Raw genomic sequence first — 288,358 nt, 5'->3', positions numbered from 1 at the left:
TGAATCAACACCTTACATGTAAAATAATAAGTCTCAGAAGGAAAAAATGGGGGGGAAAATTCCAGCATGTAAAGCTAGGTAAAGAATCCTCCAACTGGACATCAAACCATTGTCCATCACGGAAAAGTTGATTAATTGGACATGATCCAACAATCAGAATTGGAAGTCTGTACTGTCTGCAACACCTTGTTAAGGAGAACCAAAAGAAAAGCTACAAACTGGAAGAAAATATGTGTAAAACACATACGTGATGAAGGACTCCCGTCTGAAGTGTAGAAATTCAAAGGTTCACCCCCCAAATAAGCAAGCAATCCAGTCAGCAAAAGGAAAAAAAAAAAATGGGCGAAGGACCTCAAAACTTCACCAGAGTATACAGATGGAAATCACATAAAAAGCTGCCATTGGTGCAATTCAGATGTAAAGTCCACTGAGCTCTCCCTGCACACCTATCACAATGATTCAACCCAAACGCACCGGAGAGGGAGAGAGAGACCCCACTACCAGATGCAAGGCAGGATGTGCAATGACTGGATCACTCGTGCATCGCTCGTGACAATGGAAGAGGTTAGAGCTAACTCTTGAAAACAGTTAACAGTTCCTTTGCTTTGTCAAAGCCTTGATTTCAATTCCAGTTAACATGCAGCGTCCTATCAATTTCGGGTGCCCAATACAGGGACTCAACCCTTCCTTGCACACAGTTGCTCTGAAAACCAGACTGGCAGCCACCATAGGACCCAGTCATTGCACTCTTGGCATTGGTCGGAGAGAAATCAAAACTTACGTTGGCTCAAAAAGCTGTACATGAATGTATCTGTGTCCTGATGGAAGCAGTGGGGCTGCCAAGGGGGTAGAAGGCACTGGAGTGGTTGGATATGGACACTGGACAGGCTTGTAAGAGATGGTCTCATCTTGCTTCTTTGAGGGCCCCTTCCCACTCATGGTGGTCCTGGGGACAAGGAGAAAAGGAATGTCAACGATTTCAAGATGTTCAAACCTGCCAAGCATTAGAACACCATCTCTTCGACACTACTTCATCCTCTTCTGAATCCTCAGTCTCCCAAAGCAGACAGGAGGCATCTGGTCCAAGAGGGGTTCCAGGCAGCGTCCCTTCCACAGGCCATCTCCCCTCTAGCCCACAAGTCCAAAGACCAGGCCCCAGGCTTTCAACTCATCTAATGGCTGTGCCTTCTCTAGGGGCACCAAGGAACTTCTGGGCTCCTTCTCTGCCTTCTAGGAGGCTCTACGGGGCTGGGTCGCGTGCTCTCCGCCGACTTGTGCCACCCGGCCAGTTGTCTCCTCCTACATTTGCCACATATTGGCACGGGAGGACCAAGTGAGGGGACGTCCTCTCGGAGAGATACATGGCGAACAGAATCGAGGTCCTCTGTCTTACATTGTTTCCTCGAATCTCTCAGTACTTTCTAGCTCCGCTTGATTTCCGACCCCAGGAGAGGGGGGTGGGTCCGAAGCCGAACAGCTGGCTTCCCATTTCTGTCTTTCCTGAATGTTTTCCCCACACCAAAGGACCTAAAACAACATCGATAACCTGATACGGTGTCTGTGGGCCAGCCATCCATCCAGGTGCAAGTAGCCAGGTACCTGGGGCCCAGGATCTCTCCCAAGGCTGCTGTCAAGATGTCATCTGGGTCTTGGGTCATCTCCACGCTTCCTGGGCAGAAAAACCTGCTTTGGAGCTCATTCTGGTGGCTGTGAGCGGCCAGGGTCCTCCATGACCGTAAGTAGGAAATATTCATTCTTTGCCACATGGGCCTCTCCAGAATACAGCCCACAAGGAGCAGCCGGCTTCCCTGGGAACAGATGAGGGACGGAGGGAGGGAGGCCGGGCGGGCGGGCAAGCCCAAGGGGAGACCAGGTTCTTTGTAAACTAACCCCAGAAGTGACATCCTATCACTTTTGCCATATTCTGTCCTTTACAAGAGAGTCAGCAGTTCCTGACTCTAATCAAGAGGCAGAGTCGGTGACACAAAACGATGTGTACCAAAGATGGGAATCGTTGGAGACCCTTCAAGGCTGCCCTCCATACTTTGGTGGGACTTGACCTCAGCTAGCCACCGCTAGAATCTTGGCATCCCTACTAGGACGTGAACTAGGAGAACATTTGATCCAGCCTTTCTGGGATCCTTACGGCAGCTTGCCTACAAGTACCTCACACAAGGGTGCCTGTGTGGCTCTGTCAGTCCAGCGTCTGACTCTTGATTTCGGTTCAGGTCGTGATCACATGATCTGGGAAATCCTGCCCAACGTCCCGTTCTGCCCTCGAAGTGGAAGCCTGTCTAGGAATCTCTCTCTCTCTCTCTCTCTCTCTCTCTCTGCCCCTCCCCTGCATGCATGTGTGTGTCCCTTTTCCCTCTCTATCTCTCAAAAAGGAAGAAGAAGAAGGACTACTAGTAGTAGTAGTAGTAGTAGGAGTAGTACCAGGAGAAGTTATGTGCAGCCGTTGATAATTAGACAGCCCTGGTTACAATGGGAGCACTGACATTCGCTAGCTGTGTGATCTTGGGGCAAGTTGTTTCCCCTCTCTGAACCTCAGTAATTTAGGGCACACTGGGTTATCGGGACAATTAAGGGACCCACCAAATGCTCTTCAAACCCTTCATTGCTTGGCATAGAATCCCTTAATAAAACCAATTCTGAGGCGCAGTAGGATCAGCAATTTGAGATGTTTATTTCTTTCTTTTTTATTTGATGCTTCACGTTGAAAAATATTCTCTCACACTCCTATGGCTATAGGGAATGTGTAGCATCAGATAAATAATGGGCTGGGTCTCATAGAAAAGGAGCAATGGGTATGGCTTCAGGGGTAAGCACAGGAGCTTTTGTGCTCTGGCTGTGAGTGTTGGTGGCTGCTGGGAAGGGGAATCAGACCAGCAGGGGACCCGAGAACTTGGAGTCTGGCCAGTGCACCCTTGCTCCTTTCTTGGGCTTCTGGGGTTTCAGGGGAGCCTTGGGCCCTTGAGGGTATTTGGAGGCTGTGCCCGGAACAGCAGGAGCAGGAGCAGGAGCAGGAGCAGGAGCAGGAGCAGGAGCAGGAGCAGGAGCAGGAGGTCTCCCGGAGACAGGCTGGACCTTGGGCCCAGAGTGGGCCAGCTTCTGCCTGAGGCAATGGTTTTCTGCCTGGAGCCTTCGGAACTCCCTCTGTGCCCACAGGACAGCCTTCTGGCTCTCCTCACATGTGTTCTCCACCAGGAGGCGCTCCCGGTCATGCAAGGAGGAGATCTTCTGCCATTCCCCATGCAGGTCCTGGGCCATGTTCCTGTAGAGGCCTAAGTTCCACAGGGCAGCATCCGTCCTCCTGCGCACCTTGGCAAGGTCGTTCTTCAGTTGCAGGCAGCGTGCCTTCTCCTCCCTCATCTTCCTCTCCACGTGTTTGATGTGCTCCTCGCACAGCTTAGGCTCTGCCTCGAGCTTCAGGCACAACTTGTGAATCTCACTCTCCAGGAGGGTGTTTCGAAGGTGAAAAGATCCTTGCTCAGCATGGTGGATTGCTTTGTTCCCTGTGAGCTCTTCGTTCCGTGGACGTGCCTTCTTCAGTGCCCGGGAAGGCTTTCCTTTGCTCCCGGGGCTCCCGCCTGAGGGCCCATGGTCCGTGGAGGAGGAGCCAGGCCGCACCTGCCTGCTTGAGCCCCGACCTTCCAGATGATGTCTAAGAGGCTCTAGCAGATGCATCATCTTCAGGAGGATCTGGCTGAGGGTGTGGCCTTGGCTCTGGCCCTCAGCCCTGGCCTGCCGCCGCACTCCTCCCTCACCAAGTTCTGGCCTGCCTGCCTCCCCTGCCTCTTCCTGCGCTGTCTGTCCACAGCTGCCAATGTCCGGAACCAGCGGGTCTGCACTTCCCTGCAGATCAGGGCTGTCCTTGGTGCCTTCTGGTATTTTCCTCACAGGGCGTTCTCCATCTCCCTGGGCTGCTCCACAGATGGGACTTTCATTAGTCAGCTGCTCAGGGCTCTTCCACAGCCTTTCCCGAACCCCCTTCAGCAACTGCGTAGCGTTGTCCACGGAAAAATATGCGGCACCTTCATTCAGGGCAGCCAGAGCAAGAATCTGTAATGGGAGAGGACGGGCCGTCTGCTCAGAGGATGCCACGGCTCCACAGGCTTGTGCGTCCGCTTCGGTGTTCTCCATGCCTTTTCGAGAGACTGCCTTCTGGGCCCAAGGCCCCTTTCTTCTTTGGAAGCTGAGTCCACTCCTTACTAGGAACATCACCGCTGCAGTGCCCACCAGCATCTCCCAGCCAAATCCAGAGACTCGTGGCACATGTGGCAAACGTTCGTCTGTCACCAACCCAGCAGCCCACAGCTGCTCCAGGACAGCCCACAGCGGCTCCAGAACTGTGTGGGGAGACATTTGGATGGCCAACAGCTGGCTCCGAAGAGCCTTGTGGCTTTGTCTGCGATCACCAGTGTCCTCTGGACCGCTAGTAACTGCTTGGAACCCCTAGGAGGGTTCCATCTCCAACACAAACCAGGGCCTGGCAACAGGAGCTGAAGGGACTAGGGGTGGGGGAGGTGCACCTGAGTCTCCAATGCCAATCAGGGCCTGGCAACAAGCGCCCAAGGTACTTAGGGTAGGGGAGGTGAATCACTATATTGTAGACCCGAAACAAATACAGCCCTTGGAATTAAAAGGTGAAAAATTTAAAAAAATAAAAATAAAAACCATACTAGCCATCAAAGGCAGAAAGATAACAAATACCCAAACACTTAAAAAGGAACATTCAGGATTATCAAAGGGAAAAGATAAAATCTCAACGCATGGAACTGAAGGAAAATGAAAACACAGCATAGTAAAATTTGTGGGACACAGTTGAATCAATGGAGAGCAAAATGTATAACCCTCAGGGCATACATAAGAAAGCAGGAGGAGCATCTGGGTGGCTCAGTCACTTAGTCCCACTATTGAGTTTGACTCGGGTCATGATCGGCCACGGGGCTGTGAGACTGAACCTGCTTTGTACCAGTGCTGTGCATGGAGGCTGCTTAATAATCTCTCTCTCTCTCTCTCTCTCTCTCTCTCTCTCTCTCCTCTTTCCCTGTCTAAAAACAAAACGAGTCTCAAAACAATAAGCTCTCAGTTTTAGAACCTAGAAAAAGGAGCGAAGATGAAACTAAAGAATAAAACTGAAAGAATCCCTCTACCCCATTTCAACATCTAGAGCTACAGTATGCAACAGGGTGTGGTGTTGGTGAAGGGATAGACAACTGGAACAGAAGAAAGATAGGTTATTGAAATTGGATCAAGCACCCAGAATGAGACCTCCTGCCAATATGTCCAATGGGGTTTTGACAAAGGTAAAAAGCCGTTCAATGAAGGAGTGACAGCGTTTTGAATCAATGGTGCTAGAGCCAGTGGACTTCCATAGGCAAAGAAGAAGAAGGAGCAGAAGAAGAGGGAGGGGGAGAGGCAGGAGGACGTGGAGGATGAGGAGGACGAAGACCACAATCTAAGTCTCAAACCCTAGACCAAACGTAACTCAGGGCGCCTGGGTGACTCAGCCGGTGAGGCAGCCAGCTCTTCATTTTGGCTCTTGTCATGCTCTCCGCTTCCCGGGACAGAGTCAGCCTCCAAGCGCCCTGAGCAGTCTGCTTGAGGATGCTCATTTCCCTTCTTCCTCCACCCTACTCCCTGCTCATGCACAAGATCACGCTCTCAAAAAGAAAAAAAAAAAAAAAAACTTAAATATTTACTCAAAATGAATCAACACCTTACATGTAAAATAATAAGTCTCAGAAGGAAAAAATGGGGGGGAAAATTCCAGCATGTAAAGCTAGGTAAAGAATCCTCCAACTGGACATCAAACCATTGTCCATCACGGAAAAGTTGATTAATTGGACATGATCCAACAATCAGAATTGGAAGTCTGTACTGTCTGCAACACCTTGTTAAGGAGAACCAAAAGAAAAGCTACAAACTGGAAGAAAATATGTGTAAAACACATACGTGATGAAGGACTCCCGTCTGAAGTGTAGAAATTCAAAGGTTCACCCCCCAAATAAGCAAGCAATCCAGTCAGCAAAAGGAAAAAAAAAAAATGGGCGAAGGACCTCAAAACTTCACCAGAGTATACAGATGGAAATCACATAAAAAGCTGCCATTGGTGCAATTCAGATGTAAAGTCCACTGAGCTCTCCCTGCACACCTATCACAATGATTCAACCCAAACGCACCGGAGAGGGAGAGAGAGACCCCACTACCAGATGCAAGGCAGGATGTGCAATGACTGGATCACTCGTGCATCGCTCGTGACAATGGAAGAGGTTAGAGCTAACTCTTGAAAACAGTTAACAGTTCCTTTGCTTTGTCAAAGCCTTGATTTCAATTCCAGTTAACATGCAGCGTCCTATCAATTTCGGGTGCCCAATACAGGGACTCAACCCTTCCTTGCACACAGTTGCTCTGAAAACCAGACTGGCAGCCACCATAGGACCCAGTCATTGCACTCTTGGCATTGGTCGGAGAGAAATCAAAACTTACGTTGGCTCAAAAAGCTGTACATGAATGTATCTGTGTCCTGATGGAAGCAGTGGGGCTGCCAAGGGGGTAGAAGGCACTGGAGTGGTTGGATATGGACACTGGACAGGCTTGTAAGAGATGGTCTCATCTTGCTTCTTTGAGGGCCCCTTCCCACTCATGGTGGTCCTGGGGACAAGGAGAAAAGGAATGTCAACGATTTCAAGATGTTCAAACCTGCCAAGCATTAGAACACCATCTCTTCGACACTACTTCATCCTCTTCTGAATCCTCAGTCTCCCAAAGCAGACAGGAGGCATCTGGTCCAAGAGGGGTTCCAGGCAGCGTCCCTTCCACAGGCCATCTCCCCTCTAGCCCACAAGTCCAAAGACCAGGCCCCAGGCTTTCAACTCATCTAATGGCTGTGCCTTCTCTAGGGGCACCAAGGAACTTCTGGGCTCCTTCTCTGCCTTCTAGGAGGCTCTACGGGGCTGGGTCGCGTGCTCTCCGCCGACTTGTGCCACCCGGCCAGTTGTCTCCTCCTACATTTGCCACATATTGGCACGGGAGGACCAAGTGAGGGGACGTCCTCTCGGAGAGATACATGGCGAACAGAATCGAGGTCCTCTGTCTTACATTGTTTCCTCGAATCTCTCAGTACTTTCTAGCTCCGCTTGATTTCCGACCCCAGGAGAGGGGGGTGGGTCCGAAGCCGAACAGCTGGCTTCCCATTTCTGTCTTTCCTGAATGTTTTCCCCACACCAAAGGACCTAAAACAACATCGATAACCTGATACGGTGTCTGTGGGCCAGCCATCCATCCAGGTGCAAGTAGCCAGGTACCTGGGGCCCAGGATCTCTCCCAAGGCTGCTGTCAAGATGTCATCTGGGTCTTGGGTCATCTCCACGCTTCCTGGGCAGAAAAACCTGCTTTGGAGCTCATTCTGGTGGCTGTGAGCGGCCAGGGTCCTCCATGACCGTAAGTAGGAAATATTCATTCTTTGCCACATGGGCCTCTCCAGAATACAGCCCACAAGGAGCAGCCGGCTTCCCTGGGAACAGATGAGGGACGGAGGGAGGGAGGCCGGGCGGGCGGGCAAGCCCAAGGGGAGACCAGGTTCTTTGTAAACTAACCCCAGAAGTGACATCCTATCACTTTTGCCATATTCTGTCCTTTACAAGAGAGTCAGCAGTTCCTGACTCTAATCAAGAGGCAGAGTCGGTGACACAAAACGATGTGTACCAAAGATGGGAATCGTTGGAGACCCTTCAAGGCTGCCCTCCATACTTTGGTGGGACTTGACCTCAGCTAGCCACCGCTAGAATCTTGGCATCCCTACTAGGACGTGAACTAGGAGAACATTTGATCCAGCCTTTCTGGGATCCTTACGGCAGCTTGCCTACAAGTACCTCACACAAGGGTGCCTGTGTGGCTCTGTCAGTCCAGCGTCTGACTCTTGATTTCGGTTCAGGTCGTGATCACATGATCTGGGAAATCCTGCCCAACGTCCCGTTCTGCCCTCGAAGTGGAAGCCTGTCTAGGAATCTCTCTCTCTCTCTCTCTCTCTCTCTCTCTGCCCCTCCCCTGCATGCATGTGTGTGTCCCTTTTCCCTCTCTATCTCTCAAAAAGGAAGAAGAAGAAGGACTACTAGTAGTAGTAGTAGTAGTAGGAGTAGTACCAGGAGAAGTTATGTGCAGCCGTTGATAATTAGACAGCCCTGGTTACAATGGGAGCACTGACATTCGCTAGCTGTGTGATCTTGGGGCAAGTTGTTTCCCCTCTCTGAACCTCAGTAATTTAGGGCACACTGGGTTATCGGGACAATTAAGGGACCCACCAAATGCTCTTCAAACCCTTCATTGCTTGGCATAGAATCCCTTAATAAAACCAATTCTGAGGCGCAGTAGGATCAGCAATTTGAGATGTTTATTTCTTTCTTTTTTATTTGATGCTTCACGTTGAAAAATATTCTCTCACACTCCTATGGCTATAGGGAATGTGTAGCATCAGATAAATAATGGGCTGGGTCTCATAGAAAAGGAGCAATGGGTATGGCTTCAGGGGTAAGCACAGGAGCTTTTGTGCTCTGGCTGTGAGTGTTGGTGGCTGCTGGGAAGGGGAATCAGACCAGCAGGGGACCCGAGAACTTGGAGTCTGGCCAGTGCACCCTTGCTCCTTTCTTGGGCTTCTGGGGTTTCAGGGGAGCCTTGGGCCCTTGAGGGTATTTGGAGGCTGTGCCCGGAACAGCAGGAGCAGGAGCAGGAGCAGGAGCAGGAGCAGGAGCAGGAGCAGGAGCAGGAGCAGGAGGTCTCCCGGAGACAGGCTGGACCTTGGGCCCAGAGTGGGCCAGCTTCTGCCTGAGGCAATGGTTTTCTGCCTGGAGCCTTCGGAACTCCCTCTGTGCCCACAGGACAGCCTTCTGGCTCTCCTCACATGTGTTCTCCACCAGGAGGCGCTCCCGGTCATGCAAGGAGGAGATCTTCTGCCATTCCCCATGCAGGTCCTGGGCCATGTTCCTGTAGAGGCCTAAGTTCCACAGGGCAGCATCCGTCCTCCTGCGCACCTTGGCAAGGTCGTTCTTCAGTTGCAGGCAGCGTGCCTTCTCCTCCCTCATCTTCCTCTCCACGTGTTTGATGTGCTCCTCGCACAGCTTAGGCTCTGCCTCGAGCTTCAGGCACAACTTGTGAATCTCACTCTCCAGGAGGGTGTTTCGAAGGTGAAAAGATCCTTGCTCAGCATGGTGGATTGCTTTGTTCCCTGTGAGCTCTTCGTTCCGTGGACGTGCCTTCTTCAGTGCCCGGGAAGGCTTTCCTTTGCTCCCGGGGCTCCCGCCTGAGGGCCCATGGTCCGTGGAGGAGGAGCCAGGCCGCACCTGCCTGCTTGAGCCCCGACCTTCCAGATGATGTCTAAGAGGCTCTAGCAGATGCATCATCTTCAGGAGGATCTGGCTGAGGGTGTGGCCTTGGCTCTGGCCCTCAGCCCTGGCCTGCCGCCGCACTCCTCCCTCACCAAGTTCTGGCCTGCCTGCCTCCCCTGCCTCTTCCTGCGCTGTCTGTCCACAGCTGCCAATGTCCGGAACCAGCGGGTCTGCACTTCCCTGCAGATCAGGGCTGTCCTTGGTGCCTTCTGGTATTTTCCTCACAGGGCGTTCTCCATCTCCCTGGGCTGCTCCACAGATGGGACTTTCATTAGTCAGCTGCTCAGGGCTCTTCCACAGCCTTTCCCGAACCCCCTTCAGCAACTGCGTAGCGTTGTCCACGGAAAAATATGCGGCACCTTCATTCAGGGCAGCCAGAGCAAGAATCTGTAATGGGAGAGGACGGGCCGTCTGCTCAGAGGATGCCACGGCTCCACAGGCTTGTGCGTCCGCTTCGGTGTTCTCCATGCCTTTTCGAGAGACTGCCTTCTGGGCCCAAGGCCCCTTTCTTCTTTGGAAGCTGAGTCCACTCCTTACTAGGAACATCACCGCTGCAGTGCCCACCAGCATCTCCCAGCCAAATCCAGAGACTCGTGGCACATGTGGCAAACGTTCGTCTGTCACCAACCCAGCAGCCCACAGCTGCTCCAGGACAGCCCACAGCGGCTCCAGAACTGTGTGGGGAGACATTTGGATGGCCAACAGCTGGCTCCGAAGAGCCTTGTGGCTTTGTCTGCGATCACCAGTGTCCTCTGGACCGCTAGTAACTGCTTGGAACCCCTAGGAGGGTTCCATCTCCAACACAAACCAGGGCCTGGCAACAGGAGCTGAAGGGACTAGGGGTGGGGGAGGTGCACCTGAGTCTCCAATGCCAATCAGGGCCTGGCAACAAGCGCCCAAGGTACTTAGGGTAGGGGAGGTGAATCACTATATTGTAGACCCGAAACAAATACAGCCCTTGGAATTAAAAGGTGAAAAATTTAAAAAAATAAAAATAAAAACCATACTAGCCATCAAAGGCAGAAAGATAACAAATACCCAAACACTTAAAAAGGAACATTCAGGATTATCAAAGGGAAAAGATAAAATCTCAACGCATGGAACTGAAGGAAAATGAAAACACAGCATAGTAAAATTTGTGGGACACAGTTGAATCAATGGAGAGCAAAATGTATAACCCTCAGGGCATACATAAGAAAGCAGGAGGAGCATCTGGGTGGCTCAGTCACTTAGTCCCACTATTGAGTTTGACTCGGGTCATGATCGGCCACGGGGCTGTGAGACTGAACCTGCTTTGTACCAGTGCTGTGCATGGAGGCTGCTTAATAATCTCTCTCTCTCTCTCTCTCTCTCTCTCTCTCTCTCTCCTCTTTCCCTGTCTAAAAACAAAACGAGTCTCAAAACAATAAGCTCTCAGTTTTAGAACCTAGAAAAAGGAGCGAAGATGAAACTAAAGAATAAAACTGAAAGAATCCCTCTACCCCATTTCAACATCTAGAGCTACAGTATGCAACAGGGTGTGGTGTTGGTGAAGGGATAGACAACTGGAACAGAAGAAAGATAGGTTATTGAAATTGGATCAAGCACCCAGAATGAGACCTCCTGCCAATATGTCCAATGGGGTTTTGACAAAGGTAAAAAGCCGTTCAATGAAGGAGTGACAGCGTTTTGAATCAATGGTGCTAGAGCCAGTGGACTTCCATAGGCAAAGAAGAAGAAGGAGCAGAAGAAGAGGGAGGGGGAGAGGCAGGAGGACGTGGAGGATGAGGAGGACGAAGACCACAATCTAAGTCTCAAACCCTAGACCAAACGTAACTCAGGGCGCCTGGGTGACTCAGCCGGTGAGGCAGCCAGCTCTTCATTTTGGCTCTTGTCATGCTCTCCGCTTCCCGGGACAGAGTCAGCCTCCAAGCGCCCTGAGCAGTCTGCTTGAGGATGCTCATTTCCCTTCTTCCTCCACCCTACTCCCTGCTCATGCACAAGATCACGCTCTCAAAAAGAAAAAAAAAAAAAAAAACTTAAATATTTACTCAAAATGAATCAACACCTTACATGTAAAATAATAAGTCTCAGAAGGAAAAAATGGGGGGGAAAATTCCAGCATGTAAAGCTAGGTAAAGAATCCTCCAACTGGACATCAAACCATTGTCCATCACGGAAAAGTTGATTAATTGGACATGATCCAACAATCAGAATTGGAAGTCTGTACTGTCTGCAACACCTTGTTAAGGAGAACCAAAAGAAAAGCTACAAACTGGAAGAAAATATGTGTAAAACACATACGTGATGAAGGACTCCCGTCTGAAGTGTAGAAATTCAAAGGTTCACCCCCCAAATAAGCAAGCAATCCAGTCAGCAAAAGGAAAAAAAAAAAATGGGCGAAGGACCTCAAAACTTCACCAGAGTATACAGATGGAAATCACATAAAAAGCTGCCATTGGTGCAATTCAGATGTAAAGTCCACTGAGCTCTCCCTGCACACCTATCACAATGATTCAACCCAAACGCACCGGAGAGGGAGAGAGAGACCCCACTACCAGATGCAAGGCAGGATGTGCAATGACTGGATCACTCGTGCATCGCTCGTGACAATGGAAGAGGTTAGAGCTAACTCTTGAAAACAGTTAACAGTTCCTTTGCTTTGTCAAAGCCTTGATTTCAATTCCAGTTAACATGCAGCGTCCTATCAATTTCGGGTGCCCAATACAGGGACTCAACCCTTCCTTGCACACAGTTGCTCTGAAAACCAGACTGGCAGCCACCATAGGACCCAGTCATTGCACTCTTGGCATTGGTCGGAGAGAAATCAAAACTTACGTTGGCTCAAAAAGCTGTACATGAATGTATCTGTGTCCTGATGGAAGCAGTGGGGCTGCCAAGGGGGTAGAAGGCACTGGAGTGGTTGGATATGGACACTGGACAGGCTTGTAAGAGATGGTCTCATCTTGCTTCTTTGAGGGCCCCTTCCCACTCATGGTGGTCCTGGGGACAAGGAGAAAAGGAATGTCAACGATTTCAAGATGTTCAAACCTGCCAAGCATTAGAACACCATCTCTTCGACACTACTTCATCCTCTTCTGAATCCTCAGTCTCCCAAAGCAGACAGGAGGCATCTGGTCCAAGAGGGGTTCCAGGCAGCGTCCCTTCCACAGGCCATCTCCCCTCTAGCCCACAAGTCCAAAGACCAGGCCCCAGGCTTTCAACTCATCTAATGGCTGTGCCTTCTCTAGGGGCACCAAGGAACTTCTGGGCTCCTTCTCTGCCTTCTAGGAGGCTCTACGGGGCTGGGTCGCGTGCTCTCCGCCGACTTGTGCCACCCGGCCAGTTGTCTCCTCCTACATTTGCCACATATTGGCACGGGAGGACCAAGTGAGGGGACGTCCTCTCGGAGAGATACATGGCGAACAGAATCGAGGTCCTCTGTCTTACATTGTTTCCTCGAATCTCTCAGTACTTTCTAGCTCCGCTTGATTTCCGACCCCAGGAGAGGGGGGTGGGTCCGAAGCCGAACAGCTGGCTTCCCATTTCTGTCTTTCCTGAATGTTTTCCCCACACCAAAGGACCTAAAACAACATCGATAACCTGATACGGTGTCTGTGGGCCAGCCATCCATCCAGGTGCAAGTAGCCAGGTACCTGGGGCCCAGGATCTCTCCCAAGGCTGCTGTCAAGATGTCATCTGGGTCTTGGGTCATCTCCACGCTTCCTGGGCAGAAAAACCTGCTTTGGAGCTCATTCTGGTGGCTGTGAGCGGCCAGGGTCCTCCATGACCGTAAGTAGGAAATATTCATTCTTTGCCACATGGGCCTCTCCAGAATACAGCCCACAAGGAGCAGCCGGCTTCCCTGGGAACAGATGAGGGACGGAGGGAGGGAGGCCGGGCGGGCGGGCAAGCCCAAGGGGAGACCAGGTTCTTTGTAAACTAACCCCAGAAGTGACATCCTATCACTTTTGCCATATTCTGTCCTTTACAAGAGAGTCAGCAGTTCCTGACTCTAATCAAGAGGCAGAGTCGGTGACACAAAACGATGTGTACCAAAGATGGGAATCGTTGGAGACCCTTCAAGGCTGCCCTCCATACTTTGGTGGGACTTGACCTCAGCTAGCCACCGCTAGAATCTTGGCATCCCTACTAGGACGTGAACTAGGAGAACATTTGATCCAGCCTTTCTGGGATCCTTACGGCAGCTTGCCTACAAGTACCTCACACAAGGGTGCCTGTGTGGCTCTGTCAGTCCAGCGTCTGACTCTTGATTTCGGTTCAGGTCGTGATCACATGATCTGGGAAATCCTGCCCAACGTCCCGTTCTGCCCTCGAAGTGGAAGCCTGTCTAGGAATCTCTCTCTCTCTCTCTCTCTCTCTCTCTCTGCCCCTCCCCTGCATGCATGTGTGTGTCCCTTTTCCCTCTCTATCTCTCAAAAAGGAAGAAGAAGAAGGACTACTAGTAGTAGTAGTAGTAGTAGGAGTAGTACCAGGAGAAGTTATGTGCAGCCGTTGATAATTAGACAGCCCTGGTTACAATGGGAGCACTGACATTCGCTAGCTGTGTGATCTTGGGGCAAGTTGTTTCCCCTCTCTGAACCTCAGTAATTTAGGGCACACTGGGTTATCGGGACAATTAAGGGACCCACCAAATGCTCTTCAAACCCTTCATTGCTTGGCATAGAATCCCTTAATAAAACCAATTCTGAGGCGCAGTAGGATCAGCAATTTGAGATGTTTATTTCTTTCTTTTTTATTTGATGCTTCACGTTGAAAAATATTCTCTCACACTCCTATGGCTATAGGGAATGTGTAGCATCAGATAAATAATGGGCTGGGTCTCATAGAAAAGGAGCAATGGGTATGGCTTCAGGGGTAAGCACAGGAGCTTTTGTGCTCTGGCTGTGAGTGTTGGTGGCTGCTGGGAAGGGGAATCAGACCAGCAGGGGACCCGAGAACTTGGAGTCTGGCCAGTGCACCCTTGCTCCTTTCTTGGGCTTCTGGGGTTTCAGGGGAGCCTTGGGCCCTTGAGGGTATTTGGAGGCTGTGCCCGGAACAGCAGGAGCAGGAGCAGGAGCAGGAGCAGGAGCAGGAGCAGGAGCAGGAGCAGGAGCAGGAGGTCTCCCGGAGACAGGCTGGACCTTGGGCCCAGAGTGGGCCAGCTTCTGCCTGAGGCAATGGTTTTCTGCCTGGAGCCTTCGGAACTCCCTCTGTGCCCACAGGACAGCCTTCTGGCTCTCCTCACATGTGTTCTCCACCAGGAGGCGCTCCCGGTCATGCAAGGAGGAGATCTTCTGCCATTCCCCATGCAGGTCCTGGGCCATGTTCCTGTAGAGGCCTAAGTTCCACAGGGCAGCATCCGTCCTCCTGCGCACCTTGGCAAGGTCGTTCTTCAGTTGCAGGCAGCGTGCCTTCTCCTCCCTCATCTTCCTCTCCACGTGTTTGATGTGCTCCTCGCACAGCTTAGGCTCTGCCTCGAGCTTCAGGCACAACTTGTGAATCTCACTCTCCAGGAGGGTGTTTCGAAGGTGAAAAGATCCTTGCTCAGCATGGTGGATTGCTTTGTTCCCTGTGAGCTCTTCGTTCCGTGGACGTGCCTTCTTCAGTGCCCGGGAAGGCTTTCCTTTGCTCCCGGGGCTCCCGCCTGAGGGCCCATGGTCCGTGGAGGAGGAGCCAGGCCGCACCTGCCTGCTTGAGCCCCGACCTTCCAGATGATGTCTAAGAGGCTCTAGCAGATGCATCATCTTCAGGAGGATCTGGCTGAGGGTGTGGCCTTGGCTCTGGCCCTCAGCCCTGGCCTGCCGCCGCACTCCTCCCTCACCAAGTTCTGGCCTGCCTGCCTCCCCTGCCTCTTCCTGCGCTGTCTGTCCACAGCTGCCAATGTCCGGAACCAGCGGGTCTGCACTTCCCTGCAGATCAGGGCTGTCCTTGGTGCCTTCTGGTATTTTCCTCACAGGGCGTTCTCCATCTCCCTGGGCTGCTCCACAGATGGGACTTTCATTAGTCAGCTGCTCAGGGCTCTTCCACAGCCTTTCCCGAACCCCCTTCAGCAACTGCGTAGCGTTGTCCACGGAAAAATATGCGGCACCTTCATTCAGGGCAGCCAGAGCAAGAATCTGTAATGGGAGAGGACGGGCCGTCTGCTCAGAGGATGCCACGGCTCCACAGGCTTGTGCGTCCGCTTCGGTGTTCTCCATGCCTTTTCGAGAGACTGCCTTCTGGGCACAAGGCCCCTTTCTTCTTTGGAAGCTGAGTCCACTCCTTACTAGGAACATCACCGCTGCAGTGCCCACCAGCATCTCCCAGCCAAATCCAGAGACTCGTGGCACATGTGGCAAACGTTCGTCTGTCACCAACCCAGCAGCCCACAGCTGCTCCAGGACAGCCCACAGCGGCTCCAGAACTGTGTGGGGAGACATCTGGATGGCCAACAGCTGGCTCCGAAGAGCCTTGTGGCTTTGTCTGCGATCACCAGTGTCCTCTGGACCGCTAGTAACTGCTTGGAACCCCTAGGAGGGTTCCATCTCCAACACAAACCAGGGCCTGGCAACAGGAGCTGAAGGGACTAGGGGTGGGGGAGGTGCACCTGAGTCTCCAATGCCAATCAGGGCCTGGCAACAAGCGCCCAAGGTACTTAGGGTAGGGGAGGTGAATCACTATATTGTAGACCCGAAACAAATACAGCCCTTGGAATTAAAAGGTGAAAAATTTAAAAAAATAAAAATAAAAACCATACTAGCCATCAAAGGCAGAAAGATAACAAATACCCAAACACTTAAAAAGGAACATTCAGGATTATCAAAGGGAAAAGATAAAATCTCAACGCATGGAACTGAAGGAAAATGAAAACACAGCATAGTAAAATTTGTGGGACACAGTTGAATCAATGGAGAGCAAAATGTATAACCCTCAGGGCATACATAAGAAAGCAGGAGGAGCATCTGGGTGGCTCAGTCACTTAGTCCCACTATTGAGTTTGACTCGGGTCATGATCGGCCACGGGGCTGTGAGACTGAACCTGCTTTGTACCAGTGCTGTGCATGGAGGCTGCTTAATAATCTCTCTCTCTCTCTCTCTCTCTCTCTCTCTCTCTCTCCTCTTTCCCTGTCTAAAAACAAAACGAGTCTCAAAACAATAAGCTCTCAGTTTTAGAACCTAGAAAAAGGAGCGAAGATGAAACTAAAGAATAAAACTGAAAGAATCCCTCTACCCCATTTCAACATCTAGAGCTACAGTATGCAACAGGGTGTGGTGTTGGTGAAGGGATAGACAACTGGAACAGAAGAAAGATAGGTTATTGAAATTGGATCAAGCACCCAGAATGAGACCTCCTGCCAATATGTCCAATGGGGTTTTGACAAAGGTAAAAAGCCGTTCAATGAAGGAGTGACAGCGTTTTGAATCAATGGTGCTAGAGCCAGTGGACTTCCATAGGCAAAGAAGAAGAAGGAGCAGAAGAAGAGGGAGGGGGAGAGGCAGGAGGACGTGGAGGATGAGGAGGACGAAGACCACAATCTAAGTCTCAAACCCTAGACCAAACGTAACTCAGGGCGCCTGGGTGACTCAGCCGGTGAGGCAGCCAGCTCTTCATTTTGGCTCTTGTCATGCTCTCCGCTTCCCGGGACAGAGTCAGCCTCCAAGCGCCCTGAGCAGTCTGCTTGAGGATGCTCATTTCCCTTCTTCCTCCACCCTACTCCCTGCTCATGCACAAGATCACGCTCTCAAAAAGAAAAAAAAAAAAAAAACTTAAATATTTACTCAAAATGAATCAACACCTTACATGTAAAATAATAAGTCTCAGAAGGAAAAAATGGGGGGGAAAATTCCAGCATGTAAAGCTAGGTAAAGAATCCTCCAACTGGACATCAAACCATTGTCCATCACGGAAAAGTTGATTAATTGGACATGATCCAACAATCAGAATTGGAAGTCTGTACTGTCTGCAACACCTTGTTAAGGAGAACCAAAAGAAAAGCTACAAACTGGAAGAAAATATGTGTAAAACACATACGTGATGAAGGACTCCCGTCTGAAGTGTAGAAATTCAAAGGTTCACCCCCCAAATAAGCAAGCAATCCAGTCAGCAAAAGGAAAAAAAAAAAATGGGCGAAGGACCTCAAAACTTCACCAGAGTATACAGATGGAAATCACATAAAAAGCTGCCATTGGTGCAATTCAGATGTAAAGTCCACTGAGCTCTCCCTGCACACCTATCACAATGATTCAACCCAAACGCACCGGAGAGGGAGAGAGAGACCCCACTACCAGATGCAAGGCAGGATGTGCAATGACTGGATCACTCGTGCATCGCTCGTGACAATGGAAGAGGTTAGAGCTAACTCTTGAAAACAGTTAACAGTTCCTTTGCTTTGTCAAAGCCTTGAATTCAATTCCAGTTAACATGCAGCGTCCTATCAATTTCGGGTGCCCAATACAGGGACTCAACCCTTCCTTGCACACAGTTGCTCTGAAAACCAGACTGGCAGCCACCATAGGACCCAGTCATTGCACTCTTGGCATTGGTCGGAGAGAAATCAAAACTTACGTTGGCTCAAAAAGCTGTACATGAATGTATCTGTGTCCTGATGGAAGCAGTGGGGCTGCCAAGGGGGTAGAAGGCACTGGAGTGGTTGGATATGGACACTGGACAGGCTTGTAAGAGATGGTCTCATCTTGCTTCTTTGAGGGCCCCTTCCCACTCACGGTGGTCCTGGGGACAAGGAGAAAAGGAATGTCAACGATTTCAAGATGTTCAAACCTGCCAAGCATTAGAACACCATCTCTTCGACACTACTTCATCCTCTTCTGAATCCTCAGTCTCCCAAAGCAGACAGGAGGCATCTGGTCTAAGAGGGGTTCCAGGCAGCGTCCCTTCCACAGGCCATCTCCCCTCTAGCCCACAAGTCCAAAGACCAGGCCCCAGGCTTTCAACTCATCTAATGGCTGTGCCTTCTCTAGGGGCACCAAGGAACTTCTGGGCTCCTTCTCTGCCTTCTAGGAGGCTCTACGGGGCTGGGTCGCGTGCTCTCCGCCGACTTGTGCCACCCGGCCAGTTGTCTCCTCCTACATTTGCCACATATTGGCACGGGAGGACCAAGTGAGGGGACGTCCTCTCGGAGAGATACATGGCGAACAGAATCGAGGTCCTCTGTCTTACATTGTTTCCTCGAATCTCTCAGTACTTTCTAGCTCCGCTTGATTTCCGACCCCAGGAGAGGGGGGTGGGTCCGAAGCCGAACAGCTGGCTTCCCATTTCTGTCTTTCCTGAATGTTTTCCCCACACCAAAGGACCTAAAACAACATCGATAACCTGATACGGTGTCTGTGGGCCAGCCATCCATCCAGGTGCAAGTAGCCAGGTACCTGGGGCCCAGGATCTCTCCCAAGGCTGCTGTCAAGATGTCATCTGGGTCTTGGGTCATCTCCACGCTTCCTGGGCAGAAAAACCTGCTTTGGAGCTCATTCTGGTGGCTGTGAGCGGCCAGGGTCCTCCATGACCGTAAGTAGGAAATATTCATTCTTTGCCACATGGGCCTCTCCAGAATACAGCCCACAAGGAGCAGCCGGCTTCCCTGGGAACAGATGAGGGACGGAGGGAGGGAGGCCGGGCGGGCGGGCAAGCCCAAGGGGAGACCAGGTTCTTTGTAAACTAACCCCAGAAGTGACATCCTATCACTTTTGCCATATTCTGTCCTTTACAAGAGAGTCAGCAGTTCCTGACTCTAATCAAGAGGCAGAGTCGGTGACACAAAACGATGTGTACCAAAGATGGGAATCGTTGGAGACCCTTCAAGGCTGCCCTCCATACTTTGGTGGGACTTGACCTCAGCTAGCCACCGCTAGAATCTTGGCATCCCTACTAGGACGTGAACTAGGAGAACATTTGATCCAGCCTTTCTGGGATCCTTACGGCAGCTTGCCTACAAGTACCTCACACAAGGGTGCCTGTGTGGCTCTGTCAGTCCAGCGTCTGACTCTTGATTTCGGTTCAGGTCGTGATCACATGATCTGGGAAATCCTGCCCAACGTCCCGTTCTGCCCTCGAAGTGGAAGCCTGTCTAGGAATCTCTCTCTCTCTCTCTCTCTCTCTCTCTCTCTCTCTGCCCCTCCCCTGCATGCATGTGTGTGTCCCTTTTCCCTCTCTATCTCTCAAAAAGGAAGAAGAAGAAGGACTACTAGTAGTAGTAGTAGTAGTAGGAGTAGTACCAGGAGAAGTTATGTGCAGCCGTTGATAATTAGACAGCCCTGGTTACAATGGGAGCACTGACATTCGCTAGCTGTGTGATCTTGGGGCAAGTTGTTTCCCCTCTCTGAACCTCAGTAATTTAGGGCACACTGGGTTATCGGGACAATTAAGGGACCCACCAAATGCTCTTCAAACCCTTCATTGCTTGGCATAGAATCCCTTAATAAAACCAATTCTGAGGCGCAGTAGGATCAGCAATTTGAGATGTTTATTTCTTTCTTTTTTATTTGATGCTTCACGTTGAAAAATATTCTCTCACACTCCTATGGCTATAGGGAATGTGTAGCATCAGATAAATAATGGGCTGGGTCTCATAGAAAAGGAGCAATGGGTATGGCTTCAGGGGTAAGCACAGGAGCTTTTGTGCTCTGGCTGTGAGTGTTGGTGGCTGCTGGGAAGGGGAATCAGACCAGCAGGGGACCCGAGAACTTGGAGTCTGGCCAGTGCACCCTTGCTCCTTTCTTGGGCTTCTGGGGTTTCAGGGGAGCCTTGGGCCCTTGAGGGTATTTGGAGGCTGTGCCCGGAACAGCAGGAGCAGGAGCAGGAGCAGGAGCAGGAGCAGGAGCAGGAGCAGGAGCAGGAGCAGGAGCAGGAGGTCTCCCGGAGACAGGCTGGACCTTGGGCCCAGAGTGGGCCAGCTTCTGCCTGAGGCAATGGTTTTCTGCCTGGAGCCTTCGGAACTCCCTCTGTGCCCACAGGACAGCCTTCTGGCTCTCCTCACATGTGTTCTCCACCAGGAGGCGCTCCCGGTCATGCAAGGAGGAGATCTTCTGCCATTCCCCATGCAGGTCCTGGGCCATGTTCCTGTAGAGGCCTAAGTTCCACAGGGCAGCATCCGTCCTCCTGCGCACCTTGGCAAGGTCGTTCTTCAGTTGCAGGCAGCGTGCCTTCTCCTCCCTCATCTTCCTCTCCACGTGTTTGATGTGCTCCTCGCACAGCTTAGGCTCTGCCTCGAGCTTCAGGCACAACTTGTGAATCTCACTCTCCAGGAGGGTGTTTCGAAGGTGAAAAGATCCTTGCTCAGCATGGTGGATTGCTTTGTTCCCTGTGAGCTCTTCGTTCCGTGGACGTGCCTTCTTCAGTGCCCGGGAAGGCTTTCCTTTGCTCCCGGGGCTCCCGCCTGAGGGCCCATGGTCCGTGGAGGAGGAGCCAGGCCGCACCTGCCTGCTTGAGCCCCGACCTTCCAGATGATGTCTAAGAGGCTCTAGCAGATGCATCATCTTCAGGAGGATCTGGCTGAGGGTGTGGCCTTGGCTCTGGCCCTCAGCCCTGGCCTGCCGCCGCACTCCTCCCTCACCAAGTTCTGGCCTGCCTGCCTCCCCTGCCTCTTCCTGCGCTGTCTGTCCACAGCTGCCAATGTCCGGAACCAGCGGGTCTGCACTTCCCTGCAGATCAGGGCTGTCCTTGGTGCCTTCTGGTATTTTCCTCACAGGGCGTTCTCCATCTCCCTGGGCTGCTCCACAGATGGGACTTTCATTAGTCAGCTGCTCAGGGCTCTTCCACAGCCTTTCCCGAACCCCCTTCAGCAACTGCGTAGCGTTGTCCACGGAAAAATATGCGGCACCTTCATTCAGGGCAGCCAGAGCAAGAATCTGTAATGGGAGAGGACGGGCCGTCTGCTCAGAGGATGCCACGGCTCCACAGGCTTGTGCGTCCGCTTCGGTGTTCTCCATGCCTTTTCGAGAGACTGCCTTCTGGGCACAAGGCCCCTTTCTTCTTTGGAAGCTGAGTCCACTCCTTACTAGGAACATCACCGCTGCAGTGCCCACCAGCATCTCCCAGCCAAATCCAGAGACTCGTGGCACATGTGGCAAACGTTCGTCTGTCACCAACCCAGCAGCCCACAGCTGCTCCAGGACAGCCCACAGCGGCTCCAGAACTGTGTGGGGAGACATTTGGATGGCCAACAGCTGGCTCCGAAGAGCCTTGTGGCTTTGTCTGCGATCACCAGTGTCCTCTGGACCGCTAGTAACTGCTTGGAACCCCTAGGAGGGTTCCATCTCCAACACAAACCAGGGCCTGGCAACAGGAGCTGAAGGGACTAGGGGTGGGGGAGGTGCACCTGAGTCTCCAATGCCAATCAGGGCCTGGCAACAAGCGCCCAAGGTACTTAGGGTAGGGGAGGTGAATCACTATATTGTAGACCCGAAACAAATACAGCCCTTGGAATTAAAAGGTGAAAAATTTAAAAAAATAAAAATAAAAACCATACTAGCCATCAAAGGCAGAAAGATAACAAATACCCAAACACTTAAAAAGGAACATTCAGGATTATCAAAGGGAAAAGATAAAATCTCAACGCATGGAACTGAAGGAAAATGAAAACACAGCATAGTAAAATTTGTGGGACACAGTTGAATCAATGGAGAGCAAAATGTATAACCCTCAGGGCATACATAAGAAAGCAGGAGGAGCATCTGGGTGGCTCAGTCACTTAGTCCCACTATTGAGTTTGACTCGGGTCATGATCGGCCACGGGGCTGTGAGACTGAACCTGCTTTGTACCAGTGCTGTGCATGGAGGCTGCTTAATAATCTCTCTCTCTCTCTCTCTCTCTCTCTCTCTCCTCTTTCCCTGTCTAAAAACAAAACGAGTCTCAAAACAATAAGCTCTCAGTTTTAGAACCTAGAAAAAGGAGCGAAGATGAAACTAAAGAATAAAACTGAAAGAATCCCTCTACCCCATTTCAACATCTAGAGCTACAGTATGCAACAGGGTGTGGTGTTGGTGAAGGGATAGACAACTGGAACAGAAGAAAGATAGGTTATTGAAATTGGATCAAGCACCCAGAATGAGACCTCCTGCCAATATGTCCAATGGGGTTTTGACAAAGGTAAAAAGCCGTTCAATGAAGGAGTGACAGCGTTTTGAATCAATGGTGCTAGAGCCAGTGGACTTCCATAGGCAAAGAAGAAGAAGGAGCAGAAGAAGAGGGAGGGGGAGAGGCAGGAGGACGTGGAGGATGAGGAGGACGAAGACCACAATCTAAGTCTCAAACCCTAGACCAAACGTAACTCAGGGCGCCTGGGTGACTCAGCCGGTGAGGCAGCCAGCTCTTCATTTTGGCTCTTGTCATGCTCTCCGCTTCCCGGGACAGAGTCAGCCTCCAAGCGCCCTGAGCAGTCTGCTTGAGGATGCTCATTTCCCATCTTCCTCCACCCTACTCCCTGCTCATGCACAAGATCACGCTCTCAAAAAGAAAAAAAAAAAAAAAACTTAAATATTTACTCAAAATGAATCAACACCTTACATGTAAAATAATAAGTCTCAGAAGGAAAAAATGGGGGGGAAAATTCCAGCATGTAAAGCTAGGTAAAGAATCCTCCAACTGGACATCAAACCATTGTCCATCACGGAAAAGTTGATTAATTGGACATGATCCAACAATCAGAATTGGAAGTCTGTACTGTCTGCAACACCTTGTTAAGGAGAACCAAAAGAAAAGCTACAAACTGGAAGAAAATATGTGTAAAACACATACGTGATGAAGGACTCCCGTCTGAAGTGTAGAAATTCAAAGGTTCACCCCCCAAATAAGCAAGCAATCCAGTCAGCAAAAGGAAAAAAAAAAAATGGGCGAAGGACCTCAAAACTTCACCAGAGTATACAGATGGAAATCACATAAAAAGCTGCCATTGGTGCAATTCAGATGTAAAGTCCACTGAGCTCTCCCTGCACACCTATCACAATGATTCAACCCAAACGCACCGGAGAGGGAGAGAGAGACCCCACTACCAGATGCAAGGCAGGATGTGCAATGACTGGATCACTCGTGCATCGCTCGTGACAATGGAAGAGGTTAGAGCTAACTCTTGAAAACAGTTAACAGTTCCTTTGCTTTGTCAAAGCCTTGAATTCAATTCCAGTTAACATGCAGCGTCCTATCAATTTCGGGTGCCCAATACAGGGACTCAACCCTTCCTTGCACACAGTTGCTCTGAAAACCAGACTGGCAGCCACCATAGGACCCAGTCATTGCACTCTTGGCATTGGTCGGAGAGAAATCAAAACTTACGTTGGCTCAAAAAGCTGTACATGAATGTATCTGTGTCCTGATGGAAGCAGTGGGGCTGCCAAGGGGGTAGAAGGCACTGGAGTGGTTGGATATGGACACTGGACAGGCTTGTAAGAGATGGTCTCATCTTGCTTCTTTGAGGGCCCCTTCCCACTCACGGTGGTCCTGGGGACAAGGAGAAAAGGAATGTCAACGATTTCAAGATGTTCAAACCTGCCAAGCATTAGAACACCATCTCTTCGACACTACTTCATCCTCTTCTGAATCCTCAGTCTCCCAAAGCAGACAGGAGGCATCTGGTCCAAGAGGGGTTCCAGGCAGCGTCCCTTCCACAGGCCATCTCCCCTCTAGCCCACAAGTCCAAAGACCAGGCCCCAGGCTTTCAACTCATCTAATGGCTGTGCCTTCTCTAGGGGCACCAAGGAACTTCTGGGCTCCTTCTCTGCCTTCTAGGAGGCTCTACGGGGCTGGGTCGCGTGCTCTCCGCCGACTTGTGCCACCCGGCCAGTTGTCTCCTCCTACATTTGCCACATATTGGCACGGGAGGACCAAGTGAGGGGACGTCCTCTCGGAGAGATACATGGCGAACAGAATCGAGGTCCTCTGTCTTACATTGTTTCCTCGAATCTCTCAGTACTTTCTAGCTCCGCTTGATTTCCGACCCCAGGAGAGGGGGGTGGGTCCGAAGCCGAACAGCTGGCTTCCCATTTCTGTCTTTCCTGAATGTTTTCCCCACACCAAAGGACCTAAAACAACATCGATAACCTGATACGGTGTCTGTGGGCCAGCCATCCAGGTGCAAGTAGCCAGGTACCTGGGGCCCAGGATCTCTCCCAAGGCTGCTGTCAAGATGTCATCTGGGTCTTGGGTCATCTCCACGCTTCCTGGGCAGAAAAACCTGCTTTGGAGCTCATTCTGGTGGCTGTGAGCGGCCAGGGTCCTCCATGACCGTAAGTAGGAAATATTCATTCTTTGCCACATGGGCCTCTCCAGAATACAGCCCACAAGGAGCAGCCGGCTTCCCTGGGAACAGATGAGGGACGGAGGGAGGGAGGCCGGGCGGGCGGGCAAGCCCAAGGGGAGACCAGGTTCTTTGTAAACTAACCCCAGAAGTGACATCCTATCACTTTTGCCATATTCTGTCCTTTACAAGAGAGTCAGCAGTTCCTGACTCTAATCAAGAGGCAGAGTCGGTGACACAAAACGATGTGTACCAAAGATGGGAATCGTTGGAGACCCTTCAAGGCTGCCCTCCATACTTTGGTGGGACTTGACCTCAGCTAGCCACCGCTAGAATCTTGGCATCCCTACTAGGACGTGAACTAGGAGAACATTTGATCCAGCCTTTCTGGGATCCTTACGGCAGCTTGCCTACAAGTACCTCACACAAGGGTGCCTGTGTGGCTCTGTCAGTCCAGCGTCTGACTCTTGATTTCGGTTCAGGTCGTGATCACATGATCTGGGAAATCCTGCCCAACGTCCCGTTCTGCCCTCGAAGTGGAAGCCTGTCTAGGAATCTCTCTCTCTCTCTCTCTCTCTCTCTCTCTCTCTGCCCCTCCCCTGCATGCATGTGTGTGTCCCTTTTCCCTCTCTATCTCTCAAAAAGGAAGAAGAAGAAGGACTACTAGTAGTAGTAGTAGTAGTAGGAGTAGTACCAGGAGAAGTTATGTGCAGCCGTTGATAATTAGACAGCCCTGGTTACAATGGGAGCACTGACATTCGCTAGCTGTGTGATCTTGGGGCAAGTTGTTTCCCCTCTCTGAACCTCAGTAATTTAGGGCACACTGGGTTATCGGGACAATTAAGGGACCCACCAAATGCTCTTCAAACCCTTCATTGCTTGGCATAGAATCCCTTAATAAAACCAATTCTGAGGCGCAGTAGGATCAGCAATTTGAGATGTTTATTTCTTTCTTTTTTATTTGATGCTTCACGTTGAAAAATATTCTCTCACACTCCTATGGCTATAGGGAATGTGTAGCATCAGATAAATAATGGGCTGGGTCTCATAGAAAAGGAGCAATGGGTATGGCTTCAGGGGTAAGCACAGGAGCTTTTGTGCTCTGGCTGTGAGTGTTGGTGGCTGCTGGGAAGGGGAATCAGACCAGCAGGGGACCCGAGAACTTGGAGTCTGGCCAGTGCACCCTTGCTCCTTTCTTGGGCTTCTGGGGTTTCAGGGGAGCCTTGGGCCCTTGAGGGTATTTGGAGGCTGTGCCCGGAACAGCAGGAGCAGGAGCAGGAGCAGGAGCAGGAGCAGGAGCAGGAGCAGGAGCAGGAGCAGGAGGTCTCCCGGAGACAGGCTGGACCTTGGGCCCAGAGTGGGCCAGCTTCTGCCTGAGGCAATGGTTTTCTGCCTGGAGCCTTCGGAACTCCCTCTGTGCCCACAGGACAGCCTTCTGGCTCTCCTCACATGTGTTCTCCACCAGGAGGCGCTCCCGGTCATGCAAGGAGGAGATCTTCTGCCATTCCCCATGCAGGTCCTGGGCCATGTTCCTGTAGAGGCCTAAGTTCCACAGGGCAGCATCCGTCCTCCTGCGCACCTTGGCAAGGTCGTTCTTCAGTTGCAGGCAGCGTGCCTTCTCCTCCCTCATCTTCCTCTCCACGTGTTTGATGTGCTCCTCGCACAGCTTAGGCTCTGCCTCGAGCTTCAGGCACAACTTGTGAATCTCACTCTCCAGGAGGGTGTTTCGAAGGTGAAAAGATCCTTGCTCAGCATGGTGGATTGCTTTGTTCCCTGTGAGCTCTTCGTTCCGTGGACGTGCCTTCTTCAGTGCCCGGGAAGGCTTTCCTTTGCTCCCGGGGCTCCCGCCTGAGGGCCCATGGTCCGTGGAGGAGGAGCCAGGCCGCACCTGCCTGCTTGAGCCCCGACCTTCCAGATGATGTCTAAGAGGCTCTAGCAGATGCATCATCTTCAGGAGGATCTGGCTGAGGGTGTGGCCTTGGCTCTGGCCCTCAGCCCTGGCCTGCCGCCGCACTCCTCCCTCACCAAGTTCTGGCCTGCCTGCCTCCCCTGCCTCTTCCTGCGCTGTCTGTCCACAGCTGCCAATGTCCGGAACCAGCGGGTCTGCACTTCCCTGCAGATCAGGGCTGTCCTTGGTGCCTTCTGGTATTTTCCTCACAGGGCGTTCTCCATCTCCCTGGGCTGCTCCACAGATGGGACTTTCATTAGTCAGCTGCTCAGGGCTCTTCCACAGCCTTTCCCGAACCCCCTTCAGCAACTGCGTAGCGTTGTCCACGGAAAAATATGCGGCACCTTCATTCAGGGCAGCCAGAGCAAGAATCTGTAATGGGAGAGGACGGGCCGTCTGCTCAGAGGATGCCACGGCTCCACAGGCTTGTGCGTCCGCTTCGGTGTTCTCCATGCCTTTTCGAGAGACTGCCTTCTGGGCCCAAGGCCCCTTTCTTCTTTGGAAGCTGAGTCCACTCCTTACTAGGAACATCACCGCTGCAGTGCCCACCAGCATCTCCCAGCCAAATCCAGAGACTCGTGGCACATGTGGCAAACGTTCGTCTGTCACCAACCCAGCAGCCCACAGCTGCTCCAGGACAGCCCACAGCGGCTCCAGAACTGTGTGGGGAGACATTTGGATGGCCAACAGCTGGCTCCGAAGAGCCTTGTGGCTTTGTCTGCGATCACCAGTGTCCTCTGGACCGCTAGTAACTGCTTGGAACCCCTAGGAGGGTTCCATCTCCAACACAAACCAGGGCCTGGCAACAGGAGCTGAAGGGACTAGGGGTGGGGGAGGTGCACCTGAGTCTCCAATGCCAATCAGGGCCTGGCAACAAGCGCCCAAGGTACTTAGGGTAGGGGAGGTGAATCACTATATTGTAGACCCGAAACAAATACAGCCCTTGGAATTAAAAGGTGAAAAATTTAAAAAAATAAAAATAAAAACCATACTAGCCATCAAAGGCAGAAAGATAACAAATACCCAAACACTTAAAAAGGAACATTCAGGATTATCAAAGGGAAAAGATAAAATCTCAACGCATGGAACTGAAGGAAAATGAAAACACAGCATAGTAAAATTTGTGGGACACAGTTGAATCAATGGAGAGCAAAATGTATAACCCTCAGGGCATACATAAGAAAGCAGGAGGAGCATCTGGGTGGCTCAGTCACTTAGTCCCACTATTGAGTTTGACTCGGGTCATGATCGGCCACGGGGCTGTGAGACTGAACCTGCTTTGTACCAGTGCTGTGCATGGAGGCTGCTTAATAATCTCTCTCTCTCTCTCTCTCTCTCTCTCTCTCCTCTTTCCCTCTCTAAAAATAAAACGAGTCTCAAAACAATAAGCTCTCAGTTTTAGAACCTAGAAAAAGGAGCGAAGATGAAACTAAAGAATAAAACTGAAAGAATCCCTCTACCCCATTTCAACATCTAGAGCTACAGTATGCAACAGGGTGTGGTGTTGGTGAAGGGATAGACAACTGGAACAGAAGAAAGATAGGTTATTGAAATTGGATCAAGCACCCAGAATGAGACCTCCTGCCAATATGTCCAATGGGGTTTTGACAAAGGTAAAAAGCCGTTCAATGAAGGAGTGACAGCGTTTTGAATCAATGGTGCTAGAGCCAGTGGACTTCCATAGGCAAAGAAGAAGAAGGAGCAGAAGAAGAGGGAGGGGGAGAGGCAGGAGGACGTGGAGGATGAGGAGGACGAAGACCACAATCTAAGTCTCAAACCCTAGACCAAACGTAACTCAGGGCGCCTGGGTGACTCAGCCGGTGAGGCAGCCAGCTCTTCATTTTGGCTCTTGTCATGCTCTCCGCTTCCCGGGACAGAGTCAGCCTCCAAGCGCCCTGAGCAGTCTGCTTGAGGATGCTCATTTCCCATCTTCCTCCACCCTACTCCCTGCTCATGCACAAGATCACGCTCTCAAAAAGAAAAAAAAAAAAAAAAACTTAAATATTTACTCAAAATGAATCAACACCTTACATGTAAAATAATAAGTCTCAGAAGGAAAAAATGGGGGGGAAAATTCCAGCATGTAAAGCTAGGTAAAGAATCCTCCAACTGGACATCAAACCATTGTCCATCACGGAAAAGTTGATTAATTGGACATGATCCAACAATCAGAATTGGAAGTCTGTACTGTCTGCAACACCTTGTTAAGGAGAACCAAAAGAAAAGCTACAAACTGGAAGAAAATATGTGTAAAACACATACGTGATGAAGGACTCCCGTCTGAAGTGTAGAAATTCAAAGGTTCACCCCCCAAATAAGCAAGCAATCCAGTCAGCAAAAGGAAAAAAAAAAAAATGGGCGAAGGACCTCAAAACTTCACCAGAGTATACAGATGGAAATCACATAAAAAGCTGCCATTGGTGCAATTCAGATGTAAAGTCCACTGAGCTCTCCCTGCACACCTATCACAATGATTCAACCCAAACGCACCGGAGAGGGAGAGAGAGACCCCACTACCAGATGCAAGGCAGGATGTGCAATGACTGGATCACTCGTGCATCGCTCGTGACAATGGAAGAGGTTAGAGCTAACTCTTGAAAACAGTTAACAGTTCCTTTGCTTTGTCAAAGCCTTGAATTCAATTCCAGTTAACATGCAGCGTCCTATCAATTTCGGGTGCCCAATACAGGGACTCAACCCTTCCTTGCACACAGTTGCTCTGAAAACCAGACTGGCAGCCACCATAGGACCCAGTCATTGCACTCTTGGCATTGGTCGGAGAGAAATCAAAACTTACGTTGGCTCAAAAAGCTGTACATGAATGTATCTGTGTCCTGATGGAAGCAGTGGGGCTGCCAAGGGGGTAGAAGGCACTGGAGTGGTTGGATATGGACACTGGACAGGCTTGTAAGAGATGGTCTCATCTTGCTTCTTTGAGGGCCCCTTCCCACTCATGGTGGTCCTGGGGACAAGGAGAAAAGGAATGTCAACGATTTCAAGATGTTCAAACCTGCCAAGCATTAGAACACCATCTCTTCGACACTACTTCATCCTCTTCTGAATCCTCAGTCTCCCAAAGCAGACAGGAGGCATCTGGTCCAAGAGGGGTTCCAGGCAGCGTCCCTTCCACAGGCCATCTCCCCTCTAGCCCACAAGTCCAAAGACCAGGCCCCAGGCTTTCAACTCATCTAATGGCTGTGCCTTCTCTAGGGGCACCAAGGAACTTCTGGGCTCCTTCTCTGCCTTCTAGGAGGCTCTACGGGGCTGGGTCGCGTGCTCTCCGCCGACTTGTGCCACCCGGCCAGTTGTCTCCTCCTACATTTGCCACATATTGGCACGGGAGGACCAAGTGAGGGGACGTCCTCTCGGAGAGATACATGGCGAACAGAATCGAGGTCCTCTGTCTTACATTGTTTCCTCGAATCTCTCAGTACTTTCTAGCTCCGCTTGATTTCCGACCCCAGGAGAGGGGGGTGGGTCCGAAGCCGAACAGCTGGCTTCCCATTTCTGTCTTTCCTGAATGTTTTCCCCACACCAAAGGACCTAAAACAACATCGATAACCTGATACGGTGTCTGTGGGCCAGCCATCCAGGTGCAAGTAGCCAGGTACCTGGGGCCCAGGATCTCTCCCAAGGCTGCTGTCAAGATGTCATCTGGGTCTTGGGTCATCTCCACGCTTCCTGGGCAGAAAAACCTGCTTTGGAGCTCATTCTGGTGGCTGTGAGCGGCCAGGGTCCTCCATGACCGTAAGTAGGAAATATTCATTCTTTGCCACATGGGCCTCTCCAGAATACAGCCCACAAGGAGCAGCCGGCTTCCCTGGGAACAGATGAGGGACGGAGGGAGGGAGGCCGGGCGGGCGGGCAAGCCCAAGGGGAGACCAGGTTCTTTGTAAACTAACCCCAGAAGTGACATCCTATCACTTTTGCCATATTCTGTCCTTTACAAGAGAGTCAGCAGTTCCTGACTCTAATCAAGAGGCAGAGTCGGTGACACAAAACGATGTGTACCAAAGATGGGAATCGTTGGAGACCCTTCAAGGCTGCCCTCCATACTTTGGTGGGACTTGACCTCAGCTAGCCACCGCTAGAATCTTGGCATCCCTACTAGGACGTGAACTAGGAGAACATTTGATCCAGCCTTTCTGGGATCCTTACGGCAGCTTGCCTACAAGTACCTCACACAAGGGTGCCTGTGTGGCTCTGTCAGTCCAGCGTCTGACTCTTGATTTCGGTTCAGGTCGTGATCACATGATCTGGGAAATCCTGCCCAACGTCCCGTTCTGCCCTCGAAGTGGAAGCCTGTCTAGGAATCTCTCTCTCTCTCTCTCTCTCTCTCTCTCTCTGCCCCTCCCCTGCATGCATGTGTGTGTCCCTTTTCCCTCTCTATCTCTCAAAAAGGAAGAAGAAGAAGGACTACTAGTAGTAGTAGTAGTAGTAGGAGTAGTACCAGGAGAAGTTATGTGCAGCCGTTGATAATTAGACAGCCCTGGTTACAATGGGAGCACTGACATTCGCTAGCTGTGTGATCTTGGGGCAAGTTGTTTCCCCTCTCTGAACCTCAGTAATTTAGGGCACACTGGGTTATCGGGACAATTAAGGGACCCACCAAATGCTCTTCAAACCCTTCATTGCTTGGCATAGAATCCCTTAATAAAACCAATTCTGAGGCGCAGTAGGATCAGCAATTTGAGATGTTTATTTCTTTCTTTTTTATTTGATGCTTCACGTTGAAAAATATTCTCTCACACTCCTATGGCTATAGGGAATGTGTAGCATCAGATAAATAATGGGCTGGGTCTCATAGAAAAGGAGCAATGGGTATGGCTTCAGGGGTAAGCACAGGAGCTTTTGTGCTCTGGCTGAGAGTGTTGGTGGCTGCTGGGAAGGGGAATCAGACCAGCAGGGGACCCGAGAACTTGGAGTCTGGCCAGTGCACCCTTGCTCCTTTCTTGGGCTTCTGGGGTTTCAGGGGAGCCTTGGGCCCTTGAGGGTATTTGGAGGCTGTGCCCGGAACAGCAGGAGCAGGAGCAGGAGCAGGAGCAGGAGCAGGAGCAGGAGCAGGAGCAGGAGCAGGAGGTCTCCCGGAGACAGGCTGGACCTTGGGCCCAGAGTGGGCCAGCTTCTGCCTGAGGCAATGGTTTTCTGCCTGGAGCCTTCGGAACTCCCTCTGTGCCCACAGGACAGCCTTCTGGCTCTCCTCACATGTGTTCTCCACCAGGAGGCGCTCCCGGTCATGCAAGGAGGAGATCTTCTGCCATTCCCCATGCAGGTCCTGGGCCATGTTCCTGTAGAGGCCTAAGTTCCACAGGGCAGCATCCGTCCTCCTGCGCACCTTGGCAAGGTCGTTCTTCAGTTGCAGGCAGCGTGCCTTCTCCTCCCTCATCTTCCTCTCCACGTGTTTGATGTGCTCCTCGCACAGCTTAGGCTCTGCCTCGAGCTTCAGGCACAACTTGTGAATCTCACTCTCCAGGAGGGTGTTTCGAAGGTGAAAAGATCCTTGCTCAGCATGGTGGATTGCTTTGTTCCCTGTGAGCTCTTCGTTCCGTGGACGTGCCTTCTTCAGTGCCCGGGAAGGCTTTCCTTTGCTCCCGGGGCTCCCGCCTGAGGGCCCATGGTCCGTGGAGGAGGAGCCAGGCCGCACCTGCCTGCTTGAGCCCCGACCTTCCAGATGATGTCTAAGAGGCTCTAGCAGATGCATCATCTTCAGGAGGATCTGGCTGAGGGTGTGGCCTTGGCTCTGGCCCTCAGCCCTGGCCTGCCGCCGCACTCCTCCCTCACCAAGTTCTGGCCTGCCTGCCTCCCCTGCCTCTTCCTGCGCTGTCTGTCCACAGCTGCCAATGTCCGGAACCAGCGGGTCTGCACTTCCCTGCAGATCAGGGCTGTCCTTGGTGCCTTCTGGTATTTTCCTCACAGGGCGTTCTCCATCTCCCTGGGCTGCTCCACAGATGGGACTTTCATTAGTCAGCTGCTCAGGGCTCTTCCACAGCCTTTCCCGAACCCCCTTCAGCAACTGCGTAGCGTTGTCCACGGAAAAATATGCGGCACCTTCATTCAGGGCAGCCAGAGCAAGAATCTGTAATGGGAGAGGACGGGCCGTCTGCTCAGAGGATGCCACGGCTCCACAGGCTTGTGCGTCCGCTTCGGTGTTCTCCATGCCTTTTCGAGAGACTGCCTTCTGGGCACAAGGCCCCTTTCTTCTTTGGAAGCTGAGTCCACTCCTTACTAGGAACATCACCGCTGCAGTGCCCACCAGCATCTCCCAGCCAAATCCAGAGACTCGTGGCACATGTGGCAAACGTTCGTCTGTCACCAACCCAGCAGCCCACAGCTGCTCCAGGACAGCCCACAGCGGCTCCAGAACTGTGTGGGGAGACATTTGGATGGCCAACAGCTGGCTCCGAAGAGCCTTGTGGCTTTGTCTGCGATCACCAGTGTCCTCTGGACCGCTAGTAACTGCTTGGAACCCCTAGGAGGGTTCCATCTCCAACACAAACCAGGGCCTGGCAACAGGAGCTGAAGGGACTAGGGGTGGGGGAGGTGCACCTGAGTCTCCAATGCCAATCAGGGCCTGGCAACAAGCGCCCAAGGTACTTAGGGTAGGGGAGGTGAATCACTATATTGTAGACCCGAAACAAATACAGCCCTTGGAATTAAAAGGTGAAAAATTTAAAAAAATAAAAATAAAAACCATACTAGCCAAATACCCAAACACTTAAAAAGGAACATTCAGGATTATCAAAGGGAAAAGATAAAATCTCAACGCATGGAACTGAAGGAAAATGAAAACACAGCATAGTAAAATTTGTGGGACACAGTTGAATCAATGGAGAGCAAAATGTATAACCCTCAGGGCATACATAAGAAAGCAGGAGGAGCATCTGGGTGGCTCAGTCACTTAGTCCCACTATTGAGTTTGACTCGGGTCATGATCGGCCACGGGGCTGTGAGACTGAACCTGCTTTGTACCAGTGCTGTGCATGGAGGCTGCTTAATAATATCTCTCTCTCTCTCTCTCTCTCTCCTCTTTCCCTCTCTAAAAATAAAACGAGTCTCAAAACAATAAGCTCTCAGTTTTAGAACCTAGAAAAAGGAGCGAAGATGAAACTAAAGAATAAAACTGAAAGAATCCCTCTACCCCATTTCAACATCTAGAGCTACAGTATGCAACAGGGTGTGGTGTTGGTGAAGGGATAGACAACTGGAACAGAAGAAAGATAGGTTATTGAAATTGGATCAAGCACCCAGAATGAGACCTCCTGCCAATATGTCCAATGGGGTTTTGACAAAGGTAAAAAGCCGTTCAATGAAGGAGTGACAGCGTTTTGAATCAATGGTGCTAGAGCCAGTGGACTTCCATAGGCAAAGAAGAAGAAGGAGCAGAAGAAGAGGGAGGGGGAGAGGCAGGAGGACGTGGAGGATGAGGAGGACGAAGACCACAATCTAAGTCTCAAACCCTAGACCAAACGTAACTCAGGGCGCCTGGGTGACTCAGCCGGTGAGGCAGCCAGCTCTTCATTTTGGCTCTTGTCATGCTCTCCGCTTCCCGGGACAGAGTCAGCCTCCAAGCGCCCTGAGCAGTCTGCTTGAGGATGCTCATTTCCCTTCTTCCTCCACCCTACTCCCTGCTCATGCACAAGATCACGCTCTCAAAAAGAAAAAAAAAAAAAAAAACTTAAATATTTACTCAAAATGAATCAACACCTTACATGTAAAATAATAAGTCTCAGAAGGAAAAAATGGGGGGGAAAATTCCAGCATGTAAAGCTAGGTAAAGAATCCTCCAACTGGACATCAAACCATTGTCCATCACGGAAAAGTTGATTAATTGGACATGATCCAACAATCAGAATTGGAAGTCTGTACTGTCTGCAACACCTTGTTAAGGAGAACCAAAAGAAAAGCTACAAACTGGAAGAAAATATGTGTAAAACACATACGTGATGAAGGACTCCCGTCTGAAGTGTAGAAATTCAAAGGTTCACCCCCCAAATAAGCAAGCAATCCAGTCAGCAAAAGGAAAAAAAAAAAAATGGGCGAAGGACCTCAAAACTTCACCAGAGTATACAGATGGAAATCACATAAAAAGCTGCCATTGGTGCAATTCAGATGTAAAGTCCACTGAGCTCTCCCTGCACACCTATCACAATGATTCAACCCAAACGCACCGGAGAGGGAGAGAGAGACCCCACTACCAGATGCAAGGCAGGATGTGCAATGACTGGATCACTCGTGCATCGCTCGTGACAATGGAAGAGGTTAGAGCTAACTCTTGAAAACAGTTAACAGTTCCTTTGCTTTGTCAAAGCCTTGATTTCAATTCCAGTTAACATGCAGCGTCCTATCAATTTCGGGTGCCCAATACAGGGACTCAACCCTTCCTTGCACACAGTTGCTCTGAAAACCAGACTGGCAGCCACCATAGGACCCAGTCATTGCACTCTTGGCATTGGTCGGAGAGAAATCAAAACTTACGTTGGCTCAAAAAGCTGTACATGAATGTATCTGTGTCCTGATGGAAGCAGTGGGGCTGCCAAGGGGGTAGAAGGCACTGGAGTGGTTGGATATGGACACTGGACAGGCTTGTAAGAGATGGTCTCATCTTGCTTCTTTGAGGGCCCCTTCCCACTCACGGTGGTCCTGGGGACAAGGAGAAAAGGAATGTCAACGATTTCAAGATGTTCAAACCTGCCAAGCATTAGAACACCATCTCTTCGACACTACTTCATCCTCTTCTGAATCCTCAGTCTCCCAAAGCAGACAGGAGGCATCTGGTCCAAGAGGGGTTCCAGGCAGCGTCCCTTCCACAGGCCATCTCCCCTCTAGCCCACAAGTCCAAAGACCAGGCCCCAGGCTTTCAACTCATCTAATGGCTGTGCCTTCTCTAGGGGCACCAAGGAACTTCTGGGCTCCTTCTCTGCCTTCTAGGAGGCTCTACGGGGCTGGGTCGCGTGCTCTCCGCCGACTTGTGCCACCCGGCCAGTTGTCTCCTCCTACATTTGCCACATATTGGCACGGGAGGACCAAGTGAGGGGACGTCCTCTCGGAGAGATACATGGCGAACAGAATCGAGGTCCTCTGTCTTACATTGTTTCCTCGAATCTCTCAGTACTTTCTAGCTCCGCTTGATTTCCGACCCCAGGAGAGGGGGGTGGGTCCGAAGCCGAACAGCTGGCTTCCCATTTCTGTCTTTCCTGAATGTTTTCCCCACACCAAAGGACCTAAAACAACATCGATAACCTGATACGGTGTCTGTGGGCCAGCCATCCAGGTGCAAGTAGCCAGGTACCTGGGGCCCAGGATCTCTCCCAAGGCTGCTGTCAAGATGTCATCTGGGTCTTGGGTCATCTCCACGCTTCCTGGGCAGAAAAACCTGCTTTGGAGCTCATTCTGGTGGCTGTGAGCGGCCAGGGTCCTCCATGACCGTAAGTAGGAAATATTCATTCTTTGCCACATGGGCCTCTCCAGAATACAGCCCACAAGGAGCAGCCGGCTTCCCTGGGAACAGATGAGGGACGGAGGGAGGGAGGCCGGGCGGGCGGGCAAGCCCAAGGGGAGACCAGGTTCTTTGTAAACTAACCCCAGAAGTGACATCCTATCACTTTTGCCATATTCTGTCCTTTACAAGAGAGTCAGCAGTTCCTGACTCTAATCAAGAGGCAGAGTCGGTGACACAAAACGATGTGTACCAAAGATGGGAATCGTTGGAGACCCTTCAAGGCTGCCCTCCATACTTTGGTGGGACTTGACCTCAGCTAGCCACCGCTAGAATCTTGGCATCCCTACTAGGACGTGAACTAGGAGAACATTTGATCCAGCCTTTCTGGGATCCTTACGGCAGCTTGCCTACAAGTACCTCACACAAGGGTGCCTGTGTGGCTCTGTCAGTCCAGCGTCTGACTCTTGATTTCGGTTCAGGTCGTGATCACATGATCTGGGAAATCCTGCCCAACGTCCCGTTCTGCCCTCGAAGTGGAAGCCTGTCTAGGAATCTCTCTCTCTCTCTCTCTCTCTCTCTCTCTCTCTCTGCCCCTCCCCTGCATGCATGTGTGTGTCCCTTTTCCCTCTCTATCTCTCAAAAAGGAAGAAGAAGAAGGACTACTAGTAGTAGTAGTAGTAGTAGGAGTAGTACCAGGAGAAGTTATGTGCAGCCGTTGATAATTAGACAGCCCTGGTTACAATGGGAGCACTGACATTCGCTAGCTGTGTGATCTTGGGGCAAGTTGTTTCCCCTCTCTGAACCTCAGTAATTTAGGGCACACTGGGTTATCGGGACAATTAAGGGACCCACCAAATGCTCTTCAAACCCTTCATTGCTTGGCATAGAATCCCTTAATAAAACCAATTCTGAGGCGCAGTAGGATCAGCAATTTGAGATGTTTATTTCTTTCTTTTTTATTTGATGCTTCACGTTGAAAAATATTCTCTCACACTCCTATGGCTATAGGGAATGTGTAGCATCAGATAAATAATGGGCTGGGTCTCATAGAAAAGGAGCAATGGGTATGGCTTCAGGGGTAAGCACAGGAGCTTTTGTGCTCTGGCTGTGAGTGTTGGTGGCTGCTGGGAAGGGGAATCAGACCAGCAGGGGACCCGAGAACTTGGAGTCTGGCCAGTGCACCCTTGCTCCTTTCTTGGGCTTCTGGGGTTTCAGGGGAGCCTTGGGCCCTTGAGGGTATTTGGAGGCTGTGCCCGGAACAGCAGGAGCAGGAGCAGGAGCAGGAGCAGGAGCAGGAGCAGGAGCAGGAGCAGGAGCAGGAGGTCTCCCGGAGACAGGCTGGACCTTGGGCCCAGAGTGGGCCAGCTTCTGCCTGAGGCAATGGTTTTCTGCCTGGAGCCTTCGGAACTCCCTCTGTGCCCACAGGACAGCCTTCTGGCTCTCCTCACATGTGTTCTCCACCAGGAGGCGCTCCCGGTCATGCAAGGAGGAGATCTTCTGCCATTCCCCATGCAGGTCCTGGGCCATGTTCCTGTAGAGGCCTAAGTTCCACAGGGCAGCATCCGTCCTCCTGCGCACCTTGGCAAGGTCGTTCTTCAGTTGCAGGCAGCGTGCCTTCTCCTCCCTCATCTTCCTCTCCACGTGTTTGATGTGCTCCTCGCACAGCTTAGGCTCTGCCTCGAGCTTCAGGCACAACTTGTGAATCTCACTCTCCAGGAGGGTGTTTCGAAGGTGAAAAGATCCTTGCTCAGCATGGTGGATTGCTTTGTTCCCTGTGAGCTCTTCGTTCCGTGGACGTGCCTTCTTCAGTGCCCGGGAAGGCTTTCCTTTGCTCCCGGGGCTCCCGCCTGAGGGCCCATGGTCCGTGGAGGAGGAGCCAGGCCGCACCTGCCTGCTTGAGCCCCGACCTTCCAGATGATGTCTAAGAGGCTCTAGCAGATGCATCATCTTCAGGAGGATCTGGCTGAGGGTGTGGCCTTGGCTCTGGCCCTCAGCCCTGGCCTGCCGCCGCACTCCTCCCTCACCAAGTTCTGGCCTGCCTGCCTCCCCTGCCTCTTCCTGCGCTGTCTGTCCACAGCTGCCAATGTCCGGAACCAGCGGGTCTGCACTTCCCTGCAGATCAGGGCTGTCCTTGGTGCCTTCTGGTATTTTCCTCACAGGGCGTTCTCCATCTCCCTGGGCTGCTCCACAGATGGGACTTTCATTAGTCAGCTGCTCAGGGCTCTTCCACAGCCTTTCCCGAACCCCCTTCAGCAACTGCGTAGCGTTGTCCACGGAAAAATATGCGGCACCTTCATTCAGGGCAGCCAGAGCAAGAATCTGTAATGGGAGAGGACGGGCCGTCTGCTCAGAGGATGCCACGGCTCCACAGGCTTGTGCGTCCGCTTCGGTGTTCTCCATGCCTTTTCGAGAGACTGCCTTCTGGGCACAAGGCCCCTTTCTTCTTTGGAAGCTGAGTCCACTCCTTACTAGGAACATCACCGCTGCAGTGCCCACCAGCATCTCCCAGCCAAATCCAGAGACTCGTGGCACATGTGGCAAACGTTCGTCTGTCACCAACCCAGCAGCCCACAGCTGCTCCAGGACAGCCCACAGCGGCTCCAGAACTGTGTGGGGAGACATTTGGATGGCCAACAGCTGGCTCCGAAGAGCCTTGTGGCTTTGTCTGCGATCACCAGTGTCCTCTGGACCGCTAGTAACTGCTTGGAACCCCTAGGAGGGTTCCATCTCCAACACAAACCAGGGCCTGGCAACAGGAGCTGAAGGGACTAGGGGTGGGGGAGGTGCACCTGAGTCTCCAATGCCAATCAGGGCCTGGCAACAAGCGCCCAAGGTACTTAGGGTAGGGGAGGTGAATCACTATATTGTAGACCCGAAACAAATACAGCCCTTGGAATTAAAAGGTGAAAAATTTAAAAAAATAAAAATAAAAACCATACTAGCCATCAAAGGCAGAAAGATAACAAATACCCAAACACTTAAAAAGGAACATTCAGGATTATCAAAGGGAAAAGATAAAATCTCAACGCATGGAACTGAAGGAAAATGAAAACACAGCATAGTAAAATTTGTGGGACACAGTTGAATCAATGGAGAGCAAAATGTATAACCCTCAGGGCATACATAAGAAAGCAGGAGGAGCATCTGGGTGGCTCAGTCACTTAGTCCCACTATTGAGTTTGACTCGGGTCATGATCGGCCACGGGGCTGTGAGACTGAACCTGCTTTGTACCAGTGCTGTGCATGGAGGCTGCTTAATAATCTCTCTCTCTCTCTCCTCTTTCCCTCTCTAAAAACAAAACGAGTCTCAAAACAATAAGCTCTCAGTTTTAGAACCTAGAAAAAGGAGCGAAGATGAAACTAAAGAATAAAACTGAAAGAATCCTTCTACCCCATTTCAACATCTAGAGCTACAGTATGCAACAGGGTGTGGTGTTGGTGAAGGGATAGACAACTGGAACAGAAGAAAGATAGGTTATTGAAATTGGATCAAGCACCCAGAATGAGACCTCCTGCCAATATGTCCAATGGGGTTTTGACAAAGGTAAAAAGCCGTTCAATGAAGGAGTGACAGCGTTTTGAATCAATGGTGCTAGAGCCAGTGGACTTCCATAGGCAAAGAAGAAGAAGGAGCAGAAGAAGAGGGAGGGGGAGAGGCAGGAGGACGTGGAGGATGAGGAGGACGAAGACCACAATCTAAGTCTCAAACCCTAGACCAAACGTAACTCAGGGCGCCTGGGTGACTCAGCCGGTGAGGCAGCCAGCTCTTCATTTTGGCTCTTGTCATGCTCTCCGCTTCCCGGGACAGAGTCAGCCTCCAAGCGCCCTGAGCAGTCTGCTTGAGGATGCTCATTTCCCTTCTTCCTCCACCCTACTCCCTGCTCATGCACAAGATCACGCTCTCAAAAAGAAAAAAAAAAAAAAAACTTAAATATTTACTCAAAATGAATCAACACCTTACATGTAAAATAATAAGTCTCAGAAGGAAAAAATGGGGGGGAAAATTCCAGCATGTAAAGCTAGGTAAAGAATCCTCCAACTGGACATCAAACCACTGTCCATCACGGAAAAGTTGATTAATTGGACATGATCCAACAATCAGAATTGGAAGTCTGTACTGTCTGCAACACCTTGTTAAGGAGAACCAAAAGAAAAGCTACAAACTGGAAGAAAATATGTGTAAAACACATACGTGATGAAGGACTCCCGTCTGAAGTGTAGAAATTCAAAGGTTCACCCCCCAAATAAGCAAGCAATCCAGTCAGCAAAAGGAAAAAAAAAAAATGGGCGAAGGACCTCAAAACTTCACCAGAGTATACAGATGGAAATCACATAAAAAGCTGCCATTGGTGCAATTCAGATGTAAAGTCCACTGAGCTCTCCCTGCACACCTATCACAATGATTCAACCCAAACGCACCGGAGAGGGAGAGAGAGACCCCACTACCAGATGCAAGGCAGGATGTGCAATGACTGGATCACTCGTGCATCGCTCGTGACAATGGAAGAGGTTAGAGCTAACTCTTGAAAACAGTTAACAGTTCCTTTGCTTTGTCAAAGCCTTGATTTCAATTCCAGTTAACATGCAGCGTCCTATCAATTTCGGGTGCCCAATACAGGGACTCAACCCTTCCTTGCACACAGTTGCTCTGAAAACCAGACTGGCAACCACCATAGGACCCAGTCATTGCACTCTTGGCATTGGTCGGAGAGAAATCAAAACTTACGTTGGCTCAAAAAGCTGTACATGAATGTATCTGTGTCCTGATGGAAGCAGTGGGGCTGCCAAGGGGGTAGAAGGCACTGGAGTGGTTGGATATGGACACTGGACAGGCTTGTAAGAGATGGTCTCATCTTGCTTCTTTGAGGGCCCCTTCCCACTCACGGTGGTCCTGGGGACAAGGAGAAAAGGAATGTCAACGATTTCAAGATGTTCAAACCTGCCAAGCATTAGAACACCATCTCTTCGACACTACTTCATCCTCTTCTGAATCCTCAGTCTCCCAAAGCAGACAGGAGGCATCTGGTCCAAGAGGGGTTCCAGGCAGCGTCCCTTCCACAGGCCATCTCCCCTCTAGCCCACAAGTCCAAAGACCAGGCCCCAGGCTTTCAACTCATCTAATGGCTGTGCCTTCTCTAGGGGCACCAAGGAACTTCTGGGCTCCTTCTCTGCCTTCTAGGAGGCTCTACGGGGCTGGGTCGCGTGCTCTCCGCCGACTTGTGCCACCCGGCCAGTTGTCTCCTCCTACATTTGCCACATATTGGCACGGGAGGACCAAGTGAGGGGACGTCCTCTCGGAGAGATACATGGCGAACAGAATCGAGGTCCTCTGTCTTACATTGTTTCCTCGAATCTCTCAGTACTTTCTAGCTCCGCTTGATTTCCGACCCCAGGAGAGGGGGGTGGGTCCGAAGCCGAACAGCTGGCTTCCCATTTCTGTCTTTCCTGAATGTTTTCCCCACACCAAAGGACCTAAAACAACATCGATAACCTGATACGGTGTCTGTGGGCCAGCCATCCAGGTGCAAGTAGCCAGGTACCTGGGGCCCAGGATCTCTCCCAAGGCTGCTGTCAAGATGTCATCTGGGTCTTGGGTCATCTCCACGCTTCCTGGGCAGAAAAACCTGCTTTGGAGCTCATTCTGGTGGCTGTGAGCGGCCAGGGTCCTCCATGACCGTAAGTAGGAAATATTCATTCTTTGCCACATGGGCCTCTCCAGAATACAGCCCACAAGGAGCAGCCGGCTTCCCTGGGAACAGATGAGGGACGGAGGGAGGGAGGCCGGGCGGGCGGGCAAGCCCAAGGGGAGACCAGGTTCTTTGTAAACTAACCCCAGAAGTGACATCCTATCACTTTTGCCATATTCTGTCCTTTACAAGAGAGTCAGCAGTTCCTGACTCTAATCAAGAGGCAGAGTCGGTGACACAAAACGATGTGTACCAAAGATGGGAATCGTTGGAGACCCTTCAAGGCTGCCCTCCATACTTTGGTGGGACTTGACCTCAGCTAGCCACCGCTAGAATCTTGGCATCCCTACTAGGACGTGAACTAGGAGAACATTTGATCCAGCCTTTCTGGGATCCTTACGGCAGCTTGCCTACAAGTACCTCACACAAGGGTGCCTGTGTGGCTCTGTCAGTCCAGCGTCTGACTCTTGATTTCGGTTCAGGTCGTGATCACATGATCTGGGAAATCCTGCCCAACGTCCCGTTCTGCCCTCGAAGTGGAAGCCTGTCTAGGAATCGCTCTCTCTCTGCCCCTCCCCTGCATGCATGTGTGTGTCCCTTTTCCCTCTCTATCTCTCAAAAAGGAAGAAGAAGAAGGACTACTAGTAGTAGTAGTAGTAGTAGGAGTAGTACCAGGAGAAGTTATGTGCAGCCGTTGATAATTAGACAGCCCTGGTTACAATGGGAGCACTGACATTCGCTAGCTGTGTGATCTTGGGGCAAGTTGTTTCCCCTCTCTGAACCTCAGTAATTTAGGGCACACTGGGTTATCGGGACAATTAAGGGACCCACCAAATGCTCTTCAAACCCTTCATTGCTTGGCATAGAATCCCTTAATAAAACCAATTCTGAGGCGCAGTAGGATCAGCAATTTGAGATGTTTATTTCTTTCTTTTTTATTTGATGCTTCACGTTGAAAAATATTCTCTCACACTCCTATGGCTATAGGGAATGTGTAGCATCAGATAAATAATGGGCTGGGTCTCATAGAAAAGGAGCAATGGGTATGGCTTCAGGGGTAAGCACAGGAGCTTTTGTGCTCTGGCTGTGAGTGTTGGTGGCTGCTGGGAAGGGGAATCAGACCAGCAGGGGACCCGAGAACTTGGAGTCTGGCCAGTGCACCCTTGCTCCTTTCTTGGGCTTCTGGGGTTTCAGGGGAGCCTTGGGCCCTTGAGGGTATTTGGAGGCTGTGCCCGGAACAGCAGGAGCAGGAGCAGGAGCAGGAGCAGGAGCAGGAGCAGGAGGTCTCCCGGAGACAGGCTGGACCTTGGGCCCAGAGTGGGCCAGCTTCTGCCTGAGGCAATGGTTTTCTGCCTGGAGCCTTCGGAACTCCCTCTGTGCCCACAGGACAGCCTTCTGGCTCTCCTCACATGTGTTCTCCACCAGGAGGCGCTCCCGGTCATGCAAGGAGGAGATCTTCTGCCATTCCCCATGCAGGTCCTGGGCCATGTTCCTGTAGAGGCCTAAGTTCCACAGGGCAGCATCCGTCCTCCTGCGCACCTTGGCAAGGTCGTTCTTCAGTTGCAGGCAGCGTGCCTTCTCCTCCCTCATCTTCCTCTCCACGTGTTTGATGTGCTCCTCGCACAGCTTAGGCTCTGCCTCGAGCTTCAGGCACAACTTGTGAATCTCACTCTCCAGGAGGGTGTTTCGAAGGTGAAAAGATCCTTGCTCAGCATGGTGGATTGCTTTGTTCCCTGTGAGCTCTTCGTTCCGTGGACGTGCCTTCTTCAGTGCCCGGGAAGGCTTTCCTTTGCTCCCGGGGCTCCCGCCTGAGGGCCCATGGTCCGTGGAGGAGGAGCCAGGCCGCACCTGCCTGCTTGAGCCCCGACCTTCCAGATGATGTCTAAGAGGCTCTAGCAGATGCATCATCTTCAGGAGGATCTGGCTGAGGGTGTGGCCTTGGCTCTGGCCCTCAGCCCTGGCCTGCCGCCGCACTCCTCCCTCACCAAGTTCTGGCCTGCCTGCCTCCCCTGCCTCTTCCTGCGCTGTCTGTCCACAGCTGCCAATGTCCGGAACCAGCGGGTCTGCACTTCCCTGCAGATCAGGGCTGTCCTTGGTGCCTTCTGGTATTTTCCTCACAGGGCGTTCTCCATCTCCCTGGGCTGCTCCACAGATGGGACTTTCATTAGTCAGCTGCTCAGGGCTCTTCCACAGCCTTTCCCGAACCCCCTTCAGCAACTGCGTAGCGTTGTCCACGGAAAAATATGCGGCACCTTCATTCAGGGCAGCCAGAGCAAGAATCTGTAATGGGAGAGGACGGGCCGTCTGCTCAGAGGATGCCACGGCTCCACAGGCTTGTGCGTCCGCTTCGGTGTTCTCCATGCCTTTTCGAGAGACTGCCTTCTGGGCACAAGGCCCCTTTCTTCTTTGGAAGCTGAGTCCACTCCTTACTAGGAACATCACCGCTGCAGTGCCCACCAGCATCTCCCAGCCAAATCCAGAGACTCGTGGCACATGTGGCAAACGTTCGTCTGTCACCAACCCAGCAGCCCACAGCTGCTCCAGGACAGCCCACAGCGGCTCCAGAACTGTGTGGGGAGACATCTGGATGGCCAACAGCTGGCTCCGAAGAGCCTTGTGGCTTTGTCTGCGATCACCAGTGTCCTCTGGACCGCTAGTAACTGCTTGGAACCCCTAGGAGGGTTCCATCTCCAACACAAACCAGGGCCTGGCAACAGGAGCTGAAGGGACTAGGGGTGGGGGAGGTGCACCTGAGTCTCCAATGCCAATCAGGGCCTGGCAACAAGCGCCCAAGGTACTTAGGGTAGGGGAGGTGAATCACTATATTGTAGACCCGAAACAAATACAGCCCTTGGAATTAAAAGGTGAAAAATTTAAAAAAATAAAAATAAAAACCATACTAGCCATCAAAGGCAGAAAGATAACAAATACCCAAACACTTAAAAAGGAACATTCAGGATTATCAAAGGGAAAAGATAAAATCTCAACGCATGGAACTGAAGGAAAATGAAAACACAGCATAGTAAAATTTGTGGGACACAGTTGAATCAATGGAGAGCAAAATGTATAACCCTCAGGGCATACATAAGAAAGCAGGAGGAGCATCTGGGTGGCTCAGTCACTTAGTCCCACTATTGAGTTTGACTCGGGTCATGATCGGCCACGGGGCTGTGAGACTGAACCTGCTTTGTACCAGTGCTGTGCATGGAGGCTGCTTAATAATCTCTCTCTCTCTCTCTCTCTCCTCTTTCCCTGTCTAAAAACAAAACGAGTCTCAAAACAATAAGCTCTCAGTTTTAGAACCTAGAAAAAGGAGCGAAGATGAAACTAAAGAATAAAACTGAAAGAATCCTTCTACCCCATTTCAACATCTAGAGCTACAGTATGCAACAGGGTGTGGTGTTGGTGAAGGGATAGACAACTGGAACAGAAGAAAGATAGGTTATTGAAATTGGATCAAGCACCCAGAATGAGACCTCCTGCCAATATGTCCAATGGGGTTTTGACAAAGGTAAAAAGCCGTTCAATGAAGGAGTGACAGCGTTTTGAATCAATGGTGCTAGAGCCAGTGGACTTCCATAGGCAAAGAAGAAGAAGGAGCAGAAGAAGAGGGAGGGGGAGAGGCAGGAGGACGTGGAGGATGAGGAGGACGAAGACCACAATCTAAGTCTCAAACCCTAGACCAAACGTAACTCAGGGCGCCTGGGTGACTCAGCCGGTGAGGCAGCCAGCTCTTCATTTTGGCTCTTGTCATGCTCTCCGCTTCCCGGGACAGAGTCAGCCTCCAAGCGCCCTGAGCAGTCTGCTTGAGGATGCTCATTTCCCTTCTTCCTCCACCCTACTCCCTGCTCATGCACAAGATCACGCTCTCAAAAAGAAAAAAAAAAAAAAAACTTAAATATTTACTCAAAATGAATCAACACCTTACATGTAAAATAATAAGTCTCAGAAGGAAAAAATGGGGGGGAAAATTCCAGCATGTAAAGCTAGGTAAAGAATCCTCCAACTGGACATCAAACCATTGTCCATCACGGAAAAGTTGATTAATTGGACATGATCCAACAATCAGAATTGGAAGTCTGTACTGTCTGCAACACCTTGTTAAGGAGAACCAAAAGAAAAGCTACAAACTGGAAGAAAATATGTGTAAAACACATACGTGATGAAGGACTGCCGTCTGAAGTGTAGAAATTCAAAGGTTCACCCCCCAAATAAGCAAGCAATCCAGTCAGCAAAAGGAAAAAAAAAAAATGGGCGAAGGACCTCAAAACTTCACCAGAGTATACAGATGGAAATCACATAAAAAGCTGCCATTGGTGCAATTCAGATGTAAAGTCCACTGAGCTCTCCCTGCACACCTATCACAATGATTGAACCCAAACGCACCGGAGAGGGAGAGAGAGACCCCACTACCAGATGCAAGGCAGGATGTGCAATGACTGGATCACTCGTGCATCGCTCGTGACAATGGAAGAGGTTAGAGCTAACTCTTGAAAACAGTTAACAGTTCCTTTGCTTTGTCAAAGCCTTGATTTCAATTCCAGTTAACATGCAGCGTCCTATCAATTTCGGGTGCCCAATACAGGGACTCAACCCTTCCTTGCACACAGTTGCTCTGAAAACCAGACTGGCAGCCACCATAGGACCCAGTCATTGCACTCTTGGCATTGGTCGGAGAGAAATCAAAACTTACGTTGGCTCAAAAAGCTGTACATGAATGTATCTGTGTCCTGATGGAAGCAGTGGGGCTGCCAAGGGGGTAGAAGGCACTGGAGTGGTTGGATATGGACACTGGACAGGCTTGTAAGAGATGGTCTCATCTTGCTTCTTTGAGGGCCCCTTCCCACTCATGGTGGTCCTGGGGACAAGGAGAAAAGGAATGTCAACGATTTCAAGATGTTCAAACCTGCCAAGCATTAGAACACCATCTCTTCGACACTACTTCATCCTCTTCTGAATCCTCAGTCTCCCAAAGCAGACAGGAGGCATCTGGTCCAAGAGGGGTTCCAGGCAGCGTCCCTTCCACAGGCCATCTCCCCTCTAGCCCACAAGTCCAAAGACCAGGCCCCAGGCTTTCAACTCATCTAATGGCTGTGCCTTCTCTAGGGGCACCAAGGAACTTCTGGGCTCCTTCTCTGCCTTCTAGGAGGCTCTACGGGGCTGGGTCGCGTGCTCTCCGCCGACTTGTGCCACCCGGCCAGTTGTCTCCTCCTACATTTGCCACATATTGGCACGGGAGGACCAAGTGAGGGGACGTCCTCTCGGAGAGATACATGGCGAACAGAATCGAGGTCCTCTGTCTTACATTGTTTCCTCGAATCTCTCAGTACTTTCTAGCTCCGCTTGATTTCCGACCCCAGGAGAGGGGGGTGGGTCCGAAGCCGAACAGCTGGCTTCCCATTTCTGTCTTTCCTGAATGTTTTCCCCACACCAAAGGACCTAAAACAACATCGATAACCTGATACGGTGTCTGTGGGCCAGCCATCCAGGTGCAAGTAGCCAGGTACCTGGGGCCCAGGATCTCTCCCAAGGCTGCTGTCAAGATGTCATCTGGGTCTTGGGTCATCTCCACGCTTCCTGGGCAGAAAAACCTGCTTTGGAGCTCATTCTGGTGGCTGTGAGCGGCCAGGGTCCTCCATGACCGTAAGTAGGAAATATTCATTCTTTGCCACATGGGCCTCTCCAGAATACAGCCCACAAGGAGCAGCCGGCTTCCCTGGGAACAGATGAGGGACGGAGGGAGGGAGGCCGGGCGGGCGGGCAAGCCCAAGGGGAGACCAGGTTCTTTGTAAACTAACCCCAGAAGTGACATCCTATCACTTTTGCCATATTCTGTCCTTTACAAGAGAGTCAGCAGTTCCTGACTCTAATCAAGAGGCAGAGTCGGTGACACAAAACGATGTGTACCAAAGATGGGAATCGTTGGAGACCCTTCAAGGCTGCCCTCCATACTTTGGTGGGACTTGACCTCAGCTAGCCACCGCTAGAATCTTGGCATCCCTACTAGGACGTGAACTAGGAGAACATTTGATCCAGCCTTTCTGGGATCCTTACGGCAGCTTGCCTACAAGTACCTCACACAAGGGTGCCTGTGTGGCTCTGTCAGTCCAGCGTCTGACTCTTGATTTCGGTTCAGGTCGTGATCACATGATCTGGGAAATCCTGCCCAACGTCCCGTTCTGCCCTCGAAGTGGAAGCCTGTCTAGGAATCTCTCTCTCTCTCTCTCTCTCTCTCTCTCTCTCTGCCCCTCCCCTGCATGCATGTGTGTGTCCCTTTTCCCTCTCTATCTCTCAAAAAGGAAGAAGAAGAAGGACTACTAGTAGTAGTAGTAGTAGTAGGAGTAGTACCAGGAGAAGTTATGTGCAGCCGTTGATAATTAGACAGCCCTGGTTACAATGGGAGCACTGACATTCGCTAGCTGTGTGATCTTGGGGCAAGTTGTTTCCCCTCTCTGAACCTCAGTAATTTAGGGCACACTGGGTTATCGGGACAATTAAGGGACCCACCAAATGCTCTTCAAACCCTTCATTGCTTGGCATAGAATCCCTTAATAAAACCAATTCTGAGGCGCAGTAGGATCAGCAATTTGAGATGTTTATTTCTTTCTTTTTTATTTGATGCTTCACGTTGAAAAATATTCTCTCACACTCCTATGGCTATAGGGAATGTGTAGCATCAGATAAATAATGGGCTGGGTCTCATAGAAAAGGAGCAATGGGTATGGCTTCAGGGGTAAGCACAGGAGCTTTTGTGCTCTGGCTGTGAGTGTTGGTGGCTGCTGGGAAGGGGAATCAGACCAGCAGGGGACCCGAGAACTTGGAGTCTGGCCAGTGCACCCTTGCTCCTTTCTTGGGCTTCTGGGGTTTCAGGGGAGCCTTGGGCCCTTGAGGGTATTTGGAGGCTGTGCCCGGAACAGCAGGAGCAGGAGCAGGAGCAGGAGCAGGAGCAGGAGCAGGAGCAGGAGCAGGAGCAGGAGCAGGAGGTCTCCCGGAGACAGGCTGGACCTTGGGCCCAGAGTGGGCCAGCTTCTGCCTGAGGCAATGGTTTTCTGCCTGGAGCCTTCGGAACTCCCTCTGTGCCCACAGGACAGCCTTCTGGCTCTCCTCACATGTGTTCTCCACCAGGAGGCGCTCCCGGTCATGCAAGGAGGAGATCTTCTGCCATTCCCCATGCAGGTCCTGGGCCATGTTCCTGTAGAGGCCTAAGTTCCACAGGGCAGCATCCGTCCTCCTGCGCACCTTGGCAAGGTCGTTCTTCAGTTGCAGGCAGCGTGCCTTCTCCTCCCTCATCTTCCTCTCCACGTGTTTGATGTGCTCCTCGCACAGCTTAGGCTCTGCCTCGAGCTTCAGGCACAACTTGTGAATCTCACTCTCCAGGAGGGTGTTTCGAAGGTGAAAAGATCCTTGCTCAGCATGGTGGATTGCTTTGTTCCCTGTGAGCTCTTCGTTCCGTGGACGTGCCTTCTTCAGTGCCCGGGAAGGCTTTCCTTTGCTCCCGGGGCTCCCGCCTGAGGGCCCATGGTCCGTGGAGGAGGAGCCAGGCCGCACCTGCCTGCTTGAGCCCCGACCTTCCAGATGATGTCTAAGAGGCTCTAGCAGATGCATCATCTTCAGGAGGATCTGGCTGAGGGTGTGGCCTTGGCTCTGGCCCTCAGCCCTGGCCTGCCGCCGCACTCCTCCCTCACCAAGTTCTGGCCTGCCTGCCTCCCCTGCCTCTTCCTGCGCTGTCTGTCCACAGCTGCCAATGTCCGGAACCAGCGGGTCTGCACTTCCCTGCAGATCAGGGCTGTCCTTGGTGCCTTCTGGTATTTTCCTCACAGGGCGTTCTCCATCTCCCTGGGCTGCTCCACAGATGGGACTTTCATTAGTCAGCTGCTCAGGGCTCTTCCACAGCCTTTCCCGAACCCCCTTCAGCAACTGCGTAGCGTTGTCCACGGAAAAATATGCGGCACCTTCATTCAGGGCAGCCAGAGCAAGAATCTGTAATGGGAGAGGACGGGCCGTCTGCTCAGAGGATGCCACGGCTCCACAGGCTTGTGCGTCCGCTTCGGTGTTCTCCATGCCTTTTCGAGAGACTGCCTTCTGGGCACAAGGCCCCTTTCTTCTTTGGAAGCTGAGTCCACTCCTTACTAGGAACATCACCGCTGCAGTGCCCACCAGCATCTCCCAGCCAAATCCAGAGACTCGTGGCACATGTGGCAAACGTTCGTCTGTCACCAACCCAGCAGCCCACAGCTGCTCCAGGACAGCCCACAGCGGCTCCAGAACTGTGTGGGGAGACATTTGGATGGCCAACAGCTGGCTCCGAAGAGCCTTGTGGCTTTGTCTGCGATCACCAGTGTCCTCTGGACCGCTAGTAACTGCTTGGAACCCCTAGGAGGGTTCCATCTCCAACACAAACCAGGGCCTGGCAACAGGAGCTGAAGGGACTAGGGGTGGGGGAGGTGCACCTGAGTCTCCAATGCCAATCAGGGCCTGGCAACAAGCGCCCAAGGTACTTAGGGTAGGGGAGGTGAATCACTATATTGTAGACCCGAAACAAATACAGCCCTTGGAATTAAAAGGTGAAAAATTTAAAAAAATAAAAATAAAAACCATACTAGCCATCAAAGGCAGAAAGATAACAAATACCCAAACACTTAAAAAGGAACATTCAGGATTATCAAAGGGAAAAGATAAAATCTCAACGCATGGAACTGAAGGAAAATGAAAACACAGCATAGTAAAATTTGTGGGACACAGTTGAATCAATGGAGAGCAAAATGTATAACCCTCAGGGCATACATAAGAAAGCAGGAGGAGCATCTGGGTGGCTCAGTCACTTAGTCCCACTATTGAGTTTGACTCGGGTCATGATCGGCCACGGGGCTGTGAGACTGAACCTGCTTTGTACCAGTGCTGTGCATGGAGGCTGCTTAATAATCTCTCTCTCTCTCTCTCTCTCTCTCTCTCTCCTCTTTCCCTCTCTAAAAATAAAACGAGTCTCAAAACAATAAGCTCTCAGTTTTAGAACCTAGAAAAAGGAGCGAAGATGAAACTAAAGAATAAAACTGAAAGAATCCCTCTACCCCATTTCAACATCTAGAGCTACAGTATGCAACAGGGTGTGGTGTTGGTGAAGGGATAGACAACTGGAACAGAAGAAAGATAGGTTATTGAAATTGGATCAAGCACCCAGAATGAGACCTCCTGCCAATATGTCCAATGGGGTTTTGACAAAGGTAAAAAGCCGTTCAATGAAGGAGTGACAGCGTTTTGAATCAATGGTGCTAGAGCCAGTGGACTTCCATAGGCAAAGAAGAAGAAGGAGCAGAAGAAGAGGGAGGGGGAGAGGCAGGAGGACGTGGAGGATGAGGAGGACGAAGACCACAATCTAAGTCTCAAACCCTAGACCAAACGTAACTCAGGGCGCCTGGGTGACTCAGCCGGTGAGGCAGCCAGCTCTTCATTTTGGCTCTTGTCATGCTCTCCGCTTCCCGGGACAGAGTCAGCCTCCAAGCGCCCTGAGCAGTCTGCTTGAGGATGCTCATTTCCCTTCTTCCTCCACCCTACTCCCTGCTCATGCACAAGATCACGCTCTCAAAAAGAAAAAAAAAAAAAAAACTTAAATATTTACTCAAAATGAATCAACACCTTACATGTAAAATAATAAGTCTCAGAAGGAAAAAATGGGGGGGAAAATTCCAGCATGTAAAGCTAGGTAAAGAATCCTCCAACTGGACATCAAACCATTGTCCATCACGGAAAAGTTGATTAATTGGACATGATCCAACAATCAGAATTGGAAGTCTGTACTGTCTGCAACACCTTGTTAAGGAGAACCAAAAGAAAAGCTACAAACTGGAAGAAAATATGTGTAAAACACATACGTGATGAAGGACTCCCGTCTGAAGTGTAGAAATTCAAAGGTTCACCCCCCAAATAAGCAAGCAATCCAGTCAGCAAAAGGAAAAAAAAAAAAATGGGCGAAGGACCTCAAAACTTCACCAGAGTATACAGATGGAAATCACATAAAAAGCTGCCATTGGTGCAATTCAGATGTAAAGTCCACTGAGCTCTCCCTGCACACCTATCACAATGATTCAACCCAAACGCACCGGAGAGGGAGAGAGAGACCCCACTACCAGATGCAAGGCAGGATGTGCAATGACTGGATCACTCGTGCATCGCTCGTGACAATGGAAGAGGTTAGAGCTAACTCTTGAAAACAGTTAACAGTTCCTTTGCTTTGTCAAAGCCTTGATTTCAATTCCAGTTAACATGCAGCGTCCTATCAATTTCGGGTGCCCAATACAGGGACTCAACCCTTCCTTGCACACAGTTGCTCTGAAAACCAGACTGGCAGCCACCATAGGACCCAGTCATTGCACTCTTGGCATTGGTCGGAGAGAAATCAAAACTTACGTTGGCTCAAAAAGCTGTACATGAATGTATCTGTGTCCTGATGGAAGCAGTGGGGCTGCCAAGGGGGTAGAAGGCACTGGAGTGGTTGGATATGGACACTGGACAGGCTTGTAAGAGATGGTCTCATCTTGCTTCTTTGAGGGCCCCTTCCCACTCATGGTGGTCCTGGGGACAAGGAGAAAAGGAATGTCAACGATTTCAAGATGTTCAAACCTGCCAAGCATTAGAACACCATCTCTTCGACACTACTTCATCCTCTTCTGAATCCTCAGTCTCCCAAAGCAGACAGGAGGCATCTGGTCCAAGAGGGGTTCCAGGCAGCGTCCCTTCCACAGGCCATCTCCCCTCTAGCCCACAAGTCCAAAGACCAGGCCCCAGGCTTTCAACTCATCTAATGGCTGTGCCTTCTCTAGGGGCACCAAGGAACTTCTGGGCTCCTTCTCTGCCTTCTAGGAGGCTCTACGGGGCTGGGTCGCGTGCTCTCCGCCGACTTGTGCCACCCGGCCAGTTGTCTCCTCCTACATTTGCCACATATTGGCACGGGAGGACCAAGTGAGGGGACGTCCTCTCGGAGAGATACATGGCGAACAGAATCGAGGTCCTCTGTCTTACATTGTTTCCTCGAATCTCTCAGTACTTTCTAGCTCCGCTTGATTTCCGACCCCAGGAGAGGGGGGTGGGTCCGAAGCCGAACAGCTGGCTTCCCATTTCTGTCTTTCCTGAATGTTTTCCCCACACCAAAGGACCTAAAACAACATCGATAACCTGATACGGTGTCTGTGGGCCAGCCATCCAGGTGCAAGTAGCCAGGTACCTGGGGCCCAGGATCTCTCCCAAGGCTGCTGTCAAGATGTCATCTGGGTCTTGGGTCATCTCCACGCTTCCTGGGCAGAAAAACCTGCTTTGGAGCTCATTCTGGTGGCTGTGAGCGGCCAGGGTCCTCCATGACCGTAAGTAGGAAATATTCATTCTTTGCCACATGGGCCTCTCCAGAATACAGCCCACAAGGAGCAGCCGGCTTCCCTGGGAACAGATGAGGGACGGAGGGAGGGAGGCCGGGCGGGCGGGCAAGCCCAAGGGGAGACCAGGTTCTTTGTAAACTAACCCCAGAAGTGACATCCTATCACTTTTGCCATATTCTGTCCTTTACAAGAGAGTCAGCAGTTCCTGACTCTAATCAAGAGGCAGAGTCGGTGACACAAAACGATGTGTACCAAAGATGGGAATCGTTGGAGACCCTTCAAGGCTGCCCTCCATACTTTGGTGGGACTTGACCTCAGCTAGCCACCGCTAGAATCTTGGCATCCCTACTAGGACGTGAACTAGGAGAACATTTGATCCAGCCTTTCTGGGATCCTTACGGCAGCTTGCCTACAAGTACCTCACACAAGGGTGCCTGTGTGGCTCTGTCAGTCCAGCGTCTGACTCTTGATTTCGGTTCAGGTCGTGATCACATGATCTGGGAAATCCTGCCCAACGTCCCGTTCTGCCCTCGAAGTGGAAGCCTGTCTAGGAATCTCTCTCTCTCTCTCTCTCTCTCTCTCTCTCTCTCTGCCCCTCCCCTGCATGCATGTGTGTGTCCCTTTTCCCTCTCTATCTCTCAAAAAGGAAGAAGAAGAAGGACTACTAGTAGTAGTAGTAGTAGTAGGAGTAGTACCAGGAGAAGTTATGTGCAGCCGTTGATAATTAGACAGCCCTGGTTACAATGGGAGCACTGACATTCGCTAGCTGTGTGATCTTGGGGCAAGTTGTTTCCCCTCTCTGAACCTCAGTAATTTAGGGCACACTGGGTTATCGGGACAATTAAGGGACCCACCAAATGCTCTTCAAACCCTTCATTGCTTGGCATAGAATCCCTTAATAAAACCAATTCTGAGGCGCAGTAGGATCAGCAATTTGAGATGTTTATTTCTTTCTTTTTTATTTGATGCTTCACGTTGAAAAATATTCTCTCACACTCCTATGGCTATAGGGAATGTGTAGCATCAGATAAATAATGGGCTGGGTCTCATAGAAAAGGAGCAATGGGTATGGCTTCAGGGGTAAGCACAGGAGCTTTTGTGCTCTGGCTGTGAGTGTTGGTGGCTGCTGGGAAGGGGAATCAGACCAGCAGGGGACCCGAGAACTTGGAGTCTGGCCAGTGCACCCTTGCTCCTTTCTTGGGCTTCTGGGGTTTCAGGGGAGCCTTGGGCCCTTGAGGGTATTTGGAGGCTGTGCCCGGAACAGCAGGAGCAGGAGCAGGAGCAGGAGCAGGAGCAGGAGCAGGAGCAGGAGGTCTCCCGGAGACAGGCTGGACCTTGGGCCCAGAGTGGGCCAGCTTCTGCCTGAGGCAATGGTTTTCTGCCTGGAGCCTTCGGAACTCCCTCTGTGCCCACAGGACAGCCTTCTGGCTCTCCTCACATGTGTTCTCCACCAGGAGGCGCTCCCGGTCATGCAAGGAGGAGATCTTCTGCCATTCCCCATGCAGGTCCTGGGCCATGTTCCTGTAGAGGCCTAAGTTCCACAGGGCAGCATCCGTCCTCCTGCGCACCTTGGCAAGGTCGTTCTTCAGTTGCAGGCAGCGTGCCTTCTCCTCCCTCATCTTCCTCTCCACGTGTTTGATGTGCTCCTCGCACAGCTTAGGCTCTGCCTCGAGCTTCAGGCACAACTTGTGAATCTCACTCTCCAGGAGGGTGTTTCGAAGGTGAAAAGATCCTTGCTCAGCATGGTGGATTGCTTTGTTCCCTGTGAGCTCTTCGTTCCGTGGACGTGCCTTCTTCAGTGCCCGGGAAGGCTTTCCTTTGCTCCCGGGGCTCCCGCCTGAGGGCCCATGGTCCGTGGAGGAGGAGCCAGGCCGCACCTGCCTGCTTGAGCCCCGACCTTCCAGATGATGTCTAAGAGGCTCTAGCAGATGCATCATCTTCAGGAGGATCTGGCTGAGGGTGTGGCCTTGGCTCTGGCCCTCAGCCCTGGCCTGCCGCCGCACTCCTCCCTCACCAAGTTCTGGCCTGCCTGCCTCCCCTGCCTCTTCCTGCGCTGTCTGTCCACAGCTGCCAATGTCCGGAACCAGCGGGTCTGCACTTCCCTGCAGATCAGGGCTGTCCTTGGTGCCTTCTGGTATTTTCCTCACAGGGCGTTCTCCATCTCCCTGGGCTGCTCCACAGATGGGACTTTCATTAGTCAGCTGCTCAGGGCTCTTCCACAGCCTTTCCCGAACCCCCTTCAGCAACTGCGTAGCGTTGTCCACGGAAAAATATGCGGCACCTTCATTCAGGGCAGCCAGAGCAAGAATCTGTAATGGGAGAGGACGGGCCGTCTGCTCAGAGGATGCCACGGCTCCACAGGCTTGTGCGTCCGCTTCGGTGTTCTCCATGCCTTTTCGAGAGACTGCCTTCTGGGCACAAGGCCCCTTTCTTCTTTGGAAGCTGAGTCCACTCCTTACTAGGAACATCACCGCTGCAGTGCCCACCAGCATCTCCCAGCCAAATCCAGAGACTCGTGGCACATGTGGCAAACGTTCGTCTGTCACCAACCCAGCAGCCCACAGCTGCTCCAGGACAGCCCACAGCGGCTCCAGAACTGTGTGGGGAGACATTTGGATGGCCAACAGCTGGCTCCGAAGAGCCTTGTGGCTTTGTCTGCGATCACCAGTGTCCTCTGGACCGCTAGTAACTGCTTGGAACCCCTAGGAGGGTTCCATCTCCAACACAAACCAGGGCCTGGCAACAGGAGCTGAAGGGACTAGGGGTGGGGGAGGTGCACCTGAGTCTCCAATGCCAATCAGGGCCTGGCAACAAGCGCCCAAGGTACTTAGGGTAGGGGAGGTGAATCACTATATTGTAGACCCGAAACAAATACAGCCCTTGGAATTAAAAGGTGAAAAATTTAAAAAAATAAAAATAAAAACCATACTAGCCATCAAAGGCAGAAAGATAACAAATACCCAAACACTTAAAAAGGAACATTCAGGATTATCAAAGGGAAAAGATAAAATCTCAACGCATGGAACTGAAGGAAAATGAAAACACAGCATAGTAAAATTTGTGGGACACAGTTGAATCAATGGAGAGCAAAATGTATAACCCTCAGGGCATACATAAGAAAGCAGGAGGAGCATCTGGGTGGCTCAGTCACTTAGTCCCACTATTGAGTTTGACTCGGGTCATGATCGGCCACGGGGCTCTGAGACTGAACCTGCTTTGTACCAGTGCTGTGCATGGAGGCTGCTTAATAATCTCTCTCTCTCTCTCTCTCTCTCTCTCTCTCCTCTTTCCCTCTCTAAAAATAAAACGAGTCTCAAAACAATAAGCTCTCAGTTTTAGAACCTAGAAAAAGGAGCGAAGATGAAACTAAAGAATAAAACTGAAAGAATCCCTCTACCCCATTTCAACATCTAGAGCTACAGTATGCAACAGGGTGTGGTGTTGGTGAAGGGATAGACAACTGGAACAGAAGAAAGATAGGTTATTGAAATTGGATCAAGCACCCAGAATGAGACCTCCTGCCAATATGTCCAATGGGGTTTTGACAAAGGTAAAAAGCCGTTCAATGAAGGAGTGACAGCGTTTTGAATCAATGGTGCTAGAGCCAGTGGACTTCCATAGGCAAAGAAGAAGAAGGAGCAGAAAAAGAGGGAGGGGGAGAGGCAGGAGGACGTGGAGGATGAGGAGGACGAAGACCACAATCTAAGTCTCAAACCCTAGACCAAACGTAACTCAGGGCGCCTGGGTGACTCAGCCGGTGAGGCAGCCAGCTCTTCATTTTGGCTCTTGTCATGCTCTCCGCTTCCCGGGACAGAGTCAGCCTCCAAGCGCCCTGAGCAGTCTGCTTGAGGATGCTCATTTCCCTTCTTCCTCCACCCTACTCCCTGCTCATGCACAAGATCACGCTCTCAAAAAGAAAAAAAAAAAAAAACTTAAATATTTACTCAAAATGAATCAACACCTTACATGTAAAATAATAAGTCTCAGAAGGAAAAAATGGGGGGGAAAATTCCAGCATGTAAAGCTAGGTAAAGAATCCTCCAACTGGACATCAAACCATTGTCCATCACGGAAAAGTTGATTAATTGGACATGATCCAACAATCAGAATTGGAAGTCTGTACTGTCTGCAACACCTTGTTAAGGAGAACCAAAAGAAAAGCTACAAACTGGAAGAAAATATGTGTAAAACACATACGTGATGAAGGACTCCCGTCTGAAGTGTAGAAATTCAAAGGTTCACCCCCCAAATAAGCAAGCAATCCAGTCAGCAAAAGGAAAAAAAAAAAAATGGGCGAAGGACCTCAAAACTTCACCAGAGTATACAGATGGAAATCACATAAAAAGCTGCCATTGGTGCAATTCAGATGTAAAGTCCACTGAGCTCTCCCTGCACACCTATCACAATGATTCAACCCAAACGCACCGGAGAGGGAGAGAGAGACCCCACTACCAGATGCAAGGCAGGATGTGCAATGACTGGATCACTCGTGCATCGCTCGTGACAATGGAAGAGGTTAGAGCTAACTCTTGAAAACAGTTAACAGTTCCTTTGCTTTGTCAAAGCCTTGAATTCAATTCCAGTTAACATGCAGCGTCCTATCAATTTCGGGTGCCCAATACAGGGACTCAACCCTTCCTTGCACACAGTTGCTCTGAAAACCAGACTGGCAGCCACCATAGGACCCAGTCATTGCACTCTTGGCATTGGTCGGAGAGAAATCAAAACTTACGTTGGCTCAAAAAGCTGTACATGAATGTATCTGTGTCCTGATGGAAGCAGTGGGGCTGCCAAGGGGGTAGAAGGCACTGGAGTGGTTGGATATGGACACTGGACAGGCTTGTAAGAGATGGTCTCATCTTGCTTCTTTGAGGGCCCCTTCCCACTCACGGTGGTCCTGGGGACAAGGAGAAAAGGAATGTCAACGATTTCAAGATGTTCAAACCTGCCAAGCATTAGAACACCATCTCTTCGACACTACTTCATCCTCTTCTGAATCCTCAGTCTCCCAAAGCAGACAGGAGGCATCTGGTCCAAGAGGGGTTCCAGGCAGCGTCCCTTCCACAGGCCATCTCCCCTCTAGCCCACAAGTCCAAAGACCAGGCCCCAGGCTTTCAACTCATCTAATGGCTGTGCCTTCTCTAGGGGCACCAAGGAACTTCTGGGCTCCTTCTCTGCCTTCTAGGAGGCTCTACGGGGCTGGGTCGCGTGCTCTCCGCCGACTTGTGCCACCCGGCCAGTTGTCTCCTCCTACATTTGCCACATATTGGCACGGGAGGACCAAGTGAGGGGACGTCCTCTCGGAGAGATACATGGCGAACAGAATCGAGGTCCTCTGTCTTACATTGTTTCCTCGAATCTCTCAGTACTTTCTAGCTCCGCTTGATTTCCGACCCCAGGAGAGGGGGGTGGGTCCGAAGCCGAACAGCTGGCTTCCCATTTCTGTCTTTCCTGAATGTTTTCCCCACACCAAAGGACCTAAAACAACATCGATAACCTGATACGGTGTCTGTGGGCCAGCCATCCAGGTGCAAGTAGCCAGGTACCTGGGGCCCAGGATCTCTCCCAAGGCTGCTGTCAAGATGTCATCTGGGTCTTGGGTCATCTCCACGCTTCCTGGGCAGAAAAACCTGCTTTGGAGCTCATTCTGGTGGCTGTGAGCGGCCAGGGTCCTCCATGACCGTAAGTAGGAAATATTCATTCTTTGCCACATGGGCCTCTCCAGAATACAGCCCACAAGGAGCAGCCGGCTTCCCTGGGAACAGATGAGGGACGGAGGGAGGGAGGCCGGGCGGGCGGGCAAGCCCAAGGGGAGACCAGGTTCTTTGTAAACTAACCCCAGAAGTGACATCCTATCACTTTTGCCATATTCTGTCCTTTACAAGAGAGTCAGCAGTTCCTGACTCTAATCAAGAGGCAGAGTCGGTGACACAAAACGATGTGTACCAAAGATGGGAATCGTTGGAGACCCTTCAAGGCTGCCCTCCATACTTTGGTGGGACTTGACCTCAGCTAGCCACCGCTAGAATCTTGGCATCCCTACTAGGACGTGAACTAGGAGAACATTTGATCCAGCCTTTCTGGGATCCTTACGGCAGCTTGCCTACAAGTACCTCACACAAGGGTGCCTGTGTGGCTCTGTCAGTCCAGCGTCTGACTCTTGATTTCGGTTCAGGTCGTGATCACATGATCTGGGAAATCCTGCCCAACGTCCCGTTCTGCCCTCGAAGTGGAAGCCTGTCTAGGAATCTCTCTCTCTCTCTCTCTCTCTCTCTCTCTCTCTCTCTGCCCCTCCCCTGCATGCATGTGTGTGTCCCTTTTCCCTCTCTATCTCTCAAAAAGGAAGAAGAAGAAGGACTACTAGTAGTAGTAGTAGTAGTAGGAGTAGTACCAGGAGAAGTTATGTGCAGCCGTTGATAATTAGACAGCCCTGGTTACAATGGGAGCACTGACATTCGCTAGCTGTGTGATCTTGGGGCAAGTTGTTTCCCCTCTCTGAACCTCAGTAATTTAGGGCACACTGGGTTATCGGGACAATTAAGGGACCCACCAAATGCTCTTCAAACCCTTCATTGCTTGGCATAGAATCCCTTAATAAAACCAATTCTGAGGCGCAGTAGGATCAGCAATTTGAGATGTTTATTTCTTTCTTTTTTATTTGATGCTTCACGTTGAAAAATATTCTCTCACACTCCTATGGCTATAGGGAATGTGTAGCATCAGATAAATAATGGGCTGGGTCTCATAGAAAAGGAGCAATGGGTATGGCTTCAGGGGTAAGCACAGGAGCTTTTGTGCTCTGGCTGTGAGTGTTGGTGGCTGCTGGGAAGGGGAATCAGACCAGCAGGGGACCCGAGAACTTGGAGTCTGGCCAGTGCACCCTTGCTCCTTTCTTGGGCTTCTGGGGTTTCAGGGGAGCCTTGGGCCCTTGAGGGTATTTGGAGGCTGTGCCCGGAACAGCAGGAGCAGGAGCAGGAGCAGGAGCAGGAGCAGGAGCAGGAGCAGGAGCAGGAGCAGGAGCAGGAGGTCTCCCGGAGACAGGCTGGACCTTGGGCCCAGAGTGGGCCAGCTTCTGCCTGAGGCAATGGTTTTCTGCCTGGAGCCTTCGGAACTCCCTCTGTGCCCACAGGACAGCCTTCTGGCTCTCCTCACATGTGTTCTCCACCAGGAGGCGCTCCCGGTCATGCAAGGAGGAGATCTTCTGCCATTCCCCATGCAGGTCCTGGGCCATGTTCCTGTAGAGGCCTAAGTTCCACAGGGCAGCATCCGTCCTCCTGCGCACCTTGGCAAGGTCGTTCTTCAGTTGCAGGCAGCGTGCCTTCTCCTCCCTCATCTTCCTCTCCACGTGTTTGATGTGCTCCTCGCACAGCTTAGGCTCTGCCTCGAGCTTCAGGCACAACTTGTGAATCTCACTCTCCAGGAGGGTGTTTCGAAGGTGAAAAGATCCTTGCTCAGCATGGTGGATTGCTTTGTTCCCTGTGAGCTCTTCGTTCCGTGGACGTGCCTTCTTCAGTGCCCGGGAAGGCTTTCCTTTGCTCCCGGGGCTCCCGCCTGAGGGCCCATGGTCCGTGGAGGAGGAGCCAGGCCGCACCTGCCTGCTTGAGCCCCGACCTTCCAGATGATGTCTAAGAGGCTCTAGCAGATGCATCATCTTCAGGAGGATCTGGCTGAGGGTGTGGCCTTGGCTCTGGCCCTCAGCCCTGGCCTGCCGCCGCACTCCTCCCTCACCAAGTTCTGGCCTGCCTGCCTCCCCTGCCTCTTCCTGCGCTGTCTGTCCACAGCTGCCAATGTCCGGAACCAGCGGGTCTGCACTTCCCTGCAGATCAGGGCTGTCCTTGGTGCCTTCTGGTATTTTCCTCACAGGGCGTTCTCCATCTCCCTGGGCTGCTCCACAGATGGGACTTTCATTAGTCAGCTGCTCAGGGCTCTTCCACAGCCTTTCCCGAACCCCCTTCAGCAACTGCGTAGCGTTGTCCACGGAAAAATATGCGGCACCTTCATTCAGGGCAGCCAGAGCAAGAATCTGTAATGGGAGAGGACGGGCCGTCTGCTCAGAGGATGCCACGGCTCCACAGGCTTGTGCGTCCGCTTCGGTGTTCTCCATGCCTTTTCGAGAGACTGCCTTCTGGGCACAAGGCCCCTTTCTTCTTTGGAAGCTGAGTCCACTCCTTACTAGGAACATCACCGCTGCAGTGCCCACCAGCATCTCCCAGCCAAATCCAGAGACTCGTGGCACATGTGGCAAACGTTCGTCTGTCACCAACCCAGCAGCCCACAGCTGCTCCAGGACAGCCCACAGCGGCTCCAGAACTGTGTGGGGAGACATTTGGATGGCCAACAGCTGGCTCCGAAGAGCCTTGTGGCTTTGTCTGCGATCACCAGTGTCCTCTGGACCGCTAGTAACTGCTTGGAACCCCTAGGAGGGTTCCATCTCCAACACAAACCAGGGCCTGGCAACAGGAGCTGAAGGGACTAGGGGTGGGGGAGGTGCACCTGAGTCTCCAATGCCAATCAGGGCCTGGCAACAAGCGCCCAAGGTACTTAGGGTAGGGGAGGTGAATCACTATATTGTAGACCCGAAACAAATACAGCCCTTGGAATTAAAAGGTGAAAAATTTAAAAAAATAAAAATAAAAACCATACTAGCCATCAAAGGCAGAAAGATAACAAATACCCAAACACTTAAAAAGGAACATTCAGGATTATCAAAGGGAAAAGATAAAATCTCAACGCATGGAACTGAAGGAAAATGAAAACACAGCATAGTAAAATTTGTGGGACACAGTTGAATCAATGGAGAGCAAAATGTATAACCCTCAGGGCATACATAAGAAAGCAGGAGGAGCATCTGGGTGGCTCAGTCACTTAGTCCCACTATTGAGTTTGACTCGGGTCATGATCGGCCACGGGGCTGTGAGACTGAACCTGCTTTGTACCAGTGCTGTGCATGGAGGCTGCTTAATAATCTCTCTCTCTCTCTCTCTCTCTCTCTCTCTCCTCTTTCCCTGTCTAAAAACAAAACGAGTCTCAAAACAATAAGCTCTCAGTTTTAGAACCTAGAAAAAGGAGCGAAGATGAAACTAAAGAATAAAACTGAAAGAATCCTTCTACCCCATTTCAACATCTAGAGCTACAGTATGCAACAGGGTGTGGTGTTGGTGAAGGGATAGACAACTGGAACAGAAGAAAGATAGGTTATTGAAATTGGATCAAGCACCCAGAATGAGACCTCCTGCCAATATGTCCAATGGGGTTTTGACAAAGGTAAAAAGCCGTTCAATGAAGGAGTGACAGCGTTTTGAATCAATGGTGCTAGAGCCAGTGGACTTCCATAGGCAAAGAAGAAGAAGGAGCAGAAGAAGAGGGAGGGGGAGAGGCAGGAGGACGTGGAGGATGAGGAGGACGAAGACCACAATCTAAGTCTCAAACCCTAGACCAAACGTAACTCAGGGCGCCTGGGTGACTCAGCCGGTGAGGCAGCCAGCTCTTCATTTTGGCTCTTGTCATGCTCTCCGCTTCCCGGGACAGAGTCAGCCTCCAAGCGCCCTGAGCAGTCTGCTTGAGGATGCTCATTTCCCTTCTTCCTCCACCCTACTCCCTGCTCATGCACAAGATCACGCTCTCAAAAAGAAAAAAAAAAAAAAAACTTAAATATTTACTCAAAATGAATCAACACCTTACATGTAAAATAATAAGTCTCAGAAGGAAAAAATGGGGGGGAAAATTCCAGCATGTAAAGCTAGGTAAAGAATCCTCCAACTGGACATCAAACCATTGTCCATCACGGAAAAGTTGATTAATTGGACATGATCCAACAATCAGAATTGGAAGTCTGTACTGTCTGCAACACCTTGTTAAGGAGAACCAAAAGAAAAGCTACAAACTGGAAGAAAATATGTGTAAAACACATACGTGATGAAGGACTGCCGTCTGAAGTGTAGAAATTCAAAGGTTCACCCCCCAAATAAGCAAGCAATCCAGTCAGCAAAAGGAAAAAAAAAAAATGGGCGAAGGACCTCAAAACTTCACCAGAGTATACAGATGGAAATCACATAAAAAGCTGCCATTGGTGCAATTCAGATGTAAAGTCCACTGAGCTCTCCCTGCACACCTATCACAATGATTGAACCCAAACGCACCGGAGAGGGAGAGAGAGACCCCACTACCAGATGCAAGGCAGGATGTGCAATGACTGGATCACTCGTGCATCGCTCGTGACAATGGAAGAGGTTAGAGCTAACTCTTGAAAACAGTTAACAGTTCCTTTGCTTTGTCAAAGCCTTGATTTCAATTCCAGTTAACATGCAGCGTCCTATCAATTTCGGGTGCCCAATACAGGGACTCAACCCTTCCTTGCACACAGTTGCTCTGAAAACCAGACTGGCAACCACCATAGGACCCAGTCATTGCACTCTTGGCATTGGTCGGAGAGAAATCAAAACTTACGTTGGCTCAAAAAGCTGTACATGAATGTATCTGTGTCCTGATGGAAGCAGTGGGGCTGCCAAGGGGGTAGAAGGCACTGGAGTGGTTGGATATGGACACTGGACAGGCTTGTAAGAGATGGTCTCATCTTGCTTCTTTGAGGGCCCCTTCCCACTCACGGTGGTCCTGGGGACAAGGAGAAAAGGAATGTCAACGATTTCAAGATGTTCAAACCTGCCAAGCATTAGAACACCATCTCTTCGACACTACTTCATCCTCTTCTGAATCCTCAGTCTCCCAAAGCAGACAGGAGGCATCTGGTCCAAGAGGGGTTCCAGGCAGCGTCCCTTCCACAGGCCATCTCCCCTCTAGCCCACAAGTCCAAAGACCAGGCCCCAGGCTTTCAACTCATCTAATGGCTGTGCCTTCTCTAGGGGCACCAAGGAACTTCTGGGCTCCTTCTCTGCCTTCTAGGAGGCTCTACGGGGCTGGGTCGCGTGCTCTCCGCCGACTTGTGCCACCCGGCCAGTTGTCTCCTCCTACATTTGCCACATATTGGCACGGGAGGACCAAGTGAGGGGACGTCCTCTCGGAGAGATACATGGCGAACAGAATCGAGGTCCTCTGTCTTACATTGTTTCCTCGAATCTCTCAGTACTTTCTAGCTCCGCTTGATTTCCGACCCCAGGAGAGGGGGGTGGGTCCGAAGCCGAACAGCTGGCTTCCCATTTCTGTCTTTCCTGAATGTTTTCCCCACACCAAAGGACCTAAAACAACATCGATAACCTGATACGGTGTCTGTGGGCCAGCCATCCAGGTGCAAGTAGCCAGGTACCTGGGGCCCAGGATCTCTCCCAAGGCTGCTGTCAAGATGTCATCTGGGTCTTGGGTCATCTCCACGCTTCCTGGGCAGAAAAACCTGCTTTGGAGCTCATTCTGGTGGCTGTGAGCGGCCAGGGTCCTCCATGACCGTAAGTAGGAAATATTCATTCTTTGCCACATGGGCCTCTCCAGAATACAGCCCACAAGGAGCAGCCGGCTTCCCTGGGAACAGATGAGGGACGGAGGGAGGGAGGCCGGGCGGGCGGGCAAGCCCAAGGGGAGACCAGGTTCTTTGTAAACTAACCCCAGAAGTGACATCCTATCACTTTTGCCATATTCTGTCCTTTACAAGAGAGTCAGCAGTTCCTGACTCTAATCAAGAGGCAGAGTCGGTGACACAAAACGATGTGTACCAAAGATGGGAATCGTTGGAGACCCTTCAAGGCTGCCCTCCATACTTTGGTGGGACTTGACCTCAGCTAGCCACCGCTAGAATCTTGGCATCCCTACTAGGACGTGAACTAGGAGAACATTTGATCCAGCCTTTCTGGGATCCTTACGGCAGCTTGCCTACAAGTACCTCACACAAGGGTGCCTGTGTGGCTCTGTCAGTCCAGCGTCTGACTCTTGATTTCGGTTCAGGTCGTGATCACATGATCTGGGAAATCCTGCCCAACGTCCCGTTCTGCCCTCGAAGTGGAAGCCTGTCTAGGAATCTCTCTCTCTCTCTCTCTCTCTCTCTCTCTCTCTCTCTGCCCCTCCCCTGCATGCATGTGTGTGTCCCTTTTCCCTCTCTATCTCTCAAAAAGGAAGAAGAAGAAGGACTACTAGTAGTAGTAGTAGTAGTAGGAGTAGTACCAGGAGAAGTTATGTGCAGCCGTTGATAATTAGACAGCCCTGGTTACAATGGGAGCACTGACATTCGCTAGCTGTGTGATCTTGGGGCAAGTTGTTTCCCCTCTCTGAACCTCAGTAATTTAGGGCACACTGGGTTATCGGGACAATTAAGGGACCCACCAAATGCTCTTCAAACCCTTCATTGCTTGGCATAGAATCCCTTAATAAAACCAATTCTGAGGCGCAGTAGGATCAGCAATTTGAGATGTTTATTTCTTTCTTTTTTATTTGATGCTTCACGTTGAAAAATATTCTCTCACACTCCTATGGCTATAGGGAATGTGTAGCATCAGATAAATAATGGGCTGGGTCTCATAGAAAAGGAGCAATGGGTATGGCTTCAGGGGTAAGCACAGGAGCTTTTGTGCTCTGGCTGTGAGTGTTGGTGGCTGCTGGGAAGGGGAATCAGACCAGCAGGGGACCCGAGAACTTGGAGTCTGGCCAGTGCACCCTTGCTCCTTTCTTGGGCTTCTGGGGTTTCAGGGGAGCCTTGGGCCCTTGAGGGTATTTGGAGGCTGTGCCCGGAACAGCAGGAGCAGGAGCAGGAGCAGGAGCAGGAGCAGGAGCAGGAGCAGGAGCAGGAGCAGGAGCAGGAGGTCTCCCGGAGACAGGCTGGACCTTGGGCCCAGAGTGGGCCAGCTTCTGCCTGAGGCAATGGTTTTCTGCCTGGAGCCTTCGGAACTCCCTCTGTGCCCACAGGACAGCCTTCTGGCTCTCCTCACATGTGTTCTCCACCAGGAGGCGCTCCCGGTCATGCAAGGAGGAGATCTTCTGCCATTCCCCATGCAGGTCCTGGGCCATGTTCCTGTAGAGGCCTAAGTTCCACAGGGCAGCATCCGTCCTCCTGCGCACCTTGGCAAGGTCGTTCTTCAGTTGCAGGCAGCGTGCCTTCTCCTCCCTCATCTTCCTCTCCACGTGTTTGATGTGCTCCTCGCACAGCTTAGGCTCTGCCTCGAGCTTCAGGCACAACTTGTGAATCTCACTCTCCAGGAGGGTGTTTCGAAGGTGAAAAGATCCTTGCTCAGCATGGTGGATTGCTTTGTTCCCTGTGAGCTCTTCGTTCCGTGGACGTGCCTTCTTCAGTGCCCGGGAAGGCTTTCCTTTGCTCCCGGGGCTCCCGCCTGAGGGCCCATGGTCCGTGGAGGAGGAGCCAGGCCGCACCTGCCTGCTTGAGCCCCGACCTTCCAGATGATGTCTAAGAGGCTCTAGCAGATGCATCATCTTCAGGAGGATCTGGCTGAGGGTGTGGCCTTGGCTCTGGCCCTCAGCCCTGGCCTGCCGCCGCACTCCTCCCTCACCAAGTTCTGGCCTGCCTGCCTCCCCTGCCTCTTCCTGCGCTGTCTGTCCACAGCTGCCAATGTCCGGAACCAGCGGGTCTGCACTTCCCTGCAGATCAGGGCTGTCCTTGGTGCCTTCTGGTATTTTCCTCACAGGGCGTTCTCCATCTCCCTGGGCTGCTCCACAGATGGGACTTTCATTAGTCAGCTGCTCAGGGCTCTTCCACAGCCTTTCCCGAACCCCCTTCAGCAACTGCGTAGCGTTGTCCACGGAAAAATATGCGGCACCTTCATTCAGGGCAGCCAGAGCAAGAATCTGTAATGGGAGAGGACGGGCCGTCTGCTCAGAGGATGCCACGGCTCCACAGGCTTGTGCGTCCGCTTCGGTGTTCTCCATGCCTTTTCGAGAGACTGCCTTCTGGGCACAAGGCCCCTTTCTTCTTTGGAAGCTGAGTCCACTCCTTACTAGGAACATCACCGCTGCAGTGCCCACCAGCATCTCCCAGCCAAATCCAGAGACTCGTGGCACATGTGGCAAACGTTCGTCTGTCACCAACCCAGCAGCCCACAGCTGCTCCAGGACAGCCCACAGCGGCTCCAGAACTGTGTGGGGAGACATTTGGATGGCCAACAGCTGGCTCCGAAGAGCCTTGTGGCTTTGTCTGCGATCACCAGTGTCCTCTGGACCGCTAGTAACTGCTTGGAACCCCTAGGAGGGTTCCATCTCCAACACAAACCAGGGCCTGGCAACAGGAGCTGAAGGGACTAGGGGTGGGGGAGGTGCACCTGAGTCTCCAATGCCAATCAGGGCCTGGCAACAAGCGCCCAAGGTACTTAGGGTAGGGGAGGTGAATCACTATATTGTAGACCCGAAACAAATACAGCCCTTGGAATTAAAAGGTGAAAAATTTAAAAAAATAAAAATAAAAACCATACTAGCCATCAAAGGCAGAAAGATAACAAATACCCAAACACTTAAAAAGGAACATTCAGGATTATCAAAGGGAAAAGATAAAATCTCAACGCATGGAACTGAAGGAAAATGAAAACACAGCATAGTAAAATTTGTGGGACACAGTTGAATCAATGGAGAGCAAAATGTATAACCCTCAGGGCATACATAAGAAAGCAGGAGGAGCATCTGGGTGGCTCAGTCACTTAGTCCCACTATTGAGTTTGACTCGGGTCATGATCGGCCACGGGGCTGTGAGACTGAACCTGCTTTGTACCAGTGCTGTGCATGGAGGCTGCTTAATAATCTCTCTCTCTCTCTCTCTCTCTCTCTCTCTCCTCTTTCCCTCTCTAAAAATAAAACGAGTCTCAAAACAATAAGCTCTCAGTTTTAGAACCTAGAAAAAGGAGCGAAGATGAAACTAAAGAATAAAACTGAAAGAATCCCTCTACCCCATTTCAACATCTAGAGCTACAGTATGCAACAGGGTGTGGTGTTGGTGAAGGGATAGACAACTGGAACAGAAGAAAGATAGGTTATTGAAATTGGATCAAGCACCCAGAATGAGACCTCCTGCCAATATGTCCAATGGGGTTTTGACAAAGGTAAAAAGCCGTTCAATGAAGGAGTGACAGCGTTTTGAATCAATGGTGCTAGAGCCAGTGGACTTCCATAGGCAAAGAAGAAGAAGGAGCAGAAGAAGAGGGAGGGGGAGAGGCAGGAGGACGTGGAGGATGAGGAGGACGAAGACCACAATCTAAGTCTCAAACCCTAGACCAAACGTAACTCAGGGCGCCTGGGTGACTCAGCCGGTGAGGCAGCCAGCTCTTCATTTTGGCTCTTGTCATGCTCTCCGCTTCCCGGGACAGAGTCAGCCTCCAAGCGCCCTGAGCAGTCTGCTTGAGGATGCTCATTTCCCTTCTTCCTCCACCCTACTCCCTGCTCATGCACAAGATCACGCTCTCAAAAAGAAAAAAAAAAAAAAAACTTAAATATTTACTCAAAATGAATCAACACCTTACATGTAAAATAATAAGTCTCAGAAGGAAAAAATGGGGGGGAAAATTCCAGCATGTAAAGCTAGGTAAAGAATCCTCCAACTGGACATCAAACCATTGTCCATCACGGAAAAGTTGATTAATTGGACATGATCCAACAATCAGAATTGGAAGTCTGTACTGTCTGCAACACCTTGTTAAGGAGAACCAAAAGAAAAGCTACAAACTGGAAGAAAATATGTGTAAAACACATACGTGATGAAGGACTCCCGTCTGAAGTGTAGAAATTCAAAGGTTCACCCCCCAAATAAGCAAGCAATCCAGTCAGCAAAAGGAAAAAAAAAAAATGGGCGAAGGACCTCAAAACTTCACCAGAGTATACAGATGGAAATCACATAAAAAGCTGCCATTGGTGCAATTCAGATGTAAAGTCCACTGAGCTCTCCCTGCACACCTATCACAATGATTGAACCCAAACGCACCGGAGAGGGAGAGAGAGACCCCACTACCAGATGCAAGGCAGGATGTGCAATGACTGGATCACTCGTGCATCGCTCGTGACAATGGAAGAGGTTAGAGCTAACTCTTGAAAACAGTTAACAGTTCCTTTGCTTTGTCAAAGCCTTGATTTCAATTCCAGTTAACATGCAGCGTCCTATCAATTTCGGGTGCCCAATACAGGGACTCAACCCTTCCTTGCACACAGTTGCTCTGAAAACCAGACTGGCAGCCACCATAGGACCCAGTCATTGCACTCTTGGCATTGGTCGGAGAGAAATCAAAACTTACGTTGGCTCAAAAAGCTGTACATGAATGTATCTGTGTCCTGATGGAAGCAGTGGGGCTGCCAAGGGGGTAGAAGGCACTGGAGTGGTTGGATATGGACACTGGACAGGCTTGTAAGAGATGGTCTCATCTTGCTTCTTTGAGGGCCCCTTCCCACTCACGGTGGTCCTGGGGACAAGGAGAAAAGGAATGTCAACGATTTCAAGATGTTCAAACCTGCCAAGCATTAGAACACCATCTCTTCGACACTACTTCATCCTCTTCTGAATCCTCAGTCTCCCAAAGCAGACAGGAGGCATCTGGTCCAAGAGGGGTTCCAGGCAGCGTCCCTTCCACAGGCCATCTCCCCTCTAGCCCACAAGTCCAAAGACCAGGCCCCAGGCTTTCAACTCATCTAATGGCTGTGCCTTCTCTAGGGGCACCAAGGAACTTCTGGGCTCCTTCTCTGCCTTCTAGGAGGCTCTACGGGGCTGGGTCGCGTGCTCTCCGCCGACTTGTGCCACCCGGCCAGTTGTCTCCTCCTACATTTGCCACATATTGGCACGGGAGGACCAAGTGAGGGGACGTCCTCTCGGAGAGATACATGGCGAACAGAATCGAGGTCCTCTGTCTTACATTGTTTCCTCGAATCTCTCAGTACTTTCTAGCTCCGCTTGATTTCCGACCCCAGGAGAGGGGGGTGGGTCCGAAGCCGAACAGCTGGCTTCCCATTTCTGTCTTTCCTGAATGTTTTCCCCACACCAAAGGACCTAAAACAACATCGATAACCTGATACGGTGTCTGTGGGCCAGCCATCCAGGTGCAAGTAGCCAGGTACCTGGGGCCCAGGATCTCTCCCAAGGCTGCTGTCAAGATGTCATCTGGGTCTTGGGTCATCTCCACGCTTCCTGGGCAGAAAAACCTGCTTTGGAGCTCATTCTGGTGGCTGTGAGCGGCCAGGGTCCTCCATGACCGTAAGTAGGAAATATTCATTCTTTGCCACATGGGCCTCTCCAGAATACAGCCCACAAGGAGCAGCCGGCTTCCCTGGGAACAGATGAGGGACGGAGGGAGGGAGGCCGGGCGGGCGGGCAAGCCCAAGGGGAGACCAGGTTCTTTGTAAACTAACCCCAGAAGTGACATCCTATCACTTTTGCCATATTCTGTCCTTTACAAGAGAGTCAGCAGTTCCTGACTCTAATCAAGAGGCAGAGTCGGTGACACAAAACGATGTGTACCAAAGATGGGAATCGTTGGAGACCCTTCAAGGCTGCCCTCCATACTTTGGTGGGACTTGACCTCAGCTAGCCACCGCTAGAATCTTGGCATCCCTACTAGGACGTGAACTAGGAGAACATTTGATCCAGCCTTTCTGGGATCCTTACGGCAGCTTGCCTACAAGTACCTCACACAAGGGTGCCTGTGTGGCTCTGTCAGTCCAGCGTCTGACTCTTGATTTCGGTTCAGGTCGTGATCACATGATCTGGGAAATCCTGCCCAACGTCCCGTTCTGCCCTCGAAGTGGAAGCCTGTCTAGGAATCTCTCTCTCTCTCTCTCTCTCTCTCTCTCTCTCTCTGCCCCTCCCCTGCATGCATGTGTGTGTCCCTTTTCCCTCTCTATCTCTCAAAAAGGAAGAAGAAGAAGGACTACTAGTAGTAGTAGTAGTAGTAGGAGTAGTACCAGGAGAAGTTATGTGCAGCCGTTGATAATTAGACAGCCCTGGTTACAATGGGAGCACTGACATTCGCTAGCTGTGTGATCTTGGGGCAAGTTGTTTCCCCTCTCTGAACCTCAGTAATTTAGGGCACACTGGGTTATCGGGACAATTAAGGGACCCACCAAATGCTCTTCAAACCCTTCATTGCTTGGCATAGAATCCCTTAATAAAACCAATTCTGAGGCGCAGTAGGATCAGCAATTTGAGATGTTTATTTCTTTCTTTTTTATTTGATGCTTCACGTTGAAAAATATTCTCTCACACTCCTATGGCTATAGGGAATGTGTAGCATCAGATAAATAATGGGCTGGGTCTCATAGAAAAGGAGCAATGGGTATGGCTTCAGGGGTAAGCACAGGAGCTTTTGTGCTCTGGCTGTGAGTGTTGGTGGCTGCTGGGAAGGGGAATCAGACCAGCAGGGGACCCGAGAACTTGGAGTCTGGCCAGTGCACCCTTGCTCCTTTCTTGGGCTTCTGGGGTTTCAGGGGAGCCTTGGGCCCTTGAGGGTATTTGGAGGCTGTGCCCGGAACAGCAGGAGCAGGAGCAGGAGCAGGAGCAGGAGCAGGAGCAGGAGCAGGAGCAGGAGCAGGAGCAGGAGGTCTCCCGGAGACAGGCTGGACCTTGGGCCCAGAGTGGGCCAGCTTCTGCCTGAGGCAATGGTTTTCTGCCTGGAGCCTTCGGAACTCCCTCTGTGCCCACAGGACAGCCTTCTGGCTCTCCTCACATGTGTTCTCCACCAGGAGGCGCTCCCGGTCATGCAAGGAGGAGATCTTCTGCCATTCCCCATGCAGGTCCTGGGCCATGTTCCTGTAGAGGCCTAAGTTCCACAGGGCAGCATCCGTCCTCCTGCGCACCTTGGCAAGGTCGTTCTTCAGTTGCAGGCAGCGTGCCTTCTCCTCCCTCATCTTCCTCTCCACGTGTTTGATGTGCTCCTCGCACAGCTTAGGCTCTGCCTCGAGCTTCAGGCACAACTTGTGAATCTCACTCTCCAGGAGGGTGTTTCGAAGGTGAAAAGATCCTTGCTCAGCATGGTGGATTGCTTTGTTCCCTGTGAGCTCTTCGTTCCGTGGACGTGCCTTCTTCAGTGCCCGGGAAGGCTTTCCTTTGCTCCCGGGGCTCCCGCCTGAGGGCCCATGGTCCGTGGAGGAGGAGCCAGGCCGCACCTGCCTGCTTGAGCCCCGACCTTCCAGATGATGTCTAAGAGGCTCTAGCAGATGCATCATCTTCAGGAGGATCTGGCTGAGGGTGTGGCCTTGGCTCTGGCCCTCAGCCCTGGCCTGCCGCCGCACTCCTCCCTCACCAAGTTCTGGCCTGCCTGCCTCCCCTGCCTCTTCCTGCGCTGTCTGTCCACAGCTGCCAATGTCCGGAACCAGCGGGTCTGCACTTCCCTGCAGATCAGGGCTGTCCTTGGTGCCTTCTGGTATTTTCCTCACAGGGCGTTCTCCATCTCCCTGGGCTGCTCCACAGATGGGACTTTCATTAGTCAGCTGCTCAGGGCTCTTCCACAGCCTTTCCCGAACCCCCTTCAGCAACTGCGTAGCGTTGTCCACGGAAAAAATATGCGGCACCTTCATTCAGGGCAGCCAGAGCAAGAATCTGTAATGGGAGAGGACGGGCCGTCTGCTCAGAGGATGCCACGGCTCCACAGGCTTGTGCGTCCGCTTCGGTGTTCTCCATGCCTTTTCGAGAGACTGCCTTCTGGGCACAAGGCCCCTTTCTTCTTTGGAAGCTGAGTCCACTCCTTACTAGGAACATCACCGCTGCAGTGCCCACCAGCATCTCCCAGCCAAATCCAGAGACTCGTGGCACATGTGGCAAACGTTCGTCTGTCACCAACCCAGCAGCCCACAGCTGCTCCAGGACAGCCCACAGCGGCTCCAGAACTGTGTGGGGAGACATTTGGATGGCCAACAGCTGGCTCCGAAGAGCCTTGTGGCTTTGTCTGCGATCACCAGTGTCCTCTGGACCGCTAGTAACTGCTTGGAACCCCTAGGAGGGTTCCATCTCCAACACAAACCAGGGCCTGGCAACAGGAGCTGAAGGGACTAGGGGTGGGGGAGGTGCACCTGAGTCTCCAATGCCAATCAGGGCCTGGCAACAAGCGCCCAAGGTACTTAGGGTAGGGGAGGTGAATCACTATATTGTAGACCCGAAACAAATACAGCCCTTGGAATTAAAAGGTGAAAAATTTAAAAAAATAAAAATAAAAACCATACTAGCCATCAAAGGCAGAAAGATAACAAATACCCAAACACTTAAAAAGGAACATTCAGGATTATCAAAGGGAAAAGATAAAATCTCAACGCATGGAACTGAAGGAAAATGAAAACACAGCATAGTAAAATTTGTGGGACACAGTTGAATCAATGGAGAGCAAAATGTATAACCCTCAGGGCATACATAAGAAAGCAGGAGGAGCATCTGGGTGGCTCAGTCACTTAGTCCCACTATTGAGTTTGACTCGGGTCATGATCGGCCACGGGGCTGTGAGACTGAACCTGCTTTGTACCAGTGCTGTGCATGGAGGCTGCTTAATAATCTCTCTCTCTCTCTCTCTCTCTCTCTCTCTCTCCTCTTTCCCTCTCTAAAAATAAAACGAGTCTCAAAACAATAAGCTCTCAGTTTTAGAACCTAGAAAAAGGAGCGAAGATGAAACTAAAGAATAAAACTGAAAGAATCCCTCTACCCCATTTCAACATCTAGAGCTACAGTATGCAACAGGGTGTGGTGTTGGTGAAGGGATAGACAACTGGAACAGAAGAAAGATAGGTTATTGAAATTGGATCAAGCACCCAGAATGAGACCTCCTGCCAATATGTCCAATGGGGTTTTGACAAAGGTAAAAAGCCGTTCAATGAAGGAGTGACAGCGTTTTGAATCAATGGTGCTAGAGCCAGTGGACTTCCATAGGCAAAGAAGAAGAAGGAGCAGAAGAAGAGGGAGGGGGAGAGGCAGGAGGACGTGGAGGATGAGGAGGACGAAGACCACAATCTAAGTCTCAAACCCTAGACCAAACGTAACTCAGGGCGCCTGGGTGACTCAGCCGGTGAGGCAGCCAGCTCTTCATTTTGGCTCTTGTCATGCTCTCCGCTTCCCGGGACAGAGTCAGCCTCCAAGCGCCCTGAGCAGTCTGCTTGAGGATGCTCATTTCCCTTCTTCCTCCACCCTACTCCCTGCTCATGCACAAGATCACGCTCTCAAAAAGAAAAAAAAAAAAAAAACTTAAATATTTACTCAAAATGAATCAACACCTTACATGTAAAATAATAAGTCTCAGAAGGAAAAAATGGGGGGGAAAATTCCAGCATGTAAAGCTAGGTAAAGAATCCTCCAACTGGACATCAAACCATTGTCCATCACGGAAAAGTTGATTAATTGGACATGATCCAACAATCAGAATTGGAAGTCTGTACTGTCTGCAACACCTTGTTAAGGAGAACCAAAAGAAAAGCTACAAACTGGAAGAAAATATGTGTAAAACACATACGTGATGAAGGACTCCCGTCTGAAGTGTAGAAATTCAAAGGTTCACCCCCCAAATAAGCAAGCAATCCAGTCAGCAAAAGGAAAAAAAAAAAATGGGCGAAGGACCTCAAAACTTCACCAGAGTATACAGATGGAAATCACATAAAAAGCTGCCATTGGTGCAATTCAGATGTAAAGTCCACTGAGCTCTCCCTGCACACCTATCACAATGATTCAACCCAAACGCACCGGAGAGGGAGAGAGAGACCCCACTACCAGATGCAAGGCAGGATGTGCAATGACTGGATCACTCGTGCATCGCTCGTGACAATGGAAGAGGTTAGAGCTAACTCTTGAAAACAGTTAACAGTTCCTTTGCTTTGTCAAAGCCTTGATTTCAATTCCAGTTAACATGCAGCGTCCTATCAATTTCGGGTGCCCAATACAGGGACTCAACCCTTCCTTGCACACAGTTGCTCTGAAAACCAGACTGGCAGCCACCATAGGACCCAGTCATTGCACTCTTGGCATTGGTCGGAGAGAAATCAAAACTTACGTTGGCTCAAAAAGCTGTACATGAATGTATCTGTGTCCTGATGGAAGCAGTGGGGCTGCCAAGGGGGTAGAAGGCACTGGAGTGGTTGGATATGGACACTGGACAGGCTTGTAAGAGATGGTCTCATCTTGCTTCTTTGAGGGCCCCTTCCCACTCATGGTGGTCCTGGGGACAAGGAGAAAAGGAATGTCAACGATTTCAAGATGTTCAAACCTGCCAAGCATTAGAACACCATCTCTTCGACACTACTTCATCCTCTTCTGAATCCTCAGTCTCCCAAAGCAGACAGGAGGCATCTGGTCCAAGAGGGGTTCCAGGCAGCGTCCCTTCCACAGGCCATCTCCCCTCTAGCCCACAAGTCCAAAGACCAGGCCCCAGGCTTTCAACTCATCTAATGGCTGTGCCTTCTCTAGGGGCACCAAGGAACTTCTGGGCTCCTTCTCTGCCTTCTAGGAGGCTCTACGGGGCTGGGTCGCGTGCTCTCCGCCGACTTGTGCCACCCGGCCAGTTGTCTCCTCCTACATTTGCCACATATTGGCACGGGAGGACCAAGTGAGGGGACGTCCTCTCGGAGAGATACATGGCGAACAGAATCGAGGTCCTCTGTCTTACATTGTTTCCTCGAATCTCTCAGTACTTTCTAGCTCCGCTTGATTTCCGACCCCAGGAGAGGGGGGTGGGTCCGAAGCCGAACAGCTGGCTTCCCATTTCTGTCTTTCCTGAATGTTTTCCCCACACCAAAGGACCTAAAACAACATCGATAACCTGATACGGTGTCTGTGGGCCAGCCATCCAGGTGCAAGTAGCCAGGTACCTGGGGCCCAGGATCTCTCCCAAGGCTGCTGTCAAGATGTCATCTGGGTCTTGGGTCATCTCCACGCTTCCTGGGCAGAAAAACCTGCTTTGGAGCTCATTCTGGTGGCTGTGAGCGGCCAGGGTCCTCCATGACCGTAAGTAGGAAATATTCATTCTTTGCCACATGGGCCTCTCCAGAATACAGCCCACAAGGAGCAGCCGGCTTCCCTGGGAACAGATGAGGGACGGAGGGAGGGAGGCCGGGCGGGCGGGCAAGCCCAAGGGGAGACCAGGTTCTTTGTAAACTAACCCCAGAAGTGACATCCTATCACTTTTGCCATATTCTGTCCTTTACAAGAGAGTCAGCAGTTCCTGACTCTAATCAAGAGGCAGAGTCGGTGACACAAAACGATGTGTACCAAAGATGGGAATCGTTGGAGACCCTTCAAGGCTGCCCTCCATACTTTGGTGGGACTTGACCTCAGCTAGCCACCGCTAGAATCTTGGCATCCCTACTAGGACGTGAACTAGGAGAACATTTGATCCAGCCTTTCTGGGATCCTTACGGCAGCTTGCCTACAAGTACCTCACACAAGGGTGCCTGTGTGGCTCTGTCAGTCCAGCGTCTGACTCTTGATTTCGGTTCAGGTCGTGATCACATGATCTGGGAAATCCTGCCCAACGTCCCGTTCTGCCCTCGAAGTGGAAGCCTGTCTAGGAATCTCTCTCTCTCTCTCTCTCTCTCTCTCTCTCTGCCCCTCCCCTGCATGCATGTGTGTGTCCCTTTTCCCTCTCTATCTCTCAAAAAGGAAGAAGAAGAAGGACTACTAGTAGTAGTAGTAGTAGTAGGAGTAGTACCAGGAGAAGTTATGTGCAGCCGTTGATAATTAGACAGCCCTGGTTACAATGGGAGCACTGACATTCGCTAGCTGTGTGATCTTGGGGCAAGTTGTTTCCCCTCTCTGAACCTCAGTAATTTAGGGCACACTGGGTTATCGGGACAATTAAGGGACCCACCAAATGCTCTTCAAACCCTTCATTGCTTGGCATAGAATCCCTTAATAAAACCAATTCTGAGGCGCAGTAGGATCAGCAATTTGAGATGTTTATTTCTTTCTTTTTTATTTGATGCTTCACGTTGAAAAATATTCTCTCACACTCCTATGGCTATAGGGAATGTGTAGCATCAGATAAATAATGGGCTGGGTCTCATAGAAAAGGAGCAATGGGTATGGCTTCAGGGGTAAGCACAGGAGCTTTTGTGCTCTGGCTGTGAGTGTTGGTGGCTGCTGGGAAGGGGAATCAGACCAGCAGGGGACCCGAGAACTTGGAGTCTGGCCAGTGCACCCTTGCTCCTTTCTTGGGCTTCTGGGGTTTCAGGGGAGCCTTGGGCCCTTGAGGGTATTTGGAGGCTGTGCCCGGAACAGCAGGAGCAGGAGCAGGAGCAGGAGCAGGAGCAGGAGCAGGAGCAGGAGCAGGAGGTCTCCCGGAGACAGGCTGGACCTTGGGCCCAGAGTGGGCCAGCTTCTGCCTGAGGCAATGGTTTTCTGCCTGGAGCCTTCGGAACTCCCTCTGTGCCCACAGGACAGCCTTCTGGCTCTCCTCACATGTGTTCTCCACCAGGAGGCGCTCCCGGTCATGCAAGGAGGAGATCTTCTGCCATTCCCCATGCAGGTCCTGGGCCATGTTCCTGTAGAGGCCTAAGTTCCACAGGGCAGCATCCGTCCTCCTGCGCACCTTGGCAAGGTCGTTCTTCAGTTGCAGGCAGCGTGCCTTCTCCTCCCTCATCTTCCTCTCCACGTGTTTGATGTGCTCCTCGCACAGCTTAGGCTCTGCCTCGAGCTTCAGGCACAACTTGTGAATCTCACTCTCCAGGAGGGTGTTTCGAAGGTGAAAAGATCCTTGCTCAGCATGGTGGATTGCTTTGTTCCCTGTGAGCTCTTCGTTCCGTGGACGTGCCTTCTTCAGTGCCCGGGAAGGCTTTCCTTTGCTCCCGGGGCTCCCGCCTGAGGGCCCATGGTCCGTGGAGGAGGAGCCAGGCCGCACCTGCCTGCTTGAGCCCCGACCTTCCAGATGATGTCTAAGAGGCTCTAGCAGATGCATCATCTTCAGGAGGATCTGGCTGAGGGTGTGGCCTTGGCTCTGGCCCTCAGCCCTGGCCTGCCGCCGCACTCCTCCCTCACCAAGTTCTGGCCTGCCTGCCTCCCCTGCCTCTTCCTGCGCTGTCTGTCCACAGCTGCCAATGTCCGGAACCAGCGGGTCTGCACTTCCCTGCAGATCAGGGCTGTCCTTGGTGCCTTCTGGTATTTTCCTCACAGGGCGTTCTCCATCTCCCTGGGCTGCTCCACAGATGGGACTTTCATTAGTCAGCTGCTCAGGGCTCTTCCACAGCCTTTCCCGAACCCCCTTCAGCAACTGCGTAGCGTTGTCCACGGAAAAATATGCGGCACCTTCATTCAGGGCAGCCAGAGCAAGAATCTGTAATGGGAGAGGACGGGCCGTCTGCTCAGAGGATGCCACGGCTCCACAGGCTTGTGCGTCCGCTTCGGTGTTCTCCATGCCTTTTCGAGAGACTGCCTTCTGGGCACAAGGCCCCTTTCTTCTTTGGAAGCTGAGTCCACTCCTTACTAGGAACATCACCGCTGCAGTGCCCACCAGCATCTCCCAGCCAAATCCAGAGACTCGTGGCACATGTGGCAAACGTTCGTCTGTCACCAACCCAGCAGCCCACAGCTGCTCCAGGACAGCCCACAGCGGCTCCAGAACTGTGTGGGGAGACATTTGGATGGCCAACAGCTGGCTCCGAAGAGCCTTGTGGCTTTGTCTGCGATCACCAGTGTCCTCTGGACCGCTAGTAACTGCTTGGAACCCCTAGGAGGGTTCCATCTCCAACACAAACCAGGGCCTGGCAACAGGAGCTGAAGGGACTAGGGGTGGGGGAGGTGCACCTGAGTCTCCAATGCCAATCAGGGCCTGGCAACAAGCGCCCAAGGTACTTAGGGTAGGGGAGGTGAATCACTATATTGTAGACCCGAAACAAATACAGCCCTTGGAATTAAAAGGTGAAAAATTTAAAAAAATAAAAATAAAAACCATACTAGCCATCAAAGGCAGAAAGATAACAAATACCCAAACACTTAAAAAGGAACATTCAGGATTATCAAAGGGAAAAGATAAAATCTCAACGCATGGAACTGAAGGAAAATGAAAACACAGCATAGTAAAATTTGTGGGACACAGTTGAATCAATGGAGAGCAAAATGTATAACCCTCAGGGCATACATAAGAAAGCAGGAGGAGCATCTGGGTGGCTCAGTCACTTAGTCCCACTATTGAGTTTGACTCGGGTCATGATCGGCCACGGGGCTCTGAGACTGAACCTGCTTTGTACCAGTGCTGTGCATGGAGGCTGCTTAATAATCTCTCTCTCTCTCTCTCTCTCTCTCTCTCTCCTCTTTCCCTCTCTAAAAATAAAACGAGTCTCAAAACAATAAGCTCTCAGTTTTAGAACCTAGAAAAAGGAGCGAAGATGAAACTAAAGAATAAAACTGAAAGAATCCCTCTACCCCATTTCAACATCTAGAGCTACAGTATGCAACAGGGTGTGGTGTTGGTGAAGGGATAGACAACTGGAACAGAAGAAAGATAGGTTATTGAAATTGGATCAAGCACCCAGAATGAGACCTCCTGCCAATATGTCCAATGGGGTTTTGACAAAGGTAAAAAGCCGTTCAATGAAGGAGTGACAGCGTTTTGAATCAATGGTGCTAGAGCCAGTGGACTTCCATAGGCAAAGAAGAAGAAGGAGCAGAAAAAGAGGGAGGGGGAGAGGCAGGAGGACGTGGAGGATGAGGAGGACGAAGACCACAATCTAAGTCTCAAACCCTAGACCAAACGTAACTCAGGGCGCCTGGGTGACTCAGCCGGTGAGGCAGCCAGCTCTTCATTTTGGCTCTTGTCATGCTCTCCGCTTCCCGGGACAGAGTCAGCCTCCAAGCGCCCTGAGCAGTCTGCTTGAGGATGCTCATTTCCCTTCTTCCTCCACCCTACTCCCTGCTCATGCACAAGATCACGCTCTCAAAAAGAAAAAAAAAAAAAAAAAACTTAAATATTTACTCAAAATGAATCAACACCTTACATGTAAAATAATAAGTCTCAGAAGGAAAAAATGGGGGGGAAAATTCCAGCATGTAAAGCTAGGTAAAGAATCCTCCAACTGGACATCAAACCATTGTCCATCACGGAAAAGTTGATTAATTGGACATGATCCAACAATCAGAATTGGAAGTCTGTACTGTCTGCAACACCTTGTTAAGGAGAACCAAAAGAAAAGCTACAAACTGGAAGAAAATATGTGTAAAACACATACGTGATGAAGGACTCCCGTCTGAAGTGTAGAAATTCAAAGGTTCACCCCCCAAATAAGCAAGCAATCCAGTCAGCAAAAGGAAAAAAAAAAAAATGGGCGAAGGACCTCAAAACTTCACCAGAGTATACAGATGGAAATCACATAAAAAGCTGCCATTGGTGCAATTCAGATGTAAAGTCCACTGAGCTCTCCCTGCACACCTATCACAATGATTCAACCCAAACGCACCGGAGAGGGAGAGAGAGACCCCACTACCAGATGCAAGGCAGGATGTGCAATGACTGGATCACTCGTGCATCGCTCGTGACAATGGAAGAGGTTAGAGCTAACTCTTGAAAACAGTTAACAGTTCCTTTGCTTTGTCAAAGCCTTGATTTCAATTCCAGTTAACATGCAGCGTCCTATCAATTTCGGGTGCCCAATACAGGGACTCAACCCTTCCTTGCACACAGTTGCTCTGAAAACCAGACTGGCAGCCACCATAGGACCCAGTCATTGCACTCTTGGCATTGGTCGGAGAGAAATCAAAACTTACGTTGGCTCAAAAAGCTGTACATGAATGTATCTGTGTCCTGATGGAAGCAGTGGGGCTGCCAAGGGGGTAGAAGGCACTGGAGTGGTTGGATATGGACACTGGACAGGCTTGTAAGAGATGGTCTCATCTTGCTTCTTTGAGGGCCCCTTCCCACTCACGGTGGTCCTGGGGACAAGGAGAAAAGGAATGTCAACGATTTCAAGATGTTCAAACCTGCCAAGCATTAGAACACCATCTCTTCGACACTACTTCATCCTCTTCTGAATCCTCAGTCTCCCAAAGCAGACAGGAGGCATCTGGTCCAAGAGGGGTTCCAGGCAGCGTCCCTTCCACAGGCCATCTCCCCTCTAGCCCACAAGTCCAAAGACCAGGCCCCAGGCTTTCAACTCATCTAATGGCTGTGCCTTCTCTAGGGGCACCAAGGAACTTCTGGGCTCCTTCTCTGCCTTCTAGGAGGCTCTACGGGGCTGGGTCGCGTGCTCTCCGCCGACTTGTGCCACCCGGCCAGTTGTCTCCTCCTACATTTGCCACATATTGGCACGGGAGGACCAAGTGAGGGGACGTCCTCTCGGAGAGATACATGGCGAACAGAATCGAGGTCCTCTGTCTTACATTGTTTCCTCGAATCTCTCAGTACTTTCTAGCTCCGCTTGATTTCCGACCCCAGGAGAGGGGGGTGGGTCCGAAGCCGAACAGCTGGCTTCCCATTTCTGTCTTTCCTGAATGTTTTCCCCACACCAAAGGACCTAAAACAACATCGATAACCTGATACGGTGTCTGTGGGCCAGCCATCCAGGTGCAAGTAGCCAGGTACCTGGGGCCCAGGATCTCTCCCAAGGCTGCTGTCAAGATGTCATCTGGGTCTTGGGTCATCTCCACGCTTCCTGGGCAGAAAAACCTGCTTTGGAGCTCATTCTGGTGGCTGTGAGCGGCCAGGGTCCTCCATGACCGTAAGTAGGAAATATTCATTCTTTGCCACATGGGCCTCTCCAGAATACAGCCCACAAGGAGCAGCCGGCTTCCCTGGGAACAGATGAGGGACGGAGGGAGGGAGGCCGGGCGGGCGGGCAAGCCCAAGGGGAGACCAGGTTCTTTGTAAACTAACCCCAGAAGTGACATCCTATCACTTTTGCCATATTCTGTCCTTTACAAGAGAGTCAGCAGTTCCTGACTCTAATCAAGAGGCAGAGTCGGTGACACAAAACGATGTGTACCAAAGATGGGAATCGTTGGAGACCCTTCAAGGCTGCCCTCCATACTTTGGTGGGACTTGACCTCAGCTAGCCACCGCTAGAATCTTGGCATCCCTACTAGGACGTGAACTAGGAGAACATTTGATCCAGCCTTTCTGGGATCCTTACGGCAGCTTGCCTACAAGTACCTCACACAAGGGTGCCTGTGTGGCTCTGTCAGTCCAGCGTCTGACTCTTGATTTCGGTTCAGGTCGTGATCACATGATCTGGGAAATCCTGCCCAACGTCCCGTTCTGCCCTCGAAGTGGAAGCCTGTCTAGGAATCTCTCTCTCTCTCTCTCTCTCTCTCTCTCTCTCTGCCCCTCCCCTGCATGCATGTGTGTGTCCCTTTTCCCTCTCTATCTCTCAAAAAGGAAGAAGAAGAAGGACTACTAGTAGTAGTAGTAGTAGTAGGAGTAGTACCAGGAGAAGTTATGTGCAGCCGTTGATAATTAGACAGCCCTGGTTACAATGGGAGCACTGACATTCGCTAGCTGTGTGATCTTGGGGCAAGTTGTTTCCCCTCTCTGAACCTCAGTAATTTAGGGCACACTGGGTTATCGGGACAATTAAGGGACCCACCAAATGCTCTTCAAACCCTTCATTGCTTGGCATAGAATCCCTTAATAAAACCAATTCTGAGGCGCAGTAGGATCAGCAATTTGAGATGTTTATTTCTTTCTTTTTTATTTGATGCTTCACGTTGAAAAATATTCTCTCACACTCCTATGGCTATAGGGAATGTGTAGCATCAGATAAATAATGGGCTGGGTCTCATAGAAAAGGAGCAATGGGTATGGCTTCAGGGGTAAGCACAGGAGCTTTTGTGCTCTGGCTGTGAGTGTTGGTGGCTGCTGGGAAGGGGAATCAGACCAGCAGGGGACCCGAGAACTTGGAGTCTGGCCAGTGCACCCTTGCTCCTTTCTTGGGCTTCTGGGGTTTCAGGGGAGCCTTGGGCCCTTGAGGGTATTTGGAGGCTGTGCCCGGAACAGCAGGAGCAGGAGCAGGAGCAGGAGCAGGAGCAGGAGCAGGAGCAGGAGCAGGAGGTCTCCCGGAGACAGGCTGGACCTTGGGCCCAGAGTGGGCCAGCTTCTGCCTGAGGCAATGGTTTTCTGCCTGGAGCCTTCGGAACTCCCTCTGTGCCCACAGGACAGCCTTCTGGCTCTCCTCACATGTGTTCTCCACCAGGAGGCGCTCCCGGTCATGCAAGGAGGAGATCTTCTGCCATTCCCCATGCAGGTCCTGGGCCATGTTCCTGTAGAGGCCTAAGTTCCACAGGGCAGCATCCGTCCTCCTGCGCACCTTGGCAAGGTCGTTCTTCAGTTGCAGGCAGCGTGCCTTCTCCTCCCTCATCTTCCTCTCCACGTGTTTGATGTGCTCCTCGCACAGCTTAGGCTCTGCCTCGAGCTTCAGGCACAACTTGTGAATCTCACTCTCCAGGAGGGTGTTTCGAAGGTGAAAAGATCCTTGCTCAGCATGGTGGATTGCTTTGTTCCCTGTGAGCTCTTCGTTCCGTGGACGTGCCTTCTTCAGTGCCCGGGAAGGCTTTCCTTTGCTCCCGGGGCTCCCGCCTGAGGGCCCATGGTCCGTGGAGGAGGAGCCAGGCCGCACCTGCCTGCTTGAGCCCCGACCTTCCAGATGATGTCTAAGAGGCTCTAGCAGATGCATCATCTTCAGGAGGATCTGGCTGAGGGTGTGGCCTTGGCTCTGGCCCTCAGCCCTGGCCTGCCGCCGCACTCCTCCCTCACCAAGTTCTGGCCTGCCTGCCTCCCCTGCCTCTTCCTGCGCTGTCTGTCCACAGCTGCCAATGTCCGGAACCAGCGGGTCTGCACTTCCCTGCAGATCAGGGCTGTCCTTGGTGCCTTCTGGTATTTTCCTCACAGGGCGTTCTCCATCTCCCTGGGCTGCTCCACAGATGGGACTTTCATTAGTCAGCTGCTCAGGGCTCTTCCACAGCCTTTCCCGAACCCCCTTCAGCAACTGCGTAGCGTTGTCCACGGAAAAATATGCGGCACCTTCATTCAGGGCAGCCAGAGCAAGAATCTGTAATGGGAGAGGACGGGCCGTCTGCTCAGAGGATGCCACGGCTCCACAGGCTTGTGCGTCCGCTTCGGTGTTCTCCATGCCTTTTCGAGAGACTGCCTTCTGGGCACAAGGCCCCTTTCTTCTTTGGAAGCTGAGTCCACTCCTTACTAGGAACATCACCGCTGCAGTGCCCACCAGCATCTCCCAGCCAAATCCAGAGACTCGTGGCACATGTGGCAAACGTTCGTCTGTCACCAACCCAGCAGCCCACAGCTGCTCCAGGACAGCCCACAGCGGCTCCAGAACTGTGTGGGGAGACATTTGGATGGCCAACAGCTGGCTCCGAAGAGCCTTGTGGCTTTGTCTGCGATCACCAGTGTCCTCTGGACCGCTAGTAACTGCTTGGAACCCCTAGGAGGGTTCCATCTCCAACACAAACCAGGGCCTGGCAACAGGAGCTGAAGGGACTAGGGGTGGGGGAGGTGCACCTGAGTCTCCAATGCCAATCAGGGCCTGGCAACAAGCGCCCAAGGTACTTAGGGTAGGGGAGGTGAATCACTATATTGTAGACCCGAAACAAATACAGCCCTTGGAATTAAAAGGTGAAAAATTTAAAAAAATAAAAATAAAAACCATACTAGCCATCAAAGGCAGAAAGATAACAAATACCCAAACACTTAAAAAGGAACATTCAGGATTATCAAAGGGAAAAGATAAAATCTCAACGCATGGAACTGAAGGAAAATGAAAACACAGCATAGTAAAATTTGTGGGACACAGTTGAATCAATGGAGAGCAAAATGTATAACCCTCAGGGCATACATAAGAAAGCAGGAGGAGCATCTGGGTGGCTCAGTCACTTAGTCCCACTATTGAGTTTGACTCGGGTCATGATCGGCCACGGGGCTCTGAGACTGAACCTGCTTTGTACCAGTGCTGTGCATGGAGGCTGCTTAATAATCTCTCTCTCTCTCTCTCTCTCTCTCTCTCTCCTCTTTCCCTCTCTAAAAATAAAACGAGTCTCAAAACAATAAGCTCTCAGTTTTAGAACCTAGAAAAAGGAGCGAAGATGAAACTAAAGAATAAAACTGAAAGAATCCCTCTACCCCATTTCAACATCTAGAGCTACAGTATGCAACAGGGTGTGGTGTTGGTGAAGGGATAGACAACTGGAACAGAAGAAAGATAGGTTATTGAAATTGGATCAAGCACCCAGAATGAGACCTCCTGCCAATATGTCCAATGGGGTTTTGACAAAGGTAAAAAGCCGTTCAATGAAGGAGTGACAGCGTTTTGAATCAATGGTGCTAGAGCCAGTGGACTTCCATAGGCAAAGAAGAAGAAGGAGCAGAAAAAGAGGGAGGGGGAGAGGCAGGAGGACGTGGAGGATGAGGAGGACGAAGACCACAATCTAAGTCTCAAACCCTAGACCAAACGTAACTCAGGGCGCCTGGGTGACTCAGCCGGTGAGGCAGCCAGCTCTTCATTTTGGCTCTTGTCATGCTCTCCGCTTCCCGGGACAGAGTCAGCCTCCAAGCGCCCTGAGCAGTCTGCTTGAGGATGCTCATTTCCCTTCTTCCTCCACCCTACTCCCTGCTCATGCACAAGATCACGCTCTCAAAAAGAAAAAAAAAAAAAAAACTTAAATATTTACTCAAAATGAATCAACACCTTACATGTAAAATAATAAGTCTCAGAAGGAAAAAATGGGGGGGAAAATTCCAGCATGTAAAGCTAGGTAAAGAATCCTCCAACTGGACATCAAACCATTGTCCATCACGGAAAAGTTGATTAATTGGACATGATCCAACAATCAGAATTGGAAGTCTGTACTGTCTGCAACACCTTGTTAAGGAGAACCAAAAGAAAAGCTACAAACTGGAAGAAAATATGTGTAAAACACATACGTGATGAAGGACTCCCGTCTGAAGTGTAGAAATTCAAAGGTTCACCCCCCAAATAAGCAAGCAATCCAGTCAGCAAAAGGAAAAAAAAAAAAATGGGCGAAGGACCTCAAAACTTCACCAGAGTATACAGATGGAAATCACATAAAAAGCTGCCATTGGTGCAATTCAGATGTAAAGTCCACTGAGCTCTCCCTGCACACCTATCACAATGATTCAACCCAAACGCACCGGAGAGGGAGAGAGAGACCCCACTACCAGATGCAAGGCAGGATGTGCAATGACTGGATCACTCGTGCATCGCTCGTGACAATGGAAGAGGTTAGAGCTAACTCTTGAAAACAGTTAACAGTTCCTTTGCTTTGTCAAAGCCTTGATTTCAATTCCAGTTAACATGCAGCGTCCTATCAATTTCGGGTGCCCAATACAGGGACTCAACCCTTCCTTGCACACAGTTGCTCTGAAAACCAGACTGGCAGCCACCATAGGACCCAGTCATTGCACTCTTGGCATTGGTCGGAGAGAAATCAAAACTTACGTTGGCTCAAAAAGCTGTACATGAATGTATCTGTGTCCTGATGGAAGCAGTGGGGCTGCCAAGGGGGTAGAAGGCACTGGAGTGGTTGGATATGGACACTGGACAGGCTTGTAAGAGATGGTCTCATCTTGCTTCTTTGAGGGCCCCTTCCCACTCACGGTGGTCCTGGGGACAAGGAGAAAAGGAATGTCAACGATTTCAAGATGTTCAAACCTGCCAAGCATTAGAACACCATCTCTTCGACACTACTTCATCCTCTTCTGAATCCTCAGTCTCCCAAAGCAGACAGGAGGCATCTGGTCCAAGAGGGGTTCCAGGCAGCGTCCCTTCCACAGGCCATCTCCCCTCTAGCCCACAAGTCCAAAGACCAGGCCCCAGGCTTTCAACTCATCTAATGGCTGTGCCTTCTCTAGGGGCACCAAGGAACTTCTGGGCTCCTTCTCTGCCTTCTAGGAGGCTCTACGGGGCTGGGTCGCGTGCTCTCCGCCGACTTGTGCCACCCGGCCAGTTGTCTCCTCCTACATTTGCCACATATTGGCACGGGAGGACCAAGTGAGGGGACGTCCTCTCGGAGAGATACATGGCGAACAGAATCGAGGTCCTCTGTCTTACATTGTTTCCTCGAATCTCTCAGTACTTTCTAGCTCCGCTTGATTTCCGACCCCAGGAGAGGGGGGTGGGTCCGAAGCCGAACAGCTGGCTTCCCATTTCTGTCTTTCCTGAATGTTTTCCCCACACCAAAGGACCTAAAACAACATCGATAACCTGATACGGTGTCTGTGGGCCAGCCATCCAGGTGCAAGTAGCCAGGTACCTGGGGCCCAGGATCTCTCCCAAGGCTGCTGTCAAGATGTCATCTGGGTCTTGGGTCATCTCCACGCTTCCTGGGCAGAAAAACCTGCTTTGGAGCTCATTCTGGTGGCTGTGAGCGGCCAGGGTCCTCCATGACCGTAAGTAGGAAATATTCATTCTTTGCCACATGGGCCTCTCCAGAATACAGCCCACAAGGAGCAGCCGGCTTCCCTGGGAACAGATGAGGGACGGAGGGAGGGAGGCCGGGCGGGCGGGCAAGCCCAAGGGGAGACCAGGTTCTTTGTAAACTAACCCCAGAAGTGACATCCTATCACTTTTGCCATATTCTGTCCTTTACAAGAGAGTCAGCAGTTCCTGACTCTAATCAAGAGGCAGAGTCGGTGACACAAAACGATGTGTACCAAAGATGGGAATCGTTGGAGACCCTTCAAGGCTGCCCTCCATACTTTGGTGGGACTTGACCTCAGCTAGCCACCGCTAGAATCTTGGCATCCCTACTAGGACGTGAACTAGGAGAACATTTGATCCAGCCTTTCTGGGATCCTTACGGCAGCTTGCCTACAAGTACCTCACACAAGGGTGCCTGTGTGGCTCTGTCAGTCCAGCGTCTGACTCTTGATTTCGGTTCAGGTCGTGATCACATGATCTGGGAAATCCTGCCCAACGTCCCGTTCTGCCCTCGAAGTGGAAGCCTGTCTAGGAATCTCTCTCTCTCTCTCTCTCTCTCTCTCTGCCCCTCCCCTGCATGCATGTGTGTGTCCCTTTTCCCTCTCTATCTCTCAAAAAGGAAGAAGAAGAAGGACTACTAGTAGTAGTAGTAGTAGTAGGAGTAGTACCAGGAGAAGTTATGTGCAGCCGTTGATAATTAGACAGCCCTGGTTACAATGGGAGCACTGACATTCGCTAGCTGTGTGATCTTGGGGCAAGTTGTTTCCCCTCTCTGAACCTCAGTAATTTAGGGCACACTGGGTTATCGGGACAATTAAGGGACCCACCAAATGCTCTTCAAACCCTTCATTGCTTGGCATAGAATCCCTTAATAAAACCAATTCTGAGGCGCAGTAGGATCAGCAATTTGAGATGTTTATTTCTTTCTTTTTTATTTGATGCTTCACGTTGAAAAATATTCTCTCACACTCCTATGGCTATAGGGAATGTGTAGCATCAGATAAATAATGGGCTGGGTCTCATAGAAAAGGAGCAATGGGTATGGCTTCAGGGGTAAGCACAGGAGCTTTTGTGCTCTGGCTGTGAGTGTTGGTGGCTGCTGGGAAGGGGAATCAGACCAGCAGGGGACCCGAGAACTTGGAGTCTGGCCAGTGCACCCTTGCTCCTTTCTTGGGCTTCTGGGGTTTCAGGGGAGCCTTGGGCCCTTGAGGGTATTTGGAGGCTGTGCCCGGAACAGCAGGAGCAGGAGCAGGAGCAGGAGCAGGAGCAGGAGCAGGAGCAGGAGCAGGAGCAGGAGGTCTCCCGGAGACAGGCTGGACCTTGGGCCCAGAGTGGGCCAGCTTCTGCCTGAGGCAATGGTTTTCTGCCTGGAGCCTTCGGAACTCCCTCTGTGCCCACAGGACAGCCTTCTGGCTCTCCTCACATGTGTTCTCCACCAGGAGGCGCTCCCGGTCATGCAAGGAGGAGATCTTCTGCCATTCCCCATGCAGGTCCTGGGCCATGTTCCTGTAGAGGCCTAAGTTCCACAGGGCAGCATCCGTCCTCCTGCGCACCTTGGCAAGGTCGTTCTTCAGTTGCAGGCAGCGTGCCTTCTCCTCCCTCATCTTCCTCTCCACGTGTTTGATGTGCTCCTCGCACAGCTTAGGCTCTGCCTCGAGCTTCAGGCACAACTTGTGAATCTCACTCTCCAGGAGGGTGTTTCGAAGGTGAAAAGATCCTTGCTCAGCATGGTGGATTGCTTTGTTCCCTGTGAGCTCTTCGTTCCGTGGACGTGCCTTCTTCAGTGCCCGGGAAGGCTTTCCTTTGCTCCCGGGGCTCCCGCCTGAGGGCCCATGGTCCGTGGAGGAGGAGCCAGGCCGCACCTGCCTGCTTGAGCCCCGACCTTCCAGATGATGTCTAAGAGGCTCTAGCAGATGCATCATCTTCAGGAGGATCTGGCTGAGGGTGTGGCCTTGGCTCTGGCCCTCAGCCCTGGCCTGCCGCCGCACTCCTCCCTCACCAAGTTCTGGCCTGCCTGCCTCCCCTGCCTCTTCCTGCGCTGTCTGTCCACAGCTGCCAATGTCCGGAACCAGCGGGTCTGCACTTCCCTGCAGATCAGGGCTGTCCTTGGTGCCTTCTGGTATTTTCCTCACAGGGCGTTCTCCATCTCCCTGGGCTGCTCCACAGATGGGACTTTCATTAGTCAGCTGCTCAGGGCTCTTCCACAGCCTTTCCCGAACCCCCTTCAGCAACTGCGTAGCGTTGTCCACGGAAAAATATGCGGCACCTTCATTCAGGGCAGCCAGAGCAAGAATCTGTAATGGGAGAGGACGGGCCGTCTGCTCAGAGGATGCCACGGCTCCACAGGCTTGTGCGTCCGCTTCGGTGTTCTCCATGCCTTTTCGAGAGACTGCCTTCTGGGCACAAGGCCCCTTTCTTCTTTGGAAGCTGAGTCCACTCCTTACTAGGAACATCACCGCTGCAGTGCCCACCAGCATCTCCCAGCCAAATCCAGAGACTCGTGGCACATGTGGCAAACGTTCGTCTGTCACCAACCCAGCAGCCCACAGCTGCTCCAGGACAGCCCACAGCGGCTCCAGAACTGTGTGGGGAGACATTTGGATGGCCAACAGCTGGCTCCGAAGAGCCTTGTGGCTTTGTCTGCGATCACCAGTGTCCTCTGGACCGCTAGTAACTGCTTGGAACCCCTAGGAGGGTTCCATCTCCAACACAAACCAGGGCCTGGCAACAGGAGCTGAAGGGACTAGGGGTGGGGGAGGTGCACCTGAGTCTCCAATGCCAATCAGGGCCTGGCAACAAGCGCCCAAGGTACTTAGGGTAGGGGAGGTGAATCACTATATTGTAGACCCGAAACAAATACAGCCCTTGGAATTAAAAGGTGAAAAATTTAAAAAAATAAAAATAAAAACCATACTAGCCAAATACCCAAACACTTAAAAAGGAACATTCAGGATTATCAAAGGGAAAAGATAAAATCTCAACGCATGGAACTGAAGGAAAATGAAAACACAGCATAGTAAAATTTGTGGGACACAGTTGAATCAATGGAGAGCAAAATGTATAACCCTCAGGGCATACATAAGAAAGCAGGAGGAGCATCTGGGTGGCTCAGTCACTTAGTCCCACTATTGAGTTTGACTCGGGTCATGATCGGCCACGGGGCTGTGAGACTGAACCTGCTTTGTACCAGTGCTGTGCATGGAGGCTGCTTAATAATATCTCTCTCTCTCTCTCTCTCTCTCCTCTTTCCCTCTCTAAAAATAAAACGAGTCTCAAAACAATAAGCTCTCAGTTTTAGAACCTAGAAAAAGGAGCGAAGATGAAACTAAAGAATAAAACTGAAAGAATCCCTCTACCCCATTTCAACATCTAGAGCTACAGTATGCAACAGGGTGTGGTGTTGGTGAAGGGATAGACAACTGGAACAGAAGAAAGATAGGTTATTGAAATTGGATCAAGCACCCAGAATGAGACCTCCTGCCAATATGTCCAATGGGGTTTTGACAAAGGTAAAAAGCCGTTCAATGAAGGAGTGACAGCGTTTTGAATCAATGGTGCTAGAGCCAGTGGACTTCCATAGGCAAAGAAGAAGAAGGAGCAGAAGAAGAGGGAGGGGGAGAGGCAGGAGGACGTGGAGGATGAGGAGGACGAAGACCACAATCTAAGTCTCAAACCCTAGACCAAACGTAACTCAGGGCGCCTGGGTGACTCAGCCGGTGAGGCAGCCAGCTCTTCATTTTGGCTCTTGTCATGCTCTCCGCTTCCCGGGACAGAGTCAGCCTCCAAGCGCCCTGAGCAGTCTGCTTGAGGATGCTCATTTCCCTTCTTCCTCCACCCTACTCCCTGCTCATGCACAAGATCACGCTCTCAAAAAGAAAAAAAAAAAAAAAAACTTAAATATTTACTCAAAATGAATCGACACCTTACATGTAAAATAATAAGTCTCAGAAGGAAAAAATGGGGGGGAAAATTCCAGCATGTAAAGCTAGGTAAAGAATCCTCCAACTGGACATCAAACCATTGTCCATCACGGAAAAGTTGATTAATTGGACATGATCCAACAATCAGAATTGGAAGTCTGTACTGTCTGCAACACCTTGTTAAGGAGAACCAAAAGAAAAGCTACAAACTGGAAGAAAATATGTGTAAAACACATACGTGATGAAGGACTCCCGTCTGAAGTGTAGAAATTCAAAGGTTCACCCCCCAAATAAGCAAGCAATCCAGTCAGCAAAAGGAAAAAAAAAAAAATGGGCGAAGGACCTCAAAACTTCACCAGAGTATACAGATGGAAATCACATAAAAAGCTGCCATTGGTGCAATTCAGATGTAAAGTCCACTGAGCTCTCCCTGCACACCTATCACAATGATTCAACCCAAACGCACCGGAGAGGGAGAGAGAGACCCCACTACCAGATGCAAGGCAGGATGTGCAATGACTGGATCACTCGTGCATCGCTCGTGACAATGGAAGAGGTTAGAGCTAACTCTTGAAAACAGTTAACAGTTCCTTTGCTTTGTCAAAGCCTTGATTTCAATTCCAGTTAACATGCAGCGTCCTATCAATTTCGGGTGCCCAATACAGGGACTCAACCCTTCCTTGCACACAGTTGCTCTGAAAACCAGACTGGCAGCCACCATAGGACCCAGTCATTGCACTCTTGGCATTGGTCGGAGAGAAATCAAAACTTACGTTGGCTCAAAAAGCTGTACATGAATGTATCTGTGTCCTGATGGAAGCAGTGGGGCTGCCAAGGGGGTAGAAGGCACTGGAGTGGTTGGATATGGACACTGGACAGGCTTGTAAGAGATGGTCTCATCTTGCTTCTTTGAGGGCCCCTTCCCACTCACGGTGGTCCTGGGGACAAGGAGAAAAGGAATGTCAACGATTTCAAGATGTTCAAACCTGCCAAGCATTAGAACACCATCTCTTCGACACTACTTCATCCTCTTCTGAATCCTCAGTCTCCCAAAGCAGACAGGAGGCATCTGGTCCAAGAGGGGTTCCAGGCAGCGTCCCTTCCACAGGCCATCTCCCCTCTAGCCCACAAGTCCAAAGACCAGGCCCCAGGCTTTCAACTCATCTAATGGCTGTGCCTTCTCTAGGGGCACCAAGGAACTTCTGGGCTCCTTCTCTGCCTTCTAGGAGGCTCTACGGGGCTGGGTCGCGTGCTCTCCGCCGACTTGTGCCACCCGGCCAGTTGTCTCCTCCTACATTTGCCACATATTGGCACGGGAGGACCAAGTGAGGGGACGTCCTCTCGGAGAGATACATGGCGAACAGAATCGAGGTCCTCTGTCTTACATTGTTTCCTCGAATCTCTCAGTACTTTCTAGCTCCGCTTGATTTCCGACCCCAGGAGAGGGGGGTGGGTCCGAAGCCGAACAGCTGGCTTCCCATTTCTGTCTTTCCTGAATGTTTTCCCCACACCAAAGGACCTAAAACAACATCGATAACCTGATACGGTGTCTGTGGGCCAGCCATCCAGGTGCAAGTAGCCAGGTACCTGGGGCCCAGGATCTCTCCCAAGGCTGCTGTCAAGATGTCATCTGGGTCTTGGGTCATCTCCACGCTTCCTGGGCAGAAAAACCTGCTTTGGAGCTCATTCTGGTGGCTGTGAGCGGCCAGGGTCCTCCATGACCGTAAGTAGGAAATATTCATTCTTTGCCACATGGGCCTCTCCAGAATACAGCCCACAAGGAGCAGCCGGCTTCCCTGGGAACAGATGAGGGACGGAGGGAGGGAGGCCGGGCGGGCGGGCAAGCCCAAGGGGAGACCAGGTTCTTTGTAAACTAACCCCAGAAGTGACATCCTATCACTTTTGCCATATTCTGTCCTTTACAAGAGAGTCAGCAGTTCCTGACTCTAATCAAGAGGCAGAGTCGGTGACACAAAACGATGTGTACCAAAGATGGGAATCGTTGGAGACCCTTCAAGGCTGCCCTCCATACTTTGGTGGGACTTGACCTCAGCTAGCCACCGCTAGAATCTTGGCATCCCTACTAGGACGTGAACTAGGAGAACATTTGATCCAGCCTTTCTGGGATCCTTACGGCAGCTTGCCTACAAGTACCTCACACAAGGGTGCCTGTGTGGCTCTGTCAGTCCAGCGTCTGACTCTTGATTTCGGTTCAGGTCGTGATCACATGATCTGGGAAATCCTGCCCAACGTCCCGTTCTGCCCTCGAAGTGGAAGCCTGTCTAGGAATCTCTCTCTCTCTCTCTCTCTCTCTCTCTCTCTGCCCCTCCCCTGCATGCATGTGTGTGTCCCTTTTCCCTCTCTATCTCTCAAAAAGGAAGAAGAAGAAGGACTACTAGTAGTAGTAGTAGTAGTAGGAGTAGTACCAGGAGAAGTTATGTGCAGCCGTTGATAATTAGACAGCCCTGGTTACAATGGGAGCACTGACATTCGCTAGCTGTGTGATCTTGGGGCAAGTTGTTTCCCCTCTCTGAACCTCAGTAATTTAGGGCACACTGGGTTATCGGGACAATTAAGGGACCCACCAAATGCTCTTCAAACCCTTCATTGCTTGGCATAGAATCCCTTAATAAAACCAATTCTGAGGCGCAGTAGGATCAGCAATTTGAGATGTTTATTTCTTTCTTTTTTATTTGATGCTTCACGTTGAAAAATATTCTCTCACACTCCTATGGCTATAGGGAATGTGTAGCATCAGATAAATAATGGGCTGGGTCTCATAGAAAAGGAGCAATGGGTATGGCTTCAGGGGTAAGCACAGGAGCTTTTGTGCTCTGGCTGTGAGTGTTGGTGGCTGCTGGGAAGGGGAATCAGACCAGCAGGGGACCCGAGAACTTGGAGTCTGGCCAGTGCACCCTTGCTCCTTTCTTGGGCTTCTGGGGTTTCAGGGGAGCCTTGGGCCCTTGAGGGTATTTGGAGGCTGTGCCCGGAACAGCAGGAGCAGGAGCAGGAGCAGGAGCAGGAGCAGGAGCAGGAGCAGGAGCAGGAGCAGGAGGTCTCCCGGAGACAGGCTGGACCTTGGGCCCAGAGTGGGCCAGCTTCTGCCTGAGGCAATGGTTTTCTGCCTGGAGCCTTCGGAACTCCCTCTGTGCCCACAGGACAGCCTTCTGGCTCTCCTCACATGTGTTCTCCACCAGGAGGCGCTCCCGGTCATGCAAGGAGGAGATCTTCTGCCATTCCCCATGCAGGTCCTGGGCCATGTTCCTGTAGAGGCCTAAGTTCCACAGGGCAGCATCCGTCCTCCTGCGCACCTTGGCAAGGTCGTTCTTCAGTTGCAGGCAGCGTGCCTTCTCCTCCCTCATCTTCCTCTCCACGTGTTTGATGTGCTCCTCGCACAGCTTAGGCTCTGCCTCGAGCTTCAGGCACAACTTGTGAATCTCACTCTCCAGGAGGGTGTTTCGAAGGTGAAAAGATCCTTGCTCAGCATGGTGGATTGCTTTGTTCCCTGTGAGCTCTTCGTTCCGTGGACGTGCCTTCTTCAGTGCCCGGGAAGGCTTTCCTTTGCTCCCGGGGCTCCCGCCTGAGGGCCCATGGTCCGTGGAGGAGGAGCCAGGCCGCACCTGCCTGCTTGAGCCCCGACCTTCCAGATGATGTCTAAGAGGCTCTAGCAGATGCATCATCTTCAGGAGGATCTGGCTGAGGGTGTGGCCTTGGCTCTGGCCCTCAGCCCTGGCCTGCCGCCGCACTCCTCCCTCACCAAGTTCTGGCCTGCCTGCCTCCCCTGCCTCTTCCTGCGCTGTCTGTCCACAGCTGCCAATGTCCGGAACCAGCGGGTCTGCACTTCCCTGCAGATCAGGGCTGTCCTTGGTGCCTTCTGGTATTTTCCTCACAGGGCGTTCTCCATCTCCCTGGGCTGCTCCACAGATGGGACTTTCATTAGTCAGCTGCTCAGGGCTCTTCCACAGCCTTTCCCGAACCCCCTTCAGCAACTGCGTAGCGTTGTCCACGGAAAAATATGCGGCACCTTCATTCAGGGCAGCCAGAGCAAGAATCTGTAATGGGAGAGGACGGGCCGTCTGCTCAGAGGATGCCACGGCTCCACAGGCTTGTGCGTCCGCTTCGGTGTTCTCCATGCCTTTTCGAGAGACTGCCTTCTGGGCACAAGGCCCCTTTCTTCTTTGGAAGCTGAGTCCACTCCTTACTAGGAACATCACCGCTGCAGTGCCCACCAGCATCTCCCAGCCAAATCCAGAGACTCGTGGCACATGTGGCAAACGTTCGTCTGTCACCAACCCAGCAGCCCACAGCTGCTCCAGGACAGCCCACAGCGGCTCCAGAACTGTGTGGGGAGACATCTGGATGGCCAACAGCTGGCTCCGAAGAGCCTTGTGGCTTTGTCTGCGATCACCAGTGTCCTCTGGACCGCTAGTAACTGCTTGGAACCCCTAGGAGGGTTCCATCTCCAACACAAACCAGGGCCTGGCAACAGGAGCTGAAGGGACTAGGGGTGGGGGAGGTGCACCTGAGTCTCCAATGCCAATCAGGGCCTGGCAACAAGCGCCCAAGGTACTTAGGGTAGGGGAGGTGAATCACTATATTGTAGACCCGAAACAAATACAGCCCTTGGAATTAAAAGGTGAAAAATTTAAAAAAATAAAAATAAAAACCATACTAGCCATCAAAGGCAGAAAGATAACAAATACCCAAACACTTAAAAAGGAACATTCAGGATTATCAAAGGGAAAAGATAAAATCTCAACGCATGGAACTGAAGGAAAATGAAAACACAGCATAGTAAAATTTGTGGGACACAGTTGAATCAATGGAGAGCAAAATGTATAACCCTCAGGGCATACATAAGAAAGCAGGAGGAGCATCTGGGTGGCTCAGTCACTTAGTCCCACTATTGAGTTTGACTCGGGTCATGATCGGCCACGGGGCTGTGAGACTGAACCTGCTTTGTACCAGTGCTGTGCATGGAGGCTGCTTAATAATCTCTCTCTCTCTCTCCTCTTTCCCTGTCTAAAAACAAAACGAGTCTCAAAACAATAAGCTCTCAGTTTTAGAACCTAGAAAAAGGAGCGAAGATGAAACTAAAGAATAAAACTGAAAGAATCCTTCTACCCCATTTCAACATCTAGAGCTACAGTATGCAACAGGGTGTGGTGTTGGTGAAGGGATAGACAACTGGAACAGAAGAAAGATAGGTTATTGAAATTGGATCAAGCACCCAGAATGAGACCTCCTGCCAATATGTCCAATGGGGTTTTGACAAAGGTAAAAAGCCGTTCAATGAAGGAGTGACAGCGTTTTGAATCAATGGTGCTAGAGCCAGTGGACTTCCATAGGCAAAGAAGAAGAAGGAGCAGAAGAAGAGGGAGGGGGAGAGGCAGGAGGACGTGGAGGATGAGGAGGACGAAGACCACAATCTAAGTCTCAAACCCTAGACCAAACGTAACTCAGGGCGCCTGGGTGACTCAGCCGGTGAGGCAGCCAGCTCTTCATTTTGGCTCTTGTCATGCTCTCCGCTTCCCGGGACAGAGTCAGCCTCCAAGCGCCCTGAGCAGTCTGCTTGAGGATGCTCATTTCCCTTCTTCCTCCACCCTACTCCCTGCTCATGCACAAGATCACGCTCTCAAAAAGAAAAAAAAAAAAAAAACTTAAATATTTACTCAAAATGAATCAACACCTTACATGTAAAATAATAAGTCTCAGAAGGAAAAAATGGGGGGGAAAATTCCAGCATGTAAAGCTAGGTAAAGAATCCTCCAACTGGACATCAAACCACTGTCCATCACGGAAAAGTTGATTAATTGGACATGATCCAACAATCAGAATTGGAAGTCTGTACTGTCTGCAACACCTTGTTAAGGAGAACCAAAAGAAAAGCTACAAACTGGAAGAAAATATGTGTAAAACACATACGTGATGAAGGACTCCCGTCTGAAGTGTAGAAATTCAAAGGTTCACCCCCCAAATAAGCAAGCAATCCAGTCAGCAAAAGGAAAAAAAAAAAATGGGCGAAGGACCTCAAAACTTCACCAGAGTATACAGATGGAAATCACATAAAAAGCTGCCATTGGTGCAATTCAGATGTAAAGTCCACTGAGCTCTCCCTGCACACCTATCACAATGATTCAACCCAAACGCACCGGAGAGGGAGAGAGAGACCCCACTACCAGATGCAAGGCAGGATGTGCAATGACTGGATCACTCGTGCATCGCTCGTGACAATGGAAGAGGTTAGAGCTAACTCTTGAAAACAGTTAACAGTTCCTTTGCTTTGTCAAAGCCTTGATTTCAATTCCAGTTAACATGCAGCGTCCTATCAATTTCGGGTGCCCAATACAGGGACTCAACCCTTCCTTGCACACAGTTGCTCTGAAAACCAGACTGGCAACCACCATAGGACCCAGTCATTGCACTCTTGGCATTGGTCGGAGAGAAATCAAAACTTACGTTGGCTCAAAAAGCTGTACATGAATGTATCTGTGTCCTGATGGAAGCAGTGGGGCTGCCAAGGGGGTAGAAGGCACTGGAGTGGTTGGATATGGACACTGGACAGGCTTGTAAGAGATGGTCTCATCTTGCTTCTTTGAGGGCCCCTTCCCACTCACGGTGGTCCTGGGGACAAGGAGAAAAGGAATGTCAACGATTTCAAGATGTTCAAACCTGCCAAGCATTAGAACACCATCTCTTCGACACTACTTCATCCTCTTCTGAATCCTCAGTCTCCCAAAGCAGACAGGAGGCATCTGGTCCAAGAGGGGTTCCAGGCAGCGTCCCTTCCACAGGCCATCTCCCCTCTAGCCCACAAGTCCAAAGACCAGGCCCCAGGCTTTCAACTCATCTAATGGCTGTGCCTTCTCTAGGGGCACCAAGGAACTTCTGGGCTCCTTCTCTGCCTTCTAGGAGGCTCTACGGGGCTGGGTCGCGTGCTCTCCGCCGACTTGTGCCACCCGGCCAGTTGTCTCCTCCTACATTTGCCACATATTGGCACGGGAGGACCAAGTGAGGGGACGTCCTCTCGGAGAGATACATGGCGAACAGAATCGAGGTCCTCTGTCTTACATTGTTTCCTCGAATCTCTCAGTACTTTCTAGCTCCGCTTGATTTCCGACCCCAGGAGAGGGGGGTGGGTCCGAAGCCGAACAGCTGGCTTCCCATTTCTGTCTTTCCTGAATGTTTTCCCCACACCAAAGGACCTAAAACAACATCGATAACCTGATACGGTGTCTGTGGGCCAGCCATCCAGGTGCAAGTAGCCAGGTACCTGGGGCCCAGGATCTCTCCCAAGGCTGCTGTCAAGATGTCATCTGGGTCTTGGGTCATCTCCACGCTTCCTGGGCAGAAAAACCTGCTTTGGAGCTCATTCTGGTGGCTGTGAGCGGCCAGGGTCCTCCATGACCGTAAGTAGGAAATATTCATTCTTTGCCACATGGGCCTCTCCAGAATACAGCCCACAAGGAGCAGCCGGCTTCCCTGGGAACAGATGAGGGACGGAGGGAGGGAGGCCGGGCGGGCGGGCAAGCCCAAGGGGAGACCAGGTTCTTTGTAAACTAACCCCAGAAGTGACATCCTATCACTTTTGCCATATTCTGTCCTTTACAAGAGAGTCAGCAGTTCCTGACTCTAATCAAGAGGCAGAGTCGGTGACACAAAACGATGTGTACCAAAGATGGGAATCGTTGGAGACCCTTCAAGGCTGCCCTCCATACTTTGGTGGGACTTGACCTCAGCTAGCCACCGCTAGAATCTTGGCATCCCTACTAGGACGTGAACTAGGAGAACATTTGATCCAGCCTTTCTGGGATCCTTACGGCAGCTTGCCTACAAGTACCTCACACAAGGGTGCCTGTGTGGCTCTGTCAGTCCAGCGTCTGACTCTTGATTTCGGTTCAGGTCGTGATCACATGATCTGGGAAATCCTGCCCAACGTCCCGTTCTGCCCTCGAAGTGGAAGCCTGTCTAGGAATCTCTCTCTCTCTCTCTCTCTCTCTCTCTCTCTGCCCCTCCCCTGCATGCATGTGTGTGTCCCTTTTCCCTCTCTATCTCTCAAAAAGGAAGAAGAAGAAGGACTACTAGTAGTAGTAGTAGTAGTAGGAGTAGTACCAGGAGAAGTTATGTGCAGCCGTTGATAATTAGACAGCCCTGGTTACAATGGGAGCACTGACATTCGCTAGCTGTGTGATCTTGGGGCAAGTTGTTTCCCCTCTCTGAACCTCAGTAATTTAGGGCACACTGGGTTATCGGGACAATTAAGGGACCCACCAAATGCTCTTCAAACCCTTCATTGCTTGGCATAGAATCCCTTAATAAAACCAATTCTGAGGCGCAGTAGGATCAGCAATTTGAGATGTTTATTTCTTTCTTTTTTATTTGATGCTTCACGTTGAAAAATATTCTCTCACACTCCTATGGCTATAGGGAATGTGTAGCATCAGATAAATAATGGGCTGGGTCTCATAGAAAAGGAGCAATGGGTATGGCTTCAGGGGTAAGCACAGGAGCTTTTGTGCTCTGGCTGTGAGTGTTGGTGGCTGCTGGGAAGGGGAATCAGACCAGCAGGGGACCCGAGAACTTGGAGTCTGGCCAGTGCACCCTTGCTCCTTTCTTGGGCTTCTGGGGTTTCAGGGGAGCCTTGGGCCCTTGAGGGTATTTGGAGGCTGTGCCCGGAACAGCAGGAGCAGGAGCAGGAGCAGGAGCAGGAGCAGGAGCAGGAGCAGGAGCAGGAGCAGGAGCAGGAGGTCTCCCGGAGACAGGCTGGACCTTGGGCCCAGAGTGGGCCAGCTTCTGCCTGAGGCAATGGTTTTCTGCCTGGAGCCTTCGGAACTCCCTCTGTGCCCACAGGACAGCCTTCTGGCTCTCCTCACATGTGTTCTCCACCAGGAGGCGCTCCCGGTCATGCAAGGAGGAGATCTTCTGCCATTCCCCATGCAGGTCCTGGGCCATGTTCCTGTAGAGGCCTAAGTTCCACAGGGCAGCATCCGTCCTCCTGCGCACCTTGGCAAGGTCGTTCTTCAGTTGCAGGCAGCGTGCCTTCTCCTCCCTCATCTTCCTCTCCACGTGTTTGATGTGCTCCTCGCACAGCTTAGGCTCTGCCTCGAGCTTCAGGCACAACTTGTGAATCTCACTCTCCAGGAGGGTGTTTCGAAGGTGAAAAGATCCTTGCTCAGCATGGTGGATTGCTTTGTTCCCTGTGAGCTCTTCGTTCCGTGGACGTGCCTTCTTCAGTGCCCGGGAAGGCTTTCCTTTGCTCCCGGGGCTCCCGCCTGAGGGCCCATGGTCCGTGGAGGAGGAGCCAGGCCGCACCTGCCTGCTTGAGCCCCGACCTTCCAGATGATGTCTAAGAGGCTCTAGCAGATGCATCATCTTCAGGAGGATCTGGCTGAGGGTGTGGCCTTGGCTCTGGCCCTCAGCCCTGGCCTGCCGCCGCACTCCTCCCTCACCAAGTTCTGGCCTGCCTGCCTCCCCTGCCTCTTCCTGCGCTGTCTGTCCACAGCTGCCAATGTCCGGAACCAGCGGGTCTGCACTTCCCTGCAGATCAGGGCTGTCCTTGGTGCCTTCTGGTATTTTCCTCACAGGGCGTTCTCCATCTCCCTGGGCTGCTCCACAGATGGGACTTTCATTAGTCAGCTGCTCAGGGCTCTTCCACAGCCTTTCCCGAACCCCCTTCAGCAACTGCGTAGCGTTGTCCACGGAAAAATATGCGGCACCTTCATTCAGGGCAGCCAGAGCAAGAATCTGTAATGGGAGAGGACGGGCCGTCTGCTCAGAGGATGCCACGGCTCCACAGGCTTGTGCGTCCGCTTCGGTGTTCTCCATGCCTTTTCGAGAGACTGCCTTCTGGGCACAAGGCCCCTTTCTTCTTTGGAAGCTGAGTCCACTCCTTACTAGGAACATCACCGCTGCAGTGCCCACCAGCATCTCCCAGCCAAATCCAGAGACTCGTGGCACATGTGGCAAACGTTCGTCTGTCACCAACCCAGCAGCCCACAGCTGCTCCAGGACAGCCCACAGCGGCTCCAGAACTGTGTGGGGAGACATCTGGATGGCCAACAGCTGGCTCCGAAGAGCCTTGTGGCTTTGTCTGCGATCACCAGTGTCCTCTGGACCGCTAGTAACTGCTTGGAACCCCTAGGAGGGTTCCATCTCCAACACAAACCAGGGCCTGGCAACAGGAGCTGAAGGGACTAGGGGTGGGGGAGGTGCACCTGAGTCTCCAATGCCAATCAGGGCCTGGCAACAAGCGCCCAAGGTACTTAGGGTAGGGGAGGTGAATCACTATATTGTAGACCCGAAACAAATACAGCCCTTGGAATTAAAAGGTGAAAAATTTAAAAAAATAAAAATAAAAACCATACTAGCCATCAAAGGCAGAAAGATAACAAATACCCAAACACTTAAAAAGGAACATTCAGGATTATCAAAGGGAAAAGATAAAATCTCAACGCATGGAACTGAAGGAAAATGAAAACACAGCATAGTAAAATTTGTGGGACACAGTTGAATCAATGGAGAGCAAAATGTATAACCCTCAGGGCATACATAAGAAAGCAGGAGGAGCATCTGGGTGGCTCAGTCACTTAGTCCCACTATTGAGTTTGACTCGGGTCATGATCGGCCACGGGGCTGTGAGACTGAACCTGCTTTGTACCAGTGCTGTGCATGGAGGCTGCTTAATAATCTCTCTCTCTCTCTCCTCTTTCCCTGTCTAAAAACAAAACGAGTCTCAAAACAATAAGCTCTCAGTTTTAGAACCTAGAAAAAGGAGCGAAGATGAAACTAAAGAATAAAACTGAAAGAATCCTTCTACCCCATTTCAACATCTAGAGCTACAGTATGCAACAGGGTGTGGTGTTGGTGAAGGGATAGACAACTGGAACAGAAGAAAGATAGGTTATTGAAATTGGATCAAGCACCCAGAATGAGACCTCCTGCCAATATGTCCAATGGGGTTTTGACAAAGGTAAAAAGCCGTTCAATGAAGGAGTGACAGCGTTTTGAATCAATGGTGCTAGAGCCAGTGGACTTCCATAGGCAAAGAAGAAGAAGGAGCAGAAGAAGAGGGAGGGGGAGAGGCAGGAGGACGTGGAGGATGAGGAGGACGAAGACCACAATCTAAGTCTCAAACCCTAGACCAAACGTAACTCAGGGCGCCTGGGTGACTCAGCCGGTGAGGCAGCCAGCTCTTCATTTTGGCTCTTGTCATGCTCTCCGCTTCCCGGGACAGAGTCAGCCTCCAAGCGCCCTGAGCAGTCTGCTTGAGGATGCTCATTTCCCTTCTTCCTCCACCCTACTCCCTGCTCATGCACAAGATCACGCTCTCAAAAAGAAAAAAAAAAAAAAAACTTAAATATTTACTCAAAATGAATCAACACCTTACATGTAAAATAATAAGTCTCAGAAGGAAAAAATGGGGGGGAAAATTCCAGCATGTAAAGCTAGGTAAAGAATCCTCCAACTGGACATCAAACCACTGTCCATCACGGAAAAGTTGATTAATTGGACATGATCCAACAATCAGAATTGGAAGTCTGTACTGTCTGCAACACCTTGTTAAGGAGAACCAAAAGAAAAGCTACAAACTGGAAGAAAATATGTGTAAAACACATACGTGATGAAGGACTCCCGTCTGAAGTGTAGAAATTCAAAGGTTCACCCCCCAAATAAGCAAGCAATCCAGTCAGCAAAAGGAAAAAAAAAAAATGGGCGAAGGACCTCAAAACTTCACCAGAGTATACAGATGGAAATCACATAAAAAGCTGCCATTGGTGCAATTCAGATGTAAAGTCCACTGAGCTCTCCCTGCACACCTATCACAATGATTCAACCCAAACGCACCGGAGAGGGAGAGAGAGACCCCACTACCAGATGCAAGGCAGGATGTGCAATGACTGGATCACTCGTGCATCGCTCGTGACAATGGAAGAGGTTAGAGCTAACTCTTGAAAACAGTTAACAGTTCCTTTGCTTTGTCAAAGCCTTGATTTCAATTCCAGTTAACATGCAGCGTCCTATCAATTTCGGGTGCCCAATACAGGGACTCAACCCTTCCTTGCACACAGTTGCTCTGAAAACCAGACTGGCAACCACCATAGGACCCAGTCATTGCACTCTTGGCATTGGTCGGAGAGAAATCAAAACTTACGTTGGCTCAAAAAGCTGTACATGAATGTATCTGTGTCCTGATGGAAGCAGTGGGGCTGCCAAGGGGGTAGAAGGCACTGGAGTGGTTGGATATGGACACTGGACAGGCTTGTAAGAGATGGTCTCATCTTGCTTCTTTGAGGGCCCCTTCCCACTCACGGTGGTCCTGGGGACAAGGAGAAAAGGAATGTCAACGATTTCAAGATGTTCAAACCTGCCAAGCATTAGAACACCATCTCTTCGACACTACTTCATCCTCTTCTGAATCCTCAGTCTCCCAAAGCAGACAGGAGGCATCTGGTCCAAGAGGGGTTCCAGGCAGCGTCCCTTCCACAGGCCATCTCCCCTCTAGCCCACAAGTCCAAAGACCAGGCCCCAGGCTTTCAACTCATCTAATGGCTGTGCCTTCTCTAGGGGCACCAAGGAACTTCTGGGCTCCTTCTCTGCCTTCTAGGAGGCTCTACGGGGCTGGGTCGCGTGCTCTCCGCCGACTTGTGCCACCCGGCCAGTTGTCTCCTCCTACATTTGCCACATATTGGCACGGGAGGACCAAGTGAGGGGACGTCCTCTCGGAGAGATACATGGCGAACAGAATCGAGGTCCTCTGTCTTACATTGTTTCCTCGAATCTCTCAGTACTTTCTAGCTCCGCTTGATTTCCGACCCCAGGAGAGGGGGGTGGGTCCGAAGCCGAACAGCTGGCTTCCCATTTCTGTCTTTCCTGAATGTTTTCCCCACACCAAAGGACCTAAAACAACATCGATAACCTGATACGGTGTCTGTGGGCCAGCCATCCAGGTGCAAGTAGCCAGGTACCTGGGGCCCAGGATCTCTCCCAAGGCTGCTGTCAAGATGTCATCTGGGTCTTGGGTCATCTCCACGCTTCCTGGGCAGAAAAACCTGCTTTGGAGCTCATTCTGGTGGCTGTGAGCGGCCAGGGTCCTCCATGACCGTAAGTAGGAAATATTCATTCTTTGCCACATGGGCCTCTCCAGAATACAGCCCACAAGGAGCAGCCGGCTTCCCTGGGAACAGATGAGGGACGGAGGGAGGGAGGCCGGGCGGGCGGGCAAGCCCAAGGGGAGACCAGGTTCTTTGTAAACTAACCCCAGAAGTGACATCCTATCACTTTTGCCATATTCTGTCCTTTACAAGAGAGTCAGCAGTTCCTGACTCTAATCAAGAGGCAGAGTCGGTGACACAAAACGATGTGTACCAAAGATGGGAATCGTTGGAGACCCTTCAAGGCTGCCCTCCATACTTTGGTGGGACTTGACCTCAGCTAGCCACCGCTAGAATCTTGGCATCCCTACTAGGACGTGAACTAGGAGAACATTTGATCCAGCCTTTCTGGGATCCTTACGGCAGCTTGCCTACAAGTACCTCACACAAGGGTGCCTGTGTGGCTCTGTCAGTCCAGCGTCTGACTCTTGATTTCGGTTCAGGTCGTGATCACATGATCTGGGAAATCCTGCCCAACGTCCCGTTCTGCCCTCGAAGTGGAAGCCTGTCTAGGAATCGCTCTCTCTCTGCCCCTCCCCTGCATGCATGTGTGTGTCCCTTTTCCCTCTCTATCTCTCAAAAAGGAAGAAGAAGAAGGACTACTAGTAGTAGTAGTAGTAGTAGGAGTAGTACCAGGAGAAGTTATGTGCAGCCGTTGATAATTAGACAGCCCTGGTTACAATGGGAGCACTGACATTCGCTAGCTGTGTGATCTTGGGGCAAGTTGTTTCCCCTCTCTGAACCTCAGTAATTTAGGGCACACTGGGTTATCGGGACAATTAAGGGACCCACCAAATGCTCTTCAAACCCTTCATTGCTTGGCATAGAATCCCTTAATAAAACCAATTCTGAGGCGCAGTAGGATCAGCAATTTGAGATGTTTATTTCTTTCTTTTTTATTTGATGCTTCACGTTGAAAAATATTCTCTCACACTCCTATGGCTATAGGGAATGTGTAGCATCAGATAAATAATGGGCTGGGTCTCATAGAAAAGGAGCAATGGGTATGGCTTCAGGGGTAAGCACAGGAGCTTTTGTGCTCTGGCTGTGAGTGTTGGTGGCTGCTGGGAAGGGGAATCAGACCAGCAGGGGACCCGAGAACTTGGAGTCTGGCCAGTGCACCCTTGCTCCTTTCTTGGGCTTCTGGGGTTTCAGGGGAGCCTTGGGCCCTTGAGGGTATTTGGAGGCTGTGCCCGGAACAGCAGGAGCAGGAGCAGGAGCAGGAGCAGGAGCAGGAGCAGGAGCAGGAGCAGGAGCAGGAGCAGGAGGTCTCCCGGAGACAGGCTGGACCTTGGGCCCAGAGTGGGCCAGCTTCTGCCTGAGGCAATGGTTTTCTGCCTGGAGCCTTCGGAACTCCCTCTGTGCCCACAGGACAGCCTTCTGGCTCTCCTCACATGTGTTCTCCACCAGGAGGCGCTCCCGGTCATGCAAGGAGGAGATCTTCTGCCATTCCCCATGCAGGTCCTGGGCCATGTTCCTGTAGAGGCCTAAGTTCCACAGGGCAGCATCCGTCCTCCTGCGCACCTTGGCAAGGTCGTTCTTCAGTTGCAGGCAGCGTGCCTTCTCCTCCCTCATCTTCCTCTCCACGTGTTTGATGTGCTCCTCGCACAGCTTAGGCTCTGCCTCGAGCTTCAGGCACAACTTGTGAATCTCACTCTCCAGGAGGGTGTTTCGAAGGTGAAAAGATCCTTGCTCAGCATGGTGGATTGCTTTGTTCCCTGTGAGCTCTTCGTTCCGTGGACGTGCCTTCTTCAGTGCCCGGGAAGGCTTTCCTTTGCTCCCGGGGCTCCCGCCTGAGGGCCCATGGTCCGTGGAGGAGGAGCCAGGCCGCACCTGCCTGCTTGAGCCCCGACCTTCCAGATGATGTCTAAGAGGCTCTAGCAGATGCATCATCTTCAGGAGGATCTGGCTGAGGGTGTGGCCTTGGCTCTGGCCCTCAGCCCTGGCCTGCCGCCGCACTCCTCCCTCACCAAGTTCTGGCCTGCCTGCCTCCCCTGCCTCTTCCTGCGCTGTCTGTCCACAGCTGCCAATGTCCGGAACCAGCGGGTCTGCACTTCCCTGCAGATCAGGGCTGTCCTTGGTGCCTTCTGGTATTTTCCTCACAGGGCGTTCTCCATCTCCCTGGGCTGCTCCACAGATGGGACTTTCATTAGTCAGCTGCTCAGGGCTCTTCCACAGCCTTTCCCGAACCCCCTTCAGCAACTGCGTAGCGTTGTCCACGGAAAAATATGCGGCACCTTCATTCAGGGCAGCCAGAGCAAGAATCTGTAATGGGAGAGGACGGGCCGTCTGCTCAGAGGATGCCACGGCTCCACAGGCTTGTGCGTCCGCTTCGGTGTTCTCCATGCCTTTTCGAGAGACTGCCTTCTGGGCACAAGGCCCCTTTCTTCTTTGGAAGCTGAGTCCACTCCTTACTAGGAACATCACCGCTGCAGTGCCCACCAGCATCTCCCAGCCAAATCCAGAGACTCGTGGCACATGTGGCAAACGTTCGTCTGTCACCAACCCAGCAGCCCACAGCTGCTCCAGGACAGCCCACAGCGGCTCCAGAACTGTGTGGGGAGACATCTGGATGGCCAACAGCTGGCTCCGAAGAGCCTTGTGGCTTTGTCTGCGATCACCAGTGTCCTCTGGACCGCTAGTAACTGCTTGGAACCCCTAGGAGGGTTCCATCTCCAACACAAACCAGGGCCTGGCAACAGGAGCTGAAGGGACTAGGGGTGGGGGAGGTGCACCTGAGTCTCCAATGCCAATCAGGGCCTGGCAACAAGCGCCCAAGGTACTTAGGGTAGGGGAGGTGAATCACTATATTGTAGACCCGAAACAAATACAGCCCTTGGAATTAAAAGGTGAAAAATTTAAAAAAATAAAAATAAAAACCATACTAGCCATCAAAGGCAGAAAGATAACAAATACCCAAACACTTAAAAAGGAACATTCAGGATTATCAAAGGGAAAAGATAAAATCTCAACGCATGGAACTGAAGGAAAATGAAAACACAGCATAGTAAAATTTGTGGGACACAGTTGAATCAATGGAGAGCAAAATGTATAACCCTCAGGGCATACATAAGAAAGCAGGAGGAGCATCTGGGTGGCTCAGTCACTTAGTCCCACTATTGAGTTTGACTCGGGTCATGATCGGCCACGGGGCTGTGAGACTGAACCTGCTTTGTACCAGTGCTGTGCATGGAGGCTGCTTAATAATCTCTCTCTCTCTCTCCTCTTTCCCTGTCTAAAAACAAAACGAGTCTCAAAACAATAAGCTCTCAGTTTTAGAACCTAGAAAAAGGAGCGAAGATGAAACTAAAGAATAAAACTGAAAGAATCCTTCTACCCCATTTCAACATCTAGAGCTACAGTATGCAACAGGGTGTGGTGTTGGTGAAGGGATAGACAACTGGAACAGAAGAAAGATAGGTTATTGAAATTGGATCAAGCACCCAGAATGAGACCTCCTGCCAATATGTCCAATGGGGTTTTGACAAAGGTAAAAAGCCGTTCAATGAAGGAGTGACAGCGTTTTGAATCAATGGTGCTAGAGCCAGTGGACTTCCATAGGCAAAGAAGAAGAAGGAGCAGAAGAAGAGGGAGGGGGAGAGGCAGGAGGACGTGGAGGATGAGGAGGACGAAGACCACAATCTAAGTCTCAAACCCTAGACCAAACGTAACTCAGGGCGCCTGGGTGACTCAGCCGGTGAGGCAGCCAGCTCTTCATTTTGGCTCTTGTCATGCTCTCCGCTTCCCGGGACAGAGTCAGCCTCCAAGCGCCCTGAGCAGTCTGCTTGAGGATGCTCATTTCCCTTCTTCCTCCACCCTACTCCCTGCTCATGCACAAGATCACGCTCTCAAAAAGAAAAAAAAAAAAAAAACTTAAATATTTACTCAAAATGAATCAACACCTTACATGTAAAATAATAAGTCTCAGAAGGAAAAAATGGGGGGGAAAATTCCAGCATGTAAAGCTAGGTAAAGAATCCTCCAACTGGACATCAAACCACTGTCCATCACGGAAAAGTTGATTAATTGGACATGATCCAACAATCAGAATTGGAAGTCTGTACTGTCTGCAACACCTTGTTAAGGAGAACCAAAAGAAAAGCTACAAACTGGAAGAAAATATGTGTAAAACACATACGTGATGAAGGACTCCCGTCTGAAGTGTAGAAATTCAAAGGTTCACCCCCCAAATAAGCAAGCAATCCAGTCAGCAAAAGGAAAAAAAAAAAATGGGCGAAGGACCTCAAAACTTCACCAGAGTATACAGATGGAAATCACATAAAAAGCTGCCATTGGTGCAATTCAGATGTAAAGTCCACTGAGCTCTCCCTGCACACCTATCACAATGATTCAACCCAAACGCACCGGAGAGGGAGAGAGAGACCCCACTACCAGATGCAAGGCAGGATGTGCAATGACTGGATCACTCGTGCATCGCTCGTGACAATGGAAGAGGTTAGAGCTAACTCTTGAAAACAGTTAACAGTTCCTTTGCTTTGTCAAAGCCTTGATTTCAATTCCAGTTAACATGCAGCGTCCTATCAATTTCGGGTGCCCAATACAGGGACTCAACCCTTCCTTGCACACAGTTGCTCTGAAAACCAGACTGGCAACCACCATAGGACCCAGTCATTGCACTCTTGGCATTGGTCGGAGAGAAATCAAAACTTACGTTGGCTCAAAAAGCTGTACATGAATGTATCTGTGTCCTGATGGAAGCAGTGGGGCTGCCAAGGGGGTAGAAGGCACTGGAGTGGTTGGATATGGACACTGGACAGGCTTGTAAGAGATGGTCTCATCTTGCTTCTTTGAGGGCCCCTTCCCACTCACGGTGGTCCTGGGGACAAGGAGAAAAGGAATGTCAACGATTTCAAGATGTTCAAACCTGCCAAGCATTAGAACACCATCTCTTCGACACTACTTCATCCTCTTCTGAATCCTCAGTCTCCCAAAGCAGACAGGAGGCATCTGGTCCAAGAGGGGTTCCAGGCAGCGTCCCTTCCACAGGCCATCTCCCCTCTAGCCCACAAGTCCAAAGACCAGGCCCCAGGCTTTCAACTCATCTAATGGCTGTGCCTTCTCTAGGGGCACCAAGGAACTTCTGGGCTCCTTCTCTGCCTTCTAGGAGGCTCTACGGGGCTGGGTCGCGTGCTCTCCGCCGACTTGTGCCACCCGGCCAGTTGTCTCCTCCTACATTTGCCACATATTGGCACGGGAGGACCAAGTGAGGGGACGTCCTCTCGGAGAGATACATGGCGAACAGAATCGAGGTCCTCTGTCTTACATTGTTTCCTCGAATCTCTCAGTACTTTCTAGCTCCGCTTGATTTCCGACCCCAGGAGAGGGGGGTGGGTCCGAAGCCGAACAGCTGGCTTCCCATTTCTGTCTTTCCTGAATGTTTTCCCCACACCAAAGGACCTAAAACAACATCGATAACCTGATACGGTGTCTGTGGGCCAGCCATCCAGGTGCAAGTAGCCAGGTACCTGGGGCCCAGGATCTCTCCCAAGGCTGCTGTCAAGATGTCATCTGGGTCTTGGGTCATCTCCACGCTTCCTGGGCAGAAAAACCTGCTTTGGAGCTCATTCTGGTGGCTGTGAGCGGCCAGGGTCCTCCATGACCGTAAGTAGGAAATATTCATTCTTTGCCACATGGGCCTCTCCAGAATACAGCCCACAAGGAGCAGCCGGCTTCCCTGGGAACAGATGAGGGACGGAGGGAGGGAGGCCGGGCGGGCGGGCAAGCCCAAGGGGAGACCAGGTTCTTTGTAAACTAACCCCAGAAGTGACATCCTATCACTTTTGCCATATTCTGTCCTTTACAAGAGAGTCAGCAGTTCCTGACTCTAATCAAGAGGCAGAGTCGGTGACACAAAACGATGTGTACCAAAGATGGGAATCGTTGGAGACCCTTCAAGGCTGCCCTCCATACTTTGGTGGGACTTGACCTCAGCTAGCCACCGCTAGAATCTTGGCATCCCTACTAGGACGTGAACTAGGAGAACATTTGATCCAGCCTTTCTGGGATCCTTACGGCAGCTTGCCTACAAGTACCTCACACAAGGGTGCCTGTGTGGCTCTGTCAGTCCAGCGTCTGACTCTTGATTTCGGTTCAGGTCGTGATCACATGATCTGGGAAATCCTGCCCAACGTCCCGTTCTGCCCTCGAAGTGGAAGCCTGTCTAGGAATCGCTCTCTCTCTGCCCCTCCCCTGCATGCATGTGTGTGTCCCTTTTCCCTCTCTATCTCTCAAAAAGGAAGAAGAAGAAGGACTACTAGTAGTAGTAGTAGTAGTAGGAGTAGTACCAGGAGAAGTTATGTGCAGCCGTTGATAATTAGACAGCCCTGGTTACAATGGGAGCACTGACATTCGCTAGCTGTGTGATCTTGGGGCAAGTTGTTTCCCCTCTCTGAACCTCAGTAATTTAGGGCACACTGGGTTATCGGGACAATTAAGGGACCCACCAAATGCTCTTCAAACCCTTCATTGCTTGGCATAGAATCCCTTAATAAAACCAATTCTGAGGCGCAGTAGGATCAGCAATTTGAGATGTTTATTTCTTTCTTTTTTATTTGATGCTTCACGTTGAAAAATATTCTCTCACACTCCTATGGCTATAGGGAATGTGTAGCATCAGATAAATAATGGGCTGGGTCTCATAGAAAAGGAGCAATGGGTATGGCTTCAGGGGTAAGCACAGGAGCTTTTGTGCTCTGGCTGTGAGTGTTGGTGGCTGCTGGGAAGGGGAATCAGACCAGCAGGGGACCCGAGAACTTGGAGTCTGGCCAGTGCACCCTTGCTCCTTTCTTGGGCTTCTGGGGTTTCAGGGGAGCCTTGGGCCCTTGAGGGTATTTGGAGGCTGTGCCCGGAACAGCAGGAGCAGGAGCAGGAGCAGGAGCAGGAGCAGGAGCAGGAGCAGGAGCAGGAGCAGGAGCAGGAGGTCTCCCGGAGACAGGCTGGACCTTGGGCCCAGAGTGGGCCAGCTTCTGCCTGAGGCAATGGTTTTCTGCCTGGAGCCTTCGGAACTCCCTCTGTGCCCACAGGACAGCCTTCTGGCTCTCCTCACATGTGTTCTCCACCAGGAGGCGCTCCCGGTCATGCAAGGAGGAGATCTTCTGCCATTCCCCATGCAGGTCCTGGGCCATGTTCCTGTAGAGGCCTAAGTTCCACAGGGCAGCATCCGTCCTCCTGCGCACCTTGGCAAGGTCGTTCTTCAGTTGCAGGCAGCGTGCCTTCTCCTCCCTCATCTTCCTCTCCACGTGTTTGATGTGCTCCTCGCACAGCTTAGGCTCTGCCTCGAGCTTCAGGCACAACTTGTGAATCTCACTCTCCAGGAGGGTGTTTCGAAGGTGAAAAGATCCTTGCTCAGCATGGTGGATTGCTTTGTTCCCTGTGAGCTCTTCGTTCCGTGGACGTGCCTTCTTCAGTGCCCGGGAAGGCTTTCCTTTGCTCCCGGGGCTCCCGCCTGAGGGCCCATGGTCCGTGGAGGAGGAGCCAGGCCGCACCTGCCTGCTTGAGCCCCGACCTTCCAGATGATGTCTAAGAGGCTCTAGCAGATGCATCATCTTCAGGAGGATCTGGCTGAGGGTGTGGCCTTGGCTCTGGCCCTCAGCCCTGGCCTGCCGCCGCACTCCTCCCTCACCAAGTTCTGGCCTGCCTGCCTCCCCTGCCTCTTCCTGCGCTGTCTGTCCACAGCTGCCAATGTCCGGAACCAGCGGGTCTGCACTTCCCTGCAGATCAGGGCTGTCCTTGGTGCCTTCTGGTATTTTCCTCACAGGGCGTTCTCCATCTCCCTGGGCTGCTCCACAGATGGGACTTTCATTAGTCAGCTGCTCAGGGCTCTTCCACAGCCTTTCCCGAACCCCCTTCAGCAACTGCGTAGCGTTGTCCACGGAAAAATATGCGGCACCTTCATTCAGGGCAGCCAGAGCAAGAATCTGTAATGGGAGAGGACGGGCCGTCTGCTCAGAGGATGCCACGGCTCCACAGGCTTGTGCGTCCGCTTCGGTGTTCTCCATGCCTTTTCGAGAGACTGCCTTCTGGGCACAAGGCCCCTTTCTTCTTTGGAAGCTGAGTCCACTCCTTACTAGGAACATCACCGCTGCAGTGCCCACCAGCATCTCCCAGCCAAATCCAGAGACTCGTGGCACATGTGGCAAACGTTCGTCTGTCACCAACCCAGCAGCCCACAGCTGCTCCAGGACAGCCCACAGCGGCTCCAGAACTGTGTGGGGAGACATCTGGATGGCCAACAGCTGGCTCCGAAGAGCCTTGTGGCTTTGTCTGCGATCACCAGTGTCCTCTGGACCGCTAGTAACTGCTTGGAACCCCTAGGAGGGTTCCATCTCCAACACAAACCAGGGCCTGGCAACAGGAGCTGAAGGGACTAGGGGTGGGGGAGGTGCACCTGAGTCTCCAATGCCAATCAGGGCCTGGCAACAAGCGCCCAAGGTACTTAGGGTAGGGGAGGTGAATCACTATATTGTAGACCCGAAACAAATACAGCCCTTGGAATTAAAAGGTGAAAAATTTAAAAAAATAAAAATAAAAACCATACTAGCCATCAAAGGCAGAAAGATAACAAATACCCAAACACTTAAAAAGGAACATTCAGGATTATCAAAGGGAAAAGATAAAATCTCAACGCATGGAACTGAAGGAAAATGAAAACACAGCATAGTAAAATTTGTGGGACACAGTTGAATCAATGGAGAGCAAAATGTATAACCCTCAGGGCATACATAAGAAAGCAGGAGGAGCATCTGGGTGGCTCAGTCACTTAGTCCCACTATTGAGTTTGACTCGGGTCATGATCGGCCACGGGGCTGTGAGACTGAACCTGCTTTGTACCAGTGCTGTGCATGGAGGCTGCTTAATAATCTCTCTCTCTCTCTCTCTCTCCTCTTTCCCTGTCTAAAAACAAAACGAGTCTCAAAACAATAAGCTCTCAGTTTTAGAACCTAGAAAAAGGAGCGAAGATGAAACTAAAGAATAAAACTGAAAGAATCCTTCTACCCCATTTCAACATCTAGAGCTACAGTATGCAACAGGGTGTGGTGTTGGTGAAGGGATAGACAACTGGAACAGAAGAAAGATAGGTTATTGAAATTGGATCAAGCACCCAGAATGAGACCTCCTGCCAATATGTCCAATGGGGTTTTGACAAAGGTAAAAAGCCGTTCAATGAAGGAGTGACAGCGTTTTGAATCAATGGTGCTAGAGCCAGTGGACTTCCATAGGCAAAGAAGAAGAAGGAGCAGAAGAAGAGGGAGGGGGAGAGGCAGGAGGACGTGGAGGATGAGGAGGACGAAGACCACAATCTAAGTCTCAAACCCTAGACCAAACGTAACTCAGGGCGCCTGGGTGACTCAGCCGGTGAGGCAGCCAGCTCTTCATTTTGGCTCTTGTCATGCTCTCCGCTTCCCGGGACAGAGTCAGCCTCCAAGCGCCCTGAGCAGTCTGCTTGAGGATGCTCATTTCCCTTCTTCCTCCACCCTACTCCCTGCTCATGCACAAGATCACGCTCTCAAAAAGAAAAAAAAAAAAAAAACTTAAATATTTACTCAAAATGAATCAACACCTTACATGTAAAATAATAAGTCTCAGAAGGAAAAAATGGGGGGGAAAATTCCAGCATGTAAAGCTAGGTAAAGAATCCTCCAACTGGACATCAAACCATTGTCCATCACGGAAAAGTTGATTAATTGGACATGATCCAACAATCAGAATTGGAAGTCTGTACTGTCTGCAACACCTTGTTAAGGAGAACCAAAAGAAAAGCTACAAACTGGAAGAAAATATGTGTAAAACACATACGTGATGAAGGACTGCCGTCTGAAGTGTAGAAATTCAAAGGTTCACCCCCCAAATAAGCAAGCAATCCAGTCAGCAAAAGGAAAAAAAAAAAATGGGCGAAGGACCTCAAAACTTCACCAGAGTATACAGATGGAAATCACATAAAAAGCTGCCATTGGTGCAATTCAGATGTAAAGTCCACTGAGCTCTCCCTGCACACCTATCACAATGATTCAACCCAAACGCACCGGAGAGGGAGAGAGAGACCCCACTACCAGATGCAAGGCAGGATGTGCAATGACTGGATCACTCGTGCATCGCTCGTGACAATGGAAGAGGTTAGAGCTAACTCTTGAAAACAGTTAACAGTTCCTTTGCTTTGTCAAAGCCTTGATTTCAATTCCAGTTAACATGCAGCGTCCTATCAATTTCGGGTGCCCAATACAGGGACTCAACCCTTCCTTGCACACAGTTGCTCTGAAAACCAGACTGGCAACCACCATAGGACCCAGTCATTGCACTCTTGGCATTGGTCGGAGAGAAATCAAAACTTACGTTGGCTCAAAAAGCTGTACATGAATGTATCTGTGTCCTGATGGAAGCAGTGGGGCTGCCAAGGGGGTAGAAGGCACTGGAGTGGTTGGATATGGACACTGGACAGGCTTGTAAGAGATGGTCTCATCTTGCTTCTTTGAGGGCCCCTTCCCACTCACGGTGGTCCTGGGGACAAGGAGAAAAGGAATGTCAACGATTTCAAGATGTTCAAACCTGCCAAGCATTAGAACACCATCTCTTCGACACTACTTCATCCTCTTCTGAATCCTCAGTCTCCCAAAGCAGACAGGAGGCATCTGGTCCAAGAGGGGTTCCAGGCAGCGTCCCTTCCACAGGCCATCTCCCCTCTAGCCCACAAGTCCAAAGACCAGGCCCCAGGCTTTCAACTCATCTAATGGCTGTGCCTTCTCTAGGGGCACCAAGGAACTTCTGGGCTCCTTCTCTGCCTTCTAGGAGGCTCTACGGGGCTGGGTCGCGTGCTCTCCGCCGACTTGTGCCACCCGGCCAGTTGTCTCCTCCTACATTTGCCACATATTGGCACGGGAGGACCAAGTGAGGGGACGTCCTCTCGGAGAGATACATGGCGAACAGAATCGAGGTCCTCTGTCTTACATTGTTTCCTCGAATCTCTCAGTACTTTCTAGCTCCGCTTGATTTCCGACCCCAGGAGAGGGGGGTGGGTCCGAAGCCGAACAGCTGGCTTCCCATTTCTGTCTTTCCTGAATGTTTTCCCCACACCAAAGGACCTAAAACAACATCGATAACCTGATACGGTGTCTGTGGGCCAGCCATCCAGGTGCAAGTAGCCAGGTACCTGGGGCCCAGGATCTCTCCCAAGGCTGCTGTCAAGATGTCATCTGGGTCTTGGGTCATCTCCACGCTTCCTGGGCAGAAAAACCTGCTTTGGAGCTCATTCTGGTGGCTGTGAGCGGCCAGGGTCCTCCATGACCGTAAGTAGGAAATATTCATTCTTTGCCACATGGGCCTCTCCAGAATACAGCCCACAAGGAGCAGCCGGCTTCCCTGGGAACAGATGAGGGACGGAGGGAGGGAGGCCGGGCGGGCGGGCAAGCCCAAGGGGAGACCAGGTTCTTTGTAAACTAACCCCAGAAGTGACATCCTATCACTTTTGCCATATTCTGTCCTTTACAAGAGAGTCAGCAGTTCCTGACTCTAATCAAGAGGCAGAGTCGGTGACACAAAACGATGTGTACCAAAGATGGGAATCGTTGGAGACCCTTCAAGGCTGCCCTCCATACTTTGGTGGGACTTGACCTCAGCTAGCCACCGCTAGAATCTTGGCATCCCTACTAGGACGTGAACTAGGAGAACATTTGATCCAGCCTTTCTGGGATCCTTACGGCAGCTTGCCTACAAGTACCTCACACAAGGGTGCCTGTGTGGCTCTGTCAGTCCAGCGTCTGACTCTTGATTTCGGTTCAGGTCGTGATCACATGATCTGGGAAATCCTGCCCAACGTCCCGTTCTGCCCTCGAAGTGGAAGCCTGTCTAGGAATCTCTCTCTCTCTCTCTCTCTCTCTCTCTCTCTGCCCCTCCCCTGCATGCATGTGTGTGTCCCTTTTCCCTCTCTATCTCTCAAAAAGGAAGAAGAAGAAGGACTACTAGTAGTAGTAGTAGTAGTAGGAGTAGTACCAGGAGAAGTTATGTGCAGCCGTTGATAATTAGACAGCCCTGGTTACAATGGGAGCACTGACATTCGCTAGCTGTGTGATCTTGGGGCAAGTTGTTTCCCCTCTCTGAACCTCAGTAATTTAGGGCACACTGGGTTATCGGGACAATTAAGGGACCCACCAAATGCTCTTCAAACCCTTCATTGCTTGGCATAGAATCCCTTAATAAAACCAATTCTGAGGCGCAGTAGGATCAGCAATTTGAGATGTTTATTTCTTTCTTTTTTATTTGATGCTTCACGTTGAAAAATATTCTCTCACACTCCTATGGCTATAGGGAATGTGTAGCATCAGATAAATAATGGGCTGGGTCTCATAGAAAAGGAGCAATGGGTATGGCTTCAGGGGTAAGCACAGGAGCTTTTGTGCTCTGGCTGTGAGTGTTGGTGGCTGCTGGGAAGGGGAATCAGACCAGCAGGGGACCCGAGAACTTGGAGTCTGGCCAGTGCACCCTTGCTCCTTTCTTGGGCTTCTGGGGTTTCAGGGGAGCCTTGGGCCCTTGAGGGTATTTGGAGGCTGTGCCCGGAACAGCAGGAGCAGGAGCAGGAGCAGGAGCAGGAGCAGGAGCAGGAGCAGGAGCAGGAGCAGGAGCAGGAGGTCTCCCGGAGACAGGCTGGACCTTGGGCCCAGAGTGGGCCAGCTTCTGCCTGAGGCAATGGTTTTCTGCCTGGAGCCTTCGGAACTCCCTCTGTGCCCACAGGACAGCCTTCTGGCTCTCCTCACATGTGTTCTCCACCAGGAGGCGCTCCCGGTCATGCAAGGAGGAGATCTTCTGCCATTCCCCATGCAGGTCCTGGGCCATGTTCCTGTAGAGGCCTAAGTTCCACAGGGCAGCATCCGTCCTCCTGCGCACCTTGGCAAGGTCGTTCTTCAGTTGCAGGCAGCGTGCCTTCTCCTCCCTCATCTTCCTCTCCACGTGTTTGATGTGCTCCTCGCACAGCTTAGGCTCTGCCTCGAGCTTCAGGCACAACTTGTGAATCTCACTCTCCAGGAGGGTGTTTCGAAGGTGAAAAGATCCTTGCTCAGCATGGTGGATTGCTTTGTTCCCTGTGAGCTCTTCGTTCCGTGGACGTGCCTTCTTCAGTGCCCGGGAAGGCTTTCCTTTGCTCCCGGGGCTCCCGCCTGAGGGCCCATGGTCCGTGGAGGAGGAGCCAGGCCGCACCTGCCTGCTTGAGCCCCGACCTTCCAGATGATGTCTAAGAGGCTCTAGCAGATGCATCATCTTCAGGAGGATCTGGCTGAGGGTGTGGCCTTGGCTCTGGCCCTCAGCCCTGGCCTGCCGCCGCACTCCTCCCTCACCAAGTTCTGGCCTGCCTGCCTCCCCTGCCTCTTCCTGCGCTGTCTGTCCACAGCTGCCAATGTCCGGAACCAGCGGGTCTGCACTTCCCTGCAGATCAGGGCTGTCCTTGGTGCCTTCTGGTATTTTCCTCACAGGGCGTTCTCCATCTCCCTGGGCTGCTCCACAGATGGGACTTTCATTAGTCAGCTGCTCAGGGCTCTTCCACAGCCTTTCCCGAACCCCCTTCAGCAACTGCGTAGCGTTGTCCACGGAAAAATATGCGGCACCTTCATTCAGGGCAGCCAGAGCAAGAATCTGTAATGGGAGAGGACGGGCCGTCTGCTCAGAGGATGCCACGGCTCCACAGGCTTGTGCGTCCGCTTCGGTGTTCTCCATGCCTTTTCGAGAGACTGCCTTCTGGGCACAAGGCCCCTTTCTTCTTTGGAAGCTGAGTCCACTCCTTACTAGGAACATCACCGCTGCAGTGCCCACCAGCATCTCCCAGCCAAATCCAGAGACTCGTGGCACATGTGGCAAACGTTCGTCTGTCACCAACCCAGCAGCCCACAGCTGCTCCAGGACAGCCCACAGCGGCTCCAGAACTGTGTGGGGAGACATCTGGATGGCCAACAGCTGGCTCCGAAGAGCCTTGTGGCTTTGTCTGCGATCACCAGTGTCCTCTGGACCGCTAGTAACTGCTTGGAACCCCTAGGAGGGTTCCATCTCCAACACAAACCAGGGCCTGGCAACAGGAGCTGAAGGGACTAGGGGTGGGGGAGGTGCACCTGAGTCTCCAATGCCAATCAGGGCCTGGCAACAAGCGCCCAAGGTACTTAGGGTAGGGGAGGTGAATCACTATATTGTAGACCCGAAACAAATACAGCCCTTGGAATTAAAAGGTGAAAAATTTAAAAAAATAAAAATAAAAACCATACTAGCCATCAAAGGCAGAAAGATAACAAATACCCAAACACTTAAAAAGGAACATTCAGGATTATCAAAGGGAAAAGATAAAATCTCAACGCATGGAACTGAAGGAAAATGAAAACACAGCATAGTAAAATTTGTGGGACACAGTTGAATCAATGGAGAGCAAAATGTATAACCCTCAGGGCATACATAAGAAAGCAGGAGGAGCATCTGGGTGGCTCAGTCACTTAGTCCCACTATTGAGTTTGACTCGGGTCATGATCGGCCACGGGGCTGTGAGACTGAACCTGCTTTGTACCAGTGCTGTGCATGGAGGCTGCTTAATAATCTCTCTCTCTCTCTCCTCTTTCCCTGTCTAAAAACAAAACGAGTCTCAAAACAATAAGCTCTCAGTTTTAGAACCTAGAAAAAGGAGCGAAGATGAAACTAAAGAATAAAACTGAAAGAATCCTTCTACCCCATTTCAACATCTAGAGCTACAGTATGCAACAGGGTGTGGTGTTGGTGAAGGGATAGACAACTGGAACAGAAGAAAGATAGGTTATTGAAATTGGATCAAGCACCCAGAATGAGACCTCCTGCCAATATGTCCAATGGGGTTTTGACAAAGGTAAAAAGCCGTTCAATGAAGGAGTGACAGCGTTTTGAATCAATGGTGCTAGAGCCAGTGGACTTCCATAGGCAAAGAAGAAGAAGGAGCAGAAGAAGAGGGAGGGGGAGAGGCAGGAGGACGTGGAGGATGAGGAGGACGAAGACCACAATCTAAGTCTCAAACCCTAGACCAAACGTAACTCAGGGCGCCTGGGTGACTCAGCCGGTGAGGCAGCCAGCTCTTCATTTTGGCTCTTGTCATGCTCTCCGCTTCCCGGGACAGAGTCAGCCTCCAAGCGCCCTGAGCAGTCTGCTTGAGGATGCTCATTTCCCTTCTTCCTCCACCCTACTCCCTGCTCATGCACAAGATCACGCTCTCAAAAAGAAAAAAAAAAAAAAAACTTAAATATTTACTCAAAATGAATCAACACCTTACATGTAAAATAATAAGTCTCAGAAGGAAAAAATGGGGGGGAAAATTCCAGCATGTAAAGCTAGGTAAAGAATCCTCCAACTGGACATCAAACCACTGTCCATCACGGAAAAGTTGATTAATTGGACATGATCCAACAATCAGAATTGGAAGTCTGTACTGTCTGCAACACCTTGTTAAGGAGAACCAAAAGAAAAGCTACAAACTGGAAGAAAATATGTGTAAAACACATACGTGATGAAGGACTCCCGTCTGAAGTGTAGAAATTCAAAGGTTCACCCCCCAAATAAGCAAGCAATCCAGTCAGCAAAAGGAAAAAAAAAAAATGGGCGAAGGACCTCAAAACTTCACCAGAGTATACAGATGGAAATCACATAAAAAGCTGCCATTGGTGCAATTCAGATGTAAAGTCCACTGAGCTCTCCCTGCACACCTATCACAATGATTCAACCCAAACGCACCGGAGAGGGAGAGAGAGACCCCACTACCAGATGCAAGGCAGGATGTGCAATGACTGGATCACTCGTGCATCGCTCGTGACAATGGAAGAGGTTAGAGCTAACTCTTGAAAACAGTTAACAGTTCCTTTGCTTTGTCAAAGCCTTGATTTCAATTCCAGTTAACATGCAGCGTCCTATCAATTTCGGGTGCCCAATACAGGGACTCAACCCTTCCTTGCACACAGTTGCTCTGAAAACCAGACTGGCAACCACCATAGGACCCAGTCATTGCACTCTTGGCATTGGTCGGAGAGAAATCAAAACTTACGTTGGCTCAAAAAGCTGTACATGAATGTATCTGTGTCCTGATGGAAGCAGTGGGGCTGCCAAGGGGGTAGAAGGCACTGGAGTGGTTGGATATGGACACTGGACAGGCTTGTAAGAGATGGTCTCATCTTGCTTCTTTGAGGGCCCCTTCCCACTCACGGTGGTCCTGGGGACAAGGAGAAAAGGAATGTCAACGATTTCAAGATGTTCAAACCTGCCAAGCATTAGAACACCATCTCTTCGACACTACTTCATCCTCTTCTGAATCCTCAGTCTCCCAAAGCAGACAGGAGGCATCTGGTCCAAGAGGGGTTCCAGGCAGCGTCCCTTCCACAGGCCATCTCCCCTCTAGCCCACAAGTCCAAAGACCAGGCCCCAGGCTTTCAACTCATCTAATGGCTGTGCCTTCTCTAGGGGCACCAAGGAACTTCTGGGCTCCTTCTCTGCCTTCTAGGAGGCTCTACGGGGCTGGGTCGCGTGCTCTCCGCCGACTTGTGCCACCCGGCCAGTTGTCTCCTCCTACATTTGCCACATATTGGCACGGGAGGACCAAGTGAGGGGACGTCCTCTCGGAGAGATACATGGCGAACAGAATCGAGGTCCTCTGTCTTACATTGTTTCCTCGAATCTCTCAGTACTTTCTAGCTCCGCTTGATTTCCGACCCCAGGAGAGGGGGGTGGGTCCGAAGCCGAACAGCTGGCTTCCCATTTCTGTCTTTCCTGAATGTTTTCCCCACACCAAAGGACCTAAAACAACATCGATAACCTGATACGGTGTCTGTGGGCCAGCCATCCAGGTGCAAGTAGCCAGGTACCTGGGGCCCAGGATCTCTCCCAAGGCTGCTGTCAAGATGTCATCTGGGTCTTGGGTCATCTCCACGCTTCCTGGGCAGAAAAACCTGCTTTGGAGCTCATTCTGGTGGCTGTGAGCGGCCAGGGTCCTCCATGACCGTAAGTAGGAAATATTCATTCTTTGCCACATGGGCCTCTCCAGAATACAGCCCACAAGGAGCAGCCGGCTTCCCTGGGAACAGATGAGGGACGGAGGGAGGGAGGCCGGGCGGGCGGGCAAGCCCAAGGGGAGACCAGGTTCTTTGTAAACTAACCCCAGAAGTGACATCCTATCACTTTTGCCATATTCTGTCCTTTACAAGAGAGTCAGCAGTTCCTGACTCTAATCAAGAGGCAGAGTCGGTGACACAAAACGATGTGTACCAAAGATGGGAATCGTTGGAGACCCTTCAAGGCTGCCCTCCATACTTTGGTGGGACTTGACCTCAGCTAGCCACCGCTAGAATCTTGGCATCCCTACTAGGACGTGAACTAGGAGAACATTTGATCCAGCCTTTCTGGGATCCTTACGGCAGCTTGCCTACAAGTACCTCACACAAGGGTGCCTGTGTGGCTCTGTCAGTCCAGCGTCTGACTCTTGATTTCGGTTCAGGTCGTGATCACATGATCTGGGAAATCCTGCCCAACGTCCCGTTCTGCCCTCGAAGTGGAAGCCTGTCTAGGAATCGCTCTCTCTCTGCCCCTCCCCTGCATGCATGTGTGTGTCCCTTTTCCCTCTCTATCTCTCAAAAAGGAAGAAGAAGAAGGACTACTAGTAGTAGTAGTAGTAGTAGGAGTAGTACCAGGAGAAGTTATGTGCAGCCGTTGATAATTAGACAGCCCTGGTTACAATGGGAGCACTGACATTCGCTAGCTGTGTGATCTTGGGGCAAGTTGTTTCCCCTCTCTGAACCTCAGTAATTTAGGGCACACTGGGTTATCGGGACAATTAAGGGACCCACCAAATGCTCTTCAAACCCTTCATTGCTTGGCATAGAATCCCTTAATAAAACCAATTCTGAGGCGCAGTAGGATCAGCAATTTGAGATGTTTATTTCTTTCTTTTTTATTTGATGCTTCACGTTGAAAAATATTCTCTCACACTCCTATGGCTATAGGGAATGTGTAGCATCAGATAAATAATGGGCTGGGTCTCATAGAAAAGGAGCAATGGGTATGGCTTCAGGGGTAAGCACAGGAGCTTTTGTGCTCTGGCTGTGAGTGTTGGTGGCTGCTGGGAAGGGGAATCAGACCAGCAGGGGACCCGAGAACTTGGAGTCTGGCCAGTGCACCCTTGCTCCTTTCTTGGGCTTCTGGGGTTTCAGGGGAGCCTTGGGCCCTTGAGGGTATTTGGAGGCTGTGCCCGGAACAGCAGGAGCAGGAGCAGGAGCAGGAGCAGGAGCAGGAGCAGGAGCAGGAGCAGGAGCAGGAGCAGGAGGTCTCCCGGAGACAGGCTGGACCTTGGGCCCAGAGTGGGCCAGCTTCTGCCTGAGGCAATGGTTTTCTGCCTGGAGCCTTCGGAACTCCCTCTGTGCCCACAGGACAGCCTTCTGGCTCTCCTCACATGTGTTCTCCACCAGGAGGCGCTCCCGGTCATGCAAGGAGGAGATCTTCTGCCATTCCCCATGCAGGTCCTGGGCCATGTTCCTGTAGAGGCCTAAGTTCCACAGGGCAGCATCCGTCCTCCTGCGCACCTTGGCAAGGTCGTTCTTCAGTTGCAGGCAGCGTGCCTTCTCCTCCCTCATCTTCCTCTCCACGTGTTTGATGTGCTCCTCGCACAGCTTAGGCTCTGCCTCGAGCTTCAGGCACAACTTGTGAATCTCACTCTCCAGGAGGGTGTTTCGAAGGTGAAAAGATCCTTGCTCAGCATGGTGGATTGCTTTGTTCCCTGTGAGCTCTTCGTTCCGTGGACGTGCCTTCTTCAGTGCCCGGGAAGGCTTTCCTTTGCTCCCGGGGCTCCCGCCTGAGGGCCCATGGTCCGTGGAGGAGGAGCCAGGCCGCACCTGCCTGCTTGAGCCCCGACCTTCCAGATGATGTCTAAGAGGCTCTAGCAGATGCATCATCTTCAGGAGGATCTGGCTGAGGGTGTGGCCTTGGCTCTGGCCCTCAGCCCTGGCCTGCCGCCGCACTCCTCCCTCACCAAGTTCTGGCCTGCCTGCCTCCCCTGCCTCTTCCTGCGCTGTCTGTCCACAGCTGCCAATGTCCGGAACCAGCGGGTCTGCACTTCCCTGCAGATCAGGGCTGTCCTTGGTGCCTTCTGGTATTTTCCTCACAGGGCGTTCTCCATCTCCCTGGGCTGCTCCACAGATGGGACTTTCATTAGTCAGCTGCTCAGGGCTCTTCCACAGCCTTTCCCGAACCCCCTTCAGCAACTGCGTAGCGTTGTCCACGGAAAAATATGCGGCACCTTCATTCAGGGCAGCCAGAGCAAGAATCTGTAATGGGAGAGGACGGGCCGTCTGCTCAGAGGATGCCACGGCTCCACAGGCTTGTGCGTCCGCTTCGGTGTTCTCCATGCCTTTTCGAGAGACTGCCTTCTGGGCACAAGGCCCCTTTCTTCTTTGGAAGCTGAGTCCACTCCTTACTAGGAACATCACCGCTGCAGTGCCCACCAGCATCTCCCAGCCAAATCCAGAGACTCGTGGCACATGTGGCAAACGTTCGTCTGTCACCAACCCAGCAGCCCACAGCTGCTCCAGGACAGCCCACAGCGGCTCCAGAACTGTGTGGGGAGACATCTGGATGGCCAACAGCTGGCTCCGAAGAGCCTTGTGGCTTTGTCTGCGATCACCAGTGTCCTCTGGACCGCTAGTAACTGCTTGGAACCCCTAGGAGGGTTCCATCTCCAACACAAACCAGGGCCTGGCAACAGGAGCTGAAGGGACTAGGGGTGGGGGAGGTGCACCTGAGTCTCCAATGCCAATCAGGGCCTGGCAACAAGCGCCCAAGGTACTTAGGGTAGGGGAGGTGAATCACTATATTGTAGACCCGAAACAAATACAGCCCTTGGAATTAAAAGGTGAAAAATTTAAAAAAATAAAAATAAAAACCATACTAGCCATCAAAGGCAGAAAGATAACAAATACCCAAACACTTAAAAAGGAACATTCAGGATTATCAAAGGGAAAAGATAAAATCTCAACGCATGGAACTGAAGGAAAATGAAAACACAGCATAGTAAAATTTGTGGGACACAGTTGAATCAATGGAGAGCAAAATGTATAACCCTCAGGGCATACATAAGAAAGCAGGAGGAGCATCTGGGTGGCTCAGTCACTTAGTCCCACTATTGAGTTTGACTCGGGTCATGATCGGCCACGGGGCTGTGAGACTGAACCTGCTTTGTACCAGTGCTGTGCATGGAGGCTGCTTAATAATCTCTCTCTCTCTCTCCTCTTTCCCTGTCTAAAAACAAAACGAGTCTCAAAACAATAAGCTCTCAGTTTTAGAACCTAGAAAAAGGAGCGAAGATGAAACTAAAGAATAAAACTGAAAGAATCCTTCTACCCCATTTCAACATCTAGAGCTACAGTATGCAACAGGGTGTGGTGTTGGTGAAGGGATAGACAACTGGAACAGAAGAAAGATAGGTTATTGAAATTGGATCAAGCACCCAGAATGAGACCTCCTGCCAATATGTCCAATGGGGTTTTGACAAAGGTAAAAAGCCGTTCAATGAAGGAGTGACAGCGTTTTGAATCAATGGTGCTAGAGCCAGTGGACTTCCATAGGCAAAGAAGAAGAAGGAGCAGAAGAAGAGGGAGGGGGAGAGGCAGGAGGACGTGGAGGATGAGGAGGACGAAGACCACAATCTAAGTCTCAAACCCTAGACCAAACGTAACTCAGGGCGCCTGGGTGACTCAGCCGGTGAGGCAGCCAGCTCTTCATTTTGGCTCTTGTCATGCTCTCCGCTTCCCGGGACAGAGTCAGCCTCCAAGCGCCCTGAGCAGTCTGCTTGAGGATGCTCATTTCCCTTCTTCCTCCACCCTACTCCCTGCTCATGCACAAGATCACGCTCTCAAAAAGAAAAAAAAAAAAAAAACTTAAATATTTACTCAAAATGAATCAACACCTTACATGTAAAATAATAAGTCTCAGAAGGAAAAAATGGGGGGGAAAATTCCAGCATGTAAAGCTAGGTAAAGAATCCTCCAACTGGACATCAAACCACTGTCCATCACGGAAAAGTTGATTAATTGGACATGATCCAACAATCAGAATTGGAAGTCTGTACTGTCTGCAACACCTTGTTAAGGAGAACCAAAAGAAAAGCTACAAACTGGAAGAAAATATGTGTAAAACACATACGTGATGAAGGACTGCCGTCTGAAGTGTAGAAATTCAAAGGTTCACCCCCCAAATAAGCAAGCAATCCAGTCAGCAAAAGGAAAAAAAAAAAATGGGCGAAGGACCTCAAAACTTCACCAGAGTATACAGATGGAAATCACATAAAAAGCTGCCATTGGTGCAATTCAGATGTAAAGTCCACTGAGCTCTCCCTGCACACCTATCACAATGATTCAACCCAAACGCACCGGAGAGGGAGAGAGAGACCCCACTACCAGATGCAAGGCAGGATGTGCAATGACTGGATCACTCGTGCATCGCTCGTGACAATGGAAGAGGTTAGAGCTAACTCTTGAAAACAGTTAACAGTTCCTTTGCTTTGTCAAAGCCTTGATTTCAATTCCAGTTAACATGCAGCGTCCTATCAATTTCGGGTGCCCAATACAGGGACTCAACCCTTCCTTGCACACAGTTGCTCTGAAAACCAGACTGGCAACCACCATAGGACCCAGTCATTGCACTCTTGGCATTGGTCGGAGAGAAATCAAAACTTACGTTGGCTCAAAAAGCTGTACATGAATGTATCTGTGTCCTGATGGAAGCAGTGGGGCTGCCAAGGGGGTAGAAGGCACTGGAGTGGTTGGATATGGACACTGGACAGGCTTGTAAGAGATGGTCTCATCTTGCTTCTTTGAGGGCCCCTTCCCACTCACGGTGGTCCTGGGGACAAGGAGAAAAGGAATGTCAACGATTTCAAGATGTTCAAACCTGCCAAGCATTAGAACACCATCTCTTCGACACTACTTCATCCTCTTCTGAATCCTCAGTCTCCCAAAGCAGACAGGAGGCATCTGGTCCAAGAGGGGTTCCAGGCAGCGTCCCTTCCACAGGCCATCTCCCCTCTAGCCCACAAGTCCAAAGACCAGGCCCCAGGCTTTCAACTCATCTAATGGCTGTGCCTTCTCTAGGGGCACCAAGGAACTTCTGGGCTCCTTCTCTGCCTTCTAGGAGGCTCTACGGGGCTGGGTCGCGTGCTCTCCGCCGACTTGTGCCACCCGGCCAGTTGTCTCCTCCTACATTTGCCACATATTGGCACGGGAGGACCAAGTGAGGGGACGTCCTCTCGGAGAGATACATGGCGAACAGAATCGAGGTCCTCTGTCTTACATTGTTTCCTCGAATCTCTCAGTACTTTCTAGCTCCGCTTGATTTCCGACCCCAGGAGAGGGGGGTGGGTCCGAAGCCGAACAGCTGGCTTCCCATTTCTGTCTTTCCTGAATGTTTTCCCCACACCAAAGGACCTAAAACAACATCGATAACCTGATACGGTGTCTGTGGGCCAGCCATCCAGGTGCAAGTAGCCAGGTACCTGGGGCCCAGGATCTCTCCCAAGGCTGCTGTCAAGATGTCATCTGGGTCTTGGGTCATCTCCACGCTTCCTGGGCAGAAAAACCTGCTTTGGAGCTCATTCTGGTGGCTGTGAGCGGCCAGGGTCCTCCATGACCGTAAGTAGGAAATATTCATTCTTTGCCACATGGGCCTCTCCAGAATACAGCCCACAAGGAGCAGCCGGCTTCCCTGGGAACAGATGAGGGACGGAGGGAGGGAGGCCGGGCGGGCGGGCAAGCCCAAGGGGAGACCAGGTTCTTTGTAAACTAACCCCAGAAGTGACATCCTATCACTTTTGCCATATTCTGTCCTTTACAAGAGAGTCAGCAGTTCCTGACTCTAATCAAGAGGCAGAGTCGGTGACACAAAACGATGTGTACCAAAGATGGGAATCGTTGGAGACCCTTCAAGGCTGCCCTCCATACTTTGGTGGGACTTGACCTCAGCTAGCCACCGCTAGAATCTTGGCATCCCTACTAGGACGTGAACTAGGAGAACATTTGATCCAGCCTTTCTGGGATCCTTACGGCAGCTTGCCTACAAGTACCTCACACAAGGGTGCCTGTGTGGCTCTGTCAGTCCAGCGTCTGACTCTTGATTTCGGTTCAGGTCGTGATCACATGATCTGGGAAATCCTGCCCAACGTCCCGTTCTGCCCTCGAAGTGGAAGCCTGTCTAGGAATCGCTCTCTCTCTCTCTCTCTCTCTCTCTGCCCCTCCCCTGCATGCATGTGTGTGTCCCTTTTCCCTCTCTATCTCTCAAAAAGGAAGAAGAAGAAGGACTACTAGTAGTAGTAGTAGTAGTAGGAGTAGTACCAGGAGAAGTTATGTGCAGCCGTTGATAATTAGACAGCCCTGGTTACAATGGGAGCACTGACATTCGCTAGCTGTGTGATCTTGGGGCAAGTTGTTTCCCCTCTCTGAACCTCAGTAATTTAGGGCACACTGGGTTATCGGGACAATTAAGGGACCCACCAAATGCTCTTCAAACCCTTCATTGCTTGGCATAGAATCCCTTAATAAAACCAATTCTGAGGCGCAGTAGGATCAGCAATTTGAGATGTTTATTTCTTTCTTTTTTATTTGATGCTTCACGTTGAAAAATATTCTCTCACACTCCTATGGCTATAGGGAATGTGTAGCATCAGATAAATAATGGGCTGGGTCTCATAGAAAAGGAGCAATGGGTATGGCTTCAGGGGTAAGCACAGGAGCTTTTGTGCTCTGGCTGTGAGTGTTGGTGGCTGCTGGGAAGGGGAATCAGACCAGCAGGGGACCCGAGAACTTGGAGTCTGGCCAGTGCACCCTTGCTCCTTTCTTGGGCTTCTGGGGTTTCAGGGGAGCCTTGGGCCCTTGAGGGTATTTGGAGGCTGTGCCCGGAACAGCAGGAGCAGGAGCAGGAGCAGGAGCAGGAGCAGGAGCAGGAGCAGGAGCAGGAGCAGGAGCAGGAGGTCTCCCGGAGACAGGCTGGACCTTGGGCCCAGAGTGGGCCAGCTTCTGCCTGAGGCAATGGTTTTCTGCCTGGAGCCTTCGGAACTCCCTCTGTGCCCACAGGACAGCCTTCTGGCTCTCCTCACATGTGTTCTCCACCAGGAGGCGCTCCCGGTCATGCAAGGAGGAGATCTTCTGCCATTCCCCATGCAGGTCCTGGGCCATGTTCCTGTAGAGGCCTAAGTTCCACAGGGCAGCATCCGTCCTCCTGCGCACCTTGGCGAGGTCGTTCTTCAGTTGCAGGCAGCGTGCCTTCTCCTCCCTCATCTTCCTCTCCACGTGTTTGATGTGCTCCTCGCACAGCTTAGGCTCTGCCTCGAGCTTCAGGCACAACTTGTGAATCTCACTCTCCAGGAGGGTGTTTCGAAGGTGAAAAGATCCTTGCTCAGCATGGTGGATTGCTTTGTTCCCTGTGAGCTCTTCGTTCCGTGGACGTGCCTTCTTCAGTGCCCGGGAAGGCTTTCCTTTGCTCCCGGGGCTCCCGCCTGAGGGCCCATGGTCCGTGGAGGAGGAGCCAGGCCGCACCTGCCTGCTTGAGCCCCGACCTTCCAGATGATGTCTAAGAGGCTCTAGCAGATGCATCATCTTCAGGAGGATCTGGCTGAGGGTGTGGCCTTGGCTCTGGCCCTCAGCCCTGGCCTGCCGCCGCACTCCTCCCTCACCAAGTTCTGGCCTGCCTGCCTCCCCTGCCTCTTCCTGCGCTGTCTGTCCACAGCTGCCAATGTCCGGAACCAGCGGGTCTGCACTTCCCTGCAGATCAGGGCTGTCCTTGGTGCCTTCTGGTATTTTCCTCACAGGGCGTTCTCCATCTCCCTGGGCTGCTCCACAGATGGGACTTTCATTAGTCAGCTGCTCAGGGCTCTTCCACAGCCTTTCCCGAACCCCCTTCAGCAACTGCGTAGCGTTGTCCACGGAAAAATATGCGGCACCTTCATTCAGGGCAGCCAGAGCAAGAATCTGTAATGGGAGAGGACGGGCCGTCTGCTCAGAGGATGCCACGGCTCCACAGGCTTGTGCGTCCGCTTCGGTGTTCTCCATGCCTTTTCGAGAGACTGCCTTCTGGGCACAAGGCCCCTTTCTTCTTTGGAAGCTGAGTCCACTCCTTACTAGGAACATCACCGCTGCAGTGCCCACCAGCATCTCCCAGCCAAATCCAGAGACTCGTGGCACATGTGGCAAACGTTCGTCTGTCACCAACCCAGCAGCCCACAGCTGCTCCAGGACAGCCCACAGCGGCTCCAGAACTGTGTGGGGAGACATCTGGATGGCCAACAGCTGGCTCCGAAGAGCCTTGTGGCTTTGTCTGCGATCACCAGTGTCCTCTGGACCGCTAGTAACTGCTTGGAACCCCTAGGAGGGTTCCATCTCCAACACAAACCAGGGCCTGGCAACAGGAGCTGAAGGGACTAGGGGTGGGGGAGGTGCACCTGAGTCTCCAATGCCAATCAGGGCCTGGCAACAAGCGCCCAAGGTACTTAGGGTAGGGGAGGTGAATCACTATATTGTAGACCCGAAACAAATACAGCCCTTGGAATTAAAAGGTGAAAAATTTAAAAAAATAAAAATAAAAACCATACTAGCCATCAAAGGCAGAAAGATAACAAATACCCAAACACTTAAAAAGGAACATTCAGGATTATCAAAGGGAAAAGATAAAATCTCAACGCATGGAACTGAAGGAAAATGAAAACACAGCATAGTAAAATTTGTGGGACACAGTTGAATCAATGGAGAGCAAAATGTATAACCCTCAGGGCATACATAAGAAAGCAGGAGGAGCATCTGGGTGGCTCAGTCACTTAGTCCCACTATTGAGTTTGACTCGGGTCATGATCGGCCACGGGGCTGTGAGACTGAACCTGCTTTGTACCAGTGCTGTGCATGGAGGCTGCTTAATAATCTCTCTCTCTCTCTCCTCTTTCCCTGTCTAAAAACAAAACGAGTCTCAAAACAATAAGCTCTCAGTTTTAGAACCTAGAAAAAGGAGCGAAGATGAAACTAAAGAATAAAACTGAAAGAATCCTTCTACCCCATTTCAACATCTAGAGCTACAGTATGCAACAGGGTGTGGTGTTGGTGAAGGGATAGACAACTGGAACAGAAGAAAGATAGGTTATTGAAATTGGATCAAGCACCCAGAATGAGACCTCCTGCCAATATGTCCAATGGGGTTTTGACAAAGGTAAAAAGCCGTTCAATGAAGGAGTGACAGCGTTTTGAATCAATGGTGCTAGAGCCAGTGGACTTCCATAGGCAAAGAAGAAGAAGGAGCAGAAGAAGAGGGAGGGGGAGAGGCAGGAGGACGTGGAGGATGAGGAGGACGAAGACCACAATCTAAGTCTCAAACCCTAGACCAAACGTAACTCAGGGCGCCTGGGTGACTCAGCCGGTGAGGCAGCCAGCTCTTCATTTTGGCTCTTGTCATGCTCTCCGCTTCCCGGGACAGAGTCAGCCTCCAAGCGCCCTGAGCAGTCTGCTTGAGGATGCTCATTTCCCTTCTTCCTCCACCCTACTCCCTGCTCATGCACAAGATCACGCTCTCAAAAAGAAAAAAAAAAAAAAACTTAAATATTTACTCAAAATGAATCAACACCTTACATGTAAAATAATAAGTCTCAGAAGGAAAAAATGGGGGGGAAAATTCCAGCATGTAAAGCTAGGTAAAGAATCCTCCAACTGGACATCAAACCACTGTCCATCACGGAAAAGTTGATTAATTGGACATGATCCAACAATCAGAATTGGAAGTCTGTACTGTCTGCAACACCTTGTTAAGGAGAACCAAAAGAAAAGCTACAAACTGGAAGAAAATATGTGTAAAACACATACGTGATGAAGGACTCCCGTCTGAAGTGTAGAAATTCAAAGGTTCACCCCCCAAATAAGCAAGCAATCCAGTCAGCAAAAGGAAAAAAAAAAAATGGGCGAAGGACCTCAAAACTTCACCAGAGTATACAGATGGAAATCACATAAAAAGCTGCCATTGGTGCAATTCAGATGTAAAGTCCACTGAGCTCTCCCTGCACACCTATCACAATGATTCAACCCAAACGCACCGGAGAGGGAGAGAGAGACCCCACTACCAGATGCAAGGCAGGATGTGCAATGACTGGATCACTCGTGCATCGCTCGTGACAATGGAAGAGGTTAGAGCTAACTCTTGAAAACAGTTAACAGTTCCTTTGCTTTGTCAAAGCCTTGATTTCAATTCCAGTTAACATGCAGCGTCCTATCAATTTCGGGTGCCCAATACAGGGACTCAACCCTTCCTTGCACACAGTTGCTCTGAAAACCAGACTGGCAACCACCATAGGACCCAGTCATTGCACTCTTGGCATTGGTCGGAGAGAAATCAAAACTTACGTTGGCTCAAAAAGCTGTACATGAATGTATCTGTGTCCTGATGGAAGCAGTGGGGCTGCCAAGGGGGTAGAAGGCACTGGAGTGGTTGGATATGGACACTGGACAGGCTTGTAAGAGATGGTCTCATCTTGCTTCTTTGAGGGCCCCTTCCCACTCACGGTGGTCCTGGGGACAAGGAGAAAAGGAATGTCAACGATTTCAAGATGTTCAAACCTGCCAAGCATTAGAACACCATCTCTTCGACACTACTTCATCCTCTTCTGAATCCTCAGTCTCCCAAAGCAGACAGGAGGCATCTGGTCCAAGAGGGGTTCCAGGCAGCGTCCCTTCCACAGGCCATCTCCCCTCTAGCCCACAAGTCCAAAGACCAGGCCCCAGGCTTTCAACTCATCTAATGGCTGTGCCTTCTCTAGGGGCACCAAGGAACTTCTGGGCTCCTTCTCTGCCTTCTAGGAGGCTCTACGGGGCTGGGTCGCGTGCTCTCCGCCGACTTGTGCCACCCGGCCAGTTGTCTCCTCCTACATTTGCCACATATTGGCACGGGAGGACCAAGTGAGGGGACGTCCTCTCGGAGAGATACATGGCGAACAGAATCGAGGTCCTCTGTCTTACATTGTTTCCTCGAATCTCTCAGTACTTTCTAGCTCCGCTTGATTTCCGACCCCAGGAGAGGGGGGTGGGTCCGAAGCCGAACAGCTGGCTTCCCATTTCTGTCTTTCCTGAATGTTTTCCCCACACCAAAGGACCTAAAACAACATCGATAACCTGATACGGTGTCTGTGGGCCAGCCATCCAGGTGCAAGTAGCCAGGTACCTGGGGCCCAGGATCTCTCCCAAGGCTGCTGTCAAGATGTCATCTGGGTCTTGGGTCATCTCCACGCTTCCTGGGCAGAAAAACCTGCTTTGGAGCTCATTCTGGTGGCTGTGAGCGGCCAGGGTCCTCCATGACCGTAAGTAGGAAATATTCATTCTTTGCCACATGGGCCTCTCCAGAATACAGCCCACAAGGAGCAGCCGGCTTCCCTGGGAACAGATGAGGGACGGAGGGAGGGAGGCCGGGCGGGCGGGCAAGCCCAAGGGGAGACCAGGTTCTTTGTAAACTAACCCCAGAAGTGACATCCTATCACTTTTGCCATATTCTGTCCTTTACAAGAGAGTCAGCAGTTCCTGACTCTAATCAAGAGGCAGAGTCGGTGACACAAAACGATGTGTACCAAAGATGGGAATCGTTGGAGACCCTTCAAGGCTGCCCTCCATACTTTGGTGGGACTTGACCTCAGCTAGCCACCGCTAGAATCTTGGCATCCCTACTAGGACGTGAACTAGGAGAACATTTGATCCAGCCTTTCTGGGATCCTTACGGCAGCTTGCCTACAAGTACCTCACACAAGGGTGCCTGTGTGGCTCTGTCAGTCCAGCGTCTGACTCTTGATTTCGGTTCAGGTCGTGATCACATGATCTGGGAAATCCTGCCCAATGTCCCGTTCTGCCCTCGAAGTGGAAGCCTGTCTAGGAATCGCTCGCTCTCTCTCTCTCTCTCTCTCTCTGCCCCTCCCCTGCATGCATGTGTGTGTCCCTTTTCCCTCTCTATCTCTCAAAAAGGAAGAAGAAGAAGGACTACTAGTAGTAGTAGTAGTAGTAGGAGTAGTACCAGGAGAAGTTATGTGCAGCCGTTGATAATTAGACAGCCCTGGTTACAATGGGAGCACTGACATTCGCTAGCTGTGTGATCTTGGGGCAAGTTGTTTCCCCTCTCTGAACCTCAGTAATTTAGGGCACACTGGGTTATCGGGACAATTAAGGGACCCACCAAATGCTCTTCAAACCCTTCATTGCTTGGCATAGAATCCCTTAATAAAACCAATTCTGAGGCGCAGTAGGATCAGCAATTTGAGATGTTTATTCCTTTCTTTTTTATTTGATGCTTCACGTTGAAAAATATTCTCTCACACTCCTATGGCTATAGGGAATGTGTAGCATCAGATAAATAATGGGCTGGGTCTCATAGAAAAGGAGCAATGGGTATGGCTTCAGGGGTAAGCACAGGAGCTTTTGTGCTCTGGCTGTGAGTGTTGGTGGCTGCTGGGAAGGGGAATCAGACCAGCAGGGGACCCGAGAACTTGGGAGTCTGGCCAGTGCACCCTTGCTCCTTTCTTGGGCTTCTGGGGTTTCAGGGGAGCCTTGGGCCCTTGAGGGTATTTGGAGGCTGTGCCCGGAACAGCAGGAGCAGGAGCAGGAGCAGGAGCAGGAGCAGGAGCAGGAGCAGGAGCAGGAGCAGGAGCAGGAGGTCTCCCGGAGACAGGCTGGACCTTGGGCCCAGAGTGGGCCAGCTTCTGCCTGAGGCAATGGTTTTCTGCCTGGAGCCTTCGGAACTCCCTCTGTGCCCACAGGACAGCCTTCTGGCTCTCCTCACATGTGTTCTCCACCAGGAGGCGCTCCCGGTCATGCAAGGAGGAGATCTTCTGCCATTCCCCATGCAGGTCCTGGGCCATGTTCCTGTAGAGGCCTAAGTTCCACAGGGCAGCATCCGTCCTCCTGCGCACCTTGGCGAGGTCGTTCTTCAGTTGCAGGCAGCGTGCCTTCTCCTCCCTCATCTTCCTCTCCACGTGTTTGATGTGCTCCTCGCACAGCTTAGGCTCTGCCTCGAGCTTCAGGCACAACTTGTGAATCTCACTCTCCAGGAGGGTGTTTCGAAGGTGAAAAGATCCTTGCTCAGCATGGTGGATTGCTTTGTTCCCTGTGAGCTCTTCGTTCCGTGGACGTGCCTTCTTCAGTGCCCGGGAAGGCTTTCCTTTGCTCCCGGGGCTCCCGCCTGAGGGCCCATGGTCCGTGGAGGAGGAGCCAGGCCGCACCTGCCTGCTTGAGCCCCGACCTTCCAGATGATGTCTAAGAGGCTCTAGCAGATGCATCATCTTCAGGAGGATCTGGCTGAGGGTGTGGCCTTGGCTCTGGCCCTCAGCCCTGGCCTGCCGCCGCACTCCTCCCTCACCAAGTTCTGGCCTGCCTGCCTCCCCTGCCTCTTCCTGCGCTGTCTGTCCACAGCTGCCAATGTCCGGAACCAGCGGGTCTGCACTTCCCTGCAGATCAGGGCTGTCCTTGGTGCCTTCTGGTATTTTCCTCACAGGGCGTTCTCCATCTCCCTGGGCTGCTCCACAGATGGGACTTTCATTAGTCAGCTGCTCAGGGCTCTTCCACAGCCTTTCCCGAACCCCCTTCAGCAACTGCGTAGCGTTGTCCACGGAAAAATATGCGGCACCTTCATTCAGGGCAGCCAGAGCAAGAATCTGTAATGGGAGAGGACGGGCCGTCTGCTCAGAGGATGCCACGGCTCCACAGGCTTGTGCGTCCGCTTCGGTGTTCTCCATGCCTTTTCGAGAGACTGCCTTCTGGGCACAAGGCCCCTTTCTTCTTTGGAAGCTGAGTCCACTCCTTACTAGGAACATCACCGCTGCAGTGCCCACCAGCATCTCCCAGCCAAATCCAGAGACTCGTGGCACATGTGGCAAACGTTCGTCTGTCACCAACCCAGCAGCCCACAGCTGCTCCAGGACAGCCCACAGCGGCTCCAGAACTGTGTGGGGAGACATTTGGATGGCCAACAGCTGGCTCCGAAGAGCCTTGTGGCTTTGTCTGCGATCACCAGTGTCCTCTGGACCGCTAGTAACTGCTTGGAACCCCTAGGAGGGTTCCATCTCCAACACAAACCAGGGCCTGGCAACAGGAGCTGAAGGGACTAGGGGTGGGGGAGGTGCACCTGAGTCTCCAATGCCAATCAGGGCCTGGCAACAAGCGCCCAAGGTACTTAGGGTAGGGGAGGTGAATCACTATATTGTAGACCCGAAACAAATACAGCCCTTGGAATTAAAAGGTGAAAAATTTAAAAAAATAAAAATAAAAACCATACTAGCCATCAAAGGCAGAAAGATAACAAATACCCAAACACTTAAAAAGGAACATTCAGGATTATCAAAGGGAAAAGATAAAATCTCAACGCATGGAACTGAAGGAAAATGAAAACACAGCATAGTAAAATTTGTGGGACACAGTTGAATCAATGGAGAGCAAAATGTATAACCCTCAGGGCATACATAAGAAAGCAGGAGGAGCATCTGGGTGGCTCAGTCACTTAGTCCCACTATTGAGTTTGACTCGGGTCATGATCGGCCACGGGGCTGTGAGACTGAACCTGCTTTGTTCCAGTGCTGTGCATGGAGGCTGCTTAATAATCTCTCTCTCTCTCTCTCTCTCTCCTCTTTCCCTGTCTAAAAACAAAACGAGTCTCAAAACAATAAGCTCTCAGTTTTAGAACCTAGAAAAAGGAGCGAAGATGAAACTAAAGAATAAAACTGAAAGAATCCTTCTACCCCATTTCAACATCTAGAGCTACAGTATGCAACAGGGTGTGGTGTTGGTGAAGGGATAGACAACTGGAACAGAAGAAAGATAGGTTATTGAAATTGGATCAAGCACCCAGAATGAGACCTCCTGCCAATATGTCCAATGGGGTTTTGACAAAGGTAAAAAGCCGTTCAATGAAGGAGTGACAGCGTTTTGAATCAATGGTGCTAGAGCCAGTGGACTTCCATAGGCAAAGAAGAAGAAGGAGCAGAAGAAGAGGGAGGGGGAGAGGCAGGAGAACGTGGAGGATGAGGAGGACGAAGACCACAATCTAAGTCTCAAACCCTAGACCAAACGTAACTCAGGGCGCCTGGGTGACTCAGCCGGTGAGGCAGCCAGCTCTTCATTTTGGCTCTTGTCATGCTCTCCGCTTCCCGGGACAGAGTCAGCCTCCAAGCGCCCTGAGCAGTCTGCTTGAGGATGCTCATTTCCCTTCTTCCTCCACCCTACTCCCTGCTCATGCACAAGATCACGCTCTCAAAAAGAAAAAAAAAAAAAAAACTTAAATATTTACTCAAAATGAATCAACACCTTACATGTAAAATAATAAGTCTCAGAAGGAAAAAATGGGGGGGAAAATTCCAGCATGTAAAGCTAGGTAAAGAATCCTCCAACTGGACATCAAACCATTGTCCATCACGGAAAAGTTGATTAATTGGACATGATCCAACAATCAGAATTGGAAGTCTGTACTGTCTGCAACACCTTGTTAAGGAGAACCAAAAGAAAAGCTACAAACTGGAAGAAAATATGTGTAAAACACATACGTGATGAAGGACTGCCGTCTGAAGTGTAGAAATTCAAAGGTTCACCCCCCAAATAAGCAAGCAATCCAGTCAGCAAAAGGAAAAAAAAAAAATGGGCGAAGGACCTCAAAACTTCACCAGAGTATACAGATGGAAATCACATAAAAAGCTGCCATTGGTGCAATTCAGATGTAAAGTCCACTGAGCTCTCCCTGCACACCTATCACAATGATTCAACCCAAACGCACCGGAGAGGGAGAGAGAGACCCCACTACCAGATGCAAGGCAGGATGTGCAATGACTGGATCACTCGTGCATCGCTCGTGACAATGGAAGAGGTTAGAGCTAACTCTTGAAAACAGTTAACAGTTCCTTTGCTTTGTCAAAGCCTTGATTTCAATTCCAGTTAACATGCAGCGTCCTATCAATTTCGGGTGCCCAATACAGGGACTCAACCCTTCCTTGCACACAGTTGCTCTGAAAACCAGACTGGCAACCACCATAGGACCCAGTCATTGCACTCTTGGCATTGGTCGGAGAGAAATCAAAACTTACGTTGGCTCAAAAAGCTGTACATGAATGTATCTGTGTCCTGATGGAAGCAGTGGGGCTGCCAAGGGGGTAGAAGGCACTGGAGTGGTTGGATATGGACACTGGACAGGCTTGTAAGAGATGGTCTCATCTTGCTTCTTTGAGGGCCCCTTCCCACTCACGGTGGTCCTGGGGACAAGGAGAAAAGGAATGTCAACGATTTCAAGATGTTCAAACCTGCCAAGCATTAGAACACCATCTCTTCGACACTACTTCATCCTCTTCTGAATCCTCAGTCTCCCAAAGCAGACAGGAGGCATCTGGTCCAAGAGGGGTTCCAGGCAGCGTCCCTTCCACAGGCCATCTCCCCTCTAGCCCACAAGTCCAAAGACCAGGCCCCAGGCTTTCAACTCATCTAATGGCTGTGCCTTCTCTAGGGGCACCAAGGAACTTCTGGGCTCCTTCTCTGCCTTCTAGGAGGCTCTACGGGGCTGGGTCGCGTGCTCTCCGCCGACTTGTGCCACCCGGCCAGTTGTCTCCTCCTACATTTGCCACATATTGGCACGGGAGGACCAAGTGAGGGGACGTCCTCTCGGAGAGATACATGGCGAACAGAATCGAGGTCCTCTGTCTTACATTGTTTCCTCGAATCTCTCAGTACTTTCTAGCTCCGCTTGATTTCCGACCCCAGGAGAGGGGGGTGGGTCCGAAGCCGAACAGCTGGCTTCCCATTTCTGTCTTTCCTGAATGTTTTCCCCACACCAAAGGACCTAAAACAACATCGATAACCTGATACGGTGTCTGTGGGCCAGCCATCCAGGTGCAAGTAGCCAGGTACCTGGGGCCCAGGATCTCTCCCAAGGCTGCTGTCAAGATGTCATCTGGGTCTTGGGTCATCTCCACGCTTCCTGGGCAGAAAAACCTGCTTTGGAGCTCATTCTGGTGGCTGTGAGCGGCCAGGGTCCTCCATGACCGTAAGTAGGAAATATTCATTCTTTGCCACATGGGCCTCTCCAGAATACAGCCCACAAGGAGCAGCCGGCTTCCCTGGGAACAGATGAGGGACGGAGGGAGGGAGGCCGGGCGGGCGGGCAAGCCCAAGGGGAGACCAGGTTCTTTGTAAACTAACCCCAGAAGTGACATCCTATCACTTTTGCCATATTCTGTCCTTTACAAGAGAGTCAGCAGTTCCTGACTCTAATCAAGAGGCAGAGTCGGTGACACAAAACGATGTGTACCAAAGATGGGAATCGTTGGAGACCCTTCAAGGCTGCCCTCCATACTTTGGTGGGACTTGACCTCAGCTAGCCACCGCTAGAATCTTGGCATCCCTACTAGGACGTGAACTAGGAGAACATTTGATCCAGCCTTTCTGGGATCCTTACAGCAGCTTGCCTACAAGTACCTCACACAAGGGTGCCTGTGTGGCTCTGTCAGTCCAGCGTCTGACTCTTGATTTCGGTTCAGGTCGTGATCACATGATCTGGGAAATCCTGCCCAACGTCCCGTTCTGCCCTCGAAGTGGAAGCCTGTCTAGGAATCGCTCGCTCTCTCTCTCTCTCTCTCTCTCTGCCCCTCCCCTGCATGCATGTGTGTGTCCCTTTTCCCTCTCTATCTCTCAAAAAGGAAGAAGAAGAAGGACTACTAGTAGTAGTAGTAGTAGTAGGAGTAGTACCAGGAGAAGTTATGTGCAGCCGTTGATAATTAGACAGCCCTGGTTACAATGGGAGCACTGACATTCGCTAGCTGTGTGATCTTGGGGCAAGTTGTTTCCCCTCTCTGAACCTCAGTAATTTAGGGCACACTGGGTTATCGGGACAATTAAGGGACCCACCAAATGCTCTTCAAACCCTTCATTGCTTGGCATAGAATCCCTTAATAAAACCAATTCTGAGGCGCAGTAGGATCAGCAATTTGAGATGTTTATTTCTTTCTTTTTTATTTGATGCTTCACGTTGAAAAATATTCTCTCACACTCCTATGGCTATAGGGAATGTGTAGCATCAGATAAATAATGGGCTGGGTCTCATAGAAAAGGAGCAATGGGTATGGCTTCAGGGGTAAGCACAGGAGCTTTTGTGCTCTGGCTGTGAGTGTTGGTGGCTGCTGGGAAGGGGAATCAGACCAGCAGGGGACCCGAGAACTTGGAGTCTGGCCAGTGCACCCTTGCTCCTTTCTTGGGCTTCTGGGGTTTCAGGGGAGCCTTGGGCCCTTGAGGGTATTTGGAGGCTGTGCCCGGAACAGCAGGAGCAGGAGCAGGAGCAGGAGCAGGAGCAGGAGCAGGAGCAGGAGCAGGAGCAGGAGCAGGAGGTCTCCCGGAGACAGGCTGGACCTTGGGCCCAGAGTGGGCCAGCTTCTGCCTGAGGCAATGGTTTTCTGCCTGGAGCCTTCGGAACTCCCTCTGTGCCCACAGGACAGCCTTCTGGCTCTCCTCACATGTGTTCTCCACCAGGAGGCGCTCCCGGTCATGCAAGGAGGAGATCTTCTGCCATTCCCCATGCAGGTCCTGGGCCATGTTCCTGTAGAGGCCTAAGTTCCACAGGGCAGCATCCGTCCTCCTGCGCACCTTGGCGAGGTCGTTCTTCAGTTGCAGGCAGCGTGCCTTCTCCTCCCTCATCTTCCTCTCCACGTGTTTGATGTGCTCCTCGCACAGCTTAGGCTCTGCCTCGAGCTTCAGGCACAACTTGTGAATCTCACTCTCCAGGAGGGTGTTTCGAAGGTGAAAAGATCCTTGCTCAGCATGGTGGATTGCTTTGTTCCCTGTGAGCTCTTCGTTCCGTGGACGTGCCTTCTTCAGTGCCCGGGAAGGCTTTCCTTTGCTCCCGGGGCTCCCGCCTGAGGGCCCATGGTCCGTGGAGGAGGAGCCAGGCCGCACCTGCCTGCTTGAGCCCCGACCTTCCAGATGATGTCTAAGAGGCTCTAGCAGATGCATCATCTTCAGGAGGATCTGGCTGAGGGTGTGGCCTTGGCTCTGGCCCTCAGCCCTGGCCTGCCGCCGCACTCCTCCCTCACCAAGTTCTGGCCTGCCTGCCTCCCCTGCCTCTTCCTGCGCTGTCTGTCCACAGCTGCCAATGTCCGGAACCAGCGGGTCTGCACTTCCCTGCAGATCAGGGCTGTCCTTGGTGCCTTCTGGTATTTTCCTCACAGGGCGTTCTCCATCTCCCTGGGCTGCTCCACAGATGGGACTTTCATTAGTCAGCTGCTCAGGGCTCTTCCACAGCCTTTCCCGAACCCCCTTCAGCAACTGCGTAGCGTTGTCCACGGAAAAATATGCGGCACCTTCATTCAGGGCAGCCAGAGCAAGAATCTGTAATGGGAGAGGACGGGCCGTCTGCTCAGAGGATGCCACGGCTCCACAGGCTTGTGCGTCCGCTTCGGTGTTCTCCATGCCTTTTCGAGAGACTGCCTTCTGGGCACAAGGCCCCTTTCTTCTTTGGAAGCTGAGTCCACTCCTTACTAGGAACATCACCGCTGCAGTGCCCACCAGCATCTCCCAGCCAAATCCAGAGACTCGTGGCACATGTGGCAAACGTTCGTCTGTCACCAACCCAGCAGCCCACAGCTGCTCCAGGACAGCCCACAGCGGCTCCAGAACTGTGTGGGGAGACATTTGGATGGCCAACAGCTGGCTCCGAAGAGCCTTGTGGCTTTGTCTGCGATCACCAGTGTCCTCTGGACCGCTAGTAACTGCTTGGAACCCCTAGGAGGGTTCCATCTCCAACACAAACCAGGGCCTGGCAACAGGAGCTGAAGGGACTAGGGGTGGGGGAGGTGCACCTGAGTCTCCAATGCCAATCAGGGCCTGGCAACAAGCGCCCAAGGTACTTAGGGTAGGGGAGGTGAATCACTATATTGTAGACCCGAAACAAATACAGCCCTTGGAATTAAAAGGTGAAAAATTTAAAAAAATAAAAATAAAAACCATACTAGCCATCAAAGGCAGAAAGATAACAAATACCCAAACACTTAAAAAGGAACATTCAGGATTATCAAAGGGAAAAGATAAAATCTCAACGCATGGAACTGAAGGAAAATGAAAACACAGCATAGTAAAATTTGTGGGACACAGTTGAATCAATGGAGAGCAAAATGTATAACCCTCAGGGCATACATAAGAAAGCAGGAGGAGCATCTGGGTGGCTCAGTCACTTAGTCCCACTATTGAGTTTGACTCGGGTCATGATCGGCCACGGGGCTGTGAGACTGAACCTGCTTTGTACCAGTGCTGTGCATGGAGGCTGCTTAATAATCTCTCTCTCTCTCTCCTCTTTCCCTCTCTAAAAACAAAACGAGTCTCAAAACAATAAGCTCTCAGTTTTAGAACCTAGAAAAAGGAGCGAAGATGAAACTAAAGAATAAAACTGAAAGAATCCTTCTACCCCATTTCAACATCTAGAGCTACAGTATGCAACAGGGTGTGGTGTTGGTGAAGGGATAGACAACTGGAACAGAAGAAAGATAGGTTATTGAAATTGGATCAAGCACCCAGAATGAGACCTCCTGCCAATATGTCCAATGGGGTTTTGACAAAGGTAAAAAGCCGTTCAATGAAGGAGTGACAGCGTTTTGAATCAATGGTGCTAGAGCCAGTGGACTTCCATAGGCAAAGAAGAAGAAGGAGCAGAAGAAGAGGGAGGGGGAGAGGCAGGAGGACGTGGAGGATGAGGAGGACGAAGACCACAATCTAAGTCTCAAACCCTAGACCAAACGTAACTCAGGGCGCCTGGGTGACTCAGCCGGTGAGGCAGCCAGCTCTTCATTTTGGCTCTTGTCATGCTCTCCGCTTCCCGGGACAGAGTCAGCCTCCAAGCGCCCTGAGCAGTCTGCTTGAGGATGCTCATTTCCCTTCTTCCTCCACCCTACTCCCTGCTCATGCACAAGATCACGCTCTCAAAAAGAAAAAAAAAAAAAAAACTTAAATATTTACTCAAAATGAATCAACACCTTACATGTAAAATAATAAGTCTCAGAAGGAAAAAATGGGGGGGAAAATTCCAGCATGTAAAGCTAGGTAAAGAATCCTCCAACTGGACATCAAACCACTGTCCATCACGGAAAAGTTGATTAATTGGACATGATCCAACAATCAGAATTGGAAGTCTGTACTGTCTGCAACACCTTGTTAAGGAGAACCAAAAGAAAAGCTACAAACTGGAAGAAAATATGTGTAAAACACATACGTGATGAAGGACTCCCGTCTGAAGTGTAGAAATTCAAAGGTTCACCCCCCAAATAAGCAAGCAATCCAGTCAGCAAAAGGAAAAAAAAAAAATGGGCGAAGGACCTCAAAACTTCACCAGAGTATACAGATGGAAATCACATAAAAAGCTGCCATTGGTGCAATTCAGATGTAAAGTCCACTGAGCTCTCCCTGCACACCTATCACAATGATTCAACCCAAACGCACCGGAGAGGGAGAGAGAGACCCCACTACCAGATGCAAGGCAGGATGTGCAATGACTGGATCACTCGTGCATCGCTCGTGACAATGGAAGAGGTTAGAGCTAACTCTTGAAAACAGTTAACAGTTCCTTTGCTTTGTCAAAGCCTTGATTTCAATTCCAGTTAACATGCAGCGTCCTATCAATTTCGGGTGCCCAATACAGGGACTCAACCCTTCCTTGCACACAGTTGCTCTGAAAACCAGACTGGCAACCACCATAGGACCCAGTCATTGCACTCTTGGCATTGGTCGGAGAGAAATCAAAACTTACGTTGGCTCAAAAAGCTGTACATGAATGTATCTGTGTCCTGATGGAAGCAGTGGGGCTGCCAAGGGGGTAGAAGGCACTGGAGTGGTTGGATATGGACACTGGACAGGCTTGTAAGAGATGGTCTCATCTTGCTTCTTTGAGGGCCCCTTCCCACTCACGGTGGTCCTGGGGACAAGGAGAAAAGGAATGTCAACGATTTCAAGATGTTCAAACCTGCCAAGCATTAGAACACCATCTCTTCGACACTACTTCATCCTCTTCTGAATCCTCAGTCTCCCAAAGCAGACAGGAGGCATCTGGTCCAAGAGGGGTTCCAGGCAGCGTCCCTTCCACAGGCCATCTCCCCTCTAGCCCACAAGTCCAAAGACCAGGCCCCAGGCTTTCAACTCATCTAATGGCTGTGCCTTCTCTAGGGGCACCAAGGAACTTCTGGGCTCCTTCTCTGCCTTCTAGGAGGCTCTACGGGGCTGGGTCGCGTGCTCTCCGCCGACTTGTGCCACCCGGCCAGTTGTCTCCTCCTACATTTGCCACATATTGGCACGGGAGGACCAAGTGAGGGGACGTCCTCTCGGAGAGATACATGGCGAACAGAATCGAGGTCCTCTGTCTTACATTGTTTCCTCGAATCTCTCAGTACTTTCTAGCTCCGCTTGATTTCCGACCCCAGGAGAGGGGGGTGGGTCCGAAGCCGAACAGCTGGCTTCCCATTTCTGTCTTTCCTGAATGTTTTCCCCACACCAAAGGACCTAAAACAACATCGATAACCTGATACGGTGTCTGTGGGCCAGCCATCCAGGTGCAAGTAGCCAGGTACCTGGGGCCCAGGATCTCTCCCAAGGCTGCTGTCAAGATGTCATCTGGGTCTTGGGTCATCTCCACGCTTCCTGGGCAGAAAAACCTGCTTTGGAGCTCATTCTGGTGGCTGTGAGCGGCCAGGGTCCTCCATGACCGTAAGTAGGAAATATTCATTCTTTGCCACATGGGCCTCTCCAGAATACAGCCCACAAGGAGCAGCCGGCTTCCCTGGGAACAGATGAGGGACGGAGGGAGGGAGGCCGGGCGGGCGGGCAAGCCCAAGGGGAGACCAGGTTCTTTGTAAACTAACCCCAGAAGTGACATCCTATCACTTTTGCCATATTCTGTCCTTTACAAGAGAGTCAGCAGTTCCTGACTCTAATCAAGAGGCAGAGTCGGTGACACAAAACGATGTGTACCAAAGATGGGAATCGTTGGAGACCCTTCAAGGCTGCCCTCCATACTTTGGTGGGACTTGACCTCAGCTAGCCACCGCTAGAATCTTGGCATCCCTACTAGGACGTGAACTAGGAGAACATTTGATCCAGCCTTTCTGGGATCCTTACGGCAGCTTGCCTACAAGTACCTCACACAAGGGTGCCTGTGTGGCTCTGTCAGTCCAGCGTCTGACTCTTGATTTCGGTTCAGGTCGTGATCACATGATCTGGGAAATCCTGCCCAACGTCCCGTTCTGCCCTCGAAGTGGAAGCCTGTCTAGGAATCGCTCTCTCTCTGCCCCTCCCCTGCATGCATGTGTGTGTCCCTTTTCCCTCTCTATCTCTCAAAAAGGAAGAAGAAGAAGGACTACTAGTAGTAGTAGTAGTAGTAGGAGTAGTACCAGGAGAAGTTATGTGCAGCCGTTGATAATTAGACAGCCCTGGTTACAATGGGAGCACTGACATTCGCTAGCTGTGTGATCTTGGGGCAAGTTGTTTCCCCTCTCTGAACCTCAGTAATTTAGGGCACACTGGGTTATCGGGACAATTAAGGGACCCACCAAATGCTCTTCAAACCCTTCATTGCTTGGCATAGAATCCCTTAATAAAACCAATTCTGAGGCGCAGTAGGATCAGCAATTTGAGATGTTTATTTCTTTCTTTTTTATTTGATGCTTCACGTTGAAAAATATTCTCTCACACTCCTATGGCTATAGGGAATGTGTAGCATCAGATAAATAATGGGCTGGGTCTCATAGAAAAGGAGCAATGGGTATGGCTTCAGGGGTAAGCACAGGAGCTTTTGTGCTCTGGCTGTGAGTGTTGGTGGCTGCTGGGAAGGGGAATCAGACCAGCAGGGGACCCGAGAACTTGGAGTCTGGCCAGTGCACCCTTGCTCCTTTCTTGGGCTTCTGGGGTTTCAGGGGAGCCTTGGGCCCTTGAGGGTATTTGGAGGCTGTGCCCGGAACAGCAGGAGCAGGAGCAGGAGCAGGAGCAGGAGCAGGAGCAGGAGCAGGAGCAGGAGCAGGAGCAGGAGGTCTCCCGGAGACAGGCTGGACCTTGGGCCCAGAGTGGGCCAGCTTCTGCCTGAGGCAATGGTTTTCTGCCTGGAGCCTTCGGAACTCCCTCTGTGCCCACAGGACAGCCTTCTGGCTCTCCTCACATGTGTTCTCCACCAGGAGGCGCTCCCGGTCATGCAAGGAGGAGATCTTCTGCCATTCCCCATGCAGGTCCTGGGCCATGTTCCTGTAGAGGCCTAAGTTCCACAGGGCAGCATCCGTCCTCCTGCGCACCTTGGCAAGGTCGTTCTTCAGTTGCAGGCAGCGTGCCTTCTCCTCCCTCATCTTCCTCTCCACGTGTTTGATGTGCTCCTCGCACAGCTTAGGCTCTGCCTCGAGCTTCAGGCACAACTTGTGAATCTCACTCTCCAGGAGGGTGTTTCGAAGGTGAAAAGATCCTTGCTCAGCATGGTGGATTGCTTTGTTCCCTGTGAGCTCTTCGTTCCGTGGACGTGCCTTCTTCAGTGCCCGGGAAGGCTTTCCTTTGCTCCCGGGGCTCCCGCCTGAGGGCCCATGGTCCGTGGAGGAGGAGCCAGGCCGCACCTGCCTGCTTGAGCCCCGACCTTCCAGATGATGTCTAAGAGGCTCTAGCAGATGCATCATCTTCAGGAGGATCTGGCTGAGGGTGTGGCCTTGGCTCTGGCCCTCAGCCCTGGCCTGCCGCCGCACTCCTCCCTCACCAAGTTCTGGCCTGCCTGCCTCCCCTGCCTCTTCCTGCGCTGTCTGTCCACAGCTGCCAATGTCCGGAACCAGCGGGTCTGCACTTCCCTGCAGATCAGGGCTGTCCTTGGTGCCTTCTGGTATTTTCCTCACAGGGCGTTCTCCATCTCCCTGGGCTGCTCCACAGATGGGACTTTCATTAGTCAGCTGCTCAGGGCTCTTCCACAGCCTTTCCCGAACCCCCTTCAGCAACTGCGTAGCGTTGTCCACGGAAAAATATGCGGCACCTTCATTCAGGGCAGCCAGAGCAAGAATCTGTAATGGGAGAGGACGGGCCGTCTGCTCAGAGGATGCCACGGCTCCACAGGCTTGTGCGTCCGCTTCGGTGTTCTCCATGCCTTTTCGAGAGACTGCCTTCTGGGCACAAGGCCCCTTTCTTCTTTGGAAGCTGAGTCCACTCCTTACTAGGAACATCACCGCTGCAGTGCCCACCAGCATCTCCCAGCCAAATCCAGAGACTCGTGGCACATGTGGCAAACGTTCGTCTGTCACCAACCCAGCAGCCCACAGCTGCTCCAGGACAGCCCACAGCGGCTCCAGAACTGTGTGGGGAGACATCTGGATGGCCAACAGCTGGCTCCGAAGAGCCTTGTGGCTTTGTCTGCGATCACCAGTGTCCTCTGGACCGCTAGTAACTGCTTGGAACCCCTAGGAGGGTTCCATCTCCAACACAAACCAGGGCCTGGCAACAGGAGCTGAAGGGACTAGGGGTGGGGGAGGTGCACCTGAGTCTCCAATGCCAATCAGGGCCTGGCAACAAGCGCCCAAGGTACTTAGGGTAGGGGAGGTGAATCACTATATTGTAGACCCGAAACAAATACAGCCCTTGGAATTAAAAGGTGAAAAATTTAAAAAAATAAAAATAAAAACCATACTAGCCATCAAAGGCAGAAAGATAACAAATACCCAAACACTTAAAAAGGAACATTCAGGATTATCAAAGGGAAAAGATAAAATCTCAACGCATGGAACTGAAGGAAAATGAAAACACAGCATAGTAAAATTTGTGGGACACAGTTGAATCAATGGAGAGCAAAATGTATAACCCTCAGGGCATACATAAGAAAGCAGGAGGAGCATCTGGGTGGCTCAGTCACTTAGTCCCACTATTGAGTTTGACTCGGGTCATGATCGGCCACGGGGCTGTGAGACTGAACCTGCTTTGTACCAGTGCTGTGCATGGAGGCTGCTTAATAATCTCTCTCTCTCTCTCTCTCTCCTCTTTCCCTGTCTAAAAACAAAACGAGTCTCAAAACAATAAGCTCTCAGTTTTAGAACCTAGAAAAAGGAGCGAAGATGAAACTAAAGAATAAAACTGAAAGAATCCTTCTACCCCATTTCAACATCTAGAGCTACAGTATGCAACAGGGTGTGGTGTTGGTGAAGGGATAGACAACTGGAACAGAAGAAAGATAGGTTATTGAAATTGGATCAAGCACCCAGAATGAGACCTCCTGCCAATATGTCCAATGGGGTTTTGACAAAGGTAAAAAGCCGTTCAATGAAGGAGTGACAGCGTTTTGAATCAATGGTGCTAGAGCCAGTGGACTTCCATAGGCAAAGAAGAAGAAGGAGCAGAAGAAGAGGGAGGGGGAGAGGCAGGAGGACGTGGAGGATGAGGAGGACGAAGACCACAATCTAAGTCTCAAACCCTAGACCAAACGTAACTCAGGGCGCCTGGGTGACTCAGCCGGTGAGGCAGCCAGCTCTTCATTTTGGCTCTTGTCATGCTCTCCGCTTCCCGGGACAGAGTCAGCCTCCAAGCGCCCTGAGCAGTCTGCTTGAGGATGCTCATTTCCCTTCTTCCTCCACCCTACTCCCTGCTCATGCACAAGATCACGCTCTCAAAAAGAAAAAAAAAAAAAAACTTAAATATTTACTCAAAATGAATCAACACCTTACATGTAAAATAATAAGTCTCAGAAGGAAAAAATGGGGGGGAAAATTCCAGCATGTAAAGCTAGGTAAAGAATCCTCCAACTGGACATCAAACCATTGTCCATCACGGAAAAGTTGATTAATTGGACATGATCCAACAATCAGAATTGGAAGTCTGTACTGTCTGCAACACCTTGTTAAGGAGAACCAAAAGAAAAGCTACAAACTGGAAGAAAATATGTGTAAAACACATACGTGATGAAGGACTGCCGTCTGAAGTGTAGAAATTCAAAGGTTCACCCCCCAAATAAGCAAGCAATCCAGTCAGCAAAAGGAAAAAAAAAAAATGGGCGAAGGACCTCAAAACTTCACCAGAGTATACAGATGGAAATCACATAAAAAGCTGCCATTGGTGCAATTCAGATGTAAAGTCCACTGAGCTCTCCCTGCACACCTATCACAATGATTCAACCCAAACGCACCGGAGAGGGAGAGAGAGACCCCACTACCAGATGCAAGGCAGGATGTGCAATGACTGGATCACTCGTGCATCGCTCGTGACAATGGAAGAGGTTAGAGCTAACTCTTGAAAACAGTTAACAGTTCCTTTGCTTTGTCAAAGCCTTGATTTCAATTCCAGTTAACATGCAGCGTCCTATCAATTTCGGGTGCCCAATACAGGGACTCAACCCTTCCTTGCACACAGTTGCTCTGAAAACCAGACTGGCAACCACCATAGGACCCAGTCATTGCACTCTTGGCATTGGTCGGAGAGAAATCAAAACTTACGTTGGCTCAAAAAGCTGTACATGAATGTATCTGTGTCCTGATGGAAGCAGTGGGGCTGCCAAGGGGGTAGAAGGCACTGGAGTGGTTGGATATGGACACTGGACAGGCTTGTAAGAGATGGTCTCATCTTGCTTCTTTGAGGGCCCCTTCCCACTCACGGTGGTCCTGGGGACAAGGAGAAAAGGAATGTCAACGATTTCAAGATGTTCAAACCTGCCAAGCATTAGAACACCATCTCTTCGACACTACTTCATCCTCTTCTGAATCCTCAGTCTCCCAAAGCAGACAGGAGGCATCTGGTCCAAGAGGGGTTCCAGGCAGCGTCCCTTCCACAGGCCATCTCCCCTCTAGCCCACAAGTCCAAAGACCAGGCCCCAGGCTTTCAACTCATCTAATGGCTGTGCCTTCTCTAGGGGCACCAAGGAACTTCTGGGCTCCTTCTCTGCCTTCTAGGAGGCTCTACGGGGCTGGGTCGCGTGCTCTCCGCCGACTTGTGCCACCCGGCCAGTTGTCTCCTCCTACATTTGCCACATATTGGCACGGGAGGACCAAGTGAGGGGACGTCCTCTCGGAGAGATACATGGCGAACAGAATCGAGGTCCTCTGTCTTACATTGTTTCCTCGAATCTCTCAGTACTTTCTAGCTCCGCTTGATTTCCGACCCCAGGAGAGGGGGGTGGGTCCGAAGCCGAACAGCTGGCTTCCCATTTCTGTCTTTCCTGAATGTTTTCCCCACACCAAAGGACCTAAAACAACATCGATAACCTGATACGGTGTCTGTGGGCCAGCCATCCAGGTGCAAGTAGCCAGGTACCTGGGGCCCAGGATCTCTCCCAAGGCTGCTGTCAAGATGTCATCTGGGTCTTGGGTCATCTCCACGCTTCCTGGGCAGAAAAACCTGCTTTGGAGCTCATTCTGGTGGCTGTGAGCGGCCAGGGTCCTCCATGACCGTAAGTAGGAAATATTCATTCTTTGCCACATGGGCCTCTCCAGAATACAGCCCACAAGGAGCAGCCGGCTTCCCTGGGAACAGATGAGGGACGGAGGGAGGGAGGCCGGGCGGGCGGGCAAGCCCAAGGGGAGACCAGGTTCTTTGTAAACTAACCCCAGAAGTGACATCCTATCACTTTTGCCATATTCTGTCCTTTACAAGAGAGTCAGCAGTTCCTGACTCTAATCAAGAGGCAGAGTCGGTGACACAAAACGATGTGTACCAAAGATGGGAATCGTTGGAGACCCTTCAAGGCTGCCCTCCATACTTTGGTGGGACTTGACCTCAGCTAGCCACCGCTAGAATCTTGGCATCCCTACTAGGACGTGAACTAGGAGAACATTTGATCCAGCCTTTCTGGGATCCTTACGGCAGCTTGCCTACAAGTACCTCACACAAGGGTGCCTGTGTGGCTCTGTCAGTCCAGCGTCTGACTCTTGATTTCGGTTCAGGTCGTGATCACATGATCTGGGAAATCCTGCCCAACGTCCCGTTCTGCCCTCGAAGTGGAAGCCTGTCTAGGAATCTCTCTCTCTCTCTCTCTCTCTCTCTCTCTCTGCCCCTCCCCTGCATGCATGTGTGTGTCCCTTTTCCCTCTCTATCTCTCAAAAAGGAAGAAGAAGAAGGACTACTAGTAGTAGTAGTAGTAGTAGGAGTAGTACCAGGAGAAGTTATGTGCAGCCGTTGATAATTAGACAGCCCTGGTTACAATGGGAGCACTGACATTCGCTAGCTGTGTGATCTTGGGGCAAGTTGTTTCCCCTCTCTGAACCTCAGTAATTTAGGGCACACTGGGTTATCGGGACAATTAAGGGACCCACCAAATGCTCTTCAAACCCTTCATTGCTTGGCATAGAATCCCTTAATAAAACCAATTCTGAGGCGCAGTAGGATCAGCAATTTGAGATGTTTATTCCTTTCTTTTTTATTTGATGCTTCACGTTGAAAAATATTCTCTCACACTCCTATGGCTATAGGGAATGTGTAGCATCAGATAAATAATGGGCTGGGTCTCATAGAAAAGGAGCAATGGGTATGGCTTCAGGGGTAAGCACAGGAGCTTTTGTGCTCTGGCTGTGAGTGTTGGTGGCTGCTGGGAAGGGGAATCAGACCAGCAGGGGACCCGAGAACTTGGAGTCTGGCCAGTGCACCCTTGCTCCTTTCTTGGGCTTCTGGGGTTTCAGGGGAGCCTTGGGCCCTTGAGGGTATTTGGAGGCTGTGCCCGGAACAGCAGGAGCAGGAGCAGGAGCAGGAGCAGGAGCAGGAGCAGGAGCAGGAGCAGGAGCAGGAGGTCTCCCGGAGACAGGCTGGACCTTGGGCCCAGAGTGGGCCAGCTTCTGCCTGAGGCAATGGTTTTCTGCCTGGAGCCTTCGGAACTCCCTCTGTGCCCACAGGACAGCCTTCTGGCTCTCCTCACATGTGTTCTCCACCAGGAGGCGCTCCCGGTCATGCAAGGAGGAGATCTTCTGCCATTCCCCATGCAGGTCCTGGGCCATGTTCCTGTAGAGGCCTAAGTTCCACAGGGCAGCATCCGTCCTCCTGCGCACCTTGGCGAGGTCGTTCTTCAGTTGCAGGCAGCGTGCCTTCTCCTCCCTCATCTTCCTCTCCACGTGTTTGATGTGCTCCTCGCACAGCTTAGGCTCTGCCTCGAGCTTCAGGCACAACTTGTGAATCTCACTCTCCAGGAGGGTGTTTCGAAGGTGAAAAGATCCTTGCTCAGCATGGTGGATTGCTTTGTTCCCTGTGAGCTCTTCGTTCCGTGGACGTGCCTTCTTCAGTGCCCGGGAAGGCTTTCCTTTGCTCCCGGGGCTCCCGCCTGAGGGCCCATGGTCCGTGGAGGAGGAGCCAGGCCGCACCTGCCTGCTTGAGCCCCGACCTTCCAGATGATGTCTAAGAGGCTCTAGCAGATGCATCATCTTCAGGAGGATCTGGCTGAGGGTGTGGCCTTGGCTCTGGCCCTCAGCCCTGGCCTGCCGCCGCACTCCTCCCTCACCAAGTTCTGGCCTGCCTGCCTCCCCTGCCTCTTCCTGCGCTGTCTGTCCACAGCTGCCAATGTCCGGAACCAGCGGGTCTGCACTTCCCTGCAGATCAGGGCTGTCCTTGGTGCCTTCTGGTATTTTCCTCACAGGGCGTTCTCCATCTCCCTGGGCTGCTCCACAGATGGGACTTTCATTAGTCAGCTGCTCAGGGCTCTTCCACAGCCTTTCCCGAACCCCCTTCAGCAACTGCGTAGCGTTGTCCACGGAAAAATATGCGGCACCTTCATTCAGGGCAGCCAGAGCAAGAATCTGTAATGGGAGAGGACGGGCCGTCTGCTCAGAGGATGCCACGGCTCCACAGGCTTGTGCGTCCGCTTCGGTGTTCTCCATGCCTTTTCGAGAGACTGCCTTCTGGGCACAAGGCCCCTTTCTTCTTTGGAAGCTGAGTCCACTCCTTACTAGGAACATCACCGCTGCAGTGCCCACCAGCATCTCCCAGCCAAATCCAGAGACTCGTGGCACATGTGGCAAACGTTCGTCTGTCACCAAACCAGCAGCCCACAGCTGCTCCAGGACAGCCCACAGCGGCTCCAGAACTGTGTGGGGAGACATTTGGATGGCCAACAGCTGGCTCCGAAGAGCCTTGTGGCTTTGTCTGCGATCACCAGTGTCCTCTGGACCGCTAGTAACTGCTTGGAACCCCTAGGAGGGTTCCATCTCCAACACAAACCAGGGCCTGGCAACAGGAGCTGAAGGGACTAGGGGTGGGGGAGGTGCACCTGAGTCTCCAATGCCAATCAGGGCCTGGCAACAAGCGCCCAAGGTACTTAGGGTAGGGGAGGTGAATCACTATATTGTAGACCCGAAACAAATACAGCCCTTGGAATTAAAAGGTGAAAAATTTAAAAAAATAAAAATAAAAACCATACTAGCCATCAAAGGCAGAAAGATAACAAATACCCAAACACTTAAAAAGGAACATTCAGGATTATCAAAGGGAAAAGATAAAATCTCAACGCATGGAACTGAAGGAAAATGAAAACACAGCATAGTAAAATTTGTGGGACACAGTTGAATCAATGGAGAGCAAAATGTATAACCCTCAGGGCATACATAAGAAAGCAGGAGGAGCATCTGGGTGGCTCAGTCACTTAGTCCCACTATTGAGTTTGACTCGGGTCATGATCGGCCACGGGGCTGTGAGACTGAACCTGCTTTGTTCCAGTGCTGTGCATGGAGGCTGCTTAATAATCTCTCTCTCTCTCTCTCTCTCTCCTCTTTCCCTGTCTAAAAACAAAACGAGTCTCAAAACAATAAGCTCTCAGTTTTAGAACCTAGAAAAAGGAGCGAAGATGAAACTAAAGAATAAAACTGAAAGAATCCTTCTACCCCATTTCAACATCTAGAGCTACAGTATGCAACAGGGTGTGGTGTTGGTGAAGGGATAGACAACTGGAACAGAAGAAAGATAGGTTATTGAAATTGGATCAAGCACCCAGAATGAGACCTCCTGCCAATATGTCCAATGGGGTTTTGACAAAGGTAAAAAGCCGTTCAATGAAGGAGTGACAGCGTTTTGAATCAATGGTGCTAGAGCCAGTGGACTTCCATAGGCAAAGAAGAAGAAGGAGCAGAAGAAGAGGGAGGGGGAGAGGCAGGAGGACGTGGAGGATGAGGAGGACGAAGACCACAATCTAAGTCTCAAACCCTAGACCAAACGTAACTCAGGGCGCCTGGGTGACTCAGCCGGTGAGGCAGCCAGCTCTTCATTTTGGCTCTTGTCATGCTCTCCGCTTCCCGGGACAGAGTCAGCCTCCAAGCGCCCTGAGCAGTCTGCTTGAGGATGCTCATTTCCCTTCTTCCTCCACCCTACTCCCTGCTCATGCACAAGATCACGCTCTCAAAAAGAAAAAAAAAAAAAAAAACTTAAATATTTACTCAAAATGAATCAACACCTTACATGTAAAATAATAAGTCTCAGAAGGAAAAAATGGGGGGGAAAATTCCAGCATGTAAAGCTAGGTAAAGAATCCTCCAACTGGACATCAAACCATTGTCCATCACGGAAAAGTTGATTAATTGGACATGATCCAACAATCAGAATTGGAAGTCTGTACTGTCTGCAACACCTTGTTAAGGAGAACCAAAAGAAAAGCTACAAACTGGAAGAAAATATGTGTAAAACACATACGTGATGAAGGACTCCCGTCTGAAGTGTAGAAATTCAAAGGTTCACCCCCCAAATAAGCAAGCAATCCAGTCAGCAAAAGGAAAAAAAAAAAATGGGCGAAGGACCTCAAAACTTCACCAGAGTATACAGATGGAAATCACATAAAAAGCTGCCATTGGTGCAATTCAGATGTAAAGTCCACTGAGCTCTCCCTGCACACCTATCACAATGATTCAACCCAAACGCACCGGAGAGGGAGAGAGAGACCCCACTACCAGATGCAAGGCAGGATGTGCAATGACTGGATCACTCGTGCATCGCTCGTGACAATGGAAGAGGTTAGAGCTAACTCTTGAAAACAGTTAACAGTTCCTTTGCTTTGTCAAAGCCTTGATTTCAATTCCAGTTAACATGCAGCGTCCTATCAATTTCGGGTGCCCAATACAGGGACTCAACCCTTCCTTGCACACAGTTGCTCTGAAAACCAGACTGGCAACCACCATAGGACCCAGTCATTGCACTCTTGGCATTGGTCGGAGAGAAATCAAAACTTACGTTGGCTCAAAAAGCTGTACATGAATGTATCTGTGTCCTGATGGAAGCAGTGGGGCTGCCAAGGGGGTAGAAGGCACTGGAGTGGTTGGATATGGACACTGGACAGGCTTGTAAGAGATGGTCTCATCTTGCTTCTTTGAGGGCCCCTTCCCACTCACGGTGGTCCTGGGGACAAGGAGAAAAGGAATGTCAACGATTTCAAGATGTTCAAACCTGCCAAGCATTAGAACACCATCTCTTCGACACTACTTCATCCTCTTCTGAATCCTCAGTCTCCCAAAGCAGACAGGAGGCATCTGGTCCAAGAGGGGTTCCAGGCAGCGTCCCTTCCACAGGCCATCTCCCCTCTAGCCCACAAGTCCAAAGACCAGGCCCCAGGCTTTCAACTCATCTAATGGCTGTGCCTTCTCTAGGGGCACCAAGGAACTTCTGGGCTCCTTCTCTGCCTTCTAGGAGGCTCTACGGGGCTGGGTCGCGTGCTCTCCGCCGACTTGTGCCACCCGGCCAGTTGTCTCCTCCTACATTTGCCACATATTGGCACGGGAGGACCAAGTGAGGGGACGTCCTCTCGGAGAGATACATGGCGAACAGAATCGAGGTCCTCTGTCTTACATTGTTTCCTCGAATCTCTCAGTACTTTCTAGCTCCGCTTGATTTCCGACCCCAGGAGAGGGGGGTGGGTCCGAAGCCGAACAGCTGGCTTCCCATTTCTGTCTTTCCTGAATGTTTTCCCCACACCAAAGGACCTAAAACAACATCGATAACCTGATACGGTGTCTGTGGGCCAGCCATCCAGGTGCAAGTAGCCAGGTACCTGGGGCCCAGGATCTCTCCCAAGGCTGCTGTCAAGATGTCATCTGGGTCTTGGGTCATCTCCACGCTTCCTGGGCAGAAAAACCTGCTTTGGAGCTCATTCTGGTGGCTGTGAGCGGCCAGGGTCCTCCATGACCGTAAGTAGGAAATATTCATTCTTTGCCACATGGGCCTCTCCAGAATACAGCCCACAAGGAGCAGCCGGCTTCCCTGGGAACAGATGAGGGACGGAGGGAGGGAGGCCGGGCGGGCGGGCAAGCCCAAGGGGAGACCAGGTTCTTTGTAAACTAACCCCAGAAGTGACATCCTATCACTTTTGCCATATTCTGTCCTTTACAAGAGAGTCAGCAGTTCCTGACTCTAATCAAGAGGCAGAGTCGGTGACACAAAACGATGTGTACCAAAGATGGGAATCGTTGGAGACCCTTCAAGGCTGCCCTCCATACTTTGGTGGGACTTGACCTCAGCTAGCCACCGCTAGAATCTTGGCATCCCTACTAGGACGTGAACTAGGAGAACATTTGATCCAGCCTTTCTGGGATCCTTACGGCAGCTTGCCTACAAGTACCTCACACAAGGGTGCCTGTGTGGCTCTGTCAGTCCAGCGTCTGACTCTTGATTTCGGTTCAGGTCGTGATCACATGATCTGGGAAATCCTGCCCAACGTCCCGTTCTGCCCTCGAAGTGGAAGCCTGTCTAGGAATCTCTCTCTCTCTCTCTCTGCCCCTCCCCTGCATGCATGTGTGTGTCCCTTTTCCCTCTCTATCTCTCAAAAAGGAAGAAGAAGAAGGACTACTAGTAGTAGTAGTAGTAGTAGGAGTAGTACCAGGAGAAGTTATGTGCAGCCGTTGATAATTAGACAGCCCTGGTTACAATGGGAGCACTGACATTCGCTAGCTGTGTGATCTTGGGGCAAGTTGTTTCCCCTCTCTGAACCTCAGTAATTTAGGGCACACTGGGTTATCGGGACAATTAAGGGACCCACCAAATGCTCTTCAAACCCTTCATTGCTTGGCATAGAATCCCTTAATAAAACCAATTCTGAGGCGCAGTAGTATCAGCAATTTGAGATGTTTATTCCTTTCTTTTTTATTTGATGCTTCACGTTGAAAAATATTCTCTCACACTCCTATGGCTATAGGGAATGTGTAGCATCAGATAAATAATGGGCTGGGTCTCATAGAAAAGGAGCAATGGGTATGGCTTCAGGGGTAAGCACAGGAGCTTTTGTGCTCTGGCTGTGAGTGTTGGTGGCTGCTGGGAAGGGGAATCAGACCAGCAGGGGACCCGAGAACTTGGAGTCTGGCCAGTGCACCCTTGCTCCTTTCTTGGGCTTCTGGGGTTTCAGGGGAGCCTTGGGCCCTTGAGGGTATTTGGAGGCTGTGCCCGGAACAGCAGGAGCAGGAGCAGGAGCAGGAGCAGGAGCAGGAGCAGGAGCAGGAGCAGGAGCAGGAGCAGGAGGTCTCCCGGAGACAGGCTGGACCTTGGGCCCAGAGTGGGCCAGCTTCTGCCTGAGGCAATGGTTTTCTGCCTGGAGCCTTCGGAACTCCCTCTGTGCCCACAGGACAGCCTTCTGGCTCTCCTCACATGTGTTCTCCACCAGGAGGCGCTCCCGGTCATGCAAGGAGGAGATCTTCTGCCATTCCCCATGCAGGTCCTGGGCCATGTTCCTGTAGAGGCCTAAGTTCCACAGGGCAGCATCCGTCCTCCTGCGCACCTTGGCGAGGTCGTTCTTCAGTTGCAGGCAGCGTGCCTTCTCCTCCCTCATCTTCCTCTCCACGTGTTTGATGTGCTCCTCGCACAGCTTAGGCTCTGCCTCGAGCTTCAGGCACAACTTGTGAATCTCACTCTCCAGGAGGGTGTTTCGAAGGTGAAAAGATCCTTGCTCAGCATGGTGGATTGCTTTGTTCCCTGTGAGCTCTTCGTTCCGTGGACGTGCCTTCTTCAGTGCCCGGGAAGGCTTTCCTTTGCTCCCGGGGCTCCCGCCTGAGGGCCCATGGTCCGTGGAGGAGGAGCCAGGCCGCACCTGCCTGCTTGAGCCCCGACCTTCCAGATGATGTCTAAGAGGCTCTAGCAGATGCATCATCTTCAGGAGGATCTGGCTGAGGGTGTGGCCTTGGCTCTGGCCCTCAGCCCTGGCCTGCCGCCGCACTCCTCCCTCACCAAGTTCTGGCCTGCCTGCCTCCCCTGCCTCTTCCTGCGCTGTCTGTCCACAGCTGCCAATGTCCGGAACCAGCGGGTCTGCACTTCCCTGCAGATCAGGGCTGTCCTTGGTGCCTTCTGGTATTTTCCTCACAGGGCGTTCTCCATCTCCCTGGGCTGCTCCACAGATGGGACTTTCATTAGTCAGCTGCTCAGGGCTCTTCCACAGCCTTTCCCGAACCCCCTTCAGCAACTGCGTAGCGTTGTCCACGGAAAAATATGCGGCACCTTCATTCAGGGCAGCCAGAGCAAGAATCTGTAATGGGAGAGGACGGGCCGTCTGCTCAGAGGATGCCACGGCTCCACAGGCTTGTGCGTCCGCTTCGGTGTTCTCCATGCCTTTTCGAGAGACTGCCTTCTGGGCACAAGGCCCCTTTCTTCTTTGGAAGCTGAGTCCACTCCTTACTAGGAACATCACCGCTGCAGTGCCCACCAGCATCTCCCAGCCAAATCCAGAGACTCGTGGCACATGTGGCAAACGTTCGTCTGTCACCAACCCAGCAGCCCACAGCTGCTCCAGGACAGCCCACAGCGGCTCCAGAACTGTGTGGGGAGACATTTGGATGGCCAACAGCTGGCTCCGAAGAGCCTTGTGGCTTTGTCTGCGATCACCAGTGTCCTCTGGACCGCTAGTAACTGCTTGGAACCCCTAGGAGGGTTCCATCTCCAACACAAACCAGGGCCTGGCAACAGGAGCTGAAGGGACTAGGGGTGGGGGAGGTGCACCTGAGTCTCCAATGCCAATCAGGGCCTGGCAACAAGCGCCCAAGGTACTTAGGGTAGGGGAGGTGAATCACTATATTGTAGACCCGAAACAAATACAGCCCTTGGAATTAAAAGGTGAAAAATTTAAAAAAATAAAAATAAAAACCATACTAGCCATCAAAGGCAGAAAGATAACAAATACCCAAACACTTAAAAAGGAACATTCAGGATTATCAAAGGGAAAAGATAAAATCTCAACGCATGGAACTGAAGGAAAATGAAAACACAGCATAGTAAAATTTGTGGGACACAGTTGAATCAATGGAGAGCAAAATGTATAACCCTCAGGGCATACATAAGAAAGCAGGAGGAGCATCTGGGTGGCTCAGTCACTTAGTCCCACTATTGAGTTTGACTCGGGTCATGATCGGCCACGGGGCTGTGAGACTGAAACTGCTTTGTTCCAGTGCTGTGCATGGAGGCTGCTTAATAATCTCTCTCTCTCTCTCTCTCTCCTCTTTCCCTGTCTAAAAACAAAACGAGTCTCAAAACAATAAGCTCTCAGTTTTAGAACCTAGAAAAAGGAGCGAAGATGAAACTAAAGAATAAAACTGAAAGAATCCTTCTACCCCATTTCAACATCTAGAGCTACAGTATGCAACAGGGTGTGGTGTTGGTGAAGGGATAGACAACTGGAACAGAAGAAAGATAGGTTATTGAAATTGGATCAAGCACCCAGAATGAGACCTCCTGCCAATATGTCCAATGGGGTTTTGACAAAGGTAAAAAGCCGTTCAATGAAGGAGTGACAGCGTTTTGAATCAATGGTGCTAGAGCCAGTGGACTTCCATAGGCAAAGAAGAAGAAGGAGCAGAAGAAGAGGGAGGGGGAGAGGCAGGAGGACGTGGAGGATGAGGAGGACGAAGACCACAATCTAAGTCTCAAACCCTAGACCAAACGTAACTCAGGGCGCCTGGGTGACTCAGCCGGTGAGGCAGCCAGCTCTTCATTTTGGCTCTTGTCATGCTCTCCGCTTCCCGGGACAGAGTCAGCCTCCAAGCGCCCTGAGCAGTCTGCTTGAGGATGCTCATTTCCCTTCTTCCTCCACCCTACTCCCTGCTCATGCACAAGATCACGCTCTCAAAAAGAAAAAAAAAAAAAAAACTTAAATATTTACTCAAAATGAATCAACACCTTACATGTAAAATAATAAGTCTCAGAAGGAAAAAATGGGGGGGAAAATTCCAGCATGTAAAGCTAGGTAAAGAATCCTCCAACTGGACATCAAACCATTGTCCATCACGGAAAAGTTGATTAATTGGACATGATCCAACAATCAGAATTGGAAGTCTGTACTGTCTGCAACACCTTGTTAAGGAGAACCAAAAGAAAAGCTACAAACTGGAAGAAAATATGTGTAAAACACATACGTGATGAAGGACTGCCGTCTGAAGTGTAGAAATTCAAAGGTTCACCCCCCAAATAAGCAAGCAATCCAGTCAGCAAAAGGAAAAAAAAAAAATGGGCGAAGGACCTCAAAACTTCACCAGAGTATACAGATGGAAATCACATAAAAAGCTGCCATTGGTGCAATTCAGATGTAAAGTCCACTGAGCTCTCCCTGCACACCTATCACAATGATTCAACCCAAACGCACCGGAGAGGGAGAGAGAGACCCCACTACCAGATGCAAGGCAGGATGTGCAATGACTGGATCACTCGTGCATCGCTCGTGACAATGGAAGAGGTTAGAGCTAACTCTTGAAAACAGTTAACAGTTCCTTTGCTTTGTCAAAGCCTTGATTTCAATTCCAGTTAACATGCAGCGTCCTATCAATTTCGGGTGCCCAATACAGGGACTCAACCCTTCCTTGCACACAGTTGCTCTGAAAACCAGACTGGCAACCACCATAGGACCCAGTCATTGCACTCTTGGCATTGGTCGGAGAGAAATCAAAACTTACGTTGGCTCAAAAAGCTGTACATGAATGTATCTGTGTCCTGATGGAAGCAGTGGGGCTGCCAAGGGGGTAGAAGGCACTGGAGTGGTTGGATATGGACACTGGACAGGCTTGTAAGAGATGGTCTCATCTTGCTTCTTTGAGGGCCCCTTCCCACTCATGGTGGTCCTGGGGACAAGGAGAAAAGGAATGTCAACGATTTCAAGATGTTCAAACCTGCCAAGCATTAGAACACCATCTCTTCGACACTACTTCATCCTCTTCTGAATCCTCAGTCTCCCAAAGCAGACAGGAGGCATCTGGTCCAAGAGGGGTTCCAGGCAGCGTCCCTTCCACAGGCCATCTCCCCTCTAGCCCACAAGTCCAAAGACCAGGCCCCAGGCTTTCAACTCATCTAATGGCTGTGCCTTCTCTAGGGGCACCAAGGAACTTCTGGGCTCCTTCTCTGCCTTCTAGGAGGCTCTACGGGGCTGGGTCGCGTGCTCTCCGCCGACTTGTGCCACCCGGCCAGTTGTCTCCTCCTACATTTGCCACATATTGGCACGGGAGGACCAAGTGAGGGGACGTCCTCTCGGAGAGATACATGGCGAACAGAATCGAGGTCCTCTGTCTTACATTGTTTCCTCGAATCTCTCAGTACTTTCTAGCTCCGCTTGATTTCCGACCCCAGGAGAGGGGGGTGGGTCCGAAGCCGAACAGCTGGCTTCCCATTTCTGTCTTTCCTGAATGTTTTCCCCACACCAAAGGACCTAAAACAACATCGATAACCTGATACGGTGTCTGTGGGCCAGCCATCCAGGTGCAAGTAGCCAGGTACCTGGGGCCCAGGATCTCTCCCAAGGCTGCTGTCAAGATGTCATCTGGGTCTTGGGTCATCTCCACGCTTCCTGGGCAGAAAAACCTGCTTTGGAGCTCATTCTGGTGGCTGTGAGCGGCCAGGGTCCTCCATGACCGTAAGTAGGAAATATTCATTCTTTGCCACATGGGCCTCTCCAGAATACAGCCCACAAGGAGCAGCCGGCTTCCCTGGGAACAGATGAGGGACGGAGGGAGGGAGGCCGGGCGGGCGGGCAAGCCCAAGGGGAGACCAGGTTCTTTGTAAACTAACCCCAGAAGTGACATCCTATCACTTTTGCCATATTCTGTCCTTTACAAGAGAGTCAGCAGTTCCTGACTCTAATCAAGAGGCAGAGTCGGTGACACAAAACGATGTGTACCAAAGATGGGAATCGTTGGAGACCCTTCAAGGCTGCCCTCCATACTTTGGTGGGACTTGACCTCAGCTAGCCACCGCTAGAATCTTGGCATCCCTACTAGGACGTGAACTAGGAGAACATTTGATCCAGCCTTTCTGGGATCCTTACGGCAGCTTGCCTACAAGTACCTCACACAAGGGTGCCTGTGTGGCTCTGTCAGTCCAGCGTCTGACTCTTGATTTCGGTTCAGGTCGTGATCACATGATCTGGGAAATCCTGCCCAACGTCCCGTTCTGCCCTCGAAGTGGAAGCCTGTCTAGGAATCGCTCTCTCTCTCTCTCTCTCTCTCTCTCTCTCTGCCCCTCCCCTGCATGCATGTGTGTGTCCCTTTTCCCTCTCTATCTCTCAAAAAGGAAGAAGAAGAAGGACTACTAGTAGTAGTAGTAGTAGTAGGAGTAGTACCAGGAGAAGTTATGTGCAGCCGTTGATAATTAGACAGCCCTGGTTACAATGGGAGCACTGACATTCGCTAGCTGTGTGATCTTGGGGCAAGTTGTTTCCCCTCTCTGAACCTCAGTAATTTAGGGCACACTGGGTTATCGGGACAATTAAGGGACCCACCAAATGCTCTTCAAACCCTTCATTGCTTGGCATAGAATCCCTTAATAAAACCAATTCTGAGGCGCAGTAGGATCAGCAATTTGAGATGTTTATTTCTTTCTTTTTTATTTGATGCTTCACGTTGAAAAATATTCTCTCACACTCCTATGGCTATAGGGAATGTGTAGCATCAGATAAATAATGCGCTGGGTCTCATAGAAAAGGAGCAATGGGTATGGCTTCAGGGGTAAGCACAGGAGCTTTTGTGCTCTGGCTGTGAGTGTTGGTGGCTGCTGGGAAGGGGAATCAGACCAGCAGGGGACCCGAGAACTTGGGAGTCTGGCCAGTGCACCCTTGCTCCTTTCTTGGGCTTCTGGGGTTTCAGGGGAGCCTTGGGCCCTTGAGGGTATTTGGAGGCTGTGCCCGGAACAGCAGGAGCAGGAGCAGGAGCAGGAGCAGGAGCAGGAGCAGGAGCAGGAGCAGGAGCAGGAGGTCTCCCGGAGACAGGCTGGACCTTGGGCCCAGAGTGGGCCAGCTTCTGCCTGAGGCAATGGTTTTCTGCCTGGAGCCTTCGGAACTCCCTCTGTGCCCACAGGACAGCCTTCTGGCTCTCCTCACATGTGTTCTCCACCAGGAGGCGCTCCCGGTCATGCAAGGAGGAGATCTTCTGCCATTCCCCATGCAGGTCCTGGGCCATGTTCCTGTAGAGGCCTAAGTTCCACAGGGCAGCATCCGTCCTCCTGCGCACCTTGGCGAGGTCGTTCTTCAGTTGCAGGCAGCGTGCCTTCTCCTCCCTCATCTTCCTCTCCACGTGTTTGATGTGCTCCTCGCACAGCTTAGGCTCTGCCTCGAGCTTCAGGCACAACTTGTGAATCTCACTCTCCAGGAGGGTGTTTCGAAGGTGAAAAGATCCTTGCTCAGCATGGTGGATTGCTTTGTTCCCTGTGAGCTCTTCGTTCCGTGGACGTGCCTTCTTCAGTGCCCGGGAAGGCTTTCCTTTGCTCCCGGGGCTCCCGCCTGAGGGCCCATGGTCCGTGGAGGAGGAGCCAGGCCGCACCTGCCTGCTTGAGCCCCGACCTTCCAGATGATGTCTAAGAGGCTCTAGCAGATGCATCATCTTCAGGAGGATCTGGCTGAGGGTGTGGCCTTGGCTCTGGCCCTCAGCCCTGGCCTGCCGCCGCACTCCTCCCTCACCAAGTTCTGGCCTGCCTGCCTCCCCTGCCTCTTCCTGCGCTGTCTGTCCACAGCTGCCAATGTCCGGAACCAGCGGGTCTGCACTTCCCTGCAGATCAGGGCTGTCCTTGGTGCCTTCTGGTATTTTCCTCACAGGGCGTTCTCCATCTCCCTGGGCTGCTCCACAGATGGGACTTTCATTAGTCAGCTGCTCAGGGTTCTTCCACAGCCTTTCCCGAACCCCCTTCAGCAACTGCGTAGCGTTGTCCATGGAAAAATATGCGGCACCTTCATTCAGGGCAGCCAGAGCAAGAATCTGTAATGGGAGAGGACGGGCCGTCTGCTCAGAGGATGCCACGGCTCCACAGGCTTGTGCGTCCGCTTCGGTGTTCTCCATGCCTTTTCGAGAGACTGCCTTCTGGGCACAAGGCCCCTTTCTTCTTTGGAAGCTGAGTCCACTCCTTACTAGGAACATCACCGCTGCAGTGCCCACCAGCATCTCCCAGCCAAATCCAGAGACTCGTGGCACATGTGGCAAACGTTCGTCTGTCACCAACCCAGCAGCCCACAGCTGCTCCAGGACAGCCCACAGCGGCTCCAGAACTGTGTGGGGAGACATTTGGATGGCCAACAGCTGGCTCCGAAGAGCCTTGTGGCTTTGTCTGCGATCACCAGTGTCCTCTGGACCGCTAGTAACTGCTTGGAACCCCTAGGAGGGTTCCATCTCCAACACAAACCAGGGCCTGGCAACAGGAGCTGAAGGGACTAGGGGTGGGGGAGGTGCACCTGAGTCTCCAATGCCAATCAGGGCCTGGCAACAAGCGCCCAAGGTACTTAGGGTAGGGGAGGTGAATCACTATATTGTAGACCCGAAACAAATACAGCCCTTGGAATTAAAAGGTGAAAAATTTAAAAAAATAAAAATAAAAACCATACTAGCCATCAAAGGCAGAAAGATAACAAATACCCAAACACTTAAAAAGGAACATTCAGGATTATCAAAGGGAAAAGATAAAATCTCAACGCATGGAACTGAAGGAAAATGAAAACACAGCATAGTAAAATTTGTGGGACACAGTTGAATCAATGGAGAGCAAAATGTATAACCCTCAGGGCATACATAAGAAAGCAGGAGGAGCATCTGGGTGGCTCAGTCACTTAGTCCCACTATTGAGTTTGACTCGGGTCATGATCGGCCACGGGGCTGTGAGACTGAACCTGCTTTGTACCAGTGCTGTGCATGGAGGCTGCTTAATAATCTCTCTCTCTCTCTCCTCTTTCCCTGTCTAAAAACAAAACGAGTCTCAAAACAATAAGCTCTCAGTTTTAGAACCTAGAAAAAGGAGCGAAGATGAAACTAAAGAATAAAACTGAAAGAATCCTTCTACCCCATTTCAACATCTAGAGCTACAGTATGCAACAGGGTGTGGTGTTGGTGAAGGGATAGACAACTGGAACAGAAGAAAGATAGGTTATTGAAATTGGATCAAGCACCCAGAATGAGACCTCCTGCCAATATGTCCAATGGGGTTTTGACAAAGGTAAAAAGCCGTTCAATGAAGGAGTGACAGCGTTTTGAATCAATGGTGCTAGAGCCAGTGGACTTCCATAGGCAAAGAAGAAGAAGGAGCAGAAGAAGAGGGAGGGGGAGAGGCAGGAGGACGTGGAGGATGAGGAGGACGAAGACCACAATCTAAGTCTCAAACCCTAGACCAAACGTAACTCAGGGCGCCTGGGTGACTCAGCCGGTGAGGCAGCCAGCTCTTCATTTTGGCTCTTGTCATGCTCTCCGCTTCCCGGGACAGAGTCAGCCTCCAAGCGCCCTGAGCAGTCTGCTTGAGGATGCTCATTTCCCTTCTTCCTCCACCCTACTCCCTGCTCATGCACAAGATCACGCTCTCAAAAAGAAAAAAAAAAAAAAAACTTAAATATTTACTCAAAATGAATCAACACCTTACATGTAAAATAATAAGTCTCAGAAGGAAAAAATGGGGGGGAAAATTCCAGCATGTAAAGCTAGGTAAAGAATCCTCCAACTGGACATCAAACCATTGTCCATCACGGAAAAGTTGATTAATTGGACATGATCCAACAATCAGAATTGGAAGTCTGTACTGTCTGCAACACCTTGTTAAGGAGAACCAAAAGAAAAGCTACAAACTGGAAGAAAATATGTGTAAAACACATACGTGATGAAGGACTGCCGTCTGAAGTGTAGAAATTCAAAGGTTCACCCCCCAAATAAGCAAGCAATCCAGTCAGCAAAAGGAAAAAAAAAAAATGGGCGAAGGACCTCAAAACTTCACCAGAGTATACAGATGGAAATCACATAAAAAGCTGCCATTGGTGCAATTCAGATGTAAAGTCCACTGAGCTCTCCCTGCACACCTATCACAATGATTCAACCCAAACGCACCGGAGAGGGAGAGAGAGACCCCACTACCAGATGCAAGGCAGGATGTGCAATGACTGGATCACTCGTGCATCGCTCGTGACAATGGAAGAGGTTAGAGCTAACTCTTGAAAACAGTTAACAGTTCCTTTGCTTTGTCAAAGCCTTGATTTCAATTCCAGTTAACATGCAGCGTCCTATCAATTTCGGGTGCCCAATACAGGGACTCAACCCTTCCTTGCACACAGTTGCTCTGAAAACCAGACTGGCAACCACCATAGGACCCAGTCATTGCACTCTTGGCATTGGTCGGAGAGAAATCAAAACTTACGTTGGCTCAAAAAGCTGTACATGAATGTATCTGTGTCCTGATGGAAGCAGTGGGGCTGCCAAGGGGGTAGAAGGCACTGGAGTGGTTGGATATGGACACTGGACAGGCTTGTAAGAGATGGTCTCATCTTGCTTCTTTGAGGGCCCCTTCCCACTCACGGTGGTCCTGGGGACAAGGAGAAAAGGAATGTCAACGATTTCAAGATGTTCAAACCTGCCAAGCATTAGAACACCATCTCTTCGACACTACTTCATCCTCTTCTGAATCCTCAGTCTCCCAAAGCAGACAGGAGGCATCTGGTCCAAGAGGGGTTCCAGGCAGCGTCCCTTCCACAGGCCATCTCCCCTCTAGCCCACAAGTCCAAAGACCAGGCCCCAGGCTTTCAACTCATCTAATGGCTGTGCCTTCTCTAGGGGCACCAAGGAACTTCTGGGCTCCTTCTCTGCCTTCTAGGAGGCTCTACGGGGCTGGGTCGCGTGCTCTCCGCCGACTTGTGCCACCCGGCCAGTTGTCTCCTCCTACATTTGCCACATATTGGCACGGGAGGACCAAGTGAGGGGACGTCCTCTCGGAGAGATACATGGCGAACAGAATCGAGGTCCTCTGTCTTACATTGTTTCCTCGAATCTCTCAGTACTTTCTAGCTCCGCTTGATTTCCGACCCCAGGAGAGGGGGGTGGGTCCGAAGCCGAACAGCTGGCTTCCCATTTCTGTCTTTCCTGAATGTTTTCCCCACACCAAAGGACCTAAAACAACATCGATAACCTGATACGGTGTCTGTGGGCCAGCCATCCAGGTGCAAGTAGCCAGGTACCTGGGGCCCAGGATCTCTCCCAAGGCTGCTGTCAAGATGTCATCTGGGTCTTGGGTCATCTCCACGCTTCCTGGGCAGAAAAACCTGCTTTGGAGCTCATTCTGGTGGCTGTGAGCGGCCAGGGTCCTCCATGACCGTAAGTAGGAAATATTCATTCTTTGCCACATGGGCCTCTCCAGAATACAGCCCACAAGGAGCAGCCGGCTTCCCTGGGAACAGATGAGGGACGGAGGGAGGGAGGCCGGGCGGGCGGGCAAGCCCAAGGGGAGACCAGGTTCTTTGTAAACTAACCCCAGAAGTGACATCCTATCACTTTTGCCATATTCTGTCCTTTACAAGAGAGTCAGCAGTTCCTGACTCTAATCAAGAGGCAGAGTCGGTGACACAAAACGATGTGTACCAAAGATGGGAATCGTTGGAGACCCTTCAAGGCTGCCCTCCATACTTTGGTGGGACTTGACCTCAGCTAGCCACCGCTAGAATCTTGGCATCCCTACTAGGACGTGAACTAGGAGAACATTTGATCCAGCCTTTCTGGGATCCTTACGGCAGCTTGCCTACAAGTACCTCACACAAGGGTGCCTGTGTGGCTCTGTCAGTCCAGCGTCTGACTCTTGATTTCGGTTCAGGTCGTGATCACATGATCTGGGAAATCCTGCCCAACGTCCCGTTCTGCCCTCGAAGTGGAAGCCTGTCTAGGAATCGCTCTCTCTCTCTCTCTCTCTCTCTCTCTCTCTGCCCCTCCCCTGCATGCATGTGTGTGTCCCTTTTCCCTCTCTATCTCTCAAAAAGGAAGAAGAAGAAGGACTACTAGTAGTAGTAGTAGTAGTAGGAGTAGTACCAGGAGAAGTTATGTGCAGCCGTTGATAATTAGACAGCCCTGGTTACACTGGGAGCACTGACATTCGCTAGCTGTGTGATCTTGGGGCAAGTTGTTTCCCCTCTCTGAACCTCAGTAATTTAGGGCACACTGGGTTATCGGGACAATTAAGGGACCCACCAAATGCTCTTCAAACCCTTCATTGCTTGGCATAGAATCCCTTAATAAAACCAATTCTGAGGCGCAGTAGGATCAGCAATTTGAGATGTTTATTTCTTTCTTTTTTATTTGATGCTTCACGTTGAAAAATATTCTCTCACACTCCTATGGCTATAGGGAATGTGTAGCATCAGATAAATAATGCGCTGGGTCTCATAGAAAAGGAGCAATGGGTATGGCTTCAGGGGTAAGCACAGGAGCTTTTGTGCTCTGGCTGTGAGTGTTGGTGGCTGCTGGGAAGGGGAATCAGACCAGCAGGGGACCCGAGAACTTGGAGTCTGGCCAGTGCACCCTTGCTCCTTTCTTGGGCTTCTGGGGTTTCAGGGGAGCCTTGGGCCCTTGAGGGTATTTGGAGGCTGTGCCCGGAACAGCAGGAGCAGGAGCAGGAGCAGGAGCAGGAGCAGGAGCAGGAGCAGGAGCAGGAGCAGGAGCAGGAGGTCTCCCGGAGACAGGCTGGACCTTGGGCCCAGAGTGGGCCAGCTTCTGCCTGAGGCAATGGTTTTCTGCCTGGAGCCTTCGGAACTCCCTCTGTGCCCACAGGACAGCCTTCTGGCTCTCCTCACATGTGTTCTCCACCAGGAGGCGCTCCCGGTCATGCAAGGAGGAGATCTTCTGCCATTCCCCATGCAGGTCCTGGGCCATGTTCCTGTAGAGGCCTAAGTTCCACAGGGCAGCATCCGTCCTCCTGCGCACCTTGGCGAGGTCGTTCTTCAGTTGCAGGCAGCGTGCCTTCTCCTCCCTCATCTTCCTCTCCACGTGTTTGATGTGCTCCTCGCACAGCTTAGGCTCTGCCTCGAGCTTCAGGCACAACTTGTGAATCTCACTCTCCAGGAGGGTGTTTCGAAGGTGAAAAGATCCTTGCTCAGCATGGTGGATTGCTTTGTTCCCTGTGAGCTCTTCGTTCCGTGGACGTGCCTTCTTCAGTGCCCGGGAAGGCTTTCCTTTGCTCCCGGGGCTCCCGCCTGAGGGCCCATGGTCCGTGGAGGAGGAGCCAGGCCGCACCTGCCTGCTTGAGCCCCGACCTTCCAGATGATGTCTAAGAGGCTCTAGCAGATGCATCATCTTCAGGAGGATCTGGCTGAGGGTGTGGCCTTGGCTCTGGCCCTCAGCCCTGGCCTGCCGCCGCACTCCTCCCTCACCAAGTTCTGGCCTGCCTGCCTCCCCTGCCTCTTCCTGCGCTGTCTGTCCACAGCTGCCAATGTCCGGAACCAGCGGGTCTGCACTTCCCTGCAGATCAGGGCTGTCCTTGGTGCCTTCTGGTATTTTCCTCACAGGGCGTTCTCCATCTCCCTGGGCTGCTCCACAGATGGGACTTTCATTAGTCAGCTGCTCAGGGCTCTTCCACAGCCTTTCCCGAACCCCCTTCAGCAACTGCGTAGCGTTGTCCACGGAAAAATATGCGGCACCTTCATTCAGGGCAGCCAGAGCAAGAATCTGTAATGGGAGAGGACGGGCCGTCTGCTCAGAGGATGCCACGGCTCCACAGGCTTGTGCGTCCGCTTCGGTGTTCTCCATGCCTTTTCGAGAGACTGCCTTCTGGGCACAAGGCCCCTTTCTTCTTTGGAAGCTGAGTCCACTCCTTACTAGGAACATCACCGCTGCAGTGCCCACCAGCATCTCCCAGCCAAATCCAGAGACTCGTGGCACATGTGGCAAACGTTCGTCTGTCACCAACCCAGCAGCCCACAGCTGCTCCAGGACAGCCCACAGCGGCTCCAGAACTGTGTGGGGAGACATTTGGATGGCCAACAGCTGGCTCCGAAGAGCCTTGTGGCTTTGTCTGCGATCACCAGTGTCCTCTGGACCGCTAGTAACTGCTTGGAACCCCTAGGAGGGTTCCATCTCCAACACAAACCAGGGCCTGGCAACAGGAGCTGAAGGGACTAGGGGTGGGGGAGGTGCACCTGAGTCTCCAATGCCAATCAGGGCCTGGCAACAAGCGCCCAAGGTACTTAGGGTAGGGGAGGTGAATCACTATATTGTAGACCCGAAACAAATACAGCCCTTGGAATTAAAAGGTGAAAAATTTAAAAAAATAAAAATAAAAACCATACTAGCCATCAAAGGCAGAAAGATAACAAATACCCAAACACTTAAAAAGGAACATTCAGGATTATCAAAGGGAAAAGATAAAATCTCAACGCATGGAACTGAAGGAAAATGAAAACACAGCATAGTAAAATTTGTGGGACACAGTTGAATCAATGGAGAGCAAAATGTATAACCCTCAGGGCATACATAAGAAAGCAGGAGGAGCATCTGGGTGGCTCAGTCACTTAGTCCCACTATTGAGTTTGACTCGGGTCATGATCGGCCACGGGGCTGTGAGACTGAAACTGCTTTGTTCCAGTGCTGTGCATGGAGGCTGCTTAATAATCTCTCTCTCTCTCTCTCTCTCCTCTTTCCCTGTCTAAAAACAAAACGAGTCTCAAAACAATAAGCTCTCAGTTTTAGAACCTAGAAAAAGGAGCGAAGATGAAACTAAAGAATAAAACTGAAAGAATCCTTCTACCCCATTTCAACATCTAGAGCTACAGTATGCAACAGGGTGTGGTGTTGGTGAAGGGATAGACAACTGGAACAGAAGAAAGATAGGTTATTGAAATTGGATCAAGCACCCAGAATGAGACCTCCTGCCAATATGTCCAATGGGGTTTTGACAAAGGTAAAAAGCCGTTCAATGAAGGAGTGACAGCGTTTTGAATCAATGGTGCTAGAGCCAGTGGACTTCCATAGGCAAAGAAGAAGAAGGAGCAGAAGAAGAGGGAGGGGGAGAGGCAGGAGGACGTGGAGGATGAGGAGGACGAAGACCACAATCTAAGTCTCAAACCCTAGACCAAACGTAACTCAGGGCGCCTGGGTGACTCAGCCGGTGAGGCAGCCAGCTCTTCATTTTGGCTCTTGTCATGCTCTCCGCTTCCCGGGACAGAGTCAGCCTCCAAGCGCCCTGAGCAGTCTGCTTGAGGATGCTCATTTCCCTTCTTCCTCCACCCTACTCCCTGCTCATGCACAAGATCACGCTCTCAAAAAGAAAAAAAAAAAAAAAACTTAAATATTTACTCAAAATGAATCAACACCTTACATGTAAAATAATAAGTCTCAGAAGGAAAAAATGGGGGGGAAAATTCCAGCATGTAAAGCTAGGTAAAGAATCCTCCAACTGGACATCAAACCATTGTCCATCACGGAAAAGTTGATTAATTGGACATGATCCAACAATCAGAATTGGAAGTCTGTACTGTCTGCAACACCTTGTTAAGGAGAACCAAAAGAAAAGCTACAAACTGGAAGAAAATATGTGTAAAACACATACGTGATGAAGGACTGCCGTCTGAAGTGTAGAAATTCAAAGGTTCACCCCCCAAATAAGCAAGCAATCCAGTCAGCAAAAGGAAAAAAAAAAAATGGGCGAAGGACCTCAAAACTTCACCAGAGTATACAGATGGAAATCACATAAAAAGCTGCCATTGGTGCAATTCAGATGTAAAGTCCACTGAGCTCTCCCTGCACACCTATCACAATGATTCAACCCAAACGCACCGGAGAGGGAGAGAGAGACCCCACTACCAGATGCAAGGCAGGATGTGCAATGACTGGATCACTCGTGCATCGCTCGTGACAATGGAAGAGGTTAGAGCTAACTCTTGAAAACAGTTAACAGTTCCTTTGCTTTGTCAAAGCCTTGATTTCAATTCCAGTTAACATGCAGCGTCCTATCAATTTCGGGTGCCCAATACAGGGACTCAACCCTTCCTTGCACACAGTTGCTCTGAAAACCAGACTGGCAACCACCATAGGACCCAGTCATTGCACTCTTGGCATTGGTCGGAGAGAAATCAAAACTTACGTTGGCTCAAAAAGCTGTACATGAATGTATCTGTGTCCTGATGGAAGCAGTGGGGCTGCCAAGGGGGTAGAAGGCACTGGAGTGGTTGGATATGGACACTGGACAGGCTTGTAAGAGATGGTCTCATCTTGCTTCTTTGAGGGCCCCTTCCCACTCATGGTGGTCCTGGGGACAAGGAGAAAAGGAATGTCAACGATTTCAAGATGTTCAAACCTGCCAAGCATTAGAACACCATCTCTTCGACACTACTTCATCCTCTTCTGAATCCTCAGTCTCCCAAAGCAGACAGGAGGCATCTGGTCCAAGAGGGGTTCCAGGCAGCGTCCCTTCCACAGGCCATCTCCCCTCTAGCCCACAAGTCCAAAGACCAGGCCCCAGGCTTTCAACTCATCTAATGGCTGTGCCTTCTCTAGGGGCACCAAGGAACTTCTGGGCTCCTTCTCTGCCTTCTAGGAGGCTCTACGGGGCTGGGTCGCGTGCTCTCCGCCGACTTGTGCCACCCGGCCAGTTGTCTCCTCCTACATTTGCCACATATTGGCACGGGAGGACCAAGTGAGGGGACGTCCTCTCGGAGAGATACATGGCGAACAGAATCGAGGTCCTCTGTCTTACATTGTTTCCTCGAATCTCTCAGTACTTTCTAGCTCCGCTTGATTTCCGACCCCAGGAGAGGGGGGTGGGTCCGAAGCCGAACAGCTGGCTTCCCATTTCTGTCTTTCCTGAATGTTTTCCCCACACCAAAGGACCTAAAACAACATCGATAACCTGATACGGTGTCTGTGGGCCAGCCATCCAGGTGCAAGTAGCCAGGTACCTGGGGCCCAGGATCTCTCCCAAGGCTGCTGTCAAGATGTCATCTGGGTCTTGGGTCATCTCCACGCTTCCTGGGCAGAAAAACCTGCTTTGGAGCTCATTCTGGTGGCTGTGAGCGGCCAGGGTCCTCCATGACCGTAAGTAGGAAATATTCATTCTTTGCCACATGGGCCTCTCCAGAATACAGCCCACAAGGAGCAGCCGGCTTCCCTGGGAACAGATGAGGGACGGAGGGAGGGAGGCCGGGCGGGCGGGCAAGCCCAAGGGGAGACCAGGTTCTTTGTAAACTAACCCCAGAAGTGACATCCTATCACTTTTGCCATATTCTGTCCTTTACAAGAGAGTCAGCAGTTCCTGACTCTAATCAAGAGGCAGAGTCGGTGACACAAAACGATGTGTACCAAAGATGGGAATCGTTGGAGACCCTTCAAGGCTGCCCTCCATACTTTGGTGGGACTTGACCTCAGCTAGCCACCGCTAGAATCTTGGCATCCCTACTAGGACGTGAACTAGGAGAACATTTGATCCAGCCTTTCTGGGATCCTTACGGCAGCTTGCCTACAAGTACCTCACACAAGGGTGCCTGTGTGGCTCTGTCAGTCCAGCGTCTGACTCTTGATTTCGGTTCAGGTCGTGATCACATGATCTGGGAAATCCTGCCCAACGTCCCGTTCTGCCCTCGAAGTGGAAGCCTGTCTAGGAATCGCTCTCTCTCTCTCTCTCTCTCTCTCTCTCTCTGCCCCTCCCCTGCATGCATGTGTGTGTCCCTTTTCCCTCTCTATCTCTCAAAAAGGAAGAAGAAGAAGGACTACTAGTAGTAGTAGTAGTAGTAGGAGTAGTACCAGGAGAAGTTATGTGCAGCCGTTGATAATTAGACAGCCCTGGTTACAATGGGAGCACTGACATTCGCTAGCTGTGTGATCTTGGGGCAAGTTGTTTCCCCTCTCTGAACCTCAGTAATTTAGGGCACACTGGGTTATCGGGACAATTAAGGGACCCACCAAATGCTCTTCAAACCCTTCATTGCTTGGCATAGAATCCCTTAATAAAACCAATTCTGAGGCGCAGTAGGATCAGCAATTTGAGATGTTTATTTCTTTCTTTTTTATTTGATGCTTCACGTTGAAAAATATTCTCTCACACTCCTATGGCTATAGGGAATGTGTAGCATCAGATAAATAATGCGCTGGGTCTCATAGAAAAGGAGCAATGGGTATGGCTTCAGGGGTAAGCACAGGAGCTTTTGTGCTCTGGCTGTGAGTGTTGGTGGCTGCTGGGAAGGGGAATCAGACCAGCAGGGGACCCGAGAACTTGGGAGTCTGGCCAGTGCACCCTTGCTCCTTTCTTGGGCTTCTGGGGTTTCAGGGGAGCCTTGGGCCCTTGAGGGTATTTGGAGGCTGTGCCCGGAACAGCAGGAGCAGGAGCAGGAGCAGGAGCAGGAGCAGGAGCAGGAGCAGGAGCAGGAGCAGGAGGTCTCCCGGAGACAGGCTGGACCTTGGGCCCAGAGTGGGCCAGCTTCTGCCTGAGGCAATGGTTTTCTGCCTGGAGCCTTCGGAACTCCCTCTGTGCCCACAGGACAGCCTTCTGGCTCTCCTCACATGTGTTCTCCACCAGGAGGCGCTCCCGGTCATGCAAGGAGGAGATCTTCTGCCATTCCCCATGCAGGTCCTGGGCCATGTTCCTGTAGAGGCCTAAGTTCCACAGGGCAGCATCCGTCCTCCTGCGCACCTTGGCGAGGTCGTTCTTCAGTTGCAGGCAGCGTGCCTTCTCCTCCCTCATCTTCCTCTCCACGTGTTTGATGTGCTCCTCGCACAGCTTAGGCTCTGCCTCGAGCTTCAGGCACAACTTGTGAATCTCACTCTCCAGGAGGGTGTTTCGAAGGTGAAAAGATCCTTGCTCAGCATGGTGGATTGCTTTGTTCCCTGTGAGCTCTTCGTTCCGTGGACGTGCCTTCTTCAGTGCCCGGGAAGGCTTTCCTTTGCTCCCGGGGCTCCCGCCTGAGGGCCCATGGTCCGTGGAGGAGGAGCCAGGCCGCACCTGCCTGCTTGAGCCCCGACCTTCCAGATGATGTCTAAGAGGCTCTAGCAGATGCATCATCTTCAGGAGGATCTGGCTGAGGGTGTGGCCTTGGCTCTGGCCCTCAGCCCTGGCCTGCCGCCGCACTCCTCCCTCACCAAGTTCTGGCCTGCCTGCCTCCCCTGCCTCTTCCTGCGCTGTCTGTCCACAGCTGCCAATGTCCGGAACCAGCGGGTCTGCACTTCCCTGCAGATCAGGGCTGTCCTTGGTGCCTTCTGGTATTTTCCTCACAGGGCGTTCTCCATCTCCCTGGGCTGCTCCACAGATGGGACTTTCATTAGTCAGCTGCTCAGGGCTCTTCCACAGCCTTTCCCGAACCCCCTTCAGCAACTGCGTAGCGTTGTCCACGGAAAAATATGCGGCACCTTCATTCAGGGCAGCCAGAGCAAGAATCTGTAATGGGAGAGGACGGGCCGTCTGCTCAGAGGATGCCACGGCTCCACAGGCTTGTGCGTCCGCTTCGGTGTTCTCCATGCCTTTTCGAGAGACTGCCTTCTGGGCACAAGGCCCCTTTCTTCTTTGGAAGCTGAGTCCACTCCTTACTAGGAACATCACCGCTGCAGTGCCCACCAGCATCTCCCAGCCAAATCCAGAGACTCGTGGCACATGTGGCAAACGTTCGTCTGTCACCAACCCAGCAGCCCACAGCTGCTCCAGGACAGCCCACAGCGGCTCCAGAACTGTGTGGGGAGACATTTGGATGGCCAACAGCTGGCTCCGAAGAGCCTTGTGGCTTTGTCTGCGATCACCAGTGTCCTCTGGACCGCTAGTAACTGCTTGGAACCCCTAGGAGGGTTCCATCTCCAACACAAACCAGGGCCTGGCAACAGGAGCTGAAGGGACTAGGGGTGGGGGAGGTGCACCTGAGTCTCCAATGCCAATCAGGGCCTGGCAACAAGCGCCCAAGGTACTTAGGGTAGGGGAGGTGAATCACTATATTGTAGACCCGAAACAAATACAGCCCTTGGAATTAAAAGGTGAAAAATTTAAAAAAATAAAAATAAAAACCATACTAGCCATCAAAGGCAGAAAGATAACAAATACCCAAACACTTAAAAAGGAACATTCAGGATTATCAAAGGGAAAAGATAAAATCTCAACGCATGGAACTGAAGGAAAATGAAAACACAGCATAGTAAAATTTGTGGGACACAGTTGAATCAATGGAGAGCAAAATGTATAACCCTCAGGGCATACATAAGAAAGCAGGAGGAGCATCTGGGTGGCTCAGTCACTTAGTCCCACTATTGAGTTTGACTCGGGTCATGATCGGCCACGGGGCTGTGAGACTGAAACTGCTTTGTTCCAGTGCTGTGCATGGAGGCTGCTTAATAATCTCTCTCTCTCTCTCTCTCTCCTCTTTCCCTGTCTAAAAACAAAACGAGTCTCAAAACAATAAGCTCTCAGTTTTAGAACCTAGAAAAAGGAGCGAAGATGAAACTAAAGAATAAAACTGAAAGAATCCTTCTACCCCATTTCAACATCTAGAGCTACAGTATGCAACAGGGTGTGGTGTTGGTGAAGGGATAGACAACTGGAACAGAAGAAAGATAGGTTATTGAAATTGGATCAAGCACCCAGAATGAGACCTCCTGCCAATATGTCCAATGGGGTTTTGACAAAGGTAAAAAGCCGTTCAATGAAGGAGTGACAGCGTTTTGAATCAATGGTGCTAGAGCCAGTGGACTTCCATAGGCAAAGAAGAAGAAGGAGCAGAAGAAGAGGGAGGGGGAGAGGCAGGAGGACGTGGAGGATGAGGAGGACGAAGACCACAATCTAAGTCTCAAACCCTAGACCAAACGTAACTCAGGGCGCCTGGGTGACTCAGCCGGTGAGGCAGCCAGCTCTTCATTTTGGCTCTTGTCATGCTCTCCGCTTCCCGGGACAGAGTCAGCCTCCAAGCGCCCTGAGCAGTCTGCTTGAGGATGCTCATTTCCCTTCTTCCTCCACCCTACTCCCTGCTCATGCACAAGATCACGCTCTCAAAAAGAAAAAAAAAAAAAAAACTTAAATATTTACTCAAAATGAATCAACACCTTACATGTAAAATAATAAGTCTCAGAAGGAAAAAATGGGGGGGAAAATTCCAGCATGTAAAGCTAGGTAAAGAATCCTCCAACTGGACATCAAACCATTGTCCATCACGGAAAAGTTGATTAATTGGACATGATCCAACAATCAGAATTGGAAGTCTGTACTGTCTGCAACACCTTGTTAAGGAGAACCAAAAGAAAAGCTACAAACTGGAAGAAAATATGTGTAAAACACATACGTGATGAAGGACTGCCGTCTGAAGTGTAGAAATTCAAAGGTTCACCCCCCAAATAAGCAAGCAATCCAGTCAGCAAAAGGAAAAAAAAAAAATGGGCGAAGGACCTCAAAACTTCACCAGAGTATACAGATGGAAATCACATAAAAAGCTGCCATTGGTGCAATTCAGATGTAAAGTCCACTGAGCTCTCCCTGCACACCTATCACAATGATTCAACCCAAACGCACCGGAGAGGGAGAGAGAGACCCCACTACCAGATGCAAGGCAGGATGTGCAATGACTGGATCACTCGTGCATCGCTCGTGACAATGGAAGAGGTTAGAGCTAACTCTTGAAAACAGTTAACAGTTCCTTTGCTTTGTCAAAGCCTTGATTTCAATTCCAGTTAACATGCAGCGTCCTATCAATTTCGGGTGCCCAATACAGGGACTCAACCCTTCCTTGCACACAGTTGCTCTGAAAACCAGACTGGCAACCACCATAGGACCCAGTCATTGCACTCTTGGCATTGGTCGGAGAGAAATCAAAACTTACGTTGGCTCAAAAAGCTGTACATGAATGTATCTGTGTCCTGATGGAAGCAGTGGGGCTGCCAAGGGGGTAGAAGGCACTGGAGTGGTTGGATATGGACACTGGACAGGCTTGTAAGAGATGGTCTCATCTTGCTTCTTTGAGGGCCCCTTCCCACTCATGGTGGTCCTGGGGACAAGGAGAAAAGGAATGTCAACGATTTCAAGATGTTCAAACCTGCCAAGCATTAGAACACCATCTCTTCGACACTACTTCATCCTCTTCTGAATCCTCAGTCTCCCAAAGCAGACAGGAGGCATCTGGTCCAAGAGGGGTTCCAGGCAGCGTCCCTTCCACAGGCCATCTCCCCTCTAGCCCACAAGTCCAAAGACCAGGCCCCAGGCTTTCAACTCATCTAATGGCTGTGCCTTCTCTAGGGGCACCAAGGAACTTCTGGGCTCCTTCTCTGCCTTCTAGGAGGCTCTACGGGGCTGGGTCGCGTGCTCTCCGCCGACTTGTGCCACCCGGCCAGTTGTCTCCTCCTACATTTGCCACATATTGGCACGGGAGGACCAAGTGAGGGGACGTCCTCTCGGAGAGATACATGGCGAACAGAATCGAGGTCCTCTGTCTTACATTGTTTCCTCGAATCTCTCAGTACTTTCTAGCTCCGCTTGATTTCCGACCCCAGGAGAGGGGGGTGGGTCCGAAGCCGAACAGCTGGCTTCCCATTTCTGTCTTTCCTGAATGTTTTCCCCACACCAAAGGACCTAAAACAACATCGATAACCTGATACGGTGTCTGTGGGCCAGCCATCCAGGTGCAAGTAGCCAGGTACCTGGGGCCCAGGATCTCTCCCAAGGCTGCTGTCAAGATGTCATCTGGGTCTTGGGTCATCTCCACGCTTCCTGGGCAGAAAAACCTGCTTTGGAGCTCATTCTGGTGGCTGTGAGCGGCCAGGGTCCTCCATGACCGTAAGTAGGAAATATTCATTCTTTGCCACATGGGCCTCTCCAGAATACAGCCCACAAGGAGCAGCCGGCTTCCCTGGGAACAGATGAGGGACGGAGGGAGGGAGGCCGGGCGGGCGGGCAAGCCCAAGGGGAGACCAGGTTCTTTGTAAACTAACCCCAGAAGTGACATCCTATCACTTTTGCCATATTCTGTCCTTTACAAGAGAGTCAGCAGTTCCTGACTCTAATCAAGAGGCAGAGTCGGTGACACAAAACGATGTGTACCAAAGATGGGAATCGTTGGAGACCCTTCAAGGCTGCCCTCCATACTTTGGTGGGACTTGACCTCAGCTAGCCACCGCTAGAATCTTGGCATCCCTACTAGGACGTGAACTAGGAGAACATTTGATCCAGCCTTTCTGGGATCCTTACGGCAGCTTGCCTACAAGTACCTCACACAAGGGTGCCTGTGTGGCTCTGTCAGTCCAGCGTCTGACTCTTGATTTCGGTTCAGGTCGTGATCACATGATCTGGGAAATCCTGCCCAACGTCCCGTTCTGCCCTCGAAGTGGAAGCCTGTCTAGGAATCGCTCTCTCTCTCTCTCTCTCTCTCTCTCTCTCTGCCCCTCCCCTGCATGCATGTGTGTGTCCCTTTTCCCTCTCTATCTCTCAAAAAGGAAGAAGAAGAAGGACTACTAGTAGTAGTAGTAGTAGTAGGAGTAGTACCAGGAGAAGTTATGTGCAGCCGTTGATAATTAGACAGCCCTGGTTACAATGGGAGCACTGACATTCGCTAGCTGTGTGATCTTGGGGCAAGTTGTTTCCCCTCTCTGAACCTCAGTAATTTAGGGCACACTGGGTTATCGGGACAATTAAGGGACCCACCAAATGCTCTTCAAACCCTTCATTGCTTGGCATAGAATCCCTTAATAAAACCAATTCTGAGGCGCAGTAGGATCAGCAATTTGAGATGTTTATTTCTTTCTTTTTTATTTGATGCTTCACGTTGAAAAATATTCTCTCACACTCCTATGGCTATAGGGAATGTGTAGCATCAGATAAATAATGCGCTGGGTCTCATAGAAAAGGAGCAATGGGTATGGCTTCAGGGGTAAGCACAGGAGCTTTTGTGCTCTGGCTGTGAGTGTTGGTGGCTGCTGGGAAGGGGAATCAGACCAGCAGGGGACCCGAGAACTTGGGAGTCTGGCCAGTGCACCCTTGCTCCTTTCTTGGGCTTCTGGGGTTTCAGGGGAGCCTTGGGCCCTTGAGGGTATTTGGAGGCTGTGCCCGGAACAGCAGGAGCAGGAGCAGGAGCAGGAGCAGGAGCAGGAGCAGGAGCAGGAGCAGGAGCAGGAGGTCTCCCGGAGACAGGCTGGACCTTGGGCCCAGAGTGGGCCAGCTTCTGCCTGAGGCAATGGTTTTCTGCCTGGAGCCTTCGGAACTCCCTCTGTGCCCACAGGACAGCCTTCTGGCTCTCCTCACATGTGTTCTCCACCAGGAGGCGCTCCCGGTCATGCAAGGAGGAGATCTTCTGCCATTCCCCATGCAGGTCCTGGGCCATGTTCCTGTAGAGGCCTAAGTTCCACAGGGCAGCATCCGTCCTCCTGCGCACCTTGGCGAGGTCGTTCTTCAGTTGCAGGCAGCGTGCCTTCTCCTCCCTCATCTTCCTCTCCACGTGTTTGATGTGCTCCTCGCACAGCTTAGGCTCTGCCTCGAGCTTCAGGCACAACTTGTGAATCTCACTCTCCAGGAGGGTGTTTCGAAGGTGAAAAGATCCTTGCTCAGCATGGTGGATTGCTTTGTTCCCTGTGAGCTCTTCGTTCCGTGGACGTGCCTTCTTCAGTGCCCGGGAAGGCTTTCCTTTGCTCCCGGGGCTCCCGCCTGAGGGCCCATGGTCCGTGGAGGAGGAGCCAGGCCGCACCTGCCTGCTTGAGCCCCGACCTTCCAGATGATGTCTAAGAGGCTCTAGCAGATGCATCATCTTCAGGAGGATCTGGCTGAGGGTGTGGCCTTGGCTCTGGCCCTCAGCCCTGGCCTGCCGCCGCACTCCTCCCTCACCAAGTTCTGGCCTGCCTGCCTCCCCTGCCTCTTCCTGCGCTGTCTGTCCACAGCTGCCAATGTCCGGAACCAGCGGGTCTGCACTTCCCTGCAGATCAGGGCTGTCCTTGGTGCCTTCTGGTATTTTCCTCACAGGGCGTTCTCCATCTCCCTGGGCTGCTCCACAGATGGGACTTTCATTAGTCAGCTGCTCAGGGTTCTTCCACAGCCTTTCCCGAACCCCCTTCAGCAACTGCGTAGCGTTGTCCATGGAAAAATATGCGGCACCTTCATTCAGGGCAGCCAGAGCAAGAATCTGTAATGGGAGAGGACGGGCCGTCTGCTCAGAGGATGCCACGGCTCCACAGGCTTGTGCGTCCGCTTCGGTGTTCTCCATGCCTTTTCGAGAGACTGCCTTCTGGGCACAAGGCCCCTTTCTTCTTTGGAAGCTGAGTCCACTCCTTACTAGGAACATCACCGCTGCAGTGCCCACCAGCATCTCCCAGCCAAATCCAGAGACTCGTGGCACATGTGGCAAACGTTCGTCTGTCACCAACCCAGCAGCCCACAGCTGCTCCAGGACAGCCCACAGCGGCTCCAGAACTGTGTGGGGAGACATTTGGATGGCCAACAGCTGGCTCCGAAGAGCCTTGTGGCTTTGTCTGCGATCACCAGTGTCCTCTGGACCGCTAGTAACTGCTTGGAACCCCTAGGAGGGTTCCATCTCCAACACAAACCAGGGCCTGGCAACAGGAGCTGAAGGGACTAGGGGTGGGGGAGGTGCACCTGAGTCTCCAATGCCAATCAGGGCCTGGCAACAAGCGCCCAAGGTACTTAGGGTAGGGGAGGTGAATCACTATATTGTAGACCCGAAACAAATACAGCCCTTGGAATTAAAAGGTGAAAAATTTAAAAAAATAAAAATAAAAACCATACTAGCCATCAAAGGCAGAAAGATAACAAATACCCAAACACTTAAAAAGGAACATTCAGGATTATCAAAGGGAAAAGATAAAATCTCAACGCATGGAACTGAAGGAAAATGAAAACACAGCATAGTAAAATTTGTGGGACACAGTTGAATCAATGGAGAGCAAAATGTATAACCCTCAGGGCATACATAAGAAAGCAGGAGGAGCATCTGGGTGGCTCAGTCACTTAGTCCCACTATTGAGTTTGACTCGGGTCATGATCGGCCACGGGGCTCTGAGACTGAACCTGCTTTGTACCAGTGCTGTGCATGGAGGCTGCTTAATAATCTCTCTCTCTCTCTCTCTCTCTCTCTCTCTCCTCTTTCCCTGTCTAAAAACAAAACGAGTCTCAAAACAATAAGCTCTCAGTTTTAGAACCTAGAAAAAGGAGCGAAGATGAAACTAAAGAATAAAACTGAAAGAATCCTTCTACCCCATTTCAACATCTAGAGCTACAGTATGCAACAGGGTGTGGTGTTGGTGAAGGGATAGACAACTGGAACAGAAGAAAGATAGGTTATTGAAATTGGATCAAGCACCCAGAATGAGACCTCCTGCCAATATGTCCAATGGGGTTTTGACAAAGGTAAAAAGCCGTTCAATGAAGGAGTGACAGCGTTTTGAATCAATGGTGCTAGAGCCAGTGGACTTCCATAGGCAAAGAAGAAGAAGGAGCAGAAGAAGAGGGAGGGGGAGAGGCAGGAGGACGTGGAGGATGAGGAGGACGAAGACCACAATCTAAGTCTCAAACCCTAGACCAAACGTAACTCAGGGCGCCTGGGTGACTCAGCCGGTGAGGCAGCCAGCTCTTCATTTTGGCTCTTGTCATGCTCTCCGCTTCCCGGGACAGAGTCAGCCTCCAAGCGCCCTGAGCAGTCTGCTTGAGGATGCTCATTTCCCTTCTTCCTCCACCCTACTCCCTGCTCATGCACAAGATCACGCTCTCAAAAAGAAAAAAAAAAAAAAAACTTAAATATTTACTCAAAATGAATCAACACCTTACATGTAAAATAATAAGTCTCAGAAGGAAAAAATGGGGGGGAAAATTCCAGCATGTAAAGCTAGGTAAAGAATCCTCCAACTGGACATCAAACCATTGTCCATCACGGAAAAGTTGATTAATTGGACATGATCCAACAATCAGAATTGGAAGTCTGTACTGTCTGCAACACCTTGTTAAGGAGAACCAAAAGAAAAGCTACAAACTGGAAGAAAATATGTGTAAAACACATACGTGATGAAGGACTCCCGTCTGAAGTGTAGAAATTCAAAGGTTCACCCCCCAAATAAGCAAGCAATCCAGTCAGCAAAAGGAAAAAAAAAAAATGGGCGAAGGACCTCAAAACTTCACCAGAGTATACAGATGGAAATCACATAAAAAGCTGCCATTGGTGCAATTCAGATGTAAAGTCCACTGAGCTCTCCCTGCACACCTATCACAATGATTCAACCCAAACGCACCGGAGAGGGAGAGAGAGACCCCACTACCAGATGCAAGGCAGGATGTGCAATGACTGGATCACTCGTGCATCGCTCGTGACAATGGAAGAGGTTAGAGCTAACTCTTGAAAACAGTTAACAGTTCCTTTGCTTTGTCAAAGCCTTGATTTCAATTCCAGTTAACATGCAGCGTCCTATCAATTTCGGGTGCCCAATACAGGGACTCAACCCTTCCTTGCACACAGTTGCTCTGAAAACCAGACTGGCAACCACCATAGGACCCAGTCATTGCACTCTTGGCATTGGTCGGAGAGAAATCAAAACTTACGTTGGCTCAAAAAGCTGTACATGAATGTATCTGTGTCCTGATGGAAGCAGTGGGGCTGCCAAGGGGGTAGAAGGCACTGGAGTGGTTGGATATGGACACTGGACAGGCTTGTAAGAGATGGTCTCATCTTGCTTCTTTGAGGGCCCCTTCCCACTCACGGTGGTCCTGGGGACAAGGAGAAAAGGAATGTCAACGATTTCAAGATGTTCAAACCTGCCAAGCATTAGAACACCATCTCTTCGACACTACTTCATCCTCTTCTGAATCCTCAGTCTCCCAAAGCAGACAGGAGGCATCTGGTCCAAGAGGGGTTCCAGGCAGCGTCCCTTCCACAGGCCATCTCCCCTCTAGCCCACAAGTCCAAAGACCAGGCCCCAGGCTTTCAACTCATCTAATGGCTGTGCCTTCTCTAGGGGCACCAAGGAACTTCTGGGCTCCTTCTCTGCCTTCTAGGAGGCTCTACGGGGCTGGGTCGCGTGCTCTCCGCCGACTTGTGCCACCCGGCCAGTTGTCTCCTCCTACATTTGCCACATATTGGCACGGGAGGACCAAGTGAGGGGACGTCCTCTCGGAGAGATACATGGCGAACAGAATCGAGGTCCTCTGTCTTACATTGTTTCCTCGAATCTCTCAGTACTTTCTAGCTCCGCTTGATTTCCGACCCCAGGAGAGGGGGGTGGGTCCGAAGCCGAACAGCTGGCTTCCCATTTCTGTCTTTCCTGAATGTTTTCCCCACACCAAAGGACCTAAAACAACATCGATAACCTGATACGGTGTCTGTGGGCCAGCCATCCAGGTGCAAGTAGCCAGGTACCTGGGGCCCAGGATCTCTCCCAAGGCTGCTGTCAAGATGTCATCTGGGTCTTGGGTCATCTCCACGCTTCCTGGGCAGAAAAACCTGCTTTGGAGCTCATTCTGGTGGCTGTGAGCGGCCAGGGTCCTCCATGACCGTAAGTAGGAAATATTCATTCTTTGCCACATGGGCCTCTCCAGAATACAGCCCACAAGGAGCAGCCGGCTTCCCTGGGAACAGATGAGGGACGGAGGGAGGGAGGCCGGGCGGGCGGGCAAGCCCAAGGGGAGACCAGGTTCTTTGTAAACTAACCCCAGAAGTGACATCCTATCACTTTTGCCATATTCTGTCCTTTACAAGAGAGTCAGCAGTTCCTGACTCTAATCAAGAGGCAGAGTCGGTGACACAAAACGATGTGTACCAAAGATGGGAATCGTTGGAGACCCTTCAAGGCTGCCCTCCATACTTTGGTGGGACTTGACCTCAGCTAGCCACCGCTAGAATCTTGGCATCCCTACTAGGACGTGAACTAGGAGAACATTTGATCCAGCCTTTCTGGGATCCTTACGGCAGCTTGCCTACAAGTACCTCACACAAGGGTGCCTGTGTGGCTCTGTCAGTCCAGCGTCTGACTCTTGATTTCGGTTCAGGTCGTGATCACATGATCTGGGAAATCCTGCCCAACGTCCCGTTCTGCCCTCGAAGTGGAAGCCTGTCTAGGAATCGCTCTCTCTCTCTCTCTCTCTCTCTCTCTCTCTCTGCCCCTCCCCTGCATGCATGTGTGTGTCCCTTTTCCCTCTCTATCTCTCAAAAAGGAAGAAGAAGAAGGACTACTAGTAGTAGTAGTAGTAGTAGGAGTAGTACCAGGAGAAGTTATGTGCAGCCGTTGATAATTAGACAGCCCTGGTTACAATGGGAGCACTGACATTCGCTAGCTGTGTGATCTTGGGGCAAGTTGTTTCCCCTCTCTGAACCTCAGTAATTTAGGGCACACTGGGTTATCGGGACAATTAAGGGACCCACCAAATGCTCTTCAAACCCTTCATTGCTTGGCATAGAATCCCTTAATAAAACCAATTCTGAGGCGCAGTAGGATCAGCAATTTGAGATGTTTATTTCTTTCTTTTTTATTTGATGCTTCACGTTGAAAAATATTCTCTCACACTCCTATGGCTATAGGGAATGTGTAGCATCAGATAAATAATGCGCTGGGTCTCATAGAAAAGGAGCAATGGGTATGGCTTCAGGGGTAAGCACAGGAGCTTTTGTGCTCTGGCTGTGAGTGTTGGTGGCTGCTGGGAAGGGGAATCAGACCAGCAGGGGACCCGAGAACTTGGAGTCTGGCCAGTGCACCCTTGCTCCTTTCTTGGGCTTCTGGGGTTTCAGGGGAGCCTTGGGCCCTTGAGGGTATTTGGAGGCTGTGCCCGGAACAGCAGGAGCAGGAGCAGGAGCAGGAGCAGGAGCAGGAGCAGGAGCAGGAGCAGGAGCAGGAGCAGGAGGTCTCCCGGAGACAGGCTGGACCTTGGGCCCAGAGTGGGCCAGCTTCTGCCTGAGGCAATGGTTTTCTGCCTGGAGCCTTCGGAACTCCCTCTGTGCCCACAGGACAGCCTTCTGGCTCTCCTCACATGTGTTCTCCACCAGGAGGCGCTCCCGGTCATGCAAGGAGGAGATCTTCTGCCATTCCCCATGCAGGTCCTGGGCCATGTTCCTGTAGAGGCCTAAGTTCCACAGGGCAGCATCCGTCCTCCTGCGCACCTTGGCGAGGTCGTTCTTCAGTTGCAGGCAGCGTGCCTTCTCCTCCCTCATCTTCCTCTCCACGTGTTTGATGTGCTCCTCGCACAGCTTAGGCTCTGCCTCGAGCTTCAGGCACAACTTGTGAATCTCACTCTCCAGGAGGGTGTTTCGAAGGTGAAAAGATCCTTGCTCAGCATGGTGGATTGCTTTGTTCCCTGTGAGCTCTTCGTTCCGTGGACGTGCCTTCTTCAGTGCCCGGGAAGGCTTTCCTTTGCTCCCGGGGCTCCCGCCTGAGGGCCCATGGTCCGTGGAGGAGGAGCCAGGCCGCACCTGCCTGCTTGAGCCCCGACCTTCCAGATGATGTCTAAGAGGCTCTAGCAGATGCATCATCTTCAGGAGGATCTGGCTGAGGGTGTGGCCTTGGCTCTGGCCCTCAGCCCTGGCCTGCCGCCGCACTCCTCCCTCACCAAGTTCTGGCCTGCCTGCCTCCCCTGCCTCTTCCTGCGCTGTCTGTCCACAGCTGCCAATGTCCGGAACCAGCGGGTCTGCACTTCCCTGCAGATCAGGGCTGTCCTTGGTGCCTTCTGGTATTTTCCTCACAGGGCGTTCTCCATCTCCCTGGGCTGCTCCACAGATGGGACTTTCATTAGTCAGCTGCTCAGGGCTCTTCCACAGCCTTTCCCGAACCCCCTTCAGCAACTGCGTAGCGTTGTCCACGGAAAAATATGCGGCACCTTCATTCAGGGCAGCCAGAGCAAGAATCTGTAATGGGAGAGGACGGGCCGTCTGCTCAGAGGATGCCACGGCTCCACAGGCTTGTGCGTCCGCTTCGGTGTTCTCCATGCCTTTTCGAGAGACTGCCTTCTGGGCACAAGGCCCCTTTCTTCTTTGGAAGCTGAGTCCACTCCTTACTAGGAACATCACCGCTGCAGTGCCCACCAGCATCTCCCAGCCAAATCCAGAGACTCGTGGCACATGTGGCAAACGTTCGTCTGTCACCAACCCAGCAGCCCACAGCTGCTCCAGGACAGCCCACAGCGGCTCCAGAACTGTGTGGGGAGACATTTGGATGGCCAACAGCTGGCTCCGAAGAGCCTTGTGGCTTTGTCTGCGATCACCAGTGTCCTCTGGACCGCTAGTAACTGCTTGGAACCCCTAGGAGGGTTCCATCTCCAACACAAACCAGGGCCTGGCAACAGGAGCTGAAGGGACTAGGGGTGGGGGAGGTGCACCTGAGTCTCCAATGCCAATCAGGGCCTGGCAACAAGCGCCCAAGGTACTTAGGGTAGGGGAGGTGAATCACTATATTGTAGACCCGAAACAAATACAGCCCTTGGAATTAAAAGGTGAAAAATTTAAAAAAATAAAAATAAAAACCATACTAGCCATCAAAGGCAGAAAGATAACAAATACCCAAACACTTAAAAAGGAACATTCAGGATTATCAAAGGGAAAAGATAAAATCTCAACGCATGGAACTGAAGGAAAATGAAAACACAGCATAGTAAAATTTGTGGGACACAGTTGAATCAATGGAGAGCAAAATGTATAACCCTCAGGGCATACATAAGAAAGCAGGAGGAGCATCTGGGTGGCTCAGTCACTTAGTCCCACTATTGAGTTTGACTCGGGTCATGATCGGCCACGGGGCTCTGAGACTGAACCTGCTTTGTTCCAGTGCTGTGCATGGAGGCTGCTTAATAATCTCTCTCTCTCTCTCTCTCTCTCTCTCTCTCCTCTTTCCCTGTCTAAAAACAAAACGAGTCTCAAAACAATAAGCTCTCAGTTTTAGAACCTAGAAAAAGGAGCGAAGATGAAACTAAAGAATAAAACTGAAAGAATCCTTCTACCCCATTTCAACATCTAGAGCTACAGTATGCAACAGGGTGTGGTGTTGGTGAAGGGATAGACAACTGGAACAGAAGAAAGATAGGTTATTGAAATTGGATCAAGCACCCAGAATGAGACCTCCTGCCAATATGTCCAATGGGGTTTTGACAAAGGTAAAAAGCCGTTCAATGAAGGAGTGACAGCGTTTTGAATCAATGGTGCTAGAGCCAGTGGACTTCCATAGGCAAAGAAGAAGAAGGAGCAGAAGAAGAGGGAGGGGGAGAGGCAGGAGGACGTGGAGGATGAGGAGGACGAAGACCACAATCTAAGTCTCAAACCCTAGACCAAACGTAACTCAGGGCGCCTGGGTGACTCAGCCGGTGAGGCAGCCAGCTCTTCATTTTGGCTCTTGTCATGCTCTCCGCTTCCCGGGACAGAGTCAGCCTCCAAGCGCCCTGAGCAGTCTGCTTGAGGATGCTCATTTCCCTTCTTCCTCCACCCTACTCCCTGCTCATGCACAAGATCACGCTCTCAAAAAGAAAAAAAAAAAAAAAACTTAAATATTTACTCAAAATGAATCAACACCTTACATGTAAAATAATAAGTCTCAGAAGGAAAAAATGGGGGGGAAAATTCCAGCATGTAAAGCTAGGTAAAGAATCCTCCAACTGGACATCAAACCATTGTCCATCACGGAAAAGTTGATTAATTGGACATGATCCAACAATCAGAATTGGAAGTCTGTACTGTCTGCAACACCTTGTTAAGGAGAACCAAAAGAAAAGCTACAAACTGGAAGAAAATATGTGTAAAACACATACGTGATGAAGGACTCCCGTCTGAAGTGTAGAAATTCAAAGGTTCACCCCCCAAATAAGCAAGCAATCCAGTCAGCAAAAGGAAAAAAAAAAAATGGGCGAAGGACCTCAAAACTTCACCAGAGTATACAGATGGAAATCACATAAAAAGCTGCCATTGGTGCAATTCAGATGTAAAGTCCACTGAGCTCTCCCTGCACACCTATCACAATGATTCAACCCAAACGCACCGGAGAGGGAGAGAGAGACCCCACTACCAGATGCAAGGCAGGATGTGCAATGACTGGATCACTCGTGCATCGCTCGTGACAATGGAAGAGGTTAGAGCTAACTCTTGAAAACAGTTAACAGTTCCTTTGCTTTGTCAAAGCCTTGATTTCAATTCCAGTTAACATGCAGCGTCCTATCAATTTCGGGTGCCCAATACAGGGACTCAACCCTTCCTTGCACACAGTTGCTCTGAAAACCAGACTGGCAACCACCATAGGACCCAGTCATTGCACTCTTGGCATTGGTCGGAGAGAAATCAAAACTTACGTTGGCTCAAAAAGCTGTACATGAATGTATCTGTGTCCTGATGGAAGCAGTGGGGCTGCCAAGGGGGTAGAAGGCACTGGAGTGGTTGGATATGGACACTGGACAGGCTTGTAAGAGATGGTCTCATCTTGCTTCTTTGAGGGCCCCTTCCCACTCACGGTGGTCCTGGGGACAAGGAGAAAAGGAATGTCAACGATTTCAAGATGTTCAAACCTGCCAAGCATTAGAACACCATCTCTTCGACACTACTTCATCCTCTTCTGAATCCTCAGTCTCCCAAAGCAGACAGGAGGCATCTGGTCCAAGAGGGGTTCCAGGCAGCGTCCCTTCCACAGGCCATCTCCCCTCTAGCCCACAAGTCCAAAGACCAGGCCCCAGGCTTTCAACTCATCTAATGGCTGTGCCTTCTCTAGGGGCACCAAGGAACTTCTGGGCTCCTTCTCTGCCTTCTAGGAGGCTCTACGGGGCTGGGTCGCGTGCTCTCCGCCGACTTGTGCCACCCGGCCAGTTGTCTCCTCCTACATTTGCCACATATTGGCACGGGAGGACCAAGTGAGGGGACGTCCTCTCGGAGAGATACATGGCGAACAGAATCGAGGTCCTCTGTCTTACATTGTTTCCTCGAATCTCTCAGTACTTTCTAGCTCCGCTTGATTTCCGACCCCAGGAGAGGGGGGTGGGTCCGAAGCCGAACAGCTGGCTTCCCATTTCTGTCTTTCCTGAATGTTTTCCCCACACCAAAGGACCTAAAACAACATCGATAACCTGATACGGTGTCTGTGGGCCAGCCATCCAGGTGCAAGTAGCCAGGTACCTGGGGCCCAGGATCTCTCCCAAGGCTGCTGTCAAGATGTCATCTGGGTCTTGGGTCATCTCCACGCTTCCTGGGCAGAAAAACCTGCTTTGGAGCTCATTCTGGTGGCTGTGAGCGGCCAGGGTCCTCCATGACCGTAAGTAGGAAATATTCATTCTTTGCCACATGGGCCTCTCCAGAATACAGCCCACAAGGAGCAGCCGGCTTCCCTGGGAACAGATGAGGGACGGAGGGAGGGAGGCCGGGCGGGCGGGCAAGCCCAAGGGGAGACCAGGTTCTTTGTAAACTAACCCCAGAAGTGACATCCTATCACTTTTGCCATATTCTGTCCTTTACAAGAGAGTCAGCAGTTCCTGACTCTAATCAAGAGGCAGAGTCGGTGACACAAAACGATGTGTACCAAAGATGGGAATCGTTGGAGACCCTTCAAGGCTGCCCTCCATACTTTGGTGGGACTTGACCTCAGCTAGCCACCGCTAGAATCTTGGCATCCCTACTAGGACGTGAACTAGGAGAACATTTGATCCAGCCTTTCTGGGATCCTTACGGCAGCTTGCCTACAAGTACCTCACACAAGGGTGCCTGTGTGGCTCTGTCAGTCCAGCGTCTGACTCTTGATTTCGGTTCAGGTCGTGATCACATGATCTGGGAAATCCTGCCCAACGTCCCGTTCTGCCCTCGAAGTGGAAGCCTGTCTAGGAATCGCTCTCTCTCTCTCTCTCTCTCTCTCTCTCTCTGCCCCTCCCCTGCATGCATGTGTGTGTCCCTTTTCCCTCTATCTCTCAAAAAGGAAGAAGAAGAAGGACTACTAGTAGTAGTAGTAGTAGTAGGAGTAGTACCAGGAGAAGTTATGTGCAGCCGTTGATAATTAGACAGCCCTGGTTACAATGGGAGCACTGACATTCGCTAGCTGTGTGATCTTGGGGCAAGTTGTTTCCCCTCTCTGAACCTCAGTAATTTAGGGCACACTGGGTTATCGGGACAATTAAGGGACCCACCAAATGCTCTTCAAACCCTTCATTGCTTGGCATAGAATCCCTTAATAAAACCAATTCTGAGGCGCAGTAGGATCAGCAATTTGAGATGTTTATTCCTTTCTTTTTTATTTGATGCTTCACGTTGAAAAATATTCTCTCACACTCCTATGGCTATAGGGAATGTGTAGCATCAGATAAATAATGGGCTGGGTCTCATAGAAAAGGAGCAATGGGTATGGCTTCAGGGGTAAGCACAGGAGCTTTTGTGCTCTGGCTGTGAGTGTTGGTGGCTGCTGGGAAGGGGAATCAGACCAGCAGGGGACCCGAGAACTTGGAGTCTGGCCAGTGCACCCTTGCTCCTTTCTTGGGCTTCTGGGGTTTCAGGGGAGCCTTGGGCCCTTGAGGGTATTTGGAGGCTGTGCCCGGAACAGCAGGAGCAGGAGCAGGAGCAGGAGCAGGAGCAGGAGCAGGAGCAGGAGCAGGAGCAGGAGGTCTCCCGGAGACAGGCTGGACCTTGGGCCCAGAGTGGGCCAGCTTCTGCCTGAGGCAATGGTTTTCTGCCTGGAGCCTTCGGAACTCCCTCTGTGCCCACAGGACAGCCTTCTGGCTCTCCTCACATGTGTTCTCCACCAGGAGGCGCTCCCGGTCATGCAAGGAGGAGATCTTCTGCCATTCCCCATGCAGGTCCTGGGCCATGTTCCTGTAGAGGCCTAAGTTCCACAGGGCAGCATCCGTCCTCCTGCGCACCTTGGCGAGGTCGTTCTTCAGTTGCAGGCAGCGTGCCTTCTCCTCCCTCATCTTCCTCTCCACGTGTTTGATGTGCTCCTCGCACAGCTTAGGCTCTGCCTCGAGCTTCAGGCACAACTTGTGAATCTCACTCTCCAGGAGGGTGTTTCGAAGGTGAAAAGATCCTTGCTCAGCATGGTGGATTGCTTTGTTCCCTGTGAGCTCTTCGTTCCGTGGACGTGCCTTCTTCAGTGCCCGGGAAGGCTTTCCTTTGCTCCCGGGGCTCCCGCCTGAGGGCCCATGGTCCGTGGAGGAGGAGCCAGGCCGCACCTGCCTGCTTGAGCCCCGACCTTCCAGATGATGTCTAAGAGGCTCTAGCAGATGCATCATCTTCAGGAGGATCTGGCTGAGGGTGTGGCCTTGGCTCTGGCCCTCAGCCCTGGCCTGCCGCCGCACTCCTCCCTCACCAAGTTCTGGCCTGCCTGCCTCCCCTGCCTCTTCCTGCGCTGTCTGTCCACAGCTGCCAATGTCCGGAACCAGCGGGTCTGCACTTCCCTGCAGATCAGGGCTGTCCTTGGTGCCTTCTGGTATTTTCCTCACAGGGCGTTCTCCATCTCCCTGGGCTGCTCCACAGATGGGACTTTCATTAGTCAGCTGCTCAGGGCTCTTCCACAGCCTTTCCCGAACCCCCTTCAGCAACTGCGTAGCGTTGTCCACGGAAAAATATGCGGCACCTTCATTCAGGGCAGCCAGAGCAAGAATCTGTAATGGGAGAGGACGGGCCGTCTGCTCAGAGGATGCCACGGCTCCACAGGCTTGTGCGTCCGCTTCGGTGTTCTCCATGCCTTTTCGAGAGACTGCCTTCTGGGCACAAGGCCCCTTTCTTCTTTGGAAGCTGAGTCCACTCCTTACTAGGAACATCACCGCTGCAGTGCCCACCAGCATCTCCCAGCCAAATCCAGAGACTCGTGGCACATGTGGCAAACGTTCGTCTGTCACCAACCCAGCAGCCCACAGCTGCTCCAGGACAGCCCACAGCGGCTCCAGAACTGTGTGGGGAGACATTTGGATGGCCAACAGCTGGCTCCGAAGAGCCTTGTGGCTTTGTCTGCGATCACCAGTGTCCTCTGGACCGCTAGTAACTGCTTGGAACCCCTAGGAGGGTTCCATCTCCAACACAAACCAGGGCCTGGCAACAGGAGCTGAAGGGACTAGGGGTGGGGGAGGTGCACCTGAGTCTCCAATGCCAATCAGGGCCTGGCAACAAGCGCCCAAGGTACTTAGGGTAGGGGAGGTGAATCACTATATTGTAGACCCGAAACAAATACAGCCCTTGGAATTAAAAGGTGAAAAATTTAAAAAAATAAAAATAAAAACCATACTAGCCATCAAAGGCAGAAAGATAACAAATACCCAAACACTTAAAAAGGAACATTCAGGATTATCAAAGGGAAAAGATAAAATCTCAACGCATGGAACTGAAGGAAAATGAAAACACAGCATAGTAAAATTTGTGGGACACAGTTGAATCAATGGAGAGCAAAATGTATAACCCTCAGGGCATACATAAGAAAGCAGGAGGAGCATCTGGGTGGCTCAGTCACTTAGTCCCACTATTGAGTTTGACTCGGGTCATGATCGGCCACGGGGCTGTGAGACTGAACCTGCTTTGTACCAGTGCTGTGCATGGAGGCTGCTTAATAATCTCTCTCTCTCTCTCTCTCTCCTCTTTCCCTGTCTAAAAACAAAACGAGTCTCAAAACAATAAGCTCTCAGTTTTAGAACCTAGAAAAAGGAGCGAAGATGAAACTAAAGAATAAAACTGAAAGAATCCTTCTACCCCATTTCAACATCTAGAGCTACAGTATGCAACAGGGTGTGGTGTTGGTGAAGGGATAGACAACTGGAACAGAAGAAAGATAGGTTATTGAAATTGGATCAAGCACCCAGAATGAGACCTCCTGCCAATATGTCCAATGGGGTTTTGACAAAGGTAAAAAGCCGTTCAATGAAGGAGTGACAGCGTTTTGAATCAATGGTGCTAGAGCCAGTGGACTTCCATAGGCAAAGAAGAAGAAGGAGCAGAAGAAGAGGGAGGGGGAGAGGCAGGAGGACGTGGAGGATGAGGAGGACGAAGACCACAATCTAAGTCTCAAACCCTAGACCAAACGTAACTCAGGGCGCCTGGGTGACTCAGCCGGTGAGGCAGCCAGCTCTTCATTTTGGCTCTTGTCATGCTCTCCGCTTCCCGGGACAGAGTCAGCCTCCAAGCGCCCTGAGCAGTCTGCTTGAGGATGCTCATTTCCCTTCTTCCTCCACCCTACTCCCTGCTCATGCACAAGATCACGCTCTCAAAAAGAAAAAAAAAAAAAAAAAACTTAAATATTTACTCAAAATGAATCAACACCTTACATGTAAAATAATAAGTCTCAGAAGGAAAAAATGGGGGGGAAAATTCCAGCATGTAAAGCTAGGTAAAGAATCCTCCAACTGGACATCAAACCATTGTCCATCACGGAAAAGTTGATTAATTGGACATGATCCAACAATCAGAATTGGAAGTCTGTACTGTCTGCAACACCTTGTTAAGGAGAACCAAAAGAAAAGCTACAAACTGGAAGAAAATATGTGTAAAACACATACGTGATGAAGGACTCCCGTCTGAAGTGTAGAAATTCAAAGGTTCACCCCCCAAATAAGCAAGCAATCCAGTCAGCAAAAGGAAAAAAAAAAAATGGGCGAAGGACCTCAAAACTTCACCAGAGTATACAGATGGAAATCACATAAAAAGCTGCCATTGGTGCAATTCAGATGTAAAGTCCACTGAGCTCTCCCTGCACACCTATCACAATGATTCAACCCAAACGCACCGGAGAGGGAGAGAGAGACCCCACTACCAGATGCAAGGCAGGATGTGCAATGACTGGATCACTCGTGCATCGCTCGTGACAATGGAAGAGGTTAGAGCTAACTCTTGAAAACAGTTAACAGTTCCTTTGCTTTGTCAAAGCCTTGATTTCAATTCCAGTTAACATGCAGCGTCCTATCAATTTCGGGTGCCCAATACAGGGACTCAACCCTTCCTTGCACACAGTTGCTCTGAAAACCAGACTGGCAACCACCATAGGACCCAGTCATTGCACTCTTGGCATTGGTCGGAGAGAAATCAAAACTTACGTTGGCTCAAAAAGCTGTACATGAATGTATCTGTGTCCTGATGGAAGCAGTGGGGCTGCCAAGGGGGTAGAAGGCACTGGAGTGGTTGGATATGGACACTGGACAGGCTTGTAAGAGATGGTCTCATCTTGCTTCTTTGAGGGCCCCTTCCCACTCACGGTGGTCCTGGGGACAAGGAGAAAAGGAATGTCAACGATTTCAAGATGTTCAAACCTGCCAAGCATTAGAACACCATCTCTTCGACACTACTTCATCCTCTTCTGAATCCTCAGTCTCCCAAAGCAGACAGGAGGCATCTGGTCCAAGAGGGGTTCCAGGCAGCGTCCCTTCCACAGGCCATCTCCCCTCTAGCCCACAAGTCCAAAGACCAGGCCCCAGGCTTTCAACTCATCTAATGGCTGTGCCTTCTCTAGGGGCACCAAGGAACTTCTGGGCTCCTTCTCTGCCTTCTAGGAGGCTCTACGGGGCTGGGTCGCGTGCTCTCCGCCGACTTGTGCCACCCGGCCAGTTGTCTCCTCCTACATTTGCCACATATTGGCACGGGAGGACCAAGTGAGGGGACGTCCTCTCGGAGAGATACATGGCGAACAGAATCGAGGTCCTCTGTCTTACATTGTTTCCTCGAATCTCTCAGTACTTTCTAGCTCCGCTTGATTTCCGACCCCAGGAGAGGGGGGTGGGTCCGAAGCCGAACAGCTGGCTTCCCATTTCTGTCTTTCCTGAATGTTTTCCCCACACCAAAGGACCTAAAACAACATCGATAACCTGATACGGTGTCTGTGGGCCAGCCATCCAGGTGCAAGTAGCCAGGTACCTGGGGCCCAGGATCTCTCCCAAGGCTGCTGTCAAGATGTCATCTGGGTCTTGGGTCATCTCCACGCTTCCTGGGCAGAAAAACCTGCTTTGGAGCTCATTCTGGTGGCTGTGAGCGGCCAGGGTCCTCCATGACCGTAAGTAGGAAATATTCATTCTTTGCCACATGGGCCTCTCCAGAATACAGCCCACAAGGAGCAGCCGGCTTCCCTGGGAACAGATGAGGGACGGAGGGAGGGAGGCCGGGCGGGCGGGCAAGCCCAAGGGGAGACCAGGTTCTTTGTAAACTAACCCCAGAAGTGACATCCTATCACTTTTGCCATATTCTGTCCTTTACAAGAGAGTCAGCAGTTCCTGACTCTAATCAAGAGGCAGAGTCGGTGACACAAAACGATGTGTACCAAAGATGGGAATCGTTGGAGACCCTTCAAGGCTGCCCTCCATACTTTGGTGGGACTTGACCTCAGCTAGCCACCGCTAGAATCTTGGCATCCCTACTAGGACGTGAACTAGGAGAACATTTGATCCAGCCTTTCTGGGATCCTTACGGCAGCTTGCCTACAAGTACCTCACACAAGGGTGCCTGTGTGGCTCTGTCAGTCCAGCGTCTGACTCTTGATTTCGGTTCAGGTCGTGATCACATGATCTGGGAAATCCTGCCCAACGTCCCGTTCTGCCCTCGAAGTGGAAGCCTGTCTAGGAATCTCTCTCTCTCTCTCTCTCTCTCTCTCTCTCTCTGCCCCTCCCCTGCATGCATGTGTGTGTCCCTTTTCCCTCTCTATCTCTCAAAAAGGAAGAAGAAGGACTACTAGTAGTAGTAGTAGTAGTAGGAGTAGTACCAGGAGAAGTTATGTGCAGCCGTTGATAATTAGACAGCCCTGGTTACAATGGGAGCACTGACATTCGCTAGCTGTGTGATCTTGGGGCAAGTTGTTTCCCCTCTCTGAACCTCAGTAATTTAGGGCACACTGGGTTATCGGGACAATTAAGGGACCCACCAAATGCTCTTCAAACCCTTCATTGCTTGGCATAGAATCCCTTAATAAAACCAATTCTGAGGCGCAGTAGGATCAGCAATTTGAGATGTTTATTCCTTTCTTTTTTATTTGATGCTTCACGTTGAAAAATATTCTCTCACACTCCTATGGCTATAGGGAATGTGTAGCATCAGATAAATAATGGGCTGGGTCTCATAGAAAAGGAGCAATGGGTATGGCTTCAGGGGTAAGCACAGGAGCTTTTGTGCTCTGGCTGTGAGTGTTGGTGGCTGCTGGGAAGGGGAATCAGACCAGCAGGGGACCCGAGAACTTGGAGTCTGGCCAGTGCACCCTTGCTCCTTTCTTGGGCTTCTGGGGTTTCAGGGGAGCCTTGGGCCCTTGAGGGTATTTGGAGGCTGTGCCCGGAACAGCAGGAGCAGGAGCAGGAGCAGGAGCAGGAGCAGGAGCAGGAGCAGGAGCAGGAGCAGGAGGTCTCCCGGAGACAGGCTGGACCTTGGGCCCAGAGTGGGCCAGCTTCTGCCTGAGGCAATGGTTTTCTGCCTGGAGCCTTCGGAACTCCCTCTGTGCCCACAGGACAGCCTTCTGGCTCTCCTCACATGTGTTCTCCACCAGGAGGCGCTCCCGGTCATGCAAGGAGGAGATCTTCTGCCATTCCCCATGCAGGTCCTGGGCCATGTTCCTGTAGAGGCCTAAGTTCCACAGGGCAGCATCCGTCCTCCTGCGCACCTTGGCGAGGTCGTTCTTCAGTTGCAGGCAGCGTGCCTTCTCCTCCCTCATCTTCCTCTCCACGTGTTTGATGTGCTCCTCGCACAGCTTAGGCTCTGCCTCGAGCTTCAGGCACAACTTGTGAATCTCACTCTCCAGGAGGGTGTTTCGAAGGTGAAAAGATCCTTGCTCAGCATGGTGGATTGCTTTGTTCCCTGTGAGCTCTTCGTTCCGTGGACGTGCCTTCTTCAGTGCCCGGGAAGGCTTTCCTTTGCTCCCGGGGCTCCCGCCTGAGGGCCCATGGTCCGTGGAGGAGGAGCCAGGCCGCACCTGCCTGCTTGAGCCCCGACCTTCCAGATGATGTCTAAGAGGCTCTAGCAGATGCATCATCTTCAGGAGGATCTGGCTGAGGGTGTGGCCTTGGCTCTGGCCCTCAGCCCTGGCCTGCCGCCGCACTCCTCCCTCACCAAGTTCTGGCCTGCCTGCCTCCCCTGCCTCTTCCTGCGCTGTCTGTCCACAGCTGCCAATGTCCGGAACCAGCGGGTCTGCACTTCCCTGCAGATCAGGGCTGTCCTTGGTGCCTTCTGGTATTTTCCTCACAGGGCGTTCTCCATCTCCCTGGGCTGCTCCACAGATGGGACTTTCATTAGTCAGCTGCTCAGGGCTCTTCCACAGCCTTTCCCGAACCCCCTTCAGCAACTGCGTAGCGTTGTCCACGGAAAAATATGCGGCACCTTCATTCAGGGCAGCCAGAGCAAGAATCTGTAATGGGAGAGGACGGGCCGTCTGCTCAGAGGATGCCACGGCTCCACAGGCTTGTGCGTCCGCTTCGGTGTTCTCCATGCCTTTTCGAGAGACTGCCTTCTGGGCACAAGGCCCCTTTCTTCTTTGGAAGCTGAGTCCACTCCTTACTAGGAACATCACCGCTGCAGTGCCCACCAGCATCTCCCAGCCAAATCCAGAGACTCGTGGCACATGTGGCAAACGTTCGTCTGTCACCAACCCAGCAGCCCACAGCTGCTCCAGGACAGCCCACAGCGGCTCCAGAACTGTGTGGGGAGACATTTGGATGGCCAACAGCTGGCTCCGAAGAGCCTTGTGGCTTTGTCTGCGATCACCAGTGTCCTCTGGACCGCTAGTAACTGCTTGGAACCCCTAGGAGGGTTCCATCTCCAACACAAACCAGGGCCTGGCAACAGGAGCTGAAGGGACTAGGGGTGGGGGAGGTGCACCTGAGTCTCCAATGCCAATCAGGGCCTGGCAACAAGCGCCCAAGGTACTTAGGGTAGGGGAGGTGAATCACTATATTGTAGACCCGAAACAAATACAGCCCTTGGAATTAAAAGGTGAAAAATTTAAAAAAATAAAAATAAAAACCATACTAGCCATCAAAGGCAGAAAGATAACAAATACCCAAACACTTAAAAAGGAACATTCAGGATTATCAAAGGGAAAAGATAAAATCTCAACGCATGGAACTGAAGGAAAATGAAAACACAGCATAGTAAAATTTGTGGGACACAGTTGAATCAATGGAGAGCAAAATGTATAACCCTCAGGGCATACATAAGAAAGCAGGAGGAGCATCTGGGTGGCTCAGTCACTTAGTCCCACTATTGAGTTTGACTCGGGTCATGATCGGCCACGGGGCTGTGAGACTGAACCTGCTTTGTACCAGTGCTGTGCATGGAGGCTGCTTAATAATCTCTCTCTCTCTCTCTCTCTCCTCTTTCCCTGTCTAAAAACAAAACGAGTCTCAAAACAATAAGCTCTCAGTTTTAGAACCTAGAAAAAGGAGCGAAGATGAAACTAAAGAATAAAACTGAAAGAATCCTTCTACCCCATTTCAACATCTAGAGCTACAGTATGCAACAGGGTGTGGTGTTGGTGAAGGGATAGACAACTGGAACAGAAGAAAGATAGGTTATTGAAATTGGATCAAGCACCCAGAATGAGACCTCCTGCCAATATGTCCAATGGGGTTTTGACAAAGGTAAAAAGCCGTTCAATGAAGGAGTGACAGCGTTTTGAATCAATGGTGCTAGAGCCAGTGGACTTCCATAGGCAAAGAAGAAGAAGGAGCAGAAGAAGAGGGAGGGGGAGAGGCAGGAGGACGTGGAGGATGAGGAGGACGAAGACCACAATCTAAGTCTCAAACCCTAGACCAAACGTAACTCAGGGCGCCTGGGTGACTCAGCCGGTGAGGCAGCCAGCTCTTCATTTTGGCTCTTGTCATGCTCTCCGCTTCCCGGGACAGAGTCAGCCTCCAAGCGCCCTGAGCAGTCTGCTTGAGGATGCTCATTTCCCTTCTTCCTCCACCCTACTCCCTGCTCATGCACAAGATCACGCTCTCAAAAAGAAAAAAAAAAAAAAAAAACTTAAATATTTACTCAAAATGAATCAACACCTTACATGTAAAATAATAAGTCTCAGAAGGAAAAAATGGGGGGGAAAATTCCAGCATGTAAAGCTAGGTAAAGAATCCTCCAACTGGACATCAAACCATTGTCCATCACGGAAAAGTTGATTAATTGGACATGATCCAACAATCAGAATTGGAAGTCTGTACTGTCTGCAACACCTTGTTAAGGAGAACCAAAAGAAAAGCTACAAACTGGAAGAAAATATGTGTAAAACACATACGTGATGAAGGACTCCCGTCTGAAGTGTAGAAATTCAAAGGTTCACCCCCCAAATAAGCAAGCAATCCAGTCAGCAAAAGGAAAAAAAAAAAATGGGCGAAGGACCTCAAAACTTCACCAGAGTATACAGATGGAAATCACATAAAAAGCTGCCATTGGTGCAATTCAGATGTAAAGTCCACTGAGCTCTCCCTGCACACCTATCACAATGATTCAACCCAAACGCACCGGAGAGGGAGAGAGAGACCCCACTACCAGATGCAAGGCAGGATGTGCAATGACTGGATCACTCGTGCATCGCTCGTGACAATGGAAGAGGTTAGAGCTAACTCTTGAAAACAGTTAACAGTTCCTTTGCTTTGTCAAAGCCTTGATTTCAATTCCAGTTAACATGCAGCGTCCTATCAATTTCGGGTGCCCAATACAGGGACTCAACCCTTCCTTGCACACAGTTGCTCTGAAAACCAGACTGGCAACCACCATAGGACCCAGTCATTGCACTCTTGGCATTGGTCGGAGAGAAATCAAAACTTACGTTGGCTCAAAAAGCTGTACATGAATGTATCTGTGTCCTGATGGAAGCAGTGGGGCTGCCAAGGGGGTAGAAGGCACTGGAGTGGTTGGATATGGACACTGGACAGGCTTGTAAGAGATGGTCTCATCTTGCTTCTTTGAGGGCCCCTTCCCACTCACGGTGGTCCTGGGGACAAGGAGAAAAGGAATGTCAACGATTTCAAGATGTTCAAACCTGCCAAGCATTAGAACACCATCTCTTCGACACTACTTCATCCTCTTCTGAATCCTCAGTCTCCCAAAGCAGACAGGAGGCATCTGGTCCAAGAGGGGTTCCAGGCAGCGTCCCTTCCACAGGCCATCTCCCCTCTAGCCCACAAGTCCAAAGACCAGGCCCCAGGCTTTCAACTCATCTAATGGCTGTGCCTTCTCTAGGGGCACCAAGGAACTTCTGGGCTCCTTCTCTGCCTTCTAGGAGGCTCTACGGGGCTGGGTCGCGTGCTCTCCGCCGACTTGTGCCACCCGGCCAGTTGTCTCCTCCTACATTTGCCACATATTGGCACGGGAGGACCAAGTGAGGGGACGTCCTCTCGGAGAGATACATGGCGAACAGAATCGAGGTCCTCTGTCTTACATTGTTTCCTCGAATCTCTCAGTACTTTCTAGCTCCGCTTGATTTCCGACCCCAGGAGAGGGGGGTGGGTCCGAAGCCGAACAGCTGGCTTCCCATTTCTGTCTTTCCTGAATGTTTTCCCCACACCAAAGGACCTAAAACAACATCGATAACCTGATACGGTGTCTGTGGGCCAGCCATCCAGGTGCAAGTAGCCAGGTACCTGGGGCCCAGGATCTCTCCCAAGGCTGCTGTCAAGATGTCATCTGGGTCTTGGGTCATCTCCACGCTTCCTGGGCAGAAAAACCTGCTTTGGAGCTCATTCTGGTGGCTGTGAGCGGCCAGGGTCCTCCATGACCGTAAGTAGGAAATATTCATTCTTTGCCACATGGGCCTCTCCAGAATACAGCCCACAAGGAGCAGCCGGCTTCCCTGGGAACAGATGAGGGACGGAGGGAGGGAGGCCGGGCGGGCGGGCAAGCCCAAGGGGAGACCAGGTTCTTTGTAAACTAACCCCAGAAGTGACATCCTATCACTTTTGCCATATTCTGTCCTTTACAAGAGAGTCAGCAGTTCCTGACTCTAATCAAGAGGCAGAGTCGGTGACACAAAACGATGTGTACCAAAGATGGGAATCGTTGGAGACCCTTCAAGGCTGCCCTCCATACTTTGGTGGGACTTGACCTCAGCTAGCCACCGCTAGAATCTTGGCATCCCTACTAGGACGTGAACTAGGAGAACATTTGATCCAGCCTTTCTGGGATCCTTACGGCAGCTTGCCTACAAGTACCTCACACAAGGGTGCCTGTGTGGCTCTGTCAGTCCAGCGTCTGACTCTTGATTTCGGTTCAGGTCGTGATCACATGATCTGGGAAATCCTGCCCAACGTCCCGTTCTGCCCTCGAAGTGGAAGCCTGTCTAGGAATCTCTCTCTCTCTCTCTCTCTCTCTCTCTGCCCCTCCCCTGCATACATGTGTGTGTCCCTTTTCCCTCTCTATCTCTCAAAAAGGAAGAAGAAGAAGGACTACTAGTAGTAGTAGTAGTAGTAGGAGTAGTACCAGGAGAAGTTATGTGCAGCCATTGATAATTAGACAGCCCTGGTTACAATGGGAGCACTGACATTCGCTAGCTGTGTGATCTTGGGGCAAGTTGTTTCCCCTCTCTGAACCTCAGTAATTTAGGGCACACTGGGTTATCGGGACAATTAAGGGACCCACCAAATGCTCTTCAAACCCTTCATTGCTTGGCATAGAATCCCTTAATAAAACCAATTCTGAGGCGCAGTAGGATCAGCAATTTGAGATGTTTATGTCTTTCTTTTTTATTTGATGCTTCACGTTGAAAAATATTCTCTCACACTCCTATGGCTATAGGGAATGTGTAGCATCAGATAAATAATGGGCTGGGTCTCATAGAAAAGGAGCAATGGGTATGGCTTCAGGGGTAAGCACAGGAGCTTTTGTGCTCTGGCTGTGAGTGTTGGTGGCTGCTGGGAAGGGGAATCAGACCAGCAGGGGACCCGAGAACTTGGAGTCTGGCCAGTGCACCCTTGCTCCTTTCTTGGGCTTCTGGGGTTTCAGGGGAGCCTTGGGCCCTTGAGGGTATTTGGAGGCTGTGCCCGGAACAGCAGGAGCAGGAGCAGGAGCAGGAGCAGGAGCAGGAGCAGGAGCAGGAGCAGGAGCAGGAGGTCTCCCGGAGACAGGCTGGACCTTGGGCCCAGAGTGGGCCAGCTTCTGCCTGAGGCAATGGTTTTCTGCCTGGAGCCTTCGGAACTCCCTCTGTGCCCACAGGACAGCCTTCTGGCTCTCCTCACATGTGTTCTCCACCAGGAGGCGCTCCCGGTCATGCAAGGAGGAGATCTTCTGCCATTCCCCATGCAGGTCCTGGGCCATGTTCCTGTAGAGGCCTAAGTTCCACAGGGCAGCATCCGTCCTCCTGCGCACCTTGGCGAGGTCGTTCTTCAGTTGCAGGCAGCGTGCCTTCTCCTCCCTCATCTTCCTCTCCACGTGTTTGATGTGCTCCTCGCACAGCTTAGGCTCTGCCTCGAGCTTCAGGCACAACTTGTGAATCTCACTCTCCAGGAGGGTGTTTCGAAGGTGAAAAGATCCTTGCTCAGCATGGTGGATTGCTTTGTTCCCTGTGAGCTCTTCGTTCCGTGGACGTGCCTTCTTCAGTGCCCGGGAAGGCTTTCCTTTGCTCCCGGGGCTCCCGCCTGAGGGCCCATGGTCCGTGGAGGAGGAGCCAGGCCGCACCTGCCTGCTTGAGCCCCGACCTTCCAGATGATGTCTAAGAGGCTCTAGCAGATGCATCATCTTCAGGAGGATCTGGCTGAGGGTGTGGCCTTGGCTCTGGCCCTCAGCCCTGGCCTGCCGCCGCACTCCTCCCTCACCAAGTTCTGGCCTGCCTGCCTCCCCTGCCTCTTCCTGCGCTGTCTGTCCACAGCTGCCAATGTCCGGAACCAGCGGGTCTGCACTTCCCTGCAGATCAGGGCTGTCCTTGGTGCCTTCTGGTATTTTCCTCACAGGGCGTTCTCCATCTCCCTGGGCTGCTCCACAGATGGGACTTTCATTAGTCAGCTGCTCAGGGCTCTTCCACAGCCTTTCCCGAACCCCCTTCAGCAACTGCGTAGCGTTGTCCACGGAAAAATATGCGGCACCTTCATTCAGGGCAGCCAGAGCAAGAATCTGTAATGGGAGAGGACGGGCCGTCTGCTCAGAGGATGCCACGGCTCCACAGGCTTGTGCGTCCGCTTCGGTGTTCTCCATGCCTTTTCGAGAGACTGCCTTCTGGGCACAAGGCCCCTTTCTTCTTTGGAAGCTGAGTCCACTCCTTACTAGGAACATCACCGCTGCAGTGCCCACCAGCATCTCCCAGCCAAATCCAGAGACTCGTGGCACATGTGGCAAACGTTCGTCTGTCACCAACCCAGCAGCCCACAGCTGCTCCAGGACAGCCCACAGCGGCTCCAGAACTGTGTGGGGAGACATTTGGATGGCCAACAGCTGGCTCCGAAGAGCCTTGTGGCTTTGTCTGCGATCACCAGTGTCCTCTGGACCGCTAGTAACTGCTTGGAACCCCTAGGAGGGTTCCATCTCCAACACAAACCAGGGCCTGGCAACAGGAGCTGAAGGGACTAGGGGTGGGGGAGGTGCACCTGAGTCTCCAATGCCAATCAGGGCCTGGCAACAAGCGCCCAAGGTACTTAGGGTAGGGGAGGTGAATCACTATATTGTAGACCCGAAACAAATACAGCCCTTGGAATTAAAAGGTGAAAAATTTAAAAAAATAAAAATAAAAACCATACTAGCCATCAAAGGCAGAAAGATAACAAATACCCAAACACTTAAAAAGGAACATTCAGGATTATCAAAGGGAAAAGATAAAATCTCAACGCATGGAACTGAAGGAAAATGAAAACACAGCATAGTAAAATTTGTGGGACACAGTTGAATCAATGGAGAGCAAAATGTATAACCCTCAGGGCATACATAAGAAAGCAGGAGGAGCATCTGGGTGGCTCAGTCACTTAGTCCCACTATTGAGTTTGACTCGGGTCATGATCGGCCACGGGGCTGTGAGACTGAACCTGCTTTGTACCAGTGCTGTGCATGGAGGCTGCTTAATAATCTCTCTCTCTCTCTCTCTCTCCTCTTTCCCTGTCTAAAAACAAAACGAGTCTCAAAACAATAAGCTCTCAGTTTTAGAACCTAGAAAAAGGAGCGAAGATGAAACTAAAGAATAAAACTGAAAGAATCCTTCTACCCCATTTCAACATCTAGAGCTACAGTATGCAACAGGGTGTGGTGTTGGTGAAGGGATAGACAACTGGAACAGAAGAAAGATAGGTTATTGAAATTGGATCAAGCACCCAGAATGAGACCTCCTGCCAATATGTCCAATGGGGTTTTGACAAAGGTAAAAAGCCGTTCAATGAAGGAGTGACAGCGTTTTGAATCAATGGTGCTAGAGCCAGTGGACTTCCATAGGCAAAGAAGAAGAAGGAGCAGAAGAAGAGGGAGGGGGAGAGGCAGGAGGACGTGGAGGATGAGGAGGACGAAGACCACAATCTAAGTCTCAAACCCTAGACCAAACGTAACTCAGGGCGCCTGGGTGACTCAGCCGGTGAGGCAGCCAGCTCTTCATTTTGGCTCTTGTCATGCTCTCCGCTTCCCGGGACAGAGTCAGCCTCCAAGCGCCCTGAGCAGTCTGCTTGAGGATGCTCATTTCCCTTCTTCCTCCACCCTACTCCCTGCTCATGCACAAGATCACGCTCTCAAAAAGAAAAAAAAAAAAAAAAACTTAAATATTTACTCAAAATGAATCAACACCTTACATGTAAAATAATAAGTCTCAGAAGGAAAAAATGGGGGGGAAAATTCCAGCATGTAAAGCTAGGTAAAGAATCCTCCAACTGGACATCAAACCATTGTCCATCACGGAAAAGTTGATTAATTGGACATGATCCAACAATCAGAATTGGAAGTCTGTACTGTCTGCAACACCTTGTTAAGGAGAACCAAAAGAAAAGCTACAAACTGGAAGAAAATATGTGTAAAACACATACGTGATGAAGGACTCCCGTCTGAAGTGTAGAAATTCAAAGGTTCACCCCCCAAATAAGCAAGCAATCCAGTCAGCAAAAGGAAAAAAAAAAAATGGGCGAAGGACCTCAAAACTTCACCAGAGTATACAGATGGAAATCACATAAAAAGCTGCCATTGGTGCAATTCAGATGTAAAGTCCACTGAGCTCTCCCTGCACACCTATCACAATGATTCAACCCAAACGCACCGGAGAGGGAGAGAGAGACCCCACTACCAGATGCAAGGCAGGATGTGCAATGACTGGATCACTCGTGCATCGCTCGTGACAATGGAAGAGGTTAGAGCTAACTCTTGAAAACAGTTAACAGTTCCTTTGCTTTGTCAAAGCCTTGATTTCAATTCCAGTTAACATGCAGCGTCCTATCAATTTCGGGTGCCCAATACAGGGACTCAACCCTTCCTTGCACACAGTTGCTCTGAAAACCAGACTGGCAACCACCATAGGACACAGTCATTGCACTCTTGGCATTGGTCGGAGAGAAATCAAAACTTACGTTGGCTCAAAAAGCTGTACATGAATGTATCTGTGTCCTGATGGAAGCAGTGGGGCTGCCAAGGGGGTAGAAGGCACTGGAGTGGTTGGATATGGACACTGGACAGGCTTGTAAGAGATGGTCTCATCTTGCTTCTTTGAGGGCCCCTTCCCACTCACGGTGGTCCTGGGGACAAGGAGAAAAGGAATGTCAACGATTTCAAGATGTTCAAACCTGCCAAGCATTAGAACACCATCTCTTCGACACTACTTCATCCTCTTCTGAATCCTCAGTCTCCCAAAGCAGACAGGAGGCATCTGGTCCAAGAGGGGTTCCAGGCAGCGTCCCTTCCACAGGCCATCTCCCCTCTAGCCCACAAGTCCAAAGACCAGGCCCCAGGCTTTCAACTCATCTAATGGCTGTGCCTTCTCTAGGGGCACCAAGGAACTTCTGGGCTCCTTCTCTGCCTTCTAGGAGGCTCTACGGGGCTGGGTCGCGTGCTCTCCGCCGACTTGTGCCACCCGGCCAGTTGTCTCCTCCTACATTTGCCACATATTGGCACGGGAGGACCAAGTGAGGGGACGTCCTCTCGGAGAGATACATGGCGAACAGAATCGAGGTCCTCTGTCTTACATTGTTTCCTCGAATCTCTCAGTACTTTCTAGCTCCGCTTGATTTCCGACCCCAGGAGAGGGGGGTGGGTCCGAAGCCGAACAGCTGGCTTCCCATTTCTGTCTTTCCTGAATGTTTTCCCCACACCAAAGGACCTAAAACAACATCGATAACCTGATACGGTGTCTGTGGGCCAGCCATCCAGGTGCAAGTAGCCAGGTACCTGGGGCCCAGGATCTCTCCCAAGGCTGCTGTCAAGATGTCATCTGGGTCTTGGGTCATCTCCACGCTTCCTGGGCAGAAAAACCTGCTTTGGAGCTCATTCTGGTGGCTGTGAGCGGCCAGGGTCCTCCATGACCGTAAGTAGGAAATATTCATTCTTTGCCACATGGGCCTCTCCAGAATACAGCCCACAAGGAGCAGCCGGCTTCCCTGGGAACAGATGAGGGACGGAGGGAGGGAGGCCGGGCGGGCGGGCAAGCCCAAGGGGAGACCAGGTTCTTTGTAAACTAACCCCAGAAGTGACATCCTATCACTTTTGCCATATTCTGTCCTTTACAAGAGAGTCAGCAGTTCCTGACTCTAATCAAGAGGCAGAGTCGGTGACACAAAACGATGTGTACCAAAGATGGGAATCGTTGGAGACCCTTCAAGGCTGCCCTCCATACTTTGGTGGGACTTGACCTCAGCTAGCCACCGCTAGAATCTTGGCATCCCTACTAGGACGTGAACTAGGAGAACATTTGATCCAGCCTTTCTGGGATCCTTACGGCAGCTTGCCTACAAGTACCTCACACAAGGGTGCCTGTGTGGCTCTGTCAGTCCAGCGTCTGACTCTTGATTTCGGTTCAGGTCGTGATCACATGATCTGGGAAATCCTGCCCAACGTCCCGTTCTGCCCTCGAAGTGGAAGCCTGTCTAGGAATCGCTCTCTCTCTCTCTCTCTCTCTCTCTCTGCCCCTCCCCTGCATGCATGTGTGTGTCCCTTTTCCCTCTCTATCTCTCAAAAAGGAAGAAGAAGAAGGACTACTAGTAGTAGTAGTAGTAGTAGGAGTAGTACCAGGAGAAGTTATGTGCAGCCGTTGATAATTAGACAGCCCTGGTTACAATGGGAGCACTGACATTCGCTAGCTGTGTGATCTTGGGGCAAGTTGTTTCCCCTCTCTGAACCTCAGTAATTTAGGGCACACTGGGTTATCGGGACAATTAAGGGACCCACCAAATGCTCTTCAAACCCTTCATTGCTTGGCATAGAATCCCTTAATAAAACCAATTCTGAGGCGCAGTAGGATCAGCAATTTGAGATGTTTATTTCTTTCTTTTTTATTTGATGCTTCACGTTGAAAAATATTCTCTCACACTCCTATGGCTATAGGGAATGTGTAGCATCAGATAAATAATGGGCTGGGTCTCATAGAAAAGGAGCAATGGGTATGGCTTCAGGGGTAAGCACAGGAGCTTTTGTGCTCTGGCTGTGAGTGTTGGTGGCTGCTGGGAAGGGGAATCAGACCAGCAGGGGACCCGAGAACTTGGAGTCTGGCCAGTGCACCCTTGCTCCTTTCTTGGGCTTCTGGGGTTTCAGGGGAGCCTTGGGCCCTTGAGGGTATTTGGAGGCTGTGCCCGGAACAGCAGGAGCAGGAGCAGGAGCAGGAGCAGGAGCAGGAGCAGGAGGTCTCCCGGAGACAGGCTGGACCTTGGGCCCAGAGTGGGCCAGCTTCTGCCTGAGGCAATGGTTTTCTGCCTGGAGCCTTCGGAACTCCCTCTGTGCCCACAGGACAGCCTTCTGGCTCTCCTCACATGTGTTCTCCACCAGGAGGCGCTCCCGGTCATGCAAGGAGGAGATCTTCTGCCATTCCCCATGCAGGTCCTGGGCCATGTTCCTGTAGAGGCCTAAGTTCCACAGGGCAGCATCCGTCCTCCTGCGCACCTTGGCAAGGTCGTTCTTCAGTTGCAGGCAGCGTGCCTTCTCCTCCCTCATCTTCCTCTCCACGTGTTTGATGTGCTCCTCGCACAGCTTAGGCTCTGCCTCGAGCTTCAGGCACAACTTGTGAATCTCACTCTCCAGGAGGGTGTTTCGAAGGTGAAAAGATCCTTGCTCAGCATGGTGGATTGCTTTGTTCCCTGTGAGCTCTTCGTTCCGTGGACGTGCCTTCTTCAGTGCCCGGGAAGGCTTTCCTTTGCTCCCGGGGCTCCCGCCTGAGGGCCCATGGTCCGTGGAGGAGGAGCCAGGCCGCACCTGCCTGCTTGAGCCCCGACCTTCCAGATGATGTCTAAGAGGCTCTAGCAGATGCATCATCTTCAGGAGGATCTGGCTGAGGGTGTGGCCTTGGCTCTGGCCCTCAGCCCTGGCCTGCCGCCGCACTCCTCCCTCACCAAGTTCTGGCCTGCCTGCCTCCCCTGCCTCTTCCTGCGCTGTCTGTCCACAGCTGCCAATGTCCGGAACCAGCGGGTCTGCACTTCCCTGCAGATCAGGGCTGTCCTTGGTGCCTTCTGGTATTTTCCTCACAGGGCGTTCTCCATCTCCCTGGGCTGCTCCACAGATGGGACTTTCATTAGTCAGCTGCTCAGGGCTCTTCCACAGCCTTTCCCGAACCCCCTTCAGCAACTGCGTAGCGTTGTCCACGGAAAAATATGCGGCACCTTCATTCAGGGCAGCCAGAGCAAGAATCTGTAATGGGAGAGGACGGGCCGTCTGCTCAGAGGATGCCACGGCTCCACAGGCTTGTGCGTCCGCTTCGGTGTTCTCCATGCCTTTTCGAGAGACTGCCTTCTGGGCACAAGGCCCCTTTCTTCTTTGGAAGCTGAGTCCACTCCTTACTAGGAACATCACCGCTGCAGTGCCCACCAGCATCTCCCAGCCAAATCCAGAGACTCGTGGCACATGTGGCAAACGTTCGTCTGTCACCAACCCAGCAGCCCACAGCTGCTCCAGGACAGCCCACAGCGGCTCCAGAACTGTGTGGGGAGACATTTGGATGGCCAACAGCTGGCTCCGAAGAGCCTTGTGGCTTTGTCTGCGATCACCAGTGTCCTCTGGACCGCTAGTAACTGCTTGGAACCCCTAGGAGGGTTCCATCTCCAACACAAACCAGGGCCTGGCAACAGGAGCTGAAGGGACTAGGGGTGGGGGAGGTGCACCTGAGTCTCCAATGCCAATCAGGGCCTGGCAACAAGCGCCCAAGGTACTTAGGGTAGGGGAGGTGAATCACTATATTGTAGACCCGAAACAAATACAGCCCTTGGAATTAAAAGGTGAAAAATTTAAAAAAATAAAAATAAAAACCATACTAGCCATCAAAGGCAGAAAGATAACAAATACCCAAACACTTAAAAAGGAACATTCAGGATTATCAAAGGGAAAAGATAAAATCTCAACGCATGGAACTGAAGGAAAATGAAAACACAGCATAGTAAAATTTGTGGGACACAGTTGAATCAATGGAGAGCAAAATGTATAACCCTCAGGGCATACATAAGAAAGCAGGAGGAGCATCTGGGTGGCTCAGTCACTTAGTCCCACTATTGAGTTTGACTCGGGTCATGATCGGCCACGGGGCTGTGAGACTGAACCTGCTTTGTACCAGTGCTGTGCATGGAGGCTGCTTAATAATCTCTCTCTCTCTCTCTCTCTCTCTCTCTCTCTCCTCTTTCCCTGTCTAAAAACAAAACGAGTCTCAAAACAATAAGCTCTCAGTTTTAGAACCTAGAAAAAGGAGCGAAGATGAAACTAAAGAATAAAACTGAAAGAATCCTTCTACCCCATTTCAACATCTAGAGCTACAGTATGCAACAGGGTGTGGTGTTGGTGAAGGGATAGACAACTGGAACAGAAGAAAGATAGGTTATTGAAATTGGATCAAGCACCCAGAATGAGACCTCCTGCCAATATGTCCAATGGGGTTTTGACAAAGGTAAAAAGCCGTTCAATGAAGGAGTGACAGCGTTTTGAATCAATGGTGCTAGAGCCAGTGGACTTCCATAGGCAAAGAAGAAGAAGGAGCAGAAGAAGAGGGAGGGGGAGAGGCAGGAGGACGTGGAGGATGAGGAGGACGAAGACCACAATCTAAGTCTCAAACCCTAGACCAAACGTAACTCAGGGCGCCTGGGTGACTCAGCCGGTGAGGCAGCCAGCTCTTCATTTTGGCTCTTGTCATGCTCTCCGCTTCCCGGGACAGAGTCAGCCTCCAAGCGCCCTGAGCAGTCTGCTTGAGGATGCTCATTTCCCTTCTTCCTCCACCCTACTCCCTGCTCATGCACAAGATCACGCTCTCAAAAAGAAAAAAAAAAAAAAAACTTAAATATTTACTCAAAATGAATCAACACCTTACATGTAAAATAATAAGTCTCAGAAGGAAAAAATGGGGGGGAAAATTCCAGCATGTAAAGCTAGGTAAAGAATCCTCCAACTGGACATCAAACCATTGTCCATCACGGAAAAGTTGATTAATTGGACATGATCCAACAATCAGAATTGGAAGTCTGTACTGTCTGCAACACCTTGTTAAGGAGAACCAAAAGAAAAGCTACAAACTGGAAGAAAATATGTGTAAAACACATACGTGATGAAGGACTCCCGTCTGAAGTGTAGAAATTCAAAGGTTCACCCCCCAAATAAGCAAGCAATCCAGTCAGCAAAAGGAAAAAAAAAAAATGGGCGAAGGACCTCAAAACTTCACCAGAGTATACAGATGGAAATCACATAAAAAGCTGCCATTGGTGCAATTCAGATGTAAAGTCCACTGAGCTCTCCCTGCACACCTATCACAATGATTCAACCCAAACGCACCGGAGAGGGAGAGAGAGACCCCACTACCAGATGCAAGGCAGGATGTGCAATGACTGGATCACTCGTGCATCGCTCGTGACAATGGAAGAGGTTAGAGCTAACTCTTGAAAACAGTTAACAGTTCCTTTGCTTTGTCAAAGCCTTGATTTCAATTCCAGTTAACATGCAGCGTCCTATCAATTTCGGGTGCCCAATACAGGGACTCAACCCTTCCTTGCACACAGTTGCTCTGAAAACCAGACTGGCAACCACCATAGGACACAGTCATTGCACTCTTGGCATTGGTCGGAGAGAAATCAAAACTTACGTTGGCTCAAAAAGCTGTACATGAATGTATCTGTGTCCTGATGGAAGCAGTGGGGCTGCCAAGGGGGTAGAAGGCACTGGAGTGGTTGGATATGGACACTGGACAGGCTTGTAAGAGATGGTCTCATCTTGCTTCTTTGAGGGCCCCTTCCCACTCACGGTGGTCCTGGGGACAAGGAGAAAAGGAATGTCAACGATTTCAAGATGTTCAAACCTGCCAAGCATTAGAACACCATCTCTTCGACACTACTTCATCCTCTTCTGAATCCTCAGTCTCCCAAAGCAGACAGGAGGCATCTGGTCCAAGAGGGGTTCCAGGCAGCGTCCCTTCCACAGGCCATCTCCCCTCTAGCCCACAAGTCCAAAGACCAGGCCCCAGGCTTTCAACTCATCTAATGGCTGTGCCTTCTCTAGGGGCACCAAGGAACTTCTGGGCTCCTTCTCTGCCTTCTAGGAGGCTCTACGGGGCTGGGTCGCGTGCTCTCCGCCGACTTGTGCCACCCGGCCAGTTGTCTCCTCCTACATTTGCCACATATTGGCACGGGAGGACCAAGTGAGGGGACGTCCTCTCGGAGAGATACATGGCGAACAGAATCGAGGTCCTCTGTCTTACATTGTTTCCTCGAATCTCTCAGTACTTTCTAGCTCCGCTTGATTTCCGACCCCAGGAGAGGGGGGTGGGTCCGAAGCCGAACAGCTGGCTTCCCATTTCTGTCTTTCCTGAATGTTTTCCCCACACCAAAGGACCTAAAACAACATCGATAACCTGATACGGTGTCTGTGGGCCAGCCATCCAGGTGCAAGTAGCCAGGTACCTGGGGCCCAGGATCTCTCCCAAGGCTGCTGTCAAGATGTCATCTGGGTCTTGGGTCATCTCCACGCTTCCTGGGCAGAAAAACCTGCTTTGGAGCTCATTCTGGTGGCTGTGAGCGGCCAGGGTCCTCCATGACCGTAAGTAGGAAATATTCATTCTTTGCCACATGGGCCTCTCCAGAATACAGCCCACAAGGAGCAGCCGGCTTCCCTGGGAACAGATGAGGGACGGAGGGAGGGAGGCCGGGCGGGCGGGCAAGCCCAAGGGGAGACCAGGTTCTTTGTAAACTAACCCCAGAAGTGACATCCTATCACTTTTGCCATATTCTGTCCTTTACAAGAGAGTCAGCAGTTCCTGACTCTAATCAAGAGGCAGAGTCGGTGACACAAAACGATGTGTACCAAAGATGGGAATCGTTGGAGACCCTTCAAGGCTGCCCTCCATACTTTGGTGGGACTTGACCTCAGCTAGCCACCGCTAGAATCTTGGCATCCCTACTAGGACGTGAACTAGGAGAACATTTGATCCAGCCTTTCTGGGATCCTTACGGCAGCTTGCCTACAAGTACCTCACACAAGGGTGCCTGTGTGGCTCTGTCAGTCCAGCGTCTGACTCTTGATTTCGGTTCAGGTCGTGATCACATGATCTGGGAAATCCTGCCCAACGTCCCGTTCTGCCCTCGAAGTGGAAGCCTGTCTAGGAATCTCTCTCTCTCTCTCTCTCTCTCTCTCTGCCCCTCCCCTGCATACATGTGTGTGTCCCTTTTCCCTCTCTATCTCTCAAAAAGGAAGAAGAAGAAGGACTACTAGTAGTAGTAGTAGTAGTAGGAGTAGTACCAGGAGAAGTTATGTGCAGCCGTTGATAATTAGACAGCCCTGGTTACAATGGGAGCACTGACATTCGCTAGCTGTGTGATCTTGGGGCAAGTTGTTTCCCCTCTCTGAACCTCAGTAATTTAGGGCACACTGGGTTATCGGGACAATTAAGGGACCCACCAAATGCTCTTCAAACCCTTCATTGCTTGGCATAGAATCCCTTAATAAAACCAATTCTGAGGCGCAGTAGGATCAGCAATTTGAGATGTTTATTTCTTTCTTTTTTATTTGATGCTTCACGTTGAAAAATATTCTCTCACACTCCTATGGCTATAGGGAATGTGTAGCATCAGATAAATAATGGGCTGGGTCTCATAGAAAAGGAGCAATGGGTATGGCTTCAGGGGTAAGCACAGGAGCTTTTGTGCTCTGGCTGTGAGTGTTGGTGGCTGCTGGGAAGGGGAATCAGACCAGCAGGGGACCCGAGAACTTGGAGTCTGGCCAGTGCACCCTTGCTCCTTTCTTGGGCTTCTGGGGTTTCAGGGGAGCCTTGGGCCCTTGAGGGTATTTGGAGGCTGTGCCCGGAACAGCAGGAGCAGGAGCAGGAGCAGGAGCAGGAGCAGGAGCAGGAGCAGGAGCAGGAGCAGGAGCAGGAGGTCTCCCGGAGACAGGCTGGACCTTGGGCCCAGAGTGGGCCAGCTTCTGCCTGAGGCAATGGTTTTCTGCCTGGAGCCTTCGGAACTCCCTCTGTGCCCACAGGACAGCCTTCTGGCTCTCCTCACATGTGTTCTCCACCAGGAGGCGCTCCCGGTCATGCAAGGAGGAGATCTTCTGCCATTCCCCATGCAGGTCCTGGGCCATGTTCCTGTAGAGGCCTAAGTTCCACAGGGCAGCATCCGTCCTCCTGCGCACCTTGGCGAGGTCGTTCTTCAGTTGCAGGCAGCGTGCCTTCTCCTCCCTCATCTTCCTCTCCACGTGTTTGATGTGCTCCTCGCACAGCTTAGGCTCTGCCTCGAGCTTCAGGCACAACTTGTGAATCTCACTCTCCAGGAGGGTGTTTCGAAGGTGAAAAGATCCTTGCTCAGCATGGTGGATTGCTTTGTTCCCTGTGAGCTCTTCGTTCCGTGGACGTGCCTTCTTCAGTGCCCGGGAAGGCTTTCCTTTGCTCCCGGGGCTCCCGCCTGAGGGCCCATGGTCCGTGGAGGAGGAGCCAGGCCGCACCTGCCTGCTTGAGCCCCGACCTTCCAGATGATGTCTAAGAGGCTCTAGCAGATGCATCATCTTCAGGAGGATCTGGCTGAGGGTGTGGCCTTGGCTCTGGCCCTCAGCCCTGGCCTGCCGCCGCACTCCTCCCTCACCAAGTTCTGGCCTGCCTGCCTCCCCTGCCTCTTCCTGCGCTGTCTGTCCACAGCTGCCAATGTCCGGAACCAGCGGGTCTGCACTTCCCTGCAGATCAGGGCTGTCCTTGGTGCCTTCTGGTATTTTCCTCACAGGGCGTTCTCCATCTCCCTGGGCTGCTCCACAGATGGGACTTTCATTAGTCAGCTGCTCAGGGCTCTTCCACAGCCTTTCCCGAACCCCCTTCAGCAACTGCGTAGCGTTGTCCACGGAAAAATATGCGGCACCTTCATTCAGGGCAGCCAGAGCAAGAATCTGTAATGGGAGAGGACGGGCCGTCTGCTCAGAGGATGCCACGGCTCCACAGGCTTGTGCGTCCGCTTCGGTGTTCTCCATGCCTTTTCGAGAGACTGCCTTCTGGGCACAAGGCCCCTTTCTTCTTTGGAAGCTGAGTCCACTCCTTACTAGGAACATCACCGCTGCAGTGCCCACCAGCATCTCCCAGCCAAATCCAGAGACTCGTGGCACATGTGGCAAACGTTCGTCTGTCACCAACCCAGCAGCCCACAGCTGCTCCAGGACAGCCCACAGCGGCTCCAGAACTGTGTGGGGAGACATTTGGATGGCCAACAGCTGGCTCCGAAGAGCCTTGTGGCTTTGTCTGCGATCACCAGTGTCCTCTGGACCGCTAGTAACTGCTTGGAACCCCTAGGAGGGTTCCATCTCCAACACAAACCAGGGCCTGGCAACAGGAGCTGAAGGGACTAGGGGTGGGGGAGGTGCACCTGAGTCTCCAATGCCAATCAGGGCCTGGCAACAAGCGCCCAAGGTACTTAGGGTAGGGGAGGTGAATCACTATATTGTAGACCCGAAACAAATACAGCCCTTGGAATTAAAAGGTGAAAAATTTAAAAAAATAAAAATAAAAACCATACTAGCCATCAAAGGCAGAAAGATAACAAATACCCAAACACTTAAAAAGGAACATTCAGGATTATCAAAGGGAAAAGATAAAATCTCAACGCATGGAACTGAAGGAAAATGAAAACACAGCATAGTAAAATTTGTGGGACACAGTTGAATCAATGGAGAGCAAAATGTATAACCCTCAGGGCATACATAAGAAAGCAGGAGGAGCATCTGGGTGGCTCAGTCACTTAGTCCCACTATTGAGTTTGACTCGGGTCATGATCGGCCACGGGGCTGTGAGACTGAACCTGCTTTGTACCAGTGCTGTGCATGGAGGCTGCTTAATAATCTCTCTCTCTCTCTCTCTCTCTCTCCTCTTTCCCTCTCTAAAAATAAAACGAGTCTCAAAACAATAAGCTCTCAGTTTTAGAACCTAGAAAAAGGAGCGAAGATGAAACTAAAGAATAAAACTGAAAGAATCCCTCTACCCCATTTCAACATCTAGAGCTACAGTATGCAACAGGGTGTGGTGTTGGTGAAGGGATAGACAACTGGAACAGAAGAAAGATAGGTTATTGAAATTGGATCAAGCACCCAGAATGAGACCTCCTGCCAATATGTCCAATGGGGTTTTGACAAAGGTAAAAAGCCGTTCAATGAAGGAGTGACAGCGTTTTGAATCAATGGTGCTAGAGCCAGTGGACTTCCATAGGCAAAGAAGAAGAAGGAGCAGAAGAAGAGGGAGGGGGAGAGGCAGGAGGACGTGGAGGATGAGGAGGAAGAAGACCACAATCTAAGTCTCAAACCCTAGACCAAACGTAACTCAGGGCGCCTGGGTGACTCAGCCGGTGAGGCAGCCAGCTCTTCATTTTGGCTCTTGTCATGCTCTCCGCTTCCCGGGACAGAGTCAGCCTCCAAGCGCCCTGAGCAGTCTGCTTGAGGATGCTCATTTCCCTTCTTCCTCCACCCTACTCCCTGCTCATGCACAAGATCACGCTCTCAAAAAGAAAAAAAAAAAAAAAACTTAAATATTTACTCAAAATGAATCAACACCTTACATGTAAAATAATAAGTCTCAGAAGGAAAAAATGGGGGGGAAAATTCCAGCATGTAAAGCTAGGTAAAGAATCCTCCAACTGGACATCAAACCACTGTCCATCACGGAAAAGTTGATTAATTGGACATGATCCAACAATCAGAATTGGAAGTCTGTACTGTCTGCAACACCTTGTTAAGGAGAACCAAAAGAAAAGCTACAAACTGGAAGAAAATATGTGTAAAACACATACGTGATGAAGGACTCCCGTCTGAAGTGTAGAAATTCAAAGGTTCACCCCCCAAATAAGCAAGCAATCCAGTCAGCAAAAGGAAAAAAAAAAATGGGCGAAGGACCTCAAAACTTCACCAGAGTATACAGATGGAAATCACATAAAAAGCTGCCATTGGTGCAATTCAGATGTAAAGTCCACTGAGCTCTCCCTGCACACCTATCACAATGATTCAACCCAAACGCACCGGAGAGGGAGAGAGAGACCCCACTACCAGATGCAAGGCAGGATGTGCAATGACTGGATCACTCGTGCATCGCTCGTGACAATGGAAGAGGTTAGAGCTAACTCTTGAAAACAGTTAACGGTTCCTTTGCTTTGTCAAAGCCTTGATTTCAATTCCAGTTAACATGCAGCGTCCTATCAATTTCGGGTGCCCAATACAGGGACTCAACCCTTCCTTGCACACAGTTGCTCTGAAAACCAGACTGGCAACCACCATAGGACCCAGTCATTGCACTCTTGGCATTGGTCGGGGAGAAATCAAAACTTACGTTGGCTCAAAAAGCTGTACATGAATGTATCTGTGTCCTGATGGAAGCAGTGGGGCTGCCAAGGGGGTAGAAGGCACTGGAGTGGTTGGATATGGACACTGGACAGGCTTGTAAGAGATGGTCTCATCTTGCTTCTTTGAGGGCCCCTTCCCACTCACGGTGGTCCTGGGGACAAGGAGAAAAGGAATGTCAACGATTTCAAGATGTTCAAACCTGCCAAGCATTAGAACACCATCTCTTCGACACTACTTCATCCTCTTCTGAATCCTCAGTCTCCCAAAGCAGACAGGAGGCATCTGGTCCAAGAGGGGTTCCAGGCAGCGTCCCTTCCACAGGCCATCTCCCCTCTAGCCCACAAGTCCAAAGACCAGGCCCCAGGCTTTCAACTCATCTAATGGCTGTGCCTTCTCTAGGGGCACCAAGGAACTTCTGGGCTCCTTCTCTGCCTTCTAGGAGGCTCTACGGGGCTGGGTCGCGTGCTCTCCGCCGACTTGTGCCACCCGGCCAGTTGTCTCCTCCTACATTTGCCACATATTGGCACGGGAGGACCAAGTGAGGGGACGTCCTCTCGGAGAGATACATGGCGAACAGAATCGAGGTCCTCTGTCTTACATTGTTTCCTCGAATCTCTCAGTACTTTCTAGCTCCGCTTGATTTCCGACCCCAGGAGAGGGGGGTGGGTCCGAAGCCGAACAGTTGGCTTCCCATTTCTGTCTTTCCTGAATGTTTTCCCCACACCAAAGGACCTAAAACAACATCGATAACCTGATACGGTGTCTGTGGGCCAGCCATCCATCCAGGTGCAAGTAGCCAGGTACCTGGGGCCCAGGATCTCTCCCAAGGCTGCTGTCAAGATGTCATCTGGGTCTTGGGTCATCTCCACGCTTCCTGGGCAGAAAAACCTGCTTTGGAGCTCATTCTGGTGGCTGTGAGCGGCCAGGGTCCTCCATGACCGTAAGTAGGAAATATTCATTCTTTGCCACATGGGCCTCTCCAGAATACAGCCCACAAGGAGCAGCCGGCTTCCCTGGGAACAGATGAGGGACGGAGGGAGGGAGGCCGGGCGGGCGGGCAAGCCCAAGGGGAGACCAGGTTCTTTGTAAACTAACCTCAGAAGTGACATCCTATCACTTTTGCCATATTCTGTCCTTTACAAGAGAGTCAGCAGTTCCTGACTCTAATCAAGAGGCAGAGTCGGTGACACAAAACGATGTGTACCAAAGATGGGAATCGTTGGAGACCCTTCAAGGCTGCCCTCCATACTTTGGTGGGACTTGACCTCAGCTAGCCACCGCTAGAATCTTGGCATCCCTACTAGGACGTGAACTAGGAGAACATTTGATCCAGCCTTTCTGGGATCCTTACGGCAGCTTGCCTACAAGTACCTCACACAAGGGTGCCTGTGTGGCTCTGTCAGTCCAGCGTCTGACTCTTGATTTCGGTTCAGGTCGTGATCACATGATCTGGGAAATCCTGCCCAACGTCCCGTTCTGCCCTCGAAGTGGAAGCCTGTCTAGGAATCTCTCTCTCTCTCTCTCTCTCTGCCCCTCCCCTGCATGCATGTGTGTGTCCCTTTTCCCTCTCTATCTCTCAAAAAGGAAGAAGAAGAAGGACTACTAGTAGTAGTAGTAGTAGTAGGAGTAGTACCAGGAGAAGTTATGTGCAGCCGTTGATAATTAGACAGCCCTGGTTACAATGGGAGCACTGACATTCGCTAGCTGTGTGATCTTGGGGCAAGTTGTTTCCCCTCTCTGAACCTCAGTAATTTAGGGCACACTGGGTTATCGGGACAATTAAGGGACCCACCAAATGCTCTTCAAACCCTTCATTGCTTGGCATAGAATCCCTTAATAAAACCAATTCTGAGGCGCAGTAGGATCAGCAATTTGAGATGTTTATTTCTTTCTTTTTTATTTGATGCTTCACGTTGAAAAATATTCTCTCACACTCCTATGGCTATAGGGAATGTGTAGCATCAGATAAATAATGGGCTGGGTCTCATAGAAAAGGAGCAATGGGTATGGCTTCAGGGGTAAGCACAGGAGCTTTTGTGCTCTGGCTGTGAGTGTTGGTGGCTGCTGGGAAGGGGAATCAGACCAGCAGGGGACCCGAGAACTTGGAGTCTGGCCAGTGCACCCTTGCTCCTTTCTTGGGCTTCTGGGGTTTCAGGGGAGCCTTGGGCCCTTGAGGGTATTTGGAGGCTGTGCCCGGAACAGCAGGAGCAGGAGCAGGAGCAGGAGCAGGAGCAGGAGCAGGAGCAGGAGCAGGAGGTCTCCCGGAGACAGGCTGGACCTTGGGCCCAGAGTGGGCCAGCTTCTGCCTGAGGCAATGGTTTTCTGCCTGGAGCCTTCGGAACTCCCTCTGTGCCCACAGGACAGCCTTCTGGCTCTCCTCACATGTGTTCTCCACCAGGAGGCGCTCCCGGTCATGCAAGGAGGAGATCTTCTGCCATTCCCCATGCAGGTCCTGGGCCATGTTCCTGTAGAGGCCTAAGTTCCACAGGGCAGCATCCGTCCTCCTGCGCACCTTGGCAAGGTCGTTCTTCAGTTGCAGGCAGCGTGCCTTCTCCTCCCTCATCTTCCTCTCCACGTGTTTGATGTGCTCCTCGCACAGCTTAGGCTCTGCCTCGAGCTTCAGGCACAACTTGTGAATCTCACTCTCCAGGAGGGTGTTTCGAAGGTGAAAAGATCCTTGCTCAGCATGGTGGATTGCTTTGTTCCCTGTGAGCTCTTCGTTCCGTGGACGTGCCTTCTTCAGTGCCCGGGAAGGCTTTCCTTTGCTCTCGGGGCTCCCGCCTGAGGGCCCATGGTCCGTGGAGGAGGAGCCAGGCCGCACCTGCCTGCTTGAGCCCCGACCTTCCAGATGATGTCTAAGAGGCTCTAGCAGATGCATCATCTTCAGGAGGATCTGGCTGAGGGTGTGGCCTTGGCTCTGGCCCTCAGCCCTGGCCTGCCACCGCACTCCTCCCTCACCAAGTTCTGGCCTGCCTGCCTCCCCCGCCTCTTCCTGCGCTGTCTGTCCACAGCTGCCAATGTCCGGAACCAGCGGGTCTGCACTTCCCTGCAGATCAGGGCTGTCCTTGGTGCCTTCTGGTATTTTCCTCACAGGGCGTTCTCCATCTCCCTGGGCTGCTCCACAGATGGGACTTTCATTAGTCAGCTGCTCAGGGCTCTTCCACAGCCTTTCCCGAACCCCCTTCAGCAACTGCGTAGCGTTGTCCACGGAAAAATATGCGGCACCTTCATTCAGGGCAGCCAGAGCAAGAATCTGTAATGGGAGAGGACGGGCCGTCTGCTCAGAGGATGCCACGGCTCCACAGGCTTGTGCGTCCGCTTCGGTGTTCTCCATGCCTTTTCGAGAGACTGCCTTCTGGGCACAAGGCCCCTTTCTTCTTTGGAAGCTGAGTCCACTCCTTACTAGGAACATCACCGCTGCAGTGCCCACCAGCATCTCCCAGCCAAATCCAGAGACTCGTGGCACATGTGGCAAACGTTCGTCTGTCACCAACCCAGCAGCCCACAGCTGCTCCAGGACAGCCCACAGCGGCTCCAGAACTGTGTGGGGAGACATTTGGATGGCCAACAGCTGGCTCCGAAGAGCCTTGTGGCTTTGTCTGCGATCACCAGTGTCCTCTGGACCGCTAGTAACTGCTTGGAACCCCTAGGAGGGTTCCATCTCCAACACAAACCAGGGCCTGGCAACAGGAGCTGAAGGGACTAGGGGTGGGGGAGGTGCACCTGAGTCTCCAATGCCAATCAGGGCCTGGCAACAAGCGCCCAAGGTACTTAGGGTAGGGGAGGTGAATCACTATATTGTAGACCCGAAACAAATACAGCCCTTGGAATTAAAAGGTGAAAAATTTAAAAAAATAAAAATAAAAACCATACTAGCCATCAAAGGCAGAAAGATAACAAATACCCAAACACTTAAAAAGGAACATTCAGGATTATCAAAGGGAAAAGATAAAATCTCAACGCATGGAACTGAAGGAAAATGAAAACACAGCATAGTAAAATTTGTGGGACACAGTTGAATCAATGGAGAGCAAAATGTATAACCCTCAGGGCATACATAAGAAAGCAGGAGGAGCATCTGGGTGGCTCAGTCACTTAGTCCCACTATTGAGTTTGACTCGGGTCATGATCGGCCACGGGGCTGTGAGACTGAACCTGCTTTGTACCAGTGCTGTGCATGGAGGCTGCTTAATAATCTCTATCTCTCTCTCTCTCTCTCTCTCTCTCTCCTCTTTCCCTGTCTAAAAACAAAACGAGTCTCAAAACAATAAGCTCTCAGTTTTAGAACCTAGAAAAAGGAGCGAAGATGAAACTAAAGAATAAAACTGAAAGAATCCTTCTACCCCATTTCAACATCTAGAGCTACAGTATGCAACAGGGTGTGGTGTTGGTGAAGGGATAGACAACTGGAACAGAAGAAAGATAGGTTATTGAAATTGGATCAAGCACCCAGAATGAGACCTCCTGCCAATATGTCCAATGGGGTTTTGACAAAGGTAAAAAGCCGTTCAATGAAGGAGTGACAGCGTTTTGAATCAATGGTGCTAGAGCCAGTGGACTTCCATAGGCAAAGAAGAAGAAGGAGCAGAAGAAGAGGGAGGGGGAGAGGCAGGAGAACGTGGAGGATGAGGAGGACGAAGACCACAATCTAAGTCTCAAACCCTAGACCAAACGTAACTCAGGGCGCCTGGGTGACTCAGCCGGTGAGGCAGCCAGCTCTTCATTTTGGCTCTTGTCATGCTCTCCGCTTCCCGGGACAGAGTCAGCCTCCAAGCGCCCTGAGCAGTCTGCTTGAGGATGCTCATTTCCCTTCTTCCTCCACCCTACTCCCTGCTCATGCACAAGATCACGCTCTCAAAAAGAAAAAAAAAAAAAAAACTTAAATATTTACTCAAAATGAATCAACACCTTACATGTAAAATAATAAGTCTCAGAAGGAAAAAATGGGGGGGAAAATTCCAGCATGTAAAGCTAGGTAAAGAATCCTCCAACTGGACATCAAACCACTGTCCATCACGGAAAAGTTGATTAATTGGACATGATCCAACAATCAGAATTGGAAGTCTGTACTGTCTGCAACACCTTGTTAAGGAGAACCAAAAGAAAAGCTACAAACTGGAAGAAAATATGTGTAAAACACATACGTGATGAAGGACTCCCGTCTGAAGTGTAGAAATTCAAAGGTTCACCCCCCAAATAAGCAAGCAATCCAGTCAGCAAAAGGAAAAAAAAAAAATGGGCGAAGGACCTCAAAACTTCACCAGAGTATACAGATGGAAATCACATAAAAAGCTGCCATTGGTGCAATTCAGATGTAAAGTCCACTGAGCTCTCCCTGCACACCTATCACAATGATTCAACCCAAACGCACCGGAGAGGGAGAGAGAGACCCCACTACCAGATGCAAGGCAGGATGTGCAATGACTGGATCACTCGTGCATCGCTCGTGACAATGGAAGAGGTTAGAGCTAACTCTTGAAAACAGTTAACAGTTCCTTTGCTTTGTCAAAGCCTTGATTTCAATTCCAGTTAACATGCAGCGTCCTATCAATTTCGGGTGCCCAATACAGGGACTCAACCCTTCCTTGCACACAGTTGCTCTGAAAACCAGACTGGCAACCACCATAGGACCCAGTCATTGCACTCTTGGCATTGGTCGGAGAGAAATCAAAACTTACGTTGGCTCAAAAAGCTGTACATGAATGTATCTGTGTCCTGATGGAAGCAGTGGGGCTGCCAAGGGGGTAGAAGGCACTGGAGTGGTTGGATATGGACACTGGACAGGCTTGTAAGAGATGGTCTCATCTTGCTTCTTTGAGGGCCCCTTCCCACTCACGGTGGTCCTGGGGACAAGGAGAAAAGGAATGTCAACGATTTCAAGATGTTCAAACCTGCCAAGCATTAGAACACCATCTCTTCGACACTACTTCATCCTCTTCTGAATCCTCAGTCTCCCAAAGCAGACAGGAGGCATCTGGTCCAAGAGGGGTTCCAGGCAGCGTCCCTTCCACAGGCCATCTCCCCTCTAGCCCACAAGTCCAAAGACCAGGCCCCAGGCTTTCAACTCATCTAATGGCTGTGCCTTCTCTAGGGGCACCAAGGAACTTCTGGGCTCCTTCTCTGCCTTCTAGGAGGCTCTACGGGGCTGGGTCGCGTGCTCTCCGCCGACTTGTGCCACCCGGCCAGTTGTCTCCTCCTACATTTGCCACATATTGGCACGGGAGGACCAAGTGAGGGGACGTCCTCTCGGAGAGATACATGGCGAACAGAATCGAGGTCCTCTGTCTTACATTGTTTCCTCGAATCTCTCAGTACTTTCTAGCTCCGCTTGATTTCCGACCCCAGGAGAGGGGGGTGGGTCCGAAGCCGAACAGTTGGCTTCCCATTTCTGTCTTTCCTGAATGTTTTCCCCACACCAAAGGACCTAAAACAACATCGATAACCTGATACGGTGTCTGTGGGCCAGCCATCCATCCAGGTGCAAGTAGCCAGGTACCTGGGGCCCAGGATCTCTCCCAAGGCTGCTGTCAAGATGTCATCTGGGTCTTGGGTCATCTCCACGCTTCCTGGGCAGAAAAACCTGCTTTGGAGCTCATTCTGGTGGCTGTGAGCGGCCAGGGTCCTCCATGACCGTAAGTAGGAAATATTCATTCTTTGCCACATGGGCCTCTCCAGAATACAGCCCACAAGGAGCAGCCGGCTTCCCTGGGAACAGATGAGGGACGGAGGGAGGGAGGCCGGGCGGGCGGGCAAGCCCAAGGGGAGACCAGGTTCTTTGTAAACTAACCCCAGAAGTGACATCCTATCACTTTTGCCATATTCTGTCCTTTACAAGAGAGTCAGCAGTTCCTGACTCTAATCAAGAGGCAGAGTCGGTGACACAAAACGATGTGTACCAAAGATGGGAATCGTTGGAGACCCTTCAACGCTGCCCTCCATACTTTGGTGGGACTTGACCTCAGCTAGCCACCGCTAGAATCTTGGCATCCCTACTAGGACGTGAACTAGGAGAACATTTGATCCAGCCTTTCTGGGATCCTTACGGTAGCTTGCCTACAAGTACCTCACACAAGGGTGCCTGTGTGGCTCTGTCAGTCCAGCGTCTGACTCTTGATTTCGGTTCAGGTCGTGATCACATGATCTGGGAAATCCTGCCCAACGTCCCGTTCTGCCCTCGAAGTGGAAGCCTGTCTAGGAATCTCTCTCTCTCTCTCTCTCTCTCTCTCTCTCTCTCTGCCCCTCCCCTGCATGCATGTGTGTGTCCCTTTTCCCTCTCTATCTCTCAAAAAGGAAGAAGAAGAAGGACTACTAGTAGTAGTAGTAGTAGTAGTAGGAGTAGTACCAGGAGAAGTTATGTGCAGCCGTTGATAATTAGACAGCCCTGGTTACAATGGGAGCACTGACATTCGCTAGCTGTGTGATCTTGGGGCAAGTTGTTTCCCCTCTCTGAACCTCAGTAATTTAGGGCACACTGGGTTATCGGGACAATTAAGGGACCCACCAAATGCTCTTCAAACCCTTCATTGCTTGGCATAGAATCCCTTAATAAAACCAATTCTGAGGCGCAGTAGGATCAGCAATTTGAGATGTTTATTTCTTTCTTTTTTATTTGATGCTTCACGTTGAAAAATATTCTCTCACACTCCTATGGCTATAGGGAATGTGTAGCATCAGATAAATAATGGGCTGGGTCTCATAGAAAAGGAGCAATGGGTATGGCTTCAGGGGTAAGCACAGGAGCTTTTGTGCTCTGGCTGTGAGTGTTGGTGGCTGCTGGGAAGGGGTATCAGACCAGCAGGGGACCCGAGAACTTGGAGTCTGGCCAGTGCACCCTTGCTCCTTTCTTGGGCTTCTGGGGTTTCAGGGGAGCCTTGGGCCCTTGAGGGTATTTGGAGGCTGTGCCCGGAACAGCAGGAGCAGGAGCAGGAGCAGGAGCAGGAGCAGGAGCAGGAGCAGGAGCAGGAGGTCTCCCGGAGACAGGCTGGACCTTGGGCCCAGAGTGGGCCAGCTTCTGCCTGAGGCAATGGTTTTCTGCCTGGAGCCTTCGGAACTCCCTCTGTGCCCACAGGACAGCCTTCTGGCTCTCCTCACATGTGTTCTCCACCAGGAGGCGCTCCCGGTCATGCAAGGAGGAGATCTTCTGCCATTCCCCATGCAGGTCCTGGGCCATGTTCCTGTAGAGGCCTAAGTTCCACAGGGCAGCATCCGTCCTCCTGCGCACCTTGGCGAGGTCGTTCTTCAGTTGCAGGCAGCGTGCCTTCTCCTCCCTCATCTTCCTCTCCACGTGTTTGATGTGCTCCTCGCACAGCTTAGGCTCTGCCTCGAGCTTCAGGCACAACTTGTGAATCTCACTCTCCAGGAGGGTGTTTCGAAGGTGAAAAGATCCTTGCTCAGCATGGTGGATTGCTTTGTTCCCTGTGAGCTCTTCGTTCCGTGGACGTGCCTTCTTCAGTGCCCGGGAAGGCTTTCCTTTGCTCCCGGGGCTCCCGCCTGAGGGCCCATGGTCCGTGGAGGAGGAGCCAGGCCGCACCTGCCTGCTTGAGCCCCGACCTTCCAGATGATGTCTAAGAGGCTCTAGCAGATGCATCATCTTCAGGAGGATCTGGCTGAGGGTGTGGCCTTGGCTCTGGCCCTCAGCCCTGGCCTGCCACCGCACTCCTCCCTCACCAAGTTCTGGCCTGCCTGCCTCCCCCGCCTCTTCCTGCGCTGTCTGTCCACAGCTGCCAATGTCCGGAACCAGCGGGTCTGCACTTCCCTGCAGATCAGGGCTGTCCTTGGTGCCTTCTGGTATTTTCCTCACAGGGCGTTCTCCATCTCCCTGGGCTGCTCCACAGATGGGACTTTCATTAGTCAGCTGCTCAGGGCTCTTCCACAGCCTTTCCCGAACCCCCTTCAGCAACTGCGTAGCGTTGTCCACGGAAAAATATGCGGCACCTTCATTCAGGGCAGCCAGAGCAAGAATCTGTAATGGGAGAGGACGGGCCGTCTGCTCAGAGGATGCCACGGCTCCACAGGCTTGTGCGTCCGCTTCGGTGTTCTCCATGCCTTTTCGAGAGACTGCCTTCTGGGCACAAGGCCCCTTTCTTCTTTGGAAGCTGAGTCCACTCCTTACTAGGAACATCACCGCTGCAGTGCCCACCAGCATCTCCCAGCCAAATCCAGAGACTCGTGGCACATGTGGCAAACGTTCGTCTGTCACCAACCCAGCAGCCCACAGCTGCTCCAGGACAGCCCACAGCGGCTCCAGAACTGTGTGGGGAGACATTTGGATGGCCAACAGCTGGCTCCGAAGAGCCTTGTGGCTTTGTCTGCGATCACCAGTGTCCTCTGGACCGCTAGTAACTGCTTGGAACCCCTAGGAGGGTTCCATCTCCAACACAAACCAGGGCCTGGCAACAGGAGCTGAAGGGACTAGGGGTGGGGGAGGTGCACCTGAGTCTCCAATGCCAATCAGGGCCTGGCAACAAGCGCCCAAGGTACTTAGGGTAGGGGAGGTGAATCACTATATTGTAGACCCGAAACAAATACAGCCCTTGGAATTAAAAGGTGAAAAATTTAAAAAAATAAAAATAAAAACCATACTAGCCATCAAAGGCAGAAAGATAACAAATACCCAAACACTTAAAAAGGAACATTCAGGATTATCAAAGGGAAAAGATAAAATCTCAACGCATGGAACTGAAGGAAAATGAAAACACAGCATAGTAAAATTTGTGGGACACAGTTGAATCAATGGAGAGCAAAATGTATAACCCTCAGGGCATACATAAGAAAGCAGGAGGAGCATCTGGGTGGCTCAGTCACTTAGTCCCACTATTGAGTTTGACTCGGGTCATGATCGGCCACGGGGCTCTGAGACTGAACCTGCTTTGTACCAGTGCTGTGCATGGAGGCTGCTTAATAATCTCTCTCTCTCTCTCTCTCTCTCTCTCTCTCTCTCCTCTTTCCCTGTCTAAAAACAAAACGAGTCTCAAAACAATAAGCTCTCAGTTTTAGAACCTAGAAAAAGGAGCGAAGATGAAACTAAAGAATAAAACTGAAAGAATCCTTCTACCCCATTTCAACATCTAGAGCTACAGTATGCAACAGGGTGTGGTGTTGGTGAAGGGATAGACAACTGGAACAGAAGAAAGATAGGTTATTGAAATTGGATCAAGCACCCAGAATGAGACCTCCTGCCAATATGTCCAATGGGGTTTTGACAAAGGTAAAAAGCCGTTCAATGAAGGAGTGACAGCGTTTTGAATCAATGGTGCTAGAGCCAGTGGACTTCCATAGGCAAAGAAGAAGAAGGAGCAGAAGAAGAGGGAGGGGGAGAGGCAGGAGGACGTGGAGGATGAGGAGGACGAAGACCACAATCTAAGTCTCAAACCCTAGACCAAACGTAACTCAGGGCGCCTGGGTGACTCAGCCGGTGAGGCAGCCAGCTCTTCATTTTGGCTCTTGTCATGCTCTCCGCTTCCCGGGACAGAGTCAGCCTCCAAGCGCCCTGAGCAGTCTGCTTGAGGATGCTCATTTCCCTTCTTCCTCCACCCTACTCCCTGCTCATGCACAAGATCACGCTCTCAAAAAGAAAAAAAAAAAAAAAAACTTAAATATTTACTCAAAATGAATCAACACCTTACATGTAAAATAATAAGTCTCAGAAGGAAAAAATGGGGGGGAAAATTCCAGCATGTAAAGCTAGGTAAAGAATCCTCCAACTGGACATCAAACCACTGTCCATCACGGAAAAGTTGATTAATTGGACATGATCCAACAATCAGAATTGGAAGTCTGTACTGTCTGCAACACCTTGTTAAGGAGAACCAAAAGAAAAGCTACAAACTGGAAGAAAATATGTGTAAAACACATACGTGATGAAGGACTCCCGTCTGAAGTGTAGAAATTCAAAGGTTCACCCCCCAAATAAGCAAGCAATCCAGTCAGCAAAAGGAAAAAAAAAAAATGGGCGAAGGACCTCAAAACTTCACCAGAGTATACAGATGGAAATCACATAAAAAGCTGCCATTGGTGCAATTCAGATGTAAAGTCCACTGAGCTCTCCCTGCACACCTATCACAATGATTCAACCCAAACGCACCGGAGAGGGAGAGAGAGACCCCACTACCAGATGCAAGGCAGGATGTGCAATGACTGGATCACTCGTGCATCGCTCGTGACAATGGAAGAGGTTAGAGCTAACTCTTGAAAACAGTTAACAGTTCCTTTGCTTTGTCAAAGCCTTGATTTCAATTCCAGTTAACATGCAGCGTCCTATCAATTTCGGGTGCCCAATACAGGGACTCAACCCTTCCTTGCACACAGTTGCTCTGAAAACCAGACTGGCAACCACCATAGGACCCAGTCATTGCACTCTTGGCATTGGTCGGAGAGAAATCAAAACTTACGTTGGCTCAAAAAGCTGTACATGAATGTATCTGTGTCCTGATGGAAGCAGTGGGGCTGCCAAGGGGGTAGAAGGCACTGGAGTGGTTGGATATGGACACTGGACAGGCTTGTAAGAGATGGTCTCATCTTGCTTCTTTGAGGGCCCCTTCCCACTCACGGTGGTCCTGGGGACAAGGAGAAAAGGAATGTCAACGATTTCAAGATGTTCAAACCTGCCAAGCATTAGAACACCATCTCTTCGACACTACTTCATCCTCTTCTGAATCCTCAGTCTCCCAAAGCAGACAGGAGGCATCTGGTCCAAGAGGGGTTCCAGGCAGCGTCCCTTCCACAGGCCATCTCCCCTCTAGCCCACAAGTCCAAAGACCAGGCCCCAGGCTTTCAACTCATCTAATGGCTGTGCCTTCTCTAGGGGCACCAAGGAACTTCTGGGCTCCTTCTCTGCCTTCTAGGAGGCTCTACGGGGCTGGGTCGCGTGCTCTCCGCCGACTTGTGCCACCCGGCCAGTTGTCTCCTCCTACATTTGCCACATATTGGCACGGGAGGACCAAGTGAGGGGACGTCCTCTCGGAGAGATACATGGCGAACAGAATCGAGGTCCTCTGTCTTACATTGTTTCCTCGAATCTCTCAGTACTTTCTAGCTCCGCTTGATTTCCGACCCCAGGAGAGGGGGGTGGGTCCGAAGCCGAACAGTTGGCTTCCCATTTCTGTCTTTCCTGAATGTTTTCCCCACACCAAAGGACCTAAAACAACATCGATAACCTGATACGGTGTCTGTGGGCCAGCCATCCATCCAGGTGCAAGTAGCCAGGTACCTGGGGCCCAGGATCTCTCCCAAGGCTGCTGTCAAGATGTCATCTGGGTCTTGGGTCATCTCCACGCTTCCTGGGCAGAAAAACCTGCTTTGGAGCTCATTCTGGTGGCTGTGAGCGGCCAGGGTCCTCCATGACCGTAAGTAGGAAATATTCATTCTTTGCCACATGGGCCTCTCCAGAATACAGCCCACAAGGAGCAGCCGGCTTCCCTGGGAACAGATGAGGGACGGAGGGAGGGAGGCCGGGCGGGCGGGCAAGCCCAAGGGGAGACCAGGTTCTTTGTAAACTAACCCCAGAAGTGACATCCTATCACTTTTGCCATATTCTGTCCTTTACAAGAGAGTCAGCAGTTCCTGACTCTAATCAAGAGGCAGAGTCGGTGACACAAAACGATGTGTACCAAAGATGGGAATCGTTGGAGACCCTTCAACGCTGCCCTCCATACTTTGGTGGGACTTGACCTCAGCTAGCCACCGCTAGAATCTTGGCATCCCTACTAGGACGTGAACTAGGAGAACATTTGATCCAGCCTTTCTGGGATCCTTACGGCAGCTTGCCTACAAGTACCTCACACAAGGGTGCCTGTGTGGCTCTGTCAGTCCAGCGTCTGACTCTTGATTTCGGTTCAGGTCGTGATCACATGATCTGGGAAATCCTGCCCAACGTCCCGTTCTGCCCTCGAAGTGGAAGCCTGTCTAGGAATCTCTCTCTCTCTCTCTCTCTCTCTCTCTCTGCCCCTCCCCTGCATGCATGTGTGTGTCCCTTTTCCCTCTCTATCTCTCAAAAAGGAAGAAGAAGAAGGACTACTAGTAGTAGTAGTAGTAGTAGTAGGAGTAGTACCAGGAGAAGTTATGTGCAGCCGTTGATAATTAGACAGCCCTGGTTACAATGGGAGCACTGACATTCGCTAGCTGTGTGATCTTGGGGCAAGTTGTTTCCCCTCTCTGAACCTCAGTAATTTAGGGCACACTGGGTTATCGGGACAATTAAGGGACCCACCAAATGCTCTTCAAACCCTTCATTGCTTGGCATAGAATCCCTTAATAAAACCAATTCTGAGGCGCAGTAGGATCAGCAATTTGAGATGTTTATTTCTTTCTTTTTTATTTGATGCTTCACGTTGAAAAATATTCTCTCACACTCCTATGGCTATAGGGAATGTGTAGCATCAGATAAATAATGGGCTGGGTCTCATAGAAAAGGAGCAATGGGTATGGCTTCAGGGGTAAGCACAGGAGCTTTTGTGCTCTGGCTGTGAGTGTTGGTGGCTGCTGGGAAGGGGTATCAGACCAGCAGGGGACCCGAGAACTTGGAGTCTGGCCAGTGCACCCTTGCTCCTTTCTTGGGCTTCTGGGGTTTCAGGGGAGCCTTGGGCCCTTGAGGGTATTTGGAGGCTGTGCCCGGAACAGCAGGAGCAGGAGCAGGAGCAGGAGCAGGAGCAGGAGCAGGAGCAGGAGCAGGAGGTCTCCCGGAGACAGGCTGGACCTTGGGCCCAGAGTGGGCCAGCTTCTGCCTGAGGCAATGGTTTTCTGCCTGGAGCCTTCGGAACTCCCTCTGTGCCCACAGGACAGCCTTCTGGCTCTCCTCACATGTGTTCTCCACCAGGAGGCGCTCCCGGTCATGCAAGGAGGAGATCTTCTGCCATTCCCCATGCAGGTCCTGGGCCATGTTCCTGTAGAGGCCTAAGTTCCACAGGGCAGCATCCGTCCTCCTGCGCACCTTGGCGAGGTCGTTCTTCAGTTGCAGGCAGCGTGCCTTCTCCTCCCTCATCTTCCTCTCCACGTGTTTGATGTGCTCCTCGCACAGCTTAGGCTCTGCCTCGAGCTTCAGGCACAACTTGTGAATCTCACTCTCCAGGAGGGTGTTTCGAAGGTGAAAAGATCCTTGCTCAGCATGGTGGATTGCTTTGTTCCCTGTGAGCTCTTCGTTCCGTGGACGTGCCTTCTTCAGTGCCCGGGAAGGCTTTCCTTTGCTCCCGGGGCTCCCGCCTGAGGGCCCATGGTCCGTGGAGGAGGAGCCAGGCCGCACCTGCCTGCTTGAGCCCCGACCTTCCAGATGATGTCTAAGAGGCTCTAGCAGATGCATCATCTTCAGGAGGATCTGGCTGAGGGTGTGGCCTTGGCTCTGGCCCTCAGCCCTGGCCTGCCGCCGCACTCCTCCCTCACCAAGTTCTGGCCTGCCTGCCTCCCCCGCCTCTTCCTGCGCTGTCTGTCCACAGCTGCCAATGTCCGGAACCAGCGGGTCTGCACTTCCCTGCAGATCAGGGCTGTCCTTGGTGCCTTCTGGTATTTTCCTCACAGGGCGTTCTCCATCTCCCTGGGCTGCTCCACAGATGGGACTTTCATTAGTCAGCTGCTCAGGGCTCTTCCACAGCCTTTCCCGAACCCCCTTCAGCAACTGCGTAGCGTTGTCCACGGAAAAATATGCGGCACCTTCATTCAGGGCAGCCAGAGCAAGAATCTGTAATGGGAGAGGACGGGCCGTCTGCTCAGAGGATGCCACGGCTCCACAGGCTTGTGCGTCCGCTTCGGTGTTCTCCATGCCTTTTCGAGAGACTGCCTTCTGGGCACAAGGCCCCTTTCTTCTTTGGAAGCTGAGTCCACTCCTTACTAGGAACATCACCGCTGCAGTGCCCACCAGCATCTCCCAGCCAAATCCAGAGACTCGTGGCACATGTGGCAAACGTTCGTCTGTCACCAACCCAGCAGCCCACAGCTGCTCCAGGACAGCCCACAGCGGCTCCAGAACTGTGTGGGGAGACATTTGGATGGCCAACAGCTGGCTCCGAAGAGCCTTGTGGCTTTGTCTGCGATCACCAGTGTCCTCTGGACCGCTAGTAACTGCTTGGAACCCCTAGGAGGGTTCCATCTCCAACACAAACCAGGGCCTGGCAACAGGAGCTGAAGGGACTAGGGGTGGGGGAGGTGCACCTGAGTCTCCAATGCCAATCAGGGCCTGGCAACAAGCGCCCAAGGTACTTAGGGTAGGGGAGGTGAATCACTATATTGTAGACCCGAAACAAATACAGCCCTTGGAATTAAAAGGTGAAAAATTTAAAAAAATAAAAATAAAAACCATACTAGCCATCAAAGGCAGAAAGATAACAAATACCCAAACACTTAAAAAGGAACATTCAGGATTATCAAAGGGAAAAGATAAAATCTCAACGCATGGAACTGAAGGAAAATGAAAACACAGCATAGTAAAATTTGTGGGACACAGTTGAATCAATGGAGAGCAAAATGTATAACCCTCAGGGCATACATAAGAAAGCAGGAGGAGCATCTGGGTGGCTCAGTCACTTAGTCCCACTATTGAGTTTGACTCGGGTCATGATCGGCCACGGGGCTCTGAGACTGAACCTGCTTTGTACCAGTGCTGTGCATGGAGGCTGCTTAATAATCTCTCTCTCTCTCTCTCTCTCTCTCTCTCTCTCTCCTCTTTCCCTGTCTAAAAACAAAACGAGTCTCAAAACAATAAGCTCTCAGTTTTAGAACCTAGAAAAAGGAGCGAAGATGAAACTAAAGAATAAAACTGAAAGAATCCTTCTACCCCATTTCAACATCTAGAGCTACAGTATGCAACAGGGTGTGGTGTTGGTGAAGGGATAGACAACTGGAACAGAAGAAAGATAGGTTATTGAAATTGGATCAAGCACCCAGAATGAGACCTCCTGCCAATATGTCCAATGGGGTTTTGACAAAGGTAAAAAGCCGTTCAATGAAGGAGTGACAGCGTTTTGAATCAATGGTGCTAGAGCCAGTGGACTTCCATAGGCAAAGAAGAAGAAGGAGCAGAAGAAGAGGGAGGGGGAGAGGCAGGAGGACGTGGAGGATGAGGAGGACGAAGACCACAATCTAAGTCTCAAACCCTAGACCAAACGTAACTCAGGGCGCCTGGGTGACTCAGCCGGTGAGGCAGCCAGCTCTTCATTTTGGCTCTTGTCATGCTCTCCGCTTCCCGGGACAGAGTCAGCCTCCAAGCGCCCTGAGCAGTCTGCTTGAGGATGCTCATTTCCCTTCTTCCTCCACCCTACTCCCTGCTCATGCACAAGATCACGCTCTCAAAAAGAAAAAAAAAAAAAAAAACTTAAATATTTACTCAAAATGAATCAACACCTTACATGTAAAATAATAAGTCTCAGAAGGAAAAAATGGGGGGGAAAATTCCAGCATGTAAAGCTAGGTAAAGAATCCTCCAACTGGACATCAAACCACTGTCCATCACGGAAAAGTTGATTAATTGGACATGATCCAACAATCAGAATTGGAAGTCTGTACTGTCTGCAACACCTTGTTAAGGAGAACCAAAAGAAAAGCTACAAACTGGAAGAAAATATGTGTAAAACACATACGTGATGAAGGACTCCCGTCTGAAGTGTAGAAATTCAAAGGTTCACCCCCCAAATAAGCAAGCAATCCAGTCAGCAAAAGGAAAAAAAAAAAATGGGCGAAGGACCTCAAAACTTCACCAGAGTATACAGATGGAAATCACATAAAAAGCTGCCATTGGTGCAATTCAGATGTAAAGTCCACTGAGCTCTCCCTGCACACCTATCACAATGATTCAACCCAAACGCACCGGAGAGGGAGAGAGAGACCCCACTACCAGATGCAAGGCAGGATGTGCAATGACTGGATCACTCGTGCATCGCTCGTGACAATGGAAGAGGTTAGAGCTAACTCTTGAAAACAGTTAACAGTTCCTTTGCTTTGTCAAAGCCTTGATTTCAATTCCAGTTAACATGCAGCGTCCTATCAATTTCGGGTGCCCAATACAGGGACTCAACCCTTCCTTGCACACAGTTGCTCTGAAAACCAGACTGGCAACCACCATAGGACCCAGTCATTGCACTCTTGGCATTGGTCGGAGAGAAATCAAAACTTACGTTGGCTCAAAAAGCTGTACATGAATGTATCTGTGTCCTGATGGAAGCAGTGGGGCTGCCAAGGGGGTAGAAGGCACTGGAGTGGTTGGATATGGACACTGGACAGGCTTGTAAGAGATGGTCTCATCTTGCTTCTTTGAGGGCCCCTTCCCACTCACGGTGGTCCTGGGGACAAGGAGAAAAGGAATGTCAACGATTTCAAGATGTTCAAACCTGCCAAGCATTAGAACACCATCTCTTCGACACTACTTCATCCTCTTCTGAATCCTCAGTCTCCCAAAGCAGACAGGAGGCATCTGGTCCAAGAGGGGTTCCAGGCAGCGTCCCTTCCACAGGCCATCTCCCCTCTAGCCCACAAGTCCAAAGACCAGGCCCCAGGCTTTCAACTCATCTAATGGCTGTGCCTTCTCTAGGGGCACCAAGGAACTTCTGGGCTCCTTCTCTGCCTTCTAGGAGGCTCTACGGGGCTGGGTCGCGTGCTCTCCGCCGACTTGTGCCACCCGGCCAGTTGTCTCCTCCTACATTTGCCACATATTGGCACGGGAGGACCAAGTGAGGGGACGTCCTCTCGGAGAGATACATGGCGAACAGAATCGAGGTCCTCTGTCTTACATTGTTTCCTCGAATCTCTCAGTACTTTCTAGCTCCGCTTGATTTCTGACCCCAGGAGAGGGGGGTGGGTCCGAAGCCGAACAGTTGGCTTCCCATTTCTGTCTTTCCTGAATGTTTTCCCCACACCAAAGGACCTAAAACAACATCGATAACCTGATACGGTGTCTGTGGGCCAGCCATCCATCCAGGTGCAAGTAGCCAGGTACCTGGGGCCCAGGATCTCTCCCAAGGCTGCTGTCAAGATGTCATCTGGGTCTTGGGTCATCTCCACGCTTCCTGGGCAGAAAAACCTGCTTTGGAGCTCATTCTGGTGGCTGTGAGCGGCCAGGGTCCTCCATGACCGTAAGTAGGAAATATTCATTCTTTGCCACATGGGCCTCTCCAGAATACAGCCCACAAGGAGCAGCCGGCTTCCCTGGGAACAGATGAGGGACGGAGGGAGGGAGGCCGGGCGGGCGGGCAAGCCCAAGGGGAGACCAGGTTCTTTGTAAACTAACCCCAGAAGTGACATCCTATCACTTTTGCCATATTCTGTCCTTTACAAGAGAGTCAGCAGTTCCTGACTCTAATCAAGAGGCAGAGTCGGTGACACAAAACGATGTGTACCAAAGATGGGAATCGTTGGAGACCCTTCAACGCTGCCCTCCATACTTTGGTGGGACTTGACCTCAGCTAGCCACCGCTAGAATCTTGGCATCCCTACTAGGACGTGAACTAGGAGAACATTTGATCCAGCCTTTCTGGGATCCTTACGGCAGCTTGCCTACAAGTACCTCACACAAGGGTGCCTGTGTGGCTCTGTCAGTCCAGCGTCTGACTCTTGATTTCGGTTCAGGTCGTGATCACATGATCTGGGAAATCCTGCCCAACGTCCCGTTCTGCCCTCGAAGTGGAAGCCTGTCTAGGAATCGCTCTCTCTCTCTCTCTCTCTCTCTCTCTCTGCCCCTCCCCTGCATGCATGTGTGTGTCCCTTTTCCCTCTCTATCTCTCAAAAAGGAAGAAGAAGAAGGACTACTAGTAGTAGTAGTAGTAGTAGGAGTAGTACCAGGAGAAGTTATGTGCAGCCGTTGATAATTAGACAGCCCTGGTTACAATGGGAGCACTGACATTCGCTAGCTGTGTGATCTTGGGGCAAGTTGTTTCCCCTCTCTGAACCTCAGTAATTTAGGGCACACTGGGTTATCGGGACAATTAAGGGACCCACCAAATGCTCTTCAAACCCTTCATTGCTTGGCATAGAATCCCTTAATAAAACCAATTCTGAGGCGCAGTAGGATCAGCAATTTGAGATGTTTATTTCTTTCTTTTTTATTTGATGCTTCACGTTGAAAAATATTCTCTCACACTCCTATGGCTATAGGGAATGTGTAGCATCAGATAAATAATGGGCTGGGTCTCATAGAAAAGGAGCAATGGGTATGGCTTCAGGGGTAAGCACAGGAGCTTTTGTGCTCTGGCTGTGAGTGTTGGTGGCTGCTGGGAAGGGGTATCAGACCAGCAGGGGACCCGAGAACTTGGAGTCTGGCCAGTGCACCCTTGCTCCTTTCTTGGGCTTCTGGGGTTTCAGGGGAGCCTTGGGCCCTTGAGGGTATTTGGAGGCTGTGCCCGGAACAGCAGGAGCAGGAGCAGGAGCAGGAGCAGGAGCAGGAGCAGGAGCAGGAGCAGGAGGTCTCCCGGAGACAGGCTGGACCTTGGGCCCAGAGTGGGCCAGCTTCTGCCTGAGGCAATGGTTTTCTGCCTGGAGCCTTCGGAACTCCCTCTGTGCCCACAGGACAGCCTTCTGGCTCTCCTCACATGTGTTCTCCACCAGGAGGCGCTCCCGGTCATGCAAGGAGGAGATCTTCTGCCATTCCCCATGCAGGTCCTGGGCCATGTTCCTGTAGAGGCCTAAGTTCCACAGGGCAGCATCCGTCCTCCTGCGCACCTTGGCAAGGTCGTTCTTCAGTTGCAGGCAGCGTGCCTTCTCCTCCCTCATCTTCCTCTCCACGTGTTTGATGTGCTCCTCGCACAGCTTAGGCTCTGCCTCGAGCTTCAGGCACAACTTGTGAATCTCACTCTCCAGGAGGGTGTTTCGAAGGTGAAAAGATCCTTGCTCAGCATGGTGGATTGCTTTGTTCCCTGTGAGCTCTTCGTTCCGTGGACGTGCCTTCTTCAGTGCCCGGGAAGGCTTTCCTTTGCTCCCGGGGCTCCCGCCTGAGGGCCCATGGTCCGTGGAGGAGGAGCCAGGCCGCACCTGCCTGCTTGAGCCCCGACCTTCCAGATGATGTCTAAGAGGCTCTAGCAGATGCATCATCTTCAGGAGGATCTGGCTGAGGGTGTGGCCTTGGCTCTGGCCCTCAGCCCTGGCCTGCCGCCGCACTCCTCCCTCACCAAGTTCTGGCCTGCCTGCCTCCCCCGCCTCTTCCTGCGCTGTCTGTCCACAGCTGCCAATGTCCGGAACCAGCGGGTCTGCACTTCCCTGCAGATCAGGGCTGTCCTTGGTGCCTTCTGGTATTTTCCTCACAGGGCGTTCTCCATCTCCCTGGGCTGCTCCACAGATGGGACTTTCATTAGTCAGCTGCTCAGGGCTCTTCCACAGCCTTTCCCGAACCCCCTTCAGCAACTGCGTAGCGTTGTCCACGGAAAAATATGCGGCACCTTCATTCAGGGCAGCCAGAGCAAGAATCTGTAATGGGAGAGGACGGGCCGTCTGCTCAGAGGATGCCACGGCTCCACAGGCTTGTGCGTCCGCTTCGGTGTTCTCCATGCCTTTTCGAGAGACTGCCTTCTGGGCACAAGGCCCCTTTCTTCTTTGGAAGCTGAGTCCACTCCTTACTAGGAACATCACCGCTGCAGTGCCCACCAGCATCTCCCAGCCAAATCCAGAGACTCGTGGCACATGTGGCAAACGTTCGTCTGTCACCAACCCAGCAGCCCACAGCTGCTCCAGGACAGCCCACAGCGGCTCCAGAACTGTGTGGGGAGACATTTGGATGGCCAACAGCTGGCTCCGAAGAGCCTTGTGGCTTTGTCTGCGATCACCAGTGTCCTCTGGACCGCTAGTAACTGCTTGGAACCCCTAGGAGGGTTCCATCTCCAACACAAACCAGGGCCTGGCAACAGGAGCTGAAGGGACTAGGGGTGGGGGAGGTGCACCTGAGTCTCCAATGCCAATCAGGGCCTGGCAACAAGCGCCCAAGGTACTTAGGGTAGGGGAGGTGAATCACTATATTGTAGACCCGAAACAAATACAGCCCTTGGAATTAAAAGGTGAAAAATTTAAAAAAATAAAAATAAAAACCATACTAGCCATCAAAGGCAGAAAGATAACAAATACCCAAACACTTAAAAAGGAACATTCAGGATTATCAAAGGGAAAAGATAAAATCTCAACGCATGGAACTGAAGGAAAATGAAAACACAGCATAGTAAAATTTGTGGGACACAGTTGAATCAATGGAGAGCAAAATGTATAACCCTCAGGGCATACATAAGAAAGCAGGAGGAGCATCTGGGTGGCTCAGTCACTTAGTCCCACTATTGAGTTTGACTCGGGTCATGATCGGCCACGGGGCTGTGAGACTGAACCTGCTTTGTACCAGTGCTGTGCATGGAGGCTGCTTAATAATCTCTCTCTCTCTCTCTCTCTCTCTCTCTCTCTCCTCTTTCCCTGTCTAAAAACAAAACGAGTCTCAAAACAATAAGCTCTCAGTTTTAGAACCTAGAAAAAGGAGCGAAGATGAAACTAAAGAATAAAACTGAAAGAATCCTTCTACCCCATTTCAACATCTAGAGCTACAGTATGCAACAGGGTGTGGTGTTGGTGAAGGGATAGACAACTGGAACAGAAGAAAGATAGGTTATTGAAATTGGATCAAGCACCCAGAATGAGACCTCCTGCCAATATGTCCAATGGGGTTTTGACAAAGGTAAAAAGCCGTTCAATGAAGGAGTGACAGCGTTTTGAATCAATGGTGCTAGAGCCAGTGGACTTCCATAGGCAAAGAAGAAGAAGGAGCAGAAGAAGAGGGAGGGGGAGAGGCAGGAGGACGTGGAGGATGAGGAGGACGAAGACCACAATCTAAGTCTCAAACCCTAGACCAAACGTAACTCAGGGCGCCTGGGTGACTCAGCCGGTGAGGCAGCCAGCTCTTCATTTTGGCTCTTGTCATGCTCTCCGCTTCCCGGGACAGAGTCAGCCTCCAAGCGCCCTGAGCAGTCTGCTTGAGGATGCTCATTTCCCTTCTTCCTCCACCCTACTCCCTGCTCATGCACAAGATCACGCTCTCAAAAAGAAAAAAAAAAAAAAACTTAAATATTTACTCAAAATGAATCAACACCTTACATGTAAAATAATAAGTCTCAGAAGGAAAAAATGGGGGGGAAAATTCCAGCATGTAAAGCTAGGTAAAGAATCCTCCAACTGGACATCAAACCATTGTCCATCACGGAAAAGTTGATTAATTGGACATGATCCAACAATCAGAATTGGAAGTCTGTACTGTCTGCAACACCTTGTTAAGGAGAACCAAAAGAAAAGCTACAAACTGGAAGAAAATATGTGTAAAACACATACGTGATGAAGGACTCCCGTCTGAAGTGTAGAAATTCAAAGGTTCACCCCCCAAATAAGCAAGCAATCCAGTCAGCAAAAGGAAAAAAAAAAAATGGGCGAAGGACCTCAAAACTTCACCAGAGTATACAGATGGAAATCACATAAAAAGCTGCCATTGGTGCAATTCAGATGTAAAGTCCACTGAGCTCTCCCTGCACACCTATCACAATGATTCAACCCAAACGCACCGGAGAGGGAGAGAGAGACCCCACTACCAGATGCAAGGCAGGATGTGCAATGACTGGATCACTCGTGCATCGCTCGTGACAATGGAAGAGGTTAGAGCTAACTCTTGAAAACAGTTAACAGTTCCTTTGCTTTGTCAAAGCCTTGATTTCAATTCCAGTTAACATGCAGCGTCCTATCAATTTCGGGTGCCCAATACAGGGACTCAACCCTTCCTTGCACACAGTTGCTCTGAAAACCAGACTGGCAACCACCATAGGACCCAGTCATTGCACTCTTGGCATTGGTCGGAGAGAAATCAAAACTTACGTTGGCTCAAAAAGCTGTACATGAATGTATCTGTGTCCTGATGGAAGCAGTGGGGCTGCCAAGGGGGTAGAAGGCACTGGAGTGGTTGGATATGGACACTGGACAGGCTTGTAAGAGATGGTCTCATCTTGCTTCTTTGAGGGCCCCTTCCCACTCACGGTGGTCCTGGGGACAAGGAGAAAAGGAATGTCAACGATTTCAAGATGTTCAAACCTGCCAAGCATTAGAACACCATCTCTTCGACACTACTTCATCCTCTTCTGAATCCTCAGTCTCCCAAAGCAGACAGGAGGCATCTGGTCCAAGAGGGGTTCCAGGCAGCGTCCCTTCCACAGGCCATCTCCCCTCTAGCCCACAAGTCCAAAGACCAGGCCCCAGGCTTTCAACTCATCTAATGGCTGTGCCTTCTCTAGGGGCACCAAGGAACTTCTGGGCTCCTTCTCTGCCTTCTAGGAGGCTCTACGGGGCTGGGTCGCGTGCTCTCCGCCGACTTGTGCCACCCGGCCAGTTGTCTCCTCCTACATTTGCCACATATTGGCACGGGAGGACCAAGTGAGGGGACGTCCTCTCGGAGAGATACATGGCGAACAGAATCGAGGTCCTCTGTCTTACATTGTTTCCTCGAATCTCTCAGTACTTTCTAGCTCTGCTTGATTTCCGACCCCAGGAGAGGGGGGTGGGTCCGAAGCCGAACAGCTGGCTTCCCATTTCTGTCTTTCCTGAATGTTTTCCCCACACCAAAGGACCTAAAACAACATCGATAACCTGATACGGTGTCTGTGGGCCAGCCATCCAGGTGCAAGTAGCCAGGTACCTGGGGCCCAGGATCTCTCCCAAGGCTGCTGTCAAGATGTCATCTGGGTCTTGGGTCATCTCCACGCTTCCTGGGCAGAAAAACCTGCTTTGGAGCTCATTCTGGTGGCTGTGAGCGGCCAGGGTCCTCCATGACCGTAAGTAGGAAATATTCATTCTTTGCCACATGGGCCTCTCCAGAATACAGCCCACAAGGAGCAGCCGGCTTCCCTGGGAACAGATGAGGGACGGAGGGAGGGAGGCCGGGCGGGCGGGCAAGCCCAAGGGGAGACCAGGTTCTTTGTAAACTAACCCCAGAAGTGACATCCTATCACTTTTGCCATATTCTGTCCTTTACAAGAGAGTCAGCAGTTCCTGACTCTAATCAAGAGGCAGAGTCGGTGACACAAAACGATGTGTACCAAAGATGGGAATCGTTGGAGACCCTTCAAGGCTGCCCTCCATACTTTGGTGGGACTTGACCTCAGCTAGCCACCGCTAGAATCTTGGCATCCCTACTAGGACGTGAACTAGGAGAACATTTGATCCAGCCTTTCTGGGATCCTTACGGCAGCTTGCCTACAAGTACCTCACACAAGGGTGCCTGTGTGGCTCTGTCAGTCCAGCGTCTGACTCTTGATTTCGGTTCAGGTCGTGATCACATGATCTGGGAAATCCTGCCCAACGTCCCGTTCTGCCCTCGAAGTGGAAGCCTGTCTAGGAATCTCTCTCTCTCTCTCTCTCTCTCTCTCTCTGCCCCTCCCCTGCATGCATGTGTGTGTCCCTTTTCCCTCTCTATCTCTCAAAAAGGAAGAAGAAGAAGGACTACTAGTAGTAGTAGTAGTAGTAGGAGTAGTACCAGGAGAAGTTATGTGCAGCCGTTGATAATTAGACAGCCCTGGTTACAATGGGAGCACTGACATTCGCTAGCTGTGTGATCTTGGGGCAAGTTGTTTCCCCTCTCTGAACCTCAGTAATTTAGGGCACACTGGGTTATCGGGACAATTAAGGGACCCACCAAATGCTCTTCAAACCCTTCATTGCTTGGCATAGAATCCCTTAATAAAACCAATTCTGAGGCGCAGTAGGATCAGCAATTTGAGATGTTTATTTCTTTCTTTTTTATTTGATGCTTCACGTTGAAAAATATTCTCTCACACTCCTATGGCTATAGGGAATGTGTAGCATCATATAAATAATGGGCTGGGTCTCATAGAAAAGGAGCAATGGGTATGGCTTCAGGGGTAAGCACAGGAGCTTTTGTGCTCTGGCTGTGAGTGTTGGTGGCTGCTGGGAAGGGGAATCAGACCAGCAGGGGACCCGAGAACTTGGAGTCTGGCCAGTGCACCCTTGCTCCTTTCTTGGGCTTCTGGGGTTTCAGGGGAGCCTTGGGCCCTTGAGGGTATTTGGAGGCTGTGCCCGGAACAGCAGGAGCAGGAGCAGGAGCAGGAGCAGGAGCAGGAGCAGGAGCAGGAGCAGGAGCAGGAGCAGGAGGTCTCCCGGAGACAGGCTGGACCTTGGGCCCAGAGTGGGCCAGCTTCTGCCTGAGGCAATGGTTTTCTGCCTGGAGCCTTCGGAACTCCCTCTGTGCCCACAGGACAGCCTTCTGGCTCTCCTCACATGTGTTCTCCACCAGGAGGCGCTCCCGGTCATGCAAGGAGGAGATCTTCTGCCATTCCCCATGCAGGTCCTGGGCCATGTTCCTGTAGAGGCCTAAGTTCCACAGGGCAGCATCCGTCCTCCTGCGCACCTTGGCAAGGTCGTTCTTCAGTTGCAGGCAGCGTGCCTTCTCCTCCCTCATCTTCCTCTCCACGTGTTTGATGTGCTCCTCGCACAGCTTAGGCTCTGCCTCGAGCTTCAGGCACAACTTGTGAATCTCACTCTCCAGGAGGGTGTTTCGAAGGTGAAAAGATCCTTGCTCAGCATGGTGGATTGCTTTGTTCCCTGTGAGCTCTTCGTTCCGTGGACGTGCCTTCTTCAGTGCCCGGGAAGGCTTTCCTTTGCTCCCGGGGCTCCCGCCTGAGGGCCCATGGTCCGTGGAGGAGGAGCCAGGCCGCACCTGCCTGCTTGAGCCCCGACCTTCCAGATGATGTCTAAGAGGCTCTAGCAGATGCATCATCTTCAGGAGGATCTGGCTGAGGGTGTGGCCTTGGCTCTGGCCCTCAGCCCTGGCCTGCCACCGCACTCCTCCCTCACCAAGTTCTGGCCTGCCTGCCTCCCCTGCCTCTTCCTGCGCTGTCTGTCCACAGCTGCCAATGTCCGGAACCAGCGGGTCTGCACTTCCCTGCAGATCAGGGCTGTCCTTGGTGCCTTCTGGTATTTTCCTCACAGGGCGTTCTCCATCTCCCTGGGCTGCTCCACAGATGGGACTTTCATTAGTCAGCTGCTCAGGGCTCTTCCACAGCCTTTCCCGAACCCCCTTCAGCAACTGCGTAGCGTTGTCCACGGAAAAATATGCGGCACCTTCATTCAGGGCAGCCAGAGCAAGAATCTGTAATGGGAGAGGACGGGCCGTCTGCTCAGAGGATGCCACGGCTCCACAGGCTTGTGCGTCCGCTTCGGTGTTCTCCATGCCTTTTCGAGAGACTGCCTTCTGGGCACAAGGCCCCTTTCTTCTTTGGAAGCTGAGTCCACTCCTTACTAGGAACATCACCGCTGCAGTGCCCACCAGCATCTCCCAGCCAAATCCAGAGACTCGTGGCACATGTGGCAAACGTTCGTCTGTCACCAACCCAGCAGCCCACAGCTGCTCCAGGACAGCCCACAGCGGCTCCAGAACTGTGTGGGGAGACATTTGGATGGCCAACAGCTGGCTCCGAAGAGCCTTGTGGCTTTGTCTGCGATCACCAGTGTCCTCTGGACCGCTAGTAACTGCTTGGAACCCCTAGGAGGGTTCCATCTCCAACACAAACCAGGGCCTGGCAACAGGAGCTGAAGGGACTAGGGGTGGGGGAGGTGCACCTGAGTCTCCAATGCCAATCAGGGCCTGGCAACAAGCGCCCAAGGTACTTAGGGTAGGGGAGGTGAATCACTATATTGTAGACCCGAAACAAATACAGCCCTTGGAATTAAAAGGTGAAAAATTTAAAAAAATAAAAATAAAAACCATACTAGCCATCAAAGGCAGAAAGATAACAAATACCCAAACACTTAAAAAGGAACATTCAGGATTATCAAAGGGAAAAGATAAAATCTCAACGCATGGAACTGAAGGAAAATGAAAACACAGCATAGTAAAATTTGTGGGACACAGTTGAATCAATGGAGAGCAAAATGTATAACCCTCAGGGCATACATAAGAAAGCAGGAGGAGCATCTGGGTGGCTCAGTCACTTAGTCCCACTATTGAGTTTGACTCGGGTCATGATCGGCCACGGGGCTGTGAGACTGAACCTGCTTTGTACCAGTGCTGTGCATGGAGGCTGCTTAATAATCTCTCTCTCTCTCTCTCTCTCCTCTTTCCCTGTCTAAAAACAAAACGAGTCTCAAAACAATAAGCTCTCAGTTTTAGAACCTAGAAAAAGGAGCGAAGATGAAACTAAAGAATAAAACTGAAAGAATCCTTCTACCCCATTTCAACATCTAGAGCTACAGTATGCAACAGGGTGTGGTGTTGGTGAAGGGATAGACAACTGGAACAGAAGAAAGATAGGTTATTGAAATTGGATCAAGCACCCAGAATGAGACCTCCTGCCAATATGTCCAATGGGGTTTTGACAAAGGTAAAAAGCCGTTCAATGAAGGAGTGACAGCGTTTTGAATCAATGGTGCTAGAGCCAGTGGACTTCCATAGGCAAAGAAGAAGAAGGAGCAGAAGAAGAGGGAGGGGGAGAGGCAGGAGGACGTGGAGGATGAGGAGGACGAAGACCACAATCTAAGTCTCAAACCCTAGACCAAACGTAACTCAGGGCGCCTGGGTGACTCAGCCGGTGAGGCAGCCAGCTCTTCATTTTGGCTCTTGTCATGCTCTCCGCTTCCCGGGACAGAGTCAGCCTCCAAGCGCCCTGAGCAGTCTGCTTGAGGATGCTCATTTCCCTTCTTCCTCCACCCTACTCCCTGCTCATGCACAAGATCACGCTCTCAAAAAGAAAAAAAAAAAAAAACTTAAATATTTACTCAAAATGAATCAACACCTTACATGTAAAATAATAAGTCTCAGAAGGAAAAAATGGGGGGGAAAATTCCAGCATGTAAAGCTAGGTAAAGAATCCTCCAACTGGACATCAAACCATTGTCCATCACGGAAAAGTTGATTAATTGGACATGATCCAACAATCAGAATTGGAAGTCTGTACTGTCTGCAACACCTTGTTAAGGAGAACCAAAAGAAAAGCTACAAACTGGAAGAAAATATGTGTAAAACACATACGTGATGAAGGACTCCCGTCTGAAGTGTAGAAATTCAAAGGTTCACCCCCCAAATAAGCAAGCAATCCAGTCAGCAAAAGGAAAAAAAAAAAATGGGCGAAGGACCTCAAAACTTCACCAGAGTATACAGATGGAAATCACATAAAAAGCTGCCATTGGTGCAATTCAGATGTAAAGTCCACTGAGCTCTCCCTGCACACCTATCACAATGATTCAACCCAAACGCACCGGAGAGGGAGAGAGAGACCCCACTACCAGATGCAAGGCAGGATGTGCAATGACTGGATCACTCGTGCATCGCTCGTGACAATGGAAGAGGTTAGAGCTAACTCTTGAAAACAGTTAACAGTTCCTTTGCTTTGTCAAAGCCTTGATTTCAATTCCAGTTAACATGCAGCGTCCTATCAATTTCGGGTGCCCAATACAGGGACTCAACCCTTCCTTGCACACAGTTGCTCTGAAAACCAGACTGGCAACCACCATAGGACCCAGTCATTGCACTCTTGGCATTGGTCGGAGAGAAATCAAAACTTACGTTGGCTCAAAAAGCTGTACATGAATGTATCTGTGTCCTGATGGAAGCAGTGGGGCTGCCAAGGGGGTAGAAGGCACTGGAGTGGTTGGATATGGACACTGGACAGGCTTGTAAGAGATGGTCTCATCTTGCTTCTTTGAGGGCCCCTTCCCACTCACGGTGGTCCTGGGGACAAGGAGAAAAGGAATGTCAACGATTTCAAGATGTTCAAACCTGCCAAGCATTAGAACACCATCTCTTCGACACTACTTCATCCTCTTCTGAATCCTCAGTCTCCCAAAGCAGACAGGAGGCATCTGGTCCAAGAGGGGTTCCAGGCAGCGTCCCTTCCACAGGCCATCTCCCCTCTAGCCCACAAGTCCAAAGACCAGGCCCCAGGCTTTCAACTCATCTAATGGCTGTGCCTTCTCTAGGGGCACCAAGGAACTTCTGGGCTCCTTCTCTGCCTTCTAGGAGGCTCTACGGGGCTGGGTCGCGTGCTCTCCGCCGACTTGTGCCACCCGGCCAGTTGTCTCCTCCTACATTTGCCACATATTGGCACGGGAGGACCAAGTGAGGGGACGTCCTCTCGGAGAGATACATGGCGAACAGAATCGAGGTCCTCTGTCTTACATTGTTTCCTCGAATCTCTCAGTACTTTCTAGCTCCGCTTGATTTCCGACCCCAGGAGAGGGGGGTGGGTCCGAAGCCGAACAGCTGGCTTCCCATTTCTGTCTTTCCTGAATGTTTTCCCCACACCAAAGGACCTAAAACAACATCGATAACCTGATACGGTGTCTGTGGGCCAGCCATCCAGGTGCAAGTAGCCAGGTACCTGGGGCCCAGGATCTCTCCCAAGGCTGCTGTCAAGATGTCGTCTGGGTCTTGGGTCATCTCCACGCTTCCTGGGCAGAAAAACCTGCTTTGGAGCTCATTCTGGTGGCTGTGAGCGGCCAGGGTCCTCCATGACCGTAAGTAGGAAATATTCATTCTTTGCCACATGGGCCTCTCCAGAATACAGCCCACAAGGAGCAGCCGGCTTCCCTGGGAACAGATGAGGGACGGAGGGAGGGAGGCCGGGCGGGCGGGCAAGCCCAAGGGGAGACCAGGTTCTTTGTAAACTAACCCCAGAAGTGACATCCTATCACTTTTGCCATATTCTGTCCTTTACAAGAGAGTCAGCAGTTCCTGACTCTAATCAAGAGGCAGAGTCGGTGACACAAAACGATGTGTACCAAAGATGGGAATCGTTGGAGACCCTTCAAGGCTGCCCTCCATACTTTGGTGGGACTTGACCTCAGCTAGCCACCGCTAGAATCTTGGCATCCCTACTAGGACGTGAACTAGGAGAACATTTGATCCAGCCTTTCTGGGATCCTTACGGCAGCTTGCCTACAAGTACCTCACACAAGGGTGCCTGTGTGGCTCTGTCAGTCCAGCGTCTGACTCTTGATTTCGGTTCAGGTCGTGATCACATGATCTGGGAAATCCTGCCCAACGTCCCGTTCTGCCCTCGAAGTGGAAGCCTGTCTAGGAATCGCTCTCTCTCTCTCTCTCTCTCTCTGCCCCTCCCCTGCATGCATGTGTGTGTCCCTTTTCCCTCTCTATCTCTCAAAAAGGAAGAAGAAGAAGGACTACTAGTAGTAGTAGTAGTAGTAGGAGTAGTACCAGGAGAAGTTATGTGCAGCCGTTGATAATTAGACAGCCCTGGTTACAATGGGAGCACTGACATTCGCTAGCTGTGTGATCTTGGGGCAAGTTGTTTCCCCTCTCTGAACCTCAGTAATTTAGGGCACACTGGGTTATCGGGACAATTAAGGGACCCACCAAATGCTCTTCAAACCCTTCATTGCTTGGCATAGAATCCCTTAATAAAACCAATTCTGAGGCGCAGTAGGATCAGCAATTTGAGATGTTTATTTCTTTCTTTTTTATTTGATGCTTCACGTTGAAAAATATTCTCTCACACTCCTATGGCTATAGGGAATGTGTAGCATCAGATAAATAATGGGCTGGGTCTCATAGAAAAGGAGCAATGGGTATGGCTTCAGGGGTAAGCACAGGAGCTTTTGTGCTCTGGCTGTGAGTGTTGGTGGCTGCTGGGAAGGGGAATCAGACCAGCAGGGGACCCGAGAACTTGGAGTCTGGCCAGTGCACCCTTGCTCCTTTCTTGGGCTTCTGGGGTTTCAGGGGAGCCTTGGGCCCTTGAGGGTATTTGGAGGCTGTGCCCGGAACAGCAGGAGCAGGAGCAGGAGCAGGAGCAGGAGCAGGAGCAGGAGCAGGAGCAGGAGCAGGAGCAGGAGCAGGAGGTCTCCCGGAGACAGGCTGGACCTTGGGCCCAGAGTGGGCCAGCTTCTGCCTGAGGCAATGGTTTTCTGCCTGGAGCCTTCGGAACTCCCTCTGTGCCCACAGGACAGCCTTCTGGCTCTCCTCACATGTGTTCTCCACCAGGAGGCGCTCCCGGTCATGCAAGGAGGAGATCTTCTGCCATTCCCCATGCAGGTCCTGGGCCATGTTCCTGTAGAGGCCTAAGTTCCACAGGGCAGCATCCGTCCTCCTGCGCACCTTGGCAAGGTCGTTCTTCAGTTGCAGGCAGCGTGCCTTCTCCTCCCTCATCTTCCTCTCCACGTGTTTGATGTGCTCCTCGCACAGCTTAGGCTCTGCCTCGAGCTTCAGGCACAACTTGTGAATCTCACTCTCCAGGAGGGTGTTTCGAAGGTGAAAAGATCCTTGCTCAGCATGGTGGATTGCTTTGTTCCCTGTGAGCTCTTCGTTCCGTGGACGTGCCTTCTTCAGTGCCCGGGAAGGCTTTCCTTTGCTCCCGGGGCTCCCGCCTGAGGGCCCATGGTCCGTGGAGGAGGAGCCAGGCCGCACCTGCCTGCTTGAGCCCCGACCTTCCAGATGATGTCTAAGAGGCTCTAGCAGATGCATCATCTTCAGGAGGATCTGGCTGAGGGTGTGGCCTTGGCTCTGGCCCTCAGCCCTGGCCTGCCGCCGCACTCCTCCCTCACCAAGTTCTGGCCTGCCTGCCTCCCCTGCCTCTTCCTGCGCTGTCTGTCCACAGCTGCCAATGTCCGGAACCAGCGGGTCTGCACTTCCCTGCAGATCAGGGCTGTCCTTGGTGCCTTCTGGTATTTTCCTCACAGGGCGTTCTCCATCTCCCTGGGCTGCTCCACAGATGGGACTTTCATTAGTCAGCTGCTCAGGGCTCTTCCACAGCCTTTCCCGAACCCCCTTCAGCAACTGCGTAGCGTTGTCCACGGAAAAATATGCGGCACCTTCATTCAGGGCAGCCAGAGCAAGAATCTGTAATGGGAGAGGACGGGCCGTCTGCTCAGAGGATGCCACGGCTCCACAGGCTTGTGCGTCCGCTTCGGTGTTCTCCATGCCTTTTCGAGAGACTGCCTTCTGGGCACAAGGCCCCTTTCTTCTTTGGAAGCTGAGTCCACTCCTTACTAGGAACATCACCGCTGCAGTGCCCACCAGCATCTCCCAGCCAAATCCAGAGACTCGTGGCACATGTGGCAAACGTTCGTCTGTCACCAACCCAGCAGCCCACAGCTGCTCCAGGACAGCCCACAGCGGCTCCAGAACTGTGTGGGGAGACATTTGGATGGCCAACAGCTGGCTCCGAAGAGCCTTGTGGCTTTGTCTGCGATCACCAGTGTCCTCTGGACCGCTAGTAACTGCTTGGAACCCCTAGGAGGGTTCCATCTCCAACACAAACCAGGGCCTGGCAACAGGAGCTGAAGGGACTAGGGGTGGGGGAGGTGCACCTGAGTCTCCAATGCCAATCAGGGCCTGGCAACAAGCGCCCAAGGTACTTAGGGTAGGGGAGGTGAATCACTATATTGTAGACCCGAAACAAATACAGCCCTTGGAATTAAAAGGTGAAAAATTTAAAAAAATAAAAATAAAAACCATACTAGCCATCAAAGGCAGAAAGATAACAAATACCCAAACACTTAAAAAGGAACATTCAGGATTATCAAAGGGAAAAGATAAAATCTCAACGCATGGAACTGAAGGAAAATGAAAACACAGCATAGTAAAATTTGTGGGACACAGTTGAATCAATGGAGAGCAAAATGTATAACCCTCAGGGCATACATAAGAAAGCAGGAGGAGCATCTGGGTGGCTCAGTCACTTAGTCCCACTATTGAGTTTGACTCGGGTCATGATCGGCCACGGGGCTGTGAGACTGAACCTGCTTTGTACCAGTGCTGTGCATGGAGGCTGCTTAATAATCTCTCTCTCTCTCTCTCTCTCTCTCTCTCTCCTCTTTCCCTCTCTAAAAATAAAACGAGTCTCAAAACAATAAGCTCTCAGTTTTAGAACCTAGAAAAAGGAGCACAAATGAAACTAAAGAATAAAACTAAAAGAATCCTTCTATCCCATTTCAACATCTATAGCTACAGTATGCAAGAGCAAGAATGACACATTGGACCAGATGGACCTCATAGATATATACAAAACATTCTACCCTAAAACAACAGAACACTCATTCTTCTCAAGTTCACATGGAACCTTCTCTAGAATAGACCACATAGTGGGTCACAACTTAGGACTCATCCAATACCAACAGACTGAGATTATTCCCTTTATATTCTCAGATCACAATGCTTTGAAACTGGAGTTCCATCACAAGGAAAAGTTCAGAAGGAACTCAAACACCTGGAAGCTACAGACCACCTTGCTTAAGAATGCTTGGATCAACCAGGAGATCAAAGAAGAACTGAAACAATTCATGGAAACCAATTAGAATGAAGACACTTCGATCCAAAACCTATGCGATACAGCAAAGGCGGTCCTAATGGGGAAATACATAGCCATCCAAGCATCCCTCAAAAAAAAAAAAAAATGAAAAATCCAGAACACACCACCTGTCTCTACATCCTAAAGAACTGGAGAATCAACGAAAAATCAAACCAACTCCACACATAAGAAGGGAAATCATCAAGATTAGAGCTGAGATCTGTGAGGTAGAAACCAGAGATACAGTAGAATGTATCAATGAAACTAGAAGCTGGTTTTTGAAAGAATCAATAAGATCAATAAACCATTGGCCACACTAATCTAAAAAAAAAGAGAGAACGCCCAAATTCATAAAATTATGAATGAAAAGGGAGAGATCATATCTAAAACCAAGGAAGTAGAAAACATGATCAGAAATTATTATCAACAGTTATATACCAGTAAACTAAGCAACCTAGATGAAATGGATGCATTCAGGAGAACTATAAACTCCCAAAATTGAACCAGGAAGAAATTGACAACCTGAATAAACCGATATCTAGTAACAATATTGAAGCAGTGATCAAAAACCTCCCAAAAACAAGAGCCCAGGACCTGATGGATTCCCTGGGGAATTCTACCAAACTTTCAAAGAAGTTGAAACACCTATTCTCCTGAAGCTGTTTCAAAAAATTGAAGCAGAAGGAAAACTTCCAGACTCTTTCTATGAAGCCAGCATTAGCCTAATCCCCAAACCAGGCAAAGACCCTACCAAAAAGGAGAATTTCGGACCAATATCACTGATGAATATGGATGCTAAGATTCTCAACAAGATCCTAGCAAACAGGATCCAACAGCACTTTCAAAAGATTATCCACCATGACCAGGTGGCTACAAAGATGGTTCAACATTCACAAATCAATCAATGTGATAGAACAAATTAATATGAGAAGAGAGAAGAAGCACATGGTCCTCTCAATCGATGCAGAAAAAGCATTTGACAAAATCCAGCATCCATTCATGATTAAAACGCTTCAAAGTATAGGGATAGAGGGAACATTCCTGAACTTCATAAAATCCATCTATGAAAGACCCACAGCAAATATCATCCTCAATGGAAAAAAAAGTTTGCAGCCTTCCCGTTGAGATCAGGAAGACGACAAGGATGCCCACTCTCAACCACTCTTGTTCAACATAGTATTAGAAGTCCTAGCAACAGCAATCAAACAAAGAGGAAAAGTATCCAAATGGGCAATGAAGAAGTCAAACTATCTCTCTTCCCAGAAGACATGATTCTTTACATGGAAAACCCAAAAGACTCCACCCACAAACTAGTAGAACTCATACAGCAATCAGTAACGAGGCAGGATACAAAGTCTATGTACAGAAATCAGTGGCTTTCTTATATACTAACAATGAAAATACAGAAAGGGAAATTAGAGAATCGATTCCATTTACTATAGCACCAAGAATGATAAGATACCTGGGAATAAACCTAACCAAAGAGGTAAAGAATCTGTACTCGAGGAACTACAGAACACTCATGAAAGAAATTGTAGAAGACATAAAAAGATGGAAGACCATTCCATGCTCTTGGATCATAAGAATAAACAGTGTTAAATTGTCTATACTGCCTAGAGCAATCTATACTTTTAATGGCATTCCAATAAAAATTCCACCGGTATTCTTCAAAGAGCTGGAGCAAATAGTCCACAAATTTATATGGAACCAGAAGAGACCCCGAATCGCTAAGGAAATGTTGAAAAACAGAAATAAAACTGGGGGCATCACGCTACCTGATTTCAAGCTTTACTACAAAGCCGTGATCACCAAGACAGCATGGTACTGGCATAAAAACAGACACATAGACCAGTGGGATAGAGTAGAGAGCCCAGATATGGACCCTCTACTCTATGGTCAAATAATCTTTGACGAAACAGGAAAAAAAATACAGTGAAAAAAAGACAGTCTCTTCAATAAATGGTGCTGGGAAAACTGGGCAGCTATATGTAGAAGAATGAAACTCAACCGTTCTCTTACACCATACACAAAGATAAACTCAAAATGGATAAAAGACCTCAACTTGAGATAGAATCCATCAGAATCCTAGAGGAAAATATAGGCACTAGCCTTTTCGATATCAGCCACAGCAACTTTTTCAAGATATGTCTCCAAAGGCAAAGGAAAGAAAAGCGAAAATGAACTTTTGGGATGGGACTGGAGGAGATTATGCTGAGTGAAATAAGTCAGGCAGATAGTCAAGTATCATATGGTTTCACTTATTTGTGGAGCATAACAAATAGCATGGTGGTCATGGGGAGTTAGGAGAGGGGAGTTGGTCTACGGCCATACCACCCTGAACGCGCCCGATCTCGTCTGATCTCAGAAGGAGAGGGGAGTTGGGGGAAATTGGAAAGGGAGGTGAACCATGGGAGACTATGGACTCTGAAAAACAATCTGAGGGGTTTTAAGTGGCGGGGGGGTGGGAGGTTGGAGGAACCAGGTGGTGGGTATTAGATAGGGCACAGATTGCATGGAGCATTGGGTGTGGTACAAAAACAATGAATACTGTTATGCTGAAAATAAATAAAAAAGAAATTTTAAAAAAAGAAATTAAAAATAGAACTATTCTATGACCTTGCAATTGCACTACTGGCTATTTGCTCCAAAGATACTGATGCAGTGAAAAAAAGGGTCATCTGTACACCAAGGCTCATAGCAGCAATGGCCACAGTCATCAAATTGTGGAAAGAACCAAGATACCCTTCAACTGATGAATGGATAAAGAAGATATGATCCATATATACAATGGAGAATTATGCCTCCATCAGAAAGGGTGAATAACTTTTGTATCAACATGGATGGGACTGGGACAGATTACGTTGAGTGAAATAAGCAGAGAGAGTCAATAATCATATTATTTCAATTACTTGTGGAACATTGGGAGATAGAGAGAAGCAATTTGGGGGAATTGGAGGGGGAGACAATCCATGAGAGACTGTGGCCTCTGAGAAACAAATTGAGTGTTTCAAAGTGGATGGGGTAGGGTTTGGGTTAGGCTGGTGGTGGGTATTATGGAGGGCACGTATTGCATGGTACACTGGGTGTGGTGCATAAACAATGAATTTTGGAACACTGAAAAAGATTAAATTAAAGTTTTTTAAAAATGAAAAAAATATCAAAAGCTTCTGCACAGCAAAGGAAATAGTCAACAAAACAAAGAGGCAACCGACGGAATGGGAGAAGATATTTGCAAATAAGAGAACAAACAAAAGGTTGATAACCAGGATCTAGAAAGAACTCAAACTCAACACACACAAAACAGAAAATAATATCAAAAAATGGGCAGAAGATATGAACAGACACCTCTCCAATGAAGACATACAAATGGCTATCAGACACATAAAAAAAATGTTCATCATCACTAGCCCTCAGGGAGATTTAAATTAAAACCACATTGAGATATCACCTTACACCAGTTAGAATGGCCAAAATTAACAAGACAGGAAACAACATGTGTTGGAGGGTGTGTGGAGAAAGGGGAACCCTCTTCTACTGTTGGTGGGAATGCAAGTTGGTGCAGCCACTTTGGAGAACAGTGAGGAGATTCCTCAAGAAATTAATAATAGAGCTTCCCTATGACCCTGCAATTGCATTACAGGGTATTTATCCCAAAGATACAGATGTAGTGAAAAGAAGGGCCATCCATACCCCAATGTATATAGCAGCAATGGCCATGGTCCCCAAACTGTGTAAAAAACCAAGGTGCCCTTCAGCGGATGAATGGATAAGGAAGATGTGGTCCATATACACTATAGAGTATTATGCCTCCATCAGAAAGGATGAATACCCAACTTTTGTAGCAACATGGACGGGACTGGAAGAGATTATGCTGAGTGAAATAAGTCAAGCAGAGACGGTCAATTATCATATGGTTTCACTTATTTGTGGAGCATAACAAATAGCATAGAGGACATGGGGAATTAGAGAGGAGAAGGGAGTTGAGGGAAATTGGAAGGGCAGGTGAACCATGAGAGACTATGGACTCTGAAGAACAATCTGAGGGATTTGAAGGGGCGGAGGGGTGGGAGTTTGGTTGAACCAGGTGGTGGGTATTAGAGAGGGCACAGTTTGCATGGAGCACTGGGTGTGGTGCAAAAACAATGAATACTGTTATGCTCAAAATTAATTAATTTTAAAAAATAAACTTACAAAATTGTATAAAAAAAGTAAAAGAGAGAGAGAGACAATGTCTGATTACTTAACAGAAACTTTTGTGTGTAGTTCTTTTTCTCATTAAATTGTTTTTATTTCAAGATACAATATATGGGGAGGATAAAAGTTGAAACACCATAAATATTTATAAACTGAATGGAGGTCTTTTTTCCTCCCAGTTTCCTCCTCATCAGTCTCAGCAGATATAACTGTGATTAGGAGACTTTGGGTCTTCTTTTAGCTTTCTTACACATGTAGGCATATATAAGCATGGATGATACATGTTACCTATGCTCTTTTACAAGGAGAGGATTTCAAACTGATGCGTAAAATTCATGTCTCTAACCCTCTTCTCCCCCTCCTCTCATCCCCTGGTATGGGAAAAGAGCTCCATGGATATATCACAAAGTACATTCTTTAAATTCTCTAAATTTTTAACATGTCTCAATTTATTTATCCACTCCTCGGATGGAGAAGAAAAAAGAATAAATGAAAGAAAAAGAAACTATTTAAAGAGAGCAACCTTCCATAGAGCTTTAACCCAAGTTAAAAGTTAGCATAGGCACACTCATTCCTTAAATAAGCCTTCACTGAGTGCATGCTAAGGTCAGATGACTAGTGACAAAACTAAGTCTTCACACAAGAACTAACCACTGAGAGGAGCCACAAATGGAAAGAGCCTGAATCATGAACAGAGGAAAGCTGACCAATGAAGCAGAGCACAAACATTGGATTGTTGTGTGAGCTGATCCAAAGTCTCTCCTTTGACCCATTATAAAAGTGGCAGTGTATTTGTTTCTACAACCTAAACTATCACAACTAATGCACTGAGTTAGACAAAACAAAAAACAAAGAAAAAAATGTTTTCAGTAGATAGCTGATAAGCATGCTCTGTTTTCAATATGTCTGGTCTCTTTAAATCTTGGGATAAATTTCTGATTCTTTTTCAACTTAATGCGACGATGAATTGTAAATTTCATATTTCCACAGTAATCACTGATAGTTTCCCTGATTACAAAAATTTAAATTACAGTGATAACTCATACATGTCAGTAAGAACTTTCCCAAATGGGAAGTTAAGAGAATGTGATTGTGCTGAGTATCTGCATTACAAACACATTTTATTTATTTATTTTTATTTTTTACTAACGTTATTTTTCTAAAGATTTTATTTATTTATTTGTCAGAGAGAGAGAGAGAGACAGAGAGAGAACAAACAGGGGGAGCAACAGGCAGAGGGAGAAGCAGTCTCAATCCCAGGATCCCGGGATCCTGAGCCGAAGGCAGTTGCTTAACTGAGTGAGACACCCAGGCATCCCTACACACATATTTTATATTTTGTTTTTATATTTAACTTAAATTTTTAAAAAAAATGAATTTTAATTCTAGGAGAGTTAACATACAGTGTTATACTAGTTTCAGGTGTATAATATAGTGACTCAGCAAGTCCATACCTTATTCAGTGCTCATCATGAGAAGTGTATTCTTAATCCCCCCTCACCTCTTTCACCCTTCCCCCAACTCACCTCACCTCTGGTGACCATCCATTAAAAAATATTTTAGATTTAAGACATTTCCTTTTTTTTCATCTTTCATCATAAATGTGGACCTATAACTAGAGATCTATCAAAAATTTATATAATTTCATATCCTTCCTCATATGATAATTAAGTAAAACTGTCATCAAATTTGAATATAAATCCCAATTTCAGTGGCAATGATTTCTTACTTAAGTACTATCCCTACCTAAGAAAAAAATTATGATGGAATACTATTTAAAATGGAAATAAGGAAACATCACATTGATTCTTGCACAAGGACCTATACAATGTTATTAAACTCGTTTTATTGACAACAATTTTACAAAATGTACAACATACTTCACCTTAGATTATTTTTCATGGTAGCTCCAAAAAGTAAAGCAAAGAAGCTGAGTTGTTATCTAATTAAATGGGAGCTGCAAGGGAGGAGCAAGATGGGGGAAGAGTAAAAGACTTAAATAGCACCAGGTCCCAGGAGTTCAGCTAGATAGTTATCAAACTATTCTGAATACCTACAAACTCAACAGGAGATCAAAGAGAAGAAGACCAGTAATTCTAAGAGAAAAAAGACCACTTCCCAGAAGGAAGAACGTGCAGAGAAGTGAATCCGAGGTGACATATGGGAAGACACACTGTGGGGGAAAGGCCAGCTCCCAGCAAAAAAGATGGAGCAGCAGAGAACATAAAAGGAACTTTTAGAAGTCTACTCCATTGAGGGATGTCATTGTAGAGGCTAGAGGGGGGTGGGGGTGAGGAGAACACTCGTGGGGATAGTATGGTCTCAGGATCCACAGGGTCAAAAAAAGACCAGGGGTGTCTGAATGTGGCAAAGCTCCCAGGTATAGAGCAAGGAAGCCAGCTGCAGAGACAGAGCCAAGGAGGAAGAACTAAGCTCAAGGTTACCTTAAACCATGATCCGTGGCATAGCTGGGCCACTACTCTCCCAGCAGGAACCCCACAAGGGGCAGATCAGGGGAGAACCCCCATTCCTCCTCCAAGAGGAGCTGTGCAGGAGAACAGTGCTGGAATCAGCTGGGTTTGGAGACTCCAAATGGGGCCATTCTCCAGAGATAGAAAAACTCAGACACAGGATGGGTGAGCTTGGAGTGCAGCCGGAGATAGGGAGACAGAGGGATTAACTGCTTTTCTCTGAGGGTGCACTGAGCAGTAGGGCCTGCAAGCTCTTAGCAACTCCAGGGCCAGAGACTGAGAGGCCACCATCTTCATTCTGGTCCTCCACAGCTATACAGAAAGTGTTTGGGGAACAAAAGTTCCCAAATGCAAACACGAGCAGATTACTTAGCCTGGCCCCTGGCAAGGGTGGTGCAGTTCCACCTCAGACAAAGACATTTGAGAATCACTGCAACAGGCCCCTCCCCCAGTAGATTAGCAAGAACATCTAGCCAAGAACAAGTTCACTACTCAATGAGAACTGCAGAACTCCAGAGCTAGGGGAAAGCAATACATAGAATTCATGACTTTTTTCCACGATTCTTTAGTCTTTGAAAGTTAATTTTTTATATTTTGTTTTTTTCTTATTCTATTTGTAAAAATTTCTCCTCCATCTTATTTTAACGTCTTTTAACTATTTTATCAATACCTTTTTAAAAACTTTTTTAAAATTTTCATTGTTATAGTCACATTCAACCCCTTCATTGTATTGAACTTTATTTTTTGTATACATAGTTTTTTTTTCTTTAAAATTTTGGGACACAGGTTCTTCTAATAGACCAAAATATACCCTAAATCTAGCACATGTCTTTGTTCTAGTCTCCAGCCTGATCACATTCTTTCCCCTTTTTTCTTGCTTTTTCAAAGAACTTATCATTTCCTCTTTTAGAATCTTTTTTAATTTTCAGCTTTACAATCATATTCTGTCCCTTCATCCTGTTTACTCATATTTTGTCTGTTCTATTCACCAGTCCAATATATGTATTTTTTTTCTTTTTTCCTTTTTTTCTCCTTTCTTTTCCTCCCAGTTTGGGGTGACTTCTGACTTGGTTAGTATGTAATTTTCTGGGATCATTGCCACCCTTGTAGTATTTTGTTCTCTCATTCATCTTTTTTATCTGGATAAAATGACAAGGTGGAAAAACTCACCACAAAAAAAACAAAAACAAAAACAAACAAACAAAAAAAAAAAAACAAGAGGTTGTACCGGTGCCTAGGGACCTAATCCATACAAACAATAGTAATGGCTCAGAACTACAGTTTAGAATGATGATTATCAAGATGGTAGCTTGGCTTGAAAAAAGTATGGAAGACCCCAGAGAACCCCTTTCTGGAGAAATAAAAACCCCTTCTGGAGGAATACAAGAATGAAAATCTAACTACACTGAAATCGAAAAAGGTATTAATGAGGTATAATAAAAAAAACTGGAGGCTCTTACTTCAAGAATAAATGAGGCAGAAGAGAGAATTAGTGATTTAGAAGACCAAATGATGGAGAAGAAAGAAGCGGAGAAAAAGACAAACTACTACTGAACCACGAAGGCAGAATTTGAGAGATAAATGATACCATAAGATGAAATAATATTAGGATAATTGGGATGACAGAAGAAGAAAGAAAGAGAGAAGCAGAAAGTATTTTGGAACAAATTATAGCAGAGAATTTCCCTAGTTGGGCAAAGGGAACAAGCATCAAAATCCAGGAGACACAGAGAACCCCCTCAAAATCAATAAAAATAGGGGGTTGGGGGGTCGGGAGAGTGGGGTGGGGTTATGGACATCGGGGAAGGTATGCGCTATGCTGAATACTGTGAAGTGTGTAAACCTGGAGATTCACAGACCTGTACCCCTGGGGATAAAAATATATTTTATGTTTATAAAAAATAAAAGTAAATAAAAATAAATTTAAAAATCAATAAAGATAGGTCCACACCCTGTCATCTAATAGTAAAACTTACAATTCCCAGTGACAAAGAGAAAATCCTGAAAGCAGCCCGGGACAAGAGGTCTGTAAACTACAACAGTAAAAATACTAGATTGGAAGCAGACCTATCGACAGAGATCAGGCAGGCTTATATCACTGGCATGATATAAGCAGAGCACTATAACGAGAAAAATATGCAACCAAGAATACTATATCCAGCTAGGCTGTCATTGAAAATAGAAGGAGAGATAAAAAGCTTCCAGGACAAAGACTAAAAGAATTTGCAAACACCAAACAGGAAATATTAAAAGCGGTCCTCTAATCAAGACAGAGCCTAAAAGTAACAGACCAGAAAGGAACAAAGACAATATACAGTAACCGTTACCTTACAGGCCAAAGTCTATAGTCTATAAAAGTCTATAGTAAGAGATGAGGAAGGATACTACTATATCCTACTTACAAGGTCTGTCCAACAAGAAGATCTAACAATTTTAAGTATTTATGCCCCTAACATGGGAGCAGGCAATTATATAAACCAATTAACAACAAAATCAAAGAAACACATTGATAATAACACTAATAATAATAGTAGGGGACTTTAACAACCCTCTCACTGAAATGGATAGATGATCTAAGGAAAAGATCTACAAGGAAATGAAGGCTTTATTTAAATGACACATTGGACCAGATGGACATCACAGATATATTTAGAACACTCCATCCCAGAATAACAGATTACACATACTTCTCTAGTGTACATGGAACATTCTCCAGAATAGATCACATCCTGGATCACAAATCAGGTCTCAACTGGTACCAAAAGATTGGGATCATTCCCCACATATTTTCAGGCCACAATACTTTGAAACTATAACTCAACCACAAGAGGAAAGTTGGAAAAAAACCTCAAATACATAGAGGCTAAAGAGCATACTGCTAAAAATGAATGGGTCAACCAAGAAATTAAAGAATTAATAGAAAAATTCATGAAAATGAAAACACAACTGTTCTAAATCATTCAGAAACAGCAAAGGGAGTCCTTGATGGAAACGTATATAGCAAGACAACACTTCTCAAGAAACAAGAAAGGTCTCAAGTACACAACCTAAACCTACACCTAAAGGAGCTGGAGAAAGAATAGCAAAGAAAGCCTAAATCCCGCAGGAGAAGATCAGAGTAGAAATCAATGAAATAGAAAGCAAAAAAACCAGCAGAACAAGTGAACAAGTGAACAAAACTAGGAGCTGGTTCTTTGAAAGAACTAATAAAATTGCTAAACTCCTGGCAAGACTTATCATAAAGAAAAGAGAAAGGACCAAATAAATAAAAACATGAATGAAAGAGGAGAGATCACAACCAACATCAAAGAAATACAATTATAAAGAACATATTACGAGCAACTACACACCAGCAAATTTGACAATCTGGAAGAAATGGATGCATTCCTAGAGACATATAAACTACCAAAACTAAACCAGGAAGAAACAGAAAACATGAACGGACCCATAACTACTAAGGAGATTGAAACAGTCGTTAAAAAAAAAAAAAAAAAAAAATCTCCCCAAAAACAGGAGCCCATGGTCAGATGTCTTCCCAGGGGAATTCTACCAAGCATTTAAAGAATTAACACACCTATTCTCCTGAAACTGTTACAAAAAATAGAAATAGAAGGAAAACTTCCAAACTCATTTTATGAGACCAGCATTGCCTTGATCCCAAAACCAGACAGAGACCCCATCAAAGAGAATTACAGACCAATATCCTTGATGAACATGGATGCAAAAAAATCTCACCAAAATACTAGCTGATAGGATCCAATAGGACATTAAAAAGATTATTCACTATGACCAAGTGGGATTTATTCTTTGGCTTCAAGGTTGGTTCAACATCTGCAAATCAATCAATGTGATACAATACAATAATAAAAGAAAGAACAGGAACCATATGACACTCTTAAGAGATGCCAAAAAAGCATTTGACAAAGTACAGCATCCTTTCTTGATCAAAACTCATTACAGTGTAGGGATAGAGGGTACATACCTCAATATCATCAAAGCCATCACAGCAAATGTCCATTCTCAATGAGGAAAAACAGAACTTTTTCCCTAAGGTCAAGAACACAGCAGGGATGTCCACTATCACCACTGCTATTGAACATAAAACCAGAAGTACTAGCCTCAATAATCAGACAAGAAAAAGAAATTAAAGGCATCCAAATTGGCAAAGAAGAAGTCAAACTCTCACTCTTTGTATATATGACACTTTATGTGGAAAACCCAAAAGACCCTCCAAAACTGCTAGTACTCATAGAGGAATTCACTGAAGTGTAAGGATATAAAATCAGTGCACAGAAATCAGTTGCATTTCTATACATCAACAACAGTACAGAAGAAAGAGAAATTAAAGAGTCAATCCCAATTACAATTGCACCCAAAACCATAAGACACCTAGAAATAAAATAAACCTAACCAAAGAGGCAAGGAATCTGTACTCAGAAAACTATAATGTATTCATGAAAGAAATTGAGGAAGACACAAAGAAATGGAAAAGTCTTCCATGCCCATGAATTGGAAAAACAAATATTGTGAATATGTCTGTGCTACCTAAAGCAATCTACACATTTAATGCAATCTCTATCAAAATACCATGGTTTTTTTCCAAAGAAATGGAATAAATAACTTTAAAATTTATATGGAACCAGAAAAGACCCCAAATAGCCAGAGGAATGTTGAAAAGAAAACTAAAGTTGGCAGAATCACAATTCTGGACTTCAAGCTCTATTACAAACCTATAATCATCAAGACAGTATGGGACTGGCACAAAAAGAGACACATAGGTCAATAGAAAAGAACAGAGAGCCCAGAAATGGATCCTCAACTCTATGGTCAACTAATCTTTGACAAGGCAGGAAAGAATGTCCAATGGAAAAATGACAGTCTCTTCAACAAATGGCATTGGGGAAACTGGACAGCCATATGCAGAGGAATGAAGCTGGACCATTTCCTTACAACACACACAAAAATAGACTCAAAATGGATAGAATACCTCAATGTGAGACAGAAATCCATCAAAATCTTTGAGAAGAACACAGGCAGCAAAACCTCTTCAACATCAGCCACAGCAACTTCTTCCTAGAAACATCACCAAAGAAAGGCAAGGCAAGCGAGGGCAAAAATGAACTATTGGGATTTCATCAAGATCAAAAGCTTTTACACAGCAAAGGAAACAGTCAACAAAACCAGAAGACCACTGACAGAATGGGAGAAGATGTCTGCAAATGACACATCTGATAAAGGACTAGTACCTAAATTCGATAAAGAACTTATCAAACTCAACACCCAAAGAACAAATAATCCAATCAAGAAATGGGCAGAAGACATGAACAGACATTTCTGCAAAGAAGACATCCAGATGGCCATCAGATACACGAAAAAGTACTCAGAGTCACTCAGCATCGGGGACATACAAATCAAAACCACAGTAAGAGACTGGGGGGACAAGATGGCGGGGGAGTAGGAGGAGGCGCATTTTCAGCCGGTACCCAAAAGTGAGCTGATTACCTACCAAAGAACTCCATTCACCCATGAAATCAGCCTGAGATCAGAATCATACACGTCTGGATCTCTCCAGGGGCAGAAGACGCCAGTGGGCAGGTAAAGCAGAGTGGGAATGGCTGACTGATATCGGAAGATAAACAAAAGGGGGAGGGAGCCACCAGAGGCGACCGGTTGGAAATAATACCCCAAATACGAGTGAGAGTGCCCTGCGTCTGGGAACCAACAATAACTTGGAGACTGGTTGAAAGCACTCCAAAAGAGCAAAGGATCATGGGGGGAAATTGCGGGAATCGGGGTGGCTAGGGACAGGGGCTTAAGTCCCTGGTCCCAGGACAGCCTCCCCTGGCACTGAGGAAGAGATAGTGCAGCAGAGAAACCAGGTCTTGGTCTCTAAGCTGCCAGCACGCCCGAGAATACATGGGTTCTGGCTCCTGTGAGGGGATGGGAGCCATGCAAGTCGGCAGAACGTGCGAGCCCTACTACAATGCCTGATATACACACGCACTTCCCTCATGCTCCCCTGAGAGAGTTACAAAGGCCTGGCCGGCGCTCTTTGACCCGCGCCATTGTTTCCAAAGCCTAAGCCGTGCACCCCAAAACTCTCCCCTGACAGAGGTGCGCAAAAGCCCAGCCTGGTGCTTTCGGACCTGCGCCCCGTTCTCATTGCCTGAGACGCACGTGCGACCCATAGCTGTCCCTGAAAGAGGTGCGCGCGACCCATAGCCTCCCCTGAAAGAGGTGCGCGCAAGCAGGGCACTCTTAGACTCAGCAAGACCAGGCACTCCCAGCCCCGGCCAGCGGCAAAATCTCAGCGTGCGATTGCTGCTCGGAACCTCTCTGGCGGTCGGGACCTCCCAGACAGCCACCAGTGCCTTGGCTATGAGTACAAGCAAAAGATCCTGCATCCCCAGGGTCTGCAACTTGGAACCTGCTCTGGCAGCGGTCAAGGGGGAACTTATTTCGGCTCTGCACCCAGACTGAGGCTTCTCTCTGAGAGGGAGGTCAGGGTGCGGTTTTTTTTTCCTCTAAAACTACAAAAACCATCAAAGGTGGTCAAGGTGAGAGAAAAAAAAGTGAACATAAAACCCGCCAGAGAACAAACCCTGAAAATAACCAGTTTCCATGCTCTTGGATTGGAAGAATAAACATTGTTAAAATGTCTATACCTCCTAGAGCAATCTATACTTTTAATGCTATTCCGATCAAAATTCCACCAGTATTCTTCAAAGAGCTGGAGCAAATAATCCAGAAATTTGTATAGAATCAGAAGAGACCCCGAATCGCTAAAGAAATGTTGAAAAACAAAAATAAAACTGGGGGCATCACGTTACCTGATTTCAAGCTTTATTACAAAGCTGTGATCACCATGACAGCATGGTACTGGCATAAAAACAGACACATAGACCAGTGGAACAGAGTAGAGAGCCCAGATATGGACCCTCAACTCTATGGTCAAATAATCTTCGACAAAACAGGAAAAAATATACAGTGGAAAAAAGACAGTATCTTCAATAAATGGTGATGGGAAAACTGGGCAGCTCTATGTAGAAGAATGAAACTCGACCATTCTCTTACACCGTACACAAAGTTAAACTCAAAATGGATAAAAGACCTCAACGTGAGACAGGAATCCATCAGAACCCTAGAGGAGAACATAGGCAGTAATCTCTTCGATATCAGCCACAGCAACTTCTTTCAAGGAAACAAAATCAAAGATGAACTTTTGGGACTTCATCAAAATCAAAAGCAGTAATGTCCACAATAGCCAAACTATGGAAAGATCTGCAAGATCCCTGAAGATCTCTTCTGAACCTTCTCCAGTTTGTGAGGGTTTCCCTTCATACAGAACATCTCTACAAATGAACACTACCACTCAGATGCAAGCTGGTGAATAAATCATGTAGTGATATCAGTATTTCTCCAGAACCCTACAATATATATCTTGATTCTATAAGATTGTATTAACACATCCCACCTTATAACTAATTCAAAGTGCTCCATTAGTCAACAATGCCTCTAGATCATTTTCCTCTATTGTATGCTTTAATAGTTAGACTTTTGATTTAATCTAGATTGGTATCATAGCAAACTCTCAAACCCCTTACTAATATACAAATATATTATGTTTGGGGGCACCTGGGTGGCTCAGTTGGTTAACTGTCTGTTTTCAGCTCAGGTTATGATCCCAAGGTCCTAGAATGGAGCCCTGTGTCAAGTTGCCTGCTTAGCAGGGAGCCTGCTTCTCTCTCTCCCTGTCCCTCCACTTGTGCTCTCTCTCTCTCTCTCTCTTTCAAATAAATAAAATTTTTAAAAAATCTTTAAAAGCTAGATTATGTTTAAGTCATTACCATAAGTTCCCATTAGCTCCTAGGTCCTGATCAAAAATCAGAATAATATTAATTGACCTCTGTGAGGTAAAACACTTCTTTTCAAAAACAGCCCAAGGCATCTGTTTAATAATCTATTAATGAAATTTTGTGGGGTAATGACATCAAGTCCAACAATCTTGTTATGTTTTAAAGTATATCTCACAATATAAACATAACATCACTCGTATTATATTTGACTAAATCCTACTGAAACATTTCTATCACTGTAGTGATTTGTCTTTAATATTTAATAGCAAGTTTTAAGAATCAGTACAGTAGGTACCTTTACCACCTTCTACCAGAGTAGAATAGTAATAGTAATAGATAATAGTAATCTACTATTATCACATGAAATGTCCATTAAATAATTCCCAGAGGATTGCTTATGCACTTAAAGGAATCTATACAAAGATTGCTTATGCATTTAAAGGAATCTTTACAAAGACAAACATACACATTTGTCTAAAAATACTCCTTCTAAATGAATGGCCTATAGCATTTCTCTTTATACCATGTGTATAAGTCGTAAATGGTAAAGAAGAACCATTGTGCTCTTGATTTACCATGATTGAATCTGTACATTATTACTAGGACAATGGCAACTCGAAATCATTAAGAATCTTTTAGCTAAAGAGTTGTACAATGCTAGAAATATTAAAAATTTGACCAAGTGTATATACAGTCTTCGGTATAGTCATGATATGCCTCTCACTTAAAATCCATCCCATGTACAAGTAGACAATAAGCATCTCTTTTTAAATAATGTTGTGGTTATTTTCCCCTCGCTACATGATAAATCTACCTTTCTCTGTAGCTAAGAGAAAAGAAAACAAAACAAAAACCTCACAACTTTATCTTTAAAGTAAATGAAATTTATGATATTTTGAAATTACATGCATTTTTTTTCATTTACCTAGAAATCCCAGGAAGAGTTTGGGGTTAGAAATAAAGAAGTCAAGCTACAAAATTCACAGAAGAAATTGAAATAAATATGGCAATGAACATCAGATTACTAGGTAAGATTCAGGAGCACTAAAGCCTATCAAAATGACAACGTCAGGCAAGTGAACTAGAATATAAAAAATGTGGAAGCAGTAAAACCAGCCAGGCAGATCATCAGAAGAGAGCAATGTCTCTAGGGCAATGGTTCTCAAAGTTTAGAGTTTGGGAGACACACACGCTTCTTGAAATTCCCAGATTCCCTGGTCCTACCTTCCGAGACTGAAACGGAGTAAAGCTGGGGTAGGTCCCAGGTCATTCCAGTAAATGCTGATGCATGTGGAACACTCTAAGTAACATTGCCTTGGAGGGTTTAAGTACCTGAATCCAGGTGCTCAAGTGCATCATATGGCAACCCTGCTGACAGGGAGACAGAGGTGAGCACAGGTCTCTGCCTGAGCTAGTCCTGACTGCTTCCTAGTCCGAGGGCAGATAGGCATTGATCGTGTTACCACGGTTGCAAATATACCACATGGTCACCTCTGGTATATTTCATCACTGGTGAATATTCACTTACACCTAAATAATGTTACATAACTTGGTTAGTGTTTTATCTTCATTTTGAAAATTGATGCTAATTTTTAAATCTAGAAATCTGTTCTTTGACAATTCCATATTTAGTCACTGAACAATCGTGTGATAAACACTTTTCTCTAGATGAATGCTAAAGTCAGGGTTTTAACATTTCTATAACATGCCAAACAATGTGTTAAACCTTTCTTCCTGGTATAAATCTCTAGCAAGTTGGTTTCTCTGTTTGTGAAGTTTTAGGAAGCAAGAAGGAGAGAGGGAGACAGGAGGGAGGGAGAAAAGGAGGAAGGGAGGAAGGAAGGAAGGAAGGAAAGAAGGAAGGAAGATGGGAAGAAAGATGGAGGGGGGACAGGAGGAAGGAAGATAAAAGAACAGGAAAGATGTTTGGTTAGATCAGTTTTGTACATTCTTTCATGGGTCACCAAGTAGATATTGATGGCAGCAGATTATTAAACTATGGGGGAAAAAGAAAACCTATAGAAATACTTTTACAAAGATGGAATTTCATATGGCTGTGAAAAAAATATTGCCCATGAAAATAAGCTATTTTAAGAGTACAGTAATATATCATAGAGTCATAAACCAACATTTGAGAGACAAAGTATAAAAGAATTATTTTAAAAAAATAAGAAGGCTTGTATAAATCATTAATTTTGAACTATCCTAAAGCCATTACCCATAATGTAATGTGTATATGTACATATCCAATACAGATTTTTTTTTAAAGATTTTACTTATTTATTTGACAGAGAGAGAGAGAGAGATCACAAGCTGGCAGAGAGGCAAGCAGAGAGAGAGAGAGGGGAAGAAGGCTCCCTGCTGAGCAGAGAGCCCGATGCGGGGCTCGATCCCAGGACCCTGAGACCATGACCTGAGCCGAAGGCAGACGCTTTAACCAACTGAGCCACCCAGATGCTCCAATACAGAATTTTTTTTAAGATTTTATTTACTTATTTGACAGATGGGGGATCACAAGGAGGCAGAGAAGCAGACAGAGAGAGAGAGAGAGAGGAAGAAGCAGGCTCCCTGCTGAGCAGAGAGCCCGATGCGGGGCTCCATCCCAGGACCCTGGGATCATGACCCGAGCCAAAGGCAGAGGCTTTAACCCACTGAGCCACCCAGGTGCCCCAATACAGATATTTTTAAATAGTGTGTTTACCCATATGATTCAGAGTTTTGCTATCTCAGCAATCCCTTAAACAATAAATAACCAAAATAATGTATTTTTCATCTAGATGATTTATCCTTTTTAACATTCATTTCCCTTTAAGAAGCAATACTTTTCATGTAAAATCACACCTGTGATGAATTATATATATAGAACTCAAAACAGCAAAGCCCCAGCAAGGAAGTTCCATGGATGGTTCTAATCCTGACCGCTTTTATTAAATCAGGAAAGGAAGGCTGAGTAGCAGTTCAAGGGGAAAAGTAACCATCCATTAATAACTGCACCCTGGGTGGGAATCTACTCATCCAGTGCCTCTCCTTCCAAAAGCTTCTCTTTCTAGTCTAGTCTGTGGAAACCTATGTCATCTCTCCTCCTTCAACTTGGTCCCAGCAGGTGCAAAGGCTTGGGACATGACCCCTGTTCCTGATACTAGTGGAAGAAACAGATATGAAAGCAGAGAATTAAATGCAGTGTGATCACTGCAGTAACAGAGTATCAACAAAATGAGAGCTGGCATGAATTAACACTATCAGAGATAGCTGTGTGTATATGATTATTTGTTTATCATTAACTATATAGTTTGTTCCATGTTGTGGTTTTGGGTTTCAATCATTCTTTAGGGATTTTCTTTGTCAGACTTACAAAGTACACCATTTCAATATCACTTTCTGATAGGGTGAAAAGATCAGTCTGAAATGGTGAAGCAAACCATGACTTCAGTCACTAAAGCCAGGACCCAGAGGCAGTCCATGTTAGCAAAACTCTTCACCAATGGCTCCCCTCCCCACTGTGGGTGTCTCATGGTCAAGGTCCAGCCAGAAAATGGTGACAATTCAGAATCTAATTTGTTAAGAAGCTGAATAATAATTTTGATTCTATAATTTGAGGTATAACCAGGTGTGAATTATATAGTCAGCATACATGAAAGACTAGTAAATTCAAAGTGCCATTACGGAATGTAATGTAATGTAATGTAATGTGGAATATGATGCATTTCCATAGGTGAACACTAGTTAGGTACCAAAGTATGCTTTCAGAAAATGACAACACAAAGAAAAGAAAGTCAGGGGCGTGTGTATTTATGTTATGGCTCCTTTTCTAATTTCCAGTGTGTCTTCAAACATTAAAATGATTTATGAAACACTGTAACAATAGAACAAAGCCCCATCTCTGAAAAAGACCCAATGAAAATAATATTGCTAAACCGCATCTGGATTATTTGAAAGGTTAAATCTTTTTATGTTAAGTTCTCTTACTATGTTATGTAAGGGTTCATTACTGATTCTTTGCAGCTATGAGGATGCAAAAAATCACTATAATAGGAAACTAGTCACTAATTATCTGACCCCATTGTCAGCGCTCCCTGCTTAACACCAGAGTCTACCCCATTCATCTTGTCAACTAAATGTTGAATGTCAATATCAGAAAAAGGCAGACTGCAGAGAGAAGACATAATCTTGACAAAGAAGAAGGATGACAGGAGGCCCTGAAACTTCCCCCAATCATATACAAAGCACTGACAGATGAAGATCTAACAAGAGCTGGAACACTCACTATGGAAGAAAAGAAAATTGACAAGAATGACAACTAGGTGGGCGTCTCATAAGAGAATGGTTTCAATATCAAAGGAGTGTCTCGAGAAAATGAATGAAGCATTTGAATATTCTCTCTCAAAAAATCTTTTAAAACTACTAGAAAAGTTAAACATGAAATGAAGAATATCACATCATTTTATCACATAATGTCATAAAATGTATGCCCCCCAGCAAGATTCAGCATTTGGTTCACTCTTTTTGAGATTCAATTTATTGACTGATGTTTTAACCTAGATTCTGTCATATATTAGATAAAACTAATAACATAAATGTTCATTTTATAGAAATAAAGTCCCAAACAAGCTTCCTCCCTCCCAGTTAGGAAATTCTGCTCCCTTTCCACATAGATTGACTTTCAGTAGCCTTCTTCCCAAACCACCTATCCTTAAGTAAAAAGGGCCATCTATAAATCAATTCTGTCTTAAGGCAGTAGACAAATTTGTAACTACAAATCGCTTTGTAGAAAGGAAAAAAAAATTCCCATCACAACCTCTGTTAAACTCACACTCATAAAGTAAGAGAACATGACTTGAAGACAATATACTGTCAGACACAAACTTAATCTTATGGAAAGCAGGAAATGGATGTTAAAATGCTTTTGTGCCATTACATTTCTCCACGTAGAAGACTAAGAGGTGTCAAATTTCTATTCTGTTTCTATTTCGTAAAATGCAGTAACTATTTTCATCTTATTTTTTCCAGCACCTTCATATATTAATAATTCTCCCTATTATCTTTTAATATGATTGTTTGCAGATTTGAGAGATCTATTTGAGAGATTTATATCCATGATAAGGCTATCACGGATATAAAGCTGAATTTACCAAGTGATATAATGCTTTTTGATACTCCCATATTGATAGAGTTCATTAGGACTCCAAAGATTAGAGTTACCATTACGATACTATCAATCAGCCAAAGAGCAGACCAAGATGGCGGCTGGTCCTGTTCTATGAAATGAATCAGTGACTCTGATTAAACAACTAATGAACTTCCTTTCTGAGCACACTGATTATTACCCTACAATTACCTTTGGTAGAATATCCTGTGCAATGCTCTGAATGTTGGATAAGACATAAAACTGAGATATGATAAATTATAATAATAAAAGGCAGAACTTCAAATATGAGCAATTAAACTACAGATCTTCTGTAATGACAGTCACTATATAAATGATGACAAAAACCTAATTTCTATAGTCAATTTACTTCTAAATGGCAAGCAATCAACTTAATCTAAAGAATAAACTAAATTTTTTTCTGAGTAGATACAATATTATACAGTGACAAGGAATATAGGTTTAAACTCTGCCATCCATTAGCTGTAAGCATTTGGGGTAAAGTATATTGCCCTTATTTTTTAAATCTGTGTAATGGGGATTATAATACCTCAGCAAACTCTTAAGGACTCACCAGGATTGCATACACTGGAAGATCAGCCTTTCCTCAAAAGGAAAGTGGCATACTGGCCAACAAGGACCTCTGTCCTCCCCTAGGAAAGACTACAGGAATCTTAGATTTTGATCTTGAATCTTGAGTGATGTAATAGAATGGTAGAAAAAATTATTAGAGTCTATTTATTTTAGTCAGGGCACTGATGAACCTACCTACCAGCTTTGGCGGCCTAGACACCCTTAAGAGTGTAGCTTTTCTACTGATTCTGTGAGCCACCCCACATCTTTTTAAATTAATTCTTCTTTTAGTTTCTGTGACTTGGAGCTATCTAACCTTAACTGAAGAGATAGAACACCTTCAGTAGTCAGGAGCATGCATTAGACAAATAGGAATTTCTCAAGGGTAAAATCCTACCATTGAACCAGAGCTTTAAAATACTTCTCATTTGCATAGGATTTTACAGTATGCAAAGCACCTCCACTTATTTCGTTTGACTCCTGTAATAACCCACACAGTATGTGGGAGAGGTCTGATGCATCATCCCCAGAGTAAGGGTTAGATTTCAGACTAGAGATGAAGTCTCCTTGAAAATCAGGCTTCAGCTCTATGTCATCTAATTTGGGACCATAGATTTCAATCACTTGTTTACCTAAATTCAACATAAAGGAATGTAATGATAATTTATAGCACAAAATAATAGACAGGCAAGATACCTGACAGATTTTACTATAAAAAAAAAACCTTCATATGATTAATGGAAAAATAAGACTAGATAATTAAGTAACTTACTTAAAATAAATAATCCACCTAAGGTGAAAGTAATGCTAATTCATGGTGTATCAGATTCAGATCCCATTCAAGAAATTTTAGTTACTGGAGCAAGGGTGTCATCCCTCAGGTGGTCCTCAAGGGTCTGCAGGAGCTTGGGGAAAGAACTAGACAGGGAGTTGTTTCCCAACCTTATTAGCTCAAGACTTCTCACCTCAAAGGCTTTTGAAGGAACTCTCCATTCTTGGCCAGCATGCCACCTGACATCTGCCCTTGGCCATGTCCTTGGCCATGACCTAAACCCACCAGAGCCACTCTAAACATACACAAAGCTGTCTGCAAGCTGAGTAGTAATCTTTGTTAGCAATTCAAAGAAAGTTCTGTAACTATCCCCCTTCCCTCCCAGGGCCTGCATTCATCCTGTAAGACTACCTCTCTCTCCTGGACAAATCAGAGTCCTATCAGCAGTTTCTCCAAAGCTTCCAGGAACAGACCAGGTATGAATATTATAAGAGCTTTCCCCGCTCTCTCCAAGCTGGTGGACTGAGATGAGGGATCGTGTTCTCATCAAAAGCTGCCAACCAGTTAGCTGGGCCTTCCTCCAAGCTGCGTTCCCTCCATGTCCCAAAACCCCCCAAAGTGGCCTGGCTGTGTCTTATGCAATTATATTCAAATCCTACTCAAATAGAATCTGCCTTGCTGCCCTTTTTTGGGACCCGACGCTCATATGATCTCCTCTGTATCTGCTGGAACTATAGTTCCTATCTGATTTCCTATAGCCAGTTTCCTCTGTCCTAATGCTGCATTCTCCTCTTGTGCTTCAACTGTTAGTTGTAAACACAAAGAGCTGGTGAGATTGAGGCACCCCCTGTTAGGGGCTGTAAGTAATGGAACATGATCCACACACATTCTTCCTTTGAGTAACTGGCATGCCCATAGCAAAAAATATCAACTTTTTAAAGAATCTCTTAATTCTGCAGTAGATACAATTTTTTTTAAAAATATACATGAGGAGGGCGCCTGGGTGGCTCAGTGGGTTGAGCCGCTGCCTTCCGCTCAGGTCATGATCTCAGGGTCCTGGGATCGAGTCCCGCATCCGGCTCTCTGCTCAGCAGGGAGCCCGCTTCCCTCTCTCTCTCTCTGCCTGACTCTCCATCTACTTGTGATTTCTCTCTGTCAAATAAATAAATAAAAAATCTTAAAAATAAAAAATATACATGAGGAGAAACAAAATTATGAAAGATTCCACTGTCCTAGAGTACCGAGAATCTGTGAGGTTTTGTTTTGGGAAAAGGCCTGGCAGATATCAATGAGAAACCCTGCAATTTAAAGCATGTTCAGTTTTTCTTCCAATGCTCGAGTGACAACAGAACAACAAAAGCAAACTTCAGTCCATTTTTCTCAACCCAGCAGGACAATCGCTCCCCAGGAAAGGAATTATCATCATGAATCAACTGCAAAACACACAACCCTTTTAACTGACTGAAATAAGTAGCATTCATACTGATATGCGAGGTCACCCTGGACACTTGAAATGAAAGAATATAGACAAAGAGAAAGCTTCGATCCCAGCTGGATTTGAAAAGTTTCATGGTGAAGAGTGGATAAACTGGGGAATCCAGAGCTCAAGGTTTGAGGTTTCTTTGCAAATCTGAGTGGATATAATTTTAGATCTAAATGGAAACCAACATATTGAAGATTCAAAACAAATCAGTCAATTATAAGGTCCTAAAGATAAAAAGCAATCCACTCAAATTTGTGTGATACATTATTTGGTTGGAAACATTTTAAATCTTCTCTATACCTCTAAAAAATGTCTTAATTGCTTTACTTTATAAAAATAAATGATCCCAGTTGAAAGCTCATCTCATCTCAATTAAGTCAATTTAAAGACAAAATTTTAGTTTATGCTTTATATAGCACTAAAATAACATAGGGCTCTAGCCCCATGAAGTAATAGGGATTCAAAGTTACCATGGATGAAAACATATAACAGAGTCTGAATATCACTCTTTGTTTGCTTTATCGTTTAAAAAAATCTTTCTTTAATGATTCATAAATCCATAAGACTTTTCATCTTGAATGGACCTTAAAAATTACATCATAGACAGTTTCTTCATTTAGAAATGATGACATAATTGCAATGAAATGCAATTTAAGAGATTAAGTGACCTTAAAATGAAATTCATCATCACACCTAATTTAGAATCTGAAAATTAACAGTATCATAGAACACATACGGGGTGTTACTCCCCTTCTTTACTCTCTCCAGGTTTCAGGCTATGTACTTATTGACCAAAGGAAGGCAGGGAAAAGGATAATCGAGATGCACAAACAATGAAATACCAAAGCTTATAATCCACACAATATTAGAAGGCTCTATGACAAAGCTTTCAGGTTGACGTTAAGTCAATTAACTTGCCATTCTAAAGATATTTAAAAATAATGACAGCACTTTGCAGAAATGGTTATAGCCTTCTGGCATTATCTGGGAAAATGACCATTTATGGCTCCATCCAATGTCAACAGTTCTACATGCAGCATAAGACATAACAAAACTATTTTAAGCTTCCTTGTTGAGTAGAGTGAATGTACCTCCCAGCCTTCAATGTGAGACTGCCATTCCTCTAAAACTTCTAACTTCTCAATCTGCCTCTTGGCCTCGTTTATGTTGGAATAGACCACTTTCATGGCTTGGAGAGCTTCAATTACTGCTGTGTGGTCACTGTGTTTCCTTGGAGTCCGCTTCAGCAACTCCTGTTTATACATAAAACAAAACAAAACAAAACAAACAAACAAACAAAAAAACCTGCCCTTTGATCTTCAGCTTTCTGGTACAGTAGGTTCAGAATGACCAGGAAATGAGAACTGCAGAGATCATGAGAGCCACTTTCAGAAGGGACATCACAAACTCCAGATCAAAAACAAAAGGTTGAATCAATGAATATACGTTACCCTGACACACATTTTGCAGCTCCTTTAATTTTTTTCCCTTAAAATTATTTTGTTTTAAAAACTAAATTAGGTGTGAGGGGAGAGAGAGGAGCGAGAGAGGGAGGGGAAAGGGTGGGAGGGAGGGAGAGAGGGAGAGAGAGAGAGAGAGAGAAAGAAGTGCTGCATGCTTCATCTTTGAGAGGAGGGGAAAACAAAAGACCTCAGCGGCAGTTTTGTTGCTGTGTCTGGCTTAAAGAGAATTCTGGACATCCATGCTGAAAAAAGCAAAGCTCAGCTGAGACTACTTCTATCAAAAAAATTATATTATCTGAGAATGGGTTGGATCAGTACAGGTGGTTTGAGAAGACACTGACTGAGGACCATGGAAAGGTGGGAAAGGACGTGCGGCTTCTCTGCTTCCTTTCAACGGAGCTCTAGGCACCACAAGGCCACATAAGGAGGGTGAGGTCCCTGGAGTGGACTACATTTTCATCACCGTTGAAGATTTTATGGAATTGGAGAAAAGCGGTGCTCTCCTAGAAAGTGGGACTTATGAAGCATATTTTCCTGGGGTTGTTGCCACCCTTTTAGTATTTTACTTGCCCCTTCATATACTCTTATCTGGACAAAATGACAAGACGGAAAAATTCAACACAAAAAAAAGAACAAGAGGCAGTACCGAAGGCTAGGGACCTAATCAATACAGACATTGGTAATATGTCAAATCTAGAGTTCAAAATGACCATTCTCAAGGTTCTAACCGGGCTCGAAAAAGGCATGGAAGATATGAAGAGAAACCCTCTCGAGAGATATAAAAGCCCTTTCTGGAGAAATAAAAGAACTAAAATCTAACCAAGTTGAAATCAAAAAAGCTATTAATGAGGTGCAATCAAAAATGGAGGCTCTCACTGCTAGGATAAATGAGGCAGAAGAAAGAATTAGTGATATAGAAGACCAAATGACAGAGAATAAAGAAGCTGAGCAAAAGAGGGACAAACAGCTACTGGACCACGAAGGGAGAATTCGAGAGATAAGTGACACCATAAGACAAAACAACATTAGAATAATTGGGATTCCAGAAGAAGAAGAAAGAGAGAGGGGAGCAGAAGGTATACTGGAGAGAATTATTGGGGAGAATTTCCCCAATATGGCAAAGGGAATGAGCATCAAAATTCAGGAGGTTCAGAGAATGCCCCTCAAAATCAATAAGAATAGGCCCACACCCCGTCACCTAATAGTAAAATTTACAAGTCTCAGTGACAAAGAGAAAATCCTGAAAGCAGCCCGGGAAAAGAAGTCTGTAACATACAATGGTAAAAATATTCGATTGGCAGCTGACTTATCCACAGAGACCTGGCAGGCCAGAAAGAGCTGGCATGATATTTTCAGAGCACTAAACGAGAAAAACATGCAGCCGAGAATACTATATCCAGCTAGGCTATCATTGAAAATAATAGGAGAGATGAAAAGCTTCCAGGACAAACAAAAACTGAAAGAATTTGCAAACACCAAACCAGCTCTACAGGAAATCTTGAAAGGGGTCCTCTAAGCAAAGAGAGAGCCTACAAGTGGTAGATCAGAAAGGAACAGAGACCATATACAGTAACAGTCACCTTACAGGCAATACAATGGCCCTAAATTCATATCTCTCAATAGTTACCCTGAATTTTAATGGGCTAAATGCCCCTGTCAAAAGACAAAGGCTATAGAATGGATAAAAAAACAAAACCCATCTATATGTTGCCTCCAAGAAACTCATTTTAAGCCCAAAGACACCTCCAGATTTAAAGTGAGGGGGTGGAAAAGAATTTACCATGCTAATGGACATCAGAAGAAAGCAGGAGTGGCAATCCTTATATCAGATCAATTAGATTTTAAGCCAAAGACTATAATAAGAGATGAGGAAGGACACTATATCATACTCAAAGGGTCTGTCCAACAAGAAGATTTAACAATTTTAAATATCTATGCCCCCAACGTGGGAGCAGCCAACTATATAAACCAATTAATAACAAAATCAAAGAAACACATCAACAATAATACAATAGTAGTAAGGGACTTTAACACTCCCCTCACTGAAATGGACAGATCATCCAAGCAAAAGATCAGCAAGGAAATAAAGGCCTTAAATGACACACTGGACCAGATGAACATCACAGATATATTCAGAACATTTCATCCCAAAGCAACAGAATACACATTCTTCTCTAGTGCACATGGAACATTCTCCAGAATAGATCACATCCTTGGTCCTAAATCAGGACTCAACCGGTATCAAAAGATTGGGATCATTCCCTGCATATTTTCAGACCACAATGCTCTAAAGCTAGAACTCAACCACAAAAGGAAGTTTGAAAAGAACCAAAATACATGGAGACCAAACAGCATCCTTCTAAAGAATGAATGGGTCAACCGGGAAATTAAAGAAGAATTGAAAAAAATCATGGAAACAAATGATAATGAAAATACAACGGTTCAAAATCTGTGGGACACAACAAAGGCAGTTCTGAGAGGAAAATATATAGCGGTACAAGCCTTTCTCAAGAAACAAGAAAGGTCTCAGGTACACAACCTAACCCTACACCTAAAAGAGCTGGAGAAAGAACAAGAAAGAAACCCTAAACCCAGCAGGAGAAGAGAAATCATAAAGATCAGAGCAGAAATCAATGAAATAGAAACCAAAAAAACAATAGAACAAATCAACGAAAGTAGGAGCTGGTTCTTTGAAAGAATTAATAAAATTGATAACCCCCTGGCCAGACTTATCAAAAAGAAAAGAGAAAGGACCCAAATAAATAAAATCATGAATGAAAGAGGAGAGATCACAACTAACACCAAAGAAATACAAACTATTATAAGAACATACTATGAGCAACTCTACGCCAATAAATTTGACAATCTGGAAGAAATGGATGCATTCCTAGAAACATATAAACTACCACAACTGAACCAGGAAGAAATAGAAAGCCTGAACAGACCCATAACCAGTAAGGAGATTGAAACAGTCATTAAAAATCTCCAAACAAACAAAAGCCCAGGGCCAGACGGCTTCCCGGGGGAATTCTACCAAACATTTAAAGAAGAACTAATTCCTATTCTCCTGAAACTATTCCAAAAAATAGAAATGGAAGGAAAACTTCCAAACTCATTTTATGAGGCCAGCATCACCTTGATCCCAAAACCAGACAAGGATCCCACCAAAAAAGAGAGCTATAGACCAATATCCTTGATGAACACAGATGCGAAAATACTCAACAAAATACTAGCCAATAGGATTCAACAATACATTAAAAAGATTATTCACCATGACCAAGTGGGATTTATTCCAGGGCTGCAAGGTTCGTTGAACATCCGCAAATCAGTCAATGTGATACAACACATCAATAAAAGAAAGAACAGGAACCATATGATACTCTCAATAGATGCTGAAAAAGCATTTGACAAAGTACGCATCCCTTCCTGATCAAAACTCTTCAAAGTGTAGGGATAGAGGGCACATACCTCAATATCATCAAAGCCATCTATGAAAAACCCACCGCAAATATCATTCTCAATGGAGAAAAACTGAAAGCTTTTCCGCTAAGGTCAGGAACACGGCAGGGATGTCCATTATCACCACTGCTATTCAACATAGTACTAGAGGTCCTAGCCTCAGCAATCAGACAACAAAAGGAAATTAAAGGCATCCAAATCGGCAAAGAAGAAGTCAAATTATCACTCTTCGCAGATGATATGATACTATATGTGGAAAACCCAAAAGACTCCACTCCAAAACTGCTAGAACTTATACAGGAATTCAGTAAAGTGTCAGGATATAAAATCAATGCACAGAAATCAGTTGCATTTCTCTACACCAACAGCAAGACAGAAGAAAGAGAAATTAAGGAGTCAATCCCATTTACAATTGCACCCAAAACCATAAGATACCTAGGAATAAACCTAACCAAAGAGACACAGAATCTATACTCAGAAAACTATAAAGTACTCATGAAAGAAATTGAGGAAGACACAAAGAAATGGAAAAATGTTTCATGCTCCTGGATTGGAAGAATAAATATTGTGAAAATGTCTATGCTACCTAAAAGCAATCTACACATTTAATGCAATTCCTATCAAAGTACCATCCATCTTTTTCAAAGAAATGGAACAAATAATTCTAAAATTTATATGGAACCAGAAAAGACCTCGAATAGCCAAAGGGATATTGAAAAAGAAAGCCAACGTTGGTGGCATCACAATTCCGGACTTCAAGCTCTATTACAAAGCTGTCATCATCAAGACAACATGGTACTGGCACAAAAACAGACACATAGATCAATGGAACAGAATAGAGAGCCCAGAAATAGACCCTCAACTCTACAGTCAACTAGTCTTCGACAAAGCAGGAAAGAATGTCCAATGGAAAAAAGACAGCCTCTTCAATAAATGGTGCTGGGAAAATTGGACAGCCACATGCAGAAAAATGAAATTGGACCATTTCCTTACACCACACACGAAAATAGACTCAAAATGGATAAAGGACCTCAATGTGCGAAAGGAATCCATCAAAATCCTTGAGGAGAACACAGGCAGCAACCTCTTCGACCTCAGCCGCAGCAGCATCTTCCTAGGAACAACGCCAAAGGCAAGGGAAGCAAGGGCAAAAATGAACTATTGGGATTTCATCAAGATCAAAAGCTTTTGCACAGCAAAGGAAACAGTTAACAAAATCAAAAGACAACTGACAGAATGGGAGAAGATATTTGCAAACGACATATCAGATAAAGGACTAGTGTCCAGAATCTATAAAGAACTTAGCAAACTCAACACCCAAAGAACAAATAATCCAATCAAGAAACGGGCAGAGGACATGAACAGACATTTCTGCAAAGAAGACATCCAGATGGCCAACAGACACATGAAATTGTCTGTTGAAATTGACTCCATATCACTCGGCATCAGGGAAATACAAATCAAAACCACGATGCGATATCACCTCACACCCGTCAGAATGGCTAAAATCAACAAGTCAGGAAATGACAGATGCTGGCGAGGATGTGGAGAAAGGGGAACCCTCCTACACTGTTGGTGGGAATGCAAGCTGGTGCAGCCACTCTGGAAAACAGCATGGAGGTTCCTCAAAATGTTGAAAATAGAACTGCCCTATGACCCAGCAATTGCACTATTGGGTATTTACCCTAAAGATACAAATGTAGTGATCCAAAGGGGCACGTGCACCCGATTGTTTATAGCAGCAATGTCCACAATAGCCAAACTATGGAAAGAACCTAGATGTCCATCAACAGATGAATGGATCAAGAAGATGTGGTATATATACACAATGGAATACTATGCAGCCATCAAAAGAAATGAAATCTTGCCATTTGCGACAACATGGATGGAACTAGAGCGTATCATGCTTAGCGAAATAAGTCAAGCAGAGAAAGACAACTATCATATGATCTCCCTGATATGAGGAAGTGGTGATGCAACATGGGGGCTTAAGTGGGTACGAGAAGAATAAATGAAACAAGATGGGATTGGGAGGGAGACAAACCATAAGTGACTCTTAATCTCACAAAACAAACTGAGGGTTGCTGGGGGGAGGGGTTTGGGAGAAGGGGGTGGGATTATGGACATTGGGGAGGGTATGTGCTTTGGTGAGTGCTGTGAAGTGTGTAAACCTGGTGATTCACAGACCTGTACCCCTGGGGATAAAAATATATGTTTATAAATAATAAAAAAATTAAAAAAAAAAAAGAAAAAGATTAGAACCTTGTGCCAAATCCTTTTCCTACAATGCCTATCAGAGTGGCTGGCAAAAAGAAAGGAGTTGATAAATATGTAATAAATGGAGAAAAGAGCACCTCAAATATCATACTGATAATTTAGCAAACTTTATACTAGCATTTTACAAACATTGAGACTACTGTCCTACATTCATTGAGAAGAGAGACCAAGAGCTGAGCAAGAAACGTTGAAAAAGAAAAGACGGGGGGTAGCAGTATTTGCCCCCCACCCTGAACTGTTGTGAGCAACTTTGCTTTAGTCAAGTGTATTCAAGTCAGCAAAACTAGCATCATGACTTTAACTTCACCCAGGCACTTTAGAAGACAGGGGAGCAAAGAAGTGTTCTGACTCAAGCATGCTCTTTGAGGGCTTCATCCCCCATTGCAATCAGTTTATCAAAGTATTTTTTCCAACCCCACACGGTGTTGTCCCCAGAGGAACCAAATGAAATACAACTATGTACATCTCACTGTATTTCCAGTGATGTTTCAGCATCCCTACATACGTTAGCACCCCTTATAAACACAGCCACCCCTTTCCCTAGCCCTGGGTTGAAGTGCCTAAGAAATTCATGACTGCTTAACACACTGTTATTTCCTTGTCTAATAGGACTGTACAGATCATGAACTGTCTTCATAATAGCAGAGATGGGTTGTCACTTTAGACTGGCTTATTAAAGCCAACTCTCTATCTGTGCATCCAGGAAGAATATCTTCTAAATGGGCTCCCACAGATCTCTCTGATGATGAAAACTATGGCAGCACATCCAAGTACCCAAATAATACCATCACGAAATCTGTAAACTCTTACCTGTCTTCATAAGGGTGACTGTTATTATCCCCCATTTTATGGAGATGGAAAATGACACCAGCGATATAATGAATTTCTTAAAGTCATTCAGGTAGTTAGAGATCACTTAGTACCAGAGCAGGAATTATAAAAGCCAGGTTTCCTACCAGACTGTGCTGCAGGATCATCTAAAAACCAGCATGCTTCGGACTTTACTGGCATGGCCTGACACAATTCAGTCAATAAACTAGATCAAGGGAATCAAAGAGTCAACTGTGCTGAGAACAGACTGGATTCACTAAGACAATAAAGCTCTAACACCTCCTAAAAAGCCCTAAAATTTTAGTGGCATAGAAGCCTCTTCTGGCTGTGGCAGAGAAAAGGGATCAGTAAATCCTCTTCCTGAACCAACAAACAAACAAACAACTGTAACCTGAGAAAAATTGTCAAAAATATCAACTTCAGGGCTCTGGAAATCAACTAAAGTCAAACAAAAAATCCGAGAAGTGTTTATGCATGAAAAACTGCTGAAATATCAGGTAAGGAAGGTGGGAGTCTATAGCATTCTCACAAGAGCTTCTCTCACCTTCCCCCCGCCTCCTCGTGCCTCCACCCTCCTCAGCTCGCCCTGCACAGTGTCCCTATCAAAATGGTGCTTCCACAGTGGCTCTCCTGCAGTGGCCCCATCACAGGAGCCCTAACATAGTGATAGAACCTGAAAACCTGCTTTCAGGTGGGGCTGCAGAGAGTAAATATCTCACTCCTGAGGGAATTGTCAATAATGTTAGCACAGTCTATAAGAAAAATGGAGAATGCCCACAATTCTGGTGGCCTGAGATTACAGCCCTCTTTGGAGCAGATATCAGGCTGTGCATCTGCAGAAAAGACCCAAGGGGCAAGGGGTGTCCCCATGGAAAGAAAAACCTAGATCTCACTTGAAAACTGCCTACCCTTTGAATGTATCTCCCACCCCCTCCAAAGTAACACATAGATCCATAGACAAGATGATTAACAATGTTTGGTTACCTCTGACAAACCACTGACAGCACTAAGTTAAGCAGTTACTAGAGTGACCCCCTAAAAAGAGAGGCTAAATTATAAAACAAAAAAATTGAGTAGAGATAGCAGCTGTACATTCAAGAGTCAAGTTCTTAAATCAAGTCCAGGAAAGTTACAAAAAAAAAAAAAAAACACACAAACACAAACAAAAAACAACAACCAACTTCAGGAAATAAACTTGATAAATTAAGATGCATATTGTTCTTAGAGCAATCACCCACCCCCCAAAAAAATAGTTCAAAAAAATCAACAGGGGAAATAAAACTGTACACTAAGGAAGGTAAAGAAGGAACAGAGGGGCAACAACAAAAACACATACAGAAAAAAACAATAAAATGTACCTGTCAACGCAGCAATATCAATAATTCAGTTAATGATCAAAGAATGGAACACTCCAATCAAAAGTAAGAGATGATCAGGCTGGATAAAAAAGCAAGATCCATAATGATGTACTACAGTTGGCTAATTGAATTTAAATAAAATAATTTTTTTTTAAAAAAGGCAAGATCTTTGGTGAGTGCTGTGAAGTGTGTAAACCTGGTGATTCACAGACCTGTACCCCTGGGGACTAAAAATATATGTTTATAAAAAATAAAAAATTAAAAGTTTAAAAAAAAATAGACCTATCATTGAGGAAAAAAAAAAAAAAAAAAAAGGCAAGATCCTACTATATACTGTATTCCAGGAACATGTTTTAGATTCAAAGACCTAAGTAGTTTATAAGTAAAATACTAGAAAAAGATACATAAACAGTACAAGAATTGCCATGGCTATAATAATATCAGCTAAAACAGACTTTAAGAAAAGAAATACCTCTAGGGACAAAGAAAAACATTTTATGATCAATAGAAATACAAATACAAGCACTTTCAATGCGTATATATTTAACAATAGAACCCCAAAACATACAAAACAAAACTGACATAATTGAAAGGCAAGACAGACAATTTAAAAATTATACCTATAGATTTCAATATCCTACCCTCAATAACTGACAGAACACCTAGAGGAAAAGACAAAGAAAAGAAGAACAACACTATGAACAAAACGGACCTAACATTTATTGAACATTTCACCCAACAGCTACAGAATATGCATAGTTTTTAAGCATATATGGAACACATTGGAGGGGGGGGGGGTACAAAACAAAACAAAAAAAACAAAAACCAAAAACCAAAAAACTCCAGACCATATGCTGAACCATAAAAATGTTTTAATGAATTTAAAAATATTTAAATGATTTAATTATGTTCTCTGGCCAAAATGGAATTAAATTTAAAAACTCAACTACAGGGACGCCTGGGTGGCTCAGTTGGTTAAGCAGCTGCCTTCGGCTCAGGTCATGATCCCAGCGTCCTGGGATCGAGTCCCATATCTGGCTCCTTGCTCCGCAGGGAGCCTGCTTCTCCCTCTGACTCTGCCTTCCACTCTGCCTGTGCTCGCTCTCACTCTCTCTCTCTCTCACAAATAAATAAATAAAATCTTTAACAAAAAAAAAAAAATAAAAAAAAAAATAAAAACTCAACTACAGGAAGAAATCTGGAAAATTCCAACATTAGGAAATAAAATAATAGAATGTTAAAACTGATGATTCTAAGATTTTACCCTACTGACAAGCTCAAAAAGTCAACTGGCCAGAGATTTCTGGATGCTGGGAGAACACATGAAACTCCTAGGCCAGAGCTACAGGACTTTTTTTTTCCTTAAAGTAATAGCAGTAGCCAGAGTATCCTTATTTGGGGGCCAGTTTACCAAGGCTCAGTTCCCAAATCGCAACACAAGGAAAGCCAGGTGGCCCATGCACATGGACACCAGGAGAGGAGACCTGAGGCTAAGAAACATGCATCTTTCATGAGGGCAGCAGGCATGACTGCCCGCCGCTTAGGAGGGAGAGAATATCTCTACCTTCTGATATAAACATCCTTTATATCGTGATATAAACATCCTTTAAAGAGCATCCAGAACAAAAGCAGTCAGTTCCTCTGCTCAGAAAATGTGCAGGGACACAGTCCCATGCAGAGCTGTCTTCTAAGACAAACTCTAAATAAAGAATAGACTATAGATATTACAAAGGAAACTGGACCTTTTCAATAACTGAATGAAACTGAAAACACATGTAAAATTTTATGGAATAAAACTAATGCAGGGTGTAGGACAAAATTCATAGCTTTAAACACCTACGTCGGAAAAAGCAAAAAGGTCCCAATAAAAACTCTAGACAAACTATGAATATAGAGGACCTTCTTCAACTGGAAGAGGACATCTGTGACAACAGTTAATATCACACTTCATGATGAAAAACTGATTGATTTCCCCCAAGATCAGAAACAAGGCAGGCATGTCTGTTCTTATCACTTCTATTCAATAGGAAACTGGTTCTAACCAGCGCAAAACCCAGGGGTGGGGGGAAGACATCTATATTGAAAAGGAAGCAATATAACTGTCTTTACAATCAGATGACTTCATTCTATATGTAAAGTGTCCTAAAGAATCTACCAAAAAACTACTAGAACTAATATATGAATTTAAAGCACACTATACAAAAATATACAATAAACAAAAATAAATAAAAGTCATATGTTTACATGGTAGCACTGAACAGTCCAAAAAATGATATTAAGATCATTCTGATCACAATAGGATCAAAAAGAGCAAAATACTTGAGAAAAAATTAAGAAAGTAAGTATAAAACCTGAAGACAGACTTCTTAAATAAAATGAAAACATGTTCATATGGAAAAAAATTTAATAAATCCTACTTAAACAAAATGTAAGAATTTTGATTTCCAAAAGATAACATTTTTAAACAAACCACACTGAGTGGAAATATTCACAAATTTTACATCAGATACAGAAGGTTTATTCCAAATAAAGAACATTTATAGCTCAATATAAGATAAACATCTCAATTTAAAAATGGAACAAAAAATTTGAATAAGCATTTCACCAACAGGATAGATGAATGTCTAATAAGAACATTGAAAGCATGCCTGATACCAATGGTCATGAGAGAAATGCAAATAAAAATCATCTTGAGATAAAGTACACATCCACTAACCCAGCTGTTCTTGCAACTGGTAATATGTGTTTGCAAAGATATAAAGAAACTGCACACCTACATTGCTGGTGTATATGGCACAGTCATTTTGGCAGTTTCTTAAGTACACTTACTATGACCTAGCAATTCCACTCTTAGCATCCATCCCAGAGAAATGAAAATATCCACACAAAGACTTGTACATGAATGTTCATCTCACCATTGTTTATAAAACAGTTCAAACTGGGCATTTCCTGGCTTTTTCTATACTAATACCTATCTCTGAAAAGATCTTCAAGGCCCATCATTAATCATACTTGCTTGCTGACCCAAAGTCCATACGCCAGCAAATGGATAAATAAAATACGGTATAACCATACAACGAATACTATCCAGCAATAAAAATGAATGGCATATGGATACCTATTACAATGAGGATGAACCCCAAAACATTTTACTCAGTAAAAGAAACCAGGTGTAAAATATTGCATTGAAGGATTCCATTTGTAAGAACTATCCAGAAAAGGCAAACTACAGAGACTGAAAGTAAATCAATGATTGCCTAGAGTTTACAGGGGTTGTAGAGATGGACCATGAGCAAGCAGGAGGGAATTTTCAGGGTGCTAGAAACTTCTATAACTGGATAGTGGTGATGGTTCCTCCACTCCACAACTGGCTAAATATTATTGAATTGTACTCTTACAATGTGGTCCTCACTGGCAATTAAACTGTCCAAATTACTACCAAAATATGCATTTGTTTGTGCTATCCTGAAGAAATGAAACAGATTCTTATTGTTTCTGTGGAAAGTGAGTAAGGAATTTATGCAGGAGAAAGGTCAATCTTTAAATTTCTTTTCTACCATACCCAGGATCTGCTTCCTTCCTGTGACTGCTCCACTTACAGTTCTCTTAGCAAAAGCAAATGAAAGCTGCTGATGGATATAAAAGCGATACCCAAAGATACAGATGTTGTGAAAAGAAGGGCCTTCTGTACCCCAAAGTTTATAGCAGCAATGGCCACGGTCGCCAAACTATGGAAAGAACCAAGATGCCCTTCAACGGACGAATAGATAAGGAAGATGTGGTCCATATACACTATGGAGTATTATGCCTCCATCAGAAAGGACGAATACCCAACTTTTGTAGCAACATGGACGGGACTCGAAGAGATTACGCTGAGTGAAATCAGTCAAGCAGAGAGTCAATTATCATATGCTCTCACTTATTTGTGGAGCATAACAAATAGCATGGAGGACAAGGGGTGTTAGAGAGGAGAATGGAGTTGGGAGAAATTGGAAGGGGAGGTGAACCATGAGAGACTATGGACTCCGAAAAACAGTCTGAGGGGTTTGAAGTGGCGGGGGGGTGGGAGGTTGGGGTAGTGGGTGGTGGGTATTATGGAGGGCACGGATTGCATGGAGCAATGGGTGTGGTGAAAATATAATGAATACTGTTTTTCTGAAAATAAATAAATTAATTTATAAAAATAAAAAAGAAAGCAATGATGAACTCTGGCATAAAAGTCTTCTCTCACTAAGAATCTGTGGTTCTCACAAACAATTCATAGTCAGTCAGGAGAGGGCATGATCAGTGTTTTCCCATCCATGAGCTTCTGCCAACTCTCCCTTCTTATGATTAGAGTCCTTTGGGACTCTAGTCTCCTAGCCCGGACACATTTAAACCTTTGTCCCATGAGTAATTTTTACACCAGACTGACGCTAGTCCCTGGTTCTTAGAGAGCCTATCAACAAATCATAGCATATGGTAACACTCATATATATACTTAGCAAAAGAAATGTGCAGATTTTCTTATTTTGTTAAGTCCGAGAAGCAATTTCTGTGCCTTCTCATGGTAACTACAATATTCATCATACGAAAATTGTCTTTCTGTGAATTTGAATAAGGATAAGTTAGAAAGAGTCATGGTAGTAGCTATTTGGAAAGATTAACCTGTGTGATGTTTGTGAACATACTTTATGTGTCCAAAGTGTTTACTATATTTTGGGAGCTCTACTCTATGTATGTATCTAAGCAGACTTTATTTATCAATTTTCTCTGATTCAAGAAGAATAATCTAGGAAAAAGGTTATATTATCGAGAGTCCAATATGATGTATGCAATACTAAGTAAATGAGCCAAATGGTAGCAAATTACAGCGAAGAGAGTACTTAGCTTTCTAAGTACTAAGTTTATAAGAGGGTTCAGATACAGCTTTAAAAAAAAAAAAAAAGTAGTATCTGAGCAAGGTTCAGAGAGATGAAGCCATCATTCCCAGGAAGGGTGAGGGAAGAAAGCATTTTAGGAACAGGGAAAAGCATGTGCCTGATCATGCAGGAATAGAGAGACCTAGTATCCTGCAGTTCACATGCACCAATCTGGACAGCTGTGTTTAGGAGGGACACGGACAAACCAGAGAATAGTCAGCAACAAGTGGCTAAGATAATAATGATGGACTTTGGAGACTCGACTCTAATATGAGACTCTCTGTGAGAAAGTATGAGAGGTCATTTCAAGTAGAATGATTTGTTAGTATAATAAAGTAAGGAAATGGTAGCTACTTTCAGACAGCTGTGATGGGACAGTGTAATGGGACCTACAACACTGTGTAGCTCCAAAACACAAAACTAAGACCACTGGGTGGAAATTGCAAGGGCAATCCATAATGGGCAGTGGTAGGCAGATTCGGGAATAACATAAAGATCTTCTAGTGTTTATAGCTCTCACTAAAAGTGATTAAGTAGGAACAAAATAAATAGCCTTCGTATTTGCCACAGAAGGGGTACTTTCTTTCTTTTTTTTTTTTTTTAAGATTGTATTTATTTGTCAGAGAGAGCAAGCAAGAGCGAGCACAGGCAGACAGAGTGGAAGGCAGAGTCAGACAGAGAAGCAGGCTCCCTGCGGAGCAAGGAGCCCGATGTGGGACTCGATCCCAGGACGCTGGGATCATGACCTGAGCCGAAGGCAGCTGCTTAACCAACTGAGCCACCCAGGCATCCCAGAAGGGGTACTTTCAAAAAGGGAGTAATTTCACCATCATGACCTCTAAGCATCCTTCTGTCATTAGATTTTTTTCTCTCAGTGGCTAGGATTAGTATCTACCAAAGCAGCTCCAATAAGAGAAAATCTATTGATCAAATATTAGATCAAAATTTGATCAAATATTGATCAAATATTGATCAAACATTAGAACCAAAGTATACCCTCTGGAATTTCCACGACATACATTTGGAAAGCAACACTGAGTGCTATTTTATATAGCCAGCAAAAAATATGTTGAGTTACTTATTTCAAGAGATGGTATGACCCAGAATGAAATATGCTTCAGAAATAGTTTAGCTACATTCATGGATGACAGATTCAGAGTGTGTTACTGAGGAAATG

This window comes from Mustela lutreola, chromosome 10, assembly GCF_030435805.1.
Source record: "Mustela lutreola isolate mMusLut2 chromosome 10, mMusLut2.pri, whole genome shotgun sequence".
In the NCBI taxonomy this organism is placed as follows: domain Eukaryota; kingdom Metazoa; phylum Chordata; class Mammalia; order Carnivora; family Mustelidae; genus Mustela; species Mustela lutreola.
This window is presented reverse-complemented; position numbering follows the sequence as displayed.